Below are 222,296 nucleotides of genomic sequence, written 5' to 3'. Positions count from 1 at the left end.
GAGTGTACAGTCTGTTCATGGAAGTCCTGAGGCCCAGCTTTATGTTGTCGCTCTAATTTCTCATCTGATATTTGAGATCTTAACTATACCTTAGACTGTTTTTATGGCACTTTCCAAAACAAAACAAGGTATAAATAATTTAACTTCAACGCAAAAGTTGAGTTTCCATTATCCTATGCAAATTCTTAAAATACTAGATGAATCTTGCTGATCACTTACCTTAGTGTACTATGTTCAAAGTAGCCCAAATAAGAATTGTAAAGTTTTGCTATTCACATGGGTGGGCGAACAGCACTGTTGTTCAAGAGCTGATCTTCCTGATTTCTCTGGCTGGGGTCCCTAAATCAGTCACCTGAAGTGAGTTACCTGAGATCCAGGGTACTGTACCTGTATCCCTGTCCCCACCTAGGGTACAGGGCAGGCCTGGGGCTTTCTTGGAGCTGTTCCTACCTTCTATAACCAGATGCTCCTGTGAATGTTTTGATCAGTGGCCTTTGCTAATCCCAGATTTCTTTTGTTTTTTTTTTTAAGAGCTTTTTCTGATCCACCAAGGGTTCTCTTGTTTTCCAGTGGGACTAAGGATTTATTCGTTTTTGAAATATTTTTTTTCTATTTTTAGGGATGTGGATGTGAAGGCCTCAGCATGAGCTCAGTTTGCCCTCCCCCAACAGAATGTTTTCATCCTATTTTAATTCTGCAAATGTTAGCCTCTCCCCTTCCACTCCAAGTTCAGCCCAGATTGTTCTACATACACTTTACCTCTGTAAAGTTGCAAAAGCAACATGTCTCTATAACAAAATCAAGCAATCCAGGTAAATAGAAAGTAAAAAATGAAATATTCCTCTCCTTTCTCCCACAGACACCCTTAGGTATATTAAAATATGTATACGTGGAAACATCTACATTTATATAATATTTTTACAAAAATAGAACCATACTATCAGTAAAAGGTAATATGCAAAAACAAAACAAAACAAAACAAAAAAACCCCCCAGAAAACCAAAAAACCCTAACAGAAACTGAGACCCTTTCTGACACTACCATGAAATTGTTTTATTTTTCCCTAGGAACAAATGAGGTTAGCAGATCATGAATATTATCTGTTCCTAAGGGCTGTGAAAAGGGCTATATTTGCACTTAGGGAAAACATGTAATATCAGCAAATAATTCCTTACTTAAAACCTCTTTTAAAATCCTGACATGAATTAAAAATACACGTACACACACATGCATACACACACACATTAATTTCTTTTGCAATCATTCTTTGTATTAGCTCCTGTTCCAATCCATTACCCCATTGGTTTGTACACTAGGGTACCAGGGAACCAAGGGATCAGTTGTCTGTTTTTGCTCAGAATTGAATCCCTCATGGTGACTGACACAGAAAAGGTGGATAGTAAACACTTTTTGAACGAATGAATGAATGAATGACTGTTACCAATCTGAAGCTTCTAGAGTCAACCTTTACTTTTATTGTTTTTTTTTTTAATATATTATGTTTAAGATCTAATTATCAGCCTTTGAGATAGTGTTGTGCTCATCCTCCTTTATTCTGCTTTGGTTTCTATGTTCTCAGTTCACTTGTTATCTACTTGTTTTTTGAGTTCACAACAATATACAATAGTTAAAGACTTTTAATTTACTAGAACACAAAAATAAAAGATTTCTTCCATTGATACTTAATGTGAGATATTATGATAGAGGCAAAGTGTTTCATAAAGATATGATAAAATGCCATAATTCTCTACCTTTGGTAGTAAGGCATAACACCATTCTTTAATTCTGTATTACAGGATCAAGATATGATTCAGAAAACAGATTTTCTTGTACTAATTCATACACTGTTCGTGTCAGATTTGATCTTTCTTTTTATTAGATAAATATGGGAAAAAACCCAACCTAGAATAACAAACCAGTCTCTAAAATTAGAATAATGGCTGATAAGCAGCTGTGGAGTAGGGGTTTCAAAAGAAATTAGAAAAACACATTTTTTAGAGATCTTAGTATTACTAATAACATCTTCTTATAATTTGTTTCATATATTTATGAAACTTACTCTTCTAGCCCATAAGATTGTTTAAAAGCAGGGATGTTAGTATGTGTAAACTTTTACATATAATAATTATTTTAAATACAAATTTTATTTTGATTCACAAAAAAGTTGCAAAGGTAATACAGAGAGGTTTCCATACACCCCCAACACAGTTTTCTCTAATCAGTCTTATATTACCATGGCACATTAGTCAAAATTAAGATACCAGCATTGGTACCTTACTATGAACTAAACTCCAGATATCATTTGGATTTCACTAGTTTTTCCATTTGTGTCAGTATACATATTTTAAAAATAGGTAGCAGAGAAGGGGGATTTAATTTTATTTCCTTTTTTAAAAATTTTAAATGTTTATTCATTTTTGAGATGAAGAGAGAGATAGAACGCAAGTGGGGGAGGGGCAGAGAGAGAGAGAGGGAGACACAGAATCTGAAGCAGACTCCAGGCTCTGAGCTGTCAGCACAGAGCCCCACGCAAGGCTCGAACTCACAAACTGTGAGATCATGAACTGAGCCAAAGTTAGTTGCCCAACTGACTAAGCCACCTAGGCTCCCCAAGGGAGACTTAATTTTAGAATGGTAATTTATAAACTATCAAATATATTCTTGAGAAACTTTAATAGCATACGTTTAGCTATATATTATATATTTTCTTTATGATAAAACCAGTAAGTTTGGGGTTTTTTTAATGACACATTTGTATCAACATGAATCTACATGAATCTACAAATCCAAGAAGCTCAATGAACTTCAAGTATGGACTCAAAGAGACCCACACTGAGACACATTATAGTAAACTGATTATATGACAAAGAGAGACTCATAAAGACAGCAAGAGATGCAACTCTTCCCATACAAAGGAGTCTCAATAAGATTAACAACCAATTTCTCATCAAAATTATGAAGGCCCAAAGGCAGTGGGATAACATATTTGAAGTGCTGAAAGAAAAACTGTCACTCAATACCCAGAGGCTCCTGGGTAGCTCAGCCGGTTAAGCGTCAGACTTTGGCTCAGGTCATGATCTCACGGTTCATGAGTTCGAGCCCCTCATGGGGCTCTGTGCTGACAGCTCAGAGCTTGGAGCCTACTTCAGATTCTGTGTCTCCCTCTCTTTCTGTCCCTCCCTGCTCACATTCTGTCTCTCTCTGTCCCAAAAATAAATACACATTAAAAAAAAAAAGAATTCTATATCCAGCAAAACTGTCTTTCAAAACTAAGGGAGAAATTAAGACATTCCCAGATAAACAAAACCTGAGGGAATTTGTTACCCCTAGACCTGCCATAAAAGAAACACTAAAGGGAGTCCAAGTTTAAATGAAATGACATCAGGCAGTAACTCAAAGCTGTATGAATAGAGATTCAGTAAAGGTAAATACATGGGCAAATATAAAATCAAGTATTGTATTTTTATTTTGTAATTACACTTTTTATTTCTATATGCTCAAAAGACAAATGTATAAAATATAACTCAATGTTATTAGGCCCAAAATGTATAAAGATATAACCTATGACAACAATAAAGGAAAGGACAGAGCTATGTAGAAAAGAGTTTAACTATTGAAATTAAGTTGGTATCAACTCAAATTATATTGTTATAAGTTCAGATATTAAATGTAATTGCCACAATAACAACAAAATATCTAAAGAATATACACAAAAGGAATGATATGGGAATCAAAATGGCTCAGACAAAAAAAATCAACTAAATGCAAAGGAAGACAATTACAGAGGAAATGAGGGACAAAAGCCTGTAAGACATACAGAAAACAAGTAGCCAAATAGCAGAAGCAATCTTTCCTTATCAGTAATCACTTTGCATGTTAATAGATTAAAGTCTCTAATAAAAGGCAGAGGTTGGCAGAATAGATTACTAAAACATGATCTAACTATATTCTATCTACAAGAAATTCAACCTATATCCAAATACACAAATAGATTGAAAGTGAAAGGATACAGAAAGATATACCATGGAAAATGTAATAACAGAGATCTGTGGTGGCTATACTAATATGAGAAACAATAGACTTTAAGTCAAGAACTGTAACAAGACAATGAAAGACATTATATATCGGTAAAAGTTTCAATACAGCAAGAAGATACAATCATTTAAAACATTTACACACCTAAGAACAGACCCTCAAAATATAAGAGGCAAAAACTGACAGAATTTAAAGGAGAAATTGATTATTGTATATTAAGAGTTAGAGACTTTAATACTCCACTTTCAGTAATAAATAAAACATCTAAACAGAATATTAATAAAGTAGTGGACATGGGGGCACCTGGGTGGCTCAGTTGGTTAAGCGACGGACTTCAGCTCAGGTCATGATCTCATGGTTCATGGGTTCAAGCCCCACATTGGGCTCTGTGCTGACAGCTCAGAGCCTGGAGCCTGCTTCAGATTCTGTGTCTCCCACTTTCTCTGCCCCTCCCCCACTCACACTCTGTCTCTCTTTGTCAAAAATAAAATAAAAACATAAAAAAAAGTAGTGGACAGGGGCGCCTGGGTGGCGCAGTCGGTTAAGCGTCCGACTTCAGCCAGGTCACGATCTCGCGGTCCGTGAGTTCGAGCCCCGCGTCGGGCTCTGGGCTGATGGCTCGGAGCCTGGAGCCTGTTTCCGATTCTGTGTCTCCCTCTCTCTCTGCCCCTCCCCTGTTCATGGTCTGTCTCTCTCTGTCCCAAAAAAAAAAAAAAAAAAAAAAAGTTGAAAAAAAAAAAAAAGTAGTGGACATGAACAAAACTATAAACTGACAAGACCTAATAAACATACTGTACTCAACAACAGCAAAATATATATTCTCTAGGATAAACCATATTTTAGGGTATAAAAACAAGCCTTAATAAATTTTAAAAGATTGAAAACACAAAGTATATTCTCTGACCACAATGGAATGAAGCTAGAAACCAATTTTCTTTAAAAAGGAAATTGAAAAACACAGTCTTAAATAGAAGAAATCACAAGGGAAATTAGAAAATACTTAAAGATGAATTAAAAAAAAATACCAGGGCACCTGGGGGGCTAAAGTCAATTAAGTGCCTGACTCTTAGTTTCGTCTCAGGTCATGATCTCATGGTTTGTGGGTTTAAGCCCCACATTGGGCTCTGTACTAACAGTGGGATTCTCTCTCTCTCTCCCTAAAAATAAATAAATAAACTTAAAAAAAAAAGATGAGAGATCTCAAATCAAAACCTTAACTTTACACAAACATTTTCTAGTTGAAGAACTAGAAAAGAAAATGAAATTAAACACAAAATTAGCAGAAGGTAGGACTTAATAAAGACTAGAGCAGAGATATATAAAATAAAAAATAGAAAAACAATAGAATCAATTAAACTAGAAGCTGGTTGTTTGAAAAGAACAACAAAATTGGCAAAACATTACCCAGACTGGCAAAGAAAAAAAAGAGAGAAGATATAGATAACTAAAAGCCGAAGTGAAAATGGTAACATTAATACTGATTTTATAGAAATAAAAGTAATGGCAAGAGTGTACTATAAACAATTGTATGCCAACCAATGTAATTACCTACGCAGGACAAACTCCTAGAAGCTCAAAAATTACATAAACTGACTGAAATTAAAAATAGGAAATCTCAACAGATATATAACAAATAAAGAGATTGGATCAGTAATTGAAAAGCTCTCAACAGGATGCCTACTCTCACCACTTCTATTCAACATCATATTAGGACTCCTAGCCAGAGCAAATAGGCAAGAAAAAGAAATAAAAGACACCAAAATTAGGAAGGAAGAAGTAAAACTGTCACTATTTACAGATGGCATGATATTATATATAGAAGGTTGTAAAGACTTCACCAAAAAACTATTGGAATAAATAAATTCAGTAAGATTGCAGGATGCAAAATCAGTGTACAAAAATCTGTTGCATTTTTAACACTAATAATGAACTATCAGAAAGAGAAATTTAAAAAAACACTCCCATTTACATTTGCATCAAAAACATATGTAGGAATAAATATAGCCAAGGAGGTAAAAGACCTGTACACTGAGAACTATAAAGACATTAATGAAAGAAATAGAAAAAGACAAATAAATGTAAAGATAATCTATGCTCATGGATTGGAAGAATATTGTTAAAATGTACATACACCCCAAAGCAATCTATAGATTCAATGCAATCTCTATCAAAATTCCAATGGCATTTTTCACAGAAATAGAATAAACAAATCCTAACATATAGATGAAACTCTAAAAAGCCCTGAATAGCCAAAGTAATCTTCAGGAAAAAGAACAAAGCTGGAGGCATCATGCTCCCTAATTTCAAACTATATTACAAGGTATGGATATCAAACCAGTATGGTATTGGCATAAAAACAGACACATTGATCAATAGAACAGAATAGAGAGCCCAGAAATAAATCCACACATATATAGTTAATTAAGAATATACAATAGGGAAAGAACAGTCTCTTCAATAAATGGTGTTGGGAAAACCAGACAGCCACATGCAAAAAAATGAAATTAGACCACTATCTTACATATTACACAAAAACTAACTTAAAATGGATGAAATACTTGAATGTGAGACTAAAACCATAAAACTCCTAGAAAAAAAACATAAAACTCCTGGTAAGCTCCTTGACATAAGTCTTTGAAATAAGTTTTTGAATCAGACACTAAAAGCAAGAGCAACAAAAGCAAAAATAAACAAGTGGGACTACATGAAACTAAAAAGCTGTACAGAAAAGGAAAGCATCAACAAAATGAAAAGACAACATACTGAATGGGAGAAAATATTTGCAAATCATATGTCTGCTAAGAGGTTAATATCCAAAATATATAGGAACTCACACAACCCAACAGCAAAACAAACAAATAATTAAATTAAAAAATGGGCAGAAGATCTGAATAGACATGTTTTCAAAAAAGACATAGAGATGGTCAACAGGTATGAAAATATGTTCAACATCACTCATCATGAGGGAAATGTAAATCAAAACCACAGTAAGATATATCACCTCATATCTGTTAGAATGGTTAGTATCAAAAAGACAAGAACATAGTTCTTCTAACTGCAGTAGAATCAGTAATTTTATTTTATTTTATTTTATTTTATTTTATTTTATTTTATTTTATTTTATTTTATTTCATTTATTTTTTAATAAAATTAACATTAATCATTTTTTAAGTTTATTTGTTTATTTGGAGACAGAGAGAATGGGGAGGTGCAGAGAGAGAGAGAGGGAGAGAGAAAATCCCAAGTGAGCTCTAAGCTTTCAGCACAGAGCCCAAAGTGGGGCTTGATCCCACAACCCTGGGATCATGACCTGAGCCAATGATATCAAGAGTCTGAAGCTGGACCTACTGAGCCACCCAAGATGTCCAAAAGCAGTTTATTTTGGAGCTTGGGTAAGAAATAGCCAAAGTAAAGATTGAGTGGAAGGCTAAAAAAATTTTTTAAATCATTCTCTAAGCAATAGAAAGACATCCAAGCTTTTTGAGTATTGTGTGACAAGGAAAAGCAATGATTTAGAAAACTGAATTATCCATGATATTTAGGATAGCCAGGAAATGGGAAAGTGTATCACAGGGAAGTAAAAATTAAGACTGTAACTTATGAGGTGGTGAGGACCTGATTCAAGTATACGAGTTTCTTAGCCCCTCTCTTGCCCCTTGACTACTCCCCACAAACCAAATATCCCAATTTAATGTTAACTTAAAAAAAAGAAAGAAAGAAACAAAGAAAACCTCTCAACAAAGAAATGTGCAGAACCATATGGTCTCACTGGTGAATTCTATCAAACACTTAAAGAATTAACACCAATCCTTTTCAAACTCATCCAAAAAATTAAAGAGAGAACATGCCCAAACTCATACCTTGATACTAAAGCAAGATAAAGACATTGCAAGAAAATAAAATTATAGACTAATATTCTTATAAATATTGATACAAAAATCCTCAAGGAAATACTAGCAAACTGCATCCAACAGCATATTCAAAGGATTATATATCATGACCAATTGAGATTTAATCCAGAAATGCAACATGAAAAAATCTCTTAATGTAATACACACATTAATAGAATGAATACAAAAGAAACCACATGATTATCTCAACTGACACAGAAAAGGCATCTGACAAAATTCAACACTCTTTCATAATAATTTTTTTTTTAATTTTTTTTTTCAACGTTTACTTATTTTTTTGGGGACAGAGAGAGACAGAGCATGAACGGGGGAGGGGCAGAGAGAGAGGGAGACACAGAATTGGAAACAGGCTCCAGGCTCTGAGCCATCAGCCCAGAGCCCGAAGCGGGGCTCGAACTCACAGACCGCGAGATCGTGACCTGGCTGAAGTCGGACGCCCAACTGACTGCGCCACCCAGGCGCCCCAACTCTTTCATAATAATTTTAAACACTCGGAAAACTAGGAGTAGAGGGAACTTCCTCAAAATGATAAAGGGAATTTATGAAAAAAATATATAAATCATTCTCTAAGCAATAGAAAGACATTCAATCTTTTTGAATTTATGAAAAACCTATTTCTAGCCAGAGCAATTAGACAAGGGAAAGAAAACTCATCAAAATTGGCAAGGAAGAAGTAAAACTACTGCTACTCACAGATTACATGATCCTATATATAGAAATATATAGAATATATTAAATATCTAGAAAATCTCAAATATATAGAAAATTCCAAATACATAAAATATGTAGAAAATCCATAAGAAAGCTACTAGACCCAATATACAAAATTTAGCAAAGTTGCAGGATACAAGATCAATATGCAAAAATCAGTTGTGTTTCTATACATGTGTAATGAACAATATGAAAAAGAAACAAAGATATTCTATTTGTAATAGCATCTAAAATAATAAAATACCTAGAATAATAAATTTAACCAAGGAAGTTAAATGCTTGTGCATTTAACTGAAAACTACAAAATATTTCTAAATTTAAAAAGAGCTAAATAAATAGAAAAACATCTTGTGTTAGTAGATAAGAAGACTTTATTGTCAAGATATCAGTACAACTCAAAGCAGCCTACAGATTCAACGCGATAAGGGTGCCCAGTCCATTCAATGGGGGAAAGAGTAGTTTCTTCCATAGATGATGCTGGGACAACTGGATTTTCTCATGCAAGGAAATCCCTTACTTCATACCATATATAAAAATAATCAAAGTCAATCAACAATCTAAATATAAGAGCCAAGACTACAAAACTGTTAGAAGAAAACCAGGAGTGTTTTTCATGAACGTGGATTTTGCAATAGGTTCTTAGCTATGACACCAAAAGTCCAAGGCCAAAACAACAAAATGAATAAAACAATATAAATTAGATTTCATCAAAACTAAATTATTTTTGTGTATCAAAGGACATTATTTTAAAAAGTGAAAGACAATGGAAACCAAGCTTGAATGAAGAGCCAACCATGCAGACACGGATGTGCGATATACTTACACCACACAATTACTTTGAATCAGGTTAAAGGCTTCTGGGGCATAGAGGTTGATGAGCTCTTTTTATGGTTGCTGTTGCCCTACAAAGCTGAAAAGTTAGAAGATATAAAGAGTTGCACTTCTCTGGAAGTCTTCAATTCTCAACTCCTTTGGAAATAGACTCCATTTTTATAGGGTTTGTGGTTCTGATTTTTCTTTGCTTTAATCTTACAAAAAATGAATAACCTCCTACTTTTCCACAGCTTCCTTTTATCCCATTGGGTATACTTTAATTCATTATCATCATAAAAGATGGGCTCTGGATCCAGGCTGCTTTGCATCTTTACTAAACTCTTTGGACCTTAGTTTTGTCATCTGTAAAATGGAAATTATAATAGAAACTGCATTCTGGGTGCTGCTGTGAGGATGTAACACACAGTAAATAGCCCTGCATACTGCCAGTACATGGTAAGCCCTCTGCAAATGCTAATGATTATTATCACACACTATTCTTATTTCTAATAATTACGCAGAATATTAAGTTGCTTTCTCAGCTTAACTTTAAATAGCAGGGAGCACTTACTGAATTCACATTCCCTCATTCAAGTTTCATTACTCTGAGTCATGAAGAAAGTGGGAAAAAAGTCATAGAACAGAATTTTGGCCTAATTATATTTGCAATTCCAATGGTATAATCTTTAAAGTACCATTTATCTCCAATGTTTCATCAAAATTTTACCCATTATACATCAGTGTGTACTGTGAAAGCCTAATACCTCTATTCATACAATTGCCAAAATGTTCTGATTGATTTGGGGTAGTGATACAATGTTGAAGGTTTGGTTGGGTCCAAGTATATGCAAAAGTGATTTCTAAAGGCTTATTGAATTTGCCAGTATTTGGCTGTCAACTAAATCCTTAGTTAAAATAAGATGAAAGGTTTGTGTTCTCATATTTGAGTAGTCAATTATGCATGGTATGAATGGCTACTTAACATCAAAAACCTATTTAATAACAAAATGTGAATCTAGTCTCTACCATTTTATCTAGAGCTATCCACTTGACACTTATTATTAATGCAAAAAGCTAATTCATACCATGTTGCCATTAGAATTCTACCCACAGCTTTTGAGGAATCAAGACTGACCACTCTTGACAAACAGCAGACCTTTCCAAAGTACCATAGGGAGAGAACCTTCTCAGAAACCAGGGGTATTATAAGGAGATGGACGTAATGGCTCATTTCCCAATGAAACTAGCAGGGATCAATGACTTCCAGTTATGTTTGAGGAAAAAACCATTAGATTTCCTCATGACATTTCAGAGTTTGGATGATCTTCAATTAGAGACCAAAAACACCCTGAAAACTGTAGCATCTGCTCACCCTGAAATGTCCCAAGAAACCTGAAAATATTCAAAACTACCAGTATGTTCATTGAACAAATGTTATACCTCCCTCCATCCTACCTGTAAGATCGATTTCCTGAGACCTCAGCAGCAAGGTAGAAATAACAACAAAAGGGAATTAAGAAAAAGAATATCTAGTTAATTGCTTTCAGAGGAATAGGACTCCCCCCACCAAAAAAAGTGAAAGACAATGTACAGAATGGGAGAAAACATTTGCAACTTCTTTACCTGCTAATATAGAGAATATATCAAGAGCTACAATTCAACAAAAAATAGACAGACAATCCAATTAAATAATGGGCAAAGGACATGCACAGACATTTCCCCAAAGAAGATATATAAATGGTCAATAAGCACATGAAAAGATGCTCACCTTTGTTAATCATCAGGGAAATACAAATCAAAGCAAGGAGATACCACTTCACACCTATTAAGATGCGTGAAAATTAATAAAGGGGAATCTCACTAAGAGTCCTGAGGCTAGAAAGGGGAGCCATACTGAGGCACTATGGGGAAAATGAAAGGGACTTAATTCCTGCAAAGTCATTGGTGGGAAGCAAGGGTGAAAAGTTTCCATATGCTTGGAGATAAATACCTCCTTCTCTGAAAGAGAACAAAGGAGAGAGAACAAGTCATCACGGAGTAATGCTTGTTTGAGCAAAAACCGAAGAAACAGTTTGCACAGAAGTAACAATACTAAGCCTGCCTGAACAAGTATTTGTCTTTCAGCACCCTAAAAATGTCTGCCAAGAAGAAAAGCATCCTGTGATTGTCTTGTGACCTCTAAAGAGTAATGACCACAAAATAATGATCCCATGACTGAAGGACATTGTCCCACTCCTAGCCCTTCACCCTTTGCAAAAGTGCCTTTTTAAGCTATGCACACCTGCCTCTTAGGGGAGAAACATTCTTCTTGTCAGGTCCCTGGTATACAAGCTTTCTCTAATAAACTCCACTTGCTTGCTTTCTCCTGAGTTCAATGTTCATTTCTATGACATTGAGACTCAGAACCTGGTCTTGGGGTCCCCTAACAATACCACTCAATGCCAATTACAGGCAGAATTATCAAATATGGACCCCAAAAGAATAATCATCAATTACAAGCTCCCAAAGGGGAAAGACATAGATTGCATCTCCTACAAGAAATTGACCACCCCTGCAAATTCAGCCAATGAGAAATCATCATCACCCTGAACTCTTGTTCTTCTGCAGTGGCTTTCATTCAAAATAATCCCTCCCCCCCCCAAAAATAATAATAATCCCTCCCAATTTTCTCCTTCCTCTTCATAAAATAACATTCCCCTCCTTCATTTGCTGGACTTGCCTATGGTTTTGCCATCACTTCCATGTCCCAAATTACAATTCTCTGCTATTCCTAAATAAACCCATTTTTGCTGGTAAAATAACTGACTTTTATTTTTAAGGTTAACAGATGGTTATTATAATCATAATTTTTCAAAGGGACATAACAAATGCGGTGAGAATGTGGAAAAATCAGAACCCTTGTACATGGCTGGTGAGAATGTGAACCAGTACAGTCACTGTGGAAAACAGTTTACCAGTTCCTTACAAAGCTAAACAGAATTACTGTAAGAGCCAGAAATTTCACTCCTAGGTGTATATCCAAAAGAATTGAAAACAGGGACTCAGATACTTGTACACCAAAATTTTTAGCAAGATTATTCACAACAGCCAAACAACCCAAGTATCCAACAGATGGATAGGTAAACAAAATGTGTTACATATGCAAAATGCAATATTATGGGGCGCCTGGGTGGCTCAGTCGGTTAGGCGGCCGACTTCGGCTCAGGTCATGATCTCGCAGTCCGTGAGTTCTAGCCCCGCGTCGGGCTCTGTGCTGACAGCTCAGAGCCTGGAGTCTGCTTCATATTCTGTATCTCCCTCTCTCTCTGACTTTCCCCTGTTCATGCTCTGTCTCTCCCTGTCTCAAAAATAAATAAACGTTAAAAAAAATTTCAAAATGCAATGTTATTCAGTCATAAAAAGTAATGAAGTTCTGGCTGGAGCTGAGACCTTGCAGAGAGGGCATCGGGAGCCCACGCCTATCATGAAGCTTTGGCCTCAGCTGGCCTCTTGCTTGGTGACTCATCCTGTGACTCATTTCTGCCTCAAGTACTGTCTTAGTGCCTGCCAGTGTCCATGGATCACAGTTCATCAAGCCACATGCACGTTCCATCCACGTAGCACCCTTCAAATGCCCCTTCTCATCACAGTAGTCAAGGGCAGGAATATCATTAAAAAAAAAAAAAGTAATGAAGTTCTGATATGTACTATGATATGGGTGAACCCTGAAGATAAGATAGGGAAAATAAGGGGACTCCAGTTTTAGAAAGGCTCCCTCTCTGCTGTTTTTCTGTTAGGCCCCACTTACTCATGTTCTATATTTTGCATCTAAGTGAACCAAAGAAGCTACGTTCCCACTCGAAGGGGGGAGCAAAAACAGTTAATCATTCTCTGAGTTTTGCCTAGGCCCCCAAATATCTGATAACATCTAAGAAGAACCATGTCCCAAACATGATTCAGGACATTAGATTCAAACAAATCCCAGCCATCAATAGTCCCTACCTTTGATGATTTTTGAAATAACACTTATTACTCACCTGTCATTCCTCTTTGATCAGACTGTACTCTGGACCTCTTTCCAGTATAAACCCCTAACTCCAAGCAACAACAAGACTCATTCTCTTTTTCTTTACCAGTTTCCCAGACATTCATTCTGTCATAATCTATCACTATTAAATAAATTCTGCTTTTACTTTCTCTGACTCATATTTGGTTTCTATCCTGTGGAAAGCCAAGAACCTCTTGGCTGGTCCTGTGGGACCCTCCTCTGTGTCCTCAGACCCAGCTTGCCTGCATCAAAAGCACTATGCTAAGTGCAATAAGCCAGACACAAAGGGCCACATATTATATGACTCCACTTGTACAAAATACCTAGAACAGGCAAATTCATGGAGGCAGAAAGTAAGTAGGTTACCAGCACCTGGGCAGAGGGGAGAGTAGGGAGTTATTGCTTAGTGCTTATTGAGTTTCTGTTTGGGGTGATTAAAAACTTTTGGAAATATATATGGTGGTGGTTACATAACATTGTGAATATAATTAATGCCCCTGAATTGTGTGTTTGCAATGGTTAAGATGGCAACTCTTACATTTCACTACAATAAAAAAAAAAAAAACCTATTTATTAGGAAGAATTTGTTTACCAAAGGAAAGGGGATGCTGTTAGCAGAAAGAAAAGTCATTAAATAAAACCAAAGGTAACTACTTCCCTAGGAGAGAGTTCAAGCTGCTTATATTAGCTTTAATGAAGCCCTCGATATTCATTTTCATCCGAACTGGGGACAAGAGGAAGCATATAACTGGCTTAGCTGCCTCTTTGCCTAGAATGCCTAATTCAATTCTTGCATTTCTTCATAGCAAGGGGTGAAATGAACATGGAAATCTGAGAACCCCTAGAGGTGATGTTTATTGTTTCTGTTAAGTGTATTTTATCTGGTTTTAATAGCACCACCTCCTCATTAAACTTGGAATACAAATATGGTCACATCTTACTTGTTTGCTTATAAATGCTCAGTCCTCAATACCAGGTTAGCAGGAAATTCTGTTATTTCCTCTTTGCAGATGGGCTCCTCCTGAACTGTCCTAGAATCCACCTTGGGTATTCACACTGCTCAAAAGGGCAAAGGGAGGCCCCTCCATTCTCTAGGGAGTAGTTTGCTCAGTCCACATCTGTGATTGCTCCTCACTACCACAAGATGGTGCTGTCAGATCACACAGATGCCTAACCAACGCGCAGCTGCCAATCCTCCCCTCTACCTAATGTTTTCAGAGATGTGTCTTGGTCTCCCTTAGAGCGCAACTCTTTCAGTTCCTACACCAAGGACTAAGCCTGCTCCTAGACAAGTGCTTAGTCTGGCACTTGCTATTCCACAGTTCGCTGACCTTCCCACAGGATCCATACAACCCAGAAGTCTCAGAAGTCCTCATAGCACAAGACACCTGACAATAGTTATTTGCCCTCCTCCCAGGGAAGTACACCTTGAATTATTCTAGAGGGCCTGCCACCTACCTTTTTAGGATGACTCGTTTCTTTCTGTGACACAAAGATGATTGGAGGACATCCCTCCGGTCAGTCTCAACAGAAAGGGGGATAAAACAAAACAAATTCCACCTTTGGAGACATTCTAGTACATTCGAAAATGCCTCAAGCACTTTCTCCTCTGACAAAGGTCATTCTAAAATGAAAACTGCCTCCAGGATCTCCTGGGCTCACAAGCCAGTTTCCTGCTGGCATGAGAGCATCTCAGAGAGGCCATATTCTCACTTTTTTAAAAATTTATATTTATTTTTTGTTTTTTTAATGTTTATTTATTTTTGAGAGAGAGACAGAGAGACAGTGCGAGAGGGAGAGGAACAGAGAGAGATGGAAACACAGAATCCAAAGCAGGCTCCAGGCTCTGAGCTGTCAGCACAGAGCCCAACACAGGGCTCAAACCCACAAACCGGGAGAACATTTGAAGTCAAATGTTCAACCAACCCACTGAGCCACCCAGGCACCCACATATTCTCACTTCTGAATACATCAACAGCAGAAAACATCAATAGCAAGCCAACACATGGCTCTACAAGCAGCTGTGGTTGTTTTCATTACGAACATTGTGAACGCAGAGGAAACCTTCCTTCTGCTTTATACGGTCATCTGAGGACACCAGAAATCAAAGCAGAGTTTGGGGAGAGCCCTTGGGAAGGTCACAGTGGAAGGGAACAGGTCCCTGTTGCCCCTATAGCCATAGCACAGAAAGTGCTGGAAAAAAAGAAAAAGAGATAATTAGCCTAAACTGCTCTCCAGCACCTCTCCTCTCTCTCTCTCTCTCTTTCTGTCTCTGATACACACACACACACACACACACACACACACACATGCACAGAGGCTCTGGTTCATATACCTTTCTGACTTCTAAGGGCTATCCTAGGCCTTAAATCTCCTCAATCTCCTCCTTGTCCTTCCCCTGCTCCCCTTCCCACCCATCTCCCTCCTCCCCATCCCCCCTTCTTCTTCTTCTTCTTCTTCTTCTTTTTTTTTTTTTGATTAAACTTTTTCTTTTGAGAAACATGCAGACTCACATGCAGTTTAAGAAACAACACAGAGACATCCCTTGTGTCCTTTTTGAGGATCCTTCAATGAAAAAATCTGGTCAAACTACAGTACAATATCACCGGATGTTGGCAATGATACAGAGAACATTTCCATCACCACAAGGGTCCCTGTTGCCCCTATAGCCACTCCCTACCTAAGCCCTGGCCAGCACTAATCTGTTCTCCATTTCTATAATTTGTCATTTCAAGAATGTTACATAAATTAAATCATGCATCATGGAACTCTCTTGGGATTGGCTTTTTTCACTCGGCATAATTCTCTGGAGTCTCACAGGCTGTTGGGTGTTCATGGCTTTTTATTGCTATGCCTGACGCCATGGACCTTCATGTTTTACTTGGATACTTGCCTAGAGATGGAGAGAGGAAGGGACACAGGGCAGGAGGGCTTTCCCGCCACCTACTACCTACGTCCAGTTCGGAAGCCAGAGGTCTTCCGAGGGTGGGGAGGGCACCCGCCTGAGCCATCCAGGCGGGGCCCAGACGAGGGCGGGGCCCAGCGTGGGGCGCGCGGGGCGGAGCGCCGGGAGAGGGCTGGGACGAGGGAGTGGCGGGCTCGGGAGAACTGCGGGGCCCGCTACAGTCCACGCGGTCCGGGCAGCACAGAGCGCAGCCGCGGCTCTCTGCCGGGCGGGCGCGTGCGAGTGCGAGTGCGTGGCCCCGCGCAGCCGGAACCTGGGCGCGGAAGCCCAGAGCTTCGCTCCCGGAGGCGGAGGGCTGAGTCCTGCCACTGCTTCTCCGAAGCCTGCGCTGCCCGCAGAGTGAGTTGCCTTCACTCGCCGGGGTGCGGGTGTTTGGGAGGGCACTTTACAGGGCGCTGCTGTCGGCTTCGCAGGCTGTTCCTCGTTTCCATCCTGGGATCGTACGAATCTCTTCCTGAGCCCTACTGCATGATAGGTCCGGTTATAAACGCTTAGCAGAATCGTTTTATATAATCTCTCCTCTACTCGAGGAGGTCCGTGGTGTGATTACCTGCGGGTCCCGAATGAACAGGGCAGCCCAGGGTCAGTTTGGACGGGGGAGGGGGGAAGGTGCCATCATTTAGGCCAAAGGGGCGCCGCCTGGGGCTGTACTGGCCGCAGGGAGCCCGCCTCTATTTTGGCTTGGCCTTTGCCAAGGGTTTCTTGGCAGTCTGTAGCAGAAACTATTAAAGTAATCTTTAACTTTTTGTTTTTCTGAGATTAGACAAAGAAGTGCGGGAAGAAGAGTGTGTATGAAACAATACCTCGGCTAGCAGTGCTATTTATAGTTGGGGTGAGGGGAGGTAGGAGAAATTACTTAGGTGCCCAGGGAGAGAAATGATCACAAATGGGCACGCATACATATTGAAATGTTATGTAGCTGTTTAACAACCGGCTCTGGAGCCTGTCTAAATGGAAAGAGGCATGTAGGAAATATTAAGTTTAAAAAAGAAACATGATAGTTATTTTACCAGCAAAATCGCCTTAGGAGGCGCCTGGATGGCTCAGTTGGTTAAGCTCCCGACTCTGGCTCAGGTCATGATCTCCTGGTTGGTGAGTTCCAGGGCTGGTAGTTGAAGCTGCTTCTGTCTCCATCTCTCTCTCTTTCTCTCTCAAAAATAAATAAACATTAAAAAAAAAGAATAGACTTTTTAAAAATGGGTTTATTTGGGAATTGCGGAGAATTGCAATCTGGGACAAGCAAGCTTAGGCAAAGTCATAGACAAGTCCCCAGAAGAAAGGGGAGGAAGGCTGGGAGAGCGCAGGTTGGCAAGGCTGTTAGAAACAAAGTCCATTGGCAGAAAGTGGGAGGTCGAAGAATACTGGCTTCTCATTGGCTGGGCTGTTGCGGGGGCAGGAGGAAACCTTTCTTCCTCCTGCTAGGGCAGTAGATACCTATGTGCAAGGTTCATCGCTTCCTCTTAGGTCTGCAGTTGCCCCAGCCATAGGTGTGAGGGCTACTCCTGCTGGCTTCCAACTGCCTTCTAAATGACGTTTGCTTTTATTAAACATCTCAAAAATCAAGTGAAAACATTATGAAATAGCTTCTGGGTGCTGATTAAAGTGAAATAATATACACAAAAAATATCAGAGGTGGGTATACCTAGTTTTATAACGTGTTAGCCTAAAAAAGAGCTAGTTATTTTACCAGCAAAATGACTTTATTCGGGAATAGCAGAGGAATTGCAATTTGAGACAGGCAAGCTGTGGCAAACCATAGGTCAGTCTGGAGAACAAAGGAGAGGTATGCTACTTTACAAAGACAAAGGAGGAAGTTGGGACGGGCTGCTTTTCCTCTATTGGAAGAAAGTGAAGAGTTCAGGATGGCGATGGTTTCTCATTGGCTGAATGAAACCTAGCAGTTTCTTACTGGCTAGGCTGTTGCTCCCCAAAGAGAAAGAAAATCATTCTTAATCCTGCTGGGTTGTAAAGAGAACTTCTTCCTGTCCAGGAATGTGAGATAAGCTGTGAAGGAAAGTTTGTGGGTGAGAGGCCCCTCTATAGGGTGTCCTGATTCCATTTTAGATGAGGTTTCCCTTTATTAATTTTCGCAGACCACAGGGTTCCTTTTTCCACTTGGGTAAGTGCATCATTCCTAACAAAGGAGAATACTACTGCTGTTGAGGGGGGTGTTAAGGGAGTTGAGTGAGCCGGGAGTAAAGAACACTGAATAGCTAGTAAAAAGTCTGGTTTTGAGTCTTTTCTGTAATTTGGGACAAGTTGCTTACTTCTTGGGCCTGTTTCTTAATCCGCACAAATAGGAGAATGGATGAGAGGAAAGTCACAAACAAGTTCCTCAGGCGTCTGGGCATGTGATGTAAATACATAAACTGGGCCAAGCAAAACAGCAGGGAATGGTGAGGCCTGGGGATACAGAAGAAGGGATGCCTTGCCATGGGCATTGAAATTAAAAGCATTTTATCCAGACCAAAATGAGATCTCAGCATAAGGTGTTCCCTGAGCTTACAGTGACACAGATGACCTTGTAAAAGGTACTCAGTTCCAGTCATTCTCCTGCTTAAGGTGCTCTGATGGCTTTCTGTTAGCCTTAGAGTACAATCCTTGCCCCTGGTCTACGGACCCTACCCCACCTCTCTGACCATATCTCCCACCATCCAACTCTTCCTTCCTTTTTTTTTTTTTAAACCACAGACGAACACTCCAGGCCATTTCCTACTTCAGGCCTTACACTTGCCATTTCCTCTGCCTGAACCTCTGATCTTTGCATGACTGAGTCCATATCATCATCCCTGTTCAGAGATACTTTCCTGGACCATCCTATCTAAAATAACAAATGTACCCCTGCCATTTTAACCACAAAAGTACTTTATTTTCTTATTGCTGTCACTTAGCATTATTATTAGTACTTATCACTATCTAGAATTTTATGGTTGCTTTCCTTGCCTGCTTTTTTTTTTAATGTTTGTTTATTTTTTGAGAGAGAGAGACAGATCATGAATGGGGGCGGGGCTGGGGAGCAGAGAGAGAGGGAGACAGAATCTAAAGCAGGCTCCAGGCTCTGAGCTTCAGCACAGAGCCTGATGTGGGGGGTTCAAACTCACAAACCACGAGATCATGACCTGAGCTGAAGTCGGATGCCTAACTGACTGAGCCACCCAGGTGCCTCTCCTTGCCTGCTTCCTTTGTGTGCCCAGCCCCCCCCCCCATAAATTTCCATTCTCCTCACCTATGTTGTTCACAGCTGTAGCCTCAGCACCTAGTGCAGTACCTGGCCAGAGGGTAGGTCCAAGCTGAATGAATGGATACGTTGGAATTGTGTCCCATTCACTGCTATTAATGGAGAGTCAACTCCAACGACTTAAACAGGATTCAGAGTTTGATCTCCCATGTAAAGAAGTCTGAAAATTGGCAATTCAGAACCATCTCGTGGCTCCAAGAAAGGACCTGGAATCCAGGTTCCTTTCCTGTTTTTCTGCTCTACCATTCTTAGTCTATAGCTTCTACCCCCATGATACCAAGATGGCTAATTGAGCCCTAGCTGTCATTCCACAGTCTAGCTCAGATGAAGGCCAATGGCAGGGGCAGAAATGGTACCTCCACCCTCCCCACCCCTGAGGCAGCCCCTTCAAGGATATGTCCTAAGAGCCACCCCTAATGGCTTCTGCTTCACCTCTTTCGCCACCCCTAAGTGGAAGCCTGGGAAATGTAGTCATTAGCTGGGCACATTGACACATGACTAAATTCAGAGACTGTTCTTAAAAAAACAAGAGGGGATGTTGGGTAGCCAAAGAGGCAGATTTCTAACTGTTCAGTCAGCAGTCAATTTAAGAAATGGGCAAGGATTAAAATTACCATTGAGTTTATGATGGTGTTTGGAGTTCCCACCCTCTGTCTGATCAGAGCTGTTTGCCCACTCTCCAGTTTAAGTGCCCTGCCTGCCCTCAACTCACCTCCAGCCACAATTATTTAAACTTCCTTTCCTTTCTGTCCCCAGGACAGAAGTTCATCCCCCTGCAACCCACTTCCACTTCTTCACAGTGTTCTGCATATCTCAGCCCTTTACCTGGGGCTCCTGGACAGCTGAAGGTATGGTATGCAAGGGCCAGGAAGAAGCTAATTCAGGCTCTGCTCCAGATTCCAGTTGTAGCCATGGATAAACCTGATTTCTGTCTCTCTGTTCTTTTTGTTATACTATAAAGATGCACTGAGGGGCACCTACGTGGCTCAGTTGGTTAAACCTCTGACTCTTGATTTTGGCTCAGGTCGTGATCTCTGGGTTTCGTGAGATTGAGTCCTACACCAGGCTCCGTGCTGACAGTGCAGAGCCTGTTTAAGATTTTCTGTCTCCGGCTCTCTCTGCTCCTCCCCCACTCACGCTGTTTCTACCTCTGTCAAAATAAATAAATAAACTTTAAAAAAAAGATGCACTGATATGTTAAAATTGTCATGTGGATACAGCACGTATCATACAGCATCTCCACACTGACCTTGACTTACAGGCTGTGGATTGTTTGTTTGTTTGTTTGTTTGTTTTTTGGGGGCAGAGGGAGTAGGTTTGTTGGAGATACCTTGTCTCTCCCAGAGTGAAGCCAGTTATTTCAGAGTTGGCTAGCCAGGAGTAGGATTCAGGTCTCTCTTGTGCCTTTGAGGCTCTCTGGGGAGAACTGACATTTTTCCAGAGTCTTATTCTGTGCTGGCCACCATGTGTGTGCACTGTCTGTCTGTCACTTTGCAGACCACGTAGACATGGTAGCTGTGAATTTCTCACCTGTACTCCTGAACTTTGTCTGTTCAACTGTGTTGATTATTTGGGTTTTTTTTTTTGTGTGTTGATTATTTGTAGTAAGTGAAAATGTGGGAGAGGGGGAGGGAGGAAGGACACAGGGCCCGGCCTCCTGCTTCTTGTCATTCTCATTTTCTAGGACCTGTTCATTAGGGCTGCCTTCATGGAAGGTTCTGGGTCCTCTCAAAAAAAAAAAAAAAAAAAAAAAAAGTACTGGTGTTGACACCCTGCATGATTTGTCCTCTGAGGCCTAAATCTCCAGGTGGCCCCTGCTGAGAAGGCTTTTTTTTTTTTCCAGACACATTTGCATGTCCTTCATGAGGCCTGGAGTTGGTACATGGACCTCACCACTACCTCTCCCCATGTCCTTCAAGTGTTTGTTTTCTCTTCCAGATTGTCAGGGTCACTGAGAAGAGTGACTACAGCTGAAAGCCTGGGGCTTGCCACAGCAAATCCTTCTGTGCCCAGGATTAACAGCAGACCCTCCCTTTGGCAGTGGTCAGAGGGGAAGAATCCAACTTCTTAGAACATGGCAGGTGACTGTTAGCTATGGGGGAATTAAACATTTTTAAATACAAATTTTAATTAGAAATTGAATATGTATAAAAATCCAAACAAGACTGAAATGTATAAAACTTGTTTCATGTTTTAACATGAATCACTATTTGGAATTATCTTGTTTTGTATTTTCTTCCTCGTTTTACTGCCCATTTCAGCCCCACTAGAAGTGAGGGCCATGCTTATCTTGTTTACTCTGCTTCTAGCCTCTGGAATTATCCCCAGGCTGTATTAGTGCTCAATAAATACTTTTTTAAAAATGTATTTATTTAATTTGAGAGGGGGAAAAAGGGGGAGAGAGAGAATCCCAAGCAGGCTCCACACTGTCAGTGCAGAGCCTGACACGGGGCTTGAACTCATGATCTGTGAAATCATGACCTGAGCCAAAATCAAGAGTCAGACCCTTAACTTACTGAGCCATCTGGGACCCCTCAATAAATACTTCTTGAGTGAATGAGCCCCAGGAGTAACTGTGGTTTAAAATGCAATATGACCAGGGGCACCTAGGTGGCTTAGTCGGTTAAGTGTCTGACTCTTGATCTCAGCTCAGGTCATGATCTCAAAGTCCATGGGATTAAGCCCCATGGGATTCTCTCTTTCTCTCTCTCTCTCTCTGTCCCTCCCCTCCTCTCTCTCTCTCTCTCTCTCTCTCTCTCTCTCTCTCCCAAAATAAATAAGCACTAAAAAAAGTAAAATAAAATTCAGTATGACTTAATTTTTACTTTTGTCCCTGCTCACCACATGCAGACACACACACACCATTCTGCAACTTTTTTTCTGTCAACAGTATGACATACAAATCTTTTCGGAACATAAAAATTTACCTTATTTTACGTCTTATGGCATAGATTAGGGTTTCTTAACCTCAATACTACTGACATTTTAGGCAAATAATCCTTTGGTGTGGTGCTTTCCTGTGCTTTTTGGATATTTAGCAGCAGTTCCAGTGTCTCTCTACTACATGCCAGCAGCACCCTCTTCCCTCGCTGTGATGACACAGAATGTCTCCAGACATGGCCAACTGTCCCCTGGGAGCCAAACCTGCCCCTACTTGAGAACAGCTGATGGAGATTATTTCGTTTGGATCCATTAGTAGAATTCCTGTATAACAATAATGTTAACCATTAACCTAACTCATGGAATTCAACCTTTACACCCAGTTAAATGCCCCCAAACTGTCTGCTTCAAATAACATTTGTATCTGCTCCTTAAGGGCCTAAACTGAAAAACTTAAATCAGGAGTTCAAACATTTTGTCTTAGACATTACCAGGCCAAAGCTGTTTCCCAGAAGAAACTAGTACCTAATCTCACAGAATCTTCTGAATGAAGGAAATATTGCTTCAGAGGGTATTGGTATTAATGATACATCCAGGACCTTTAAGACCTGACTCTCTTTAGAACCTTTTTGTCATCAGTTTAGCCACCCAGAGCAGATTCCATATAGGCCTTGCCTCCCTCTGGGATTAGGGGTCCGATTTCCATACCTTGTTTACATGTCACATTTCAGTGGCCGTGGAGGAGAAGGAAGCAGAACTGTGTGTCAGTAGCTGATGCCAGCCCAGTAGGGTTAGCGTGAGAGGTTAATTATGGTAGCTTTCTTCTTTTTTTTTTTTTAATTTTTTTAATGTTTATTTATTTATTTTGAGAGAGAGAGAGAGAGAGAGAGTGAGCAGGGAGAGAGGTAGAGAGAGAGACAGACAGACAGAGAATCCCAAGCAGGCTCCTCACTGTCAGCACAGAGCCTGACTCAGGGCTTGCTCTCACGGATCATGACATCAATACCTGAGCTGAGATCAAGAGTTGGCACTCAACCCATTGAGCCACCCAGGTGCCCCCAGTTATGGTGGCTTTATTTTGATGTTGGAAAATAGGGCTAAAACCTCTTATAGAGGATAACCACAGTAGATTGGGCTTTTAAATTTGTGGTGTTATTTTTGAGGAACCATGACCCATTTTATATCTATGTATTAGTAAGCTCAAGCAATGACGTTAAAACTGGATTTTTTAAAAAAAAGTTCATTATTTTAAAACTGTCATCCATTAAAAAAGGTTGGTATTTCTTAACTTCAGCCTGTATTGCACATATACATTTCGTTTTTGTCTTAGTCTTCATGGAATTTTGACAAAGAGGAATTGTTCTTCAAGAGAAACCCTTCTCCAATTTAGGCAAGAAAGTTCTCATTGTCTATGCGCATCAAGAACCCAGGTCTTTCAATGGATCCTTGAAGAAAGTGGCTGTGGATGAACTTGGCGCGCAGGGCTGCACTGTCACCGTTTCTGACCTGTATGCCATGGACTTTGAGCCGAGGGCCACCAGGAAAGATATCACTGGTGAGTCAGGGGCTAAACATTTTAACTTTCTTCTATTTTGTTAATTGAAAAAATGTTCTGAAAAAACTTACCATTGCCCATGATACCCAATTCTCAAGTCTAAAGAGTCCATGTGGCAGGTCTTCCCATCCCTGGCCCCGACCCACCTAGTTTCACTGCCCTCAAGGTCACCAGTGTACCCACTTTTCTCTGTATCCCTCCAGAGATGGTCTGTCCTGTATAACGCAATTACGGGCATATTCTCCATTTTCTCATTGACTTGTCTATAAAATCTTTTGAATTAATTTTCCAGGTTCAAAAAGTAATCAGATGATATTTTCATTGAGATCCCAATACAGTTACAGGTGAACTTTTATTTATCCAAGAGAATGGTGTGCCTTTTCATTTCCTCACATCTTCTTTTTCAACCCTACAGATCTCTATAAGTTTTCTTCATACAGACCTTGCACAGTTCTTGTTAGCTGGTTTTTGTTTCTCTGCATGAAGAAAGTGTGCCTCTCTGTGTGCCTCTGTGGTGTGTATCCAGCCACTACTAATTTTCTCGCTCTTTGTAGTAGATTTTATTCTCTGGAGCTTTCCCAATATACAGTCAAATCATGTGCAAATAATAATTTCACCTCTGTTTTTCTAGTAGTTAATATTAGAATATATTTGGCCTGTGCAGATTTTATTATCTCTGTTTACCGTTATCAGAACCGCCCCAGTGTCTGCTGTAGGTTCCACATACGGTGAGTGGCCAAAACCCTACCCGGAACCTGCCTGAGAGAACGCAATCTCTTCACTAATAGCAGTTACCATCCTTGGGTTTCTTGTCAATACAAAACCTTATACATAGGACACACCCAAAGTGTGCTTTTTAAATGAAAATCAAATACAAGTAGGTTAAAAGAGGAAACAAAGAACACTGAAATATTTCTGAATTACAAATCTGTTGGAGGACTGTGGGTTCAGTTTTCTTTCTGGTTCTTTTCCACACGGCCAGGGGTCTGTCTGCCGCTCTCCAGACTCCATGTGGTGGAGTGGTTCACACCTGGTCTCGTCATCCTACCTCTGCTGGCTGCTAAGACCTCTGTAGTGTTGAACGAGTCGCTCAGCCTCTCTAAAGTCTCAGTTTCCTCTCTGGTAGACTGGGAATTACACTTAATGGTTATTATAAAGATAGAAAAGGTAATGTGTGTAGAGTACACCACTTGATAGGTAGGAAGTCCTCAGTAAATGGTAAGCTACTGTTAATTCTGATTCATGCCTCCGATGAATCTTTTTGGCTGCCAGATTTCAACTGAAGGTGTAGATCAGAATAACTCCTCCTTCATGTTAGCTGTCACGGGCAGTGCTGTAAGTTCTAGCCCAAGGCCCCTCCTCGTACCCACTGCTGCTGCCCGACTGCCTACTGCCCACCACACTTTTTCTTGAATCACTGCTGCTACAGTGAGCTTTTCCAAACCGAATTTGGAGTATTTATTTATTTTCCCTGCTTAAATTGTATGGCCTCCTGTGTGCAGGAAAAAGTCAAGCTCCTTAGACAGGCTTATGAGAGCTGACCTATCTCTCCATTCAGGTTACCTGCAGCCCTCCTGGCCTCTCACCCATTTCCCGAGAGGTGCTCCTGGTGGCCCTTTTCTGGGCTGGTGTGGTTTTTGGACTTCTCCCTGTCTTTTGCCCAGAGTGTCCTCTGTCTTCCCTCCAGTGCTCCAGACTGCCTGGTGAACTCCTACTCCATCTTCAAAGCCCTAAACTGGGCTCATTGACAATGCACCCAAGGAGAGCCAGCCACTGCTGTCCTGAGTTAGACCACGTGCATCTTGATTATAAGATGCGAGGCTTATCCGACCATAGCTTTAGGCTGAGCCAGCTAACTGTTGTTCTGTGTGTTGATCATTTGGTTATTTATCTACTTCTCTTACTGGACTTTGAGTCCCCTGAAGGTAAGAACAGTAGCTTCCTCTCTTTTTATTTCCATAGCCTGGTCCCAGGGCCCAACGCCTATTGGAGTCTCCATAAATGCCTGGTGACTTGCTTTGGGGAGTCCAGGTGGCAGTGATGCTGGTGGGATTGGCCAGGATGGGCTGTGGGTGCATACATGAGAGCAAGAACATATCACCTGTTCTTCTCCAGGTGCTGTCTCTAATCCTGAGTTCTTCAATTATGGGGTGGAAGCATACGAAGCCTGTAAAAAGGGGGCTCTGACCAGTGACATAATTGACGAGCAGAAAAAGGTTCAGGAAGCTGATCTAGTGATATTTCAGGTTTGTGTTTCGTCTGATTATTATAATGAATTAGAGTCCTTCTGTGTACAAGCTCTTTCCAGGTATGGAGTTTCACACTCCTAGAAATGGTATTAATGTTTTTAGCACATTCACACACTTATTTATGTTTAATTGGGTAAGGACATTCATGTAGCCACTATTGGTCACTCAAAATCTCGACTCCCAAGTAAATAGTAATTTCCCGTTAGCCCAGTGGCCCAAGAAATGCCTGCATCATGCAGGTGGCGCTGCCTTCATTCCCTTCTGATGCCCACCTTACACGTGCAGAGGCTGCATGAAAACAAGATTTGTCTACATGAGTGTTTGTCAAGGTAGTTCAAGCCAAATGCAAGTCCTGCCTTAAACATCCTGATTATTAAGAGGAAAATCTTTTAGTTCCTTCCTGTCACTGGTTGCCTCACCCACCCACCTTCCATGTATTCACTCACAAACTGTCCCCAAGCCATGACTCACTGCAGACGGAGCCAGGACACTGCTTCTGTGGGCTCTCACTCGTCAAGGCTGCTGCCTGCCACAGCCTGACAGGCATGCACTCGTGGAGCTCACCAAGAGCCTGGCAGCAAAATAAACCTGTGCTTTCCTGGAGCTGTTGGGTTGACAGAAATCCAAGTCCACTAGAAAGAAGGAATTTATTCTAAGGGCCCTGGTCATTCGGGTCTCCTGGAACTCAGGGACAGGCAGGCCAGCTGGGCTTCAGGGGTGGTGAAACTGGGTGCTGGGACCCCTCTGGCCTTTCCCTCTGATTCTCATCTGCTGTTGTCTGCATGCCGCCTCTGTTCTCCTCTCTCACTGCACATCGGGACTGAGGTCTCTAGATCCAGAATCTCCAAGATGGATCTGATTGGCCCAAATTGTCTCTGTTAACCCTGCTTGAGGGCGAGGAGCAGGCGGGAGAACAAGACCACCATGTGAGGGTGAGGGGCAGGGATGTGATCAGTTTGCAGGTGAAACAGCATGTCCTTTATAAAAATCACCCTGCACATATGAGAGGAGGGGATGCTTTACCTGTCCCCTTCCGCCCTGCCCAGGCTGCCTCCATCCATCCCTTCCTGGCACCGTCCCTTCCTTTACTGGGCAACCTGGAGCTGCTAATCTGGTCAAAGTGCAAGATGTTCTTCTATCCTAATTGCATATGGCTGGGTCCCAGTGCCATACACCTTGGTTGTCGTGTGCTTTAGCTTCCAGAGTAATAGCCTTGCCAGGACAGGAGGGCTCTATCACAACTTGCTGAGCAGTCTGGGCACATGGACTAGGCGGAACCATACTTGGCTCTCGCTCTTCTCTTCCTATCTCCCTGGGATTGGGTGGGTAACCACGCAGAGCCCGTTTCCCCTCCCCCGTCTCCTCCTCCACTCCTGTAGCTGGATAGCTAAAGCAGGCCAGAGCTTGTTCTTTCTGTGCTGGTCTTTCTTTTTCCCTACTGCATTTCACAGCTCTTTTCCCTCTGCTTTTCCTCTTTCCTGATAGTTTGCCCAGAGGGTCTGCATTGTCATTCAACACCGAAAAAATTTCATTCATCACTACTGCTTAGTCATGATCTCAACTCCCCTTCACTCAGCATTGACTCTGTTCAGAGCACTGTAATGAGTCATTGAATCCTTCCCACAATGCTGTGAGCTAGTAACTTGTACTAGCCCTATTTGCCGATCAGGAAAAGGAGGCACAGAGAGGCTAAGTAACATGCCAGCATCACACAGCAGTGGGCTATGGAGCTTAAATTTCAATGTCAACTCCTGTGTTAGACTTATAGCAAAAGTGCATGAAGCATGGGCTTCCTTCTGCCTTTGGTAACAGATTATTATCTGTGTTCATCTCCTTTCATTGATAATGATATTGGATATAGTGTTAGGGCTTCCATGAGGACCAGAGAGGACTTTAGGGACATCTTACACTGGTGTGTAGAATCTAAGGATAAACTTTAATTTGTATCAAAATCCGAAGCTTCTCAGAACTTAACTCAGCGTGACTCCTAGATGGCAGCAATTCACCCCCAGCACATAAAGGGACAAACTCTTCTCCACACCCTTCCTCTTGTGCCCCCTGATTGGGTCGGTCACAGGACAGCTGCCACAGAGCCAGTGTCCATCAGCGCCCCAGTGCCTCCCCACCTGCCTAGGGACCAGCCCAAGGGTCTGTCCCTGGGGACGCAGAGCCACCTGTTAACAGCAACCAGGACCCTTGTCAGCTCTGGCCCGCTCCACCCCACCATCATCCTGTCCACACTGGGTGCGTCAGAGTGAAAGGGAAGAAACACCCTGCCTGTGCTGCCCTCTTACTACACTCGCCTGCCCAGCCATCTGGGAAGAGGAAGACAGTGGGGTTCCTTCTGAAGCACCAAATATGAAGCCCGAGACTGCCCGCAGCATTCGTTTCTCCCCGTGTTGTGTCCCCAGTTCCCGCTGTACTGGTTCAGCATGCCGGCTATCCTGAAGGGCTGGATGGACAGGGTGCTGTGCCAGGGGTTTGCCTTCGACATCCCAGGATTCTATGATTCCGGTTTCCTCAAGGTATGTACTCCGGGATGAGGATCACTGTGTACTGCTGGGGGCACGTCTCATCAGGTTCTATTTCTAGTTTGCTTTTTTGTAAATAAACACTGATTGAGCACCAAGTATGTGCAAAACCCTACGTCCTGTACCTGGGTAAGAAAAGTGAAGTTTGTGAAGTCACAGGGCTTCGTCTAGTGAGGGGTACATGTGTGGCCAAGAAGGGCCTGGAATTAGTGTGGCAGGAGGGCTGGAGGACTGCACGGTGGTCAGCTCTGGCTCAGGAGAGGGCGTCTTCTCTGTGCTGCAGAGGTGAGCCATGACCTCACACTAGTTCACCTCTCTGAGCTTCACATTCGTACCACAAAAAACAAGATGATGTAACACCCATGTTACAGGGTGAGGATTGCATGGAACCTGGTAGATGCACAGTGCACGGTAGCTATGAATTTCATACTAAATAATTTACTGAAATTAATGATATTTTAAATTATAAAAGCCTCAGAAGATGCTTTTATAAGTGTTTATAAAGAAAACATTGAGTCACAAAGATTCATCTTAGTTGGTGAAATAGTGCACCATTTAGTGAATGGTCCTGTAGGTCAGGGACCTCTGTGTCAGGGTCCTGTGTGCCAGGATCCCTTGTGTCAGGGTCCTGTGTGTCAGGGACCTCACTTGCCCTCACAGCAGCCCCTGATGTTGGCAGGTGGGCCTTACCCACCTCCCACACGGTGTCCCAGGCCTGCTCTCTACCAGAAGTCAGGTCATATCCAAGCCCTGTGTCCATATGGTCCATTCCATCCCTGTTGGACATGGTTGCCACTTGTGGCTGGGCTTGGTAGATGAGAATGTTATCATTTGTCCATCCCTGCAGGGAACTTACCTCAGGCTTTCCCTCCCAGTGGTTATGAACCTTGGTGCTGGGGTCACATTTGTCTCCTCTGGAGGCCACACAAATGCATTTGCTTTCTCTTCCACAGAATAAGTTGGCCCTCCTTTCATTAACCACGGGGGGCACAGCCGAGATGTACATGAAAACCGGAGTCAGCGGAGATTATCGATATTTCCTATGGCCCCTCCAGGTACTTGCTGCACCCCCACTCCCCTCCGCTCCCCCTACCAGCTCCCCCAGATGTAAAATAAGATGTGATGTAAGCCTGAAACCCGGACCATTTTATCTACCACCTGAATACAAGAAGTTACAACATTTTGCCTTTTTCAGTTTCTTACTTAGCACTGAAAAAGTTGGCCCGTGGCGAAAACACATAATGATAGCCTTTGATACTGTTGGGTAGAAGCTAAGCCAGACCTGGTTAGCTCGTGTCTGCTCTATGGTAAATAGAACCACCCCAAGGTGGCCCTGTGTGTGTGCGGAGCACCGGATGGTGGGGGGTGGGTAGCTGTCCACACTGACTGGCAGTGCATTGTGAAGGGGGCATCAACCTTGAACCCAGGCAAGAGGTGCCCCAGGGCCAGCATTCCTGACAGTCTCACACCCACCACAGGTGATGGGTCCGTGAAGCCAGGGGCTGCGCCCTATCCCCAGAGCCACACCCTTCTCCAGGTTTCCAGGACTCTGGGCCTGCCCTCCCAGGTAGACATCATCCTGCCTCCGCACACCTCTGGGCGATCTGTGAAGGGGAAGGCAGGGGGCAAAGCATAAGCAGATGAGGCACAGAGCTGGGGTGAGGAGGAAGAGAGCAGGCTCTGGGGCAGGTGGCTACATCCTGGCTCTGAGCTCCCAGGAGACTGAGAAACCTAGATGCAAACCATTCTTCCAGGATGTTATGAAGGGACCTTTGTCCCTTTGTCCAGGGAGGAGGAGATCACATATTCAGCAGTTTGCAAGCTTACTTTAAAAATGTAGACAGGCGTGTAGGCCCCTCATCCCCTGACCTACCCCTGATAGGGCAAGTCTGGACAAAGGTAGGGTTTTAAGGGAAGGAATGCAGAGGGGGGAGAGTGATATTTCTAGAAAAAAGTTGTCTTCTTTGAAAGACAGGATAGTGATTCCATTTAGTGATGCTTTGCTGAAGAAAGAGAGAACTTAAGGCCTAAACTCTAATCCACAGGTCAACTGGTCTCTTAGAGGTTATTAGCCAAGCTTAAATTCTTCTTGTTTTTAAAAAATCTTTGTATATGTTTTCTCAGTTTTCAAAAGTACATATTATGAAAAAAAAGATGAGACTATAAAATATAAAACAGAACATCCTCTTAATCCGCCTCTTAAAAATAATTTCTTTTAATAATTTGATGTATTTCTTTATGGCCCATGCATATTTTTATATGTATGCTTTTTATTATTAGGGTTATTATGCCAATGTCTTTTACATAAATGGTATACTACAAATACTGCTACAAATTTCTCATTTTTATTTAACACATATCTCGAGCAACCATCCATGATTATACACTATAGCTAGAATAATGTCACATCATTCTAGAATAATCCATTGTATGACTGTTCTGTAATTTGCCTAATCAATCAAAACCATAAAGTTTACTATCGGAGTCAGAAGCAAAGATTACAGATTAACCTCAATTAGGATTTGAAACTTCCAACTGTCCACCAAAGTTCTTCACATCACTTGTAAAGGCCCACGTTGTAAGGTTATAGGGCAGCTCAGTTGTTTTCGGCTACCTGATAGTATTAAGTTGTTCTAATATTTTTTGAAGGCTTGTTTAAGGCCATCAACCCCCCACCTCCCACCCCGCCTTTGATTATTTAACTGAATGATACGTAAAGGGTGTCTTCTAATCACTTCCTTGCTTTCTTTGTGGCTGTAGCATGGTGCCTTGCACTTCTGTGGATTTAAAGTCCTTGCCCCTCAGATCAGTTTTGCTCCCGAGATTGCATCAGAAGAAGAGAGAAAGGCGATGGTGGCCTCCTGGGCCCAGAGGCTGAAAACCATCTGGGAGGAAGAGCCCATCGACTGCACGCCTCCGTGGTACTTCGGGCAGTAATGCTTCGTGCCACGTCCACATCACAGGAGCAGCACACGGGGAGCTGCAGGCATATACACAGGGAGCAGGGTCCTGTAATAAAACAAGGTCACAACCAAGCAAACTGGATGTATTGAAAGACGGGCAGGACTGAGTGTCTTAGCCAGATCTAGCATTTCATCTAGCATCAGCAGGCTGTACTTGGGGGTGCTCTCATGGATGACATTATTCACCCAGGCTTGCTTTTCTTTGCCAGTAGCTTTCCATCTCCCTGTTTTCAACCTTCATGGGTATTCTTGTGTTCAAACAGTTCTCCTGGAATGGCATAGTTTTTTTTTTTTAATTTCATAACTCAACTTGGAAATTTCTATTTTTTCATAGGAAAGTTTAATCTTTCATAGCTAGTGTTTTAGTGCTGCGTTTGGACTTATTTCTTCCTTTTTTTTTTTTTCTTTTTACTTGCATGCATGATGGCTATGAAGTTTTCACTGAACAGCTGTTTCACATGCATTTAAAATCATTGAGTGCAGGTTACAATGAAAATCTCCAAGGAGCGCTCCTGGGTGACTCAGTCAGTTAAGCGTCCGACTCTTGATTACGGCTCAGGTCATGATCTCATGGTTTGTGGGATCGAGCCCCAAGTTGGGCTCTGCACTGGCAGTGTGGAGCCTGCTTGGGATCCTCTCTCTCTCTCTGCCCCTTTCTTGTTCTCTCTCTCTCTTTCTGTCTAAATAAACTTAAAGGGAAAAAAAAAAGAAAATCTCCAGGTGTCACTCTGAGCGCCCTACCCCTGTGCACGTGTTCATGTAACACTACTAGTGATTACCCTGAAGCGTAGGCACATGTAGCTGGAGGGGTCTCCCTAAAAGCAAGTTTAAGAGATTAAATCTCTTCCTCACTTCTGAGGACCGAGCTACTGCCTATGCACAGGGGCCCTCCTTCCTTAGCATCCCCAGTCCCACCCACAGTCCCCACATCAGACTCCCCACACCACTCCTCACCGGACTCTCCTCATCACACTCCTTGTTGGCACCCTCATCTTTGAGCAGCCTGTCACCTGCTCCGCCTCTTTCTTCCTCAGCATCTTCAGATCCTTTTCCATCTGCATTTTCTTCTTCTTGTTTCCGTCTGGTCCATCATCAACCAAATTCTCTGTGTGTGTCTCCTTTCCATCTGAATCTTCACACACAGCCTTCCCCACCAACCACTCAGAGCCGCCATCCCCAGATTCTCATTTCTCAGGATGGTTCCTTCCTAACTCCTTTTCAACACCATTTTCTGCTCGTTATTTCTTGGAGTCTTCCTCAAAGCCCTTTTCAGAGCAATCTTCAGATTCTCTTTCCAAGACGTCTTCTTCTTCAGTTTGCTTTTCAGGGTTGCCTGCAGACTTTTTTGTTTTTTTCTCTTCAGAGTCTTTTTTGAAGGTCTTCTTTCGAAACTGTTCTCTTCAGACTTCTGGAACTGCCTTCTGCAGACTTTTTGGGGGCCATGTTTTTTAGCATCTTTTTTCGGAAGCATCTTCAAAATCTCTCCCATCTTCCCATTTTTCGAATATCTTTCCATGGATAGATTCTTCAAATGCCATGTTAGTTGTGGCTTCTTGAGCATTCATCCTGGATGTGCTAGGGTGCTCTGGAAAAGCCTTACCTTAGAAGGCCTTGCTTTTTGAAGCAAAGGTAGTATTTGAACATTGAACACCTCTGTAGGCCTCAGGATATGGAAGGAAGACTTCCACAAAGCTGTTCTGCTCTTACACTTGGGGTCTTCTCAGCCTGGTCATCTATAGCCCCACCCCATGTCTGTATAGGAATCCCATGGGTCTTCTCAGCCTGGCCATCTGTAGCCCCATCCCATGTTTAGACAGGGGTCCTGTGACCATCACACCACCTTCCATCGAAGGTTTGAGTACAAAGATAGCTTCCTCAAAGACACCGAGGTTATGCCATCTGGTGTCTTTTAAAGAGAAGGAGATTCCTGATTGACCCAAGCTTTGAACACTCTCAAAGGTTTTCTCTGACCGTGATCAGCACCAATGGACCATCCTCAAAATCCATAGGATGAAACACTTTGGTGATGACCATTCCCTCATGGGGCACTAAGGATGTTCCAGCAGTCCAGGTGCTTTTATTCCAGAACCAGATCCTTCCTGTGGGGCTTGCACCTCTTCCTTTCTGATGCCTCATATTCCCCTCCAGTTGAAACTTAGCTACCTCAATATGTGATTTCTAGCTTCTAATTTCATCTTCATGCAAAAGCATTGCACAATCCAGATTCCCTCTTCAAATAACTGCAAAGCCCATCTGCTTTAAGATTTCCTTGTTACCTTTGTAAAACTTGACCATAAAGTCTCTCTGAAGATCTCAGAATCATGCCAAGTCAGAAGTTGTATAAATGCCTCCACCATAATGTCTGTAGGCAAACCAGTTGCATTTATATTTGTAGCTCTGTTTTCCACATGAAGGCTTTCTTTTTTCTCTCCTTTTTGAGATTGGTGGATTGGGGGTGTTTCTCTGCAGAGGTTTTTTTTAGCATTGGTGGCAGATTTGCCATCATTGAGAAACCATCATTAGCCTAATATGCAGGCATGAAGTCTCCAGTGATCTGAAACCAAGCCTTCTTGCCTGCAAGGATGTCAGCCAGCTGCTCCTCGAAAGGCTGGGTTTCTCCACTGGAATTCTTGGTGTCTCTGTATAGTTCTCGAATTTGCAATTGCTCATTTGCAGATTCCTCATCCAAGCACAGCTGACCCTTGAAGAACACAGGTTTGAACTGCACAGTTCCTCTTACACGTGGATTTTGTTCAATAAATATACTGGAAAAATTTTTGGAGATTTACAACAATTTGAAAAAACTCACAGATGAACTGTGTAGCCTAGACCTACTGAAAAAAAAATGTTGAAGTAATATCTTATTGTTTATTCTTTCTATTTTAAAATTTATATCCAAGTTAGTTAGCATATAGTGCAACAATGATTTCAGGAGTAGATTCCTTAATGCCCCTTACCCATTTAGCCAATTCCCCCCTCCCATAACCCTTCCAGCAACCCTCTGTTCTCTATATTTCAGTCTCTTATGTTGTTTTTAAATTTTGTGTTTAGTGTTATTTATTTTTGAGACAGACAGAGACAGAGTGTGAGTTGGGGAGGGACAGAGAGAGAGGGAGACACAGAATCCGAAGCAGGCTCCAGGCTCTGAGCTGATAGCAGGGCTCAAACCCACGGACCATGAGATGGTGACCTGAATCGAAGTCAGATGCTTAACCAACTGAGCCACCCAGGTGCCCCTAGAATCTCTTATGTTTTGTCCCCTTCCCTGTTTTTATATTATTTTTGCTTCCCTTCCCTTATGTTCATCTGTTTTGTATCTTAAATTCCTCACAGGAGTGAAGTCATATGATATTTGTCTTTCTCTGACTAATTTCGCTTAGCATGATACCCTCTGTTCCATTCACATAGTTGCAAATGGCAAGATTTCATTCTTTTGATTGCTGCATAATACTCCGTTGTATATATATACCACATCTTCTTTATCTATTCATCCGTTGATGGACTTTTGGGCTCTTTCCATACTTTGGCTATTAGACATACTGAAAATTTTAAGAAAAATGTATTATTGTAAGAATGTAGTAAATACAGACAAAATGTGTGTTAATAGACTATATTTCTGGTCAACAGTAGCCCATTATAGTTAAGTTTGGGGGGTCAGGAGTTACACGCAGATTTTTGGCTCCCTGGGGGTGGTGGCTGGTGCCCTAACCCCTGCATTGTTCAGTTGTACTTGCTGCCCATGTGTCCTGCCTAGATTGGGAGCAGCTCCAGACGAGCAAGGAGGGGCTGGCTTACTCCGCCCGGACTCAGTGTTGCCAGTTAAGGTCCGAGGCCTGACATCATTTTTGTATTTTCACTGTGCCTGGCTTTCTTTCGTGGTGCTATTTCCCAGTCAGACTCTGCCTCCAGAATCCCTCAAAAGTTTCTGATGCTTGGAGAATTCTACTTGATTTTCTTCCAGGCACCTCCGATTCAACAGTAATCAAGTCTCCTTCCTACACCCCGTCCACCACCTCTTACTTCAGTAAGTGGCAGGAACATTCCTCAATGCTTGGGGCCCAAACCTGGGCCTCATCTGGGCTCCCACTCAATCAAGCTTCATGTCTTGCTGACTCCAGCTTCTGCCTATATTTCATTTGCCCAGTATTTCCATCCATGATTCTACCATGCTCATCCAGGATGCTGCTTTTTCTTGCCTGGATTATTGCAACAACCACCTAGATAATTTTCCCTTATTCATGTTTGTCCTTTAGAACCCATTTTCTACAAATGCTTAGAACATTCTTTTAGTACACACACACACACACACACACACACACACACACACACAGCTTGTGCCACTCTTGAGGCCTATTAATCCTTCAAGGGCTTCTCATGGCTCTCAGAAAACATTCAGAATCCTTGAGCTGAATACAGTGAATACAGTATGTGACCCTGTCTCCTTTCCAGGCACTCTGGCTACTCTGTGTCTCCATCCCAGCCATACCTGACTTCTTACTCCCACCAAGAGCCCATCTCCATCTTAGGACACAGGCTGCTGCCTCTGGCAGGAATGCTCCCCATCTTGTCACCCAGGCCACCTCCCGTGTCACTTGATTAAGGAAACCCACCACAACCTCTTGCATGGAGTTGGACATCCTGTCTGATACCCTGTACTTCTGGCTTAAAAAAAATAATCTCTGTGGTGTTTTGTTTACTCGAGAAACACATGAGGATATTTTCACATACACATCAAACACAGGGACCATCTGATTAACGTTTGTGTCCATCACTAGGCTGTTGGCTCCATGAAAGCATGGATGGGACCAGTCTTGTTTAAGCTGCGTCAGTATGGGGAGCCCCCATCCCAGGAGGTATTCCCTAAGTATCTGTCAGAGGAACAAGGTCTGCACTGCACCCGCTGGGGGCCCCAGGCTTGGTCACAAGCAGCAGTTTGGCTCTCTGCAAGGCTGTGGTTTCCCTGTGCTAAGAGTATATCCCTGTGCACACCAGGTGGACAGAAAGTGTGGACGCGTGACTGGACCTTATTGCTCACTTCCTGGTTTCTCTCCTGGTCCCGTGCTTGCTGAAACTGGCCCCTGGCACTTGATGGGGGCTGTAGTTTGGGGACAAGAGGCAGCCCACGGAGAAATTCCCTGAACAGCTGTCTTCCTTCTTTTCACGGATCCCTCTGAGATCCATTTAGGCAGCATGAACTCTGCTCCTCCTCCCTCATGCCCAGCGGACTGCAGCTGCCACAAGTGTGACAGGTGGACAGGAAGCGCAGCCGCCTTTGGAGCCTCATCCTGCAGTCCGTGTGGGGTTGCTGGGCCCCCTCAAGGCAGGAAGCAGGTGCCACACCGCATGGTCTCTGAAGTCACCAACTCTTAAATGTCACAGGGGTGGAGTGTCTGACCAGCCAGGGGATGCTGCCTCTTCCCACAAGGGAGTTAGAGGACCGAAGTTCAAGGGGATGACTCCTCACTGTTTCCTGAGTTCCAGAAGCCCATCTTCCATGAGAAAACTTGGGCTTCCCATATGCCAAAGATGTTAATTCTGCCTTCCAACAAAAATTGTTTGTACTTCAAGGGCTAGGACCTTATTGTAGCTCACTGTAGCTCCCATAGCACCAAGTAGGCTTGTACATTGCTGAGGTTTAAGATCTCATTGCCGAGGGGCTCCTGGGTGGCTCAGTCGGTTAAGCATCTGACTTTGGCTCAGGTCATGAACTTACAGTTCATGGGTCTGAGCCCTGCGTTGGCCTCTGTTCTGACAGCGCAGAGCCCGGAGCCTGCTTCGGATTCTGTGTCTCCCTCTCTCTCTGCCCCTCTTGGCCCACCCCCCCAAGTAAACATGAAAAATAATTAAGATCTCATTGCTGAAAAACTTAAAATGAAAACAGCATTGGCAGGGCTGCAGGAGTTGCTGTCAACAGAAAAAGTAATCATAATAACCGCAGTCACATGTAAGGCAATGACAACATTTTTCTTAGGAGCATGAAGCCTATTTTGGATTCAGAAAGTTCTCTTTGGTTATGTAGTTAGGTTCCGCACCTAGTTTGGGTGGAGGTTAGTAAAGACGAAAGAAACTTACGTTGCTCAATGTAAGAAAAGTCTCAGGATATTCAGGGTAGTTCCTGGCAGCTGGAGAGTGTAGGAGAGGGAAACAGGCACAGGTCTCAAGAGGGGGCATGGGCCCCAGGATACTGTGGCAAGATGGGGAGGTAGGAAAGAGATGGCTTATGAGCATTCAGTTTGGGGAAGACGCAGGAACCGTGGGTCAGCCCAGCCAATCCCAGTGAGCCCTCCAGCTATCTGATGTGTGCTCCAGATATTTTGTTTTGCCCTTAAAGGAAAGTGCTACTCCAGGCAAGACTAGAGGGCTTGAGATCACTAGGATTGCAACAGCACTAGGATTGTGACACTGTTGATTGGCTCTGTACTGCTGAGAGCGCCTGGAGGTAAATAACAGGAGCTAGAAACACAGCTGGAGCTTTGCCCAGGAAATTCCAACTAGGGGAGGAAGTATTCTAAGGAGGTGCCTGAGAGTGAATGCCATTTTCTAAATTAAATATTTGCTTTTTTAGTAATGGTAGTTATGATGATGAGTAATAATAGCTAACGTGCTGGATGTAACATATGCCAGGGAATGATATAAATTCATCACGTGTATTAGCTCCTTTAATCCTCCTAACACCCCGTGAACAAGTCCTATTACTGTCTCCACCTTACACATGAGGAAACTGAGGCAGAGTTAGATTAAGACACTTGCCCAAGGGTCACAGCTATAGAGAAGCAGATGTGGAATTTGAACCCAGAGCATCTGGTTCCTCTCTGGGCAACCTAAGTGCCTGTGATGGGGGTAATGACAGAATGCCATGGTCACTCACTGGGCTATTAGGATGGCAGGGGTTGTGAACAGCCACCTTTGCTGTCCCACATCTATTTCTGTTTCTTCTGATGGTAACACCCGGATTTTCCTTTGGGAATCATGCCCTTTCACCAAGCCATGTGGTTTTGATAGGTGTGACATGTCATTAGTACCCAGGAGTGGCACTTGACAGACCTGATCAATCAGTGTTCCATGCCCCACACAAGCCCAGCCCAGCCCAGCAACTCAGGAATTCACTGATCTTCCAGGAAAGGAGACACTTGTCTGGACCTGGAGCTGTGACCATGTGACATGGCCAAGTGCCATGACAGAGAGAGCATTGGCCTGCAGGGAAAGCCAACACTGAGGAAAGTTCATCCACGCTATATAAAGAGACAGCTTTCCGATGACATCCTTTGAACATCTGGAACCATCCTTGCCTGATGGTTCCTTTCTTCAGTTCTTCGGCCATACAAGGCAACATATAACCCTTTTTTGCTTACATGGTTTTATATAACAGTTGCAATTAGAGCAATCCTAAATAATCCAACAAGCACAGTTAGTATCTCCATGGAAACACAAAATACTCCAGGGAAAACAAAACACAAATTCCTTTTGAAATCTGATTGTGATCACATAGGAACATACATAGAGGTATATAAGATTAGAATAAAATTTATACTAATATATTACATTATTTTTCTCACCAAATGGGTTAAGTATATAGTGTTCAATGAACAAAGGAGGAGAAGGTGGAAAATCTGACATTATGGAGATGCAAGAGAGGCAGCAGAGGTCAGTACAGAGACCTGAGTTCAGTCCCAATTCTGCCAGTAATTGAGTGATTTTTTTTTTTTTTTTGGACTGAGTAACTTTGAACAAGCTGATCAACATGTTTGGGCCTCAGTTTCCCCATCTATTAAATAAGGGGAATCTGGCTTCCATAGTTACCCCACCTGATGTGCAAGATTCCAATAGACCCTTAGTCTTGTCAAATTGTAATTTTTTTTCCTAAGGTCCCAGAAACAGTCTGAAATACTATCTGGGATCCCCAAGAGTCCTGGGGCTGATCCAGACTCAGAATGGTATGTCTGATTTCTATTCATCTCTTACTGTTTCGTTCTGTAAAGTGGGATGGATGCATTGAAGTATAAATTCATTAAAATGAATTAAGGACAAAGTTTATCAGGAATCTGATCACATGTCACTTGAATTCCTGTATCATTGATGAGAGAACTGCATTTTGTCTGATTCCCCCCAGCAAGAGCTGGCAGTATAGAAGATTTTCTTATTATATCCATTTTACAGATGGGTAAACTGAGACTTATAGAGTTGAAGTAACTTGGCCAGGGTCCCACCACTGCAAGGGCAGAACTGAGGCTCAAACCAAAGCAGCCTTTTTCAGACTTTATGATCAGAACCACTTAGGTTAGGGACCTCTGCTCCAGGGGGTGGGGGTGGGAGGGAAATCAGCTCTGAACAGAAGCCAATTTAAGGAAATAACCCTCAAGACCCTATAGAGGAGATCATAGTGGAAAAAGAAGTCTGAGCTGAGGCCCCTTGCTCAATAAGGGCCTAATGTTTTTTGGGTCAAGGATTCTTTTGCTAAGGTTGAGTTTGAAAACCCCACTGAGGCTTTCATTTCCTGCTGTGTGGCAGATAAGATGTCTGAAGAACCCTCCTGCAGCAAAAACTTCTAGAGGCCAGAAAAATCATGACAAACTTTTCAGTGCATTGCTGAGATCATAAGAAACTAAGGGAAATGTTCAAGTGTGTCCCCAACCCTTTCTCCCTGCCCCCACCAACTTTGCCCCACAGCAACAAAAGACCTAAGTAGTTGCTAAAAGCAGAATGATAAGCAAAGGCAGAACCTTAGGCTGCCTCAAGGTCAAATGCTGCTATCAATACTCTGGCAAGAAGGAGCAAGAGACCAGAGTTGGGGCTGTGCAATGCAGGCAACTGAACTGAGACCTTACATAAACGGGGCCACTTGTGAGAAGATGGGAAGATTACATCTGCCCTTAAAGGGACACAGGAAACAAATCTATCTCCATCGCAGCTCTGGGTAGGAGAAAAAAACAAAACAAACAAAAAACAAAAACAAAAAAACTCTCCTGTACTATAGAGTTTGGGAATGAAATTTACTCTACCCACATTTACAAAGTAGGGGAAATCCATATAAATAAGGTGGCCCCAAATGATGACAACCCTCAGTTCAGGAAGAAGTAAACATGAATTTGCTCTGTAGAAAAAAATCATCTCATGCCCATCAGGATTCTCCCTGATTAAAATCAGCCTAATACAAGCCTCCCAAGTTGCCAAACACATGAGGAAACAAAACATCATGACTGAGAACAAGCAGAAACACCAAGCAATAGATTTTACCGCCTGTGAGTTTCAAACGTTAGTATTATGAGATACATAATGCAAAATGACAATGTATAAAATCTTTAAAGAAATAAAAATGGAATCAAACACTGAACGATATATAAAAGGCATTCAGAAGTGACTAGATTGAAAAATAACTCATTGAAGAGGTTAAACAGTAGATTAGACCCAGATGAAGAGAGATTAGTGAACTGAAAGATAGATGTGGATGAATAAGAAATGAAATGGAAAGGATGAAAGATACATTAGAAGGCATAAAGAATACAAAGACCTGCTGTATTTTTACTCGGGTTTCTAGAATGGGAAGGTGGGAAAGTGCCACATTTCAAAATATACAATATCTGGGAGTGTCTCAGAATTTATGAAAGATATTAGTGCCACGGATTTAATAAGTACCACACATCTCAAACAGGATAAATAAAAGAAAACCTATACACAGAACAGCATCATGAAACTGCTTGGCACAAAAGAAAAATGGAAAGAATAGACAGATCACCTATAAAGGAACAATAATTTAAGTGACAATTGATTTCCCAATAGCAGCAACCGAAACCAGAAATCAGTGACATTGTATCATCAACACATTGCAAAAAAGATAACTATAAATCTAAACCTTTATTTCACTTATTAGAGTAAAAGAAAGACATTTTACAAAATCAAAAAATATAGTTTGCTGTGCATAGACATTACTGGAGGAATTTCTGAAAGCTGCATTTCTTTCAGAAGGACAATGACTCCAAAAGGGAGGAAGACCTGAAATGCAATAGGAAATGGGAGCAAGGAAAATGTAAACATGGGGGAGTCTAGACAAACAATGACTATATAAAACAGTAACTATACATACAGTTAGTTCATAGAGTTAAAAAGCAGGTAGAACTAAAATTCTTGGCAAAAATAGCAAATAGAGACTATAATCTAAATTAAAACAGCCAACTTTAGAAAATTCACTGTGTGAAATAGAGCATTTACTCATTTTACTACCCATTAAAAAATTAATTACAGGTACCCACATCAAGGTGTATACATTTCACAATCATAAACTGAGTGGGGGGAAAAAAACCAGGTCACACTATCACTTAAACTAAGTATAAAAACATGCCAAATAAATTATTTGGGGACACATACTAAAGTGGTAGAATTATAATGAAATATTCAGAATAGTAATGTAGTGGAAAGGGCCACACAAGTCTTTAAAGGCATGTTAATGTTTGTTAAATTACATGGTGGGTACTTGAGTATTCATTTAACACATATTTATTTAACATTTACTTTTACATATGTGAAGTTGTTTGTTTTTAAAAAGGAATGACATAGTAAATCTAGATGCCAACCACTCTCGTAGAATGTTCTGCTTTGGGGACAATGGCTGAGTGAATGAAAGCTGAAAGAGTTACCCCTCAGGAGCCCACTGTAGGGAATCTGAGGACCATGAATGCTCTGATCCATCTAGGGCATGACTATCCCAGTGAACAAATATCGGTGAGGGCTGCAGGCCGTATACTCTACAGTAACCCCCAAACGTCAGGGTCAGAGAAACACCAGTACTGGTAGACAGAGCAGACTTTCCAAGTCTCTCACATCTCAAGGTTTGGAAGCAAAAACCCTGCGAAAGCCCCCAGAGTTCTTGTGCAATTTAAGGATATAGTAGGGGGGAGCCCGACTAAAAAAGGTATTTAGGGACCCATGGATTAACAGGAAGAAAATGAAGGCTTTAAATGTGACAAGCCGGCGCCGCAGAGGACTACTTAGGTGCGGGTGAGGTAGGGCTGACTCTATGGCGCCCTCGCGCGGGCACGGGCAGCAGCTGCAGCAGGGCCGCCCACAACCTCGGGACCTTTTGCGCTTCATTGCCCGGGAAGGGCCACGTCAGGATTGAGGGGTTAGGGCTGGCAGATAATCCGGAGCTATGACAGGATCCTTGTTCTTGCAATATCCAGATTGGAGCCATAAAATCTTCAGGAAAACATAAAAATAAAAAGGACACCTTTCCAAGACATGACAGGCAAGAAACACGGGTGTTAGGACAGGATTATAAACCTCAACAATAACATTGCTTGATTCTCAAATTCCTATTCTTGGGAAAATGACCTGAAACCGATAATTTTAGCATTATGTACATATTCTCTTTTTAGGGCTTGAACAAGTCATTCAAAGTCAAGAGTTTATAATTTTAATTGTCGTTGCCTGGCTCACACTTCAACCCATCCTGCACAGAAGGGATCTGCCATTTTGCCTTCCAGAAGGGTGAAAAGTCTCACAGGGACTTCTAAAATGCTAGCACCCCATACCAAGGGTGGTGAGGTGCAGGACATAAGCAAAGCCTGTGAGTCATTACCAGTTTGGATTTCTCTTTGCAACCTGTATCACCATCCAAAGCATAGGCGATCTCAGGCTTGCCAGATCTTAAGTCAGTTCTTTCCACTGTGGGTTGAGTGTGGCTTGGAGAAGAAAACATAACTCCATTCTTACAGTCAGGTTGATATTTGTCAGGGTGTGGCCATGGCCGAAGGCCCCTGTCATTCAGCATACAGCATGAACTATTTTTATTTTCACAAGAACAGGGTTAAAACCTCTCACCTAAAATAACTGAAATATATGAGACTTTTTGATAAAGTTTGCTTGCTTCCTCCTGAGAAGACATGATTTATTCCACTGTATTTTCTAATTGTAAAATCCTATGAATGTGAACCTTGCAAATACCACTTAAAAGAGTGTAAACTGATCACTATTTTCAAAAATTATGCACTAAAAATCATATTTCTCTGCTTTGAATGTGGTGATGCACTTAAATACAGTATTTGCTAATGGTTTTCTTCTTCCTTGAATCATGCCCAAGAGGATTTTTTCCCCAGAAAGTTTCATTTTCTTCTTCAGATTTAGGTGAGAAAGTGCCCACCAGTGGAATTAATCATGGGGATGAAAGGTCCAGCATAGGGAACAAAATCAATTGTATCGTCATAGCGTTGGATGGTGACATGGTAGCTACATTCGTGGTGAGCATAGCATGACATACAGGGTCGTTGAATCACTGTGTTGTACACCTGAAACTAATTAACACTGTGCCAACTGTACATCAGAAAAAAATAGGAAAAAACAGACAGTGCTTACCATCTATGTGCATAAGAACCCGGGTCTTTCAAAGGATCCTTGTGGCAGGGGATGAACTCAGCAAGCAGGGCAAAGTCATCACTGTTTCTGATCCATATGCTGTGGATTTTGAGCTGAAGATCACAGGAAAGATATTACTGATGAGTTACTAGATCAGTGCTTTAATCCAGTATTTAAAGGTTTCCTTTTTTTTTCTTCATAAGAAATCAACTATGACCATATATTGAATGGCAAAATAAGGTTAAGGAATGGGGTTTAGGGAAAGGAACTAGTGGTACCCCCTTAATATGTCAAAGTTATAGACAGACACCCACAGTCCAAGTGCAGACAAATGAGCCCTTTGAGCCACTGCCCAAGAGATGACCAGATGAGTTTATGAGACTGAGAAGAGTTTTCAACATTACTAGACTATAACAACCCCATTTGGCCCCAAAATTTGTATTGGTTTTGGCCTTTCTCAAAGATTCTCTCATTGTCTAGTAGAGATATCTAAATAGAATAAGTGCACAAAATTTTTTTTGATTGACTAATGCGACATTATCTGACATCATTAGCTAATAAGTCATAAGTTACCTAAAGCAATTACACTGATGGGTTTTCTCATAAATATGCTCTTATATACCATTGCTCTCTCCCTCTCCCTTTTCCACCCAAACAATAGTAGGTTAAGAGAGAGAGAGAGAGAGAGATGGCAAATAAAGTTCGAAAAAATTATGACACCAGGACATATTGCTAATTTTTCTTCCCTCAATACATCAGTATTTGAAAACTCCTCTTCTTTTTTTTACAGTATATTTTTATTTATTTTGAGAGAGAGAGGGAGAGAGAGGAAAGCGAGAGCAAGCGGGGGAGGGACAGAGAGAGAGAGAGAGACAGAACCCCAAGCAGGTTTCTCTCTGTCAGTGCCCAGCCCGCATCAGGGCTTGAACTCATGAACAGTGAGATCATGATCCGACCTAAACTGAAGAATCAGACGCTTAACCGACTGAACCACCCAGGCGCCCCAATCTGAAAACTCTTAAATACACTGTAGCTTAATGGTTTTGATCTCTGACACTGTACAGTTTTGCATTTGAGTCCCAGTTCTGCCACTAATTCTGTGACATTAGGGAAGTCACCTATCATCTCAGTGCCTCAGTTTCTTCATCTGTAAGACATAGATAACAGTGACCTCATAGGGGTTATGTGTATGATTTAAAAAATGTTTTTGGGGCACCTGGCTGGCTCAGTTGGTGGAACATGTGCCTCTTGATGTCAGGGTTGTGAGTTCAAGCTTCACGTTGGGCGCATTTAGTTGGCCCAGAGGCATTATTGTAGTATACTGCCTGGCATGTATTTATGCTGGGATTCATGGTGGGTAATTCTATTACTAACTTTTGTGGCCACATATGTGGCCATATGTGTTCAGGGAATATATCAGAGTAGTCCTTCTTTTAGTCATGACGACACTCCAGCTTTCTAGTCTACAGGGAGGCAGAACTGCAGAAGCTTCTCTATAACATTGGTCCGAGCCATTCTTGCTTTCCTCTTCATTACCAGTGCCTGGGTTTAGGTCCCCATCACCTCTCACCTGGAATATCTTTCCTGGGACGGACACATAAATCATTTATTAAAAAATTTTTTTTAATGTTTTTATTTATTTTTGAGACAGAGAGAGACAGAACACAAGCAGGGGAGGGGCAGAGAGAGAGGGAGACACAGTACCTGAAGCAGGCTCCAGGCTTTGAGCTGTCAGCACAGAGCCCAATGTGGGGCTCGAACTCATGGAGTGTGAGATCATGACCTGAGCTGAAGTCAGATGCTCAACTGACTGAGCCACCCAGGTGCCCCCTCATTTATATCTAAGTGTTCTCAGCCTCTTTCCCACAAAAGGATCTCATCTTTATCCTCAGAGCTTTACATCAGCCTCCAAGCAGAGCAGACTGTTAAGTGAGTTCCTAGGCTCATGAGGTGCAAAGAAAGGAAGCCGGAAGAAGGACACAGGAGTCAAGAGTGGGAAGAACTGGCTTTGGAGTGTGAGAAGCCCTGCAGCAGAGTCAAAAACTACCAACACAGTGTCTGTGAAGCTCCAAATGCTATTCTAAAAACCATGGATGCAGAGAATAAAATGGATAGACTCCCTACTCTCCAGATGCTCACATTTAAGGAGTGTGAATTGCTAAAGTGGAAGAACTACCCAGATGTGTTGCTATGTGCTTTGAATTGTATTCCCTTTAGCAATTTTTTAAAGCATAAGGAAAGACTGGAATTGCTTTCTGTTGTTGTTCCTTAGACTATGAAACCCTGAGGTTTCACAAGGTTGGGCCATACAGTGCCCTGGAATTTTTCATTATTATATAATCATCTCTGGACTGGTTGCCAGACCTCCCACCTTGCCCTTTTCTACATTGCTACCAAAGGATGTCTTTAAAACACAAATCTGATCATGCTCTAAGTTAACCCTGCAGCTTAAACACCTTCCAGTGTTGCCTCTTGCCTCCAGAATAATGTGCAAGACATTATGTGATATAACCCTACTTCCCCCAAGTCTGCTTTCTTGCCAAGGCTCCCTACCCATCTCGTGGCTGCCACAACCTCAGGCATAGCCCAGCCCTGGCACACATGGACCTCATGCTCCAGCAGAGATCTCTCAACACAATCAAATGCTTTGCCCACAATGACCTTGTTCTGGCAATCTCTCGGACTCTTCTCTCTGGAAAATCCTAGGCATCCTTCAAAATTCCATTCAAGAATGTCCTGTTTGAGAAGTCTTCCTGGCCCACCCCAAATGGGCCCTCCTACACTTGCTGTACCTGTTAAATACACATATTATTGCCTTGGGTTTTGATTATTGATTGTGAATGATTCTGGCTGAGAACTCTGTTTTCCAGGGTTGATTGGGCAGATCTGTTCCCCCTAATAAATTGTGCACATCATGAACATGGGAACCAGGATTGGAAACCCCACAGTGCCAAGCACATACTAGAACTCCAATGAATGAATGTATGTGGAATCAAAGAGACAGGATTATTCTAACCCCTGTCTGATGGGGATGATCTCTGATTTGCATGAGCTGTCCACTGAGCTTGGGAGTGAGAAGACCTGGGCAAGGTATATTTCTCCCCAGGATCTCTCTGGAGCCCCAGACTCTTCAAGTATGAGTTGAAGCAGGTGGAGGCTATAAGAAGAGGCCTCTGGTCAGAGCTATAATTGAGAAGGAAGAGAAGATTCAGGAAGCCAATCTGGTGATATCTCAAGTTTGTTGTCCCTTCTGATTACAGTGTAGTGTAAGACACATAGAAATGATACTCACACAACTGACTGCTGTAGTCAGAACCACAAAAGATCACAAATTTTAAATTGAGACTCCAGGTTAAATATGGCTAGAGGGTCTTTTGTCCCCTGTGGCTATCTTCATGTTATCCCTGCTCCTTCCATGACCAGGCTGCAAACCAACTTGGACCTGGCGTTGCCAAGACAAGATTATCAAGGGTCATTTGGGTTCACAGTAAGCAATCTACATGACGAGTCTGGAGAATGAAAGGAAAATCTTCACTGTCTTTGTGTACTCTGATGATTGTCACATGCTCCTTTTTTTGTTGTTGTGGCCTGAGTGAGTCAACACTTCCCCAAAGCATTGACTAATCACATGGCTTGGCGGGGTCTGAGTGGTGAAGCCACGCAACGTATACTGCAGGATCCTCGAGCACTGTGTGTGTGTGCTTGCAGAAAGTGAACGGGGCCCCCAAGCCCTTCTCCATCTAAACCAACACCTGGTGAAGCTCCTAGAGCTGACAATTTGATGCTCCCAAGTACTGTGGTCTCGACTGGATCTGCGAAGACAGCAGGCTGTGCATTTGCTTCCCTCTGGTGGTAGGTCCTGGAGTGACTCTGGGGACTCTGTGTCTTCCTCTAACACTGGATGAATGGGTGCCTTCCAGCTTCACTCCCAGAGGGTTCCCAGACACCTAGCCCAGAAGGTAAGCTCATTGTTTCATTGGCCACTGATCATAACAGTGTCTAACATTTATAGAATGCTTACTCAGTGCTCTACACTGTGCTACAGACTCTATAGAAGTGTGTCATTTGAGCCATACAACAGGGTTAGGAAGTAGGGACTGTTAGTAGTATTCTTGTAGACAGAAGAGGGGTGGGGCCATGCTAGAGAGAAAGAAAATAGCCCAGTTAATGAATTTGGGAACTAGGATCACACCCTGGGTCTGCTGCCAAAGGGCCCAGGCTCTTAACCTCTGTGCTGTGCTGCCTCCCACACTGCAAGTGGAGTCTGAGATATGTTCATATCCACACACATGGCCCTCACCCACAAAGTACCTTGCATGACCGACTCCCAGTATTGAAGCTGTAGGCTGGTCAGTGTGAATGCTTAGGTGGAGGCATCTGTGGGCATACAGTAGGTCTCATACAAGTATATAAACCCAGTATAGGAACATAGCCTTTAACATAGCACTTTAGAACCTTACGCAGATCAAGTCCAGGATGGCCAGCCACCTATTATTCCAGGCATGGAAAAAGGAAAGACCATTTTGCACTCTATTGTGGTCCCTCCCTTGATGGGGTCCTTGATTTGTCCTGTACTTGAGCAGAGGACAGCCCCCCCCCTCCCCCAGAGCCAGTGCCCAGCATAGCTACCGACAGCCTTCCCTGAATATCTGATAAAGAGGCTCTTGCTAGGGAATCCCATTACTATGACCACATTGGATGTGGCCCCTTTAGAACAGGGGGAGGGGAAATAGCCTAATTTCTATCAAATCTGTCTGATCTGCTTGGTGAAAGAGGATGGCTGGACTGATTCTGAGTAATTATCAGTTCATCTTTAGATAAAGTAAAGATGAGCTCTGTGTACAGGGTTTTCACCAAACTCAAGTGTTCATGTCTTTTTGGCTAACTGGGTCTCTTTGGTGTTGCCATTGCCAGGGATTGTGGGCTTTCTTGCTCTCGCTCTCTCTCAGAAATAAATAAACATTAAAAAAAAAAAAAGAGCTGATTCTGAATATAGAGATAAAACCAGGTTTGGGAGATGATAGCCTGTCCTGCCCTAATTGTTCTCTTTCTGGCACCTATGAAAAACCTTGATGCTCCCTGACAATGCCTTCTAATGAGGTCCCTGAGAGCTGACTCATTGAATCCTTTTGGATGGAGTGGAAGGCAAACCTTTTGCACTGTGTTTTCTGCTGTATGGCAACAGGATATACCCATGCTGAGGTTGCAACCCAGGCGATGGATACCAAGGAGAGTCTGGTCCCTCAGGGGATCTAAAGCAAAGTGCACTTATCCTACAATTGCTTTCAGGAAGGCTGGTCTTCACATACACAAGATAGAAGACAGGCATTCTTTCTAGGAGGAGAGTATGCGTGCTTAGAGGAGGTTGGTTAATGGTTTTAAGAACTGAAATACAGAGTGAAGGGCCTTATGCTTCTCACCATAGGAGCAGTCTTCTCTCTTTACTAATACTTACACCACAATTTGTCCCTGCCACAATCAGAAATCAAAACCGTAGGTGTCTTAATTACAGGAAACATTGTATATCCAGTGCTTCTGACCTTACACTGACAGGGAGTTTATTTTTAGCTAACAGATATTTAACCTTTCTGGAAAGTCTTTGGGGTATTTGTTTCTCAGAGGACATGTGACGGGTGGCTTCTAACCAGTTATTTTCTGACTGACTTTAGCACCATGTGCTGCACTTGCATGGATTTGAAGTCCTCACCCCTCAGGTGTTGCTCCTGAGGCCACATCAGACAAAGAAAGGCAAGTGATGGTGGCACTGCAGACCCAGAGACTGACAGGCGTTGGGAAGGAAGAGCCCGCCCATGGGACACCTCCCTGGTACTTTAGGTGATAACCTGCAATGCAGTCACCCCACCAAAGAGTGGTGGACGGGACTGGAGTTAAATAAAACTTACAGAAAAGTTGGTTGAATATACTTAATGTGTCAGTCATCAATTTATTGCCTCTTGGCCACAAATGCCATCTTTAACATCTGCAGCATGATGAACAGAATCCCTTTAAGCATTTCTCCTTTAAATTTTTTTTTCAACGTTTATTGATTTTTGGGACAGAGAGAGACAGAGCATGAACGGGGGAGGGGCAGAGAGAGAGGGAGACACAGAATCGGAAACAGGCTCCAGGCTCCGAGCCATCAGCCCAGAGCCTGACGCGGGGCTCAAACTCACGGACCGCGAGATCGTGACCTGGCTGAAGTCGGACGCTTAACCGACTCCGCCACCCAGGCGCCCCTAAGCATTTCTCCTTTAAAGCAAGCTTCTGGGGTAGAGGGCTCTGGGATGACAGGCCAGGACAGGGGAAGAGGCTCTCGGGTGGTTTATAGTGACGGCCAGCTCTATACTGGGCTGGCAGGAGCCCTGTCACAGGCCAAATAAGCTGCCATAGTTCTCTCTGCAGGGAAAGCAGAGCCCCCTTTTGCAGATGCTGCCCATTTGCCTGCATCCCCCGGGGGCCTACTACTCACCCAGCAACTTCAGTCCAACACCAGCGTGAGCAAACCAGCAAATTTCTTTGCTGAGCCATCCTAAGTGTGGGCTGAGCCGTAATTTCTCCAACACGTTTGAACCAACCACTGTCTGTCCTTCTGTGGCACTCTCTCCCTCAGCCTGAAGGAACCTTAAAGAGTTGTCTCATATCTTGTGGTCACTCTTTTCTTGTAGTTAATAATTCTTTATATTATACTCCTGTTTGCGCTACTGTGTGCTCTCTGTCTCCTGATTAGAATCAGACCACTACATTTAATGATGTGGGTAAAGGTTTCATAATAAATAAGTAGCCCAAGGGCACCTGGGTGGCTCAGTTGGTTAAGCGTCCATCTTCAGCTCAGGTCATAATCTTGAGGTTCATGGTTTTGAGCCCCGCACCGAGTTCTGTGCTGATAGCTCAGAGCCTGGAGCCTGCTTCAGATTCTGTGTCTCCCTCTCTCTCTGCCCCTTCCCCACTTGCACTTCTGTGTCTCTCTCAAAAAATGGAAAAATGTTAAAAAAAAAAAAAAGAAAAAAAATGTTTAAAGGAACAACTTAACACGACACCACAAGGAACTAGAAAAAGAAGAAACTTAGCTGAACTTTAGTAGAGGAAGAAAATTACAAAGAAAAATCAGAAATAAATAAAATAGAGACCAGAATAAACAATAACATAACATTGAAGGTAATGACCAGTTTTTCCAAAAACATAAATTGGCAATGCTTTAACTGTATTAACTAAGAAACAAAAGAGAGAAGACCCAAAAACCAAAATGAGAAATGGAAGAGAAAACAATACAACAGATAACCAACCACAGAAATACACAGTGTGGTAACTTACTATAAGCAATTATATACTAACAAATCAGATAAGTTAGAAAAAAACCCAGATAATTCCTAAACACACACAAGTGACCAAGACTGAATCATTGATCTTGAATCCAAGAAATAGGAAATCTTCTTAGACCAATAACATGAATGAAAGTTGAATTAGAAATGAAAAATCTCCCAGCACATAAAAGCTCAAGACCACATGGTTTCACTGGTGAATTCCACCAAACATTAAACAAAATAATGAAAATCTTTATCAAAATCTTACAAAGAATAGAGGAAACACATTCAAAATCATTCCATGAGGCCAATACTATCTGATACCAAAGCAGGATAAAAACAAGAACAAAAAAAGTCTAGTTTGTCTGATATAGGTATTGCTACTCCAACTTTCTTTTGACATCCATTTGCATGATTAATGTTTCTCCATCCCCTCACTTTCCATCTGCAGGTAGGTGTCTTTAGATCTAAAATGACTCTCTTATGGGCTATATTTTCTATTACTAATTTTTTCTTTCAGGAAGTAATGGGACAATTTGTGAAGAAGATATTCATTACATTTAATACTTTAACTTCATTCTTGAGAATTTATCCTAATAAATTATTTTAAAAATACTGTTATAGATTTTTTAATGAAAAGAATCATAAATATGCATTTGATTAAGCAAATTATGTTGTATCACTTTGATGTAACATTATAAACTTAACAGGAGAATTATATGTCCTTATGCACAACCTATAAAACCTGGTCATGGAAAGTGTTGCACACAAGAAATAAGTAAACCGGGGCAATATAATTGTCAAGAGTTGTGCAAGTTCTAGGATTTTACCTTACTTACAAGCTAACAAATTATTATTTCATGGATGCTGGCAGAAGACATTAGACTTTTGGCCAGAGACAGAGGACTTCATTACTGACAGAAAAAGCAGTAGGTAGAGCTTATCATATTCTTTTGTGTTGGTTTCCCATGCCACCCGTGTCCTATGAAGGCACTGCAAAAGGTACTTCATGGATGCCTTCACAACCAGAGCATTGAAATTTAGCTCCCACTGAGCTTGGGGGATTTAGTGCTTTTACAAAAAGCAGATACAAGCTTGCTCTTTCTTGGGGAGAGATGTTAACTCATATATTGAAGCTGCCCACTGCAAACACAACCCTGAGAAATAGCCCAGGCAAAGGGCATTCAAGCATTCTTGGCGTACTCAGAAAGAACGTGCAGGGAGCAATCCACCCTTGATGGATTGCCTTTCCCAACAACAAAGTAAAAACTAGGCATAAAGCATGAAGACTTAAAAAAGGCATGAAAAAATAAATATAATTTTGTTAGTGTGGCAATGTTTTCTTTAGTATTGTTCTGTGCTCTTGTCATTTATGTATGTATGTTCATATATTCACAGATAGGCACTGGGCAGAAAACACATTCCAATATCAGTTTTTGGAAATTTAAGGAGGAGAATTCTCCCCTCTTCCTGCTGGTTTATTTCCTCTGTCGGCTTCTTTCCTTTGTCAGAGATGCCTCCCAAATCCTCCCATACTTCCTACAAATCACAGGGAGTGCATTGGGAGCTTTTATATCCATTAGGCATCACTTGTCTGTGAATAATGATCATTTGTGTCTTTTTTCTCAATTCTTGTCCTATTTTTGCCTTTTTGTGTAGTAAGGGATACCTCCTGTACAATAAATGGTCACCCTTACTTATCTTGTTACTAATCTTAATGTGAAAACTTTTGAGGACTCACTATTAGTATGATGAATGGTTGTTGACTTTATCAAATACTTGTATGCATATATTGAAATAATCATGTTTTAATTTTTATCTGTTGATGTAGTAAATTTTAGTGATTGTTTTCCTAATTTTAAATGAAACTTGCATTCCTAGGAAACTTACTTTGGCCATTATGTATTATCTTGTTTTCATTTTGATGAATTCTGTTTGCTAGTAGTTGGCTTTGAAGTTTTACATTTATGTTGATGCATTAGATTAGCCTGTAATTTTCTTTCTGCTTCTGTCCTTGTCAGATTTTAATATGAAGCTTAATCTCAAAAAAGTGAGTTTGGGAGTGAAGCCTCCTTCTCTACACTATGTATTAACTTGATTAAGAATGAAATCATTTGCTCCTTGAATTAAATCATTTGTTTGGTAAAACTTTCTAGTAAAACAATCTGGACATGAAGTTTTGTTTGGCTTTGTGGTTTTGGATTAGATAAAATAAGCATGGTCCACCCTGTCTCTCCCACTGAATGTAGTATAAAGCCTGGAAAAATGCTTAAAGCAACTATTACAGGAGTCTAAAAAGTAAACAGTAGCAGGTGGAATGGGGAAGACCAGAATTCAAAGTACTACCAACCTGACAATGTTTTGTTCTTTTTTCCCCTTCAGTATCTCTCAGCCTGAACTCAACACAGCCAAACATTCTGAGTTGTCGGTTGAAGACAGAAACATCTCCAGGGGAAGCCCTCTAGTTCTGGCTTGATTGGAAGGATAGGGAATTGTTAATGTTCAGGGAAACTGTGAAATCTCCCATTTTTTTCTTTTCTTTTTTCTCTGACATTCCAGCCTGCAAGCAATCCTGAAATGGAAACAAAAGGAGCTTGCAACTGCCCAAACCCTGAAGAAATAAACCCTTCCTGTCCAATCAGTGACTCTGTGGTACCAAGAAACAGGAACCAAATCCTATTGCTTTCTTCTTCTCCCTGTTCTCCCATTTCTTGGCTCCAGACAGGGGTGCACTTGGAGAAGCATGTGGCAGAATGGGGCAGTTAAAGTGCCAGCTTTCTGCCTGAAGTCTGGAAACAGAAGTCCTATAGAAACAGAAAATACTGCGGAGGTCATGGAGAGGGAGAGGGGAGTGCAGGGAAACCACACCATAAAGTTGTGTTTGAACTCCTGGGCTCACCTTTAAGCTACAGACCTGGGGATCTGATCCCAATCAGCATACCAAATACTTTGGGAACTGAACTAAATATAGACAACTGCTCAGATCACAGATTGGCCATGGGTGGCATACACATGAGACAAATCCCAACAGCGTTGCAAAGGATGTGAGAACTGAAATGGCATAGAAACCACAACCCACTGAAAGCATGTTGAAACTAGTGGCCTGAACCTAATTGGGTTGATTACCTGCTAAAACAAGAATAATAACATTCTTGATGAAATTCAAATAAAACCCAGAGTTTCATAACATAATCTTCAAAGTAGCCAGAATACAACCCAAAATTGAATATTTGGTATTTGAAGAACCAGAAAAATCTCAACTTGTGTGGGAAAAGAAAACCAAGAGATGCTAACACCAAGATGACACAGATGTTAGAGTGATCTGACAATGACTTTATAGTAGCTCCAGTGACCAGTCACAAATACTCTAGAAAGCAGTAGAAAAGTAAAAAGTCTCAGTAAATAAATGGAAGACATAAAAAGGAAACAAATGAAAATTTTAGAACAGAAAAATACAAGAGCCAAAATACTATCTCAGTATCAGAATGGAAACACAAGGGGAAAAGTCAGTGACTTTGAAGATAGATCAACAGAAAGTATCCAATCTGAATAACAGATAAAATGATTTTTTTTTTAATTGTCAAGTTAGCTAACATACAGTGCAGTCTTGGCTTCAGGAGTAGATTCCCATGGTTCATGACTTACATACAACACCCAGTGCTCATCCCAACAAGTGCTCTCTTCAATGCCCATCACCCATTTTCCCCACCCACCAATCCCCCAGCCCCATCAATCCTCAGTTTGTTCTCTGTACTTAAGAGTCTCTTATAGTTTGCCTCCCTCTCTGTTTCTATCTTTTTATTCCTTCCCTTCCCCTATGGTCATCTGTTAAGTTTCTCAAATTCCACATAAGAGTGAAATCATATGATATCCATCTTTCTCTGACTGACTTATTTTGCTTAGCGTAATACCCTCCATTCCATCCACATTGTTGCAAATGGCAAGATTTCATTCTTTTTCATCAGAGTACTATACACACACACACACACACACACACACACACACACACACACACACTAGTTCTTCTTTAGCCATTCATTGGTTGATGGACAACTGATTTGGGCTCTTTTCATAATTAGGCTATTATTTATAGCACTGCTATAAACATTGGGGTGCATGTGCCCCTTCAAATCAGCACTCATGTATCCTTTGGATAAATTCCTACTAGTGTTATTTCTGGGTTGTAGGGTAATTCTATTTTTAATTTTTTGAGGAACACCCACAGTGTTTTCCAGAGTGGCTGCACCAGTTTGCATTCCCACCAACAGTGCAAGAGGGTTCCCCTTTCTCCACATCCTCACCAACATCTGTTGTTTCCTGAGTTGTTCATTTTAGTCATTCTGACTGGTGTGAGGTGGTATCTCAATGTGGTTTTGATTTGTATTTCCCTGATTATGAGCAGTATTGAGCATCTTTTCATGTCTCTGTTGGCCATCTGGATGTCTTCTTTGGAAAAGTGTCTATTCATGTTGACAGGGTCCTTGAGCAAACAGCTAAGAAAGAATTCTTGAGATGTCTTTGGTGCAAAAAGGTGATTTTATTAAAACTTGGGGACAGGACCCAGGGGCAAAAAGAGCTGCACTGAGGTTGTAAGGAGTGACTGATTATATACTTTTAAGTTAGTGGTGGTTAGGGATAGGGTAAGTCTCTAAGGAATTTGAAAGCAAGGCTTTTAGAACCTTAAGGGGCTAGATACTGTTAAGATAAGGTTACTTTTAGTCTTTAATGAAACAAAAACATTAAGGAAGTAAGGCAGCCATGAGTTTTTGAAGAAGGTCATGCTCTGCATGTTTCAGGTGTGTATCAGTGGGCTGCAGCTGTAAAGAGATTTAACTTAAGCTACATTTCTCTTCCCTTTGTTTCCCTCATCAATATCGTCTGCCCATTTTTTTACTGGATCATTTGTTTTTCGGGTGTTGACTTTGGTAAGTTCTTTATAGATTTTTGATACTAACCCTTTATTTGATATGTCATTTGCAAATATCTTCTCCCATTTCATCAGTTGCCTTTTAGTTTTGTTGATTGTTTCTTTTGCCATGCAGAATCTTTTTTATCTTGATGAGGTCCTAATAGTTCATTTTTGCTTTTATTTCCCTTGCCTTCAGAGACAGGTCAAGTAAGAAGTTGCTGCAGCTGAGATAAAAGAGATTGCTGCCTGTTTTCTCCGGTAGCATTTTGATGGCTTCCTGTTTTAAATTTAGGCCTTTCATCCGTTTTTAATTTATTTTTGTGTATTGTGTAAAAAAGCAGTCCGGTTTCATTCTTCTGCATGTTGCCGTCCAGCTCTCTGCACCATTTTCTAAAGAGACTGTATTTTTTTCCATTGGATAATCTTTTCTGCTTTGACAAAAATTAGTTGGCCATATATATTTTGGGGTCCATTTCTGGGTTCTCTATTCTACTCTACTGGTCTATGTGTCTGTTTTTGCGCCAGTACCATACTGTTCTGATGATTACAACTTTGTAATACAGGCTAAAGTCCAGGATTGGGATGTCCCCAGCTTTGGTTTTCTTTTTCAACATTACTTTGGCTATTCAGGGTCTTAAAATATAGATTTTAGGATTGTTTGTTCTAGCTCTATAAAGAATGCTGGCGCTATTTTGATTGGGACTGCACTGAATGTGTAGATTGCTTTAGGTGTATTAACTTTTTAACAATATTTGTTCTTCCAGTCCATGAGCATGGGATGTTTTTCCAATTCTTTTTGTCTTCTTCAATTTCTTTCATAGGCTTTCTATAGTTTTCAGCATATAGATCTTTTACCTCTTCGGTTAGGTATTCCTAGATTTCTTATGTTTTTGGTGCAATTGTAAATGGGATCGATTCCTTGATTTCTATTTTTTCTGCTTCATTATTGGTGTATAGATATGCAACCGATTTCTGTACATTGATTTTATATCCTGCAACTTTGCTGAATTCATGGTCAGTTCTAGTAGTTTTTTGGTGGAGTCTTTTGGGTTTTCCATGTATTGTATCATGCCATCTTCAAAGAGTGAAAGCTTGACTTCTTCCTTGTCAATATGGATGCCTTTTATTTCATTTTGTTTTCTGATTGCTGGGGCTATGACTTCCAACACCATGTTAAACAACAGTGATGAGAGTGGACATCCCTGTTGTGATCTCAGGGGAAAAAACTCTCAGTTTTTCCCCATTGAGTATGATCATTAAGTGTGGGCCTTTCAAATATGGCTCTTATGATGCTAAGTTATGTTCCTTCTATCCCAACTTTTTTGAGGGTTTTTATTAAGAAAGGATGCTATATCTTGTCAAATACTTTTTCTGCATCCATTGACAGGATCATGTGGTTCTTATCCTTTCTTCTACTAATGTGATGTATCATGTTGATTGATTTGAACCAGCCCTACAGCCATGGAATGAATCCCCTTGATCATGGTGAGTAATTCTTTTAATATACTGTTGAGTTATATTTGCTAGTAACTTGTTGATAATTTTTGCATCCATGTTCATCAGGGATATTGGTCTGTAATTCCCCTTTTAAGTGGGGTCTTTGTCTTGTTTGGGAATCAAGGTAATGCTGGCTTCATAGAATAAGTCTGGAAGCTTTCCTTCCATTTCTGTTTTTTGGAACAGTCTGAGAAAAATGTTAACTGTGCTTTAAATGTTTGGTAGAATTCCCCTGGGAAGGCATCTTTCCCAGTACTCTTATTTGTTGAGAGATTTTTAATAAATGATTCAATTTCTTTGCTGGTTATGGGTCTGTTCAAATTTTCTATTTCTTCCCGTTTGAGTTTTGGTAGTGTCTGAGTGTCTAAGAATTTGTCCATTTCTTCCATATTGTCCAGTTTGTAGACATATAATTTTTCATAGCATTCTTTTTTAAATTTTTTAATGTTTATTTATTTTTTTTGAGAGACAGTGAGTAAGTGGAGAGGGGCAGAGAGAGAGGGAGACACAGAATCTGAAGCAGCCTCCAGGCTCTGAGCTGTCATCACAGAGCCCGACATGGGGCTTGAACTCAAAAACTGCAAGATCATGACCTGAGCCAAAGTTGGATGCTTAACTGACTGAGAAACCCAGGTGCCTCAATTTTTCATAGTATTCTTAATAATCATTTGTATTTCTGGTATTTCTATGGTGTTGGTTGTGATCTCTCTTTCATTTGCAATTTTATCTAATTGGGTCCTCTCTCTTTTCTTTTTGAGAAATCTGGCTACGGGTTTATCAATTTGATTTATTCTTTCAAAAAACCAGCTCTTAGTTTCGTTGCTCTGTTCTACTATTTTTTGGATTCTATATTATTTATTTGTGCTCTAATCATTAATATTTCTCTTCTGCTGGCTTTGGGCTTTCTTTGCTGCTGCCTTTCTAGTTCCTTTAGGTGTGGGGTTAGGTTGTGTATTTGGGATCTTTCTTGCTTCTTGAGATAAACCTGAATTGCAGTGTATTTTCCTCTTAGGACTGCCTTTGCTGCATCCCAAAGGGCTTGGACTGTCATGTTTTGATTTTTATTTGCTTCAATATATTTTTTAATTTCTTCTTTAATTTCCTGGTTGACCCATTTATTATTTAGTGGGATGTTCTTTCACCTCCATGTATTTGGGGGCTTTCCAAATATTTTCTTGTGGTTGATTTCAAGATTCATAGCATTGTGATCTGAAAATATGCATGCTATGATCCCAAACCTTTTATATTTGTCAAGGGCTGTTTTGTGACTTAGTATGTGATCTATTTTGGAGAATGTTCTATGTGCACTCAAGAATGTGTATTCTGCTGCTTTTGGATGAAATGTTCTGAATATATCTGTTAAGTCCACCTGGTCCAATGTGTCATTCAGAGCCATTGTTTCCCTATTGATTTTCTGCCTAGAGGATCTGTCCATTCCTGTAAGTGGAGTATTAAAGTCCCCTACAATCACAGTATTATTAACTATAGATTTATTTATGTTTGTGATTAATTCATTTACATATTTGGGTGCTCCACATTGGGGGCATAAACATTTACAATTGTTAGCACTTCTTGATGGATAGACCCCTAATTATATAATACCCTTCTTCATCTCTTCTTACAGTCTTTGTTTAAAAATCTAGTTTGTCTAATGTAAGTATGGCTACCCAGCTTTCTTTTGACATCTAGTAGCATGATAGATGGTTGTCCATCCCCTCACTTTCAATCTTAAGGTTTCCTCAGGCTGTCTCTTGGAGGCAGCATACAGATGGATCTATCTGCTTTTTTATCCATCCTGATACCCTATGTCTTTTGATTGGGGCATTTGGTCCACTTACATTCAGAGTGATTACTGAAAGATATGGATTTAGTGTCATTGTGTTAACTGTAGGTTTTGTGCTTGTGGTGATGTCTTTGGTCCTTTGTAGTCTTTGCTACTTTCCACTCAGAGTCTCCCTTCGGATCTTCTGCAGGGCTTGTTTAGTGGTCATTAACTCCTTTAGTTTTTGTTTGTCTCAGAAAGCCTTTAGCTCTCCTTCTATTCTGAATGACAGCCTTGCTGGATAAAGGATTCTTGGCTACACATTTTTCCTATTCAGCCCATTGAATATTTCCTTCCACTCCCTTCTGACCTGCCAAGTTTCAGTGGACGTGTCTTTTGTTGCCCTTATGTGTCTACCCTTGTAGGTTAAGGTCTGTTTGTCCCTGGCTGCTTTCAGAATTCTCCCTTTATCTTTGTATTTTTCTGGTTTCACTATGATGTGTCATGGTGTTAATCTGTTTTTGTTGATTCTGAAGGGACTTCTCTATGCCTCTTGGACTTGGATGCCTGTTTCCTTGCCCAGATTAAGGAAGTTCTCAGCTATAATTGTTCAAATAAAGCTTCTTCCCTTTCTCTCCCTTCTTCTTCTTCTGGAACTCGTATGATATGGATATTATTTTGATTCATTGAATCACTTAGGTCTCTAATTCTCCCTCGTGGTCTAGTAATTTCCTTTCCCACTTTTTTCAGCTTCATCATTTTCCATAATTTTGTCTTCTATTTCACCTATTCTCTCCTCTGCTTCTTCCATCCTCACTGTCACTGTATCTAGTTTATTTTGCACTCATTTATAACATTTCTTTATTCATTGTGACTATTTCTTAGGTCTTTGATTTCTGTAGCAATAGATTCTCTGCTGTATTCTATGCTTTTTTCAAGCTCAGCTATTTGTCTTATGACTATTATTCTAAATTTGTGTCAGATATATTGTTTATATCTGTTTTGACCAATTCTCTGGCTGTAATTTCTTCCTGGAATTTCTTTTGAGGAGAATTCTTCTATTTAATCATTTTGGATAGGTTTCTGTCTTTTATGTGTTTTAATAGCTTGTTATGTGTCCTTCACCTGCAAGAACTACTATACTAAAAAGCAGTCATATAATGTCCAGGGCCTGGCACATCAGGAAGTGTTTTTTGGAGTGTGTTGTGGGCACTCTGTTGTTGCATATTTGGCTGCACTAGCCCACTGGTTAGTGTTCTACAAAGCTTCTCCTTGCTCATATTGGTGGATTCTTTGGACCTTCCACCAAGAGTGCTTTGACTTGTTTGTTGAAGTAACCCTGGAAAAAAAGGAAAGGGCAGGGCACCTGACACCATACAAAGAGAAAAATGAAAGGGGTGGGAAAAAATGACCAAGTAGAGAATCAAAGAAACTATAAGGATTAATCCAGAGAGACAGAGAGAGTGAAATGAAAATAAAGAAGAGGGAGATACAGAAAAGGTGTAAAAAGAATAGAGTAAAAATGCCTGATTAAACCAATAAACAAACAAAACAGAGAAAGAAAAACATATATATATATATATAAAATCAAATCAGAATCTATGAGCCTGATTCCAAAGGGGGAAGGAAAAAAGAGGAGGATAGAAAGAAAAAGAAGGGAAAAGAGAAGACAAGGAAAGGAGAGAGAGAGAGAGAGAGAGAGAGAGAGAGAGAGAGAGACTAATATATAAAAAAACAAAACAAAAAACCACAGGACAGTTGTCTCTTGGTGCCTGGGACTGGTGGCTGTGCTGGTCTGGAGGAGAGGCTGTCTGGTTGGGTCAGTGACGGTCCCACTCCGGTAGATAAGCAGTTACCAGGCACAGGGGGGCTGGGGTTGGTGTAAGCGGTCCTGCCTCCACTGGGAGCTGCTGTCCTGTTCCCTGAACCCTGCCTTCTGTGTTGGTGATGGGGAGAAAATGGCAACACCCCTATCTCTCCTCCCCTGACAAGTGTCTCAAACCATATTGTTCAGGTCGCCCTCACAGAATAGTGCTGGCGGTCAGTGCCCTCCTCCACAGTCTCCAGTGCCTCCTAGACACTCAGCTGGGATTCAATACTGATGTGTTAAAGGATACCACACCTCACAGACCCGGATCTGGGGTAGCACCACTCTGTCCTGCCAATAAAGGACCACAATGGGCTGGTGCCTGTAGGGTCTTTTGTCCTTGTGGGGGCAATATACCCTTGTTCCACAGTACTCAAGGGAAGGGACTGTTCTCTCCCAGTGCCCCCCTGAGATTGTTATTGAGCCCTGGGGCTGTTTCCCCTCCCTTCCAGGCATGTGCACAATGGTGGCTCCGGTCGGGAGAAAGTGGTGCACTTTTGAAAACTCCAATCTTGGCTCCTAAGGCTGTTTGCAAAGTAGAACTTGGCACTCTCCATATTTCTTGTTCTCCAGTCCATGGTCTGGAGAGTGTTTTCTCTTGTTCTAACACAATACTGCACTTCTACAGCCTCTCTTTCTCTCCCTTTTGTCTCTTCACAGAAGGGGTTTACTCCCCTCTGTGCCTTCTGCCGCCATTTTGTCTCCTCCAATTTGCATACATGCACCTCTGTCCCACCAAGCTGTTTCCCTCCACCTGTGGAGATTTTTCTATCATCCCTTAGACTGATTTCCTGGGTGTTCCAAGTGTTCTGACCTCAACACAGCTGTGTTTGAAGGACGATGGAAATTCACATCCCTCTACTTCTCTACCATCTTAACTTCCCCAAGAAAAAATGATTAAAAAAAATGAACACAGCCTCAGCAACACAACCACCTATGACACAATAACAAAAGGTCTAAGACTGGTGTCACTGGAGTCCCAGATGACGAGGAGAATGAGTGGACTGCCAAAAAATATTTGGAGAGGGGCACCTGTGTGGCTCAGTCAGTTAGGCATCTGACTCTTGATCTCAGCTCAGGTCTTGATCTCAGGGTTATGAATTCAAACCCCATGTTGGGCTCCATGCTGGGCATGGAGCCTACTTAAAAAAATTTTTTTAGAGAAATAATGACTGAAAACTTCCCAAATTTAGTGAAAGACATAATGCAACTAATTCAAAACCAAACAGCATACACTGCAATTCATACCCAGATATACCATAATGAAACCATTGAAAACTAAGGAGAAAAAAAAATCTTGAAAGCAGCCAACAGAAAAAAATGTATTACCTATAAGGGAAAACCATTTCAAATAACTGTAGATTTCTCACCAGGAAGCATTTATCTCAGTAATAGAACTAGAGTTTGAAAATCAGCAAGATGAAATAACTGCAAAATACATCAACCAACTAGATGTAATCTACACATATAACACTCCATCCAACAACAGCAGAATACATATTCTTTTTGAGTATACATGGAACATTAACTGAAACAGACCATATCCTGAGTCATAACAAATTTAAAATAATTGAGGGGCACCTGGGTAGCTCAGTCGGTTAAGCTTCTGACTTTGGCTTAGGTCATCATCTCATGGTTCATGGGATCAAGATCCGAGTCAGGCTCAGGCTCTGTGCTGGCAGCTTGGAGCCTGGAGTGTGCTTCAGATTCTGTGTCTCCCTCTTTCTCTCCCCCTCCCCCACTCATGCTCTGTCTCTGTCTCTCAAAAAAATGAATAAACGTTTAAAATTTTTTTTAAATAATTGAAATCATACCAAAATATTCTCTGACCATAATGGAATTAACTAGAAATCAATGAGTCCCTAGGTGGCTCAGTCAGTTAAGTATCTGACTTTGGCTCACGTCATAATCTCGGGGTTCGTGAGTTGAAGCTCCGAGTTGGGCTCTGTGCTGACAGCTCAGAGCCTGGAGCCTGCTTCGGATTCTGTGTCTCCCTCTCTCTGCTCCTCCTCTGCTCATGCTCTGTCTCCCTTTCTCTCTCAAAAATAAATAAATGTTTAAAAAAAACAGAAATCAATAGAAGAAAAAAATAATAAATCAATGCTTTGAAATTAAATAACGTTTATAAATGATTCATGATTCAAAGAGAAAGTCTTGAGAGAAATTAGAAACTATTTTGGACTGAGTGAAAATGAAAACACAACATATAAAAATGTGTGAGATTCAGCTACTGAAGTGCTTAGAGGGAAATTTTTAGCATTCAATTCTTATATTAAAAATTAAGAAAGGTCTTCAGTCAATAATCCAAGCTTCCACCTTAAGAAATAATAAAAAGAAGTACAAAATATACCCAACAGAATAGAAGGAAGAAAATAATAAAGATAAGAATAGAAATCTATGAAATTGAACACAGAAAATAATGGGAAAAATCAATTAAACTGCTTCTCATGAGGCAGAAAAGGAGAAGAAAAATCATTGATATAATTAGTAAAGAGGAGATATCACTACAAACCTGTAGCTATTAAAAACTAGTATGGCAATAACATACTACAAACATCTCTACACGCATAAACTTTAGATGAAATGGCCCAATTGTTTGAAAATACAAACTACTAAAATGTGCCCAAACTGAAATAGACAACTTGAATAAAATTGAATTTATAGTTAAAAGTCTTCTGAAAAAGAAATCTCTAGGCCCATGTGATTTTACTGGTGAGTTCTACCAAGTATTTATAGGATAAAAAAAAAAAATCTCTCCATGTCTTTCTGTGACTTGATAGCTCATTTCTTCTTGCTACCAAACAATATTCTATTGCATGGGTATACCATCGTTTATTCTTCACCTATTGAAGAGTATCTTGGCTGCTTCCAGTTTTGGGCAATTATGAATAAAGCTGCTATAAACATCCCATGAAGGTTTCTGTGTGTATATAAGTTTTTAATTCATTTGGGTAAATAAGTAGGAGAATGATTAATGAATCATAGGTGAGACTGTGGTTAGTTTTTTAAGACACTGCCAAAGATTTCAGTTGTTTACCAGTGAGTATCATTTTCATGTGGGCTTTTCATAAACACAGTTTATCATGTTGAGGAAGTTTCTTGCAATTTCTAATTTCTGGGTGTTTTTATCATGAATTGGTCCTGGACTTTTTCAAATGCCTTTTCTACATCTATTGATATGATTATGTGGTCAGTTCCCCCCATCTTTCATTCTATTAATGTGTTGTGTTCTGTTGATTAATTTTTAAAATATTGAACTATGCTTGCATTTCTGGGCAAAATACCACTTGGTCATGGTGTATAATCCTTTTAACATCCTGTTAGATTAGGCTTGCAAATATTTGTAATGATTTCTGCATCAATAGGCATAATGATTTTGGTCTATAGTTTTCCTTTCTTGTGATATCTTTGTTTGGTTTGGTATCAAGGTAATCCTGGCCTTCTAGAATGAGTTAGAAAGTGTTCCTTCCTCCTCTATTTTCTGAAAGAGTATGAGAAAAATTGGTGTGTGTTTTTTAATATGTTTTAATTTTTTTTCTTTTTCAAGTTTTTATTTAAATTTTATTTAAATTCCACTTAGTATACAGTGTAATATTAGTTTCAGGTGTAGAATTTACTGATTCATTACTTACATACAACATTCAGTGTTCATCACAATATTTAATACCCATCACCCATTTAACCCATTGCCCTGCCCACCTCCCTCCCAGGAAACCTCAGTTTGTTATCGATACATAAGAGTCAGTTTTCTGGTTTGCCTCTCCCCCCACCCCCATGTTCATCTGTTGAGTTTCTTAAATTCCACATATGAATGCAATCATATGGTATTTGTCTTTCTCTGATGGACTTGTTTTGCTTAGCATAATACACTAGCTTTATCCACGTCATTACAAATGGCAAGATTTCATTCTTTTTTGTTTCCAAGTAGTATTCCATTATATATATATATATATATATATATATATATATATATATACACACACACACACACACACATATGGAACCACCCCTTGCATCCCAGGAATAACCACCCCTTACATCCTACTTGATCATGGTGGATGATTTTTTAGTATACTGTTGGATTTGATTTGCTAGTATTTTATGGAGAATTTTTGCATCCATCTTCATCAGGGATATTGGCCTGTAGTTATCTTTTTTAGTGGAGTCTGTGGTTTGGGAATCAGGGTAATTTTGGCCTCATAAAATGAATTTGGAAATTTTCCTTCCATTTCTGTTTTTTGGAATAGTTTGAGAAAAATAGATATTAACCCTTTAAATGTTGGTAGAATTCCCCTGGGAAGCCATCTGGCCCTGGACTTTTGTTTGTTGGGAGATTTTTGATTGCTGATTCAATTTCTTTGCTGGTTATCAGTCTATTCAAGTTTTCTATTTCTTCTTGTTTCCATTTTGGTAGTTTATATGTTTCTAGGAATTTATCAATTTCTTCTATATTGTGCAATTTGTTAGCATATAATTTTTCATAATGTTCCCTCATAATTGTATATCTGTGATGTTGGTTGTGATTTCTCCTCTGTCATTTGTGATTTTATTTATTTGGGCTCTTTCTCTTTTCTTTTTGATAAGTGTGGCTAGGGGTTTAACAATTTTATTAATTTTTTCAAAGAGCTGGTTTCACTGATCTGTTCTACCGCTTGTTTGTTTTTTAGTTTCTAGTTTCTGTGTCTTTTATCTCTGCTCTAACATTTATTATTTCCCTTATTCTGCTGACTTTAGTCTTTGTTGTTCTTTTTCTAGCTCCTTTAGAGGGAAGGTTAGTTTAGTTTTGTTTTGTTTTGAGATTTTTCTTGCTTCTTAAGGTAGACTTGTATTGCTATATACTTCCCTCTTATAAAAGTTTTCATGGCATTGTGGTCATAATATATGCATGGTATGATCTCAGTCTTTTTCTACTGGTTGATGCCTGATTTGTGACCTAGTAAGTGATCTATTCTGGAGGATGTCCCATGTGCACTTGCAAAGAATGTATATTTTACTGCTTTAGGATGAAATGTTTAAAAATTTTTTTTAATGTTTTTAGTTATTTTTGAGACAGGGAGAGACAGAGCATGAGCAGGGGAGGGGCAGAGAGAGAGGGAGACACAGAATCCGTAGCAGGCTCCAGACTCTGAGCTGTCAGCACAGAGCCTGATGTGGGGATCGAACTCATGGATGTGAGATGATGACCTGAGCTGAAGTCGGATGCTCAACTGACTGAGCCACCTACGATGAAATGTTTTAAATATATCTGGTCCAATGTGTCATTGAAAGCCATTGTTTCCTTGTTGATTTTCTACTTAGATGATCTGTCCATTGGTGTGTTACAGTCCCTTACTATTGTATTATTATCAATAAGTGATTTTATGTTTGTTATTAGTTGTTTTATATATTTGGGTTCTTCTAAGTTGGGGACATAAATATTTACAATTGTTCAATCTTGTTGGGATAATCCCCTTTATTATGATATAGTGCCCTTCTACATCTCTTTGGTCTAAAATCTAGTTTGTCTGATATAAGTATTGTTACTCCAGCTTTCTTTTGACATCCATTTGCATGATAAATGTTTCTCCATCCCCTCACTTTCTATCTGCAGGTGTCTTTAAGTCTAAAATGAATCTCCTGTAGGGAGCATACAGATGGGTCTTATTTGTTTATCCTTTCTGACACCCTATGTCTTTTTATTGAAGCGTTAAGCCCATTTACATTCAGAGCAATTATTGATAGATATTATGTAGTGCCACTTTATTACTTATGTTGTCATCATTTCTGGTGTTTTACTCTGTTCCTTTCTAGTCTTTGTCAGTTTTTGTCTTTCCTTCCCACTCAAAGTGTCCCCTTTAACATCTCTTGCAGGGCTGGCTTAGTGGTCACAAACTCCTTTAATTTTTGTTTCTCTGGGAAACGATCTCTCCTTTATTCTGAATGGTAGCCTTGCTGGATAGAGTATTCTTGGCTGCATATTTTTACCATTCAGCATGTTGAATATATCATGTCACTCCTTTCTGGCTTAAGTTTCTGTGGAGAGATCTGCAGTAACTTTATAGGTCTTCCCTTGTAAGTTAGGGACTTCTTTTGTCTTATTGCTTATAGGATTTTTTTCTTTATCACTATATTTTGTACTTTTAACTACAGTATGTCTTCGGGTTGGCCTGTTTTTGTTGATTTTCATGGGAGCTCTCTGTGCCCAATGGATATGGATGTCTGTTTCTTACCCCAGATTAGGGAAGTTCTCAGCTGTTATTTCCTCAAATAAACCTCCTTCCCTCTTTGCTCTCTCTCTTCTTCTTCTGCAACTCCCATGATATGAATGTTATTACTTTTGATGGTGTAACTGAGTTCTCTAAACCTACTCTTGTGACCCATAATTCTTCTTTCTCTCTTTTGTTCAGCTTCATTATTTTCCATTATTCTATCTTCTATAACACTTATTCATTCCTCTGATTCTTCCATCCTTGTGATCATTACATTCAGTCTATTTCGAATCTCAGTTATTGCACTGTTTATTTCTGCCTGTTTCTTTTTTTTTTTACTTCTTTCTGTCTGTGGTAAGGGACTCCCTGATGTCTTCATTGCTTTTCTCAAACCCAGCAAAGTATCCTTATGATTGTTGCTTTATTATTTATATCTGTTTCAAGTAGATCTTTGGCTGTGATCTTTTCTTGTTTCTTTTGGGATGAATTCCTCCATCTTGGATTTTGTCTAGGTCTATGTGTTAGAAAAGCCTGTTATGTCTCCTGTTCCTAAGAGTAATGGCTTTATGAAGAGGTCATATAGTCTCTAGGGTCTGGCATTTCAGGGAGCGTCTCATGTGTGCTGCATGCACTCTGCTGTTGTGTTTTGGCAGCTCTATCCCTCAGGTCAGTCATCCACAGAGGCTCTTCCTGCCTGCAGTGGACAGTGTTTAGACCTAGGCCAGAGTATGGTGAGTTTTAATTAGGTGTGCTCTGGTCTACTTGTTAAATGAGACTTCAGTTCCACTAGAACTGAAGCCTTGCAGAACTCCATGGTCGGTGGATGTGGTGCATGCAGGGTTTTTTGCTGGTTTTCTGGGGAAGGGACTCACTACTTCACTTGGTCTTAGGCACATTTGCCTAAGAAAAGAAGTACAAGCAGAGTGCAAGGGGATGGGACTTGGTGTAAGCAGGTTAGGAAGCCAGCATGCTATTTACTGAAGTGGGTTTATACTGCAGGGTGGGGAAGAGACATGGAACCAGCCAGCTCCCTTGTCCCCAAAGAGGGGACTCCATGCTTGCTGCTCTCAAGGATCCACTCTCAGAAGAGGGAATCATTTCCCCTCATGCATCCCAGCATTTTTCAGATCACTGTTTTCATGCTGTCTCCAGGTTGCTTGCCTGCCTGGAGCAGTGCAGTGCTCTTTGGGCTCTATCCCAACCAAACTTGCTGACTTTTAAAACTCCAAATTTTAGGGACTTGATGTGGTGTGGACTTGCACTGGTCTTCTGGGGGAGAGTCTTGCCATGCAGGTTTGACCCAGAAAGGCAGTTGCACCAGAGCACAGGGGCGTGGGACTTGGAGCGTGGAATTTTGAGCAAAGCAGGCTAAACAGCCAATGTGCTGGTTAGCGACCCTCAAAAGGTCGCTATGCTGAGGAATGGGGGATGGAAATGGAGCTCACTGGCTCTTTTGTCCCTGGAGAGGCAACTCTGTGAAAGCCATCTCTAATAGATGTGATTCAAGAAGAGTGAACAGTCTCTCTTCATGCAGCCTAGGTGATCCTCAGATCGTGCTGTCTGCCCCAGGTTTGTCTGTATGCCCTCTCTCCAGGAGTAGGGCAGTGCCCTCAGTTCACTATTCTAGCCAAGCCCACCATCCTCTAAAATTCCAGGCTTTGAGTCCTGCTCATTGCAAAAACTCATGAAAATCAGCCCCTCTCATCTTCCAAAGCCAATGTTCTCCTTGTGCATATCTCTGTGCACTCCACTATCTCTCACCTTTCTCCAAGATCAGGTCTCCCTCCCCTCCATAGCACTCAAGATCTCTTTCTCCCCCAGACCATATATCCACATTTCTTACTTCCCTCAATGTGGCCTCTTCTCTCCCTCTAGTTGTAGAGTTTGTTCTGTCAGTCCTCAGGTTGGTTTCTTGAGTATTTAGAATGATTTGATAGTGATCTAGCTGTTTAAGTGACAAGACACACCTAGGGTCCTCCTACTATGCCACCATCTTAGCTGCCCCTCATTAATCTTTTCTATCATTTTTTAAGTCTATTTCATTTATTTATGCTCTGCTCTTTACTATTTTGTTCCTTCTACTAACCTTAGGTTTTATTTCTTCTTTTTTTTTTTTCTGGTTCCTTTTGATATAACGTTAGACTGTTTCAGATTTTTCTTATTTCTTGAGGTAAGCCTATATTAATATAAATTTCCCCCTTAGAACCGTTTTTGCTTTGTGCCAAAGATTTTGGACCATTGCATTCTCTTTTATTCTTCTTTTTAAAAAAATATTTATTTAGGGGCACCTGAGTGGCTCAGTTGGTTGAGCGTCCAGATTCAGCTCAGGTCATGATCTCACAGTTTGTGAGTTCATGCCCTGCGTCGGGCTCTCTGCTGACAGCTCAGAGCCTGGAGCCTGCTTCAGATTCTGTCTCCTTGTCTCTCTGCCCCTCCCCACTTGTGCTCTGTCTCTCTGTCTCTCAAAAATAAATAAGTGTAAAAAAAAAAACTAAAAAAAAATATTTATTTCAGAGAGACAGACAGAGTGCAGGCAGACAGAGAGGGAGACACAGAATCCGAAGCAGGCTCCAGGCTCTGAGCTGTCAGCACAGAGCCCGACGTGGGGCTCGAACTCACAGACTGTGAGATCATGATCTGAGCTGAAGTCGATGCTTAACTGACTGAGCCACCCAGGTGCCCCGTCGCAGCCCACTCCTGATGGAAAACACTTTTATCTGAAATTTAACTTCATTTTGTTAATTGTTTTCTGGTTGTTTTGGTAGTTTTCTGTTCCTTTCTTCTTCTCTTGCTCTTTTTCTTTATGATTGATGGCTTTCTGTAGTGTTAGGTGTGGCTTTCTCTTTATTTTTTGTGCATGTATTATAGGTTTTGGATTTGTGGTTACCATGAGGTTCATATATAACATTGTAAATATGTAGCACTTTATACTTAGTCAATGGTCACTTAAGTTTGAACCTTTCAAGGTTTTCATTTTGTCTTTGCTTTTTACATTTGAATATTATATGTGTATGTGTAATTTTTGGAATTCTCTGAGCTTCCTGGATATGTGGTGTGGTGTATACAATTAGCTTTGGAAATATTTCTGTCATTATTAGTGAAAATATTCCTTCTGATTTTTTCTCTCTTTTCCTTCTGGTGTTCCAATTACATATATATTACAACTTTATCATTGTTCCACAATTCTTAGATTTTTTTTTCATCCTTTTTTTTTCCCTCTTTGCATTTCAGTTTGGAAAGTTTCTATTGATAGATCTTCAAGCTCACTTTCCTTGGTCATGTTCATTCTACTGATGAGCCTATCAAAGGCATTCTTCACTTGTTAGTGTTTTGATTTCTAACATTTGTCTTTGATTTTTTTCATAAAGTTTCCATTTCACTACTTAAATTACTCATCTGTTCTTGCAAGTTGTCTACTTTACCCATTAGATCCTGTAACATATTAAGCATAGTTATTTTAAATTCCCTGACCAATACTTCCAAAACGTTTTCATATCTGACTCTGGTCCTGCTGTTTGTTTTATCTCTTTGGACTGTCTTTATTTTTGACTTGTAGCATGCCTTACAATTTTTTATTCACAGTGCACATGATGGACCAGGCATAAATTATGGACAAGAGTAAATTATGTAATCAGGTCATTAGTAAGAGGTTTTATGTTAATCTATAAATTGGGCCATGTTTAATGCTTGCTATAGCTGTTATGTTCGAGAGGCTTCAGCTTCCTCTAGTTTCCTTTTTTTCCCTTTCTTCTATTGATTTTGGGTTTCCCTAAGTATTCCATCTCAAATTCACCAATGAAGTCATTTGGGTGTGGTGTTTTCTTTGATTTTTAAAGATGCATTCAACTTATTCAACAGATATAGGACTATTCCAATGTTCTATTTCTTCTTAGATCAGTTTTGGCAAGTTGTGTTTTTCAAGAAATTTGTGCATTTCATCTACACTGTTGAATTAATGGCATATGGTGGTTAATAATAATCCATTATTTTCTTTTTAATGCTTTAAAATTCTAGGGGCGCCTGGGTGGCGCAGTTGGTTAAGCGTCCGACTTCAGCCAGGTCACGATCTCGCGGTCCGTGAGTTCGAGCCCCGCGTCAGGCTCTGGGCTGATGGCTCAGAGCCTGGAGCCTGTTTCCGATTCTGTGTCTCCCTCTCTCTCTGCCCCTCGCCCGTTCATGCTCTGTCTCTCTCTGTCCCAAAAATAAATAAACGTTGAAAAAAAAAATTTATAAAATTCTGTATTGATGTCATCTTTTTTCATTTCTAATCTCTCTCTCTCTCTCTCTCTCTGTCTCCACTGGGTCAATCTTGCTCAGGGATTATTGATTTTAATCTTTATAAGGGATCAACTTTTTTCTTGATTTCCTCTTTTGTTGGTTTGTTTTTTATTTCAATTATTTATTCTTTTATACATATTAGAACCTTACTATATTTTCTTTAATTTGGTGTTGTATTTTTCAGCTTTTTGAGATGAAACTCAAGTAATTGATTTTTAACCTTCCTTATTTTATAATGCACACATTTAGAGGCCAAATAGTCCTCTTATCACTGATTTATCTTCATCACATACATACAAAAATTTGTATATATTTTTATTATTTAGTTCAAAACATTTTCTAATTGTTATTTTAATATTTTCTTGGTTCATTAGTGATTTAGAATTATGATCCTTAATTTCTGAATATTTGGGGATTTTCTAGTTATCTTTCTGTTATTGATATCTAGTTTAAATTTTACTGTGGCCAGCAAATATATTCTATATGACTTCAATCCTTAGTAATTTGTTGGGACTTGATTTATCGTGCAGGATATTGTCTGTTTTGGTAAATGTTTCATGTGCACTTAAAAGAATGGATATTCTGAGGTTGTTTAGTTTTCTATATGTCAATTGGGTCAGTTTGTTTGGGTTATTTACATAGTTCTAGATCTTTACTGATCTTTTGGTCTGCTTTTTCTATCTATTACTGACAAGTTTGTTAAAATAACCAACTATTAATGTGGGTCCATTTCTTATTTTTTTTCTGTTAATATCTTCTTATGTTTGCTAGGCACAGATTTAGAATTGTGATATAATCTCATGGAATTGACTATTTTATTGTTATACAACATCTCTTGCCTTAAATTCTACTTTGCTTGGTATTAGAATAGTTAGGCCAACTTTTTTCTAGTTGGTATTTACACTACATATCTTTTCCATTATTCTACTTTCAGACTTTCATTCCATATATTTAAAATGTGGGTCTTTTAAACAATGTATAATTGGGTTTTGTATTTTTCTTCACATGGCATGTCTTTTAATTCCAGTGCTCTGTTTACACATAATACTATTATTGACATAATTGAATATAAGTCTTTTACATTGTTATCAGCCATCTATTTGTTCCATCTGTCTTTGTTCCTTTATTTCTCCTTCCTTGCCTCATTTTGGATTAGTCAAAAGTTTTATATTATTGTATTTCCACCATAGTAATTTTTTTTTAATATTTTATATTTAAGTAATCTCTACACCCAACATGGGGCTTGAACTCACAACATTGAGATCAAAAGTCACATGCTCTTCTGACTGAGCCAGCCAGGCACCCCTCCACCATATTAGCTTTTTACTTATGCATTCTTTTTATTATTATTATTATGTTTATTTATTTTTGAGAGAGAGAGAGAGATAGAGTGTGAGCAGGGAGGGGCAGAGAGAGAGGGAGACACAGAATTTGAAGAGGGTTATAGGCTCTGAGCTCTCAGCACAGAGCCTGACACGGGGCTTGAATTCATGGACTGTGAGATCTTGACCTGAGCTGAAGCTGGATGCTCAACTGACTGATACACCTAGGCACCCCTTTACTTATGCATTCTTATATTAATCTTGTAGGAATTAAACTATTTATTTTAGGGTATGTCTTCCAGAAATTAGATTTTTACCACTTCACAAACAATGCTAGAAACTAAGGAATCTACTCCTGAAATCGTTTCACTGTATGCTAATTTGGATGTAAATTTTAAAAAATAAAAAAATAAATTAAAAAAAGTTTAATTATATTTTCTGAAGTCTTGCCCTTTTGTACTAATTATCACATATTTTATCTCTACATAGATTTAAAAATTTTTAATTAATTAATTTTAAGAGAGAGAGCACAAGCAAGAGAGGGACAGAGGGAGATGGAGGGACAGAATCCTAAACAGGCTGTGCACTGTCAGCACAGAGCCTGACTCGGGGCTCAGTCTCACAACTGTGAGATGCTGACCTGAGTCAAAATCAAGAGTAGGACTCTTAACTGAATGAGCCACCAGGCACCCCTCTACACAGATTTTAAAGCCCACAAGTAATCATCATAATTGTTTTTAACATTCAATATTTATTTATATTTATGCACAGTTATTTACCCTTTCCAGTGTGCTTTTTTCCTTTGTATCATTCTATGCTCCCTGAGATCATTTTCCTTCCTATAGAAATTCCTTTAGTAATTCTTGTAATGCAGTTCTCTGGCAAGAAATGCTCTTAAGATTTAGTTGTCTGAAAAAAAATGTGTATTTTCTTTCATTTTTGAAGGACACTTTAGTTAGCTACAGAATTTTAGGCTGGAATATAAATATTGTTTTCCTATCAGCACATTTATTTATTGAAATTTATTGTCAAATTGGTTTCCATACAACACCCAGTGCTCATCCCAAAAGGTGCCCTCCTCAATACCCATCACCCACCCTCCCCTCTCTCCCACCCCCCATCAACTCTCAGTTTGTTCTCAGTTTTTAAGTCTCTTATGCTTTGGCTCTCTCCCACTCTAACCTCCTTTTTGTTTTTTTCCTTCCCCTCCCCCATGGGTTTCTGTTAAGTTTCTCAGGATCCACATAAGAGTGAAAACATATGGTATCTGTCTTTCTCTGTATGGCTTATTTCACTTAGCATAACACTCTCCAGTTCCATCCATGTTGCTACAAAGGGCCATATTTCATTCTTTCTCATTGCCACGTAGTACTCCATTGTGTATATAAACCACAATTTCTTTATCCATTCATCAATTGATGGACATTTAGGCTTTTTCCATAATTTGGCTATTGTTGAGAGTGCCTATCAGCACATTTAATGTGTCCTCTTAAGAGGACAATTCACTGGCTTCAATTTCTGCTGAAAAACCAGCCATCTGTATAGCTGTTACTGTCTTTAACATAATATGTCTTTTCTCTCTGGCTGCTTTTTTCTTTTATTTTCAACTGACTCTTCTGTGTCTAGGTGTGGTTTTCTTTGTATTTATCTCGTATGGGTGTACAAAGTTCTTTGTTCGCTTGTTTTGTTATTAAAAAAATTTTTTTTAATGTTGATTTATTTTTGAGGGGGAGAGGGGTAGAGAGAGAGAGGGAGACAGAATCTGAAGCAGGCTCCAGGTTCTGAGCTGTGAGCACAGAGCCCGATGTGGGGCTCCAACTCGTGAACCATGCATGAGATCATGACCTGAAGTTAGATGCTTAACTGACTGAGCCACCCAGGCACCCCATTTACAAAGTTCTTTGAATATGTTTTTTAATGCTTGGTATCAAATTTGGAAAATTTTTGGCCAGTAATTTTTCATATATTTCTCCTATCCCATTGTCTCTGGTATTTCAATAGCATAAATATTTGACATTGTCATCATGTTACATATATCTCTTGTACTCTTTTTAAAATTAAAAAAAAAATTATGTTTATTCATTTCCTGAGAGAGAGAGAGAGAGAGAGAGAGAGACAGAATGTGAGCAGGGGAGGGGCAGAGAGAGAGGGAGACACAATCTGAAGCAAGCTCCAGGCTCTGAGCTGTCAGCACAGAGCCCAACGTGGGGCTCGAACTCATGAACTGCGAGGTCATGACCTAAGCCTAAATCGGACACTTAACTGACTGAATCACCCAGGTGCCCCCTCCCCCTGTCTTTTTTTTTTTTTTTAATTCTATTTCTATCTATTTTTCCTTCTGTTCTTTACTCTGGATATTTTTTACTGCATTATCTTCCACTTCCCTTAATCCTTTGCTCTTATCTAATATCAAACCCATCGTTTGATTTCTTCAAGTATATTTTTTAGGTTCTAGAATCTCCATTTGGCTTTCTTTAAACAGCTTTCAGATTTTTCGTGAGATTCTTCATCTTTTCATCAATTCTGTTTAAAACATTCATCATCATTTTTTTAAGTTTTTAAATTTATTTTGAAAGCGAGAGAGCAGAGGAAAGGCAGACAGAGAGAGAGAGAGAGAGAGAGAGAGAGAGAGAGAGAGAGAATTCCAAGTAGGCTCTGCATTGTCAGCATAGAACCCTAAGTGGGACTTGATACCCATGAACCACAAAATCATGACCTGAGTCAAAAGCAAGAGCCAGACACTTAACCGGCTGAGCCACTCAGGCACCCCTCAGAATTATTTTAAGTCTCTGATTATTCAATATCTGAATCATCAATGATGCCATTTCTCTTGTGTTTTTTCCTGTTTTTTTGATAATTTCTATTACTTTTAAAGCATGTTTCATAAATTTTTATTAGATGCCAGATATTATGAAAGAGTGTAGAGGTACAGAATAGTGTTGTTTACCTTCAAAAAGTGTTGTTTCCTCTGTCAAGCACATAGCTTACCAGCAGATTCCTGTGGTCCAGTTTAGGTGGGTTAAAGCTGTGCTTTATTAGGGCTGGGTTATTATTTTTTTTAAGTTTATTTATTTTGAGAGAGAGAGAGAGAGAGAGAGAGAGAAATCCCAAGCAGGGTCTGCGCTGACAGCAATGTGAGGCTCAGTCTCACAAACTTAAAGATCATGACCTGAGCCAAAATCAGGAGTTGGATGCTTAACCAACTGAGCCATCCAGGAGCCCCTAAGCTGGGTTATTTCAATTTTTACCTGATTCTTGGGTCATGTTCTTACTTCAAGGGCATTGCTATAGACTGAGTTGTATGTTCCCCACCCCAAATTCATATATTAAAGGCTTAACCCCCAATCTGATGGTATTTAGAGGTGGAGCTTTTGGGAAGTAATGAGGTTTAGATAGATCATGAGGATGGAATCTTCTTTTTTTTTTTTTTTTTAATTTTTTTTTTTAATTTTTTTTTCAACATTTATTTATTTTTGGGACAGAGAGAGACAGAGCATGAACGGGGGAGGGGCAGAGAGAGAGGGAGACACAGAATCGGAAACAGGCTCCAGGCTCTGAGCCATCAGCCCAGAGCCTGACGCGGGGCTCGAACTCACGGACCGCGAGATCGTGACCTGGCTGAAGTCGGACGCTTAACCGACTGCGCCACCCAGGCGCCCCGAGGATGGAATCTTCATGATGGGATGTGTTCCCTTATAAGAAGAGACACCATAGAGCTTGATTTCTCTCCACAAGTGCACAAAGAAGAGATCATGCAAGCACACAGCCAAGATGATGCCCACAAACAAGGCAGGAAGAGAGATCTTTACCAGAAACTAACCATGGTGGCATCCTGATCTGACTTCCAACCTCCAGAACAGTGAGAAAATAAATGTGCATTGTTTCAGCTACCTGGTCTATAGTATTTAGTTATAGCAATCTGAGCAGGCTAAGGCAAGCATAGCCTGACTCCTAGGGACTGTCCCTTCTGGGAGATATACCTAGGGTATTTTCTGAGGCCCATCCAGTTTGGCAGAACTTGAACTCTAACCTCCGCCTCCCTAATAGTTTTAAGTTGCTGAAAATCCTGCTCAGCTTTTTGCCTCTGGTCTGCTCTTGCCTGCTGGGTTTCTTGGATTCTGTTCCTACATATGCATGGTTTAGTCATCAGCCAATCACCGGAGTGTAATATCTTTGGATAATTTTGGGGTCACTTTTTTTATAGTTCCCTCCTTTCTGAGACTTTGCTCTTCAAGTTCCAAACTCTGATGTCCTCAGTGAGACTGCTACTTTCTGCTTAGGTTCTATTATCCTTTGCACAAAATTAGAAATACCCTCAGTGAAAAAGGAAGGAAATTAACTCTCTAATACCTTAAGTCATTTTATATATTTTGCCATTTTCCATTATTGTTTTCAATGGAAGGGTTCATTCTGGATGTTCTGTAAAAACCAGAATACAAAGTTCTGTACTCATATTTTGTGATTCAACCTAAATGTGAGTTCCTTTGTGAAGTTTTTCCTGATTCTTTTGCTCTAGAGTAGAATTATCACTCAAGTGGAACTTTCTCTGGTTGCCATAGAACCTGGCACATACCTCTATCATTACCCTTACTAGATAATGTTCCCATTTTTATGTAACAGTTGTCTCTCTAAGGGACTACCCTATTAAGTTCATTACCTTTTCTGAAAAATTCTTTAAAGACCTAACTATACTCAGTCTCTCATTTTTCTCTTCATCTCCTCCAACTTTTCCTTGAATCTACTCCAAACTTGCTTTTGCTCTCAACCATACCACTAAAACTTACATTATCGTGCCCATTGACAATTTCCATGTTCTCAAATCCAATGGTGAATTCTCAGGCCACATCTTACTTGACTTATTAGCAGCAATTGGAACAAGTGATCACTCTCTTAAGGATCCCCCCCTGACCTGGTTTCCCTCTACTTTCCTAGTGGCTCCTCTTCATCTCATCAACATCTAAAAATTGTAGGACCTCAGGGCTCATTCCTCAGATCTCTTTTCTATCAACATTCCCTCCCTTGAAGATCTTGCCTTAGTTCTAGATACCATCCATGTGTTGATAACATTCTAATTTATATTTCCCATCTGTACTTCTTCCCTGAACTCCATACTCATATATCCACCTGCCTACTTGACATCTCACCTGGATGTTTAATAGACCATCTCAAATTTTAACATGTTTAGAGCTCCTCATATTTCCACAAATGTGCTTTGACATTACTCTTTCCCTTCTCCATCAGCAACTCTGTCCTTCCAATTACAGTGAGAACAGAAAACTTCTGGTTTCTTCATTTCTTACATCCAGTTTCTGATCTACAAGCTAATCATCACTTCCACCTTCATATTTTACCCAGAATCTGACAATTCCTTGATATCCCCATTGCTATCACTCTCATTGAAGCCATCCTTACTTATCTTGTCAACATTACTGTAATAACCTTCAAACTTGTCTTCCTACTTTGTTCTTGTTCCTTTTAGTGTATTTTCAACTCAGCATCCAAAATGATCCCATTATAAGATAATTTAGAACATGCTTCTCTTCTGCACAAAATCTTTCAATGACTCCCTAATTCGGAGTAAGAGGCAAACTTCTCTAAATCACCTACAAAGCCTCACATGATCTCCCTGCTCCCGCCTAACTTTTCTGACCTCATCCTCTATTACTACTTTCTTGCTCCTTCCACAGGCACCTCCTTGCCGTGCCCCCATCTCTGAGCCTTTGTCCTTGCTTTTCCCCAAAATACCTCATTGCTTCCTCTCCCCAAAATATCCTCATGGCTTCATCCCTCACTTCCTTTAGTTATTCACTCAAATATTACCTTTACAACCAGCCATCCATCTAATACTGTGATACACTCCCCATACATACATGCACATCTCCTATCCAACATCGGTGCTTTTTTCTCTTAGCACTTACCATCCACTAACATACTACATAGTTTCCTCATTCATTCATTCATCTTCCTCACTAGCATGTAAGCTCCACACAGTAGGTATTTTTGATTTATTCACAACTGAGTCTTTAGTGTCTGGAACAGGTGCTGTGCAAGTATTTATTGAATGAATGAGTGCCTTTTTGTATCACTTGTATCTACCATCAGATATTTTTGTAGCTGGTACCTGCTTAGCATACATTAGTCAGAAATGTTTGTGAATGAACAGGTACCCCGTATATATACATATTTTTAAAATACAGAAAATTTTTTAAGTTTTAGTTTCAAAGCAAAATTGAGTGGAAAGAGAATACTCTCACATATCCTACCTGCCTCCCAACCCCAAACACACAGCCTTTCCCACTATGAACATCCTGTACCAGTGTGGTACATTTGTTACAATCAATCAACCAACACTGACACATTATCAAGCAAAGTCCCATTCACATCTGGTCTCACTCTTTGTGTTGCACATTTGTGGGTTTTGACAATGTATAATGTATTCATCATTACAACATTATACAGAATAGTTTCCCTGCCCTAAAAATCCTCTGTGCTCCACCTCCCTACAAATTTGACGACCACTGATTTTTTTTTCCACTGACTCCATACTTTTGCCGTCTCCAGAATGTCATATAGTTGGAATCAGATGTAGCTTTTTCAGATTGGCTTTCACTTAGAAATAAATAAGCATTTAAGGTTCTTCCATTCCTTTTCATGGCTTGACGGCTTTTTCTTTTCTTTTTTTTTTTTTTTTTTTTAGTGCTGAGTAACATTTCATTGTATAGATGGACCAGTGTTTTTGTACATTCACATACCAAGAAGAACATCTTAGCTGCCTTCAAGTTTTGGCAATTAGGAATAAATGTGCTATAAACATTCATGTCAGATTTTTGTGTAAATATAAGCATTCAACTTTTTTGGGTAAATACTAAGGTATGGGGTTTCTGGATCATATAATAGGATTATTTTCAGTTTTCTAATGCCCAACTTTCTTCCTAAGTGGCTCTACCAATTTTTGCTCACAGCAACAATGAATGAGGATTCCTGTTGCACCACATCCTCATCCACATGTATTCTCAGTGTTTTAGATTTTAGCCATTCCAATAGGTATGCAGTGGTATTTCATTGTTGTTTTAAATTTGCAATTCCCTAATGACCTACAATGTTGAGGACCTTTTCATGTGCTTATTTGCCATCTGTATGGTGAGGTGTCTGTTCAGATCTTTTGCCCATTTTTTAACGGGGTTACTCCTTTTATTGTTGAGTTTTTAGGATATTTTGGATAACAATACTTTATCAGATGTTCTTTGCAAATACTTTCTCCCAATCCGTGACTTCCCGTTCTCTTGAAGAATGCATTTGACCCTTGAATGCAGAGGTTAGGGGCACCCCTAACCCCACAGTTGAAAATCCACATATTAACTTCTGACACCCCCCAAAACTTTACTAACAACCTACTTTTCACTAGACGCCTTACTAACAGTCTATTTAACATATATTTTACGTGTTATATATTGTATTCTTACAATAATCTAGGTAAATGTAAATGTTCAAAATATGAGGAAAATGTTTACAGTACTCTATTGTATTTATTGGGGGAAAAATCCACCTATAAGCGGTACCCCCATAGTTCAAACTCCTGTTCTTCAAGGGTCAACTGTGTATCTTTTTACAACATGTAATCATGCTATGAATAACTGCTTTCTAATATAGCACTATAGCACTTCCCATTTTGCGTGATCACCATTCTAAAAGGCTGCAAGATAAGTATCACATTTCTTCCACCACAGAGAGGATCTTATTATCCTCACTTCACGTGTGAAGGGAGATAAGAGAATGGTAATTTGCCTAAGGCTGTAGCGCCGATAACCCGCAGAGCTCAGAGTGGGAGTTGGAAGGAGCGCTGTAGTGCTTACCCCTAGGCCAAGCTGCCCCTCCCCGACCGCGGAGGTTTCTATGACTAGGTAACATTTCCTCTTTTGGCCTCCCACCGACTTTAAAAGCCAAGATTCTCAGGGTGACAACTCCGGGATTTAAAATCTGGGGGCAAGGCCAGTTGGCTGCGGGGCGGGCGCTCTCCTCCTACCCGGCTTTGGAGCCCGCGGAGGCGGAGCGAGCAGTCCACGCCCCCTCGCCGGTCCCAGCGCACTTAAGTGACACGCAGAGGGCGCGGACACCGGACCTAGCCTGCAGGAGCACGGCGGTCCTGCCGGGCCTACATCTCCAGGTGCGCGAGCCCGCTGTCCCGCTGGGGCGAGGGAGCCGGGGCCGCGCGGCAAGACGCGCGCTGACCAGCGGGGCCCACGGCGCCGGGCGCGGCGAGCCACTCCGCGGCCCGGCCCCCCCGAGTCTGACGGGCTCTGTCCCCGGTGACCACCTCTGTCAGTCTCGGGCGTCGGCCCCCTGCTCGCCCCGGCTAGACTGTCGCGACGTCGGAGTAATTCCGGAGTCTCCCACCGCCGCTTCTTCCCTTACCCAGGCCTCGGGAAATTTGCCGCGGAAACGAAAGTAAATTAAGTCTGGGTGCGTCTGCGCGGAAGGAGCGACTGCCACATCCAGGTTCTTTGAGGAGAGGCTTGCAGGCGGGGCGGGGCTTCCTGATTAGGCCGGCGGGCGGCGGGCGGGGACGGCGTGCACAGGAAGTGGAACTGTGAGTGGGCCTGTCGGGTGGTGGGCGGAGCTCGCGGCTGTCGAGGAAGTAGGGCTGTTTGCAAGCCTTCCGTATTCCCTGAAATTGGGTGGTGGCAGGGCCCGCGGAATTTTCTGGGGTGCTGTGCAGAATTGTCAAAGGCCCTGGGCTGCGCTCCTTTTTCATCAGATGTTTCTCACCAGGTGTAACTCGGTACAAGGGCGGAAACCTGCCCTCGGGCCAGGATGACGGTGTGGCGTGGCGTTGTTGCTATCATTTTGTAGCGTTGATGGGTTTTTATTGCAGTATCCTTAAGGTACAGTGGTGCATGCTCTGGTCACTATAGGATTACGTAGCTGTCCCAGGGTGGGACTGCTTACCAACCCTTTGAAAGGGCCTTTTACTCTTGCCCTGGGGGCTGCGCTGGTTGCAGAGATCATCAAAAGCATTTCCGGATAATCTTAGACGTGAGCTGGTAAATGGAAAAGAAGGGCCAACTGCCATAGCGACAAAAGGGACGAATATCATAACCCTAGGAGACCTCTTAGGTAGTCATGGCAAGTTTGCTTTTACGATGTACTGCAGAATCTCTTCAGGATTTTGAAAAGGTTAAGCTACAACCTCCTTTCCTAAGCATTTGACAAAACCTCAGGGATTGGAGGAGGAGCAGTTATTTCTTTATTTCTTGCTGATCTTTGGCTCTTCCTTGTCCAGAGCTCCTGTTTATCTTGGGCAAAGCCTGAGGCTGTTACATTCAACCACTCTTCTGAAGTCCTTTGGTAAATGGATAGGTGTCAGAGTAACGAGGAAATTGTGATCAAGTAAAAATGTAGAGGGGCGCCTGGGTGGCTCAGTGGGTTAAGCATCCGACTTCAGCTCAGATCATGATCTCACAGTATGTGGGTGTGAGTCCCGCATTGGGTTCTGTGTTGACAGCTCAGAGCCTTGAAGCCTTCTTCAGATTCTGTGTCTCCCTCTCTCTCTACCCCTCCCCTGCTTGTGCTTTCTCTGTCTCTCTCTCTCTCTCTCAAAAATAAGTAATAAACATTAAAAAACGTTTTTTTTAAAAAAGTGAAAAATGGGGGAGCCTGGGTAGCGCAGTGGGTTAAGCATCCAACTCTTCATTTCGGCTCAGGTCATGATCTAAGAGTTGGTGAGATCCAGATCAAGCTCCTCTTGCCTTCCGCTATCCGACTCTGCAGTGACAGTGTGGAGCCTGCTTGGGATTTTCTCTGTCCCTCTCTTTCTGCCCCTCTTTCTGCTCCTGCTCTCCCTCTCTGAAAATAAATAAAAAAATTTTTTTTTTTAATGTTGAAAACCGCAGCTCTTCTAAACACAAAAAGTGAAGACCAGGTTTATTTAAAATTTAGGATGTGTCATTATTATTGCTAATAAAACAGCAATAGTGATTAACTTTAATTTTCATTTTCCTCTGTACTATATTGAGCACCAGAGATATGTTACACTTTTAAGAATGTGAATATTGGGGCGCCTGGGTGGCGCAGTCGGTTAAGCATCTGACTTCAGCCAGGTCACGATCTCGCGGTCCGTGAGTTTGATCCCCGCGTCAGGCTCTGGGCTGATGGCTCGGAGCCTGGAGCCTGTTTACGATGCTGTGTCTCCCTCTCTCTCTGCCCCTCCCCCGTTCATGCTCTGTCTCTCTCTGTCCCAAAAATAAATAAAAAACGTTGAAAAAAATTTTTTAAATAAAAAAAAGAATGTGAATATTAATGAGGTTAAGAAAAATGCCTTAAATATCAACTTCCAAAATGGCAAACTATTATGTGGTGCTTATTAATCCATAATATATCAATACCACAAATATGATCTGGAATTTGAAAAAATATATGTGGATTCCTGTGCTTTGGTTGGATGTTGTACTCTGGCAAAAATGATTCCATCAGCCTGTAGAGTATTGATCTTGAATCACATATTTTATGTTCTAAAAATTTAATCTGTGTTTTCCCTATTTCTGACTGTAACATGCTCATTTAATATAGGTGAACAAGGCTACAATATTAGGTTTTTGCATGGAATTTTAAGAAAGAGTATAGTTTACTATCTAGAGAAGTAGCATGTGTTAGTGAATTGATGGTGGAGGTTTGAATGAAGAAATAAAAGTTCAGTTCCAGGATCTGCCACTTTAGGTGAATCATTTAACTCCAGATTTTAGTTTGTTTATTTCTAAATTGGAATGGTAAGAATAAAACGTACTCATGGGGTCATAATGTGCTAATGTACATGATAATACTTGGTTAAACACTTTCAGTCTTGTCCTTTGCTTTTCATTTGGTTCTTACTCAGGGCTCTTGTTTATCTGGGGCAAGACATTAAGCTGTTATAATTATAAGAACGTTAGAGAATTCCATGTTGGATACTTGAGTAAAATCAGAGTTCTATTAGCAGGGAAGAGGGGGGCAATGATAGGTAGGCAGCTGACATTTTCTGACTCTTTCTGTATGGTCATCATTGAAAAATTTTTAAAAAATAGTCTTCTACCACTGAAAGGTAAATATGAATATTTTTAAGTCTTTTTAAAACTTAAAAAAAATTTTTTTAATGTTTTTTATTTATTTCTGAGAGACAGAGAATGAGCGGGGGAAGAAGCAGAAAGAAAGGGAGACACAGAATCTGAAGCAGGCTCCAGGCTGTGAGCTCTGAGCTGTCAGCATACAGCCCGATGCAGGGCTTAAACTCATGAATCGCCAGATCATGACCTAAGCCGAAGTCTGATGCTCAACCAACTGATCCACCAGGCGCCTCTTTTTAAAACTTTTTTATTAAAGTGTAACATTAAATGTGAAGTGAACATTTCATACTGAACAGCTCTATGAAGTATCACAAAGTGAACATTTACACAGGTTAAGAAAAAGAACATTGCCAAGGCACCCTCAAGATGAAGCTAAACATCTCTTTCCCAGCTATTGGCTGCCAGAAACTCATTGAGGTGGACGATGAACACAGACTTCGTACCTTTTATGAGAAGCGAATGGCCACAGAAGTTGCTGCTGAGGCTTTAGGGGAAGAATGGAAGGGTTACATGGTCCAGATCAGTGGTGGCAATGACAAACAAGGCTTCCCCATGAAGCAGGGTGTTTTGACCCATGGCCGTGTCTGCCTGCTGCTGAGTAAGGGGCATTCCTGCTACCGACCACGGAGGACTGGAGAAAGGAAGCACAAATCTGTTCGGGGTTGCATTGTGGATGCCAATCTCAGTGTTCTCAACTTGAACATTGTGAAAAAAGGGGAGAAGGATATTCCTGGACTTACTGATACTACTGTGCCTCATCCCCTGGGGCCCAAGAGAGCTAGCAGAATCCGCAAGCTTTTCAATCTCTCGAAGGAAGATGATGTCTGCCAGTATATTGTGAGAAAGCCCCTAAACAAAGAAGGTAAGAAACTTCGAACCAAACACCCAAGGTTCAGTGTCTTGTTACTCCACGTGTCCTCCAACACAAACGTCGGTGCATTGCTTTAAGAAAGAGTGCATGAAGAAAAACAAGGAAGAGGCTGCAGAATATGCTAAACTTTTGGCCAAGAGAATGAAGGAGGCCAAAGAAAAACACCAGGAACAGATTACCAAGAGATGGAGGCTGACTTCTCTGAGAGCTTCTACCTCAAAGCCTGAGTCTAGTCAAAAATGAGATTGTTGGGGCGCCTGGGTGGCGCAGTCGGTTAAGCGTCCGACTTCAGCCAGGTCACGATCTCGCGGTCCGGGAGTTCGAGCCCCGCGTCGGGCTCTGGGCTGATGGCTCAGAGCCTGGAGCCTGTTTCCGATTCTGTGTCTCCCTCTCTCTCTGCCCCTCGCCCGTTCATGCGCTGTCTCTCTCTGTCCCAAAAATAAATAAACGTTGGAAAAAAAAATTTTTTAATAAAAAAAAAAAATGAGATTGTTATAAGAGGAACAAATAAATAAGATCAGACATCAAACCAAAAAAAAAAAAAAAAGAAAAGAAAAGAAAAAAAAAGAACATTGCCATGATTCTGAAGTAAGAGGTTCACTGTCTCCTATCTTCTGTCATAGTGATCACTGTCCTGCCTGTTAATATCATGAATTAATTCTGCCTTTGTTTTTGGCATTATTATTTATTATTTATTTGTATTTCCCCCAGTTTTAGTGAGGTTTAACTGACAAAATTGAGTACAGAATATGAGTATTTTCATATAAATATATATCGATTTATTTTGCTTTAGGAGAAATTTTAGAAATTTGTGAAATTCCTTGAAATTTTCAGTTAATCTCAGTGGACAAAATTTGCTTTCCTGAGTTCATGAATTAACATCTGTTTATGAAAAAAACAGTAAGAAATTCCATTAAAATGGACATAATTACATTATTAGTTGAAATTAGTTATCATCAGGTGATGTAAGAGGGCAGTGTGCTTTCATTAGTTACTCTGTAACATGGCCTTATAATGTAGTTTTCTACCTGCCTCCATTCAGTGTTTTTGTGACTCTTGGGTATCTAAAGTACTCACAAGACCTTTCTAAGATATTCAGTGCTTATAAAGTTGAATTGTTCCATGGAAAAAAGGGAGGAAAAAAAACCAACAACAGTGAAAACAAAAGAAATCACTGGAAACCATGCAAGAGGTACACAGGATTAAGTAAGACCAGACCAAACCAACAAACTGCAAGACTGGAAGGAGAACTGACTTGGGTCCAGAGCCGGCCTCACAAAGGGCGGTGGAATCACTTGGAGGCCTCCTTCTCCTAAGATTCATCATGCTTGCAGGAGGCACTGCAAATCCTAGTTGGTTCTGGCAAATTTGAGGAGACAAGATCTTGGCTGAAGGAGAGAGAGCTAGTAGAACTCAAGTTGAAATCTTATACCCAAATGGCATATTTCAGGGTTAATAATTCCTTCCTGTTTCTTCACTCTGTGAGCCTTTTAAAAAAAAAATTTTTATTAAAAAAAATTTTTTTAACATTTATTTTTCAGAGACAAAGCGAGACAGAGCACAAAGTAGGGGAGGGGTGCGGGGTGGGGGTGGGGGGGCAGGCAGGGGCACACAGAATCCAAAGCAAGCTCCAGGCTTTGAGCTGTCAGTACAGAGCCCGATGTGGGGCTTGAACTCACCATGAGATCATGACCTGAGCCGAAGTCAGATGCTCAAATGACTGAGCCACCCAAGCACCCTGAGCCTTTTTTTTAAAAAAGGTTATTAAATATTCATATACAACATTAGTTTTGAAAACTGCTAGATATATTTCAGAGTATGGATGTGCCATAATTTCTCCTGTCTTCTGTGTGTGTAAATTGTTTTGTATGCTTTTGACGTTCTATGTAATGTTGCCAGGAACATCCTTGTAAATAATCTATCTCAGCAGCTCTGATTTAATTAAAGAAATACTGAGTGAAGGAATTATTCTCTTTAAGAAATACATTTTATTGGGGGCGCCTGGGTTGCTCAGTTGTCTGACTTCTATTCAGGTCATGATTTTACAGCCCATGAGTTCGAGCCCCACGTCGGGTTCTGTGCTGACAGCTCAAAGTCTGGAGCTTGCTTTGGATATGTGTGTGTGTCTCTCTTTCTGCCCCTCCCCTGCTCACGCCCTCTCTCTCAAAAATAAATAAACACTAAAAAATTAAAAGAAATACATGTTGTTATAAATGTATTTCATGTTTATTGAAGGAAATTTGGAAAATGTAAAAGTGTACAGAAGAAAGTAAAAATCACCCTTCTATCCAGATATAATCCTTGCTAACATGTTGATGTCTTTTGTTGTCTTTTTTTTCTGTATATGTATCTATATATCTAGACATCTACCTGTATGTATAGATTTTTTATTTTTACCTGTAATTTTGAATTATTATATAATAGTCCATCTTATGAATGTCCTGTAATTCATTTAACTGTATCTTTTATTTTTGGACAATTAAATAGTTCTTTTTAAAAAATAATCATCCATTTAATGATCAACTGCCATATGCTAGGTTTTGTCCTAGACATTGCAGACAGTGTGCAAGGTAGTTTCCTGCCTTCTGTGAAATTAATTAGAAATAATTCTCAAATTAGAGCTGTCTTAACTGTTTCAAGGGAGAAGTAAAAGGTACTGTGAAAATGTCTAATGGGAAGACCTAGGATGGTTTCCTTGAGGAAATGACATTTCACTGAGACCTGAAGGATGAATAGGATGAGCCAGGAGAAGAATACGCCCTAAGAGGTTTATAGGGGAGAGTGGAACAAATTACTCTGTCTCCTCCCACTCTACCATTCTTACAGAGATGGATCAGTAGAGCACTGCTGAGCAGAGGATCTCAGCTGCACCCTGGCATTCTCAAAACCCACTGAAATGGGTTAAATATGGGTAAATGTGGGTGGCTGGGCCAATCATAGCCAAAATCATAAAGTAGGAAATGTGTTTTCCTTTCAGAAATGAGGAAATTGAGGCTTATGTAAGTTACCCAAGTCACGGGACTAACAAATTTTAGAGCTAGAGTTCATACTCACAAGAGAAAGGTCTGTGCTCTTTCCACAGCATTTATGGCTCTGCTACCTCTCCTTCTATGCCTGCCCCAGCTCCATCACCACCCTCTACCCCTGGTCTTCATGCCCGTTATTTAGGTAGCCTCCCCTACTCCCTGTCTACCTGATAGACGTGCATCTTTCCAGAGGGTGCTTCCTCTTGTTTGGGGATGTCTTATGTTATAGAAATAGTGTTGTCTACTGTGCTGCTATGTGAGCTTTCTGGGGGTGGCATGGTCTACCCACAGCCTTTGTACAAGGTGTAGATGGTAACCTGAGGCAGATGACCACAGGCCACTACACAAGACCGCTATCAGCCTGGGCATTTTCAGAAACACCTGAGGTAATTTTTTAAAAAATTCTCTGCCTCACAATATTCTATTATGAAAAATTTCAAAGTGTAAAGTTAAAAAGATTTTACACCCACAGCTAACATAATATTCAATGGTGAAAAGCTGAAAGCTTTTTGTCTAAGATCAGGAATAGGACAAGGATGCCGAAACTTGCCACTTTTATTCAACATGATATTGGAATCACTAGCCACAGCAATTAGGCAAGAAAAAGAAATAAAGCCATCCAAATTGGAAAGGAAAAAGCAAAGCTGTCACTATTTACAGAAGACATGATATTATCTATGGGAAACCATGAGGATTCCATAAAAAAACTGTTAGAAGTAATAAATGAATTCGGTAATGTTGTAGGATACAAAATCAATATAAAAAATCTGTTGCATTTCTAGACACTAATAATGAGCTATCAAAGAGTAATTAAGAAAAAAGTTCTGTTTTTCAATTGCATCAAAAAGAAAAAAAAGTGCCTAGGGGGGTCACCTGGGTGGCTCAGTTAAGTGTTCCACTTCCACTCAGGTTATGATCTTGCGGTTTGTGAGTTCGAGATCCACATCAAGTTCTGTGTTGACAGCTTAAAGCCTGGAGCCTGCTTGAGATTCTGTGTCTCCCTCTCTCTCTGCCCCACCCCTACTTGCGCTCTGTTTCTCAAAAATGAATAGATGTTAAAAAAAATTAAAGAAAAAATGCTAGGAATAAATTTAACTGAGGAACTGAAAAATCTGTGTACTGAAAACTATAAGATATTTTGGAAAGAAAATGAAGAAGATATAAGTGGAGAGATGTTCCATGCTCATTGGAAGAACTAATAACGTTAAAATTTCTGTACTACCCAAAGTAATATACAGATTTAATTCAATCTTTATTAAAATTCCAATGTTAGTTTTCACAGAAATAGAACAGGCAACCCTAAAATATATTGAACCACAAAAGACCCTGAATCAGCAAAGCAATCTCCAGAAAAAATAAAGCTGGAGGCATCGTGCTTCTGATTTCAGACTCTATTACAAAGCCATAGTAATTAAAATAGTGTGGCATTGGCATAAAAAGAGACTGATCAATGGAACAGAATAGAAAACCCAGAAATAAACTCACACCTGTGTGGCCAATTAATCTGCAACAAATAAGCCAAGAATATACAATGGGAAAAGGACAATCTCCTCAATAAATCATGCTGGGAAAATTGTATAGCCAAATACAAAAGAATGAAACTGACCACTATCTTATACCATACAAAAAAATTCACTTGAAATGGATTAAAGACTTGAACATAACATCTGAAACCATACAACTTATAGAAGAAACCATAGGCAATAAGCTCCTTGACATAGGTCCTGGCAGTGACTTTTTGAATCTAACACAAATAAAAGCAACAAAAGCAAAAATAAACAATTTGGACTACATCAAACTAGAAGCCTTCTTCACAGCAAAGGAAAACTGTCAACAAAATGAAAAGGCAACCTACAGAATGGAAATCAATATTTGCAAATCATGTATCCTAAGAGCTTGATATCCCAAATATATAAAGAATGCATAGCAACTTCATAGCAAAAAAAAAAAAAAATTCCACTAAAACATGGGCAGAAGATCTGAATAGACATTTTTCCAAAGAAGACATACAGACAGACAACCAGTAAATGAAAGATCAGCATTACTCATCATCAGGGAAATGCAAGTTAAAACCACAAAGGAATATCACCTCAAACCTGTTAGAACTGCTGTTACCATACAGACAAGATAACAAGTGTTGACAAGGATGTGGAGAAAAGGGAACCCTTGTGGACTGTTGGTGCGAATGTGACGTGTAGTCATTATGGAAAACAGTATGGAGCTTTCTCAAAAAATTAAAAACAGAACTACCATTTGATCCAGTAATTCCACTTCTGGGTATTTACTCAAAACAAAAACAAGGACACCAGGGTGGCTCAGTTGGTTAAATGTCTGACTTTGGCTCAGGTCATGATCTCATGGTTTGTGGGTTTGAGCCCCACGTTGGGCTCTGTGCTGACAGCTGAGACCCTGGAGCCTGCTTCAGATCCTGTGTCTCCCTTTCTCTCTACTTCTCCCCCACTCACACTCTGTTTCTCTGTCTGTTTCTCAAAAATAAACATTAAAAAAAATTAAAAAATAAAAGAAAACAAAAACACTAACTCAAAAAGACATATGCAGTCCCGTGTTCATAGCAGCATCAATTGCAATAGCCAAGGTATGGAAATAGCCTAAAAGTCCATCAATAGATGAATGGATAAATAAGATGTGACATATATACATATATATATCTTTTTCTTCTTATTATTCTCATCATTATTCAGTCATAAAAAAGAAGGAAATCCTGCCCTTTGTAACAACATGGATGGACCTTGAGGGCATTATGCTAAGTGAAGTGTCAGCAACACAAATACCGTATGATCTCACTTATATGTGGAATCTTAAAAAAAAAAAAAAAGAAGAAGAAGAAGAAGAAGGAAAAGAAGATCATAGATCCAGAGAACAGATTGGGGTTGCCAAAGGCAGGGGCTGGGAGAAATGGGTGAAGGGGGTCAAAAGATTTTTAAAAAATTAAAAAATCAAGAGCTACAAAAGGCAATGTGGTATTCTGGATTGGATCCTGGAACAGAAAAATGTCATTAGTTAAAAAAAAAAAAATGAGTTAATCAAGTAGGGTGTTTAGTTAATAGTAATGTACAAAGTTGGTTTCTTAGTTTTTTTATCTGTACTATTAGAAACTGGGTGAGGAATATATGGGAAAAATTAGTAAAAATAGAAATGTAGTTAAAAAAATTTTTACACTGAACTTTCGTGTGTCTACCATGAATATTATTTTATTCTGCCTGCGCTATCACAGACCAGCTATTTACCACTCTTTCTACCCACCAGTTTGTCTGCAAAGTAAATTGCAGATACCAGTATACTTTTTTCAGCATGCACTTCATTAACAAGATAGACTTCAGTATGTTTACAGATTTTTCTTTTGTTGTAAGATTTACCTAGAGTATATTTACTGAGTATTGACAAATGCTTATGCGTGTGTAACCCTAACCCCCAATGAGATGGCAGAACATTACCATCACCCAGAAAGTTTCCTCATGCCCCAAACCATTCAGTCCTCACCCTGCCCGTGGGCAACCAGTGTTCCTTTTCCAGTGTAGATTACCTTGTTCCAGAACTTAATATAGATGGAATTATACAGTATGTATTCTTTTGTACAAGGCTCCTTATACTTACCATGTTTTGTGACTCATTCACATTGCTGTGTGTATTAGTAGTTCATTGCTTTTTATTACTGAGTAGTAATCCATAGTATGAATATACAATCCTTAAAAATTTTTTTTTACCTTTATTTATTTTTGAGAGAGAGAGAGAGACAGAGTGTGAGCTGGGGAGGAGCAGAGAGAGAAGGAGACACGGAATCTGAAGCAGGCTCCAGGCTCTGAGCTGTCAGCACAGAGCTGACGCAGGGCTCGAACTCACAAACCACAAGATCATGACCTGAGCCAAAGTTGGACGCTCAACTGACTGAGCCACCCAGGCACCCCTACAATCCTTTTTTAAAAATCCATTTCCTGTTGATGCATAACCGTTTTCAGTTTGGGGATAACATGAATAAAGCTGCTGTGAACATCATACTAGTCTTTGGGGACATAGGACGCATCTTCATGTAGTGGAGAGAGAGAGTGAGAACTCTCATATTTTTTATAAGGACCCTGATCTCATTCATGAGGCCTCCACTTTAATGACCCAATTACCTCCCAAAGACCCCATCTCCTAATATTATCACAATGGAGTTAGAGCTTCAACAAATGAAGTTTGGGGCAGACACAAACATTCAGTCTGTAGCAGCCACCATGTGGGTCATTGCCCTGCAGCCAGTGCCCTGTTCTTTTTTTAGTCCCTGGAGTTATTTTCCTTTCCATTGGCCTGCCTATGCATTTGAGTGGATATTTGTGTTATGCTATCCAACACACATAGGTCTTTTGCAGCAGGAGGGTTTTAAAATTTTTCTAGTCCTCCATGTTGCCAGAAATGGAAGTCTAAAGGAATACAAATTGTGGTTTTCACATGAAAAGATGCTCAACATCACTCATCCTCAGGGAAATGCAAATAAAAACCACAATGAGATACCACCTCACACCTGTCAGAATGGCTAAAATTAACAACTCAGGAAACAACAGATGTTGGCAGGGATGCAGAGAAAGGGGAACCCTTTTGTACTGCTGATGGGAATGCAAACTGGTACAGCCATGCTGGAAAACAGTACAGAGGTTCCTCAAAAAGTTAAAAATAGAACTACCCTATGAGCCAGCAATTGCACTACTAGGTATTTGTCCAGAGGATAAAATACAGATTCGAAGGGGAACATGCATGCATCCCAGTGTTTATAGCAGCACTATCAACAATAGCCTAATTATGGAAAAAGCCCAAATGTCCATCGACTGATGAATGGATAAAGAAGATGTGGTGTATATATATACATATATACATATATATATACATATATACATATATGTGTATATATATGTATATATATATATACACACACACACACACACACACACACACAATGGTATATTACTTGGTCATCAAAAAGAATGAAATCTTGCCATTTACAACAACATGGATGGAACTAGAGTGTATTATGCTAAGTGAAGTAAGTCCATCAGAAAAAAATATATGATTTCACTCATATGTGGAATTTAAGAAACAAAACAGATGAACATAGGGGAAGGGAAAGAAAAGAAAATAAGATACAGAGAGGGAGGCAAACCATAAGAGACTCTTTTTTCCCCCATATTTTTAATGTTTATTCAGTTTTTGAGAGATAGAGCATGAATGGGGGAGGGGCAGAAAGAGAGGGAAGCAGAACCGAAGCAGGCTCCAGGCTCTGAGCTGTCAGCACAGAGCCTGACTCAGGGCTCGAACCCACGAACCTTGAAATCATGACCTGAGCTGAAGTCAGACGCTTAGCCAACTGAGCCACCCAGGTGCCCCAGGAGACTCTTAAATATAGAGAACAAACTGAGGAGCTGGAGGGTAGGTGGTTGGGGGGCTGGGCTAAACGGATGATGGGCATTAAAGAGGGCACTTGTTGGGATGAGCACTGGGTGTGTACATATGTTATGTGTAAATTCTGAAACCAATACTACACTATATGTTAACTAACTAGAACTAAAAAAAAAAAAAAAAAAGTAAAGCTGGAAAATGAGATTGGTAGAATACCAGTAAGAGCTTTAAATGTGAGGGTGAGAATTCTATGCTTAATTTGGTAGACAGGGTTCAGTTATACAGGGCCACACAAACCTTGTAGGTCTAGAGTTTTTGAATTATATGACTAGATATGAACTCTCATAAGATTAATCTGGCATCCTATATGTTGGTTGGCTAGGAGAGAAGGACACTTGTTAGACGTTTTCTGTAAAAGTGTGGACAAGAGCCAATGAAAGTCTTTATTAGGAGAATGTCTGTGGGCATGGAAAGGAGTGGGTGAATCCAAAAATACGAACTGTCTGACTTGGTAAATGATTAGTTTTAGGTTGGAAAAATCAAAGAGGTAGCCAAAGGTAGAGTGGAGGAACAGATCACATTTGTACATTAGCTAAAGATTTAACCTTTGTAGATAAAGTTTATTTTAATTTCTGGGTGCTTTTTGGAGTGTTTATCATTTCAGAAAGGGCTCAGCAATGTTTAAAATAAGTTGGGGGTCCATTTAATCCGTGTATCTATGCGTATGACCTTGTTCAGTTCAAATATGTTTATCGAGCATCTGTTATATCCTAAGCAGCCTTCAAGGCATTGGGGCCAAAATTCTGAAGGAAAATAGGCATGGTTCCTGCTCCTAAAAGCAATAGTGTTTTGAAATATAATAATAAATTAGTTATTGATTCAATATTAGTATAAATATAAAGATGCATATTGTGTAATGAGTGTGTACTTGTTCCAGCTCTGTTCTAAGTGGTGAAAATACAACAATGAGCAAAACAGACAAAAATTTCTACCTTCATGGAAGATACATTACAGTAGAGGAGACTGACCCCATGAAAGTAAACATATAAATGAGGTTATTTCAGATAATGATAATTGCTACAAAAGTGGAACTAGGTTAAAAAGTAAATATATATTGACAGAAGGGGCTTACTTTAGGACAGGAGGCCAGTGACGGACTTTTTGAGGAGAGAGCAAATCATGCAAAAATATCCAGGGAAGAGCACTCCAACCAGAGGAAAGAGTAAATGCCAAGGTCCTCAGAAGAGAAAGAACATGGCAAGTTCAAGACACAGAAACAAAGCCAGTGTGGCCAGAGTCGAATAAGCAAGAGGTAGAGAGGTAGGCAGGGGCAGGCTCTTGGAGGGTTCTGTAGGTCATGGTAAGGAGTTTGGTCTTACCATGAGTGTGTGGAGGGTTTTAGAAGTAACACAATTTAGTTTACATTTGTAAAAGGATCCTTCTGGCTGCTGTGCTGAGAGTAGTCTCTAGAGGAATAGGGATAGAATCAGGGAGACCCATTAGGAGGCTACGGATACACATGTCTGTACATATGTATGTCTCTTGTCTTTTAATGGCAAAACACCATGTTTCCCCCTTTACAAAAAGATAACCTATAATATAAAGACTTTGTCATCACTCATCATTTTTTGTTCCAATATTGGTCAATAAAACAATCTTTTAAAGTAAAAATAAAATGTGGTTTTCTGTGATTCCACCGAACATATGGTAGAATTTCATATGTTTTTTTAATAATGATTTTGTGCACTAAGATGTCCTTTTGTCTTTCTTACAGGGCACATCTCCGAAGGGGGAAAAAGTGGTGCATTTTTGGACATTCTGAGGATTCACAAGGAAACCAGACATGTCCTTGGATGACATTAAGATGAAATCTAGTGACTTTTTGGAGAAGGAGCATCTTGACAGCGGGGGCTTTGGAAAGGTGTCTTTGTGTTTACACAGATCCCATGGACTCGTAATCCTGAAAAAGGTGTACACAGGCCCCAAGTGTACTGAGTGAGTTGGGATCAGAGGTGGGTGGGCCAAATTACAGGCTGGCCATGGGAAGAGTTACCGTGGAGGAGCAGGGCAAGGCAGTGGATATGCCATGGCCCAGGCTTTAGAATGAGACAGACTGTGGCATATCAGCGTGTGGGCTTTATGTCAGATAACCCTGAAAGCTGGTTATTATTATTCTCCCTGTGCCACTGATGAGGATTCTGAGGCTGGTTAGCAAAAAGCTTGCAGTAATAAATGATGAAAGACAAAGAGAAGGAAATAAAGAAGGGGAAGGAGATTAAGGGTAATGAGGGAGGCAATGAGAAGAAAATGGGGAGGGGTCCTTGAGATAGACTTAAATACTTCCTTCACCATTTTGGTAAGGACCAGCCCTAAGTCTGGGGGTGGGGGAAGTAGCCTATTAATTAGAAGTTCCAGAAGCCCTCTCTTTAAAGCAGCTGGTGGACTTGTTTTACCTCCCTTTGTTCCTGCCAGAGTGGTTACCAAGAGAGGCTGCCTTTTTTTTTTTTAATGTTTATTTTTGAGAGAGAGAGAGAGACAGAACGTGAGTGGGGGGGAGACAGAAAGAGAGATGGAGACACAGAATCCGAAGCAGGTTCCAGGCTCTGAGCTATCAGCACGGAGCCTGACGCGGGGCTCTCATGAACCATGAGATCATGACCTGAGCCCAAGTCAGACGCTTAACTGAGCCACCCAGGTGCCTCAAGAGAGGCTGCATTTTTAATTATCCTGTCCAACGCAGCCCTTTTCTCAGGCTGCTTCTCCTTGCTGCTCTTCATTTCCTCTGCATTCATTCGTTATTGACCTACTGTTTCTTGAGCACTCACTGCCTGTAACTGGGAAGGAGGAATATGAAGATGAGCAGGAAACGCCTCTGCATCTGGAAGCTTGTAGCCTGGACCCAGAAGGGATCAGTACATGCACAAGTACCAACACAAGCCCATGTGATGTGATGCATTGGAGCCATATGCTGTGTTTCTTGGGGGAACAAGGACAAGGGCACTAACTGTGCCCATCTTAACAGCACCTTTCTCCCCCGCAGGTACAACGAGTCCCTCCTTGAAGAGGGCAGGATGATGCACAGGCTGAGACATAATCGGGTGGTGAAGCTCCTGGGTGTCATCTTAGAAGAAGGAAACTACTCCCTGGTGATGGAGTACATGGAAAAGGGCAACCTGATGCACGTTCTGAAAGCGGAGGTAAAGAGGGCTTTGCTGTGCACTGTATGGGCACAGCGGCTCGGGGGCTGCCTGTCTGTGATGGTTATTGCCACTGTGTTCTTTTGTAGCTTGTTGGTGTCAAATAACCCTTGTGTGAATGGCTAGATACTTTGGATTTTCTGAAGTCAGTCCCCTTGTTAAAGCATCCTGGACTTTCCCTGCCCCAGAAGGTGGTCTTGCCTTCCCGTCAATCCTTGCAGACAGCTGTCTGTACCCCTCACCTGGGGAGGTCCCCCCCACCCATGTCTTAGTCTTATAGTAGGCTTTTGTCAGCCACCCCAGCATCCACTGTTCAGGGACAAGCACTGTCTTCATGATGTGAAGTGTATGCCTAATAGGTAACAGTAAACACTGACTGATTGGTTAAAGGATGTACACTCTCAATAACTGTGTGTGGAGATGGAATATTGATGATTGCCCTTTGATACCATTTAAGAAACTTACAGGCTAAATATAGAACACTAGAGGCAACAACACTGAATAAGTAAGACTTAAAATAGGAAAATAAAAATTGATTTATGAAAACCAAATCACGTTGATAAAACATTTTATAGAGTTTATCTGTTAAAAAAATTTTTTTAATGTTTATTTATTTTTGAGAGAGAGAGACACAGAGCACTAGCAGGGGAGGGGCAGAGAGACAGGCAGACACAGAATCCGAAGCAGGCTTCATCCACACTGTCAGCACAGAGCCTGACATGGGACTCAAACCCACAAGCCATGAGATCATGACCTGAGTCCAAATCCTGTGCTTAACCAACTGAGCCATCCAGGCACCCCATAGAGTTTATTTTTCTAAAGGTATTTCATTTTGTTTTGTTTTTGTTTGTTTTGAGAGAGAGCTCAGGGGAGAAGGGCAGTGGAAGAGGGAGGGAGGGAGGGAGGAAGAGAGAGAGAGAGAGAGAGAGAGAATCCCAAGCAGTCTTCACGCTGAACTTGATCTCACGACCATCAGATCATGACCTGAGGCGAAAACAAGAGTCAGACACTTAACCGACTGAGCCACCCAGGTGCCCTGAGTTTATCTACCTAGTAAGAGCAAGGCCTTGTGCTAGTTAATCAAGAAGCAATAGCAAATATGACACACATAAAAGGGACAGATAAGGAAGTGAACAGTATGGTGCAATTGTGTTGTGATAGACATCCTCCTAGTGTGCTGTGGGAACACAAAGGAGCAGCAGTCACTTTAGCGTGTGATAAATAGGAAGGGATTCCAGAAGGAGGATGCTTGGGCCAAAGCCCAAATGACAAGCAGATAATTAGGGAATAAGGGTTCCAGGCAGAGACAATGGCATGTGCAAAGGAATGAGAGTATGCCATATCTGGGAAACTTACAAGTAACTGGATTTGGCCAAAGCATAGATTGCATGAGACAGTGGTGGGATGTGGCTTTCTTTAGGGCAGATATTCCCCCTTTTCCTGTCTTCTCCCCCCCCCCCGACCCTACATCTGCCCAAAATTATGTCTGTTCTTCAATTCTTTTAAGTCCCAGACATCTCTCACAGATACCTGTGGGAAGGGGTAAGAGAGGTTCACCTATACACATTGTATTGTAATTTGATCAGATTGCTCTTCTCCCCCAAACTGGGTAAGATCAGCTGCTGCATGAAGTAAATAGTCATTTTGATTGGGAGGTAAATCTTTTGGGACAAGGGGGCATTCTCCCGGATTAGGCAAAGATAAGGTAGACTAGTTTGGGCTCCAGAGGGAACTCAAGAGGACATGAGGGAGAAAATCAGGAAGGGGAATGAGAAGGTCTTTCCTTTGCTTGCTCAGAACTTTTTCCTAAGTCCAAAGGTATATCAAGGAAGAAAGGAAAATCTCTGGCTATTTTATGTATGCTGGTGATCAGGTGACTAATTCATCTCCATTGTGGGTTTTAAATATGATTTGGGGGGTTGACTTGGGAATCTAACTTCCATCATTTAATTTTTTTTCCTGTTTGCCAACAACCAACACATATCTAAATTTTTAGAAATCAGCCTAAACAGCCTTGTTTGTAAACTAGAGACTGTGCACATATACACGTACACACACATACAAACAGTTTGCGTTTTTCATTGTTAAGCAAAACTAATGTTTAGCTGCTATAATAGAAATTGGAGTTGTCTGTATTAATGTTGATATTTATACAACTAGAATACAGTCGTAAGTAAGAGTGACTTAAGAATTTACAAAGATCTAAAATAGATGATACCAAATCACCAAATAGATATTAAACCCACTTCAGCATTGTTTTAACATCATGTTATCCCATAGATTAGTCTTTACATATTTGTAATAAGTGTGAGCATGTTCTCTTGTATTCTTTTTTTCTCAATGTTCATCTATACATTTCTGTGACACTGTTCACCTATTTAATATATAGTAGTACATATTAATGTACTATAGAAAAATACTTGTTTTTTGTTTATTTATTTATCCATCATTCAACAAACATTCCAGGCACCATGCCAGATAGTCAGGATGCATTCTAGAATGATGATGATGATGGTGGTGGTGGTGGTGATGTTTTGCTCTCAAGGAGCTTAATTTTACAGCATTTTAGTATATTGCCATATTGGCATAAAAGTTTTATTTTTACATGACAGAGCACAACATTAGTACCCTTAGCACCTGGGATGAAATCTTTCTTTAAAAGGGGACTTCTTTTAAAATGACAGCAGTGCTGAACAGCATAATAGAAGGAATCCTGGTAACTGCCGATAGTCCCCAATTTATGATGGTTGGACTTACCAATTTTTTGACTTTATGACAGTCAAGAGCAATAGGCATTCATTGGAAATGATACTTTGAATTTGGAATTTGGATCTTTTCCTGGGCTAGTGACACACAGTACCAGCCTGTCTTATGATGGTGGGCAGTGGCCATGAGCCGCACCTCCCAGTCAGCTATGTGATCACAGGTAAACAGTCGATATGCTCACAACCATTTGGTTAGTCACACAGCGATTCTGTTTCTCACTTGCCATTTTGTATTCAGTCAGTTACATGAGATGTTCAGTGTTTTATTATAAGATGGGCTTTGTGTTCAAGATTTTGCCCAACGAGGGCTAATATAAGTGTTCTGAGCATTTTTAAGATAGGCTAGGCTAAGCTATGATGTTCACTAGGTTAGTTTAAACACATATTCAATTTAATGATATTTTTAACTTATGATGGGTTTGGGATGTAACCCCATTATATGTCAAGGAAGATCTGTCTGTTCTAAGGTTCAGACCCCAGTACTCTTGAATAAAACAGTCGGTTTGGCCTGTTTGATTACCTTTCCATTTCATAGACTTAACTATCACTGTTTTAGATCAGTATCCCCCTTTCTGTAAAAGGAAGGATAATTATGGAAACCATTGAAGGAATGTGCTACTTACATGGAGAAGGAGTAATACACAAGGACCTAAAGCCTGAAAATATCCTCGTTGATGATGACTTTCACATTAAGGTAAATCATAATCTAAAGGTTTCTAGAAGATTAGGGTGATTTTAGTTTTAATTCTCCACTATAGATCCATTTTTTCACATGGTAGACCTTAAAGGAAGACCTCACTCAGCTTATAACTGGTGGTGGTGGTGCTGGAAGTTTCTGACAAGGATTGAAAAGAAAGATACGGACTTGATGGAGTCCATATTATTTATTTATTTACTGACTTTAATCTATATTTTGTATCAGTATGTTTTTTTTTAATTCTGACTTTTTCCATTGTAGTAAAGGGAACAAAGGGAAAGGATTTTCCTTTTGTTCACTCAAGAGCAAGATTTAACTAGATAGAACATCACGTCTAATTGGCTTTGGGAACAGGAATCCAAGCGCGAGAATCTAAAAGGGGAAGCAGCTTTTGGGGGAGAACTCAGGAACTGCTTATGCAGGCATCCTTCTACTACAAGATTGTGCTTCTAACACTTCCTTCTAATCTTGGACAGATTTTTAATCCTACGACTTTAAAGGAAGGTTCCTTCTTTACAATAATAACTTACCTCTAATGTATCTCTTATGTTAGAATCTCTGGATTTTAGATAATCACGTGCTGGAATTCATACCTATATGCTTGGATTCCTAAAGGCAAAAGTAAAACTGTCACCTTTGATTTCTTCTTAACCGTGTGGTTCTGTAATTTTATCCGGCCATCTCCCTCTTAGTTCTGTGTCTGACCTTTGTATTTTTCTCTTTGCTTTCTTGTCTGTTTTTCTCCTCCTTCCCATCCTGTCATCTCTTAGGTTCAGGCTACCAACTCAAAACAAGTAACACTACCGTCCTTTTCCTCAGTGTCTTTGGAATCCTTAGACTCTCGCATCCATGGGCTTTGGAACACTGTTGGGGAAAATTGAAGGTGCAGTACCTACTCACCATCTGCTCTACAAATCTGCTGAGAAGAAAATACCTTGTATTCCTAGCCCCAGAAGTAGTTGAAAAAAATATGCAGAGTAAATGAGGAATTAGAATAAACATGTTTTACTGTAGTTCATGTCAGAAATACTTCTGCTTTTCCTCTTTCCTCCCCCTCCCCCAACCCTACTAGCAAATTCCCTGGGTTTATTGCATAAGAACTGAGATACCAGAATTTCACATGAACATTTCTTAGGGGAGATTTTCTTAGATGGCTGAAGAGACACAAAATTTCTGTGAGTCTGTTCAGAAGTAGCTGTTTTAAACCTATCTAGTGTAACCACTTCAGGAAATTCACTATACCTTGCATCTATTAGATAAGCCCCAGAGTTAAAGACAAGTCTGATTTGCTTATAGCTTTCACAGAACACTCCCATTGGCTTGATCTCTTGCAGATAGCTGATCTTGGCGTGGCTTCCTTTAAGACGTGGAGTAAACTGACTAAAGAAGAAAATAATGAGCAGAGAAAAATGAATAATAGCGCCCCTAAGAAAAATGGTGGAACCCTCTGCTACATGGCCCCTGAGCATCTGAATGACATCAACGCAAAACCCTCAGAGAAGTCAGATGTATACAGCTTTGGCATAGTACTTTGGGCAATATTTGCGAATAAGGAGCCATATGAAAGTAAGATGTTTATAGAGGAGTAGAATCTATGTGTTAATCAAAACTGCTGAAATAGTGGCCTTCAATGACATCAGTTAAGATTTATAACGTCTTTTTACCTACTAGACCATAAGCTACACCAGGGCTGGGACAGTATCTGACTGAGTCAGTGCTATTTCCCCAGTCTCTACACACACAGTTGGTGTTCAGTACATTTGTGGTGAATGAATGATTAATCTCAGTTTAGGAATCAGGGATCACAGGACAAATAGGAGCCTTGATGATGTATCTGAGCTTGGGAGGTATTGTAGAATTCCAGGATTTTTCCTGGACAGGAAAGCTTGCTTGCTTCTGCTTAGGAGACATATGCCTCATACTTTCATTCATTCACTTGCTCCTTCACTCAAGAATTACTTCTTTTCGGGGCACCTGGGTGACCCAGTTGGTTAAGCTTCTTACTCTGGAGGTTCTACATCTCAGGTCATGATCTCATGATTTGTGAGATCCAGCCCTGTGTTGGGGCTCTGTGCTGTTAGGGATCCCTGATTGGGATTCTCTCTGTCCCTTCTCTCTCTGCCTCTCCCCTGTGTGCACTCACACTCTAAATAAATAAATAGGCAAAAAAACAAATAGATAAGAATTATATCTTTTCAGTACTTACTATGGGCACTTTAATTGGAATTAAGAATAAAAAGATGAGAAAGACATGATTCATGCAGGAGAAGATACAGTACTCATTCCTCAGTTTGTTAAGTGCCTAAATTACTGGACCTTTCCTGGTCCCTTTTTCTTGGGTGATTATTGGCTCCTCTGGTTTAATGATCACTACTTTGCCAAGGCCTCTCAAATCTCTTATCTAGAGCCCTAGCCTGGATATCCACTTATCTGTTGTATCTATTACACATACCAGAGGAACCCCAAAGCAAATGCCCTCAAACAGAGTCATCTACATATTCTCTGTGTAGTCCACTTGGCTCTGCTCTTCTCATGTTCAGAAAATGGCTTCACCCTCTCTCCTCCCACCCCCTGTACCCTACCTAGTTGTTGGGCCAGAAGCATTTCACGTCTTAGCTTTGCCTCTTGTCTCCCACATGCAATCACACATTTAAACCTATGAACTCAAGATTATATGTGATTCAGGCTACATCTTGAATCCATCCACTTCTCTCTATCCCCACCAGACTCTATGTAGTTCAGACCCTCCGTATTTTTGCTGATGGCTGCTCATGCCATCCCCCATTCACACTTCAGCCACGCTGGTTGTCCTAAAAGGCAAGTATGACCATCTCACTCATATTTTTGAAATCTTTCCAAGGCTCACTGGGCCTTCAGGATAAAGTTCAAATTCTTCAGTATGGAATACAAAGCCCTCTCTGATTTAGCTTTTCCATCTTTCTCTAGCCTCATTCCTTACCTGTCTTTCTTTAGTCATTTTGCCCAGTTATGGTGAGCTACTCATAATTCCTGGGCTACATTATGATTTGGGGGACTTCCAGTCTATTCATATCCTGCTTCCCTAGCCTGGAATCCTCCTCTCTGAGTCCTCCTTCCTGATTCTTTACATGGATAAATCCCACTTATGTTTCTAGACTCAGCAAATCCTTCTCTGACCCTCTAGTCATGGTTGTGTTAGCAGAAACCTTTGTGCTTACTTTTTAAATAGCAATTATCACTCTATATTTTATGTTACTCTCAATAAACCGAGCTCCTTACAGGCAAGAGCCGTACCTTATTTGTCTTTATAGTAAAATCTGAAGTATGCCATTGGTTTTAGTCACATATTCTATTTGTTCTACCAGGAGACCTCTTTGGTGTGAATTCTGTCTTTCATCTCCAGAGGTTAAGATGTTGTTTGATCATCTGGGCGGTGGACCATGTCAGAGGGTCATTCTGCCCCTAAGGAATAAGACAGCCCTACTGAAAACACACCCCAGGCAGAGAGACATCCAGCCTTGTCCAAACCCTGCGATCTTCCTGCCTGAGACATTTAGGACCTGAGAAAAAGTCAACTTAAATCCCTTTTTGTTTTATAGATGCTATCTGTGAGCAGCAGTTGATAATCTGCATTAAATCTGGGAACAGACCAAATGTGGAAGACATCATTGAGTACTGCCCAGAGGAGATTATCAGCATCATGAAGCAATGCTGGGAGGCGGATCCAGAAGTTCGGCCAACATTTGCTGGTAAGAGTAGCTTTTATGGCTATATACATCGCCTATGAGGCCATTTTCTTAGTAAGACGTTATCAAAAAGTTGCTCCAAGTTTTTAAAACACTGAGCTCTACTTGTGATTTCAGATTGCTTTTCTGGATTTCAAACATTTTGTTCAATTAAAAAGATACTATCCCTCTCAAAAGCATGAAGGCATATAAGGCCCTCATTTCTTTTTTTTTCATAGAACTTTTAAAAAAAAAATTATGTTAAAATATACATAACACATAATTTACCATTTCAACCTTCTCTAAGTATACAGTTCAGTGGCATTAAGTACACTCACAGTGTTGTGCAGCCATCACCACTGTCCATCTCCAAAACTTTTTTGTCTTCCCAAACCAAAGCTCTGTACCCATTACATACCAACTCCCCATTCCCCTTCCCCCAGCCCTTGGCAACCAACCATTCTCACTTTCCATCTCTAGGAATTTGACCTCTCTGGGTACCTCATATAAGTGGAATCATACAGTATCTTTTTGTACCTGGCTTCTTTCAGCATAATGTCTTTAAGGTTCCTCCATGTTGTAGCACATGTCAGAATCTCCTTCCTCTTTCTTGCTGAATGGTATGTATATACCACATTTATTTATCCATTCATCTGTTGGTGGATACCTGGGTTGCTTCCACTGGCCTTCTTATTTTGTAGCTTCTTTTCTTTCTTCTCCCTCCCCTTGTGTAGCTGACATATTTGAAGATGTATGTTGTCATTTTGATTGGGCCTGTAGTGGAGGGAGAGGGCAAGGGATATGGATGTTTGCCACATCTTGTACCTCCTCTCATACCCCTAGGTTACCTAGGATCTTGCTAAGATCCTAGAGGCAGAGGAAAAATGGAAATCAGAGGAAAGAAAATCAGGTGAGGACAAAATAAATAGTAGGAAGTCACTTAGGAGCCTACAAAGCATTTTACTTTCATATTTCTGCTATGAAGAAACAGAATTAAAGCCTCATCTATCACTACTACCAAGGATTAGAGTGGTACTTTAATTTACTTGCTTGTTTTCTTATTCTCTTAGTCAGCCTGAATTTTCTCCTGGCTTGGTCTCTTCTCTTCTTCCATGCCTTTTTCATTTTTTTTTTTTTAATTAAATTTCTTGAGGCAGCTCATTCTTTTAAGCATCCGACTCTTGACTTCAGCTCAGGTCGTGATCTCACGGTTTATGGGTTTGAGCCCTGCATTGGTCTCTGCATTGACAGTGTGGAACCTGCTTGGGATTCTCCCCCTCCCCCCCCCCCCATCTGCCCCCCCTTAAAATAATTGAATAAACTTTAAAAAATGAAAATTAAATTAAATTTCTTGTTTTGAGATAATTATAGATTTATGTGTAGTTGTAAGAAAAAGACAGAGGGGAGTTTCTCAGTTGGTAGAGTGTGCGACTCTTGATCTCGGGGTTGTAAGTTCAAGCCCCAGGTTGGGTGTAGAGATTACTTAAAAATCTCTTCTTTTTTTAGTGTTTATTTTTTAGAGAGAGAGAGGAAAAAAAAAAAATCACACAAGCGGGGGAGGGGCAGAGAGAGGGGAACAGAGGATCTGAAATGGGCTCTGGTTTTGACAGGAATGAACCTGATGTGGGGCTGGAACTCATGAACTGAACCATGAGATCATGATATGAGCTGAAGTCAGATGCTCAACCTACTGAGCCACCAGGTACCCCTACTTAACAATCTTAAAAAAAAAAAAAAAAAAAAAAAAAAAGGAAGAACACAGAAACATCCCTTATACCTTTTACCTAGTTTAACCCAATGATAGCATCTGGCCAAACTATATATAGTATAGTATCACAACTAGGATACTGACATTGATATGGTCAGATATGGAACATCTCCATCACCATAAGGGTCCCTTATGTTGCCCTCTTATAGCCAACCCTACTCTCCTCCCCAGCCCCACCCCTCTCCTTCACATTCTGGTGATCACGAATCTGTTCACTATCATTTTGGTCATTTCACAAATATTACATGAATAGAATCATAAACTACTTTTTGGGTTCCCTTTGATTTGGCTTTTTGCCACTCACCATAATTCCCTAGAGATTCATCCAAGTGGTTGTTTGAGTCAATGATTTGTTCCTTTTTGTTGCTGAGTAGCATTCCAGGGTGTGGATGTACAACAGTTTATTTATTCACTCCTCAAAGGAAATCTGGTTTGCTCCTAGTTTTTGGCTGTTATAACTAACAGTGCTGTAAATATTCATTGTTACATGTTTTTGTGTGGATATATGTCTTTATTTCTCTGGAACAATACCCAGGAATGAGATAGCTAGGTTGTATGGTAGTTTCATGATTGCTTTTTTGTGGGTTCTCTAATGGCTAAGGACATTGAATATTTTTTATGTGCTTTGGTGAAATGCTGCTTTATGTCTTTTGCCCATTTTCTCATTTGATTGCTTTGTTTTTTACTGTTGAATTTTGAGTGCTCTTTATATATTATATATAGTATTTCTTCATTGGATACGTGGTTTGCAAATATTTTCTTCCAACATATAAGGGTTTCTTTATCCTCTTAGCAGCATCTTTCATAGAGTACAAGTTTTTGAAGTCTAGTTTATTGATTTTTCCTTTTTATGGATTGTACTTTGATGTCAAGCCTAAGAACACTGTCAGTGTTAGATCTCAAAGATTTTCTCATGTGTTTTGTTCTAAAATTCTTACAGTTTTACATTTAATTCTGTGTTAAGTATATTTTTTTCTATATATATTTTTTCTAATTGTCCAGGAAAATTTTTAATTGCTAACCAAAGAACAGTAGCACAGAACTAAATATTTGGTTGTCCTTCTTGCCAGTTTTCAGTTTATATTTATTGGAAAAATACCACATCCATTTTGAATTAATTTTTGTATAAGGTACATGGCTTAGTTTGAAGTTCATTTTTTGCTTATGAATATCCACTTGTTCAGGCACCATTTGTTTGAAAGTCTATCTTTCCTCCATTGAATGGCTTTTTCTTCTTTGGCAGAAATCAGTTGGGATGTTTGTATGGGTATATTTCTGGGTTCTGTATTCTGGTGTATCTCTATTCCATGCATCTCCCCTCTGTCAGTACCCACAGTCTTAATTAATATAGTGATATAAGTCTTAAAATTGAGTAGAATTAAATAAATTCTTTATTTAAAAAATTCTTTCAGCTCCTCTAGTTCCTTTGTCTTTCCATATAAAATTTAGAAAAATCTTGTCTGTACCTACCAAAAAAAAATCTTACTAGAATTTTTGTAGAAATTGTGTTAAATCAGTATATCCATTTGGGGAGAACTGAGGTCTTTACTATATCAAGCCTTCAAATCCACAAACACAATATGTCTCTTCATTTATTTATATCTTCTTTGATTTATTTTATCAGGGTTGTATAGTTTTCAGCATGCGAGTTCTATATATTTCTCTTTTTTGACAAATTATAAATAGTTTGTATTTAATTATTTTTTATTTTTTTTTTAACGTTTATTTATTTTTGAGACAGAGACAGAGCATGAATGGGGGAGGGGCAGAGAGAGAGGGAGACATAGAATCAGAAGCAGCTCCAGGCTCTGAGCCATCAGCCCAGAGCCCGACGCGGGGCTCGAACTCACAGACCGCGAGATCATGACCTGACTTGAAGTTGGACACTCAACCGACTGAGCCACCCAGGCGCCCCTAAATAGTTTGTATTTTAAATTTAGGTGTCCATTTGCTCATTGCTAGAATATAGAAATATAGTTGATTTTTTTTTTTTTGTATGTTAATCTTGTACCTTATGACTCTGTTGAACTCACTTATTAATTCCCGGAGTTTTTTAGGAGATCTTTTTTTAGATTTTCATGTCATCTCCAAATAGGAACAGTTTTATTTCTTCCTTTCTGATCTATATGACTTTTATCTCCTTTTCTTACTTTATCATATTGTCTAGAATTTCTAGCATTATCTTAAATAAGAGCAGTGAAATCAGATATCCTCATCTTTTCTCAGTATTTGGGGAAAGCATTTGGACTTTCACTATGAAGTATGATGTTAGTTTTGGGTATTTAGTAGATACTCTTTATCAGTTGAGGAAGTTCACCATATTTGTTCTTATTTTTCTGAGAATTTATCATGAATGGGTTTTGAATTTTGTCAACTGCTTTTTCTGCATTGATTGATATGGTCATTATTTTGCTTCTTTAAACTGTTAGGATGGGGAATTAACACTGATTGATTTTTGAGTACCAAACCAGCCTTGCATCTCAGGAATAAAACCTATTCAGTAGTGGTGTATGATTCTTTTTATTTATTGCTAAATTCCATTCGCTAGTATTTTTTAAGACTTTTGCATGTATATTCATGAGGATATCGGTCTATACCTTTCTGGTTTTTATATTGTCTTTTTTTTTTTTTAATTTTTAAAGTCTATTTATTTTGAGAAAGAAAGCACAAGTGGAGGAAGGCAGAAAGAAGGGGAGACAGAATCCCAAGCAGGCTCCACACCATCAGCACAGAGCCCAGTATGGGTCTTGAACTCATGAACTATGAGATCATGACCTGAGCTGAGATCAAGAGTCAGACGTTTAACTGACTATGCTACTCAGGTGCCCCCCTTTGTCTGGTTTTGCTATCAGGGTCAATATTGGCTTCATAAAATAAATTGACAAGTTTTTCCTCCTATTTTCTGGAAGAGAATGGATGTAATTGATGTCAATTCTTTAAAAGTTTGATAGAATTCTCCCATGAAACCATCTAGGCCTGGAAATTTCTTTTTTGGGAGTTAAAAAATTTTTTTTAATGTTTATTCCTTTTTTGAGAGAGAGAAAGAGAAAGAGAGTCTGGACGTGCGTGCGTGGGGGAGGGACAGAGAGAGAGGGAGACGCAGAATCTGAAGCAGGCTCCAGGCTCTGAGCTGTCAGCACAGAGCCCAATGTGGGACTCAAACACATGAAACGTGAGATCATGGCCTGAGCCGAAGTGGACGCCCAACTGACTGAGCCACCCAGGCACCCCTCTTTTTTGAGAGTTTAAAATTGTGAAGTTAATTTCTTTAATAGTATAGGAGCTACCCAGATCTGTTTTACATCAGAGTAGTATGTTTTATTTTTTTTTTTAATTTTTTTTTTCAACGTTTATTTATTTTTGGGACAGAGAGAGACAGAGCATGAACGGGGGAGGGGCAGAGAGAGAGGGAGACACAGAATCGGAAACAGGCTCCAGGCTCTGAGCCATCAGCCCAGAGCCTGACGCGGGGCTCAAACTCACGGACCGCGAGATTGTGACTTGGCTGAAGTCGGACGCTTAACCGACTGCGCCACCCAGGCGCCCCAGAGTAGTATGTTTTATATCAGAGTAGATAGAATACCAAGTAGCTTGGTAGTTCTAGTTGTGATAGTCTGTATTTTTTGAGGAAATTATATATTTCATTTAAGCTGTCAAATTTATATATGTAAAGTTGTTTGTAGCATCCCTTATTAGTATTTAGATATCTGCAGTGTTTGTAGTGATATGCCCTGTTTCATTCCTTGTACTGGTTATTTATGTCTTCTGTTTTCCTTTGTCAGTCTTCCTAGAGGTTTATCAATTTATTGATCTTTTCAAACAACCAGCCTTGTGTTTCATTGATTTTCTCTATTGTTTTTATGTTTTCTAACAGACCCCTGTTCCTTATCATTTCCTTTCTCCTACTTTTTGTTTGTTTTGTTCTTCTTTTTCTAGGTTCTTGAGATGGGAAGTTAAATTATTGATTTGGATTTGAGACCTTTTCTTTTTTCTAATATGTATGTAATGCCATAAGTTTCCTTCTCAGCACTGCTTTAGTTATGTCCCCACAAGTTTTGATAAGTTCTTTTTTACTTTCATTTATTTAATTGCATTTAAAATTTTTCCTCGAGACTTTCTCTTTGATCTATGCATTATTTAGAAGTATGTTGTTGGGGAGCCTGGATGGCTCAGCTGGTTAAGCGTCCAACTTTGGCTGAGGTCATGATCTCATGGTTTGTGCATTTGAGACCCACATTGGGCTCTGTGCTGACAGCTCAGAGCCTAGAACCTGCTTCAGATCCTGTGTCTCCTTCTCTCTCTACCCCTCCCCTGCTCACACTCTGTCTCTCACTCAAAAATAAAGATTAAAAAAAAAAAAAAAGAAGTATATTGTTTAGTTTCCAAGAGTTTGGAGATTGTCCTGTAATCTTTCAGTTATTGATCTTCGGCTTGATTTCATTGTAATCAGAGAACACATTCTGTGTGTTTCAACCTTTAAAATTTATTGAGGCTTATTTTATGTCCAGGATATGGTGTATCTTGGTATATGTTCTGTGGACACTTGAAAGAAATGGGTTATTCTGCTGTTGTTGGGTAGGGTATTCTGTAGATCTCAATTAGTTCCTGTTGATAATGTTGAGTTCTTTTATACCTTGGCTGATGTGTTTTCTAGTACTTTAAATCGTTGAGAGAAATGTTCAAATCTCTGACTAGAATTGTGAATTTGTCTATTTCTGCTTTTCGTTTTATCATCTTTTGCTTTATAGATTTCACATCTCTGTTGTTTGGCACATGTATATTTAGGATCGCTGTGTCTTGATGGATTGATCCTTTATCATTATATAAATGTCCCTTTTTGTCTCCAGTAGTCATCTGTGCTCTGATGTCTACTTTTTTGGATATTAATATAGCCACCCTTCTTTCTTTTTATTAATGTTAACATGATACATCTTTCTCCATCTTTTTTACTTTCAACTACCTATAATCAATTATATGTGAAGTGAGTTTTTTGTGACAGCATATACTTGGGTCATTTCTTTATTCGGCCAATGTCTGTCTTTTGATTGGTGTTTTTAGACCATATACATTTAATGTAATTATTGTTATGTTAGAGCTCATGTTTGCCATTTTGTCTTGTTTTCTGTTCTTTCTGTTTTTCATTTCTCTGTTTTCTTTTTGCTGCGTTCCTGTGCATTCTTAAACATTTTTAGAATCCCATTTGAATTTACTGACAATATTTTTGAGCATAGTTTTCCTAATGGATACTCTAGGTGTTATACCATCTGTACATAATTCATTGCAGTCTACTAATGTTATTTTACCAGTTTAAATGAAGTATAAACACTTTACTTCCTTTACTTCTCTTTACTTTCCTCTGTATATAATTGCCTTAAATATTTCCTCTACATACATTTATAATACTTTGACATTGTTGCAGTTCTTCTTCAACTGTCAATCATAGTCTAGAAGATTCAAAAGGAGAAGGAAAGCCTATTGTATTTAGCCATATTTTTTATTACTGTGTTGTGGGGTATTTTTTGTAATACTACTTCTGACACCAAATGGGTCACAACTGGGTACTCTAGAATTCAATTAAATTCTGACAGTGACTACCTGGAGTTATTGTCAGATTCCACAGGTTTAAGGGCTTAGTCCTGCTGTAAGATTGTCCCCACTTTATATATCAGATGCAGATAGGGTGCCCAGGCTACCCACATTTCTGCCCCATCAAATACAAATCTGAAGGTCCTCATACTACCCCCTGAGGTTCGGTAATTCACTAGAACAACTCATAAAACTCAGGAAACATTTTGCTTACATTTACTGGGTTATAATAAAGGATACAACTCAGGAACAGCCAAGGGAAGAGATTTCATTAAGCAAGTTATTGGTGGTGGGAGTGATGTGCCATGAAGCTCTCATGCCCTCTTTGGGCATGCCACTTTCCCAAAAATGTACCCACTCAATGTATTCACTAACCTGGAAGCTCTCCAAACCTTGTTGTTAACAGGTTTTCATGGAGGCTTAATTAGGTGGGCATTATTGATTAAATCACTGGTGGGCTCAATCTCCAGTCTCTGTCCGCTCACTGTAGGTCAGGGAGCTGTAATGAAAGCTCCAAGCCTGTAGTCATAGCTAGGTCTTTCTGGTGACCAGCTCCCATCCTGAAGCTATCTATCTTCTCCTCCCCATGCCTCCAGCCTGAAGCCATCTCATTAACATACAATTCTTACTGCCTAGAAGATCTTAAGGATTTGGGGAAGTTCCCTGCCATGAACCAGCTGAAACTGGGAAAAAGAACGCCTATTTATTTTTTAGTTATACCATATGTGTTCTTTCTTCCTGATATACCAAGTATCTTTTTTTTTTTTTTTTAATCATTTCCTTCTTGTTTAGGAAGTTTCTTTAGCCATTCTTTTAGAGTGTGTCTGCTAGGGACAAATTACTGCAGTTTTTCTTCATTTGAGAATGTCTTGATCTTCCCTTCATTTCTGAAGGATATTTTTGCTGGGTGTAGGATTCTAGGTGGACAGTTCTTCTCTTTCAGGACCTAATAAATACTGTGCCACTTCTTCTGGCCTCTATGGTTTCAGTTAAGAAATCCTTTTTTCGGGGCGCCTGGGTGGCACAGTCGGTTAAGCGTCCGACTTCAGCCAGGTCACGATCTCGCGGTCCGTGAGTTCGAGCCCCACGTCAGGCTCTGGGCTGATGGCTCAGACAGAGCCTGGAGCCTGTTTCCGATTCTGTGTCTCCCTCTCTCTCTGCCCCTCCCCCATTCATACTCTGTCTCTCTCTGTCCCAAAAATAAATAAACGTTGAAAAAAAAAATTAAAAAAAGAAATCCTTTTTTCTTTCTTTTCTTTTTTTTCTTTTTTTAACTTACAGGTAAGGTATTTTCTGACTGCTTTCATGATTTTTTCTTTATCTTTCAGAGGTTTAATTATTATTCATTTTGGTATGGATTTCTCTGGGTTTATTCTGTTTGAGTTTTGTTTTGATTTTTGAATCTGTTAGGTCATATGTCCCTCGCCAAATTGGAGAGGCTTTCAGCCATTATCTCTTAGAGTACTTTTTTCAGCCATGCTCTCTTTTTCCTTTCTTTCTGAGATTCTGTTAATAGAAATACTAGAACTTTTGTTAGAGTTCCACTTGTTACTGAGGTTTTGTACACTTTTTTTCTCAGTTTATTTTCTCCCTCTTGGTCAGATTAGTATATTTCTATCATTCTGGTCTTTCAGTTCACTGACTTTCCTCTGTCCCTTTTATTCTGCTGTTGAATTTATCCATTTTGGTTTATTATATTTTTCAGTTCAAAAATTTCATTGAAATTTATTTTATATCTTCTCTTTCTTTGTTGAGGCTGTTTTTTCATTTGTTTTAAGCTTGTTTGTAATTGCTTATTGAAGCATTTTTATCATGGCTGTTTAAAAATCCTTAAGCAGGTAATTATAATATCTCTAATATCTTCGTGTTGGCATCTATTGATTATGTTTTTTCCTTCAGTTTGAGATATTCCTGGTTCTTAGTGTGATGAGTCATTTTTCTATTGAAACTTATACATTTTCTTACAATGTTATGAGATTCTGGATCTTCCTTAAGCCTTCTGTTTCAGCTAGCCTTTTCTGACATGGCTTTGGCAGTGGAAGGATGACTGTTACCTTTTTGTGACAGGTAGAGGGAAGTCCAGGTTTTCTATTGAGCCCTGTTGACACCTGGGGTGGGGGTGGGGCTTCTTTTTACTGGTGAGGGTGGAAGTTCCAATGGAGTCCACCTGGTCTCCATGGACACTACAATGGAAGTGAAAGTTCTGACTCCCACTAGCCCTTTTCTGACACTTCTCCATTGGAATGAATAGGGGCACCTTACAACTACAAAGTAAGGGTGCAAGTCCAGTCTGCCCTGGTAGTCCCTTGACACCACTGAGTGGAGTGCTCATTACCATCTAGCAAGAAGGAAAATCCTGGCTTCCTTTTTGGCCTTCTCTGACATCACCCCGGTAGGGGTGTTGGTATACCCTGTTACTGTCTCATGAGGTTGGAAGTCTCAGCTACCTACCTGGCCTTTGCTGGTGAGGTTGGGAATGGAGCTACAGTATTTTCTGTGATGTTTGCCTGGAGAGTGGTTATTGACTAAAGGTCTTTTGTCTTGCTAGGATGCTCTTTGCTTAGTCCTTTGGCTCAAAGAATCAGGCTTTATTTAATTAGGATTTTTTTTTTTTTCCATTGGGTTGCCAGCTTCTTTAAGCCCAAGTCTAGGATCTAAGAGGCAAAAATAAATCCTAAATGAACACATTGTCATGTCTTTCCTCAGGTCCCAAAGTCCCTAGTTTGTCAGCCTTTGTCTTTCCTTCTTTCAGACTCTTTTTATGTTTGTTTTATATGCGATATCTAGGGGTTCTTGTGCTTAGAGGGAGAAATAAGGAAAAGTATGCCTACTCCATCTTCCTGGAAGTGAAAGTTGCCTTTTTCTTTTAAGGCTGACAGCCTTTAACTTTTTATATCAAATCACTATTCTGAGTATTCTATCCTATAATAATTTTTTTTAAGTGTATTTATTTTGAGAGAGAGAATGTCAGCAGGGGAGAGGCAGAGACAGAGGGAGAGAGAATCTCAAGCAGGTTCCACACCGTCAGCGTGGAGCCCATTGTGGGGCTCAGATCCATGAACCATGAGATCGTGACCTGAGCTGAAATCATGAATCGAATGCTTAACTGACTGAGCCACCCAGGTGCCCCTATCCTAGAATTCTGATACCAGAGAGACAGAAACAAGGAGTCCACCCATCCTTGTTCACTTGGAGATTAATTTATACTAGATAGGGCTTTGTGCTGCAGTGAGAGAAACATGCTATTAGGCAATAGCCCTTGGTTTCTTTTTTTTTTTATTTATTTAAAAAAAAATTTTTTGGGGCGCCTGGGTGGCGCAGTCGGTTAAGCGTCCGACTTCAGCCAGGTCACGATCTCGCGGTCCGGGAGTTCGAGCCCCGCGTCGGGCTCTGGGCTGATGGCTCAGAGCCTGGAGCCTGTTTCCGATTCTGTGTCTCCCTCTCTCTGCCCCTCCCCCGTTCATGCTCTGTCTCTCTCTGTCCCAAAAATAAATAAACGTTGAAAAAAAAAAAAAATTAAAAAAAAAAAAAAATTTTTTTAATGTTTATTTATTTTTGAGATGGGAGCGACAGAGCATGAGAAGGGGAGGGACAGAGAGAGAGGGAGACACAGAATCAAAAGCAGGCTCCAGGTTCTGTGCTGTTAGTACAGAGCCTGATGCGGGGCTTGAACTCACAAACTGTGAGATCATGACCTGAGCTGAAGTCAGACACTCAACCAACTGAGCCACCCAGGCACCCCAATAGCCCTTGGTTTCTCATGTTACACTGTTCCTTCTTCTTCCACCTAGTTATTAGTCTTGCTAGTCTCTTTGGGTAAGTCAGAGATTTGGCATTTAAATTTTTATTTTACTGCTTTGTCCACAGATTAAGATAAGTAATTGAAAGATAATAGATTACTAATACTCAAATTTTACTTTAGGGTTGGCGTTAGCTCAAGCGGTTATTTCGCATATGGTTATTACTTTAGAAAATACTTAAGAAATTTATAGTATTATTTCTTTATATAGGTATTGAAGAAAAATTTAGGCCTTTTTATGTAGATCAATTAGAAGAAAATGTAGAAGAGGATGTGACAAGTTTAAAGGTAGGTAATGCTCAAAACATTAACCTATCAAAGCATATATATTATCAATCTTGAAATCCAAAGCAATATAACTTGTTACTAAGATTTGAAGTAGGCTAGCTTAGTAATCACATGAAACAAAATTAGCAATTTTATACAGATATCATCAAGTTGGCATACTGGACCCATTCCTCCATCGAAACTAATGAAATGAGAGAAATTATATATAGCAATATGAAAACAAAAGCACAGCATCACTGGAATAGAATGGAAAGTACCACACAGGTGGATCAGTCATTCTGAGGAATTCTTGAAAGATAGAAAGCCAACAGAATTAAATTTGCTAAGACATACAACAGAAAAAAAAAAAAACAAAAAAACACTACCTCTAAACATAATGCTGAAAAAGTAGTGGAGGAGCAAGCCTTGTGTCAACGTACCGAAGAAACAGCACAGTCACCTGGGACATCAACGATGAGATCTTTACTTGGGAACCAGGTTGTTGCAGTTTCAAAAGTTGGCTCCTCCCCCTGATAATCTTGTGCTAAGCAAAGGAGCAGCATCCACTTCAACCTGAAGCAATGAATTTGGTGTCTGGGCTATGACAAGGATTGTTACCAACAAGTAACCAAGGGAAACAAAGACCTTCCCTACATACACACCCTCAGGAAATAAGCTGCTAGCATAAGTCTTACAGCAACATACTATAATCATGAAGGCAAGACTACAGTAAAGAAAATAGGCAGGCATAAGGAGGTTTTAAGATAAAGATAAATTAAGAGAGTCAATATCCAGTGTTCCCCCATTGAATGGTCTTAGCACCCTTTGTGAAAATCAATTGCTCATACAAGGGTTTATTTCTGGGCTCTCTGTTATGTTCCATTGGTCTATGCTTATCCTTAGGCTAATACCACATTTTTTTTATTAAAAATTTTTCTTAATGTTTATTTTTGAGAGAGAGACAGCGTGAGCAGGGGAGGGGCAGAGAGAGAGAGAGGGAGACACAATCTGAAGCAGGTACCAGGCTCTGGGCTGTTAGGACAGAGCCCAATACGGGGCTTGAACCCACGGACGGTGGGATCATGACCTGAGCTGAAGTTGGATGCTTAACCGACTGAGCCACCCAGGTGTCTCGAATACCACATTGTTTTGATTCCTGTAGTCTTGTAGTGAGTTTTGAAATCAGGAAGTGTGAACTTTCCAAATTTGTTCTTCTTTTTTTTAAGATTTTATGGCTATTTGGGAAAAAAGCTTATTTTTAAAAAATATTTATTCTTTGTAAGAGCTATATGAAATTTCTACCTTTTGAAAAGACTCATTTTTCTTATAATAATTTTCTGGAACTATTTTCTACTGTTTACTAAAGTGTGCATTTACGCTCTTAATTATAGAAAGAGTATCCAGACCAAAATTCATTTGTGAAGAGAATGCATTCTCTCCAGATTGACTGTATAGCAATACCTCCAAGCAGGTCAAATTCAGGTAACATACTATGATTGAAAGTACTTTATTCAGTCATTCATTCATTCACTCTATTTTCTAAAGTAACTATTCATGACCGTATAAGAAACAGAAGATGCTATAATATTTAACCCCTGCCATAAGGGAATTTATAATATATTTGGGAGGGAAAATACATATATTTGAAATAGTAAGCAACCTTGTGTTCACCAAAATCATAAAGCATCTTGAACATATATCTGATAGGGAGAAAGTGACATCAGGACAAAGAGAGGACATATGTGGAAGCATAGTCCTTGAGAAGGTCAGGGATGATGGATTCAGAGAACAAGCAGAGAGGTTGGTCTCAGATTCAAGGAGGGTACTTTTTTCCATTATAACAAAAGGGAAAACAGACAATAGGATATTGAAACCACTTAATTGCTATCTACTCTGGGGCAAGTTAACCTCTTGTAAACTTCATCCATCAAATCATGATAATAATTGCTCCTATTCTTACAGGACTTTTAAAGAATAAAAGAATCCATGGAAAGTGCTTAGCACCAAGCCGTTACTATTCCTTTTGTCCAGCCCTGCCTCATACCAAGGAGACACCCACCTTCTCTGTTGCAATACAAGTCCCTTTCTTCCTTGGTCATTCCTGTGACACTCATATTTCTGTTGCTTGTTAAAATTTCTCTAGTGCTCTCTCACCACCAGGCAGTGGCTTCATTTTATTACCTATATAACTTGTAGGAAGAGGACCATCAAGTAAATGCTTTTTGATTTGTTCTCAAAGTTTTCAGTATGTTCTGAGGTACATATTTATGATGGTGCTCAGGTTTTATTTTACTTCTTACTGCTTTATGAAACTCTTTCCAATGTTGATCTTTTGTTCTCAGCCCCAGAACAGCCCAGTTCTCTGCACAGTTCACAAGGACTTGGGATGGGCCCTGTGGAGGAATCCTGGTTTGCTCCCTCCGTAGAGTACCAGCAGGAGGAGAATGAGCTCAGCTTGCGGAGTAAACTCCAGGAGGAAGCCAACTACCATCTTTATGGCAGCCGCATGGACAGGCAGACAAAGCCACTCAGACAGAATATGGTTTATAATAGAGAGGAGGAAAGGAGACGAAGGGTCTCCCATGACCCGTTTGCACAGCAGAAACCCTATGAGAATGTTCAGAACCCAGGAGTAAAAGGCATTCCTTATTCCAGTGCAACCGGTCATGGTAATGCAGTACACCAACCAACAGGGCTAACCAGCCAACCTCAAGTACTATACTGGAACAATGGGTTGTACAATCTGTATGGTTTGGGAGCAAGACCGTTGGATCTGGGAACACCAAGTCCAAGAGTTTGGTATGGACCAAATCCAAGCCATATGCCAAGTGTGCATAAAACTCCGGTGCCTGAGACCAACCTACTGGGAAACACACCCACCATCCCATTCAGCTCTTTGCCATCAAGAGGTAAACAGTTTTTTCAGTTACAATCTAAACAATTAAAATTTCTGAAAATAAAGCAGCCATTAGCTCTGTTGTAGACTACCAGGTAACAAGGGTGAGTTGTTTGCAGTCTTCAGTTGCCAGATGCAGTTTGTAGCCATGGAATAGTCTCCATCAGACCACTTGACCTCAGTCTGGGTAGAATTCATTGCACCTGCCCACAGGTGTTGGGTTACAGGTCCTGATAACTGGTAGGCATCTTCTGCTCTAACGTTCATCACAGTGGTCCCATTATCCTAATCCCTGATGGAAGTGAAGGTCACTGCTTGTGTTCTTTTTCTTGCTTGCTGTTTTCTGAAGGTAAGAAGTCTTAGATATTTTTATTTTTTATCTTATATAGGCCAAAGACAACCATTTGTGGTGAAAACCATAGTGTTGGGCTACCATCACCACCATTTATCTCCACAACTCTTTTCATCTTCCCAAACTGAAACTCTATACTCATCAGGCACTAACTCCCCATTCCCTCCCACCCAGCCTCTGGCACCCACCATTCTACTTTCTTTATCTATGAACTTAACCACTCTAGGTACTTCATATAAATGGAATCATACAGTATTTGTCCTTTTGTGACTGCCTTACTTCACTTAGCACAATGTCCTAAAGGTTCATCCATGTTGTAACGTGTGACAGAACTTCCTTCCTTTTTAAGGCTGAATAATATTCCATTGTCTGTATATAACACATTTTGTTTATTTGTTCATCTGTTGACAGACACTTGAGTGGCTGCTATAAACATGAGTGTGCAAACATCTGTTTGAGGCCCTGCTTTCGATTCCTTTGGGTATACTCCCAGAAGTGAAATTGCTGGATCATAGAGTAATTCTGTTTTTAATTTTTGAAGAACCTCCATACTGTTTACCACGGTGGCTACACCATTTTATATTCCCACCAGCAGTACACCAGGGTTCCAGTTCATCCACATCCTTACAAACACTTGTTATTTTCTATTTTTTGTTTTTGTTACTAGTAGCCATCCTGATGGATGTGAGGTTGGTTCAGCTACATTTTAAAGAAGAAAATTTCAAAGAGTGGCATAGGATAAATAACTTATACATCTGGAGTAAAGCCCTGCCCTCTTACCATATTGTATCTATTTCTCTTGCTTGCTTTTTTTTTTTTAATGTTTATTTATTTTTGAGAGAGGGAGAGAGAGAGCGTGTGCACCTGAGTGGGGGAGGGGCAGAAAGAGGGGTGGGGCAGAGGATCTGAAGTGGGCTCTGACTGTAGAGAGCCCAATGCAGGGCTCGAACTCATGAACTGTGAGATCACAATCAGAGCTGAAGTCGAACACTTAACCAACCAACCACTCAGGTGCCCCTCTCTTGCTTTCAATCTAGATATACTTACCTGTATATTCCTCTCTATTCAGATGAGTCTATAAAATGTAACATATACAACAGCGCTGGCATTCAGGTTGGAGACCATAATTATATGGAGATTGGGGGATTGAATTCAGCACTACTGGAAAGCACACACGTGAACTTGAAAGAAGAGCCAGCTTCTAAATACCAAGATATCTTTGGTAAGATGCCCTTAAGGATCCATTGCCTAGCAACCTTGAACTTTCTTCCTTGTTTAGAAGGATCTAATGGAATCCGGAAATTTCTCTGATTATTCTCTCTGAAAATTGCCCCGTGTTTTCTCTGTAATTTCCATATAATTCCTTTGTGATTTATTTATATTTAATATGGGGATGATTACAATATCTAACTCATGGATTTGTTATGAAAATTAAATGAGTCAATATGGATAAATAGCTTAGAACACTGCCTGGCACATAGTTAGGTCAAGTGTTAAATACATCATCAATATTACTACTCAGACCTAGGAGAGATAGCTCCTTCAGGTCTTCATCAAGAGGGATTCTGTAAAAGAAAGAAGACTATGCCTTCAATAGCACCTCTGTAATAAAAATAATAGGGCTTTCTCTTACAGCTTTCCACTATGCAGGCTCATAATATTAATCCCAAAACACAACCTGGGAAAAGGAGTCACAAGGCTAAAACAATGGGATTTAAGAAGCTAGCTTAATGATTAACTCTAGGATTGGCAAAACTTTTCTATCAAGGGATAGATGGTAAATATTTTAGGCTTCACTGGTCCTGAGGTCTCTTTTGCAACTACTCAAGTGACACTGTAGTACAATAGCAGCCACAGATAATATGTACACGAACACGTATGGCTGTGCTCTAATAATAGGAGGTTCCTAACTTTTGGGCTGACAGAGGTACCTTTGAGAATCTGATGAAACCCAGGATCCCTCTCCCAGAGAGGTATTGACAAAATTTGACAAATATCTTGGGAGGTTTTGGACTGCTGATGTCCAGGGATGATGACAGAAGCTGCATTGTGGGAAGCTGAGGAAAGAACGGGAGTTGAGGGGTAAAAAAATGAGATGTCTTTTCCCTTATGTTCAGCTTTTTGAGGTAGGGTGTGGATCAAGGAAAATGTGTGTGGTGGTTATTTTATATTTTAGCCTCCTTTTGTTATTTTTATGAAGGACAAGGGGAAAGAATGAGTAGAAAGAGAGGTTGTGGCTATAGAAGAGAAGACAGACTTAGGGTAGAGGAGAAATGAGTCCCAAAATAGACCTTGAAAAGTAGATCCCTCATTCCTTAAAAGACCAGGGAAGTCATTGTAATTGAATGAATTCACACTTGATGGTCTGTCTCCTTAATAAGAGAAAAGTTAACTGTTGGGTGCAGGGGATTAGGAGTTAAATGACCTTAATTCTGGCCAAATGTAAGTGGAAAATGCCAAAAGGAACAGAAGTGGTGTTTTCCCTCGTTACATCAGGAAGGTCTGATATTAATATGGCTGCTATAGCCTAGTAGCCAAGCAGGGGTTTCATTCCCAAAGCCATCAGCTGTGGCTCAGTGTTGCATGTGCTATGAGGAAAGGGTTCTCTATTGTATTCATATCAACACTCCAAATAGGCTTCCAGACATGGAAAGCATCACCCAATGAGTCAATAACTATATAATTTAGAAGTTATCTTTTTTTTTTTTTACTGTCTCCTGGGACTCTTTCTACAGGTTTTTGAAGCTAGAATGTTCCAAATGGGTCAAAGCTTTATGTCTTCTTCTCTTTTCTGTTTGGCAGATAATATCACTAGTCTGACTGATAAACATCTGGACCCAGTCAGGGAAAATCTGGGAAGGCAATGGAAAAACTGTGCACGTAAGCTGGGCTTCACTGAATCTCAGATTGATGAAATTGACCATGACTATGAGCGAGATGGACTAAAAGAAAAGGTTTACCAGATGCTCCAAAAGTGGCTGATGAGAGAAGGCAGTAAGGGAGCCACAGTAGGAAAGCTGGCCTATGCACTCTACCAGTGTTCAAGAATAGACCTTCTGAATTATTTGATACACATCAGCCAGAGCTAATTCCAGAAAAGGCTTTGGCAGCATAAGGTAATCTCACTTAGTAACACACTGAAAATGTGCTGCCTCAGAATGTTCAGAATTCTTTCCTTCCTGATAGAGGTTCTATGTCTGCATAAAATTCTCCTGCATCCCATAGCTGGAGCATGGGAAAGAAATCTACAGCAAACAACCCACTAACCAGGAAGACCTATTAATGGTCAAGCCCCCCCCCCCCCCAAAAAAAAAAGCCTAATTGGGTTTTGTAAGGGAGAGGGGAGGTATTTGAGGAAGATAATTTTGTTTCAGTATATTCCATAACCTTCAGTGATGCTATTCATTTCATTTCCTGGAGTTTTGTTTGAGAAGGAAAAGCAAATTCAGAGAAATGTAAACTAAGTCAACTTTCTTACCTTATGCTCTCTTCTCCATGTAGGCTCCAATTATAACCAGAGCACAGTGAAATTGGGAGTCCTCTTCAAATAGTTTTTTTTTTTTATTAAAACTACAGTTCATTCCAAAGCTATAAGGTCTGTTAACTTCAGTATCAAATGTTGTATCAGTCACTACAGGCTTTAAAAATTACATGCAATCACCACTCCATAAATTAGCTGAATGGATTTTAAGGAGTAAGGAGAAAAAAAAATAGAGAACAAAAATATCAGAATTTTCCATTTGTTGCAAGGAATTGCTACTAATTGTGGTTAACTACAAAAATTTTTGACTAAGTTTTTAAGTTCTTTCCTAGCATTCTGATACCTTATGTATTTTCCCAACCTCTTCCCTGAAGAGGGAGCATGTATGCTCTGACTGGAGCTTTGGGGCTGATCACTGTTGAGCAGCTTCCTCAGTTTACCCCAGGATTCTGTAGAAATTTCTTCTTTTTGTGTGTGTGTGTGAACTGTGATGTCAAAAAAGGACTGCTTCAAAGCTTGGTCACTGTGCCTTTAGCTAGCATCATTCAAAGTCCTCCTGAAACTCAGGAATGAGTGAAGGAACCAGAAGACCAGAAGACTGAAGCCAACCAGGCCATCCAGTATCACTGTCTGCACTTTGATAAACAGAGAGGGTATGTCATTGTGCTTAGCCCTTCCAGGAGGGAGAGAAGGATGCAGCATGGTGACTTCGGCTGTCAGAACAGATTCTAGGGACTGGTGATTGATAACAGTATTGTGGTTCTGGGTCTAAATCCCCTCTGGCCCTAAATGATATACATACACACACACACCCCTGAGGTGGGACTGTAAAACAGGATTTCTCAACTTCTGCACTATTGGGATCTTGGGGCAGGTAATTCTTTCTTGTGGGGGCTGCCCTGTGCATTGGAGGATTTGGATGTTTGAAGGTGCCCTCTACCTGCTAGAAGCCAATAGTGCTGTTCTCCCCTACTCTATCTTCAGTTGTGACAAGACACTGCCACATACATGTTCCCTGGAAGTGCAAAACCGCCCCCGGTTGAGAAGAGCAGTGCCATAAAGTAATGAACCTCAGCCCCTTATCCACAGATATCCAGGCTCACTATTAGTTGCCACATAGCATTCGATCACATAGACCAAAAGGAAAATTGAACGGGGAAAGAGTCCCAGGCTTTGCTGGGGTGGGGGTGGGGGTGGGGGTGGATCATTGCTTTTCTAAATGTATCCCTTGTACCTCTGTCCTCTAACAGTATTTAAATTCTCTAAATTCCCAAGAGATTTAATGATTAATGTTTTAAGAGGCAAAAATGGAATGTATTTTTAATGGCCTTCTAAAAATAAAATTTTGTACCTCAAATATAAGTAATTGAAATGATGTGTTTGTAAACGAAACTGTTTGGGCTTCTCCACGTAGGTTGACATTTCCTGTATGAACTCTCCTTTTCACCCTCCCGCTATTAGCAGGCAAGAGGAAGTGATGGTATAAAGGGGAAGCTTCTGGACAGCGCTATTTGTCTCTCAGGATGAAAACTTGCTGCCTTGAAAGCCTGCAGCATTGCTGTCCTTCAAACATGATTCAGAAGTCCTTCCTCCAGCCCCCACTCTGTCAAAACTGGGCTGAAAAGAGCCAAATTTGTATCTAAGGAGTTTCAATACAAGAAAATCAATTGGGTAGAAAATCAATTAAGTGAGATGACACAGACTACAAGATGAGAGAGAAGCCTATCCATACCTTTGTTCCAAAAAAGATATTCAGACCCTAAGGTTACTATTGGTAAATAACACCTCCAGCTCTCACAGCTTTGTGATATCAGTATATTTTCCACTTGTTGCTGTGGTTTCAGTATTTGTTTTGGCTCCATAAAATGAAATTAGGTCTTCAGGAATAGTTCGTTCTTTCTCAGAAAATGGTTTAAATTAAATAGTATTTTGATGTACATTTTAATGTGCACTACTTCTAAAAGTTTTTTTTAATAATAATATAAATAAAACTAGGTGTTTACTAAGATAAAGGGCTTAGCCAATTTCAGATAAAAGTGTTTTCCATCAGAAGTGGGCTGTGACGGGGCACCTGGATGGCTCAGTCGGTTGAGCATCCGACTTTGACTCAGGTCATGATCTCACGGTCTGCCAGTTCCAGCCCTGCGTCGCACTCTGTGCTGACAGCTCAGAGCCTGGAGCCTGCTTCGGATTCTGTGTCTCACTCTCTGCCCCTCCCCTGTTTATGCTCTCTCTCTCTCTCTCTCTCTCAAAAATGAATAAACATGAAAAAAAAAAAGTAGGCTGTGACACTACAGTGGAAAACAAGCTCAAGCTGACTTTATGAATGGTAAAAATTTCCTTGCCACAATGTGCAAAAGTAGATGCTATTAATTCTAATTTCTCTCGATACAAGGGTAACCATGTCAATGAGATCAATTCTTTTTGTCACATCTGTTGTAGGATAAAAAATATCTACTAACCGCCAAAACTGAATTTAATACAAAATCATGGTTTAATTTTTAAATTTACTTTATTTAGCCCATTGGGTTTTAATTTTTTAGGAGTAGTAAGAAGTGAAATATTGATGGTTTTTGCCCATTGCAATCAGCCAGGGTTAATGTGCAGTTTCACTAAAAAGGACTAAAGTGAAACAAAACAAAACAAAACAAAACAAAATGAGGAGTAAGAAGTGAAATACTGATGGTTTTGCCCATTGCAATCAGCTAGGGTTAAAGTGCAATTTCACTGAAAAGGACTGAAGTGAAACAAAACAAATCACTAGGTATTTATATGTTCAAGATCTTAGAAGCATCTGAAAGTGTTTTTATATTTTATTTTTACTTTTTGTATTATTATTTTTAAAGTAATCCAACCTGGGTCTTGAACTCCTGACTCCTAGATCAAGAGACCAAGAGTCTCAGGCTCTACCCACTGAGCTAGCCAGGCACCCCCAAAGAAGCATCTGGTTACAAAGAAATCACTGAAGGCCTAATGCTGTTACAGTGAATTCCACAACACATAACAATCCAAATACAAGTTCTGAAACGAAGTAGGCTTAAATTCTCCTCTGTACTCTAGCTATGTACTCAGGGCCTGCTTCCTAACCTCTCTTAATCTCAGTTTCCTCATTTTATAAATAGGCCAATAAGGTTGATGTGAGGATTAAAATAATGCATCATAAGGTGCCTGGCACAAAGTTACTCTTTAATCAAAACTGCACAATAGTGTTATACATAAAGGACTAGTTCTCAAGTGTACACTTAAAAATAAATTGTAACCAATAACTTAAATCTACCATTTTTCACAGTGCTACCATTTTTGCTGATATATCAGTGGGATAACGTATTAAAAATTGTACAGACAACTATTTTTAACTCTCATGATCTCTGATAAATCCCAGTCAACCTCTCAGGAAAAAGTAAGGAAACGACCCACCAAAGATTTCTGAAAGTCAGATGATAACAGCTGAACTGTATTTCTCTTTCCTTCTATGCAGGAAATTGATGTAGTAGATTTATGTTGAAAGAAAATTTTTGCCCAAGAAACTCAAATGGGCCAGTGAGGATACTGCAGGTATCAGAACCCCCATGGCTGTAACATGTTACATAATGTCTCAAAGTTCATATTATGGCATGTGTCAGAATTTCCATCCTTTTTTTTTTTTTAAAATCTTTGAACGTTTATTTTTGAAAGGGGGAGGAGAGGGCAGAGAGGGAAGGAGACAGAATCTGAAGCAGGCTCCAGGTTCTGACGTGACAGCACAGAGCCCATGTGGGGCTGGAACTCACAAACCCTGAGATCGGGACCTGAGCCACAGTTGGTGGCTTACCCAACTGAGCCACCCAGGCGTCCCTCCATCTTCTTTAAAGAACAACATTCCATTACACGTATACACAGGTATAAACCTTCATCCCTCCATTGACATATGGGTTGCTTTCCAATTTTCCATTTTGGGTATTGTGAATAATGCTATGACCATAAATATCTTTGAGACACTTATCAATTCTTTGGGGGTATATACCCACAGGTGGAATTGCTAGATCATATAATTGTACGTTTAATTTTTTTGAGCACCCGCCATGCTATTTTCCACCACCACTGCACTATTTTGTATTCCCACCAGCAGCGTACAGGGTTCCAATTTCTCCACATACTCACCACTATTTTTTTTTTTTTACAATAGCCATACCAAACAATGAGTATGAGATAATATGAAGGGAAAAAAAAATAATGCCATCATTCCTAGAAGCAAATGCATTTCACTCCACCGACGGCAGCCAGCCTTGAAGCCTCCTTCTCCGTCCACAGGACCCTCCTCACCACCCACTCCCTGAGAAGGGCGGGATGGGGGAGGGGTGCAGCCTGGCCTCTCTGGAGGGACTGGTCACCGCGGCGGTGGGAGGGCAAAGCCGACTGGGACGTACCCCTCGTGAGCCAGAGCTGGCACCCCGAGAGCAGACGATCTGTGTTGCGGTACCACTGGGACTTCGAGCCCCGTTTCTGACAAGGGTCACAAACAGCCCGGCGGGCTACGGGTCCTAGCATCCCGGCGTGACAAGCCGAAGCGGGCGATAGGCTCTGGCCGGAAGTTCAGGAGCAGCGGGGTTCTGTCGGGGCAAGGCGGAGGGTGTTGAGGGCGGCCGCTAGACCTTGGCGCTAGCATGTTTCCTGGCGACGGGGCGTAGCGGGACGTAGTGGGGCGGGGCGCAGGCTTGTTCTCAGGCGGTGCGGGGGGGTGGGCGCGGGGCGGTCGGTGGAGCCGGCGCATGCGCGCTCCGGGGCTCAGAGGAACCTGTGACCATGGCTGAAGTGCTGGGCGGACGCGCAGTGCGGCAGGTGCGGCTACTCCTGTCGGTGCTGAAGCCAGGGAACCACGTCCCGTATGCTGGGCCTGCAGCCGCATTCGGGTAATGATGCCCGCTTCCCTCCGGGGGCCCCTGCGGCCAGGGTTGCGTGCTGGAGGGCAGTGGGAGGACAACGCGCCAGCCAGGAGGCGGGCGGGCAGGGCGGTGCGGGTTGCTGCCGTGGGCGCAGCCTCGCTGCCCTCTCGCCCTTTGCTCCAAGACCCGAGCCTGTCCCACGTGGGTGCGCGGGAGGCGGTGGAAGTAACCACTTCTGCTGCTCCTGGCCTTGGCACTGCAGCCGTGCGTCGGCTTCAGTTCTGTGACTCGAGAGCCCTAAAGGACTTGGGTGATGGAGTCCAAGCCCCTCATTGTGGAGACAAGAGACCCGGGGAGGTAACGTAATTTGCCCATAGTTACAGACACACTCATGACCGAGATTAGAATCTCAAACCCTTCATTCTTAGTTGGCTGCTCTGCCCTGTGTCTTCACACCCTCAGGGCTCCAGTGTCTCCTGCTTCTTATATCAAAAACCAGCCTGAGAATCTCCTTAACCTATGAGCTGTTGTAGTCAGGCCCAAGCCCCTGAGTCATCGTTGTCACCTTCTTGTTCTTCTTTCCCCCCCCCCCCCCCCCTTATTTTGAACTGTAATGTGCAAAAAAACCACCTTGGGAACCTGGGAAAATTCACAATCCTTGGCCTGACTCTCAGAGCTTATGGTGTAGGTGGAGAAAGCCAAGAATCTGCCTTTTTCTTTTCTGACCCTCCCTATCCCTCATGCATATTTCGAGATAAAACAACAAAAACAGCTAGATTAATCTCTGACCTACCGTCTTTTTTTTTTAATGTTTATTTATTTATTTTATTTATTTATTTTAAGGGAGAGAGGGAATCCCAAGCAGGCTCCACGCTCAGTGCAGAGCCCCACTTGGGGCTGGACCCCACAACCATGAGATCATGACCTGAGCCAAAACCAAGAGCCCCAGGCTTAACGAACTGAGCTATCCAGGCGCCCTCCCCCTTTTTTAAATGTCTGACCTGTCTTAAAAATGGGTGCCCTTGGCCCCAAGAGATACTAAGCAGAAAATGTAGTTAGAACAGCATGAAACTTGCTTTACTTTATTCTCTCTACCTGTACACAAATGTACACAGGATATATGCAATTAACTGCTGATGGATCAGTTCCATTTATAGGAAAAGTCAAATGCTAGATGGGTACCTGGCATTCAGAATTTGAGTTGATCTGGGGCGCCTGGGTGGTTCAGACGGTTAAGCAACTGACTTAGGCTCAGGTTATGATCTCACGGTTTGTGAGTTCGAGCCCCACATTGGGGTCTGTGCTGACAGCTCAGAGCCTGGAGCCTGCTTTGGATTCTGTGTCTCCATCTGTCTCTGCCCCACCCCTGCTTGCACCCTGTCTCTCAAAAATGAATAAAGGTTAAAAAAAAAATTAGAATTTGAGTTGATCTAATGTGGAAACTTCTCATTTGAAAGTTTGATTTGGAAGGAGAAGGGAAAAATCTGACCAGCTTTAAATTTTTATGTTGTGATTAACTAGTTCTTGAGTTTCATATTTGATTTATTTAAATTCTTTTTAAATATTTTAGAACTTTTAGAAGACTTTTGGGACTATTTTAATACAGATGGAAAAATATGTCAATGTTCACAGCTGTATAAATCTACATGGAAAAATGGAAATTTATCCAGTTTCCAATTTGCAGAAAGAGATTGAAATAAGGTTACTATGTGCCAGTACCCAAGTTAAGATAGGTTATTTCATGGTTGCAGGAAGGCCCCATCCATTTAATGTAAATCATTCTTCCTAAAACATCTCTGAAAAACCAGTTTCTCTGGATTTCAAACTGCCATTTCATAAATGCATTTGCAAGTTGACATTACATGTAATCAGAGAAAACCAGCAGTGGTATTCGTTAATCCTGAAATGAGGCTGCAGCCCAGTGTAAGCAGGTGAAAGCGCTGCTTTTAAAACCTTTGCCTCAGAACAGCCGGTGCCCAACCTACACTTGAGTTGTGTTCCAAAAGCTTGTTTTTGTAAGTCTGTTGTTTGGAACTCTCTTTTTTATTTTGTAGTCTGTAAAGTGGTTTGTTCCAGGACCGGGTAAGAAGGCTTTTCTACCTGCAGTTGTATGTCACGTACAGTTACAGTATTAGTAATTTATAGAACCTAACAAGCTGTCGGAAGAAAACTGTTTTCTGAGTTCAACCTTGGGATGATCTGCCTGAGAATCAAAGACCCTCCTTTCCCTGGCACTGCCTTGTTCCTTCTGTCTGGCAGTCCGGGTGAGTGGCCCCAGGGCTAGAGCCCTGTTGGGGACTTTGTTCAGCTTCCAGGTTACAGAAAAAACAAGGCCTCTGGTGTTTACAAGGCTGCATTGCTACTTCCTAGCTGCACAAATGTAAGCAAGTTACTTAACCTCTTCGAGCCAAGTGCCTTGCACTTCTGAGGATTTGAGACAATAAATGTACAAGTCCTGGGATATAATAATAATTCACTAATTAGTAGCTACAATTAGTAATGATACAGATAAGAATATCTAATAAGGCAGTGTGTAAAAGATGCAAAATAAGTCCTCAAAATTCATTTAATTCCAAGCCCTAGGGGGTAGCTAATACTTTATTAGAGCTAATGGTTACTTTGGAAAAAATATACAACAGAAATAGCCGAACATAAGAGATACAGAGAATGTGTAGGACTTTCAAAGTGAGGATGTGTTTTATTAATTGACCCCATTTTTCTTTTCTTTTTTTTTTAATTTTTATAACATTTATTTATTTTTTTGAGAGACGGAGGGTGGGGGTAGAGAGAGAGGGAGACACAGAATCCGAAGTAAGCTCCAGGCTCCAAGCTGTCAGCACAGAGCCTGATGTGGGGCTCAGACTCACAAACTGTGAGATCATGACTTGAGCTGAAGTCAGATGTTTAGCTGATTGAGCCACCCAGGTCTCCCTACCCCATTTTTATTTCTTTTAAAAAAAAAAATTTTTTTTTTAACGTTTTTATTTATTTTTGAGACAGAGAGAGACAGAGCATGAACAGGGGAGGGTCAGAGAGAGGGAGACACAGAATCTGAAACAGGCTCCAGGCTCTGAGCTGTCAGCACAGAGCCCGACGCGGGGCTCGAACTCATGGACCGCGAGATCGTGACCTGAGCCGAAGTCGGCCGCTTAACCGACTGAGCCACCCAGGCGCCCCTACCCCATTTTTATTTCTAAGCAAAGGGCAAAATGCCAAAGGCTCTGATGTCATACACTCAGGTATAAATAACTAGTAATGTGACTGGGGCAAGTTGCCTAAACACTCCAATCTTCAGGTTCCTCAAAGGTAAAATTAGGGTAAATATAATGTAAGCTGTTAATAGAGTTCATTATTTAGCTTAATAATGAAACTAAATGTGAGTTTTAGTTTATTTTCCTCAAGCTGTTAAATTCTTGCTTTCCACCACAGTAAACTTTCCTTCTTTGAAGGGAGCAGCTCAAGCTCCCTCAGTCCGGAAGATATTGTGTTGTATTGCTCCTGACCTTCTTCTAACCCTTTCACAAAATTGCCTATCCAGCCACCCAGAAAAAGAGAGTCAAGGACAAATATGAGGTAAGATATAGGCTATTCTAGGTGAGCGTGCCTTCCTATATAGGCTGTTTTCAATAGGGAGATAGGATTTTTTTTTTCCTTCTACAAGAAATTAACTCAGTATAGTTGTTCTCAACCTTGGTTGCTTATTGGAATCTCTTGGGAAATTAAAAAAAAAACACAGATACTTGTATCCCACCACAGAGATTTTGATTTAGTACAGTCTGGGCATCTGGAGATTTAAATTTGCCAGATGATGCAAATCTAAGTTTGACCCTCACTGATATAGTGGGAAGTTGGAAATATTCTCATAAAAAGGGGCTGATTAGCAGCTGTGTAGATGTTGGTTAAGGTGTGGGGAACTTAGTGTCTGATGTCTGCACCCTCAGGATCTCCTGTATCCCCCAACTTCTCTGTCATAATACTAGGCAAACTGCATAGTACCTGCTAGTTGCAGATTTAATTATCTGTCTTTCCTGCCAGCCTCTAAACTACATGGAGGGCCCAAAGCAATAGGAGTTTAGGAAGTACATGAATGAATGAATAAATAGTACAGGAGAGTTTTGGTGTTACTGAAAGCACATGTCAGTGTGCTCACTGCAGCAGCACACATACTAAAATTGGACTGATACACAGAAGATTAGCATGGCCCCTGTGCAACGATGACACGCAAATTTGTGAAACCTCTCATATTTAAAAAAATAATAGAGGGGTGCCTGGGTGGCTCAGTGGGTTGAGCATCCGACTTCGGCTCAGGTCATGATCTCACGGTCCGTGAGTTCGAGCCCCGTGTCGGGCTCTGTGCTGACAGCTCAGAGCCTGGAGCCTGCTTCAGATTCTGTGTCTCCCTCTTTCTCTGACCCTCCCCCATTCTCTGTCTCTGTCTCAAAAATAAATAAACATTAAAAAAATAATAAAAATAAAAAAAAATAAAAGAAAAAGGAAGCACCTGTCAGGGTTCTGCCCCAGTCATTGAGTGATAGTCTCTCCCAGGATTGTCCTAGGCAGTTTATATATATATTTTAAATGTTTTATTTTTTTGAGAGAGTGCAAGCAGGTGAGGGGCAGAGAGGATCCAGAGTGGGCTCTGCATTGACGGCAGCGAGCCTGATGTGGGGCTTGAATTCCTGAACTGTGAGATCATGACCGGAGCCTAAGTCAGAGGTTCAGCCGACTGAGCCACCCAAGACACCCAATAGACAGTTAATGGTTTTAACTCTCCACAGGTGATTCTAATGAGCACACCTGCTTAAGAACACCTGGGTTAGAGAAGCAACGTGATTATTAGGGAGAAAGTGGTGGTAAAGATGGATTGACACCTGAAAGATTCATTTTTGGTCTTTATAAATTTTCTGAAGTTTTGTATCCTTTTTCCTATGTGAGAGTTTGATTGTGGTTCAAGTAATAAGCACATTTCAGGGCCATCAAAGGCCTGGTCTCTGCAGCCTGATTTTTCTTTTAACACACATAACGTGAGGCCTGAATTATTGTCCAAGAGCCCCTTGATAAGCTGGAGAAAAAATGCTTTACTCATTTCATTGGTCTTATATTTATGTGAAAATAAATCATTCAGTAATTCTGTTTTTTAATAAAATGCTTTTTCTTGTATTTGTAATTGATTTGCTTTGATTTACTTTCATTCATAAACAGTTTTCTGCCCTGTTTGCTCCACCTGGAGATTGATAAAAGGTTTTTGGCAGCCTCCATTAACCCCAGTGGGTGGGCTGATATGATAGTGGCATGTACCTCTGGTGTGGTGACATACAGGATGTTGATGACAAGGCACTAGGGGCATTTTCTTTCCCCTCAGCCTAGCTTCAAGCCCCCTTGGCATTTGGCCCCAAATTTTGCTCACTCTTTGCCCCCGTACCCCTGCCAGACTGAACACTGCCTTTCCCCTGACATATATCCCTTGCTTCCGGGCTTTTGATCATGCTATTTCTTCTTCTAGGAGCACCCTCCCCACCACATTCTTTTTTTCAAAATTTTACTCCTCTTGGAAGTTAATTCAAATGCTACTTTTTCACTCCTCTTCAGATACCTCTACTCAACCCTGATAATGGTCTCTGTCTCCCTTCTTTTTTAAAAAAAATTTTTTTTAATGTTTGTTTATTTTTGAGAGAGAGACAGAGCATGAGCAGGGGAGAGGCAGAGAGAGAGGAGAGACAGAATCTGAAACAGGCTGCAGGCTCTGAGCTGTCAGCACAGAGCCCGACGCGGGGCTTGAACCCATGAACAGCGAGATCATGACCTGAGCCGAAGTCGGACGCTCAACCAACTGAGCCACCCAGGTGCCCCTGTCTCCCTTCTAAAACCATCTTCTGCCTTAGTAAACCCTTCCCTGACATTGAGTTCCATTATGCCAAATCTAGACTACATGGTTTTTACATTCATTTTAGACAACCAAAAGATGGGATGGGGTTAATTGAGAGGAAAAGTTTGGAACAGGGAATCCAAACACAGGTATAGCAAAATGCAAAGGGAATATAGAGGTTTTTTGCAGAAGAGACTTCAGAATGATCATGAAAGCTGAAGGAAAGGAAGCCCCTGGAAGGCAGTGCCCTTGTGGGGGCCCCTGAACAGATGCACCTAGTGAGAGCACACCCAGCCATGAAAACTTGGACGTTGAGAAAGATATTGTGCATAACCTCCTCACGGCACAAGATGATTCTTACAAGCATTCTTGAATACCGCCAAGGAAGGGAGACCCTCAAAGATCTTTAGGGCATGAGGTGTAATAAAGGTACATGTTATCACTAACATGAGCCATGCAAATGCTAGTCACCTCTAGTTAGGGAGCTGCCTCATTCCTGTGTGGTGAATATAGGAAACACTAATAACTTGTTCCAACCGGGCTCCTCATGCTTCTTGTCTCAGTCATAAGCTATGCCTCCCCGACAGATTGCAGAGCAAATCTCTTGTGTCTTTTATCTTCTACTAGATTGTGGGCAAAACAGATGTGTCAATAAATGTGGAAATGAATCTTTATTACTAGAGTGTTACTTGCTTTTATCTGGATCCTAGAGCCAACAGTAAAAATGAATGACTCAGAAGAATAGGACATTGATAAGTAACATGGCAGTGTCAGTATGCCACCACGCTTGTTCAGTGGCTTTGTTACTGCTCCTCATAATTTTCCTATAGGTAATGAGCTTATGGTTATGTCCCAGCTTTATTACCACCCAATTCTGTCATATTTGCAGAAGTTGTGTTAAGACTTGGTGTACCTGCATTCAGCACATCCGTTTCTGCATGCTCATTTGCAATGGGCGATGACATGAAACCCAAAGAGGAAAGAGCACCTCATTTTGTAAAAAGTGCTTCATTTCAATAAGCATTTTAACTAACTGCAGAAATAGGGGTAAAGAGTATGTAAAAGAAAAAGAGAGGCAGCGGTTAATTTAAATTCCTTAATATTCTGTGTGGAGAATAGAAGCACCTCCTCGCATCTGTCTTGGCATACCAAAATGTCCCTTCCGTGTGTCACTCAGCTGTCTGGGAAATTGGTGGGGAGGCTGTTAGGGCCTGATGCAGGAGCCATGTATGTGTTCTATTGCTATATATCCCTGCATAGTCGTTCTAGAGCTTCTGGAAGAGCAGGAGAGGACAGTTTCTTCAGAGAAGGACCCTTGGTAAGGTACACATGTGAGTCAGAACAGACCCTGGCCTTGATTCTGGCCCAAGGTGCACTTCTGTGCCAACATGCCCAGTTAGATCCTGTGTCGGAGGTTTTGGGCCAAGAAGGGTCCACGGTACAGGGGAGGGCTCTTGGGATGGAAGCTTATGGACCTGGCTGTTTAACAACACAAATATTTCAACATGTTAAAAACCGGTCTGGGGGCACCTGGGTGGCTCAGTCAGTTAGGCGGCCGACTTCGGCTCAGGTCATGATCTTGAGGTCCGTGAGTTCGAGCCTCGCGTCGGGCTCTGTGCTGACAGCTCGGAGCCTGGAGCCTGTTTCAGATTCTGTGTCTCCCTCTCTCTGACCCTCCCCTGTTCATGCTCTGTCTCAAAAATAAATAAAACGTTAAAAAAAAAACCGGTCTGGCCATAGCAGTGCAGACAGGCATTCCTGCTAAGAATGCTTCTGTGGCTGGCTAGAGAACATGAGAGGCCATATTCCTAAAGGACTGCCTGGGGACCCCTGAGACCATCTCACCTTTAGGAAATCTGTCGATGCAGCTGAAGTTCAGGTAATCCCTTTAGATCTGTTCCAAGGTCTGCCCTGTTGTTGCTGACCCTAATGTTCCATTGTGTGGAGCTCTTGTGTCAGCCTGCACACTGGCCCCCTGGCTTCCAGCTCACCAGGCATGTGCCCATGGGACCTGTGTGGCCACTGGTTGCAGCAACATGTCAGTACTTTTGTAGGGTAAGTCCTGGGATGGTGTTGTAGGATATTCACATATGAAGGCACAGTTCAGATCTGCAGTCTAGAAAGGTCCCTTTTCAGGTTGGAAAAACTTAAGCACACATCAGAGTAATCCAAGAAGCCTGAGGAGGGTCCTGGAGCTGACGCGGGTATGTAAAAGGACGATTTTGTCATATTAACATTTGTGCTAAATAATTTTTCTTTGGGGATGGGATTTTTCTCTTCCAGCACCTCAGTAACCTCTGCTAAAGTGGCTGTGAATGGTGTCCACTTGCATTATCAGCGGACTGGAGAGGGAGAGCATGCGGTCCTGCTGCTTCCTGGAATGTTGGGTCTGGAAGTTTTTTCATGGAATTTGCATGCTGTGTAGTCTAGGATGCATTCACAATAGTAGATGCCAAATGTTGATTATTAACTTTAGTGTTTTGCTGAAATGCTTTAAGTGTTTTATTTATTTATTTGTGAGAGAGGGAGGGAGACGCAGAATCTGAAGCAGGCTCCAGGCTCTGAGCTGTCGGTGCAGAGCCTGACACGGGGTTTGAACCCATGAACCATGAGATCATGACCCGAACCAAAGCCAAACGCTCAACTGATGAGCCCCCCAGGCACCCCTTAAATGCTTTAATATTTGCTACAAATTTAAGTGACTCAGAAAAGAAAGGCAACCTTCTACTCTATGTAATCTCTATTCCTTTAAATACCCGGGTTTTTTTCTCCTACAGACATACTGTGTAGTTGCCTACAATTTGGGAAGATGATAGAAGTCGAGGAAAGGGGTGTGGGAAGAAGGGATAGATGAAGCTAGAAGATGAGCTAGTGACCAACCATCCCAGTGTGCCTGGAATTGAGGGGTTCCAGGATACAAGACTTCCAGTGCTAAAACATGGATTGCCCTGTTGCAGTTGATTATATGCTCAATTAAAATAAGAGCTAAGAACAAGCTTAGTTTAAAGCCTTTTTGTAAATCAAAATTAAATTGGCATGAATGGAGCATGGTGAAGCCAACTGAATCTGTCTCATTTTCCAGATAAGTAATTTACATGTAGACAGTTTAGGGGGATAATTTCCAGCAATCCCAGGACATCTCAGATTTGGTTTTAAGGGCTTTAATATTGTTTTGACTTAGTTAAATAATCCCAATATATACTATTTCCTTATGACTTTTTTCTTCTAAAATAAAATGCTAAAATTTTCAATTACTTGATGGTTCCACTTGACTGAGCCTTAGCTGATTGTGGTACTATTGTAGCTATTGAAGCATCTTTGTCTAGATAGTATTTAGTATTTTTTTTTTCCTCCTAAGCGTTTGTAACAAAGGAGGAGATTTACTCCATTGACTGGTGTAGGTCTAAAGGTATCTGTAAAGTAGTGAACAAGTTACCGGCTTAAATTTCCATTATTTCAGTATTGTGATCGTGATCCAGGTATAAAAAACTTTTCATAACTTAATTTCTTTATGTAAAATGTTAACCTGATCCCCAAATTAAAAACAGTGAGATTCTCTCTTCCAGTCCTCTGTCACCTAGTACCCAGTACCCTTCCCCACAGGCAACCAGTATTGTGTTTCCTTCTCAGGTATCATATACTGGTAACTATTCCTTAAAATAACTTTTTAAAGGTTTTAGTATTCTTTAGTATTTAGTATTTGGTATTCAGATGTATACCTGTGTGCCAGAAAGGAAGCGTCTCATCATTTCTGAAATTGGTCTTGAGATAAACTGTTCCCTTTTCCCACCTTCTCACCTCCTGCACCTCCTTCAGGGTGGTTCCCATGTGGAAGTCTCTTCAGCCCAGGGACCACAAGAGATGCTTCGTGTGTCAGAGCAGTAGACATGCGCTTGAAATCCATTTATATTTTTGCCTTAGGTTTCCTGAATAATTTATTTACCTGATGTTGAGAAAGATAGATCTTTCCAGGAAGAATGGTAGTCCTATAATAATTAACATTATCCTGTAACAGAATCCTGTAACATCTTGAAAGACATTTTCTAATAGTAGCTTGTTTATCAAGCAAGATGTTCAGTATCCATGTGTGGCCTGAGCTACAAGTTCTTAGAAAGTAAGCAGACTTTAAAAATGAAACGCTGGGGCACCTGGGTGGCTCAGTCGGTTAAGCGTCCGACTTCAGCTCAGGTCATGATCTCACGGCCCGTGAGTTCGAGCCCGACGGGGCTCTGGGCTGACGGCTCAGAGCCTGGAGCCTGCTTCGGATTCTGTGTCTCCCTCTTTCTCTGACCCTCCCCTGTTCATGCTCTGTCTCTCTCTGTCTCAAAAATAAATAAACATTAAAAAAAATTAAAAAAAAAAATAAGTAAAAATAAAAATGAAATGCTGACTGGTCCCTAGACTGGGCTCCTTGAGAGTCTGGCCTTCCAGGCCACATGCAGTAGGTGTGTGCACACAGTGGCCGTGACCTCGCAGGTGGGCTGGGAATTGCCAGTCAGGTCCACCACAGGCTCAAGAACATGGTTCTGCTGGTTAACGTTTGCTGGTGTTTTAATGAAATAATTAATTTGATTTCCTCCCTCCACATCCTGCCCTCCCCCTGATTTCAGTGTTTTCGTTGAGTTTTCTGTTATTTATTTATAACCAGAAAATAAAATCTTCAGGGCTGTTCACATTTGCTTAGTAAAAAACACCTGGGAATTTAGAATTCTCCTTTGAATAACTTGTACCAAATCTCATACATTTGTTGACAGATAATATTGGGATCTCTCTCATTTATAAGTCATTTTTTTTAATGTTTATTTTTTTGAGAGAGCGAGAGCGCGCAAGCGCGCGCACAAGTGGGGGAGGGGCAGAGAGCGAGGAAGATGCAGAATCTGAAGCAAGTTCTGAGCTGTTAGCACAGAACCTGATACAGGGCTCGAACCCACATATCGTGAGATCATGACCTGAGCCGAAGTTGGATGCTTAACTGCCTGAGCCACCCAGGTGCCCCTATAACAGCCAGTTTTTTAAAAGGAAAGAAAAAATAACCCAGAAGCATATCTTATCAATAAGTCAATCTCTATGCAATTTCATGAATTCCTTTTTTTTTTTTTAAGGAAGATTAATTGAAAAAGTATCAAAAATGCTGAAATAATACAGGGCCAAATGTATTGGAGCCTCTGTCCTCAAAGTAGCCACTGGGAGGAGACAAAAGGCAGGTCTGAGCTCTACCAGGAAAGGAAGTCAGCCTTCCAGTAAATGGATTTTATCATCACAAGACTATTTTGCTGACTGCATCCCACTGTCTAACTTTGAGTAGAAACTAGTTACTTTGTTTTAAGATTGTAGTTGTTTCTGCTTTTACTGTAATGTGTTTGAAATAATGAAATCCTTCACCTGAGGGTAACCAAGTGGCTGTTTTTAGGAAGTGGAGAGACTGATTTTGGACCTCAGATTAAGAACCTCAATAAAAAGCTCTTCACAGTGGTTGCCTGGGATCCTCGAGGATATGGACATTCCAGACCCCCAGATCGAGATTTCCCATTGGACTTTTTTGAAAGGGATGCAAAAGATGCAGTTGATTTGATGAAGGTGGGTCTCTCAGGGAAGAGCCCAGAGGAGGGAGGATGACTGGGCCTGTCTTCATCTATTTTGTTTTTGTTTTTATTTCTACAAGGGTGATGCCATGTGATTCTTATAGAAAATTCAAGTTCAATCAAATAGGTGTGAATAAGGAAGTAGAAATATCCCACAATCCAACTAGAGATATCACTGTTATGACTTTGAGACTCCCTTTCCAGCCAATCTTCTGACACATATAAATACACAGGATTGTATTGATGGCATCATACTATATCTAATGTTTTTCCAACTTACTCTTAGAACAGTTTGTCGAGGAAATACTTTCATGTTAATAAATATAAATTTACATAAATATTATAATAGTCATATAGTAGTCCATTGTAGGGATGTACTGTCTTATTTCATATATCTCTAATGGTAGGTAAATAACTTAATTTTTAAGTTCCTTTTTTTTTGTGGTTATGAGCAGCAGGGCAGTGAACATTGTTTTGTCCATGGACGTTTTAGTTCCTTTATAAACACCGTTAGTGTGGACACCCTACACCTGTCTCCTGGTACACGTGTGCAAAAATTCCATACATATCTAGGGGATGATGCCGGGTTATAGAAGATGCAAATGTTCGTTGGACAAGATAGTGCCAAATTATTATCCATGCAACTTCTAGCAATTTATAGTCCCATCAGTATCTTGGACTGATATTTGTTAAATCTTTAATTTTCCAAGTCATTCTAGTTTTACTCCTAGGCAACATCTGTCAGATGTAATCTTTGTTCAGTTCCCTTGTCAAACACATTTTCAGAGCCTGGTTGATATAAGGACTAGCATAACCTCCTGTGACACCATTCTCCTCCAGCCAGTCTCCAGACACTTCTTCCCACAGTTGCCCTCAGTGGTTCTTTCAGATGCAGTGACTTCATTTCATCCAGTAAATATCAAGTTCCCCTGTGTAATCTACATTACTAGTCTCAAAGTCTTTGCTCAGGTGTGGGTGTGCATGCACATATGATTTGTCCTTTCTAAGGACAGCTGATCTCCACTGTTTCCAGAGATTTTATCCAAACAGAAGATGTCGTTCCCTCATAATTCAAAACGATACTGTGTATTTGGGTTTTTATGATACTTACATTTACACCAGAACTAAATGAGAAAAAAACATTTCTGTCATCAAATGCTGGCCTCTAGGACTTTTCTTTAATTATCAAGTGATGCTCCAAACCCCACACTGTATTGATTTGGATGATTGTTAATGATCAGATTCTTCTAGCAGAGAGGAGCAATCACCTGTGCTGTGCATTTCTCTGTATTTATCACAGACACTGAAGTTTAAGAAGGTGTCCTTGTTGGGGTGGAGCGATGGTGGTATTACAGCACTCATAGCAGCTGCAAGATATCCATCTTACATCAATAAGATGGTGATCTGGGGAGCCAATGCCTACGTGACTGAGGAAGATGAAACCATTTATCAGGGTAGGTTTCACAAGTGGGCAATGTTGTGACAAGTAGCATCTTTGCCCTCCCCCTCTCATGTCTTACTATGACGTGTACTAACAAGGACTATCTCATCTGCTTCCACTTCTCAGCTCTGCAGTAGGAAGAGTAACAAATTCTTGGAAGTAATATGGTTTAACCAGTCTGTGTTTTGAATTTTTTTTAAGGTTGTTTATTTTTGAGAGACAGAGTGTGAGCAGGGGAGGGCAGAGAGAGAGGGAGACACAGAATCCAAAGCAGGCTCCAGGCTCTGAGCTGTCAGCACAAAGGCCGACATGGGGCTCGAACTCACAAACTGTGAGATCATGACTGGAGCTGAAGTTGGACACTTAACCAACTGAGCCACCCAGGCACCCCTAACCAGTCTGTCTTTCAATGCTTTCTGTTTCCAAAAGTAACACTTTCATGACTCCGGAAAAGGTTTTATAAAACTCAGTGTTCACATTTCCTGCACCTGATTGTGAACTTCAAGGAGGGAGGGGTTGATGTAAAGTCTCATTTAAAATAATGTGAGTGTAAAAACGCACATTGTATTCAAATATGAAACCTTATATTTTGATAAAGAAATTTTTTGCGATTCACATTTCATTAGGTTGTCCTTCAAGCTTATCTTTGAAGTTTTTAGTGGCAGAAGAACGGGGGCCAGCAAACCTGGTAGCCTGTGGGCCAAATCCGGCCCACCATCTGTTTTCGTAAGGCCGGGCACTGATCGAGAAGTCTAGCGCTTTAAGACCTGGAGATCAATCTGGGGTGTCCCTTCCATCCCTGTTTCCTCCTCCGCTCCCAGTGTTGCTGCCCAGGGCCTGTGCTGGTGGCCACTTACACACTGGTGACTGTTGGCTATTACCAGGCACTCCGTTGTGGAATTTCAGTCAGCGACTCAGGAGCCTAGCCTCCAGCAAGCTGACCAAACTGAAACTGCTTAGCTCTCAGGAGAAGGGCACATTGGGATCTGGGGGTATCTGAGGCAAAAAGCAAAAGTGACCTGGTCCCCACCAACGTCTGCCTGACCCACCAGGACCCTCTTCAGTCTGGTAGCTTTTTATCCTGGGTGTGTTTCCATTGGATCCCAGATGGCCCACCCCAGGCAGTCAGGGTCAAGCAGGTCAGAGGTTTCTCACCTTTAACCTACCTACCTGGTAACTGTGATTTTACCTCTTAGCTTGCAAAGCTAAAATAAGTTACTCTCTGGCCCTTGACAGAAAGCATTTGCAGACACAAGCCCTGGAATATCACAAGTCTGCTTTTATTCAGCTGTTCTGCAATTCACATGATTTAAGGAAGCTACTTCATGGCAGTGCTCTGTTGTAGAATCTTAGCCCTTACACCGTTTGGTAATGAACTATGAAACTTTTTTTTTAATGTTTACTTATTTTTGAGAGAGAGAGAGAGAGAGAAAGAGAGAGAACGTGCGAACACCAGAGGGGAGGAGCAGAGAGAGAGGGGAACAGAGGATCCAAAGCAGGCTCTGTGCTGACAGCAGACAGCCTGATGCGGGTCTCTAAAACTCACGAACCTGACCTGAGCCAAAGTTGGACACTTAACCAACTGAGCCACCCAGGTGCCCCAGAACTATGAAACTCTTAAGTGATGAGTCTGATCTAGTGACCCATCCTAATTGACACTCTTGCCTGTCCTTGTTTTACCCCTACTGGGTTCAGAGGAGCGAAAATATTTTAAACTGAATGAAATGCATGTGATAATGCCTGCCCTGAGGTGTTTGTGTGATAATTCCAATATCTGGGTCATTTTGGGGGTCGGCATTTGTTGGCTGTCTTTTCAGTATCATCCTGTTAGAACTCTGAGAAATATTGTTTGTTTGTTTTGCCCGTTTTGTTTTTCCTTGGCATGCAGTCAACCTGGTTAGGTTCATACTACAAATTCTGTTTAGCCTTCTGCGGGTGGTAGTTCCAGCATCAGGTCAGTTCTCAAAGTTTCTTCATGTCTGCCCCACACAAGCCCCACTCAGGCTATGCTGGGACTTAGGCGGTGGTTTATATGGTAGTTTAGTTCTCGAAGCTTATGCTGTATGCTTTTTTTTTTTTTTTTTTTTTTGCATCTTCCCCATGCATGCAGAGCCTAGGGGTGAATGACTTCATCAGTTCATATGCAGACTTAGAAACCCCCTTCAAAGCTCCTATGACCAGAAAGAAAGATTTCTCTCATAAAGACAGGTTTTAGTAACCCCCTCCTCTGTTGTACAGTTCTGTGCATCTGGAACCGTCTTTAGGGCAAAGCGGCCAGAAAAAAGACATGGACAAAATAATAGGGATTTCACCTACAGTCTTCAGATACAAGGGGCCCCTTTTTCTGGTACCTTTGGTCAAAGAGCCAGCCTTGTCTTGGGGTTTTAGGTAGCTGCCCCGACACTGTACTAGGAGTGCAGGCCCCTGGCTGTGTACTTTCACAGCTTGGACTAGGGTGAGAAGAAAGAGAGAAAGAAAAAGCAGTCTCCCTCATGCAGGGCAACCTGGTCCTTGTCCTCTGGCTACCTCTAAGGGTCTTCTCCAGTTTCTGTTTTTAATGCCTGCCATGCAGTTGTGTGATTCACCCCGTACCCCATATTTCAAAATCGGGACTCAAAGGAAGAAAAGGAAAATGAAACTCATCCCTTTTATGGGTCATTATTCAAGTTTTGGCTCCGTTCAATCTCTTACTCTTACACCTTGGCACAGTCCTCAGGTAGTTGCTTGTGGTGTATTCTACCTGGAGTCTAGTTGTAATCAGTGAGAGAGGAGCTGCTCCAGCTGAGCCAGCACCAAAGCCCAAGAGATCGGTACTCACTTGAGCAGATGTCTTAGGGCTTCTGCTATGACTAGGGGGTGATATGTTCTAAGCTCCTATTCAGCCAGACTCCCCCTGAGGCCTAGAGCCATATTTCTATCTACTTGCTGAGCACCTTCCTCTTGATAGCCTGGAAGTTAGTCATAACTAGTGTGTCTACATTGAACTCATTGCCTCATGACTCTTCCCACACCCCAGCTCACAATCTCTGTCTCATGCAGTGGTCCACGGTCTACCAGGTCATCCCTGGAGGACTAAGCCCTCCTCTCTGCCCTCTTCATTTAGCTGTGAGTGAACTCTGATAATACCACATTCCTAAGACCTTTAAAAGGTAACCCCTCCTCCTCTCTTCCTGCCCACTCTTTTCCTGCTTCAGACCCTTGGCCTCTTAGGACAATTTGTCTTCCATATGAGTTTCCTTGCTAAGGCAAGAACCTGGTCATTTAATTCTGCTACTTAAAATCCATCAGTAACCTCACAGTGATGTTCAAGCACCTGGGCTGGCCCGGGCAGCCTGGCCCTAGCCAGTCCTTGTAGCCAGCCCCTCCTTTCCCCTCAGCCTTTCTGTATGTCCCCCACATTGAATAGCTGCCATTCCTGAAGCAAGCTTCCTCCTTTGTGCCTCTCTGCCTTGGCATCTGCTGATGTGCTCGCCTGCACTGGCCCCCCTTCTAGCCCAGTTTCCTCACCAAACTCATCTTCATCCACCATTCCCAGCTCCCACAGCACTGCCTTTGTCGGAGGTCCCTGAGTCCTTGGGGCTGGGGTTTGGTGCTAGAACACTTTGCACACACTTTCACGATGGCCGTGTGTTCTGGGCAATGCCACCTTTCACAGCTCACCTCAGTCAATACTGTGTGAACTCACCATGTTTGGTGACTCTGACTTCCTTCCTTTTCTAGACACACCAAAAAGTCTCCCTCTTAACCCCACACTCCCCTTTACTTACTGTCTGCTATGTCTCGGCTCCATTTCCCAGCCGTCAGTCCCACGTCCTCATGCCCCACTCTCTCCCTAACTTGTGTCAAGGTGGCTTCCAACCCATGAACCCCATGAAAGCAGTGTCTTGTTGCTGCCAAGCCCATCGGATGCTTTATTGCCCTTTGTATTCCTTGGTCATGCTGCAGCATGTGAAAATACACACGTGGGGCACCTGGGTGGCTCAGCCTCTTGATTTCGGCTCAGGTCATGATCTCCCAATTCGTGGGATCAAGCCCCATGTGGGGCTCCGCACAGACAGTGTGGAGCCTGGTTGGAATTCTCTCTTTCCCTCTCTGTGCCCCTCCCCTGTTCTTTCTCTCAAAAACAAACAAACAAACAAAAAACAAATAAACTGAAATAAATAAGCTTAAAAAAAATATTTGAAGGGATGCCTGGGTGGCTCAGTTGGTTAAATGTTGGACTCTAGATTTCTGCTCAGGTCATGGTCTCATGGTTCATGAGCTGAGCCCTGCTGTCTGGCTCTGTGCTGATAACGTGGAGCCTGCTTGGGATTGTCTCTCTCCATCTCTCTCTGACCTTCCCACATGCATGCTCTCTCTCAAAATAAATAAGTAAACTTAAAAAAAAATTTTTTTTGTAATTTTAAATAAATAAGTAAACATAAAAAGAAAGAAAATGTACACATGATGTAAGATCAATCACACCCCTCTTCTTGAAGCTTTCTCTGCCTTGAAGTTCTTGCCCCCATGTTCTCAGCTTGCCCTCCTATCTCTGCTTGTTCTGTGGCTTAGACACATCCCCACTCTGCGGGGCCCTGTGATGTTGGGCTCCTCCAGACGCCATCCTTAGCTCTCTGTTCCTCTTCTCTTTCTTACACTTGAGGAACTTCTCACATGTCTTGGCTTCACCAGACTCCCAAATTCCAGATATTCAGCTTCTTACCTGGTTGCCCCACGTGCACCTTATGTTCACTATGCCTAAAGTCTAGCTCATAATCTTTACACCCCTTCTTCCTGCTACATTTCTCATTTTGGTAAGTGATGCTCAGAAATATGCTATTTCTTCCACAAAATAATTTGTGATAAGTGAATCGATAGTTATGATTTATTGAACGCCTACTGTGAGCTAACACTGACATAGCCCTGTATGACTTCAACCCAGGGCACAGAGAAGTGAAGAAACCTGTCCTGATGGTACAGACATGTGGTGGCTGTTCCCCTCTGCAGTCTAGTGATCCAGCCCCATGTTCTGCCTGCGCTCTGCCTTTGCTGTGCCTGGAATCCCTCCCAGCTTTTCCATTCCTCCTGCCAGGCCTTCCATCTGTCCCCACTTAGATTGACCAGCACTTTCCAACCTGTCCTGTGTCTCGGTCTCCTTTCAGTGTGCTTTCCAGACTGCTTAGATAGGAGTTCGCTAAGATGTAAATCTCATCGTATCTTACTTTGAAGCCCTTCAAGGTCTCCCATAGCTTTCTAGGTAAGTAGAGTTCAAACTCCTCTGCTTTGCCTACAAAGTTTGAGGAAACCAGGACCCCGGGCCTTTCTGGGTCCATCTCCTGCCACTTTTGTCTCCTCTACCCCCACACACCCATCGTTTTCTTCAGGTACCTGAAAACCCCTGAAGTTCCAGCAGTAGGGGGCACGGCTCGCTGTCTCTGCCAGTGTGCTGCTCCCATCCTTGCTTGCTGGCTTGTGTTCTCACGGACTCAGATCCTGCAGTGCATCCTCCGGGAAGGCCCCCACCACTGCCACTCCCGCTCACTGACCCCCACCTCCCGTCCTCCCCCAGCTTCTCTTGGGACATTTATTCTATTCCACTCCTCTACAGAGGTCAGAGGTCGGTTACAACTCTCTAGACCATAAGGCCCTTGAGGGCAGAGGCCTTATCTCATTCAGGTTTGTATCTGCTGCGACTGGCACTCAACAGGCTTCAGATAATGCTTACCAGAATAATTCACTAATTAGTGGCGAGCGAATGAGTTTTCTTCTGGTGCTTAGCACAAATTATATGCTCAGAAAGAGAAATGTATCAGTTTTGGGGGGAATACAAATCATATCTGTTTTGCATCAGCAAACAGTTTGGTTCAAATGGTTTTTTTAGGAACTAAAACATAATTGCTGCTTTTAAATTTTTTTTTGGTGGAAATTATGCTTTGGGGAAAAACTGGCTTCCTCTTGGAAAAAAATTAACAGAAGTAAGTAAATATACAGAATATTTTTGAATGTTTGTTACATGCTGGGTACTGTTGCTAGCACATTCCATGTCTGACTTATTTACTCTTTATCTCGGAGTGTTGTTATAATTCTCATTTTTCAGATGAGGAAACTAGCACAGAGGTTAAGGAACTTGCTCAGGGTGACACGGCTAGCAGGTGCAAGTGCTGGCATTCAGACCCAGCCAGCTTGACTTCTGAGCCTGTGTGTTTAACCACAGTGTTTGATGTGAATATCTGGCTTGCCCCAGCTTAGCTGGATACCCCTGTCCCTCGATATTTCGGTAATATTTCCCATTAGAGTCTAAAGCCTTGCCCCAGATTTTACATGCTCATAGATGCCTCTTCAAATGCCTGGTTTCACTGAGTTAACTCACTTTGAGAATCTCTCACTATCCCAAGAGGAGGAATTTACATTTTAGCAAGAAAAACGTCTACACATTAAACATTAGCCAACTTGGTTCTTAAAAGATCTTGTCCTTCCTATCACAGAGGAATTTTTTTTTATTTTATAAAAATATAGATAATTTTATAAAATATATAACTTTAAAACATTACATTTAGATTATATATTAATAACATAGTAAAAATGTAATAATAAAGTACTAATAATATATCACATCTTCAAATTAAACATTAAATATTTAAATATATTTATATATCTTATAAATATGTAACATAAATATCATGAATAATATATACTATATACTAAAGTATATAATATATATTTAAATTTTATTCTGTAATTATATATTTAAATTTTTAATTCAAATTTATTTAATTGTATAATATTTGATACATATAATGCAATACATGTGACACTGTGAATTATAGACACCCATGAGCCCACCATGGAACATAAGACTGATCACTGTTTGTACCCTCACTGTATGCATGTGCTTCCTCCCCAGGCCTCCCCTACCTCTAGCCTGAGTCCTACAATCATCCTTATGCCTTTTTGAAAACACGCCTGTCACATATGTTTATATTCCTAAACAGTATATAATTTAATTCTATTTGGTTTTGAGCTGTACAAAGTGACTTTATACTGTATACATCATCTTCTGTGACTTACTTTTTTTCAGTGAACGTTGAATTTCTAAGATTCATTCATGATATTTCTGTATTATATTCCATTGGGCAAATGTATTTTATTTTTCCTCTCTTTTATCAATAAACTGTAGGTCTGTTTTCACTGTTGCCGTGAACATTCTTATACATGTCTCCTGGGGCATCTGGGCAACAGTGTCTCTCTAGGGGTATATGCCCAAATGTGAAATTTGCTAAACATTGTGGTATGCAAATACACCATGTGACAGGTGACCAATTATTTTCCAACTAAATAAATTTGCGTTTCCACCACGAGTGTATAAGATTCCTTAACTTGTATCCTCAACGAAAACTTGAAATCATCAGACTTCTTAATCTTTCACCAGTCAAATGGGCAAGAAATGGTATCTTACTGGGGGACTTAATTTTCCTTTTCCTATTACTAGTAAGATTGAGAATCTTTTTTTATGTACTTATGCATCATTGGGGTTTCTTTTTCTGTATTGTACCTATTCATGTCTTTTCATTTCTTTTTGTTTTAAAACTTTTATGTAATATTTGATAAATATAAAACCTTGTGTTTAACAGGGATACCTTATGAAGTCTAGCAACAAAGCAAACACCCAAGGACTCTCCACCCACTCAAGACTAGAACACTTCAGTGTTATTATGACGTTATTGATTTGCAGGGTTTTTGTTGTTTAATAATATGATGACTATCCCCTTGTGGTTAGTAATTGTGTCAGTCGTGGTACACAGCTTGTTGCTTGTCCTTTTGCTTTCTCTATAGACAGAACTAAATTTAATGTAAGAAAATGTTACAGTGTTTTATTTTCTCACTTGGAAAGTTTTGTTGGTTTTTGCATTTACAAACACATTCCTCAGTTTCTTTACTCACCTTTCCTTCTTTCGTCTCAGATATTCCCTCTAGGATCACTTCTCTTTCTCCTCAAGTTATTTTTTACGAGTTCTTTTTTTTTTTTTTTAAGTTTATTTATTTATTTTGAGAGAGAAAGCGTGAGCAGGAGGGGCAGAGAGAGAGATAGGGAGAGAGAGAATCCCAATCAGGCTCCATGCAGTGAGCACAGAGCCGGATGCAGGGCTGGAATCTCACCAACCGTGAGATCATGACCTGAGCTGAAATCAAGAGTCAGACACTTGACCGACTGAACCGCCCAGATGCTCCTGGAAGTTCTTTAAGGGGAGATCTGTTAAGAGTCAACTCAGTTTTTATTTCACTCTCATTCTTGAAAGATTGTTTGGCTAAGTACAGAAATATAAATGGGAAATTCTTTTCTCCACTGCACACTGTCTGCATTCCTTAACCACTGCTGTGAACTTTTGCCAGCGAGCTTTCCTTCCTTTGGAGAGATGTGTCTTACCTCTGGCTGCTTTTCAGGTTTTTGCTTTCTCTTTGATTTACTGCTGTTTTGCTCTTCTCTGTCTAAATGCAAATTCCTTTTTATTTATCCAGTTTGGGTTACAGTTGAGTTTTGTCTGTGGACTTTTCTCTGATCAGTTCTGAAAACCTTTCTCAGCGGTTTCCTTCTTCCCATATTTCTTCTCCATTCTCCTCCTCCTCCTCTCCTTCAGGGACTGATTGGACTTTGTGGGCCTTGCTTTCATTCTGCTCTGTCTCTTGTTCATCTTCTTGTCTCTCTGTGTGGTGGTCTGCATCATGTGTTAAGCTTTCTCTTCCAGTGTTCTAGCTTTTTCATTAGCTTTATAAAGATTCCTGTCGTTTTGTGATCTTTGATTAGGAGTGAAATTTGCTTACTCTCAATCTGAAAACCCACAAAAAAGACCGTGAACACAAATTGATACTGTTTTCCTTCAGAGAGGATTTACATTTGCTATTCTTGGGAGCCTGGGAGCCATGGGATAATCACAGCCTGGGGCCATTTTAATCTCAGTTTAATCTAGGAATCTCAGGTTCAGCTCTACTCACTGCCCCCAGCTAGTAGTTACATTTCCCCCAAAAGCAACCCTGCCTTTTGAGTAGTCTTACCACCCTTTGCTCTGTTTTCTGGTTCTCTTCCATCTTACACACACACACCCTAGTTTGCATTAATCGCTGCAACTCCAGCAATGCAACAAATCATATGTTTTATGAAAGGTCTAGTCCTTCCACTGCAAGGGCACCTCGCAGAGGGTGCTGTCTACAATAGTGCCCAAAGTAGAAATATCTACAGGGGATTTTTTTACTGACCATCTTCATGACATCTTACTGGCTTCTCTCTCCTTTCCTCTCTTCCAACTCTTTTTCTTCTTCCCAGATCTCCCCACCCTCTTAATTTCCAGACTTCTCTGCACCCCTCTGTGAAGTCTTTTCACTCCTGTGCAGAGCAGGTCAGCTCTCCTCAGCTTCCATATGCACCTCTGGGCTTACCTATGCATATTTGAACTAATCCGGCAGTCTGCCATCCTTAGAAGGCAGTTGTAGTTGTAAATAGCAATTTTTCCTTCACTCTGTTATTTCTGTTCCCTGAGTACACACTGGGTGCCTGCCAGGGGTCTGGCACTGTCCAGAGCACTGTGGAGGGGTTATTGTGCAATATGAGTTCATATCATTAGTAATGTGTTGTCTTTGAGGTATATTGTGTACCAGAAGCACTGTGTTAAAAGCTGTCCATAAGCCATATGTAATATGCTCAGAAAAATTAGAATTACCAGTGTGTTTAAAGAAATATAGACACAACTGGGCTAAGTAATTGAATTTGTTCATGCATTTTATAAGTGGTTTTTAGCTATTATTTCCTAAGAGTGAATCATCTGTACTTGTTTCAAGTTCATAGTTAGCCTTTTATAGTCATATTTCTTCAGTAACAGAAACTAGAATGAATAATTTGTATGTTTTTCAGTGTACCTGAATGCAATTCAGAAAATATCTTCTCTCTTTTTAAAAATTTTTTTTTAAATGTTTATTTATTTTTGAGACAATGCGAGAGACAGAGTGCAAGCAGTGGGAGGGGCCGACAGAGGGAGGCACAGAATCTGAAGCGGGCTCCAGGCTCTGAGCTGTCAGCCCAGAGCCTGACACGGGGCTCAAACTCACAAACTGTGAGATCATGACCTGAGCCGAAGTCAGACGCTTAACCGACTGAGCCACCCAGGCGCCGTAGAAGATACCTTCTCTTTAATAAATCATGTCAGTTTTACTCAGATAACCCTAATTGCAGGAATATCTTCTTATATCTTATACTTTTAACAGAAAGCATTAAATGCAGATCTAATTTCACTTAGTAAAAATTTATGTTGTGCCTCTTTTGTGCCAGGCTCTGGCCGAGGCTCTGGGCATAAGTGGGAGACAAAACAAAGCCAAGTCCCTTATCCTGGAGCTTTCATCTTCCTGGGGAGACAGGCACTCAGCCATGGACACAGAAAATGCTACAAAGCACTGAAAGATGCAAAACAGAGTAGATGGAGGGGAGGGTGCTCTAGGAGGATGGTCAGGGAAGGCCTCACTGCCCTGGACAAAGTGAGGAGTAAGCCAGGTGGAAGGCTGGAGAAACATTTCAGGCAGACAGAAGAGCAAGCAGGATGACTCTGGGGTGGACTATGTTTGCAATATTTAAAGATAAGCCTTAACATTAGACTAGACTTATTCTTGTCACTACTTCTGTTTTTCAGGTATCAGAGATGTTTCTAAATGGAGTGAGAGAACAAGAAAACCTCTAGAAACCTTATATGGGTATGACTACTTTAGCAAAACCTGTGAGAAGTGGGTGGATGGCATAAAACAATTTAAACATCTTTCAGATGGTAGGTTGTGTGAACTGTTTTAGCTGTTCCCTTTGCTGATAGAGAGGCTGCTTGAGTTCCTCCCCTGGTGTTCCAGAATTCCCTGGTGATTAGCACATTCACCCACTGTTTTCATGCTGATGTGTGAACAGAGGATGCTAGTGACTGTACACAGTACAAGCCCTTGTATAATACATCTGCCTTAAACTGTACTAAATATATAGTTGTATCAAGGTTCACATAGTTAAGTCTTTAATAGAAGACTGTTCCTTTCTCCTTCTAGTCCTTGTGTGTATGATGACAAAATAATTCTCTAGAAGCCTCAGATAGTGTATATGTTCTAATTCTGGAATGGATAATCAGAAAACAAGCCACCACACAGAGCGTATTTTTTTTCTTTTTCATGTGTTACCCGCTACATACTCTGTTACTAAGACAAAAAAGAAAGAAGGACCTTTTTGTCATGACCTTCAGCCCCAGCGAGCATGAGGAAGAGTGTTCAGTTCACTTCCCACCTTCAGAACTTAGTTAAATGACTATAGCTCCCTGTCTTTATCTGAAAATTTAACACGATTTCCAATAACAGTAAGAATTGATCTCTTTAAGAAAATTCTGAGTTAAAGTCTGTTTTTAAGTAGCTATTTACATTTATACTCTCTCACTCTTCTATTTTAACTGTAAAAGAATAGAGGGTAGCTAAGATCTAATCTGGGAGCACAATTCAGTTACAGAATGGCTGCAGTTGAAGGGCCAGTTTGATCTATTAGGTAATCATTTCCAGAGTGAGTCACCTATCAAAACTTTCACAATGAAAAGGGCATTTGAAAATGTTACTTTTTTGGTTTAAGTTCAAAACAGTAAATATATCCTGTTCAAATGAAGTACCCACCCATAGAAATAGGTCTTGGAAATGTGTTTCCCTCAGCTCTTAAAAATGCCGTAAAAGATGTCTAAGACAGTTCTCCATTAAAGAAGGCAAACTTTTGAAATGTAAACTTTTTTGCTTTCCTGACAAGAGAGCTGAAGGGGTAGGAAGATTCGAAGGTAGAAGCAGAATTAAATCAGCAGTTCAAAACTATGCCCTGTGTTTGTTAAAATTTAAACCTTCCACTCTGCGAAAAACACCATCAAGAGAATGAAAAGACAAGCCACAGACCTGGAGAAAACATTTGCAAAAGACACATGTGATCAAGCACTGTTATCCAAATGTGCCAAGAACTCTTACAACTGAACAATAAGAAAACAAACAACCTGATTAAAAAGATGAGCCAAATAACAGGATCCCACTGCTCACCTATTAGAATGGCCAGAACAGGATGTTGAGGGCAGTGAAAATACTCTGTGACACCATAACGATGGATGCATGTCGTTATACATTTGTTCAGACCCACAGAATGTACAACAACAGGAGTGGCCCCTAATGTAAACTCTGGACTCTATGGTGGGGGATGTTGATAGTAGGGGAAGCTGTGCATGTGGGGGGGCAGGGGGACAAGGGAAATCCCTGTACCTTCCACTCAATTTTGCTGTAAACCTAAAATTAAAAAAAATTAAATATAGTTTTTAAAAAAATGAAAGAGAAGGGAGGGGAAATGCCAAAATATAGAGGAGCTAGCAGTATGTAAATGATCTTATAGCAAGACTGTTAACAAACCACGTATCTCCCTTCCACACTCACTAATTTGACAGGAGCCCTTTTCTTCCTACTTGTATCCTCATGTTTATGGACGCTCAGTTTAGCAGAGGAGTTAACTGCACAGATTTGGAGTCAGACGGTGGCCTTGCCACTTGGCTTGCTGTTAGAATGAATTGGGCAGATTCATTCATTTGAGCTTCTCTCAAAGCTGCAGTTTCCTATCTGGGAACTGGAGATACTAACAACTACCTCATAAGGTTGTTGTGAGGATCCAACCAGGTTCTGTACGTTCAGCTTTGGTGCGGTACCAAATACAGAGTAAGTGCTTAATAAAAGGTTATTATTACTATCGTTAGAAAAGTGCTTGGTTTACAAATAATTGTACATACTAAATGAGTTAAAACACGTGGTGAAGTGTTCCATGGGCATCAAACCACTTGAACAGTTTCTGACACATAGTGCTCAATAATAAGTGATTATACTATTGGTGGGTCTGTGTCATTTCAGGGGTAGGAGAGGGAAGCTTCTGAGACCTAGGGAAATACTTCCCTGGCCAACCCACCACCTTCTCATTTAGCAGGCAATGACCCCCAAGTGAGGGGGAGGGACAGGCCAGGTGCCTGGACAGCTTTCTCAGAACCCCAGCACTTTCTTCTCAACGCAGGCAGAGGCAGGGAGGAGGCAGGAGAGGAAGGAGCTCGCTTTATGGAGTACCTGCTGGGTGCCTAGAACCTTCAGTATGACATCTCTTTTTAGCCTCATGGTTAACCCCAGAGAACTGTAACTATCCCTGTTTGACCAAGGAGGAGGCTAAAACTCATAACTAAGGAACTACCAAGATTTCACAGGCAGGAAACAGCAGGACAGGACCAGAACCAGGTTGTTCCGCATTCACCTTGGAAATGTTGTTACAAGTGGGGCTGAGGACCTCATAATCTCCGAAGTATGTCAGTCAGGAATGTCATGGAAGCAGGAGGGATGAAGAGAAGCTGGTTTGCCATGTGTAAATTTTAACCTCACAGTAAGGTATGTAAGCTTTAAGGGCTAGCTGGAAGCCCAAGAACCATTTAAGACATTATTTCAAGGGAAAAGCTTTCACATGCCAAGCATCTACCATCACTTTGCAAATTGGGGACTGCTCTATATAATATAAATAATTGTGGGGTTTTTTGTTTATTTTTCCTATTTTACATGAATTATGACTATAAATCAAGTGAACTTCTTGCTTACTAATAGAGCTTCCAAAGCAGAGGGGAAAAAAATAGAGAAACAGGAAGACACCTCAGACCCCATCTTTTTTTTTTTTATTTTTTTAATGTTTATTTTATTTTTTTTTGAGAGAGAGAAACAGAGTGGGAGCAGGAGAGGGAGACACAGAAACCAAAGCAGGCTCCAGGCTCTGAGCTCTCAGCACAGAGCCCGATGTGGGGCTCAAACCCACAAACAGTGAAATCATGACCTGAGCTGAAATCTGAGGCTTAACTGACTGGGCCATCCAGGGCCCCCACCTCAGACCCCATCTAAGGCAAACCACCTCTTCTACAGACAGGGACACTGAGGTCCAGAGAGAGGCATGATTTGTCTCAGTTCTCTGCTTTTCTGACTCACCTCCTGGGATGGTCCCGTTGAAGCAGATTATCCTTGCTATTTGTCTTTCAGGGAATATCTGTCGGCACTTGCTGCCCCTGGTTCAGTGCCCCACCTTAATCGTGCATGGGGAGAAGGATCCTCTGGTCCCACGTTTCCATGCCGACTTCATACACAAACATGTGAGAGGGTCACGGTAAGTCCAGTCTCTGCTTCAGCGCTCTGCCTCACCGCCTTAGGAAATGCGTGGAAGAAGCCTTGTAAGGAAAGGAAGCATGAAGATTGGGGTTTTTTAAGGTATTACCCGCCCCCTCATTTTGCCCTTGTCAATAAATAGTACTGCTCTATTTAGGGTTCCAGGGAAACATGGAGCACATGGAGCCCTGATTTGTGGGTAACCAGTACCCAGAGGGAAAGAAATTCTTGGGTGGATTATTTTAATGTTGCTGCAAAGGCATATCTGCTAATAGGTAGTAAGCCCTGTAACTCTGCAGACAGTTTAGATTTGTAGCAATCATTGTTAATTAAAACACTTTTATATATTTGGGAATTTTCAGGTTAGTTTATCATTATAAAGGTACTATCGACCCTAGGGAAACTATATTAATTCCAGAGATGCTGTCATTACTCTGGACATCTTTGGAATTCTTTTGGAATTGGCTTTAGTAATGAGAAAATCCTCCCTCCCTTCCTCTTTGCCTCCTTCCCTCTTTGCCTCCCTCCTCTTCTTTCCCTCCATGAGCCTTGTTGTTGTTTTTTTTTTTAATTTATTTATTTTTGAGAGAGAGACAGCATGAGCAGGGGAGGGGCAGAGACAGAGAAGGAGACACAGAATCTGAAACAGGCTCCAGGCTCTGAGCCATCAGCCCAGAGCCTGACGCGGGGCTCGAACTCAGGAATGGGGAGATCATGACCTGAACTGAAGTCAGACGCCCAACCAACTGAGCCACCCAGGCTCCCCATCCATGAGCAGTTTTCTGATGTCTACTGTGGACCAGCACTGCTTGGCATGGTCCTTGCTGGCCCCTGCCCTGTGTGCACACAACAGCCCATCAGGGAAAGCAGACTCAGAAACAGTTCCACAACTTCTTTTTTTAATTATTAATTTTTTTTGAATTCCAGGATAGTTAAATATTAGTTTCAGATGTACTGATTTAACAGTGCTAAATATTAGTTACAGGTGTACAATATTGTGATTCAACAATTCTACACATTACTCAGTGCTCATTATGACAAGTACTCTTAATCCCGTTCACCTATTTCACCCATTCCCTACCCACCTCCCCTCTGGAAACCATCAGTCTGTTCTCTATACTTAAGAGTCTGTTTCTTGAGTTGTCTCTCTGTCTCTCTTTTTCCACTACTCGTTTCTTAAATATCACATATGACTGAAAACATATGGTATTTGTTTTTCTCTGACTGGCTTATTTCACTTGGCATTATACTCTCTAGATCCATCTTACAAATGACAAGATTTTGTTCTTTTTACAACTGAACAATACTCCATTGTGTACATATACCACCTCTTCTTTATCCGTTCACCAGTCGATGGACTCTTGGGTTGCTTCTATAATTTGGCTATTGTAAATAATGCTACTATAAACATATAATGCATGTATCTCTTTGAGTGAGTGTTTTTGTATTCTTTGGGATAAATACCCAGTAGTGTGATTACTAGGGTGGGGTAATTCCATTTTTCACTTTTTGAGGAAATTCCATACTGTTTTCCAGAGTAGCTGTATCAGTTTGCATTTCCACCAACAGAGCAAGAGAACTCCCCTTTCTCTACATCCTCGCCAACACCTGTTGTTTCTTGAGTTGTTGATTTTAGCCATTCTGACAGGTGTGAAGTGATATCTCCCTGTAATTTTGATTTGCATTTCCCTGATGGTGAGTGATGCATCTTTGCATGTCTGTTGGCCATCTGGATATCTTCTTTGGAGAAATATCTGTTTATGTCTTCTGCCTTATTTTTTAATTGGATTATTTGTTTTTTGGATGCTGAGTTTATAAGTTCTTTACATATTTTGGATACTAACCCTTTATCAGATATATCACTTGCAAATGTCTTCTCTCATTCAGTAGATTGTCTTTTTGTTTTGTTGATCATTTCCTTTGCTGTGCAGAAGCTTTTTAATTTTTTTTTTAACATTTATTATTGAGAGGCAGAGAGACACAGAGTGTGAGCAGGGGAGAGGTAGAGAGAGGGGGAGACACAGAATATGAAGTAGGTTGCAGGTTCTGAGCTGTCAGCACAGAGCCTGACGTGGGGCTGGAACTCATGAACTGTGAGATCATGACCTGAGCCGAAGTCAGTCGCCCAACCAACTGAGCCACCCAGGTGCCCCTGTGCAGAAGCTTTTTATCTAGATGTAGTCCCAATAGTTTATTTTTGCTTTTGTTCCCTTGCCTCAGGAGACATATTAGTAAGAAGTTGCTATGTCCATGTCAGAGAAATTACTGCCTGTGTTTTCTGCTAGGATTTTATAGTTTTAGGCCTCACATTTAGGTCCTTAATCCATTTTGAATTTATCTGTGTGTGGTGTAAGCCATCCACCACTACTTCTTTTTTTTTAATGTTTATTTATTTTTGAAAGAGTGAACGTGGGGTAGGGGCAGAGGGAGGGGAACATAGGATCTGAAGTGGGCTCTGTCCTGACAGCAGAGAGCCCAATGTGGGGCTTGAACTCACAAACTGCAAGACCATGACCTGAGCCGAAGTCAGACGCTCAGATGGCTGAGCCACCCAGGTGCAACAGCCATCCACTGCTTCTTAATCATATTATTCCATGATACATTTCAACAGATTTCTTAAAGAATATTTAAATGTAGGGGACATGCTTCTTATTCTACAATAATATATAATTATTATAAAACTGTATAATTTTTATATCCATATAGCGTTATGTATTTTAAAGGGCATTTTACATACAATATCTAATAATTCTTCATAACAAACTTATGAAAAAATATTGTCCCCATTTACAGATGAGAAAAATCAAGGCTAAGAGATGTTAAGCAATCTTCTAAGGTTGCATAGCTAGTAAATGACAAATCCTAGATTTTTTTTCCCCTCCTAATATAGCACGTTTCCCCCACAGCACAGCTGCCTCTCATAAACATACTCTTATTTTAATATGATGGTAAGATGCCTGGATTATATACTTGCTGACCTGGTTAATTATCTTCTAGCTTCAGAAATGACAGGTTTTGCACACTGACGCTCATGGTAAATGCAGTGTGTTCCCTCAGAAAACCAGGTTCAATAAAAGTCAGTCTGCAAGAAAGTTTAATTTAGGAATTCTGTTCTAAACCCATCTCCTAGCAACAGAATACATCAATATGGGAAAAATTTTTTCCCTTCCCGTTCAGATGTTAATTATTTCAGTGGACTATTTTGTGAAAGATCATTTTTTTTAGAGCAGTATTCTTTGGAACAAGTGAGTTGAAGGTGAAGTGTTATTGGCAATGATTGTCTTCAACTGGTTTGCATTTTATACCTCTTACCTTCATCTGCTAAAAGACCCCTTTATGTTGGACATGAATATGAACCCACCTGGAACACAGGTGGTTTATTTTGGACCCCACAAAAGGAAAATGGGTTCTTTGAGCACCAGAGTCCTTTGAGATTCAGCCATTTGACAACAGGGAAGCAGGTTAGAGTGGCAGGTTCCCAGTGAACTTAATATTTCATTATCTTGCTAGGTACATTTATAATTAAATTTAAGGATACAGTCTATCCCTTCAGAGATTATATCAACAGGTATTACATATGAAACAAATGCCTTTCTCTCAGAAGGAGGCCAAATGGAGGGCGCTGGGTGGCTCAGTAGGTTAAGGGTCTGACTTCAGCTCAGATAATGATCTCACAGTTTGTGAGTTCGAGCTCCGCATTGGGCTCTCTGCTGTCAGCAAAGAGCCTGCTTCAGATCCTTTGTTCCCCCCCCCCCCGGCTTCCCCCCCAACCCTGCTCTCTTTCTCTCTCTCTCTCTCAAACATAAATAAACATTTAAAAAAAAAAAAGGAGGCCAAAGGAAGGGCAGGGTTGTTCAGCAGGCCTGCTTCCTATGTCAATTTGTCTCTCTTTTTGTGTATGTGTATGTGAGGAACAATGGTAGACTCTCTTGGAAGCGAAAAGGCATTAAAGATCATTCGGGTTCAGTGGTTTTAAAATTTGTTTTTAGCTGAACCGTTCCTCCTAATAAACTCTGGTGCAGGAGTCCAAGATACAAAACATAAATAAGAGCTATTCTGATAATAGCAGCGATGGGGAGCAGACCTGCCCCTTTGATTCTTCTTGTTCTGCCTCAGCCCCTGTGCATTCCCTGCTCATCCAGCCCTCCCTCCTAGACTGAAAAGCCCTGATGTCGCTCACCACCTCCCTGGCTAGCTAGCTTCTTCTTGGGCATCACCCTCAAGGTCAGCCCTGGCTCACTTTTGGAGGATTTGTGTTGAGCAGAGGTTGGCGTCCATCAGAACCCTTTGGGGTTGCAGTGGATGGGCCCCAGGAGGCAGTGGGGCTGAGCCAGCTCAGAAGAGGATGTGACTACACAGCTGAGTAAGCTACATGTGTGCTTACAGTGTATACTGGTCAGCTGGGGCCGCTGTAACAAGTATCACACTGGGCAGCGTAAACAGTAGAAATCTATTCCGTCAGAGTTCTGGAGGCTGGAAATCTGAGATCAGGGTATCAGCAGGATTGATTTCTTCTTATGCTTCTTTCCTTGGCTTATAGATAGTTCTTCTCCCTGTATCCTTACATGGTCTTCCCTCTGTGTATGTGCCTTCATCTCCTCTTATAAGGATACCAGTCACGTTGGATTGGGGCCCACTCATATGATCTCATTAATCGCCTCTTTAAAGATCTTCTATCCAAATAAGTCACACTTTGAGGTCGTGGGGGTTAGGACTTCAGCATATGGATTCGTAGAGGATGCAGTTCAGGGCATAATCCTATGTTTCTGTGGAGGTGCTCCGATCTTGGGAATGAGAGGACCAGTGGAGACGAGGGTCTAGGTTTCAGACCCAGCTGCAGATGACCAGCACCTTGCCTGGAATCCCCTTCCAGCCCTCAGCCCCTTCTGTGGCCTGGCCAAGTGTGCTCATCCCTCAGGTAGCAACTCAGATGTATCCTCCTCCAATTACTTATCTTTTTGGGATCACCTGGCCCTTTTTAACCGCTGTTAGCATGTAAATTTAATATTCCTCCTGCTGAGCATGTCAGCACCAGTCCCAGGATGTGGTCTAGTGCATTTTAAAGTGTTTAGTACACTTTGAAAGAAAGAGAACATGAGAGGCACACAAGGGCCATTGACTGGTGACTCAGTCCCAAAAAGTGTGGTGCAGAGTCCCAACTGCATGTTCTGAGACCAGGGCCAGAGAGCCAGGTCAGGTGGGAAAGAATGATGGGTAAAGTGTGCAAAGAGCTGGGGTTCAATGTCAATGAAAGGGGAGAGGTGGAAAATGGAGTCTTTCCTGGAAAGCAGAACTGGTGTGTTGGAGTCCTGGAACCCTTCATAGCAGTGGTTACATGCCCTGGCAGGGAAGGAGATGGACCCAGGTCTGAGTGCTGGCTCTGTCACTAAGTGTGTGCCCTTCAGCAGTGTGCATCTGTTTCTATACCTCTGTTTCCCTGTGTGTAAGATGGTGATGATACCTGTCATTTGTTTGTACATTTAAGATTTAATAGGAGCTCAGTATGCAGTAGCTGCCACTTCTGTGGGTGGAATGCTGCTGTGGGTTCAGGTGATCAGGGGCCCGAGGAGACAGCTGGGGTGTGGCTTGTGAGTAGGTCAGTGGCAAGCTGCCCTCGACCCGATTTTCAGCACCATTGTCAGTACAGGTGTGTGGGTGTATTAGCGTTCTCCAGAGAAACAGAACCAATAGGATACACATAGCACACACACACAGGGGCTCCTGGGTGGCTCAGTTGGTTGGGCGTCTGACTTCAGCTCAGCTCATGATCTCACAGTCCGTGAGTTCGGGCCCCGTGTCAGGCTCTGTGCTGACAGCTCAGAGCCAGGAGCCTGCTTTGGGTTCTGTGTCTCCCCCTCTCTCTCTCTGCCCCTCCCCTGCTCATGCTCTGTCTCTCTCTCTCTCAAAAATAAATAAAAACATTTTAAAAATTTTTAAAAGAAAAAAAACACACACAGGTTGATTTACTATATGGAATAGGAATTGGCTCATGAAATTATGGAAGCTGAGAAGTCCAAGATCTTCAGTGGGCAAGCTGGAACATCTAGCAAACTGGAGGCCTGAGAGAGCCAATGGTGTGGTTCCAGTGTGACCGAAGGCCTGAGAACCAGAAAGAGTCAGTGTTTCAGTTTGAGTCCAAAAGCAAGAAAAAGTTGATGTCTCAGTTTGAAGGCAGTCAGGCAGGAAGCATTTCCTCTTATCGGGGGAGGGGGGGTGACCAGCCTTTTTCTTCTATTCAGACCTTCAACTGATTGGATGTGGCCCACCTGTATCAGGGAGGACAATCTACTTCACTGAATTCTAATGATTTAACTGTTAATCTCATCCAAAAACACCCTCACAGAAACACCCGGAACAATGTTTGATCAAATATCTGGGCATCCATGGCTCAGTCAAGTTTACACATAAAACCAACCATCACAGTGGGGAGGGCAAAGGTACAGGCATTTTCCACAGAGGTCTTGGCCTGTGGTAGGTTCACTGGAGAATGTGCCAGCAGGCTGGCAGTGAGGGTACATGTGATTAGGTTGTCTAGGCAGTGGGCCAGGTTCTGTCCTCTGACTCATGGAAGGGAAGAAGAGAGGAAGGGACTTCTCTCTGTAGCTTCCTGGGCTCTTCAAGTCTGGCCATCAGAGGTCTGGCCCAGAGGCCATCAAGTCTGGCCCAGACCTCCAGTGCAGGCCAGGAGGAGATGCACATGAGCGGGGGTGAGATGAATTGACCTAGGTGACAGAGATTGATGCTGAGGACAAAGGTTTGTTTTTAGCTCTGTGGTAAAGTGAGCCAGGTTACTGGGAGTAGGTGGACAGTAAGCAGGGATGGCTGCCTTGGCTTCCACTTCTAGGCCAACCCCAAATTTGTGACAGGGGAGGGGAGATGTGCCCTCCCCTCTAACTGCCCCGGATGACTTTCTCTCTAGCTCTCCCCATCCCTTCCTCCTGCAAGTGCTCCCTCTAGTGCCTCATCTCTGTTTGCTGCTGTGGTTGAAGGGAAAGCAATCAGCTCAAGATCCCACTTAGGGTCAGGTTACAAGATTAACTCCAAACAGGATTAGGCTCATCCTTACAAAGCTGAATCCTTTGCATTGTAGGGAGAGTGGGGTCTCATCCTTTCTAGACAAGACTTACCGTGACATGTTGTAAAATCTCTCCAACTGGAGTGGATTGTGTTAGCCAAATGTAAATAGATTATGCTCCCAAGTCAGAGCATTTCATTAATATGTCATACATAATTAGAACCTTTGTAAGGACTTTTGCACCTTGTAAAGTACAATTCAATAAGAATAAGAAAATAATAGCAAACATTTATTGGTCACTGTGTGCCCAGAGATCCCGTACTATGAGCCTCATATGCATTTTGTCATCAGAATAATCCTATGGGGGTAGATGCTGTTACTCATCCCCCTTTTCCAGATGAGGAATTGTGGTTTCAGGAGATGAAGTAACTTGCTAGCATAGATCCCATGTTGATTAGACTGGACATGTCCTGACCCCATACTGCCCATGCCTTTAACCCTGTGGTATCACCTCCAATAACATGCAGCTATGACCCAAAGAAAGTTCTCAGTCCAGTCAGAAGGCCCCTACTTGGCCCTTGTAATCCCCCAGGTTTGGCAAGGCTTGTGTCTCCACACACGAGTTACAAGCATCCATCTGGTAGACCCCGATAGCCCAGAGGGGTCTGTTCCTAGCTGTGGCATTACTAGAAAAACAGCCTCTGAGGAAGTTTTGTTTCTTTCTAATGCTTGAGACAAGGTTGCATTTGAGAGAAGAAACTTTGCAGCAAGATCTCTACTTCCGCCTTTCCCAAACATCTACTTGGGCCTGGCCGCCCTCTGGCTGAGAGGAGAGAGCCTGCTGGGGAAGATGCAGGCTGGGAGGCCATGCTCTACATCCCTGCTTTACCAGCTTGAAGGGAATTATGGCCCATCCATTATCACCCTTTTCGTAGATGGGCTCTCTAAAAGGAACAGAGAGGGCGCCTGGGTGGCTCAGTCGGTTGAGCCTCCGACTTTGGCTCAGGTCATGATCTCATAGTTTGTGAGTTGGAGACCTGCATCAGGTTCACTGCTGTCAGCACAGAGCCTGCTTCGGATCCTTTGTTCTTCTCTCCCTGTGTCCCCCCCGTGCTCACGCTGTCTCTCTGAAAATAAAGAACATAATAAATAGATGGATAGATAGATCGATAGATAGCAAGCAGAGAATAAAGAATTGAAAGGGGATGTTGTTGGCAGCCAGGTTTGGATGGCCTGGGGAGGAATGCCTGAAAGAGAGAAGGCCTCCCGGTGAATCACATTGCTGTCCAGTTTTCATAGGGGAAGAGCTCCAGGTACAAAGAACGACTACTTTGGTTTTTGGTTAAAACAGAAATGCTCAGACTTAACTAACAACTTTATGGGTTCATATATGATGTAGAGGTTTATCATATCCAAAGTGAAGGAAAAAACTATAGCGCATTACTTATTGCCTGTTCCTGTCTGTAGCTCTCCGAGCTTAACTTGAAAGCTGTAGAAGGTTAGACTGAGGAAGGAGAGGTAATATAGTGGGGCCAGCGTGTTTCTCCTTCATCACCTCACCTGTGAAGAGCATCCTGGAAGGAGTGTTCTCAAGCAGAGGTAAAACCACCACTGAATTTACACTGTGGGATTAGACACATTTCTGTTGCTGAGAAGATCTAGAGTCACATCTCTTTTTCTAAAGGAGCCAAATGCAGGCAGGAGCCGGCCCCAGCAAGCAGGAGGCCCCTTCATTTCCAGCTGAGCCATGTGTTTGATTGTGGGGGACTTGCTACTAGTTTTCCTGGAAAATGTGGTTGTTTGAAAACACAGAGCATGGGATTAGTTCCTTTTGTTATTTGGGTGAGAAGCTCCCTCAGCAGTACACTGCTACATTGCCTTGACATCTACATATTTATGCTTGTCCAGGTGACTGTTCCCAAAGAGGTACACTTGTTAAGTGTTAAGTGTAGTGAATCCTGTGTCAGACCTAAAGGCCAAGGATATACTAAGGACCTTGAAATGACCTCCCAAATGTATCAAGGAGAAGAGCAATTTTCTTCATAACCCTATCCCTCCACCCACCTATCCACAGTCCAGTGCAGTTCTGAATGTAGATGCCTCAAAACAGGCCTCCACTATTTTTAATGAAGGGAACCTAATTTTTCTTTACCTGAGACCTATAGAGATTACCAATGAATAGTGCAGGAGCACTGAGGCTAAAAAAAGAAGAGATTCACAGTAGGTGTCTCTCCTTCCTTGGGAATCCTGAGAAAATTGTAGCAACAGGGTAGAGCATGTGATAACCAGCTTGACTACCCACGAAGGAAAACATCCAGCTTTGGCAGGTCGGGGTCCCTCTGTTTCAGCGTTCAGTTAGTATACATTCAGTTTAGCCTAGACGTGTCCTTCTATGACCTTTCAATATCCTTGCAGTTTGTTATTTTCTGCCTTCTAAAAATGGAGACCCTGAACATCCCTGCAAGCCCTTGTTCCTTGTGTAGCACAACTGGGGTTCTGTCTTTGGGGTTGGTGCAGCTTATCCTTTATTTCCTGAACCACATTAAAATTGAATTTGGAGTGTTCTATTAATGGCATTATTAGCTTTCCCCAGGGCCTCAGAAAGATGCCAACAATATATCCTTTTTCAAGTAGATTATCATGTGTATCTACATACACCTACCTCACGCCCAGTGTGGTGGAGTTGCAGGGGGCCCAACATTGTCCAAGGACAGCTCTATTCCCCAGCTCCTTTTCCCTGCAAATCCTCCTTAGTGCCCACTGAAGTTCTTAGAGCTCTCAAACCCCAGTTGCTGAAAGGTCAGAGAATTAGGCAATGTAGTAACTGGCATTTTGCCCCAGTATGACCCTTTTAATGTCCCTATTGTTACTGTATATAAAATAGCTTGAACTTTTGCTTATATCCTAAAAGCTTTGTTTAAAACTTTTATTATTTCTGTGCTTTTATAGCCAATAAGTGCAGAACTCAGAGAAGACTGCTTTTATTAAAGAAATTGCAACCAGCCACATTTGACCAAAAGCTTATTGAAAGAAGTCTCATGAGCACAGTGAGGTTTGCCACAAGACATGTTGTGACAGCTGCAGAACAAAGCGTTGCTGATGCCGCCTCCAGCTGCCCTCACAATCCTAAGGAACACTTAACTTGCCCTTTGTCTGGTGGCTTGTATCCAGACTTAGTCAATCCTCCAAAAATGACTGGGTGATTTTGAGCCTTAAACAACAGGCTGGTGGGGGATATGATTTCTGATTTGGGCTTTCACTGTAGGAAACCCCAAGAAGCTCACCTGTTCCAATCCAGTGGAGTCTGGACATTTCGTATTTTTATCACCTCCTCAACGTTCTCTCTTAACGTCAACCTTATTAAAATGGATTTTTTTTTCTCCCTAGGTAACGACCAAATCACATCCCCCACTCTCATCAGATTTAAAGTCAAACTCTTTGTTACAGGATACAGTTCCAAATTCCAGTTGCCATGTGTGTGCTCTGTTAAGTCAACGCCCAAGAAGCTTTCACCCTTAAGTCTATATTCGGGGAAAGTTTGTATTACGTATCTTATGTTTTCTCCCCAATAGTAGTCACGAAAAGAAGGGGCGGTTTTCCACTTCAGATTTTCACGAAATGTTAGAAAGGGTAAGAGTTTGATTAAATTGTGTGCCATTAATCATAAGTGCTTTTTTTTTTTTTTAAGTTGCATTTGATGCCAGAAGGCAAACACAACCTGCATCTGCGTTTTGCAAATGAATTCAATAAGTTAGCAGAAGACTTCTTACAATAAAAATGCCCACTGCTGGGAGCTGGGCATTCCTTAGTGTGGGGCTTCAGCCTGTTGCCACCTGTGAAACACACCCGTCACACCTCACCTCACCTGCCTCCCTGTGCTTTCTACTCCCTGCAAAGTACTCTCAGACATGTACAGATAATGACCTATTAAAACGTCTTCTAGGGGCGTCTGGGTGGCTCAGTCGATTAAGTGTGATTCTGGATTTCAGCTCAGGTCACGATCTTGTGGTTCATGAGTTCGAGCCCTGCATCCTGCTCTGGGCTGACAGCTCAGAGCCTGCTTGGGATACTTTCTCTCTGCCCCTCCTCCCCTCATACTCCTTCTAAATAAATGAATAAACACAAACAAACTTAAAGTCTTGTAGCTGTAAAGGCTACAAAAATTAGATCTGATTTTTTAAACATTAAGTTGTGAATTCTACCATTAGTTAAAATAAATTCTGGTTGTGATTTACTTTCTCTCGTATCTTAGGTGAAGCATTTGGAGTATTTATCACTGTTATTTCAGGGTACATTGAATCTTGAATTTATGCTGTACTTTTTATCTGAGAGGTACAAGTTTTCACTGGTCTTTTTACTTGTGTTTATCACATTGTTCAAAGTAGAGAAACACGACCCTCCATACTACATTTTCACAAGGGTTGCTGGAACTACAGCAAGTAAGGGAGGAAGGTTTGCTTTGTCCTTAAATCTCAATTCACTCCTGGACATGTTTACTGGATTCATTTACTTTAATACTTGGGGTCAGTGAGAGTGAAAAATATGTCCTTATATCTGTCTTTATTAAAAGGGCAGAGAAGCCATTAACTTAAAAATACTTAACAAAAATCCAATTTTGTTAAGATGACTAAACCCAGAAGCATTTACTGGAAGGGCACCTGGGTGGCTCAGTCATGAGCTCACTGTTCTGGACGTTGAGCCTGGTGTCCAGTTCTGCACTAACAGTGCAGAGCCTGCTTGGAGTCCTCTCTCCCTCTCCCTCTGCCCCTCCACCACTTGTGTGCACGCTCTCTCTCAAATAAATATTTAAAAAGAAAAAAAAAAAGATGTAGTGAGTTAAAAACCAAAAAAAGCATTTAGTGGAATAAAAATTACCTGAAATGAAAAAAGAGACCACACAGTTTTAGACACATGCTTTTTTATTAGTATAGATATCTTAGACAATACTGTAATTTTTAGGAGTTCCACATTATTACATCAACAGTGTGAATTTCTGACAGAGGCAAAACTGAGCACCATAGTATACAAATAGAAAGACCATGCTTGATTGAGGACAACAGAAGTTCACTAAAGATGCACGATGTATTTGAGAAGTCCTTAAGCCTCGTCCTCACCCTCCTCCTCCTCGAACTCACCCTGCTCGTCGGCCGTGGCGTCCTGGTACTGCTGGTACTCGGACACCAGGTCGTTCATGTTGCTCTCGGCCTCGGTGAACTCCATCTCATCCATGCCCTCGCCCGTGTACCAGTGCAGGAAGGCCTTGCGCCGGAACATGGCCGTGAACTGCTCCGAGATGCGCTTGAACAGCTCCTGGATGGCCGTGCTGTTGCCGATGAAGGTGGCCGACATCTTGAGGCCGCGCGGCGGGATGTCGCACACGGCCGTCTTCACGTTGTTGGGGATCCACTCGACAAAGTAGCTGCTGTTCTTGTTCTGCACGTTGAGCATCTGCTCGTCCACCTCCTTCATGGACATGCGGCCGCGGAAGATGGCAGCCACGGTCAGGTAGCGGCCGTGGCGCGGGTCGCACGCGGCCATCATGTTCTTGGAGTCGAACATCTGCTGGGTCAGCTCGGGCACCGTCAGCGCGCGGTACTGCTGGCTGCCCCGGCTGGTGAGCGGCGCGAAGCCGGGCATGAAGAAGTGCAGGCGCGGGAAGGGCACCATGTTCACGGCCAGCTTGCGCAGGTCGGCGTTCAGCTGGCCCGGGAAGCGCAGGCAGGTGGTCACCCCGCTCATGGTGGCCGACACCAGGTGGTTGAGGTCGCCGTACGTGGGGGTGGTCAGTTTCAGGGTACGGAAGCAGATGTCGTACAGCGCCTCGTTGTCAATGGAGTAGGTTTCATCTGTGTTCTCCACTAGCTGGTGCACCGACAGGGTGGCGTTGTAGGGCTCGACCACCGTGTCTGACACCTTGGGCGAGGGCATGACGCTGAAGGTGTTCATGATGCGGTCGGGGTACTCCTCCCGGATCTTGCTGATGAGCAGGGTGCCCATCCCAGACCCTGTGCCGCCCCCCAGCGAGTGGGTCAGCTGGAAGCCCTGCAGACAGTCACAGCTTTCTGATTCCTTCCTCACCACGTCCAGGACCGAGTCGACCAGCTCGGCTCCCTCTGTGTAGTGGCCCTTTGCCCAGTTGTTTCCAGCACCGCTCTGGCCTGCCAGAGGGAAAGGAGAATATTAGACACTAAAACATAAGGAAATCTGAATTCTTTCATTTTGACTATAGACTAATCTTGGAATTGCAGATTCTTTTTTAGATATGGTTTCTTACAGAAAATTTTCTATACATCCATGATCTTCAAAAACACTGGAGATCATAAGCAAGTTTATTCATATGGAGTTATTAACTGACCAAGAAGACGGTTTAACAAAACCCAACTGGTTTTAAAATTAGGAACAGGAAGCTTCTGTGAATAGGTTTAATAAACAGGCAAGGGCAAGGGTACAATATGATCCAAAAAGAAGGGCTCCAAGCTGCTGTCTCCACTTCTGGTCACAACCTGTGCCTTTGGCCTTTGGCTGCCTGAAGTGGTTACCTGCTGTCTCGGGCCCTCTGACATTACCGGCAGCCTGTTAACCTTCCTGTTGGAAGGTTCATCACTGCTCAGTATTCTTTACTGCCACGGGCTGCTCTGTAGTAGGAGCACCATAGAAGCCCTCTGCAGGCTGACAGCTCTTTGAGCTGCCCAGAGAGGGGCCAGAGAAGTGGCCAGGACCCAAGGCTGTCCATGGACACACAATCTCCACCTTAGCATTCAGCACCAAGAACGATGATTTCCACAGTGTTGAGAAAGGAGACTCACTGAGCCATTTGCCATGGATCAGGACTACATACCGAACACGAAGTTGTCTGGCCTGAAGATCTGGCCAAATGGTCCAGACCTGACCGAGTCCATGGTGCCTGGCTCCAGATCCACCAGGATGGCCCGAGGTACGTATTTGTTACCTGTGGGGAACAGAGCCAGACTTAGACCTGCAGTGGGCAAGGGAATCACAGGCAAGACTGTGCTCTATGTGCCTTTCACGGCAGAATCATTAGAGAAAATTCTAGCATCTGAGGCAAAAGTGAGCAGAGGTGCTTTTCTGCTTTAAAAGAGATGATGGCATGCTTAGTCATGGCAAACATGCAGGAGTCGTAAGGAACTATAAAGTGTATTTTTGCCAGTTGACATTTAAAATGAATGCAAGAAGCATGTCTTTGGCATTTGTATGTTCCTAGCACATTCCGTCTGCCACGGTATGCAAAGCAAGGTTGACTAGGCAAAAAAACAAAACCAAACAAAAAACACTGAAATAATCACCAGCAGCTTCGTTGTAGTACACATTGATTCTCTCCAGCTGCAAGTCACTGTCTCCATGGTAACTGCCAGTGGGGTCGATCCCATGCTCATCACTGATGACCTCCCAAAACTGGGGAGAAAAAAAAACACCACATGATGGCCTAGCATCCTAAATATCAAGAAGGATGGCCCTTTTCTCCCTGTCATGTCCTTGGAACAGTGGCCATTGTGGTCAGACAGTGGAGGAGTCCTATAGGCACAAGCCCCTGTTCCTCCAGCAGCTGCTGCAGAGGGGCTTGGAAATCTGCAGAGCATCGGCCATATTATGGCAACAGACTGCAAAGCGCGAAGGGCACTGAACCAGGAGGGTGAGCCCAGCAGATCCCCTTCTAGGGAAAGCTATGGATGCTGGGGAGGCCATCACCCCCAGGCAGGGCAGAATGTCACAGCATCCCAGCTGATGGACGGGTCCTGCCAGCCAGGACCAAGGACCACTTGGACCCCGCCCTGAGAGACTGCCTCCAGGGATCAATGTCTCCTGGCGCAAGCCCCACCCAGCCCTCCAGGCAGCACAGTTTTCTACCACTGACATCCTGTGGCCTGTCGCCCCTGCCCCCAGCAGGGGATGGTTGGGGAAGGGCAGGCAGGAGGAATCTGGGAGCCCGATTGGGGACAGTGGCCAGAGCAGGGCACGCTGAGGGCACAGGCTCCATTGTGAATTTGCAGCAGGAAAGGGGGCGGGGAGGTTGGGGTGGGCAATATGGCGGTTCTGAAAGAGACCACGTCCTTGTCCAGGCGCCCGCCCACACCCTTGCACCACGCTGGCTCCTGCCTTGCCCACTGCGGTGGGAAGTCCCAGCCCCAGGACGGTCACCTGCCGCCTCCCAGACAGGAAGTCAGACTCTGACATTATGTATCATCACGTCCAGATGGTGCTCATATTAGGGAAATTATCTAACATCCTCGTCTTTGTAACCCGACAAGAAGTCTCTCTAGCTTGTCACCCCAATGACATTGCATTTTTTTCATTCAAACTATAGAGGAAAATAAAATTGAATTCCACATGAGGCCACTGGATTAATAAGACCTCTGCCCCTACCCAAATTTCGGAGAGTAATACATCCAGGGTAATGTCGACTACGTCTGGCAGAAGGGCCGTGTCCGAGGAAATTTCAAAAGGCCTTGATTAAAGGCACACACAACTGCGTCGCCGCGCGCATCGTGGCAGGTTGTGTGGCTTCCTGGGCCCCACCCGGCGGCCGCGCCGAGAATGCGCCACCGGGCCGGCGGGCTACCGCCGCCTCCCCCCGGCCCCTGCCCTGCACCCTGGGGTCCCGCCGCCCCTGACCCGGGTCCGCACCCTCGGGGCCTGCCGCCCCCTGCCCAGCCCCTGCCGGGCGGTGCGCCCACCTTGGCGCCGATCTGGTTGCCGCACTGGCCCGCCTGGATGTGCACGATCTCGCGCATGGTGCCGGCTGCGGAGAGGGTGGAGGCGCTGGCCCTCGGAGCTGTGCACGGCGCGACCGGCGGACTCCGCAGCAGAGACCAGTCGCCGCCCCCCAGCCCAGCCTTTTATACGGGGGGACTGGTCCCCTCCCCGGTCTGGCCTGCGATGACGTAATGGAGGGCGGGGCTGGGGGCGGCGCCGCGGGGACTGCGGCACCGCGAGGGGGAGCTGGGGCGCGGTGCGAGGTGCGGGGGCGCTCCGGCCTGACTGCTGACTGCAGGGAGGGCGCCCGGCACCTTCGTCCGGCGGCCAAGGGCGGTGTCGCGGCATCGGGCCCAGCCAGCCGCGGTCGGCTCGATCCACGGACGCTGCCCCACCCTTGAACTGGGTCCTTCAGTAAACTGCATCCACACCCACCTTTCCACTCTGGATACCCGAGAGGGGCTGGAAACCTGGGTCGCGGAACCAGGGGGAGGGGCTGCCTCCAAAAGGGGTCCTCGCCTCCTCGGAAGGGCGAGAGGCAGCGAGTACCCTTTGGAGCAGGGAGACTAGGAGTGATAGTGGGCTCTCGGTCTGTTCGCTAAGCTTTCCTGCCTGCCTCTCTAGGCAGGGTCCCCGAGTCCTGGCCGCATTCTCTTTCTATTTAGGGTGGGAATTCGCAGCTAGTCTAAACGAGGGGAGGGGGCGCAGGGTGGGGAAGAGTGAGGGGTTTCTCGGTGAGAGCAGATGGGAACTGTGTTCAAGGAAACCAAGGGTGGCAGGGTGGCATTTTCCTTCTACTTGTGAGGAAGGTGGTTGGTTTGAGAGGGTGCTGGATTTGTCTCAGTCTGCTTTGGGTCTTCTTCATAAAAACCACCTAAATGTGGAAAATTCTGCGTGCGAGAGTGTGTGTCAGAGAGGATATTCTAGCCACACATCAGCCCAGGTATGTGTGCCTTGCATTCAGTATGTCAGCTGGAGCTCACCGCAGCCTTATAGAGCTGCCCAGTCTGGTTCAAAGGCCACCAGCCACGTGTGACTACTAAACACTTGAAATGTAGGTAGTCTAAATTGAGATGTGCTTTAAGTGTAAGTATTCACTGGATTTCGTGGACTGGGCACGTTAAAAGGCTGTAAAATATTCCATTACTACTTTTGTATATTGATTACATATCAAAATAATATTGTGGATCTATTTTTAAAATTAATTTCACTCATTTTTCTTTACCTTTTTAAATGACTGCTGCACTAGTAGTGACTACTGGAAAAATTTGTTACCTTTGTGACTCATGTGGTATTTCTATTGAACAGCCCTGTTCTAGAGTAAATGTAATGACTCTCCCAATTTCGCAGCTCGGAGAAGGAGGCTCAAAGAGCTGACTAGCTACAAAGCTAGTAAGTGAGGACATCTAGATTCCTTCTACAAAGACAAAGCCCAGGTGAGTTTTAAAGGCTTGGTCAGGTTGACGTAACACCCAATCTTAATTATTCTCAAAGATGATCCTGAACATTGGGCTAGGTGAACAGGGATCTGGGGACTGTTTTTGTTTCCCTGCACATACTCCTTTTCCTCTCTGGGGCCAGTTTCTCCAACTATAAAATGGTGATAATTATAGGTGCCCTGCAGCCAGCTTTGTGAGCAGGAAATGAGAAGCTCTATATGAAAGCAAGTCAAGTTTATGGAGCAAAACTGCCCCCCCATAAAACCAAGCTGATGCTGTCGTTATAAGTAGGAAGCCTGCTTGCCATGTTAATAGTGGGCATATATCAGAGGCGGGCAGTGCCATGGCTTCATCACACCTGCTTTAAGAAGCCAGTCCTTTGGGGTCCTCTCAGAACCAGTCAGGTGCCTGATGCCCTGTCTCAGAAAGGGATGGGTTTCCTAGGCTCTCTCCTCCCCTCCCTCCCCTTGCAGATGGGCCCCCAGTACACAGTCCATCCCACTGATGCTGTTCCCAGGTTCCTAAGGCCTGGCCTCCTACCTTCTCCCCATGTCTGCCTCCAACTAGGACATCTTGGACTCTTCATGACCAGCCAAGCTTGGTCCCCTCCAGAGAATGGCCCTGCCCCAGGTAACTTCACCAATAGCACAGTGCCACAAAGATTTTCTGGAGATAATTGCCTCTGGCCTTGTTGTTGCCTTCAAGATGGGGACTTGGGGCCAAATAGCAGAAGATGTGACCTGATAGGGACCTTACTGGGGACATGGGACCCTGACAGGGGTGCTTTTCCCTACCTGTGGAGGGCTAGATCACCCTCATGGACGGTGCCCCCTCTGCTTTGTTTTGGTTGGGTCCTTAAGCACATCACCTACCTTCTCTGAGCCTCTGTTACCATATCCGAAACATAGAAATCTGTTTTTGTTATGTTGTGTATGTGAGACACAATGTGAGCTGGACGTTTAGTGAACATGCAGTCAATAAATAAATGACAACATTGATTACACCAGGCCCAGGCACATGAGGACTGCCCGTGGATTACTGGCAACAAATGTCCTTGGCCGAGGCTCCCTCCTCCCGCCACCCAGTCTGCACCCAGCCTGCTTTCTCCTCTGCTCACTCCTCCCCCAGTCCCCGCCCCTGTTGTCTGTTGGAATATAATCAAAGAAGCACACAGGCAGATTTTTAAATAATGCCTGCCCAGCCTCAGGTGACTCATCCGATGGCTGTGAGCTCCAACTCTCCTCCATGTGGGCGTCGCCAGCACCACCACATTGTCACACAGCAAAGCTATGCTGCACAGCACCCATGCAGATGATAACAGGGGAAACAAGGCCCACTGATCCTCCCCTTCCCTGGAATAGGCTTTTGGCAAGCTTTGGGGAAAGGTGGCTTTCTCCCCTACGCTCCTGTATAAAAAGGAGCAGATCTTCTGGCTGTTGGGCAGGGTGGTGGGGGAGGAGAGCCAGCATCCTCCTGCCACCTGTCATTTCCTGCTTTGGACTTGATGTCACTGTCGAGTGTTTGAGCCATCCCTGCCCTGAAGGCACTTTGGGGTGATGATGACAAAATTCAGACTGGAAAGGAAAGGAGTGAATTCCCAGTAGAAGGCTGGGCCGGGCCTGCATTTTACAGAGGGACTCAGGATCTCACGTTTCGCTCTGCTGGGCTGTTCTTATTTCCTGCCTTCCATGAGAGGAGTCTTGTGAAAGCACCCTGGAGATGTAGGATGATGATGAACATTGCTCTCAGTGGATGCCATCTCTAACGCGACGCATGTGATCTGGTTGAGAGAGATTTAATTGGGATTCTGAAATTTTGAGCATCAGTAGAATAATGAAAACCCAAGAGCCATTCCAGCAGTAAAGTTGTATGAATTATTCGGGAACAGTCTCACAGTGTATTTGTTTGTGTCCTCAGAGGAGGTCCAGGGGACAAAGCACTTCCACTTCTCTTTCCTGTGAAACTCGTCTAAAATAGCCTTGCCTGCTATATGTGTGCTGTGAGCACACATCTTCACGCTTTTGAATAAAAGCATTTCTTTATGAAGATGGAGGAAATTTACTTAAAGCACCTAAAGTGCTTCCTCTTTATAAAGACCACCTAGGTGTCAGTTGATCATCCTACTCTTGATTTTAGCTCAGGACATGATCCCAGGGTTGTGGGGTCCAGCTCTGCACCTAGTGTGGAGCCCACTTAAGATTCTCTCTCTCCCCCTGCCCCTCTCCCCTGCTCGTGCTCTCTCTCTCTAAAATAAAAATAAATAGGGGCACCTGGGTGTCTCAGTCGGTTAAGCGTCTGACTCTTGGTTTCCTCTCAGGTTATGATCTCACGGTTTGTGAGTTCGAGCCCCGTGTCAGGCACCGTTCTGATAGCATGGAGCCTGCTTGGGATTCTCTCTCTCTCCCTCTGTCTCGTCCCTCCCCTGGTCACTCTCTCTCTCAAAATAAATAAATTTTTTAAAATTAGTAAAATAAAAATAAATAAAATAAATAAAAATAAAAAATTAAAAGACTGCTTAAAGTATAAATAGTCTGAGCCCCAATTTAACTTACTTTGAAAATGTCATTTCCACCACGTTATAGTTAATAAATGTTTGCACCAGATAATAATAATTTGGAGTAAATATATGGCAATGTTTTTTAGCCCCTTCTAGAATGTTTCATTCCCAGTATGTGTTACTTTTACTAGAATTGTCAATCTGGACCTTTCAAAATAGAAAACAACAAATATGTGTGTGTATGTATGTGTGTGTGTGTGTGTGTGTATAATATACACATACATTATATACACATATATATTTTATTATGGTAAGAAAACTTATTTTACATATTCATATTTTCTGACTACAAAATTAGAAATTTTAGAAAATACTAAAGAACATTGAGTGTCTTTCTACCCTTCTCTGTATGTGCTTTTCTTCTTCCTTTTCCTGGTCATTTGGGTGTTTCTGTTTGTTCTTTTTTAACATCATTTCAGTTACGTTCACCTTGGACATTAGAAATGAAGAAATACTATATTTTTTTATGCCATGACCTAAATCACAGTCTTACAAATTCTCAAACATATGTAACCTTCTCCCAACTGTTACCATTTTCCCCATAATCTAGAGCATCTGGAACATGCCAGACTCTCCAAACAAACTCTGCTTCACACACCCAGGGCTGTTCACATGACTGGAATGAATTTCCCCCCATTCAGCCCACTCCCACATTGCCTGGATGGAATTAAGAGCACAGGCCCTGGATGGAGTGGGTGCAAATCCTTACTCTAACACTCATTAGCTGTGTGACTGAGAGAAAGTTACTTAACCTCTCTGTGCTTCAATTGCTTCATCAGTAAAGTGGTAATCATAATAGCACCTACTTCTTAGAGTTGCTACAAGGACCAAATGAATTAATATGTGAAAGCAATTAGAATACCACCTGCCCCATAGTAAGTGTTATATAAATATTAGCTATTATAATTGGTATTATTTCCTTCCTTCCCTCTTTCCTTCCTTCCAGGGAGCGCCTGTCCATAAATCAGGGCTCACCTCCAATGTCACTTTTTCTGTGATGCTCCTTCTTTTGTACCTCATAATATTGTGTACACACCTTCATGTTATCATCTTGACCATTAATCCCTGAGATGAATTACAGCAAGGAAAAGTACTATTGCAGAAATAAACACACAGAAGAACTGGGCAAGCAGTGAGCTGAGGCACCATTTGAATGCTGTTTCCCCTCCCAAACCCCAAGGGCCTACAGGTCAACGGGTGTTACCACACCATGCAGGAAGCTCTGAGCCTGAGCACCCCCACAGGACACTACCAGCTCCTAGAGGAGGCGTGGAACACAAGAGAACCTATTCTCATCATTTCCAACTTTCTGGCTCCCTCGCCACCTGTTTTCTGTATACAGGCTTTTTTTCACACCAAAATCTGAGTTGCAAAGAATCTGGGCGAGGCCAGCCATGCTGACTCCCATGGGGCCAAGCCGGGTGCACAAAAGGTGCTGGTCATTTTCTTGGAAGCTCCAGGGCTCAAGTTGTGTTCTGTTTCACCATCAAGGCAAATGGTGATTATGGAAAGGTTGACATCAGCATTTTCCTCCCTGTGGTGAGAAAGCCATTAAGTTGTGCAGAGCCTAATAATTCTGCCTTCTGCTGAAAGCGTGCTAGGGAGAGGCTTCCAGAGCTCATAGGCGGGGAGTGCCAGGAGCTGTTGCCCTGGCGTCCTTGGCCCAGTGGCTGCAGCTCTGGCCGGGCTTTGCCGTCCTGGAAGGTGTTCCAGGCCTTCTCAGTGCCTCAACACAAACTGCCAGTGTTTTAGCTCATAATGTAGGAATCACCCCCTCTCTGCCCACCACCAACATGGGCTGTACAGCTGTCTCAAGAATGGTCTTTGGGGGTGCTTGGGTGGTTCAGTCGTTTGAGTGTCTGACTCTTGATTTTGGCTCAGGGTATGATCCCAGGGTCATGAGATCGAATCCCACACAGGGCTCTGTGCTGGGCATGGAGCCTGCTTGGGATTCTCTCTCTCCCTTTCTCTGCCCCTCCCCCACTCTCTCTCAAAAAGATAAATAAATAAAACATTTATATATAAAATAAAACACTTCTAAAGAATGGTCTTTGCAAGCAACCGCCACCACTCAGAAAACACCTAGGGGGAGAATGCACTCAAAATACAAAGTGCCTTTTGTTTTTAATTACAATATTGAGGTACATTTTTTAAAAGCTTTATTGGACCTAGCGCATTTAAGTTACAGAATAGTATAGTCGCGCGGGGCCTCCTCCATCGTACAGCCAGGAGTCTTCAGAGAAAACTCTAAACTGTCTCTCATCATGATTTCCCAACTAATTCCCAGAAATACTTGCTATGACTGAGTAGAAATACTACTACTTTTTTGTAATCAGTTTTGTTTTGTTTTATTTTTACTGGAAGCCTGTATGTCCCACTCCCCATCTACCCTCTGACAACTATCAGTTTGTTCTCTGTATTTATAGGTCTGATTCCGCTTTTCATTTATTTGTCTTTTAGATTCTCCATATGAGTGAAATCATGTGGTATTTGTCTTTTTAGTCTGACTTATTTCACTCAGCACAATACCATCTAGGTCCATCCATGTTGTCACAAATTACATGAACTCATCCTTTTTATGGCTGCATAATATTCGTGTGTGTGTGTGTGTGTGTGTGTGTGTGTGTGTACCACACCTTCCTTATTCATTCACCTATGGATGGACACGGGGTTACTTCCATATCTTGGCTATAGTAGATAATACTGCAATAAACATAGGGGTGCATATATCTTTTAGAATCAGTATTTTCATTTTCTTTGAGTAAATACCTGGTAGTGGAATTATTGAATCATACAGTATTTCTATTTTTAATTTTTTGAGTATCCTTCATACTGTTTTCCACAGTGGCTGCACCAATTTACATTCCCACCAACAATGCACAAGGGTTCCTTTTTCTCCACATATTTGCAAACATTTATTATTTCTTATCTTGTTGATTTTAGCCATTCTGACAGGTATAAGGTGATATCTCATTGTGGTTTTGATTCGCATTTCCCTGATGATGAGTGATGCTCATCTTTTCATGTACCTGTTGTCCATTTGTATGTCTTCTTTAGGAAAATGTCTATTCAAGTCCTCTGTCCATATTTTAATTGGATTGTTTGTTTGTTTGTGGTTTGTTTTTATTTTTTGGTGTTGAGTTGTGTAAGTTCTTTATACATTGTGGGTATTAACCCCTTATCAGATATATAATTTGCAAATATCTTCTGCCATTGAGTAGGTTGTCTTTTAGTTGATGATTTCCTTCACTGTGTAGAAGCTTTTCATTTTGATGAAGTCCCAATAATTTATTTTTGCTTTTGTTGCCCTTGCTTTAGGAGACAGTTCTAGAAAAACGTTGCTACAGCTGATGTCAGAGAAATTACTGCCTGTGTTCTCTTCTAGGAATTCTATGGTTTCAGGTCTCACATTTAGGTCTTTAATCCATTTTGAATTTATTTTTGTGTATGAAAGAAAATGGTCCAGTTTCATTCTTTTGCATGTAGCTGACCAATTTTCCCAATACCATTTATTGTCATGCTACAGGACTATACTGTCTTCGCCACTGTATAGTCCTGTAATCAGTTATTCTTTATGCCTAATTGTCATGTAGTACAAAAATAGTAATAGGCAGCATTTCAAATATGTGGTAGATGAAAGTTGTTAAATTTATTATTTAACTATACCAAATTTTGTTGAACACTCATAGTCTGATGCTTGTGTAACATGCTACCAATAGTCTTTTGTTTTTCTTAATTATGAGGAATACTTGTTATTTCCACTCTTTTAATATTACCAGTAAAGCCAATTTTGCCCATTTTACAAGTTTACCACAATAAGTATAGCACTTACTAGTTTTCAAGACCTAAGAAAATGTTTGAGATGGGGTGGGGAGGAAAACTCCAAAATATAAAAAGAATACTACAATAGTAATATTCATAAATGTTTAATTGCATACCTACCAAACATAGCAGTCAATTAGTCACATGTAACTTAACTTTTATATCATAACATAAAAATATTACAATTAGTGTAAACATGAAATAATTAGATTCTTTTGATAACCAGAAGAAAGAAGGAGGTATGGGGACAAATATGTTGGGAAAGGCATCCTCTGAGAGAGATTTAACAAGAGCTGAGAATGTTGAAAGAGGAAAGGGAGGGGCACATTGGGTGCGCAACTACCTTGGTGAAAATGAAAGGGGAGAAGAGGTCTTGGACCAGTCATTTCCCCTCACTGGCCAGCAGGGGGTGCACTGGCCAAGCACAGCTTTGTTGCTCTGTGTGTGTTGGGGGACTAGGGGAGGGTTAGGCCTTTGGGTGAGTTTTAGGATAGAGGAGCAATGTGCAACCAGACATAACTATGTACTGGGTGTTTCAGAGTCAAATTTCTGTTAACTCAGGGAATACTGTGTTGATTCACAGATGACTTTTAAGATTGGATAGTTTTGCAATGAATGAGGCATTTGGATCCTGTTGAGATGCCAATACTGATATTGGAGAAATGAAGCTGAACATAGTGCACAGGCTGAGGCTTTCCATAGTGGGGAGAGCCCACTATACACTGAGTACAGGAATAGTAAGAGAGGGAAAAGGCCCAGCAAGATTAGGAGCTGAGTCAACAAATGAACTGTCAAGTCTGATGAGATGCTGGGACCAGAACCTGCTGTCCAATCTTAATTTGGAGTTGAAAGGAAGTGATGGAAAAGCAAGACAAGGAAAACAGGAAGTACATGTAGAAGGAAAGTTAGAATGGGCCCTCAACCCTGCAGGGCTGCCTCAAAAAATCTTATGTTGCTACTCAGAGCCCAGCCTAAGCTAGCAATTTCCACTATAGCCACCTGTAGTTGCAAATTTAACTTACTGAATTGGGACCAGTCTTAAGTAAAATTGTAAGGGTGGTTAAATTTCCCTTTTAATTCTTTTTATCACCTCTTGCTACTCTTCCTGAAATTTGAGCACACAAGCTCTATCCCTTTATGAAAATCTGTACCAAAAAACATTTAATATCAGTCAATTAAGGTCTTATTTTGATAAGTATATTAGCTTTTCCAAGAACATTCACATTGATCCATAGACTTCTGTGGCCAAAGGGGATCTGAAAATCATATTTTCTAAAATTAAAAGAAATTCCAAAATAAATCTATCTTGGTCTCTGCCCCCTCTTTGCAGAATTCCTAGCAAGAAGTCATATAGCCTGTCCTTGAACAGCTACCTGCCTTAGTAGGATGCTCACTGCAGCACCAACTGTTGCACTATTGTGTGACAAGTACTATACATATGTCATTTCATTTAATCCTTGCAATAACCCTCTGAAGTACATACTGTTATGATCACTTTCTGGAAAAAGAAGCTAAGGCTCAGAGAGAATGAATACTTGCCCAAGGCCATACAACTAGTAAGTAGAAACATCATTTACTCTGTGAACATAGATTCAAATGTCAGAACCAGACTTTTCAAAGACCATGTGCTTTCCATTCCCCAAACTGTCCATTTGGAGAGGGCAGAATTCTAACACATATCTGAGAGCCACCTGGCCCTGGGGTGTACACAACCTCTTCCCAGTTACTCAAACACTAATCTAGGTACTACTGTGAAGGGATTTTGCACATATAATTAAGATTCCAGTCAGCTGACCTTAAAATAGGGAGATTATGTGGGTGGGCCTCCTCTAATCACATGAACTCCTTTAAAGCAAAGAATTTTTTTCCAGCTGGTAGTAGAAGACATCAGAATTTTGAAGCAGTAGAGCCACTCTCCTGCTGGCCTTGAAGGAGCTGCTACCACGTTGTGGAGATATCCAGGTGGCAGGCAACATCAGGCAGCTTCTAGGATCAGAGAATGGCCTCTGATCAACAGCCAGCAAGCAAACAGGAACCTCAGACCTATGAGTGCGAGGAACTGACTTTTGCCAATCACCCAAGGCCATGGAAGAGGGCCATGGGCTCTAGATGGAGCTGCCCAGGATGGTCAGTTGAGGACATGAGCAGAGACCCATGACTCTTGCCCCCAGAAACTATAAGATGATTATGATGCTTTAAGCCACTGTGTGGTAACCTATCCCACAGCAATAAAAAACGACAGGATCTCCTCTTTGGTGAGTGTCTTAGGTCAGTCCCCCACAAGCCAACCTGAGACAAGGCTTACTAGGGAGTGAAGTTTACTAGGGAGGTGGTTCCAGGAAGCAGCAAGAGGGTAGTGAGGAACCGAACCAGGAAAGGGAAGTCCCCAAGCTGCATTTGCAAGCAGGTTACTGGGGTGGGCACAGGGCTCCACACTGAGGGATCTGTAAGGGACCAGAATTGTCACACCAAGAGCCAGGAAAGCTGGCCTATTTTGCCTCTAGTCTGTCCTTTAACAGTCCTCCTTCCAAAGGGGCATTGTGGGCAGGACATGCAGTAGGGGTTCTGGGAAGAATGAGGGTCACAGGAACATGGCCTGGTACCAACAGTGTCTGCTACAAAGTTCCTTAGAAAGTTCCTTCCTATCTATTGATACATACCATTTAGCCATTGGTTCAGGTTTGGTTCGTCAGCTAAAGATGTGTATCTTCTCCACACTTTTCAGATACCCGCAGTTTTCATACTCCTAAGGTATTGCCTCACTGGCTAAACATTTCAAGTTTCTTCCTGGACTCCCTCCCCGCAGCCCTATGAAACAGGATTCTGAGTTCAGAACTAGTTCGATTGTTCTTGACTATGAGCTATGAATGCAGCTCGGACCACATCAGCTTCTGGGCAGCCTCATCATACTGGTGACTCATATGAAGCTGTCCTGGTTCTTTGCGGAGTTGCTAAGATCTCACTCTTCCTGTTCCTCTGCTGTTAGTATTTGGATTGTAGGGAAGGACATTTCATCTGCGGATGATCTTGGGCACCATTAGGGGCTGATAAAGGCACCATGTTCATGACCAGTTTGTACAGGTCTGCATTCAGTATTTAATGTACTTAATGTAGGTACAATCAATAAACAAGCAAGGGCAAGGGTACAATATGATCCAAAAAGAAGATGGGCTCCAAGCTGCTGTCTCCACTTCTGGTCACAACCTGTGCCTTTGGCCTTTGGCTGCCTGAAGTGGTTACCTGCTGTCTCGGGCCCTCTGACATTACCGGCAGCCTGTTAACCTTCCTGTTGGAAGGTTCATCACTGCTCAGTATTCTTTACTGCCACGGGCTGCTCTGTAGTAGGAGCACCATAGAAGCCCTCTGCAGGCTGGCAGCTCTTTGAGCTGCCCAGAGAGGGGCCAGAGAAGTGGCCAGGACCCAAGGCTGTCCATGGACACACAATCTCCACCTTAGCATTCAGCACCAAGAACGATGATTTCCACAGTGTTGAGAAAGGAGACTCACTGAGCCATTTGCCATGGATCAGGACTACATACCGAACACGAAGTTGTCTGGCCTGAAGATCTGGCCAAATGGTCCAGACCTGACCGAGTCCATGGTGCCTGGCTCCAGATCCACCAGGATGGCCCGAGGTACGTATTTGTTACCTGTGGGGAACAGAGCCAGACTTAGACCTGCAGTGGGCAAGGGAATCACAGGCAAGACTGTGCTCTATGTGCCTTTCACGGCAGAATCATTAGAGAAAATTCTAGCATCTGAGGCAAAAGTGAGCAGAGGTGCTTTTCTGCTTTAAAAGAGATGATGGCATGCTTAGTCATGGCAAACATGCAGGAGTCGTAAGGAACTATAAAGTGTATTTTTGCCAGTTGACATTTAAAATGAATGCAAGAAGCATGTCTTTGGCATTTTTATGTTCCTAGCACATTCCGCCTGCCACGGTATGCAAAGCAAGGTTGACTGGGCAAAAAAACAAAACCAAACAAAAAACACTGAAATAATCACCAGCAGCTTCGTTGTAGTACACATTGATTCTCTCCAGCTGCAAGTCACTGTCTCCATGGTAACTGCCAGTGGGGTCGATCCCATGCTCATCACTGATGACCTCCCAAAACTGGGGAGAAAAAAAAAAAAAACCACATGATGGCCTAGCATCCTAAATATCAAGAAGGATGGCCCTTTTCTCCCTGTCATGTCCTTGGAACAGTGGCCATTGTGGTCAGACAGTGGAGGAGTCCTGTAGCCGCAAGCCCCTGTTCCTCCAGCAGCTGCTGCAGAGGGGCTTGGAAATCTGCAGAGCATCGGCCATATTATGGCCACAGACTGCAAAGCCGCGAAGGGCACTGAACCAGGAGGGTGAGCCCAGCAGATCCCCTTCTAGGGAAAGCTATGGATGCTGGGGAGGCCATCACCCCCAGGCAGGGCAGAATGTCACAGCATCCCAGCTGATGGACGGGTCCTGGCCCTGAGAGACTGCCTCCAGGGATCAATGTCTCCTGGCGCAAGCCCCACCCAGCCCTCCAGGCAGCACAGTTTTCTACCACTGACATCCTGTGGCCTGTCGCCCCTGCCCCCAGCAGGGGATGGTTGGGGAAGGGCAGGCAGGAGGAATCTGGGAGCCCGATTGGGGACAGTGGCCAGAGCAGGGCACGCTGAGGGCACAGGCTCCATTGTGAATTTGCAGCAGGAAAGGGGGCGGGGAGGTTGGGGTGGGCAATATGGCGGTTCTGAAAGAGACCACGTCCTTGTCCAGGCGCCCGCCCACACCCTTGCACCACGCTGGCTCCTGCCTTGCCCACTGCGGTGGGAAGTCCCAGCCCCAGGACGGTCACCTGCCGCCTCCCAGACAGGAAGTCAGACTCTGACATTATGTATCATCATGTCCAGATGGTGCTCATATTAGGGAAATTATCTAACATTCTGATCTCAGAAAGTTGCAAGCATCCAATGTCCATCAGAACAGACTTGTCTTTTATAGGGGGAGGTGGGCAGGATCAACAGGGACTATGTAGGTGAGGAGGGAAGATGGTGGGGCTGCAGGTGTAATATCAGGTTGTGCAGTGGGGAATATTTTTCTCCAAAGTCAGCAGATTCTCACACTGAACTGTTCAGGAGGTCGGTGTTCACCGGTGTGCTTGTTTAAACTTGGGGCAAGCCAAATTTATGGGTTGTAGGTAGGGGAAAGCCTGCATAAGTTTGGGTGAAGCAAAGTAGAGGGTAAGAAGTGGAAAATTGTGAACACTTGGTCATTTACTCCTTTTATTCATGCATACAATCTGCTCTGGGGGATGGAATAACAGTCATTGTGAGGTTGGTGTTGGTTCAGTTGGTTGTCAGAGGTGGGCTGGCTTCCATGTTCTTGTTGGCTCAGAAAGACTAGTTGTTATCATCTGCTGGGCATGTCCTAAGACTGACAGGTGTCAGAGGGTCTTTGAGATCAGGGGTGTCACAGAGGTATACTTTGGAATACACTAAAAGAATAATTATTAAGGATTAAGTTAGGGAGTACAACCACAATTTGAAATTTGAAGGGAGTTAGCTAAGAAGGCTCTGAGATGTTGGACTTGAAGCATACTTAATGGCAGAAGGAAGATGACAGTGGCAATTTGGTGGATTTCTGGGTGTGCAGTGAATATTTCTGGTGGTGGCATAGACATTATGGGAATACATGCCCAGTAGTACTTCTGACCACTGCCCAGGCACCCTTTTGGCAAGCCAGAATCCTGTCCAACTCCAGACAATTGTTAAGGACTATTCACTGGAGTTTCCCCTGGTTCTCTGGTGATGATGTTGGTGTCTTTGGTAAGATTGTCCATAGTTCTGGTCATTTCCTGAAGCAGAACATGGAACATGTAGGAGTTCTGGCACACTTGTCATTGGCCCACACAGCTGCAGCTCCAGGTGCAAAAATCTTCCCTGTGTGATCTGCTGTGACAGTCAAGCCTTCTGAGAGTCCTTCGATCCCCTAGACTCTTGTTCTAAGGCTTCTTCATAACCTGGCAAGGAAGGAAGGTAAAGCCTCTTTGTCTGGGACTGGGATTCCACATCTAGGCTCGTAGATATAACATGCTTTTGTAAACCTTTTTGATCAATTAGTGCCTCAAGAACTGAAATCAAAATTTTATGGTGATGAAAGCAGGCAGTCTAGCTAAAGATTTGATATGGGTTAATAAGATTAGCTCAATAACAGGATCTATTCCAATTATGGGCATTCTTTTCTTCCTTCCTCCCTCCCTTCTTTCTTCCTTTCCCTTTCTTCCTTTCTCTTTCTTTCTTTCTTTCTCTCTTTAATTCTTCCTTTCTTCCTTTCTGCCATGCACCTCCCCATAGGAGACACTTGTAGAACCAAGAGGTCCTATCCACCCAAAGCTTGTACCCCTCTTTTGGATCATGTCCCAAATCCCAGAATGTCTGAAATTCCTGCCCAAATTGCTCTGAGCCCACTTGTAGTACATGTATAAGTCTCTCTCCCTTTGTCTCCCTGAGGGCAGGCCATGCCTTCAGTGTGCACCCCTAGGACCAAGGGGAGACTGCATGTAAAAAGGGGATGATGGGGTTTGGATGTGTGGGCTGGGACATCCACAAGCACATGAGGCACAATAAAAACTCTGAACACTGAGGCTCAGGTGAACTTCTCTAGTGGGAAGTACCCCTTGCATATTGTTGCACATCAATGCAGTGAGAATGACATGTCCTCATTCCATAGAAGGACAACAGTAACTCTGTGTATAGTTCTCCTCTGGACTCTTCCCTTTGTGCTCTTCTCTTGCTTAATTTTAATCTGTATCTTTTATAGACTTTCCCTTTAAAAACAAATCTCTAACTGTGCGTATTACAGCTTTCAGTGAATTCTGTGAGCCCTCCTAGTGAATAATCAAACCTAAGGGTAATCTTGGAGACTGTTGACCTTGCAGCTCGTGTCAGAAGGAAGGATGTTTTTGGAGACTGTTCCCTCTGACTTCACAGTTGGCCCAAATGCTTCCCTGTTTGTGTCAGAAGTGGGATTCACTAGCCTGACCCTGACTCATGGAAACATTGTTCAAGAAAGAAGAATGAATGGGTGGGGGGTGGTGAGGCTTTGATTCCTGGGTGGCCACGGGGTCACCTAGGATACAGAACTGGAGCTGTGCCACAATTTGTTACTGGAGGTAAAAGTTACCAAAAGAATTTAGAAATTTGGCTCCAGCTCCTGGAGGAGTTGTCTCACTGGATGCATAAGGAAGTGCAAAGTAACAAGAAACAAGCAAATATCACTCCCTTGGTTGTTGTTATCTGTAATAACCAAAATGAAAGGTAGAGTGTTGGGATGGATCTTGAGGCTGAGCCAAACTTTGGAATCAGTCTGTTCTGTCTGTCACCAAAGGAAATAAACTGAAGCCACAGATAGTTAAGATTTGCAAGATAATGGGGGGAAAAGACAAAAGGGAGAGTCTAGAGACCCATCCCAGGAAGATAGAAACCTTTACACAGTTACTGGATAAATAAAGCAGACATAGAAGGGACCAAAATAAAGGTCTTACTGCAGCAATCTCAGAAACTGGACAGACTGATGAGAGCCACTGCAGGACCCCACACTGAAAGGCCTTACACAAATCTGCTTTATTCACCCTAGTTTGAAAGAATTTCAAAAGTTGGATGGCAAAGATGAAAATGGGAAAACCTCTCTAGAATTGCTTGAGGTGATGGTTCCACAACCTAATCAAGTTAATGATTGGCCAAAGGGCCCAAGGGTTTGTGCACATGAGTGGGTAAAATAGCTGAGGAGTCTAAGAATGATGTTTCTGGGACTCCTTGACATGGGAGCCCTGTGTGCCATGATGCCAATGCTTGAAAGTAAAGTTCTGACAGTGGCTACAGTTAGATTGGGTGGATGAGAATGAAATAGTGGGATTCAGGTGAAAAGTTGGATGAAATGTTTGAACAGACTATGAGAAGTGGTTGTGTCTCTGTTACCTGAATATATTATGGGGGTGAATATTGTGTCTAATTGAGGCATGCTTCCCCTACCTAGTATCATCATACAGAAGTCATGTAAAGCCTCCTTTCAGCCATTATTAATTAGACAGCTAAATGGGAGTCAAAAACATTGCCTGAGCCCACACAGATTGTTAATTCGACTGGGGTGCTGGTACAGACAGATTATCTGTACAATAACCCTATGTTGGGTGCAGACTGGAGCTAATGGCAAAAGCCTGCGAGTGCCACCCAGCAATGACCACTGGGGTTTCCATTTGAAAATTCCAGAACATTCCCATTTGAAAGACAATTACTAGCTTGCTATTTGACATGAGTTGAAATTGTTCCTATGACTGAAAGACATAGAATAATATTGAAATACCTATAATGTCTTGGATAATGTCCTAAAAATATTATAATGGGGAGGGGAGTGCTCAGAAGAGTTCCATAATAAAAAAGAAATTATTTATATAGGAAATGGTGCTAAGGGAAAACAAGGAGATATATTCCTGAGCAGGGAGCTCCTTTTTCTCTGGGTCTGACTTTGGAACCACCTGAGGCGCTGCTAGCCCCTATGTCTATTTGAGTAGACATTGACCACTCTCTATTGACCAACTCTCTATTGACCAACAAAAAGCCTCTTGGTTTATGGGTAAGAATTCCAAAGTGAACTGTTCCAAGCCATTCTTATTGAAGAAAATAAAAACAATTCAGCTCAGTGGGCTGGAATGCCTGCTATTTGCCTCTGTGTTTGGGTTTTTACTGACTCATGGTGGTGGCCAATGGCCGGGCTGTGGGGTCAGGCAGATAGACAATGGAAAGCTGGCCTATTAAAGGGATATCCATATGGGGTACAGCCTTATGAAAATCATTATGGGAATTTTTATTATTTTAAAACTTTATTATTATTTATTTATTATTTATTATGATTTTATTATAATTATTATAATTATTATAGTAATAATAATTATTATTATTAATTTTGTTGTTTAAGTAGCCTTCATGCCTAGTGTGGAGCCCAGCGCAGGGCTTGAGCTCATGACCCTGAAATCAAGACCTGAGCTGAGATCAAGAGTCACACACTTAACCAACTGAGACACCCAGGCACAACAAGAGGTACATTAAAGTAGGACATGTCAATGCCTATGAGAAGAACCTCCTCCTGGTATCAGGAAATAGCTGGAATTGGCCAGTGGCAATCCTTGCGCACTCACTTGAGGTGGCCTCCTGTGTTGTCCTATAGCAATTCAGAGATGGGCTAAATTTAGACATATTCCTCCTGCACCCTATGAAGCACAAAATACCAACTGTACAGTCTGCCCACAAGAAAGAGAGAGGCTGCAGATGGCTCTGGGGCAGTCTCCAAGGGGAAGGCTATGCACATAGCTGTCAAATCGAACTGATGCTCCTAGAGATTACAACTAGGTTCCTGCCATAGTAGACACTTGCTCTGGATTGAGTTTTGCATACCTAGTGATAGAGGTGAATGTTCAAAATACTATGAAAGGACTGAACTAGAAAATATTGTACCAAGTTGTGCCATCAAGTCACATGTCTTCAGCTCAAGAAACATACTTTGATCCTGATAGTTTGATAGATAACTAGAACAGTCGATGATTAAGGCATGAAGGGCTGGCTTACATGCCTTCATGAGTATGTGCTCACACTCAACATAAAGAGGGCCAATGAAGTGTACCCATCAGGTAGATTTCTCCATTTTTCTATGAGATCTGGGGAATGAGATAGGAGGGGATGCTATTACTCTACAATTCTTCCCCATATAACCTCAACTTTCTTTTTTCCTACCTAATACAGTGGTACTGGGAACAGAGCAACAACCACAGGTGCCAGTAGGAGGGATGATCCCTAAGCAAGAAACTGTCACCATAATTTTGAATCTTATGTCAGAATTACTAAGGGTCTGATGGAGTGGGTGGTGCCTTTATCTCATCTTGCAATACTGAGGTTAACAGTGAATGCAGCTACACTATCTAGAGGTCAAGAAAGTCCACTAGTTCTGTACACATGAAACCCTATCTTACATGAATGAAAGAGGATTGAGGGAGAGGTACTTGCTAGACTAGTATTGCTGCTGGCAATCTAGACCAATACAGTAGCCAAACATAAAATCCTTTCCAAAAAAGAAGGTGGAAATGCTTGGTAAAACTAAAATGGTAAATGTGGAGAAGGAGGAATGGTGAGGATAAAAGGTGAGGATAGAAGGAATGAATAAATGGTTTACACAATGAAGGAAATGCACTATTATATTGGGGCCTTGAGAGAGACTCGGACAAGAGATGGTATTGTCTCTTAGCCCAATTACACCAGATGCCTGAAAGGGTGGAGCCATACACTTTGGTGGACTACTCTTGCCTTTGAAACCTTGACACAGTCAAATGGAAGCCTACAAACTGAGTGACATGACTCAGAGAGAAATCACAAGATTCAATGATGGACTGGACTAATTGATAATGACTCAGTGGGGCTCTGGTAATATGGCAGATCTTTTGACTCTTATTTTTCAGGTTGCTGTGCAACCTGATATGGTGATATGGTGTAACATTGGCCTTGTGGATCAGAGTTAACCACCTTAAGTAAACAGGTCTTATGGTAATACTGATATTGATAATCAAATACATTGAGAAATTGAATTAAGTCCTCATCAGGATTAATAAAATGACTGGCTTGAGGAACAACTGGATTTAACTAACCATCACCTAATTTTTATGCTAAACAGTTCTGTACAAGATTATCATAAAGTACAAATAGCATACATTGAGAAGGGAAAAGAGTAATCAACCCAGTACAATAATATGAACATGTATGTCATGGCTTTATAGGGTGAGTTACTATTGCTTTGTGTAGTAAATGCTATATTAATTATAGATGCCCAGACAAAGGTAATTGTTTTGCTGTAACAGAGTCTTGGCCAAAAGCTTGGGGGTGACCTATATAGTGAAAACTTATTCTTATCCAAAGGGAGGTCTGGCCTTTGCTCTTGGCTCCTGGGAAGTGATTTCTAAGGCCCTGGAATGTCTAATAGGAGCGTTTTTATTTGCTTGAGGGCTTTAGCCACCAGACAGTCTGTCAATGTGCTTTATGATAAGGGCTTTGGTACTAGTTTAGATCTCCCAGGAACTAGAGACTGAAGGTATCAGAAGGGGCTAGAGACTAAATGTTGGCCATGTGAGGAGTATGTGTCCCTGATGGCAGGAGATAAAAGCCCCAATAAAAACTCTGGACCCCACAGGCTCAGGTGAACTTCCTTGGTTGTGTGTGTTTCATACACATATCCTAGGGATTAACATTGTCCTTGATTCCATGGGGACAAGATGACTGGAATCTCTACATTTGGACCCTTTAGGACTCTTCCCCAAGTGTCTCCTGTCTTGGCTGATTTAAAAATATATATTTTTTAATGTTTATTTATTTTTGAGAGAGAGACGGACAGAGCGTGAGTGGGGGAGGGACAGAGACAGAAGGAGACACAGAATCTGAAGCAGGCTCCAGGCTCTGAGCTGTCAGCACAGAGCCTGATAGCTTGATGCAGGGCTCGAAACCATGAACCGTGAGATCATGACCTGAGCCAAAGGCAAACACTTAAACTGTCTAGGCTGATTTTAACCTATATGCTTTCTCCATAACAAACCATAACCATGAACATAACAGCTTTCAGTGAGTTCTGTGAATCCTTCTGGCAAATTACTAAAACTGAGTGTGTTTCTGGGGGCCCCTTGAACTTGCACTTGTTGTTAGAAGTGAGGTTAGTCTCCTGTGTGAACACCTTATGTCCTCTAAAACTTCATAGTTGGCCATACTTTATTCAGGGGACTAAATGAATATTTACATTATGAATGCTCAAAACTACAGCCTTCTACTCATCAGTTGGAATGCTGGCAGCCAGGCAGAAGAAGCAGGGTATTGGTGGGGATAATCTGAGCCATATGATCATTTTAAGAAGAAAGACGTAATAATAATGATTATATATGCTATCTTTTGCTGCATAAAGATCCACCACCAAATTTCGTGGGTTAAGACAAAATATTTACTACTAATTATAGGCTTGAAGGTTGGCTGAGTGGTTTTTTTATGGGCCAGTTCATTTAGGGCTTGATGTTCTAGGGTAGCTTCACTCACATGTCTATTGGCTGGCAGGCTTGTTGGTCTAGTGAGGGACTCACTGTTATGTTTGGCAGTTGGCTTGATGTCAGCTGGAAAAACCATGTGTCTTTCATCATCCATCAGGTTGATCTTGCTTGTTTATGTGGTGGCAAAATGGTCCCCAGTGGCAGGAGAGGGCAAGCCCCAATCCACAAGTCCTTTTCCTACCCTTCCTTGTATCACACTTGTTAATGTCCCATTGGCAAAAGCAAATCATGTGGCCAAATCCAGATTCAAGAGGTGGAGAAATAGACTCCACTTCTTGATTGGTGGAGTAGCAAAATCATATGGTAAAGGAGTGTGTATCAGTCAGTTTCTCTAGAAACAGAACCAAGAAAGCCTGAAATCTGCAGGGCTGGCCCACATGCTGGAAACTCAGGCAGGGTTTCTATGTGACAGTCTGGAAGGGAATCATCTCTGGGAAACCTCAGTTTTTGTTCTTAAGGACTTCAACCATTGGATGAGGCTCATCCATATTATAAAGGGTAATCTGTTAATAAAACGGTAAATTGGTTGAAATGTGAATCATGTCTACAAAATACCTTCACAGCAACATCTCGACTATTGTTTGCCTGAACAGCTGGGTTCCATAGTTCAGCTAAGTTGACACACAAAATTTCACCATCAAAGAGCAAATATTCAGCTATTGTCCAATTTGTACACTGCCACTGACAGTTCTCCAAGCAAACAACAGGACAGATCACCCATAATTCACCTAATGAATCTTATGCTCAAAACGCTCTACGCATGGGCTCGGAGGTCCTGATTAGCTTCTTAGTGACTCTGTCTTAGAAATGAGCACACAGGGGGCCTGGGTGGCTCAGCCAGTTAAGCATACAATTCTTGATTTCAGCTCAGGTCATGATCTCGCTCTTCATGAGCTTAAGCCTCATGTTGGGCTCTGTGTTGACAGTGAGGAGCCTGCTTGTGATTCTCTCTCTCTCTCTCTCTCTCTCTCTCTCTCTCTGACCCTCCCCTGCTTGTGCTCTCTGTCTATGAAAAAAAAAAATTAAATAAACTTTTAAAAAATGAGCATACAACTAAAGATTACCAGATACTTATAAAAAGCTTCTATCATGAAAGACAGAGGCTCAAACAAGTAAACAAGGATTAAAAAGAAAGAAAGAAACATGGAGAAAATTACGAAGGGAAAAGAAAACATCTTTTAAAAGTTTCATGAATCTCCTCAGAGAAGGGATGATATAGTGTATCCATGAAATAAGAATAGAACACATATAAGGTAAAACTAAAGAATTGAGAAAAATTCTTAAAAATTAGAAAATATAAGAACATAATTGAAAACTCAGTTGAGAACCTGGAAGATATAAGTCAAGCAAATCTAAAAGGGGTAGGGGTATGGAAAATAGGAAAGAATTTGCTGAAAAAAATTAGAGGGCTAGCCAGAGGCCCAACATCAGATGAATAGCAACTCTACAGAGAAGCAACTGAAGAAAAAAAAAACTGGGGAGAAATATGATCGTATAAATATATGAAGAAAATGACAGAAGAATGTGAGTTTCCAGATATAATTCTGTATGGTAGAGTCTATCACCTCCTTACAATCTGGATACATGATCCAGTTACTTGAAAATTACTTGTCTCCCAACGGTCCCTTGGGAAACAGACTTGGAGAGATTTGTCCAAGAAGGATATTGGAGTCCCAGGGGATGCCCTGGAGATGATCCTTCAGGGATGTCCCAAACTGAGGCAAGGGGGCTAAACCTTCATGCCCTCTTCAACATGCAACATGTCCCTGAGGAAGGGACCATGCGTGTGGGTGAGGCAGCTTTCTAGCTGAAGGCACTTGAAGACAGGGGCTCAGCTAAGTTTCCACTGGTGACCAACTTCCAGGAGCCTCGGAGTCCTGAAGGGGGAATTCGTTTCTTTAATTCAATTGGAAACGTCTCGTTTTAACTCCTTTGAAGTCCTTAAGGCCCACATGGTCCGCAACCTCTAATTACACTGCGTTGCTTGGATGGTGGTCTGCCTGCCAGGAGAGGGTGCTGTGGGCAGCCTGTACCAGGAGGCGAGGAGGCCCATCCCTGGCAGGGGTGCTAACACGGGGAGGGGCCATGGCCTGGGGTGGGAATGTGAAGTCTTTCCAATTCTAAGGAGCAGCATCAAAAGGCCCATTGTTGTTGCTTGGTCAGTACTATGGGTTTTATCGGTAATAATGCTGCCATTTCGCCATTGATATTATGTCCAACTCCTCCAGCCGTCTCTCATTTGGTCTGAATTCATGCAGAGCAAAAAAAAGGGAGTGCTATTTATGAGGCTCATCAAACCCCTACTAATTGCAGCTGTATTGGCTTAAGGAGCATCTAAAACATTACGTTTTCAAACTTTCAAATTAATAAAGGCAATAAACTAGAAGTATTTGCATTTCAAATGATCTTTCAATTTACAAAAGATTTACCACCTAACACCAAAACTAAACTTTCTTATCAAGTGTTAAGTATCATTCCAGTTACAGAAACTGAATTAATGTCTCGTTCGTTACCAAAACTGTTTCTATATCAGATCTCTATCCCATTTATTCAGTGGTGCCTATTCAGTACAACATGTTTGTGAGGTGAGTGGGAAAGAAGGGAGATCCACGCTGAGCTCCTTCTGTGTTCTAGTGTCAGTTCAGGCACTTACACACACACACACACACACACACACATGCACATGCACACATGAGGTAGAGATGATCTCCTCCTGGTGCAGGATGAAACTGTTCAGAGGGGTTAAGAAAATGGCCTGGCATCCATCGTGTCATGCCAGTAGAAAATTCAGCAGTTGCATCTCCTGCCGCCTGACAGCACATTTTCTGGAGTTTCACATCCACAGTTGCCTAGGTAACCACTACACAGCCTCCAGGACTGTCTGCATGAAAGGGAAAAAGGGGGGGAGGGAGCCATCTACTCTTCCCTTCACTTCCTGCATCAACAATGCTGCAGCCCTTTGTCAGGGTGTTAAAGTGGTGAAAACAGAAAGCCCAAAAGCCTGCCCATGGGATTACACTTCAATGAGATATTTCTACTCACTGAAGGACCAGATTCACTGAGAATCTTGCCTGCCAGAGCATTGAGCCTGTTTCTATTTTTATTCACTCCTAGGCTTTTTCCTTTTCTCTTGGGCTTTTTGTCCCTCCAGCAAGTTCCCCTTCCTAGTGGGCAGGAGTAGGGAGTACTCCTTATTCAAATAAGCCCATGCCCTTGAGAAATGCCTGCATCTCTCTGCCATGGGCAAAGAGCTCTGCAGAGTCCTCCCTGTTCTCTGGACGTGCAAGTGACCAGGACAAGAGCCAGGGCTGGCAAATGTATGTGTCACCTGACCCATTCATCCTCGCACGGAATCTTTGCTAATTGTGTTCAGTCCTGTCACGGTCATTGCAGGTGGCCACTGGGACTTGAAGAGTTTTTTTCTCCCTGCCCTGCTACAAGAGACAGACTTAGGCTGAGAGATTAAATAAGCAAGGGGAATGAGAGTTGAAGCAGTTCACTTCACCACCGTCAACAATTTGGTCTTCATCGGTCCAAGGCATTCCTTTCACTAAGAAGATGAAACGCACCTTGCTTTTATGAGCAAATCTCTTTTGACATAAATATTAATGAAATTTAAGGCATGGGTGTTGCTGCTAAAAGCCATTTTGTTTTAGTAGCGTTGTGCTCAAGAACAAGTTGGAAATGTCTATGGCCAGTCCTATTACATATGATTAACATCTTCACTTGCCATTTGAAATATCAATGGACAGCTACTGAATGGCCACAGGTCAAGGTCAAGAGGCATCAGCCTGGCTGCAAGTCTAGCCCACAGGGATAGGGAACAGTGAGCTCAATTATAGGGGTGTGGGAAGGCATCAGCATCCAGAGGTCTGTGCTGGTGGATGGAGGTGACTGACATAGGCTCTGGGCAGTCCAACATAGTCTCTGCTCCAAGTCAGACTTCTAGGTTTGGACAGGCAGGGGACAGGGCTGGGACAAGGCCCAGTGCCCAGGCAGCAAGGCCTGCAGGAAGATGGGCTGAGCCAACTCACGATCCTGGGATGTTGTGGCTGGCATTTGGATATTAGGTGACACTAATGAATTAATGATAAGTTTCTTGGTGGTAGTAATGGCCTTGTAGTTATATAAGAGAATGTTTTTGGGGTGCCTGAGTGGCTCAGTTGATTGAGCATCCAACTTAGGCCCAGGTCATGACCTCACAGTTCATGAGTTCAAACCCCGCATTGGGCTCTGTGTTGCCTGCTTCAGATTCTGTGTCTCCCTCTCTCTCTCTGCCCCTCCCCTGCTCTCTCTCTCTCTCTCTCAAAAAATAAACTTTTAAAAAAATTATTTAAAAAAAAAAGAGAGAACGTCTTTGTCCTTAGGAGGGGTACACTGAAACTTTTAAGGGTGAATTGTTATGATGTCTATAATCTACTTTCAAATAATTCAGAAAATATATATATATATATATATGTATATCTATACACAAGCAAATGCCAGAAAATGGGCAAAACATGAAAAACTGTTGAAATTAGAAGAAGGGTATACAAGAGTTGACTGTGCCATTCTTTCAACTTGGTAGTTTTAAGTGATATTTCTTAAACAAATTTTTTAAAAGTTTTTTTTTAAAGGGTTAATGATTAGTTCTAGGCCTGAAACATAAAACCATTTTTTTTAATACCAGGTGGTACCGTTAGTTAATGTTTTGCTGACTTCCTCTTTATAGATGCGGTGTAGTCCACAAAGGATAGAATAAGCTAAAACTGTTACCTTTAAATCCACCAGTTAAAAATGTGTCTCATAAAGCAGACTGGTGAGTTCTATTTTTATCTGGTGTTTTCTTGTTCTCACATTTTCAATGCTTAATTGTTTTTCTCATTCAGAAGAACATTTTATCTGACTACCCATCCTGTGGCAGGAAGTAGAAGGCAGTGCTGTCTGGAGATTAAACCACAAAAGTGGACAGAAAGTCTTCCAGATCCCTGCCATGGTTCTGCTTTTATAGTCCTGAGGAAATAACTCGATCAACCAAAACACACAGAGCTGCCACATATCAGTCCACTTGTTCATAATTAGTGTGATCATTAAAAAAAAATGGGCATTCCTATTTTGATGCTTGTGCAAATATAACATGAATGCAAGGCTCAAATGGGTAAATGCATGAAAATCACATGATGATATCTATCTCCCTTCCTAGACTGTAATATCCTTAAGAGCAGGAACAATGTCTCTCTTATTTATATTTGTACCTGCATTGCCTAGCACCATAAATATTTTTTTAAACGTTCATTTATAATTATTTTGAGAGAGAGAGAGAGAGAGAGAGAGAGCAAGCATGAGCAGGAGAAGAGCAGAGAGAGAGGAAGACACAGAATCCAAAGAAGTCCCCAAGCTCTGATGTGGGACTTACACCTGTGAACCGTGAGATCATGACCTGAGCAGAAGTTGGACACTTAACCAAATAAGCCACCTAGGCACCCCTATATTTCTTGAATAAATGAGTAAATAAATAAATTAATTTAAAATGTAGAATAAAGAGAGGTGATGATATTTGAATTTCACAACAGCCAAGGACTGTGAAAATCCATAATACAATTGTTCTTATGTTTTATCATGTTTGTAGGCTAAACATAGCAGACTGGTAACCAATGCTTAATGACACAGCATGATAAGTTTGTAAAATATCTGTGTAGTTAAACAATGATTAAAGCTAATATTAAAAAAGCAAATAACTGCTATGTTAGAGAAGTGGGATTTCAGGGAATCTTCTTTATCCTGTGTACCATTTTTTTTAAAAGTTGTTTTATATATTATTTATTTTTGAGAAAGAGAGCGTGCAAGCAGGGGAGGGGCAGAGAGAGAGAGGGAGAATATCAAGCAGGATCTGCACTGTCAGTGCAGGGTCAGACGTGAGGCTCAAACTCATGAAACTGAGATGATGACCTGAGCCAATGTCAAGAGTTGGATGCTTAACCTACTGAGCCACCCAGGCGCCCCCCAGTTTGTTTTTAATCAAAGTCATTTATAGATGGATATTACCCTTGCAGGCAAGGAAACCAAAGCTGTTTAATATATATAAGAAAATTTCACAACACGGAAAATTACTTGCCTGTCATGAGGAATGTAGATTCAAAGAAGTATATGATTATTTTTATTAGAATATTGCGAAAGAGAAGAGAGATTTGGGAAGTAACAAAATCCTGAATCATGCAGAGCCTAGTGCCCTGGCCTTGTTTCCAGAAGCCAGTCAACAGAGTTGAGTGGAAGGCATAGCAGGGAAGTGTATATATGAAAACAAATGGAATTTCCATGGTAAACAGCATCAACATACAAAAAAGGCAGAAAGTCAACTTGAAATGGAGCAATATGTCTTGTAAGTGGTCTATTTAGTCCTTGACAAACTGTTAAGTCTACTCACTTTGAAGATAAAAGTAGGGGCACCTGGGTGGCTCAGTCATTTGAGCATCTAAGTTTTTATTTCGGCTCAGGTCATGATCTCAGGGTCATGGGATCAAGCCCCGAGTTGGGTTGTGTGCTGGGCATGGAGCCCGCTTGGAATTCTCTCTCAGTCTTCCTCGCCCTCTGCCCCATCCTCATTCTCTCTCTCTCCCTCTCTCTCAAAAAAAAAAAAAAAAAAAAAAAAGGTAAAAGTAGCAGCACCCATTTCTGTGCACATAGGTTTGTCTGCAGATTCTAAACTGTAACGTTAACTGCCCTGAATTCGAAAGCACTGTGGGGGATTCAAAAATAGTGCCCCCAATAACATCTGAATGGTGCTTTTCCTCACTGATAATTAAGAAATAGAAATGGGGGTGTCTGGGTGGCTGAGCCAGTTAACCATCTGACTCTTGACTTTGGCTCATGTCATGATCTCATGGTTTGTGAGTTCGAGCTCCGCATCAGGTTCTGCCCTGACAGCGCAGACCCTGCTTGGGATTCTCTCTCTCTCTCTCTCTCTCTCTCTCTCTCTGCCCCTCCTGCACACACACTCTCTCTCAAAATATATAAATAAACTAAAAAAAAAAAAGAAGAAGTAAAATGATAGTGGGATATTTCTCTTCATCAGGTTGGCAAAATCTTTGAGTCTGATGATGTCCATTGTTAGGAAATATGAATTTTTAGTGCTTAAACAAAGGCATATAAAAATTTTTAAGTCCTCCTAAAATTGATCTTAATTTCTATCTCAAGAGCCCCTATTCTGTTTGGCAGAAATGACAATGCCAATGTAGTCAATGTAGATTAATACTTGTCAATTTAAGAGACCCTCGGTCAACTCAGAGTTTTCACCCTCTCCTTCTGCTCCCTGAGGTTGGTTCTAAGCAGTAGGAGGCAGATGTGATGCTGGCACAGGGACCTTATCAGACAGGGGTGTCCTGTTCACTGTCTTCCTACATGGTAACACATTTTCAGACACCCGCATTCCCCTGTAGTCTGACATTCTAAAGTTCATGCTGACTTATCCTGCCTTGTCCTATTGTGATAGTTACTTTTATGTGTCATCTTGACTGGACCATGGGGTGTCCAGATATTTGGCTAAACATCATTTCTGTGAGGGTGTTTCTGGATGAGATTAGCATTTGAATCAGTAGACTGAGTAGAACAGTTGCTCTTCTCAGTGTGGGCAGGCGTTATCCAATCCACTGGAGGCCTGAATTAGAACAAAGAGGTGGAAGAGGGGGGGGAATTTGTTGTCTGCCAGACTGTTTGGGCCAGGACATCCACCTTCTGTTCTCAGACTTGGACTCACACTAACAGTTCTCCGGATTCTCAGGCCTATGGACTCAGCCTTGAACTACACCTGAATGTCCAGCTTGCAGAAACCAGACCACAGAACTTCTCCAGTCTCCATAATCATGAGAGCCAATTTCTTATAATCAATGTCTTTATATATAAATCCTATTGGTTCTGTCTCTCTAGAGAATCCTGACTAATATGCCCCTTGTCTAGATAATGAGGACTCTTTGGTTACCCCCGTTCTTCCCAGTGAAAACGTGAAAACTTCCCAGTGAAAACATTGCCCAGGGCAATGTTCCAGAGTGCTGTGAGGCTCCCAGCGGGCTCAGGACCTCTCAGTCTGGACATGCAACTTGCTATTTCCATTCTACTGCCCGCACACCAAACTGGCGGGAAGGAATGTGGTTGGGTTTGATTTGCCATTTCCCACAATCCAAAATAGAAACTTAGTGTGCATATTTCTGGCTTGAGAAACCACCCAGGAATGTATCACCTAGGATGCTTTTGGCTGCAAGGAACAGAAGATCCAACGGAAAATGCCTTTAACAATAAGAAATGTTTGACCTCATATAACAAAAATATTACAGTAGTAGTTCTCAAAATGTGATCTAGTGACCCCTGAAAGTCCCTAAAACCCTTTCAGGGCCTTGGCATGGTGAAAAACATCCATCCCAAGTGCAGGATAGACTGATGGATTTTAATTTGTAATAAAGCAGAAGTCAACAGTTGTTTACAAAAAGTTTATTTCAAAAAAGTTTCTGTAAATAAAGTTTTATTGGAACACAACCATACTCATGTGTCCACATATCATCAATGGCTGCTGTCAAGCTACACTGGCCGACCTCAGCAGCTGTAATGGAAACTTCAAGGCCTGCAGGGTGGAAAATATTGACTGTCTGACCCTGTACAGTAAAAATGTCCTGAGTCCTGTAACAGAGTATAAGTATTTTTGGTGATCCTTTCAGAGCCCACGTTATAAATAACCTGTAAATAACTGCAACTTGTTAAGTTTTTGGTGTCTACTAAAGAAGAATGTCCACAATTCTCTCAACACGAATAAAAATATTCCTGCCTTTTTCCACTACATATCTGAGTGCGGCCAGATTTGTTTGTTTGTTTGTTTGTTTGTTTTTTCAACCAAAACAGATAAGAGCAAAATGAATTCAAAAGAAGTTATGAAAATCCAGCTGTCTGGTATTAAGTCAGACATTAAAGGGATTTGCAAAAACAATGTAAAACAATGTCACTGGTATCCCTAAGTTATTTTTTGTTTTATAAGACATTATTTTTCATAAAAATGTTAGTTGTGGTAATATGTCATCGGTTTTAGATTCTATAATAGATTAATTATCTACTTAAACACTTTTTTATGTTTATTTTTGAGAGAGAGAAAAAGAGAGACAGACTGTGAGCCAGGGAGGGGCAGAGAGAGAGGGAGACACAGAATCCAAGCAGGCTCCAGGCTCTGAGCTGTCAGCACAGAGCCCAATGTGGACCACGAGATCATGACCTGAGCTGAAGCCAGACACTCAACCAGCTAGGCCACCCAGGTGTCCCAATTATCTATTTAAATTAGTAATAAATACATGTTTTTGATGTTCTCAATTTCAATTAATAATATAGTAAACATTGATAGCTATAACTCACATATACAAAAGTTCGTTGGGATCTTCAATAATTATTTTTTCTTTAATTTTTTTTAAATGTCTACTTATTAAAAAAAATTTTTTGTTAATGTTTATTTATTTATGAGACTCAAAGAGACACAGCATGAGCAGGGGAGGAATAGAGAGAGGGGGGTACACAGAATCCAAAGCAGGCTCCAGGATCTGAGCTGTCAGCACAGAGCCCTATGTGGGGCTCAAACTCACAAACTGCGAGATCATGACCGGAGCAGAAGTAGGACGCTCACTGACTCAACCACCCAGGCACCCCTATTTACTTATTCTTGAGAGACAGAGAGTGCACAAGCAGGGGGACGGACAGAGAGACAAAGAAGAGAAAGAGGGAGACAGAAAATCCAAAGCAGGTTCTGTCCTGCCAGCTGAGAGCTCAATGTGGGGCTCAAACTCATGAGCCGTGATGTCATGACCTGAGCCGAAGTTGGATGCTTAACCAACTGAGCCACCCGGGTATCTTCAATAATTGTTAAGACTGTAAAGGGGCCCTGAGACTGTTTGAGAATGGCTAGTTTAAAGCTAGGACAGATTCAGGGTTGGTCATCTCACTGATGTTATCACAGACCTAGGTGTTTTCTAGAACTGTTATTGTCAACATCCTGTTGGCCTTCCCCTTAGATCAGCTTCCCTCATGGGTGCTGCTGCAACCCTTTGTGGCATCACATGTCTTCAGAGGCAGAAAAGGTACTATTTATTTTTACCCATTTATTTTCTAAGAGTGAGGAAAACCTCTCTTAGAACCAGTATACTGGTTTTGTATTTGTATTTTTTTAAAACCACATAATAACCCCCTCCAAACCTCATTAAAAGAATATATAGGAAGTAAATTGATTCCAGACCAATTCTTGTGCCATAAGCAATGAGAACACTGGACAGGATATAAGAAACCACTGTTTCCAGTCCTCAGAAAACACACACCTTTTGAAAAAAAGGGGAAATGAGCAGAACCCTACAATCACTTGTGCTTTCTGCCCGAAGAACCTTCTAAACCATGGTGCAGAGAGAAGGAATCCAAGCAGAGCACAGCAGTCTTGCTGAGCTGAGAAGACAGAGACAGACGTTTGGAACGCTGAGGGAGGCTGAGGTTGCAAAGCAACGCAAGGAAATAGCTCCATAAATCTGCATGACACTTTTGAAGGTTCTGGCTGAAGGCTAGCTTCTGTGATATACAGGGGAGATTCCACAAGGCCAAGCAAAGAACAGCTACCAGAGAAAAAAGAAACTATTTGGTAATTATAGCTTGCACGGCACTGGAGACATTTGAGTTCTGACCAGCCACATGGAGATATGTCGATGAACACCCAGGATATTCAGTAGAAATCCCAGAAAGGTCACACCTGAGGAACAGAACTTAAGTAGCACTAAAGTAAAGGCTACTCCAGATTCACCCAACAGAGCTTAGAAACAAGCCTGGGAAGGACCCTGCTGATCTGCAAGTAAGAGAACTACCTGCAAGAAGGAAGCCCAGCACTCTGTCAAAGAGGACAACAAAATCCAAATGCCCGAAAATAAAACATTTGCAATATCTTAAATTCAACCAAAAGATAGTAGACATGAAAAGAAGTATGAAAATGTGACCCATATTTCGGGGGTATGGAGATCAAGGCAATAGAAAGAGAGCCAGAAATGACAGATTTTTTAAATGTCAGGATCAGACAAGGATTTAAAAACAGCTTTTATGAATATATTGAAGGATTTAAGTGGGAGGCGGAGCAGGGCTTGGGGAGGAGGACACGCTGGGCTGAGAGAACTGTCTGGGAGCAGTTCTGAAGGAGGTGGGCGAGCAGCCCGCGGAGGGGGCGGGGCCGGGCGGGGCCGCCGGGGTAGCAGCCGGCCTGTGAGCTGTGCTTCGCTCATCGCTCATGGAGCGCTTTGTGCTGCAGGTGCACGTGTCCACGTGTCGCTGCCTGGCCACCGTGGGATGCCTTCCACCGAGGCTTCTTCCTTTTCTGCTACCAGAGCCACCAGGCTAAGACGGCTGTGAGTTTTTAGGAATCAGGAAAAAGGAGTATTACTCCTATGAGACACCTTCTGAGGATCGTCCCCACAGACAGGAGAATCCTTGTGCTTCCAGCTGGAGTCTGGTGCTCCCCTCTTCAGGGCCTGCGGCTATCTGGGCCCCCAGACCTGCTCCAGATGTCCCAAAGCACATTACCGCTTTGGATAGTTGAGTTCCAGACTCACACTTCCTCTTTTAAGGATTTGAAATTGTAATAGAAACAGAAGATGGCATTACGCCTGAAGTCGTGGGAAAGGGTGATGTTGCAGAGATCATAGGAAGCGTGGGTGAAGCGCACGAGAAAGAATTGGATTCCACAGCAAAACATGAGTCCAGGGAAGAGAAAATCTTCCAGAAGTTTAAACCTACCATAGCTTTTGAATCTGGACAAGATTCTCAGAGATTGGCGGAAGTGTTGTCCTGATCTGGATTCCTGGTGAAAATATCCCCCCAGAAAAGGGTATTCCAGATTGCCCCTGTAGTGCCAAGAGAGTATTTGAATTCCAGGCCATACCTCAGCAGCTCAGTTACCTTGAGGCAGACATACTAGGCAGAAGTGTTGACTAGGCCGCCCGGCTGGCCCCCCTGGTGCTCAAAGCTGTAGACTGGGCTCTGGATACACAGAAGAATTTGTATGAAGCAAGATGTAACAGATACACCTCATAGACATCGTTGTAAAGCCTTAAAAATGCTGCTAATCTCTCAGACCTTGAAGTTCTGTGTCTTGGACTCTATCCTAAGGAAATAATTATACCAGAGACACTAGTACAAAAATGTTATTTTAGGCATTGCTTACAATGTCCAACAAAAATGTCCAGTGACAGGGAATTAAATAAATTTTGGTACATCCATGCAGCACAAGACTATGCAGTCTTAACAGTACAGACCTATATGGACACCAAACAAGATCTGGATCTAAACTGATCCATACCAAGGGGCCATTATAAATGGTATTCACAGTATGATCATATTTTCATAAAAATATTTGTACATGTGTATGTGCACAGAAATAAATCTGGAAAGACATATACCAGGTGTGAACTGGTTACCTATGAATGGTGAGACCAAGTGAAATGATCCTTTTACTTATATGTATATGTCTTTCTACAATAAAAGTGGATAATATGCCTAAGTAAGGAAAAAGAAGTTTTGTTTTCTGTTAAGAATGGATTTTTAGCAATCCGAAGATGTAAAGTGAAATGGTTACAAAACTGTCAAATTAGGAAAGATTAGCCGTGCCAAACATTAGGTGAAGCAAGATAGAACTAGTTTTAGAAGGCACAGAGCATTTGGATTCCTTTTCCATTGCATTATATCCAAAGTTGAGATTTCCAGGGTGGGAGCAGATCTAAAATTCCTGACCCACTCTCCCTCTAGAGTGGTAACATGCTTGGCCAGAGACATCAGCACCAAACCCTCCTGCCCTTTGCTTGCCTACTTCATATTCTCCTCACCCTGTGCTGACAGGGTTTTTATTGATTCTGGCCCGACAGCTGGGCTGTAAAATGTCACATAGCACGGATGATGCACGTTCACCCTGGAACATTTTTCATTCCTCAGCAGTCTGTAGCCCAGCCCTTTGCCAGCAGCTGTGAGGCCAAAACTAATGACTTGGAAGCAGGTTGAGGTCCATGGGCATCTCAGATGGGAAAACCACCAGGCAGAGGTTCCTACCAGGGGGCATAGTACTTATAACAAAACGCAGTTCAGCAAAAATTGGCTGATGGAGAAGTGATTGAGACCATTCTCTACACTTAAGAAACTTCAAGTGTAGCAGAGAGAGAAGCAGAATTTCAGTGTAAAATTGTCAGAACCAAGGGGGTGCAGGAAATCCACGTGGGCGTTCAGAAAAAACAGATTGGGAAAGGGGAGCCACATCTGGAAATGGATGGGTGAGCAATGAATGTCTACAGGAAGAGGGATGGAGCAGGTGCCAAAGGTCAGAACTGCTCAGCAGGAGATTGTGGGGACAGAAGTATAGTACTGGGCAGGGCTGGAGGTAGGGTGAGCTGTCCCTGAGAGGGTAAGTCTGCTTTCAGCAGGTATCAGAAGTGCCATATAGGGGGCTTGCACTATACGGTGTGGAAGCAGAATTGTAAGAGAAATAATAGAGGGTCAGGTTTCATTTCCAATAATGACTCCTGCCACAGTCCAAGGCATGGGTGGGAATTTTTCTGTGTTACACAGTGCCTCTGACGTGGTAGGTGCTCAGTAAATACCTGTTGAATGAAAGATCAGTGAATAAAGGAAAAGAAAAAGTTCCTTTTTAATAGGCTTAATGGGTTTGCAGCAAAAAAAGTAGATTATGAAATTCTCCAGACAGGTGGGGTGGGGGCGGGGGAATGTGACACTGCTGTCACAGGCACAACCAGGTGCAGCTTTGTTTCATTTTGTTTTTAATATGCTAATGTTGCCAGGGAAAGGTTTATCCTGGGAGCTCCAGAGCTAGAATGTGTCAAAACTCTACCGACAACATTATCTAGAGCCCTGCTACTCACAGGATGGTCTGGGGGCGGCAGCAGCATCCACTGGGTGCTTGTTAGAAATGTAGGGCAGCCAGCCCTGTCCCCAGCTGAGTCAGAATCTGCATTTTAACAAGTGCCCCGGGGTGGGGGAGGGGGAGAGCAGGCAGTCTAAAGTTTGAGGTGTCAGTCTGGGTGTGGAAGCTATGCCCTACATAAGGAGTCATCAGGAGGACCTGGGAGAGGGGAGAAGAGCTAGAAATCCCCATTTCCCTACTTCTCCTCTCCTGAGGCTCCAAGTGGGACCCAACAGGAATCTATGAGTTTCTTCCCAAACCCCAGCAACTTCACAAAGTTCAACCTCACACTTGCCTGTTTTTTTCCCTTTTTTTTTTTTTTTTTTTGCCTATGAAAATGTATTACTGTCGTGTGTGCACCATCAAATTTAAGATCCTGGTCTTTCTTTCTTGCCTTTTATACAACCAAAACAGAGACTTTGGCTACTTTGACATCCTTAATGTCTCCAGGAATGTCACTGACAACATGATCTTTGCGACCAAATCCAGCCACCAGAACTTCCATCATTTTCCTCAATAAAATTCAAACAACCATCATTGGGTACAAAGGCTGTGATTGTTTATTTATTTATTTATTTACTTCTTGCCTTTCTTGATCACCTGGACCCTGACGCACTTTCTGATACAGAATTTGGCTGTTTGTCTTCAACCCCTACTTTTTCCAACACAATTTCTTTTGCAGAGGAATCACCTCCAAAATGGTTGGCCTTTGGGGCTGTGCCCAAGCTCGCTTGTGCTGTTCATCACACCACCTCTGATCTCAATGGTGGCTATGGAGCTTCCTGGCAGTACAAAGCCCCCAACACTTGCCCGTCCTGCTGGCACCATGGGCCTAAGCCAAAGAGCTCAACCTTACACTTTGGGAGTGCCCACAATGAGGTTCGTCCATGCCCTCTCCTCACTCAGCTACTGTGTGTGTGTGTGTGTGTGTGTGTGTGTGTGTGTGTGTGGTGTCACCATCCCTCTGCTCTCTGACTTGAGTACCAGCCATGCCTCCTGAGGACAGACAGGTAGGAGGCTTGGCTGGGAGGGCACTCTGTTTAAGAGATGACAGTTCTGGGGTGCCCAGCTGGCTCAGTTGGTTAAGTGTCCGACTCTTGATTTCGGCTCAGATCATGATCTCACGGTTCGTGACTTCGAGCCCTGCTTGGGATTCTGTCTCCCACTCTCTCTACCCCTTCCCCACTTGTGCACCCTCGCTTGCACTCTCTCTCTCTCTGTCTCTCTGTCTCTGTCTCTCTCTTTCTCTCAAATCAATTAAGTAAACATTAAAAAAAGAGAGAGATGACAGTTCTTCTGTACCGTGTTTAATGCTATCCATAGTCCTGACCACAATCAGTAATAATATCAAATACTGGGGGCGCCTGGGTGGCTCAGTCAGTAAGTGTCTGGCTCTTGATCTCCACTCAGGTCATGATCTCACGGTTTGCTTGGGATTCTCTCTCCCTCTCTCTGTGCCCCTCCCCTACTCACACGCTCTCTCTGTCTCTCTCAAAATAAATAAGTGAACATTAAAAAAAACACTGCTATTTTAGCACTGTTCTAGGTACACAAATGCACTGTTCTAGGTATTGCATTTGTATATAACCTTATAGAACAGCCATCATGACCATTCCTAGTTTAATGATGCAGAAACTAAAACCCAGAGAGGTTAAGTAACTCGCCCAAGTCACACAGCTTATAATCAGAACGATGCCAGAGTATCATTTGGGCACTGGTGGCAGAGCTGCTTGATGCTCTATTGGACAAAACCTTCAGCAAAAGAGCTTTGCTCATTTATTGTTGGACATACGAGCTAAAAGCTAGAGAAAGCATTCAGAAGGAACTTGGGACTTAGTGAATGGCTTAAAAATGAGTTAAAACATGGGGCACCTGGGTGGCTCAGTTGGTTAAGCGTCCGACTTCAACTCAGGTCACCATCTCGCGGTCCGTGAGTTTGAGCCCCGCGTCGGGCTCTAGGCTGATGGCTCTGAGCCTGGAGCCTGCTTCGGATTCTGTGTCTCCCTCTCTCTTTGCCCCTCCCCCTGTCATGCTCTGTCTCTCTCTGTCTCAAAAATAAATAAACATTAAAAAAAATGAGTTAAAACAGGACATATAGATCTGGCTATCCATCTCACTGCAGGGTAGATGTGTTCCCTGGAACCAAGGTGCTCCTACTAAGTCCCCGTAACTGAAGCATAATCAGTCCCAAACTCCAGCCCATGTGTCTGGGACAAATAGAGGGATCTTTACTGAAAGATGCTGTTGTCATGAACCGGTGGACTGTGTGTGTGGAAGGCAGGAGAAATGGAGCCAAGGTGGGGGGAGAATACCAGGCTAAGGCCATGGAGCTGAAGGAGTTGTTCAAGAAGATTTGAAGCCCCAGAGAGAAATACCGACTGTCCAAAGGGGAAGTGTCTGCATCGCCAGTGGCTCAGGGATAACTGAAAGAACAAAACAGAAACCCTGGGTAGCCCAAAGCCAGAGCTCCCACCTCAGGCCATGCCCAGAAGTGAGAGAAAGAAGGAAACCAGTACTTAGGAGGACAGAGGGCCCCATCCCAGGTCCATTGTGGCCCAGATGACCCAGTCTCTCTGCTTGGTGCTCAACTCAGACAGGGTTGAAGTAAGGAAGATGGCGGAGGGGAGCCCAGTGGACGGTGCCAGCTGAGACAATCTGCAAGACAGTTGAGTTAGGACAAGAATCTTGCAGCTTAGAAGTCCTCTGCTTCCAAGCTTTAGAGTTTCTAGTTTCTTTTTCTTTTTTTTTTTAATGTTTATTTATTTTTGAGAGACAGAGGGAGACATGGCATGAGTGAGGGAGGGGCAGAGAGAGAGGGAGACACAGAATCCAAAGCAGGCTCCAGGCTCTGAGCTGTCAGCACAGAGCCCTACGCGGGGTCAAACTCTTGAGCTGTGAGATCATGACCTGAGCCAATGTCAGATGCTCAGCTGACTGAGCCACCCAGGCGCCTTTAGAGTTTCTAGTTTCTAATTTCTTCAATGAAGTTTCTAAGTTCATCTTACAGAACTGTCCTACAGGGGTGCCTGGGGGGCTCACTTGGTTAAGCATCTGACTCTTGATTTAGGCTCAGGTCAAGATCTCACAGTTCATGAGGTCAAGCCCTGCATCAGCCTCCATGCTGACAGTGCAGAGCCTGCTTGGGATTCTCTTTCTCTCCCCCTCTCTCAGCCCCTCCCCACTCACTCTCTGTCTCTCTCTAAATAAATAAACTTAAAAAAACAAACAAACCTTCTTTTTTTTAAAGGAACGATCTTGCAAAAGGGCTCCCCACCTGGCGAGAAATCGGGAGTGTCAGTGAACCCCTAGATTGCAGGAGGAGTGGTGATCTTGCAGTGACTTGCCTGAAGGCCTGGACATAGAAGCTGGTCTGGGGATGGCAGGGCACCCAGAAGGGCCAGGATGAGGGGCATCTAGGAAGGCTGTTAATCCCTCCTGTCCTGGACTGTGAATTCTCTTCCCCTTCCTCCTCTTTTAGTCAACAGCTTCCAGCTGTGTTTCTCCTTAACAGGCTCCTCTTTCTGGAAGGTCATTACTGGTGCTCATATAGAGAAGGCCTTCTTTAGCTCACATCCTCCTTTCTTCCACCTCCTGCCTGGCTGGCCTCCTCCTGCTTCTGAGCTTCTGGTTCTGTAAGAAGCAATAGCATCACAGACTGAGGAAATACTGCAGAAAATAACCACATCTTCTATGTTAAAAAAAAAAAAATCTAGTTGAAGCCTTGCATAATTGAGTACAGGATTCAACACTAAAAAAAATTTTTTTTAAAAATTCTTATGAATAGAAGTCAGACCCACACATGGGTGCTGTATAATGAAGATCTGCCCACAAAGACTGCTCTGGGTAAAAGCTGGGTAGATGGCAGCCCGCCCTCTTCCTGTGCCAGCACACACACCAACCCCTTGATTGTGTGAAATGCTAGCCAAGGAGCCAGCCTGTGAGCCTACCCAGGTGACCGGATGGTGCAGGGCTGGCAGTGAACACCACAGGTCAAGAAGGCAGGAATTCTGAGTGCAGGACCCCGCTTCCAGCAGAAGAGTGGCAAGCTATAGTCTGGTGTGTCTCCTGTGAAGAGAAAGAGATAGGATCTACAACAAGTGACAGTCATACCGTCTTCCTCCCAGAGACCTGTCAGCATTGCTAGCAAATAAAACAATAGAAGGAAAAGGAGTCCATGCTGAGGGTGACAAGAAGCACACAGTTCTGTATAGGAGACAGTACTCATTATCTCGCTGCATTTTCTTTAATAACATAGCTTGGCTGTTTCAAGAGCTACTGTTTAAATCAGTCCAGCCTCCTACAAGAATCCTGATTCCTATTATTATGTGGATCACATTAGACCTTTTAGTTTGGGAGAATGTAAATGTTGCCTCTTTATGAAAATTTCCCTGGCTTTAAACCAATAAGAATTAGTTGTTGTCATCTCTGTGTCTCCATGGCACCTTCACAGCATTTACCGCAGTCTGGCTGTACTTAATTGTGCTTATACTTGCCTCCCTGACTGACTTTGGAGACTCCTTGAAGGCTAGAGTATGTTTATTCCTATTTGTAATTTTTAGCACAACATCATGCATGCAGTGGGTACCCAATAAATATTTGTTGAAGTAAATGAATAATTAAATAGAAACATGACAGATGGAACTACAAGACTTTAGAAATGACTGGATTCTGGGAGATGTGGAAGATAGTGGAGGTGGGACCATAGGTTTGAATCTCCCTTGACCATCCTTCCCCATCAGCACCACCCCCCCAATCAAAAAAACCCCAAAAAAACAAAGAAACAAAAAACAGACCAAGAAGCTAACTAAATGAATGCTCAAACTAAAAAACCAAAATCCCTTTCAGAACAAGCCTGAAAGTGAGTAAAAACTGCTGGAAGGAGATTCCATGATATGGAGGATAAGATTAACAGCAGCAAAGGAAAAAGAAGATCCCAGTAAAAATGAAGGAGAGGCAACATTGAAGCAGATCTTTAAAGTAGGGCGGTTTCTGAAGCCAACAGAAGGGGGAGCTATAGAGCCATTCACCCCTTAAAACTATCCTGGCCTTTCTTAGTCCTAAAACCACAGTAAAACTCATTTCATCTAAAAATGGGCAACAGAAAAGGATCATGATCAAATCCAATAAAATCAAGAATAAACAGGAGCAGACTAATGTCTTTACAAATGATGAAAGTATGCCAGAAAGACAACAGATACAAACTAGTGAAAACTCACCTCAAATTTCAAATTCGCCAAAAAAAGAAGGAAAGTCAAGCAAAGGATAACAGATATATAAGGAAAAAATATGTTAAAATTAGAAAAACTCTGACATGAGATTCTTGGAGAAAAGAAATATTTGTAAATAAGTGAAAGAACTGAGAAAAAAGGCAAAAATAAAGAAAAAGTTATAAATGAAGTCCAAATTAAAAGGAACACAAGAGCAAATAAACAGGACGGACACTAAGAGAATTAGTAGATAGAAAGAAAACACACTTTTAAAATTTATCTATTTTGAGAGAGAGAGAGAGAGAGAGAGCGAGCATGGGAGGGACAGAGAGAGAGACAGAGAGAGAGAGAATCCAAAGCAGGCTCTGCACCATCAGCACAGAGCCCGATGCAGGGCTCGTACTCAGGAACCGTGAGATCATGACCTGAGCCGAAATCAAGAGTTGGGCGCCCAACCGACACCCAGGTGCCCCGAAAACACATTTTAATCAAAGAAAATGAAGAGAGGATTTCTACTTTTGGCTGGGATGAGGCAATCAGTGTTAGATACATCTTCCTGACTGCAATAACTAAAAAGGGGGACAAAATATATGAATCAATGTTTCTCAGGACATTGCACAACAAGCAATGCATGACAGACGGGGGGCGGGGGGGAACTTCACCCAGAGAGCTCTGGAGATCTGCAGAAAGGTCCCCTCCAGTCTTGGGCTGAGAATTGACAGGCACATACAAAATTAGAAATTACTCAAGAATAGGGAAGGAACAACTGGAAAGCAGTAAACCAAACAATTCCTTGAGGTCACACAGGGTTAGGAATGATTTGTGTTCCTGTGAGCTGGAATGGAAATGCCTCCTGGGCATTGCCTTAATAGTGGGGCTAAATTATCCCGAGACCTAAGAGTACTCTGGACTTGCCCTACTGTAGCTTAGAAGCAAGCTTTGAAAAGATCCAACCTATTCCAAGTATGTCCACTCTTCTTAAATAACAAGTTTTTTTAAAAAAGGAAGAAAAGAGATCATCTTAATAAAAGCAGCTAGGCATAATAAAACATTACATACATACTACATAATAAAACATAATGACTAGTGACTGCTCATACAACACAAGTCAGGAGACAATACAATGCCATCTTTAAACTTTTTTTTTTTTAACATTTATTTATTGTTGAGAGACAGAGAGAGACAGAGCATGAGCAGGAGAGGGGCAGAGAGACAGGGAGACACAGAATCAGAAGCAGGCTCCAGGCTCTGAGCTATCAGCACAGAGCCCGATGTGGAGCTAGAACTCATGAACGGTGAGATCATGACCTGAGCCGACCGAGCCACCCAGATGCCCCTAGAATGGCATCTTTAAAGTGTCGGCAGAAAATACATCGTCTATGTAAAATTCTATATCCAGCAAAAATATCTGTCAAAAATGAAGCAGAATGAAGACTTTTTCAGCCAAACAAAAGCTGAAAGATTCATTGCCAGAAGATCAGCGAACAAAAAATGTGAAAGGAAGCTTTTCAGGTATAAGAAAATGTTATTCAACCCAAACAGAGGAAGAGACCTGAATTGGTAAATATGTGGATAAATATGTTTTCCTTAGTTTTTAATGTTTTATAATGATAACTGTTTAAAGCAAAGCAGTGACAGTGTAGAGTGGGGTTTTCAAATATGTGAAAATAAGATATGGCTACAAACGCACAGAAAACAGAAGGGCCAATGGAAGCACGCTACTGGAAGGATCTCATCCTGTATGTGAAATGAGACACTATTTTGAAGGTAGATGATGGTAAGTTAAAGATTTATCTTAAAAACCCTAGAGGGGCACCTGGCTGGCCCAGTTGGTTAAGTTACCAACTTCAGCTCAGGTCATGATCTCATGGTTTGTGAGTTCGAGCTCCATGTTGGGTTCTGTGCTGACAGCTCATAGTCTGGAGCCTGCTTCAGATCCTGTGTATTCCTCTCTCTCTGCCCTTCCCCCACTCATTCTCTCTCTCTCTCTCACTCTCTCTCTTTGTCTCTCAAAAAATAAACATTAAAAAAATTAAAAAGAACAACTTAGAATAACCACTAAAAAACATACACACAATGAAACCAATAGTGGAGATAAAAATGGAATAAAAAAACCTCACTCATAATAGAGAACCAACGAACAATAACCAAAATTGAAGGTGAAAATGTTAGGACTGGAGTTGAAATGGCCTGGCTCCTAGGACTAGGCTTTTATTATACAAAATGCAAAGAATGTGCCACATGAGGCATCAGGTAAAGAAAGTTTTCTGAGAAGAAGTAGAACCTTAGTATAATGCTAAGAGCTGAAAAGCATTTTGGGAAGAGAAGTAAAACAGGATATTCTTCAGGGGGGAGGATGGTATCTACAATGGTGAAGGATGGAGAAGAGGAAGTGTGACATTTTAGTTGGAGAAATTAATAAAAGAAAGTATTCGTGCAGAATATTGGAAACTAATAAGGGAGGTAAAGAGGTTTGCCAGATGGTCCAGTTCTTTGAAGTTAGACTTGAGTCGCTAGTCAAAATGGAACCTCTGAAGATTTGCTTATCTGTGTATCAGGCATGTGTCCTCACCTGCTGCTCTAGATATCCCTTTATATGTGGCTCTTGTCACTTTTTTGGTGTTGTGCTGCAAATATCATGCACTTTGGAGTCAGAAATCCCTGGGGTTTACATCCAGATCCTCCACTTAGAGCCGAGTGATTTGGGGCAAATTGTTTAATCTAACCCTGAATTCTTTTAGAAACTGTCGGTTCCCTAAACGATGAGACTGTCAGTCACGTGGCCCTTCCTTGCACACCTGCTAGGAGGGCACATGATACAGGTAGTTGATCAGTGTGTCTTTTCCTTTCTCGCATTACTGATTCAGGGGTGGGCACCTGACACAGTTCTGACCAGTCTACCTTCTTCTTTTCTCTGGTTCTCTAGCAATAGGGTGGGTAGAAATGAGCCTAAAGGTGCCACTATGTGGGGAAAGCCTGCCAAAGAATGAAGCTGAAACAGAATGCGGAGGCAGGACAGTAATAAAGGAAAAAGTTCTGATAACATATTTAGAGGCTCCAGATGTAATCATGGTGGAACTTGAAAGATCTGCCCCTGGACTTTTTGATTATGTGAGTCGATAATTTCCAAAACTTACCTTTTCATGAGCAAACTTTTAAATTATCTTGGACTCAGTCAAAAGCACCTAAACTATATAGCATTTCTGTAGATGAAATGAGAAAAATGTGTAACAAACAGTTCACATTCGATTAATACTGATCATTATCACTTTCTTATCACTGTATATACCTCAATGACATTTAAACCTCTGATAAGTAGATATTAAGAACTCTGTTTTATAGGAGGATTTAGAGAGGTGTGTGTGTGTGGGGGGGGGTAGCTTGTTAAGGACCAGAAGTTAATAAATGACATAAATGAGGTGTTTCTCATTCTACACTATAGTCTCTGCAATAACATCCCTAGCACATGGTAGGCATTTGGTAAATGTTGATTCCCTTCCTCTTTCCTGTAAATGAGACCCTAAAATCATGCCTAACTACTCAGCGATCTAAAGGAAAGCAGAGTCTGGTAACTTACTTCTCTAGATCTGGCTCACTTAGGCATAGTTCACTCGTCAGAGCATTAACTTTGAACAATCTTTCCTACTTAATGTTTGACTCTTCCTGTCCTAACCTCTGAAAGCTTGTCCCTCTCAGCTGACCTCCAAGATTCCCAGCTACTTCTGGATGTGGGTATCTCAGATTCCCTGGCATGGGCTGGCCCTCTAGCCCTTTGACTTGCACTAGTCACTGACGCCTACCAGTATTTTCCTGAGCAGGTGTCTCTCATAATTTCTTCCATGTGACCCATGTGGCCCCACAGTTGCTCATGCCTGGTGTGTTCCCTGGTGCCCTCTCCTCCCACTCAATTCACCAAAGTAGCTTTGGTTCTTTCTCCTCAGTGATCAAGTTTGCAAGTCACAGTGAAATACATTCATGAAAGAAAAATCCTATTGCTTTGACCTATAGGCCAAATGTTCACGATCAGCACAACCTACTACTACGAACATTTCGTTATAGATCTTTGAAAGGAATTTCTCTAGAAGTCATGAATGTGTGTTGTCATCAGTTGATCACAAATTAGAAATGCTGAGAACTAAGTAAACATTTTGATTTAGAAATTTGACTCTAAATTTTCTAAATATTGTAATCCTGAAGAAGAGACATCTTCTTTCAGGGGCATCTGGGTGGCCCAGTCGGTTAAGCATCTGACTCTTGATCTCAGCTCAGGTTTTGATCTCAGGGTCATGAGTTGGGCTCTGCGCTGGGTGTGAAGCCTACTTAAAAAAAGACAAGACAAGAAAAGAAATCTTTCATTCGGTCTTCAGCTCTCTGCTTTGGAAAATGAGCACTTTAAACATGAAGCCCTTTGCAAACTTATATCTACAGAGAGCACTGGAAAGGAGCTGAGATATCTGGGTTAATGTCACTTCTTGACCACTTTTTAATTATGAAAGAAACTGCCAGTTTCCCATCCAGTGTCCATTCTCCACTTCTTCCTTTCTAACAGAACCTCTAAATTATTGGGGGGATAATGTGTCCATCTAAAAGCCTATTTGTACAGCCTTCCCTGCAAAAAGGGTAGCCAATGCAATGGAAGAAGAAGTCTTTGGGGGGACTCCTGACATTATCTTTAAGGTGGCTTACTTAGCTAGAAGGTACCTTTTTACCCTCCCTCTTCCCCCTCTTCCTTGCTTGGATCTCTACAGTCCCCTCCATTCCTCTAACTATACAATATTAAGACTCTATATGAGTGCACAAGTACAAAATCCCAAGGCTTTCCTAATCTCTATTTTATCTTGGCCATCTGGGCAAATTCAAAAGCATTTACATCGTTAGGTGGAAATTAAAATGATTATGAGCATAGAGTTACATGTGACCCTACAATTCCACTCCTAGGTATATAGCCAGGAGAAACACACACACACACACACACACACACACACACGTACAAGAATATTCATAGCAGTGTTATTATTTTTTAATTTTTTAAGTTTATTCATTTATTTTGAGAGACAGCGAGAGAGCAAGCAGGGGAGGGACAGAGAGAGATGGGGAGAGAGAATCCCAAGTAGGTTCCACACTGTCAGCATGAAGCCCAACGTGGGGCTCGAACCCACAAACCATGAGATCATGACCTAAGCCAAAACTGTGTCGGACCTTTAACCAACTGAGCCACTCAGGTGCCCAGCAGCATTATTCTTGGTAGCTAAAAAGTGGAAACAACCTAAATGTCCACCAAGTGACGAACTGATAAACAAAATGTGGCATATCCATGCAATGGAATAATATTCATCCATAAACAGGACTGAGGCACTGACACATGCTATGGCATGGATGACCCTTGGAAACATTATGCAAAGTAAAAAAAAAAACAAAAAAAAAAAACCAGACACAAAAAAACCAGAGTGTATGATTCCATTTACATGAAATGTCTAGACTAGGCAAATCCATAGTGTCAGAAAGAGTAGTGGTTGCCAAGGGGCTGGAGGAAGAGGGGAGAGGGAAGGTCCGCCAATGGGCATGGGGCTTGTTTTTTGGGTGATGAAAATGCCCTGCAATTACATGGTAATAGTTGCACAACTCTGTGAATATAATAAAACTCACTGATTTGTACTCTTCTGCAGGTGAATTTTTATGGCCTGTAAATTCTATCTCAGTTAAAAGGAAAAGAAAATATGACTATGAAACATTTTGAGTGAAATAGACTGCACCCAAATAGGCTTCTCTGGGTATGTGTTGGCAAGCATGCCTGAAGAAAAACATGAGGAACAGGGAAGATAGGGGGGGAAAGCTTCTAAGAAACAAAGGTATGAGTGGGCCAATTTTCAAGGTAATAGCTCAACTTTGAGGTGCATTTAAAAAAAGCATGACTACATGATAGAATCTCTCTTAAATACTGGAAGGAAATCAGCATTACAGTAGTTGTCAAACAGCTTTGTCTAGTATATAAGTCACATCTTAACTAAAATGGGGATGTGTAGAAGGTGGCACTCCAATGTGCTACTTCCTACTCATTAACTTCCTACTCGTTTTCACAGCAACCATCCCCTGACAGAACATTCTAGCCACCATGATTACACTAGAACAGTGTATCTGCAGTGTTTTAGAACCAGGAAATTCAGCATCATCAGTCAAACAGTGATGCCACTAGAGACAAAGGCCCTTCAGCATTTCATCTGTGCCCAACCTATCCAGGGAGGTTGAATTGCATTGGAATTTTTTTCTGGAAGCCAGGACATTTCTCTTTCTCGTTTTCATGTGGCCTTGTATATAACAGAACCTGAGAGATGTTGTAGAGAGAAGAACACTGAGTCCAAGATCTGATTTGTACAGAAAAAGTCCAGTGACCTTAGACAAAAGTCACCAAGCTTCAATCTCTTCCCTTCCAAAATAAAGAGGTCAAGCTAGATGATCTCTTAAGGTTACTTTTGGTTCAAATTTCGATTAATTGAACACACTTGTGATGAAATGGGAGCTCCAACATAGTCTAAGATCATCTCTGGGGCTGATGTAGAGGGGCAGGCAAATTTGGAACATATGGGATTTCTGTTCCTTCTCAGATTCTTGGAAGGACCTCAAGGTAACTCCAGCTTCTCCTCCCTAACCCCAACCTTTGAATCCCAACCTTTGAATCCTGCCTCACATCCCAGTGGATTTTATAATTTGGATACTGTGTCTGCCTAATAGTGAATATCCTCTTGGTGGCACCTCAGGGAGCAATAGAACATTTCCTTTGTTGAGGGGTGAAAACCCACACACATACACGTACACACATACACTCACCACCACCACCACCAGCCCCACCAGCCCCACTGCCATGACTATCCCCACCACTACAAATTCCATCAATGTACAATGGTAATGCAACAAAAGAAACTAAGAGTTTCAAAAAGTATCTTTTAATCTAAGTGTTAGTCTGCATTTTCTCGCTTTTGAACTGTTTTCCTAAGTATGCATTCCAAGTCATAGTATACAACTGTGCTTTTAAAGCTTTGCCCCAGAGCATCTGCTTGGACTAGTCAGTCTGGCACCCACTGTTCTGATCATGTGGAAGTAAGGTCTAGCAGCACACAGACCTGGGTATGCTGATAGGCTAGCAGGCTGGCCTGCTGGGTGCCTGCCTGTCCCCTTCTCACAAGGTGCGAAAGAGGCAGGATACTTACAATATGCCAAGAAGCACCTGGCAGTGATCCCTGTCTTCTCCAAAGTCACTGGATCATGTGTCTGACAGGTTGTGGGGAATGCATGGCCAAGGATCCAGGGGGCCCTGGCAGGTGACCCAAGTGTTCAGGGCATTTAAAACCAATGTTCCCCTTCAATTAGGTTGTTGGAAGCTTTACATCAGCCCAGCAGGAATGGCACCAGCCTGTTCATTGTTAAATACAGAATATTGAAACAGAAGTCACTGACTCTTGACTCGTGCCCCTACTCATCACTAGGTCTAGTTTTTATAATATATAATTCTTGTAAAGTAAACTGCTGCTCTTTTCCATTGTGAGGGCCATTTTCACACCATTTAGAATGACGCTGCTCACACTTTTTCTTTGGAACTGTTTTCATGAATACCTCAGCCTCTTTAAAACAGAAATCCCTTACCCACCCCTCATCTTTTCTCCTTCTCCTCCTTCTTAAAAAAAAAAAAAAAAAGAACAGGGTCACCTGGGTGGCTCAGTCGGTTGAGCGTCGGACTTCAGGTCAGGTCATGATCTCACGGTTCGTGGGTTCGAGCCCCACATTGGGCTCTGTGCTGACAGCTCGGAGCCTGGAGCCTGCTTCTGATTCTGTGTCTCCCCCTCTCTCTCTGCCCCTCCCCTGCTCACTCCGTCTCTCAAAAATAAGTAAATGTAAAAAAAAAAAAATTCCTTAAAAAATAAATTAAAAAAAAAATTTGTGTAGGAATAGAAGCAAGTAGAATGAAATAAATACAGGGTCAGATTTAAGGTAATAATTTTTCCAATTTTGCATTTGTTTAAAAAATCAGAAAAATTATAGCTCCAGTGTTTTATTTATTTTTCTTTCTATAAGGGTATGTAAACAAATTTTGTACCTTTGTTTATAACTTACTCTCTGCTTCTCTTCCCCAAATAAGAAACTGACCAGCCCAAACTAAGGCAGAGCATGACACAACTTGGCAGAAAATTTCCATGGAAAAATTTACAGGATAGCTATTCTCATACACACAATGACATATACACAAAATTATTTATTGTGGCACTATACTGTAGGAAAAAAGTGTAAACAACCTACATGTCCATTGGTAGGGAACTGGTTAAATAAAGTATGGCACAATACTGTGTATCCATTTAAAGGAGGGAAGCTCTCTATATTTTGAAGATAAACTGTTCAGTGAAGAAGAGTCAGCAGAACAGTGTTCCTATCATAAAATGTGTGAAGGGAAAAAAAGGGAATAATCTACCCAGATTTGAAGATATATGGGATATTTCTGCAAGGATTCAGGAAAGAACAATGATAAGAATGGTTGCCCTCCGGGGAGGAAAAGTGTAGCAAGAAACACAGGAGGAAGAGACGTACTTTCCACTCTCTATCCCTTAGAATTTTGTGCTGTTTGCACGCAGTAACTTATTCAAAAAAATTTTTTTTGATAAAGCAAGTGAAGACACAGTAGGATTTCTACATGAAAGGACACTTAGTTGGCTTTCAAGTAGGCAACCTTTCAACTAATAAAATATTTAAAGGCATTTACAAATTCTGGTTGATGTCACATCTTCAGCTGGGTATGACTGTGGTTGGTTCAATTTTAGCATGCCATCAGTAAATTCATTTTCACCCATCCCTTGCCTTTGCTAGAGCAAGAATTTAATATAATGTGTTCCAAAAGTTACATTCAAATGGCAATAAAGAACTCAATAAAGAGAAGGAGGCAGAAGAGAGGACACCATTAGGACACAAACGTTTATGTGATTTTAGCCGTTACAACAGTAGTTCAGAAATAGCTCAAATGTTACATTGATGTCGTCAATATTACAAAAAGAAAGGAAACCAAATGACAGGCAACAGTGAAGAGCACCAGAGATGCCGCGCACACACCTAGAGAAGACCATGCTTCTTTCCTTCGACTGCCACGAGATTTTCACCACTAAGCCCCCCTCCCCCGTGCTTTTCCTTCTCAGCTTTCCCTAACCCGCTTTACACCGCGAGCTTAAGCCTCGTCCTCGCCCTCCTCCTCCTCGAACTCGCCCTGCTCGTCGGCCGTGGCGTCCTGGTACTGCTGGTACTCGGACACCAGGTCGTTCATGTTGCTCTCGGCCTCGGTGAACTCCATCTCATCCATGCCCTCGCCCGTGTACCAGTGCAGGAAGGCCTTGCGCCGGAACATGGCCGTGAACTGCTCCGAGATGCGCTTGAACAGCTCCTGGATGGCCGTGCTGTTGCCGATGAAGGTGGCCGACATCTTGAGGCCGCGCGGCGGGATGTCGCACACGGCCGTCTTCACGTTGTTGGGGATCCACTCGACGAAGTAGCTGCTGTTCTTGTTCTGCACGTTGAGCATCTGCTCGTCCACCTCCTTCATGGACATGCGGCCGCGGAAGATGGCAGCCACGGTCAGGTAGCGGCCGTGGCGCGGGTCGCACGCGGCCATCATGTTCTTGGAGTCGAACATCTGCTGGGTCAGCTCGGGCACCGTCAGCGCGCGGTACTGCTGGCTGCCCCGGCTGGTGAGCGGCGCGAAGCCGGGCATGAAGAAGTGCAGGCGCGGGAAGGGCACCATGTTCACGGCCAGCTTGCGCAGGTCGGCGTTCAGCTGGCCCGGGAAGCGCAGGCAGGTGGTCACCCCGCTCATGGTGGCCGACACCAGGTGGTTGAGGTCGCCGTACGTGGGGGTGGTCAGTTTCAGGGTACGGAAGCAGATGTCGTACAGCGCCTCGTTGTCGATGCAGTAGGTTTCATCTGTGTTTTCCACCAGCTGGTGCACCGACAGGGTGGCGTTGTAGGGCTCGACCACCGTGTCTGACACCTTGGGCGAGGGCATGACGCTGAAGGTGTTCATGATGCGGTCGGGATACTCCTCCCGGATCTTGCTGATGAGCAGGGTGCCCATCCCAGACCCTGTGCCGCCCCCCAGCGAGTGGGTCAGCTGGAAGCCCTGCAGACAGTCACAGCTTTCTGATTCCTTCCTCACCACATCCAGGACCGAGTCGACCAGCTCGGCTCCCTCTGTGTAGTGGCCCTTTGCCCAGTTGTTTCCAGCACCGCTCTGGCCTGCCAGAGGGAGAGACTTCGTAAGTCACTGATGACTGGATTAAATTCTTTTTTTTACCTTAAACCCCTTCATGTAGATCAAGGAGTCAGTGTTAGGATTACTTCAGATTATCACCAAAATGACCAGACATTAAAATATGTGGTTATACATATAATTATAAATAAGAAAGGCTAGGAATACCTGACTATTAAGGCTGAAAGGCAAATTGTTTTAGCCGACACGAAGACTGAACTGGCACACACAACAGGGATGTTCTTCACACAGTAAGCTACTTTCTCCCTTGGGCAGTCATACACCCCTCCACCCTGAGCTGTCAAATGAGCCTCCCATGCCATCAGCCATGCCAGTCACTCACCAAACACGAAGTTGTCTGGCCTGAAGATCTGGCCGAATGGTCCAGACCTGACCGAGTCCATGGTGCCTGGCTCCAGATCCACCAGGATGGCCCGAGGTACATATTTGTTACCTGCAGGGAACACAGCTGGACTTAGACACATAGGCAGAGAGCTCTAAAGAGAAAGGCTTTTCTCCTATTTGCAGGCACTGCTCTTGTCCCCAACAAAGGACATAGGAGGGGCTCAAAGGCTTTGGTTGTGAACTGGGGAACCCACTGAAATCATGCAGTGTAAAGTGGGAATCCTGAATCCTAGAGTCCTCCCTCCCCTGGGGCCACACTCCTGGAGTTAGTCCTGGGGACTAGAGAGTAAAAAACTGAAGGGCGGCCTGGGGGGCAGGTGTAAAGCAATTACCAGTGGCTTCGTTGTAGTACACATTGATTCTCTCCAGCTGCAAGTCACTGTCTCCATGGTAACTGCCAGTGGGGTCGATCCCATGCTCATCACTGATGACCTCCCAAAACTAAGACACAGAAAAAAGTTTGCATTTAGCCACGCCCGACCTCTCAGAGAGCTTGGTTCTCACAATGAAAAGCCCTCGACTCAGTTGCAAAAACCCAAACTTTCAGGCAGCGTGACCCGGCCCAGCCTCAAGGCTTGTATTTTACAGGGTGAGAAAGTTGAAATTGGGCGTTTCCCCGGCGAACAGCTGCCGGCGGCAGGAGGTGGGAGTCTCGTCGGGGCGGGGTCGAGGGGGGCAGCCAGCAAGCTGCGGGCTCCGGCGACTGCGGAATTGCGCGCTCAGAGTCGCAGCTGCGTGCGGCAGCAGGAGGCGGGCGCGGAGGGGGTGGGCTGGGGAGCAGGGACCGGAGGCAGCGGAAGGAGGGTGGTTTGGGATTCAAAGCACGTCCTGAGACCTCTAGACAATCGCTCTCCTCCCCTCCCCCACAGCTCGCCTGGGGTTCCAGCGGGTAAAACCACTTCTCCGGGAGTCTCTGCCCCTCCGGTAAACCCGCGCGCACAGCCTCGGGGACACACCCGAGCCTTCTCCAGGCACGCTTGCCTTGCCGAGTAAGGAGCAGGGAGGAAGCGGAGACCGAGGAGTGGCCGGGATTCCAAATGAGTTACAGCAAAAATGAAAGAGAGGTTCCTCCCCCCTCCAAGTCGCCTCCGAGCCCACGCCCCACACCGCCGCACAAAGCAGCCGGGAAGGTCTGTTCTTGGGGAACCCAGGGCCTGCTCAGGTCGAGGCTCGCACCCGGGAACCCCGAGGGGCTGCAGGCGAAGGTACCCCACCACCCCCCGACCCCTCCCGGCGCGGCGCGCCCACCTTGGCGCCGATCTGGTTGCCACACTGGCCCGCCTGGATGTGCACGATCTCACGCATGGTGTTAGCTAGCTTCTTCTGGCCCTGGTCGGCGTCTGGTCAGTCTGTCCGTCCTCCCTTAAACACCCACTGTGGGGTCACCGGGAACGCGCTCGGGAACCGACTGGCTGAGAACGTCGGCCCGGCGGACTGGGCCTTTTATGCAGGGAGGGTGGGGCAGCCTGCGTAGGCCGCGCCCCCAGCCGGAGCCCCCCAGTCCCCTTCGCGCTAGCGCTCTCCAGGCCCAGCTGACGTAATGCTCCGAGCCCCAAGGACCATCCCGGGGGCTGGACATTGGGCCCGCAGCCAATCAGCACAGGCTTGCGGACCAGGCGAGGGCTGGGGGCTTAGGGTAGTAGGGTGGGGGCGTGGGCATTGTCTAGGACTTGGATGGGGGGAGGTGGAAGAGATGGGTACTGAGAATTGGGGGTAGGTGAGGGAACTGAGGGCGGGAGGTGGGCGAAGCTAGGGTAACCCGTGTGGTAGGCCGGTGATGGGGGGAGAGCTGGTACTAGATGGGGTGAGCAGGGAGACTGGAGCAGGTGGAGAGGCCCTCAGGTGCTCTGGAAAGGAGCGCACGGTGCTCCGGAGGCTGGCAGGTGGAAGGTTGAGGTGGAGGGCATATGTGGCAGGTTGCTCTGCCAGCGTTGATTGAGGCGCCCCCTCAGCCAACGGCCAGGGATCTCTAAGCTACCCGTCCCTCGTGAGACCACTGCCTCTTTCCCCAACCCTAGAAACCACCGACTGTCCAGCGGCCGAACCCCGGTCACACAGAGCCTTGGGACACACGCGAGCCCAGAGGAAAATCGTGTGTGATAAGGCTTTTGGGGTCTGAAGAACAGTGCCCCTGGACATCCAAAGCCCAGGAGCCCCAGGGGGCTCTCCACCCCTCCCCCAGCATCCACTAGCTCTCTCTTTTGTCTCTGTTAAGGGCTTCTGGCTCCCTCTCGCTTGCGGTTGCTGCATCCAGGGGTGGGGCGACCTCCGCGCCCCCTCCAGCCCCACCCGACTCTCTCCAAGACTCCCCAGCTCCCTGGCTGGTACCAAAGACCCTTCCACCCCAGGGACTGGCTTTTGTTCCTTGGGAGTAGATGGGGTGGGTGTGGCTGTCCGCGCACTGGTACTGTCCAGTGGTCAGAAGTGGGTGGGGTACGGGGGGCGGGGCTGCGGCAGAACAAAGGGCTCACAAATATGTGGGATACCTCTCACAACTGAGTATTTAAAAATCACACCCCAGGCACTCCTCCTGTCTGGATTTGGTTCATCTATTGTCCACTAAGGAGATGGGTTTCAAGGGTGATCATCGCCGGCTCCACCGCTAACACTCTTATCTTTCATCAGGTGCTGGACCCTGCTGCCTGCCT

General features: G+C 42.1%; 6 protein-coding genes, 1 long non-coding RNA gene, 1 other non-coding gene and 3 pseudogenes across 22 annotated transcripts; 6 read left to right on the top strand and 5 right to left on the bottom strand.

Annotated features, from left to right (window-relative positions):
* The first annotated feature begins 16,605 nt into the window (after positions 1 to 16,605).
* NQO2 (N-ribosyldihydronicotinamide:quinone reductase 2) lies at positions 16,606 to 34,731 on the top strand. Of its 7 annotated transcripts, none has more exons than XM_047860178.1 (8): positions 16,752 to 16,801; positions 20,457 to 20,548; positions 21,639 to 21,781; positions 23,971 to 24,135; positions 26,251 to 26,381; positions 28,796 to 28,909; positions 29,869 to 29,970; positions 31,676 to 34,731. In XM_047860178.1, the coding sequence occupies exons 3-8, from the start codon at positions 21,775 to 21,777 to the stop codon at positions 31,850 to 31,852; spliced, it is 696 nt and encodes a 231-aa protein (XP_047716134.1). In that variant the 5' UTR covers positions 16,752 to 16,801; positions 20,457 to 20,548; positions 21,639 to 21,774; the 3' UTR covers positions 31,853 to 34,731. The 7 variants fall into 7 exon arrangements, with proteins under 7 accessions (XP_047716140.1, XP_047716137.1, XP_047716135.1 ...); XM_047860180.1 differs by having other exon boundaries at positions 23,911 to 24,135; XM_047860184.1 differs by lacking the exon at positions 21,639 to 21,781 and having other exon boundaries at positions 16,606 to 16,801.
* Positions 34,732 to 41,800: 7,069 nt separating this feature from the next.
* LOC125166035 (uncharacterized) lies at positions 41,801 to 81,848 on the bottom strand. The gene is made up of 3 exons (XR_007152319.1): positions 81,760 to 81,848; positions 44,224 to 44,336; positions 41,801 to 43,099 (listed from the first exon to the last, which is right to left on the bottom strand). It is a non-coding gene; the product is annotated as an uncharacterized LOC125166035 (long non-coding RNA).
* Positions 81,373 to 123,605, top strand: RIPK1 (receptor interacting serine/threonine kinase 1). Of its 6 annotated transcripts, XM_047859658.1 has the most exons (12): positions 81,432 to 81,843; positions 82,117 to 82,229; positions 95,506 to 95,726; positions 96,772 to 96,928; positions 100,250 to 100,387; positions 101,725 to 101,956; positions 103,969 to 104,118; positions 115,459 to 115,535; positions 116,906 to 116,996; positions 117,857 to 118,423; positions 119,832 to 119,984; positions 121,565 to 123,605. In XM_047859658.1, the coding sequence occupies exons 3-12, from the start codon at positions 95,575 to 95,577 to the stop codon at positions 121,849 to 121,851; spliced, it is 2,004 nt and encodes a 667-aa protein (XP_047715614.1). In that variant the 5' UTR covers positions 81,432 to 81,843; positions 82,117 to 82,229; positions 95,506 to 95,574; the 3' UTR covers positions 121,852 to 123,605. The 6 variants fall into 6 exon arrangements, with proteins under 6 accessions (XP_047715612.1, XP_047715614.1, XP_047715615.1 ...); XM_047859656.1 differs by lacking the exon at positions 82,117 to 82,229 and having other exon boundaries at positions 81,373 to 81,511; XM_047859659.1 differs by lacking the exon at positions 82,117 to 82,229 and having other exon boundaries at positions 81,432 to 81,792.
* On the top strand, positions 84,599 to 85,667 carry LOC125166034 (40S ribosomal protein S6-like; annotated as a pseudogene).
* Positions 123,606 to 127,013: 3,408 nt separating the features above from the next.
* BPHL (biphenyl hydrolase like) lies at positions 127,014 to 165,356 on the top strand. 3 transcript variants are annotated; one of them, XM_047859665.1, is made up of 7 exons: positions 127,014 to 127,132; positions 135,255 to 135,358; positions 138,382 to 138,548; positions 139,854 to 140,007; positions 150,647 to 150,707; positions 154,053 to 154,176; positions 164,878 to 165,356. In XM_047859665.1, the coding sequence occupies exons 1-7, from the start codon at positions 127,026 to 127,028 to the stop codon at positions 164,929 to 164,931; spliced, it is 771 nt and encodes a 256-aa protein (XP_047715621.1). In that variant the 5' UTR covers positions 127,014 to 127,025; the 3' UTR covers positions 164,932 to 165,356. The 3 variants fall into 3 exon arrangements, with proteins under 3 accessions (XP_047715621.1, XP_047715619.1, XP_047715620.1); XM_047859663.1 differs by having other exon boundaries at positions 150,647 to 150,778; XM_047859664.1 differs by lacking the exon at positions 127,014 to 127,132 and adding an exon at positions 127,242 to 127,462 and having other exon boundaries at positions 150,647 to 150,778.
* Positions 131,248 to 131,354, top strand: LOC125166865 (U6 spliceosomal RNA). The gene has a single exon (XR_007152574.1). It is a non-coding gene; the product is annotated as a U6 spliceosomal RNA (small nuclear RNA).
* A 735-nt stretch (positions 165,357 to 166,091) lies between the features above and the next one.
* TUBB2A (tubulin beta 2A class IIa) lies at positions 166,092 to 170,069 on the bottom strand. The gene is made up of 4 exons (XM_047859661.1): positions 169,884 to 170,069; positions 168,495 to 168,603; positions 168,029 to 168,139; positions 166,092 to 167,348 (listed from the first exon to the last, which is right to left on the bottom strand). The coding sequence occupies exons 1-4, from the start codon at positions 169,938 to 169,940 to the stop codon at positions 166,288 to 166,290; spliced, it is 1,338 nt and encodes a 445-aa protein (XP_047715617.1). The 5' UTR covers positions 169,941 to 170,069; the 3' UTR covers positions 166,092 to 166,287.
* A 10,793-nt stretch (positions 170,070 to 180,862) lies between these two features.
* On the bottom strand, positions 180,863 to 182,029 carry LOC125166406 (tubulin beta-4B chain-like). The gene is made up of 3 exons (XM_047860341.1): positions 181,946 to 182,029; positions 181,726 to 181,834; positions 180,863 to 181,370 (listed from the first exon to the last, which is right to left on the bottom strand). The coding sequence occupies exons 1-3, from the start codon at positions 182,027 to 182,029 to the stop codon at positions 181,252 to 181,254; spliced, it is 312 nt and encodes a 103-aa protein (XP_047716297.1). The 3' UTR covers positions 180,863 to 181,251.
* Positions 182,030 to 182,438: 409 nt separating this feature from the next.
* On the top strand, positions 182,439 to 201,969 carry LOC125166405 (programmed cell death protein 2-like; annotated as a pseudogene).
* A 2,159-nt stretch (positions 201,970 to 204,128) lies between these two features.
* LOC125166404 (40S ribosomal protein S23-like) lies at positions 204,129 to 215,828 on the bottom strand (annotated as a pseudogene).
* A 2,080-nt stretch (positions 215,829 to 217,908) lies between these two features.
* On the bottom strand, positions 217,909 to 221,647 carry LOC125165938 (tubulin beta-2B chain). 2 transcript variants are annotated; one of them, XM_047859461.1, is made up of 4 exons: positions 220,897 to 221,078; positions 219,981 to 220,089; positions 219,587 to 219,697; positions 217,909 to 219,230 (listed from the first exon to the last, which is right to left on the bottom strand). In XM_047859461.1, the coding sequence occupies exons 1-4, from the start codon at positions 220,951 to 220,953 to the stop codon at positions 218,170 to 218,172; spliced, it is 1,338 nt and encodes a 445-aa protein (XP_047715417.1). In that variant the 5' UTR covers positions 220,954 to 221,078; the 3' UTR covers positions 217,909 to 218,169. The 2 variants fall into 2 exon arrangements, with proteins under 2 accessions (XP_047715417.1, XP_047715419.1); XM_047859463.1 differs by lacking the exons at positions 219,587 to 219,697; positions 219,981 to 220,089; positions 220,897 to 221,078 and adding an exon at positions 221,643 to 221,647 and having other exon boundaries at positions 217,909 to 219,225.
* Positions 221,648 to 222,296: the final 649 nt, after the last annotated feature.

Source organism: Prionailurus viverrinus, chromosome B2 (genome assembly GCF_022837055.1).
Source record: "Prionailurus viverrinus isolate Anna chromosome B2, UM_Priviv_1.0, whole genome shotgun sequence".
NCBI lineage: Eukaryota > Metazoa > Chordata > Mammalia > Carnivora > Felidae > Prionailurus > Prionailurus viverrinus.
This window is presented reverse-complemented; position numbering and strand designations above follow the sequence as displayed.

Bases quoted from the DNA above. Each gene is read 5' to 3' on its own strand.
- NQO2 (XM_047860179.1), top strand. The intron at 26,382-28,795 runs GTTTGTGTTTCG...TTGTGTCCCCAG, and splicing joins CTGATCTAGTGATATTTCAG to TTCCCGCTGTACTGGTTCAG. The intron at 28,910-29,868 runs GTATGTACTCCG...TCTCTTCCACAG, and splicing joins ATGATTCCGGTTTCCTCAAG to AATAAGTTGGCCCTCCTTTC.
- TUBB2A (XM_047859661.1), bottom strand. From the start codon at position 169,940: ATGCGCGAGATCGTGCACATCCAGGCGGGCCAGTGCGGCAACCAGATC. The intron at 168,604-169,883 runs GTGGGCGCACCG...TTTTCTCCCCAG, and splicing joins GCAACCAGATCGGCGCCAAG to TTTTGGGAGGTCATCAGTGA. The intron at 167,349-168,028 runs GTATGTAGTCCT...TCCCTCTGGCAG, and splicing joins GCCAGACAACTTCGTGTTCG to GCCAGAGCGGTGCTGGAAAC.
- BPHL (XM_047859663.1), top strand. From the start codon at position 127,026: ATGGCTGAAGTGCTGGGCGGACGCGCAGTGCGGCAGGTGCGGCTACTC. The intron at 140,008-150,646 runs GTAGGTTTCACA...TCTGTTTTTCAG, and splicing joins AGATGAAACCATTTATCAGG to GTATCAGAGATGTTTCTAAA. The intron at 154,177-164,877 runs GTAAGTCCAGTC...TTTTTTTTTTAA, and splicing joins AAACATGTGAGAGGGTCACG to GTTGCATTTGATGCCAGAAG.
- RIPK1 (XM_047859656.1), top strand. From the start codon at position 95,575: ATGTCCTTGGATGACATTAAGATGAAATCTAGTGACTTTTTGGAGAAG. The intron at 100,388-101,724 runs GTAAATCATAAT...GATCTCTTGCAG, and splicing joins ATGATGACTTTCACATTAAG to ATAGCTGATCTTGGCGTGGC. The intron at 101,957-103,968 runs GTAAGATGTTTA...TTTGTTTTATAG, and splicing joins GAATAAGGAGCCATATGAAA to ATGCTATCTGTGAGCAGCAG.
- LOC125166406 (XM_047860341.1), bottom strand. From the start codon at position 182,029: ATGGCCGATGCTCTGCAGATTTCCAAGCCCCTCTGCAGCAGCTGCTGG. The intron at 181,835-181,945 runs GTCTGACCACAA...TTTTCTCCCCAG, and splicing joins GGCTACAGGACTCCTCCACT to TTTTGGGAGGTCATCAGTGA. The intron at 181,371-181,725 runs GTGATTATTTCA...TGTTCCCCACAG, and splicing joins GTACTACAACGAAGCTGCTG to GTAACAAATACGTACCTCGG.
- LOC125165938 (XM_047859461.1), bottom strand. From the start codon at position 220,953: ATGCGTGAGATCGTGCACATCCAGGCGGGCCAGTGTGGCAACCAGATC. The intron at 220,090-220,896 runs GTGGGCGCGCCG...TCTGTGTCTTAG, and splicing joins GCAACCAGATCGGCGCCAAG to TTTTGGGAGGTCATCAGTGA. The intron at 219,231-219,586 runs GTGAGTGACTGG...TCCCTCTGGCAG, and splicing joins GCCAGACAACTTCGTGTTTG to GCCAGAGCGGTGCTGGAAAC.